General features: G+C 40.4%; 6 protein-coding genes, 2 long non-coding RNA genes and 1 other non-coding gene across 12 annotated transcripts; 4 read left to right on the top strand and 5 right to left on the bottom strand.

Moving 5' to 3' along the window:
• The first annotated feature begins 7098 nt into the window (after positions 1-7098).
• LOC138809403 (gephyrin-like) lies at positions 7099-37829 on the top strand. The gene is made up of 6 exons (XM_069995928.1): positions 7099-7205; positions 17406-17479; positions 22417-22481; positions 27320-27423; positions 34809-34905; positions 36847-37829. The coding sequence occupies exons 1-6, from the start codon at positions 7194-7196 to the stop codon at positions 36978-36980; spliced, it is 486 nt and encodes a 161-aa protein (XP_069852029.1). The 5' UTR covers positions 7099-7193; the 3' UTR covers positions 36981-37829.
• Positions 9544-34814, bottom strand: LOC138809404 (uncharacterized). Its single transcript, XR_011366830.1, has 3 exons — positions 34595-34814; positions 12298-12382; positions 9544-9618 (listed from the first exon to the last, which is right to left on the bottom strand). It is a non-coding gene; the product is annotated as an uncharacterized lncRNA (long non-coding RNA).
• Positions 37830-47110: 9281 nt separating the features above from the next.
• LOC138809401 (Golgi-associated RAB2 interactor protein 2-like) lies at positions 47111-72764 on the top strand. Of its 3 annotated transcripts, XM_069995926.1 has the most exons (9): positions 47111-47240; positions 50350-50430; positions 51534-51738; positions 55650-55855; positions 56739-57363; positions 60120-60355; positions 66971-66999; positions 70947-71020; positions 72663-72764. In XM_069995926.1, the coding sequence occupies exons 3-8, from the start codon at positions 51538-51540 to the stop codon at positions 71006-71008; spliced, it is 1359 nt and encodes a 452-aa protein (XP_069852027.1). In that variant the 5' UTR covers positions 47111-47240; positions 50350-50430; positions 51534-51537; the 3' UTR covers positions 71009-71020; positions 72663-72764. The 3 variants fall into 3 exon arrangements, with proteins under 3 accessions (XP_069852027.1, XP_069852026.1, XP_069852028.1); XM_069995925.1 differs by lacking the exons at positions 70947-71020; positions 72663-72764 and adding an exon at positions 69844-70940; XM_069995927.1 differs by lacking the exons at positions 66971-66999; positions 70947-71020; positions 72663-72764 and adding an exon at positions 61254-61410.
• Positions 71449-85461, bottom strand: LOC138809402 (uncharacterized). The gene is made up of 3 exons (XR_011366829.1): positions 85367-85461; positions 72199-72268; positions 71449-71520 (listed from the first exon to the last, which is right to left on the bottom strand). It is a non-coding gene; the product is annotated as an uncharacterized lncRNA (long non-coding RNA).
• A 1470-nt stretch (positions 85462-86931) lies between these two features.
• LOC138809400 (protein PALS1) lies at positions 86932-172517 on the top strand. Of its 2 annotated transcripts, none has more exons than XM_069995924.1 (14): positions 86932-87033; positions 133401-133688; positions 148125-148333; positions 149687-149764; positions 150401-150547; positions 152326-152487; positions 154237-154314; positions 159554-159737; positions 160847-160918; positions 161457-161528; positions 165245-165412; positions 166236-166438; positions 167686-167796; positions 169444-172517. In XM_069995924.1, the coding sequence occupies exons 2-14, from the start codon at positions 133424-133426 to the stop codon at positions 169618-169620; spliced, it is 1926 nt and encodes a 641-aa protein (XP_069852025.1). In that variant the 5' UTR covers positions 86932-87033; positions 133401-133423; the 3' UTR covers positions 169621-172517. The 2 variants fall into 2 exon arrangements, with proteins under 2 accessions (XP_069852025.1, XP_069852023.1); XM_069995922.1 differs by having other exon boundaries at positions 133151-133688.
• On the bottom strand, positions 90256-90360 carry LOC138809410 (U6 spliceosomal RNA). The gene has a single exon (XR_011366832.1). It is a non-coding gene; the product is annotated as a U6 spliceosomal RNA (small nuclear RNA).
• A 1300-nt stretch (positions 172518-173817) lies between the features above and the next one.
• On the bottom strand, positions 173818-194179 carry LOC138809399 (V-type proton ATPase subunit D). Its single transcript, XM_069995921.1, has 9 exons — positions 193983-194179; positions 187358-187475; positions 185936-186015; positions 183717-183784; positions 182359-182403; positions 180165-180268; positions 177935-178001; positions 176845-176923; positions 173818-174699 (listed from the first exon to the last, which is right to left on the bottom strand). The coding sequence occupies exons 1-9, from the start codon at positions 194021-194023 to the stop codon at positions 174558-174560; spliced, it is 744 nt and encodes a 247-aa protein (XP_069852022.1). The 5' UTR covers positions 194024-194179; the 3' UTR covers positions 173818-174557.
• A 452-nt stretch (positions 194180-194631) lies between these two features.
• On the top strand, positions 194632-213117 carry LOC138809398 (eukaryotic translation initiation factor 2 subunit 1). The gene is made up of 8 exons (XM_069995920.1): positions 194632-194762; positions 199311-199552; positions 203717-203796; positions 204974-205125; positions 208992-209098; positions 209886-209983; positions 210711-210854; positions 212563-213117. Exons 2-8 carry the CDS (start codon positions 199312-199314, stop codon positions 212686-212688), a joined length of 948 nt encoding a protein of 315 aa, XP_069852021.1. The 5' UTR covers positions 194632-194762; position 199311; the 3' UTR covers positions 212689-213117.
• Positions 213118-213253: 136 nt separating this feature from the next.
• LOC138809396 (pleckstrin-2-like) lies at positions 213254-233771 on the bottom strand. The gene is made up of 9 exons (XM_069995919.1): positions 233381-233771; positions 225707-225871; positions 224501-224682; positions 223803-223894; positions 223308-223495; positions 222979-223080; positions 221252-221335; positions 218522-218600; positions 213254-217694 (listed from the first exon to the last, which is right to left on the bottom strand). The coding sequence occupies exons 1-9, from the start codon at positions 233750-233752 to the stop codon at positions 217567-217569; spliced, it is 1392 nt and encodes a 463-aa protein (XP_069852020.1). The 5' UTR covers positions 233753-233771; the 3' UTR covers positions 213254-217566.
• Positions 233772-288358: the final 54587 nt, after the last annotated feature.

The following is a 288358-nucleotide window of genomic DNA, read 5'->3' as shown; positions in this document are numbered from 1 at the left end:
TATATTTCTTGCTCTTTTTTATACCTGTCTGTTAAATTTGTGCTTCTCTGACATGAGATTAAAATTCTAGGCAGAGTGTTACTATTTTTATTGGTGCCATCTCCCAAGTTGAAGAGGAATGTTGTGGTTTCTATTTTTTTCACTTAAGTTAATATTTCTAACATGCAAACGGTAAGAGGAAGAAGAGTGTGATCTATTAAAATAGTACCATATCACAATCCTCAAGCCAATTTTCCCTTTTTTGGTTCAGTCTATATGTGTAGAAGAAATAGTCATTGTTTATGTAACTATTATATAATGTTATAGAACTGTATTGTTTCATTATTTCCATCATCTTGATCCATTATGAACTAATTTTGCAACTGGTGAGAGATAGGGATCTAATTAGAGTTGAAACATGTGGATATCCATTTTTCCCAACACTATTTGTTGGAAACAACATATATTTTTGACACTTTGTTGAAGATCAGATAGCTATAACTATGTGGGTTTATTTCTAGGTTTCCTTTTCTATTCCATTGGTCTATGAGGCTGTTTTTTACTAAGGCTCTTTAGTGTATTTGGACACCAGTTTTGTCATACCTGCAGTGTTTTTTATTTTGCTCAGGACTGCTTTGGCTTTTCAGGGTCTTTTATGCTTTCATGTCAGTTTTAGGATTTTTTTTTCTATTTCCATGAAGAATAACATTAGGATTTGATGGGTATTTTATTGAAGCTGTAGACTGCTTTCTAGTATAGATATTGTCACAAAATTAATTCTGGTAATCCATGAAAATATGCCTTTCCATCTCCTACTATCTTCTTCAATTTCTTTTATCAAGGTTTTATACTTTTCACTCTAGACATCTTTCATCTTATTTGGTTTAGTCCTAGACATTTTTTAAGCTATTATGAATGGGACTGGTTTCCTAATTTCTTTTTCAGCCTGCTAATTACTTAGTGTATAGAAAATTCATTAATTCTTTTTCTATTAGTATCCTTTTATTTCTTTTTCTTGCCTTAATGCTCTAGATAAGAGTTCAGGTGCTATATTGAGGAATAGCGTAGAGTGGGGACCCTGGCCTAGTTCTTGAATTTAGAAGAAATAGCTTCAGGTTTTTTTTCATTTCATGTGATGTTGATTATAGGCTTATTGTACATAGCCTTGGTTAAGTTGAGGCATGTTCACTCTATTCCTAATTTCTTCAAGACTTTCATCTTGAAGCCATTTGAATTTTATTAAAGACTTTTCCTGCATCAATTAAAATAACCATGTGATTTTGTCCTTTGTAGGCAGAGTATTGTGTTATTGGTTTGTGTATACTGAACCGTGTTTACATCCCTCATGTGAAACCAACGTGATTGTGATATATGATCTTTTGAGTTGTTGAACTCACTTTGCAGGTATTCCACTTCAGATCTTCATGTCTGCGTTCATCAAGGAAAATTGACCTATAATTTTTTTATTGTGTTGTTATCTGGCCATGATTTCAGGGTATAATTCTACCTTCATGAATTTGGCAGTATTCCTCTATTTTATTGACTAGTTTGAAAAGCATTGGTGTCAAGTTCTTCCTTAAAAGTCACATTCACATCCTAGCTACTCAGGAGGCTGAGATCTGAGGATCGCAGTTCAAAGCCAGCCCGGGCAGGGAAAGCTGTGAAACTCATCTCCAATAAACCACCAGCAAAACAGAAGTGGTGCTGTAGCTCAAGTGGTAGGGCACTAACCTTGAGCTAAAGAATGGAGGGACAGCGCTCAGGCCCAGAGTTCAAGCCCCATGACTGACAAAAAAAAAACAAAGTCATATTCACTAGAGAATTTGACCTATGGTGGGCTTTTCTTTGTTGGGAAACTCATTTTCTGCTTCAGTTTGTTTGTTGTAGGTTTGCATCATGTTGGTTTAATTTTAGTAGGTCATCTATCTCAGGAAATACATTTCTTCTACATTTTCGAGTTTATTAGAATATGAACTTTTGAAGTGTTCGCAAATGATCATCTGATTTTCATTGGTATTTGTTATGATATTCCCTTTTCATCTCTAATTTTGTAATTTGTATCTTCTTGCTCTTTCTTTTGATTGCTTTAGGTAAAGGGTTGTCTTTCAAAGTACTGTTCTGTGCTGATCTTTATAGTTTCTTTCCATCTGTGAACTTGGGATTTGGTTGGCTCTTGTGTTCTAAGAGCTTGAGGTACCTTATTAGGTAGTTTATTTGAAATCTCTGTTGTTGTTTTTATGTAGGTACTCATAACTATAAACTTTCCTCTTCACATATACTTTGCTGTGTCCCACAGGTTCTGACAAATAGTATTTCCCTTTACATTTAATTCTAGGAATTGTTTTATTCCACTTATTTCTTGAATGATTCAAAACTGTATTGCTCAGTCTCCATATATTTCAGTATCTTCTGAAGTTTGCCCTGCTGTTGATTTAGTTTCGGTCCTTTGTGATCTAATAAAATATAGGAAGGTATTTTATTATTCAGGTATTTGCTAAAACTTACTTTATGATCCAAAATATGACCTATTTTGAGAAAGTTCTGTGAGGTACTAAGAAAAATATGTGTTCTGCAATTGCTGAGTAGAACATTCTGTAGCTGTCTGTTAACTCTGTTTGAACCATAGCATTTTTTAGTTCTGAAGTTTCTTGGTTGACTCTTTTGTCCAGATGACATTTTATCTAGTACCTTCAGACTCCACTAAGCCATTCATCACCCTGTGGTGGGTAAGAGGCATGGGAAGCTGGGGAGTGTGCATGATTTATGGGATCTGAGCTCTAATCTCGCAGTCCCTCCTCATCTCTTGACAGCAAACTATAGGCCCAAGGCTAAGCTTTTTGCCAGGTTTAGTCTTGGTGCTTTATTCCCATATTATTACTCAGAATCTGGACCTTGTGATCACCAGGAAGGCCAAAGCCACTGACCACACTCCCTTCTGCTTAAACTTCACAATGGCTCCACATCAGACTATCTTTTTTATGAACATCTCTCGTGGCTTTCTACAACCCAGATGGTGTGGCAGGCTTTCCTGTGTCTCTCTTAGCCATTTTTGTTCCTTGTTTTCAAGTCCCTAGAGTAGCTTAGTTCAGTCTCAAGCAATAGTAGTTAAATCTCAACCTCTTAAGATGGTACTTTGCTATATTACCAGAGCTTTAGCTCGGGTCTCATACTCTCATTAGGCTTTTTCCACTCACAGCTGATGTTGTACTACTTGAGTCATATCTCTAGTCCAGCCTTTTTCCTGGTTAATTGGAGATAGACTCTCTCAAATTTATCTATCCAGGCTGGTTTCAATCATGAGCCTCAGATCTCAGCCTCCTAAGTAGCTAGGATTATAGGCCACTGACACCTCGCTATGAGTTACACTTTTTAATCCTCTGTCCTCAAGAAAATTAATATATTTTTCTCTCTCTTTAATAAAACTGAGAAAGCATGTTTTCATTACAATATGTGTGATTATAATCATTACATGTTTATTACCCTTTATTATTGTTTAGACTAATATCCTAGTCTTAGAAAGCAAACAGTTGTTGTTTTGGTCAGTCATGGGGCTTGAATTCTGGGTGTCGGCACTGTCCTTGAGCTCCTTTGCTCAAGCTAGCTCTCCACCACTTTGAGCCACTTCCAGTTTTCTGGTGATTAATTGGAGATAAGAGTCTCATGGGCTTTCTTGCTTAGGCTGTCTTTGAACCACGATCCTAGATCTCAGCCTCATGAGTAGCTAGGCTTACAGGTGTGAGCCACTGGTGCCCAGCCAGTGTTCAGTTTTTATTAAAATCTGAGGAGGAAATTTGAAGCAAACATGATAAAATACTACCATTTGGGAAATGTGAGAGATAAATACATAAGTACTGGACTATACTATCTTGTTTTACTTTTTACTATATTATTATATTTACTATATTGTTTTACTTTTTACTATGGTTTATTAGCATACAATTGTGAAAATGTTTTATAGTTCAAATTTTGAGTCCTAAAAGTAAAGCATATTTATGACTGGCCAAGCCCTTAAGTTTTGTTTAATCAAAACCCTTGTTTCCATACAAATTTAAAATTCAGAATCATGTTGGTTCATTCCATAGAACTATACAAACACTTGTACATCTGCAGTCATCTCCAGTCATTCCAGATAAGTTCCCAGCAAATCTGTTTTTTTATATTTTTGCTTAAGAGTCCAATCTCAAGAGAATCTTGCTTTCATCATATATCATATGCCTTAAAAATTCCACAATCAAAGCCGGGCGCTGGTGGCTCACGCCTGTAATCCTAGCTACTCAGGAGGCTGAGATCTGAGGATCGCGGTTCAAAGCCAGCCCGAGCAGGAGAGACCGTGAGACTCCTATCTCCAATAAACCATCAGAAAACCGGAAGTGGTGCTGTAGCTCAAGTGGTAGAGCGCTTAGCCTTGAGCTGAAGAGCTGAGGGACAGCGCCCAGGCCCAGAGTTCAAGTCCCACGGCTGACAAAAAAAAAAAAAAAAAAAAATTCCAGAATCAAGCCGGGCGCTGGTGGCTCACGCCTGTAATCCTAGCTACTCAGGAGGCTGAGATCTGAGGATCGCGGTTCAAAGCCAGCCCGGGCAAGAAAGACCATGAGACTCCTATCTCCAATAAACCACCAGAAAACCGGAAGTGGCGCTGTAGCTCAAGTGGTAGAGCGCTCGCCTTGAGCTGAAGAGCTGAGGGACAGCGCCCAGGCCCAGAGTTCAAGCCCCACGACCGACAAAAAAAAAAAAAAAAAAAAAAAATTCCACAATCAGGGGCTGGGAAGGTAGCTCAGTGGTAGAGTGCTTGCCTTGCATGCATGAGGTCCTGGGTTCGATTCCTCAGCACCACACAAGCAGAAAAGGCTGGAAGTGGTGCTGTGGCTCAAGTGGTAGAATGCTAGCCTTGAGCTGAAGAGCTGAGGGACAGCACCCAGAGTTCAGGCCCACGACTAACAAAAAAAAAAAATACACAATCACTTCTGATTAGGCAGAGATGGGGGTGGGGGGAATGCTTATGGAGAAACTAGAAGTTGTAGCTCTAGCCAGTTCTGGCGCTTACTGCTCTGCTGGGCCTTTCATATTCTACTTTGAACATAATACTCCTCATTCAGTATACCTAACAAGTTTATTGTGAGGTAATAAATAAGGAAATCCATGATGTCTGGGCAGACCTTCAGACGTGAGAAATATGCAACAGAAAGTAGAGTTAGAGAGGGGGCAAAATAGGGCACAAAAAGGTGGAACCCAGTTATGATGCTAGACAGAGTGACACAACTTGATATGCAGTAAAAAGCATCATTGTGTATATTCTTTGATAAATCACAGCAGTAAAGATATGAAACAAAATCCTTCATAACAAAATCCTTCATAACTTATTTCTACAAATTGAAACATTTCATGTTGACAATAATTGACACTTTTACAAAACAATGATGAACATGTCACTGATACTTTTTTAATGACTTTACAATAATCCTATAGAATCAGTGTCATAACTCATGTAAGATTGATGAAATTACCTACAGTCTCTGTGTGAGCACAAAATTATATTTTGCTAATATATCAAATAAATTTGCACCTAAACCACATTCTTAAGGTTCTGTGTTTGGGGTGTTTCTCCTGTTTCCTCCCTTTTCAGAGGTCCATGTTAGATATCCATAAGGAGAGAGGCAAAGAGCAGTGAGGGAGTGCTAATGAAAATGAACACCCTTTTCTTCCTATGTAACTTCTCAGTAAACAAGAATGCAGACTGGACATAAACACCTCAAAGGTATCTTCTCTACAGATGAAGAAAAATGCCAAGTGCAGGTTACATTGCTCAATAGCTCTGTATGGATTTAAAATAGTGATTAAACAGTCCCATTCAGCTAATCACTAACATTTCCTGTCCCTTGTTGAGTTCTGATACTTGACATTTTGTTTATTCTCAATCAATCCCAAGAAAGACCTGTGAAACCCTAAGGATAAGGTCCATTATCCTCTTGATGTCTTTTATCTCTTCTCTTCACGCCATATATGCCATCAAAGGGACTAGTATGCCTGCCTACATGTGACTCTCAGGAATATCCCTAGAATCAATCCTTAATATTCATCCTCTCCTTTTCTTTGTTTTTGTTTGTGTATTTTGTTTTTGTTTCAGAACAGGAGATTGAGCTTAGGCCCTTGTATCTGCTTAACAAAAGCTCTATCACATGAACCACACCAGCAGCCCTCATCCTGTCCTTTTACCTTCTCAGAATAGGTCATATAGTCTCTGCATTTCTTCTCATTTTTTCTCTATCCTTTCACTCCTCAGTAGACATCTACTCACTCTTCATACTGTTCATTTCTTATTAGATGAACTCCATATTCCATTCTGAACTTGAGATTCCTCCAAAATTATGTCTTGTCCTATCACAGTAGTTTCCAGCCATTGTCCACATTGATCTAGAAATACCACAGACTTGATCATAATTCCAAACTTTGACTAGTGTGTGTAGTCTTATTCATAAAACTCTTTCCTATTTCTTTCTAGCTATCAAAATCCAGACACTTCACAGGACCTCACTTAAGTCATTCACTCCAAAGCGTCTTATTTAATCTTCCCAACACCTGGGATTACCAACTGTCCTTGTGTGTCTTGGGTTTCTGAGGACGTAGTCCTAAAACCTAGGATATTCCAGCCAGGCAATGATGGCTCATGCCTATAATCCTATCTACTCAGGAGTCTTGAGATCTAAGGATTATGGTTTGAAGCTAGGAAAGTCCCTAAGACACTTACCTCCAATTAAGTACCGTCCCCCCCCCAAAAAAAAAAAAAAAACTAAAACTGGAGCTATGGCTCAAGTGATAGTAAAATACTTGAGCAAAAAAAACAAAGTTCAGGGACAACACCTTATAGTCTGCTTTCATTGTTTCATTGTGTTATCTAATTAGAATAAAGGACGCTGCAGAAGCACCTTGAATCCCTATAGCATTTGCAAGGGACTTTTCAATATGAAAACTTTTGCTCCTGTTGGACAGTCTTTTCTGATTCCCACTTCACAACTTCACACAGAATATATGGCTATACTCATGCTAATACCTATTGATTAGGTATATGAAGCAGTTTATAAGTTAGCACTATATCTAAGACATTTGCTTTGTGTGTTAATTTGTCTTTATTTTTTTCCAGCCCAGATGACTTACTCAATGCCTTGAATGAGGGTATCAGTCGTGCTGATGTCATCATCACGTCAGGGGGTGTATCCATGGGAGAAAAGGTATGAAAAATGGGACTCATATATATTCTTGATGTCAATTCATATGGCAGTTAACTGTGGTCAGGAAGTCTTTGATATTCATAGCCAGGCCCCCACAAAGCTGAACACCCATGGGACTTCAGAAATTACTATAAAGAACATGCTGTGTAGGTAGGTCAAGGAGCAGCCTAGCGAACCCCATAATTATCAGTATGTTTATCACTGTGTCCCTGGAGTTTTTACTCAATTTTATTCTATTTATAACTTTCTTTTTATGTTACATTTATGCCCAATATAAAGCTCCAAGATCTTCCTTTGACTTAAATTTAAACATGACCTCCCAGCACCACCTGTCTTATAGCCACCACATATTTCAATACCAACATCCTTTAGTAACCTTACCATACAGGCAAGAAATAATTAGGCAGTCCTTTTGCTGCTTTGTATAAAAAATAATAAATGAAAATATACAGATGCAAGATTTTATAGGACAAAGTATATTTGTCCATAGTATAAGTTTAGCCCTATAAAAACTTTAATATGAATACTATAATGTCTTTAACATTATACATCAATAAAACATTTTAGCTTATGATTATTGAACCCATTGTTTAATGTTTTATTCTCTGCCACAATAATCAACCTCACAAATACTTCAAATTATATAAAATGTTTACCAGACTATAATCCATTTCTGTGTTTTCTTCAATCTCACATTAATTATTTAAACTGAAAAATTATAACTACTACCAAAATGGTAGTTTCACTAAAATTCTTACTAAGAGTCTGATTTATTTTAAGACATGTATATGTATGTGATAATATGCCTTTCCTTAGCTATAAAACTGCCTACATTTATAATCTGACTTTCTGGCAGTAAACTGAGATCAAATCTCCAAATTCAGTAGCCTGAACAGAAAATGCCTACTGTCCATTAACAAATCTTAGTTTCACAATAATTGAGAATAATATTTCAGCTACCAAAAACCAGGGATGAAAATGCATATCAATCCAATTACATCCAGGAATGAAAGTGTTGATGTGAGTGTAGATATTCTTATAACAAATATGGCTACCCAAGTCTTTCCTGAATGTCACAGAAGAATTTAGCCCCAGGTAGAACAAATTCCTTCATCTCTCATGAGATCCAAAGGCTGGGCCTGAGGTCTGTACTGTAGTAGAGAAATAACTTGCAACAAGTCTGTTTTCATAATCATCAAATTGGTCTCAATATCACAAGAACAAGTCTGAAAGTCAGGACTAATCAAATAATAAATTTATTATTCCCAGGGATGTTTTCATGTAGTATTTATCTTTGTTCTTATGAACTTAATTGTGCGATAACACCTATTTGGCAGACCTAAAGTTGTCATTTTGAATAGTTCTAAGAGAGAACAAGCTTACTGCACACACAAGCTTGGTAGTTGTGTAGTCATGGCACAACTTTGTAGTAATGACAGGACACTTCTGAACCTTTTTTATTAGTACCAACAAAGGTGTCAGTCATCTTAGGGAGTTTTCTTTACAAATAAAGCCAGTATAACTAAGCATATTGGGTTTTTCATTTAGTTTTGATTTGCTTCTCTCTGTATGGTATGATAACTACACTACACCTTTAATTTACAAAGAAGAGATTTTAGAACCTGAGCATCCCAAAACATTCCCTCTGAACTAATATCACCTTCTGGAGTAGAGATAATGGTAGCCAGAAAGAAAGAGGTAAAATACTCATGCAGAAGATTTCTGCCAACCACCAAAAAGAATTCTATGTACTTTAGAAGTAGAAAGAAAAGTATAAAGGCTAGAACATCTACTTCAGCCCAAGAGCTGAACCTGAAGAACAATCTCTGAAAAAACAGGGAGATCAAGGAAAGATCCATAGGCATTATGTAGCAGATGTAAGTCTCTTAAGTACAAACACTCAGGTATGGGAGAAATGTATTTGACTACAGGAAAATCATATTCAGAACACCTTGCTACAGAATTGGCAAGAAATTTTATTTAAGCCATCACTGAGGACTGTTACCTCCAAGAATTATGTCAAGAAACCTGGAGGGGCTGACGCAGCACAGAAGCATCAGGGAAACACACCTAGCCACTAGTTTGCACTGGAAATATCTAGAGAATTCTGGTCACACATTAGATTGACTCCACTGAATTACAGTGTATTGGCAGCTGAGAATCATGGGGAGGTTGGGATGGTCTAGACAGCTATCTTCTTTCTGGGTACTTGCCAGCTATCTCCTCTGAAGTCTACCACATTCCCTGCTAAACAGAGTAGAAAGAGCAGCTTTTAGGATCCACGGACTTTTCCCTCTGCCAAGGATTAAAAACAAAAAACAAAAAAACTTGCCCTTACCTGTTCATAGCCCATAGCTATATATGTCTCCACATATCCACTTCCTTCTGCCCGCTCAGCCTTTTCAGTTTTCATCTTTACAAAACACAAAACACCATTTTCATATGATGGTGTCTCCACCACCCATGGGATCAGACTAACTCCAAATATCGTTACTGACCCCAATGAAAGGACTGATTGGTTGCACTACATTTGCCTTTAATGTGAGCCCAAGAGTATCAACTATATGAGCCCCCTTGAATTTATTTGGCAAATCCTCAGTTATTCAGTCATAGAGTATTTAAAACAAATCAATAATATACCAAATAAACACAAAAAGTTTTCCTTATAATTTCATTCAGTCCTATGTTATTTTTGTTCTGCTAAATCTCAAGTTAGCAGTCTGTTTTCACAAAAGTACCTGCTTTCAAACTTGAGTTCTGGAATTCCAAACTGGCAGAGTATAAAAGTTATTCATGATATATCACTACAGATGCCTGCATATAGCATCTGTCATTAGTTTGAAGCAGCTGTGCAGTCCTTTTCCCTAGTGCTCTGAACCTGTCAAGTTATTGATGGTGCTTATAACAGAGCCTCAGGCAAGCATCAGAATAAAACAGAAACATTCTGTAGATCACAGATTCTTAACAACTGTGTTTATATTGCTACTATAACCAATAAGGAACTTGGATGGGATTTCTTACAACTAAAATTATTAAGCTAGTCTCACTTACTAAAATAATTACCATAGCCATATGAACCCGAATTCTTAAAATTATAAGAAATATTTTTTCTAGTGTGGCACATTAAGTTACCAGGTGTGCTCATACATACCTATAGTCTCAGCTACTCAGAAGTCTGGGGAAGGATGCTTGAGACTAGCCTGGGCAACATACTAAAACTTTTCTCTTAAAAATTAATGAAAAGCCAGGTGCCAGTGGCTCTAGCTAATAATCCTAGCCACTTGGGAGGCTGAGAACAGGAGGACTCTGGTTCTGACCTGACCCTCCCTCCCCACACCCACACACACAAAAAAAAAGTCCACCAGACCCCTTCTCAACCAATAGCTGTGATGCAGTAGCACACACCTATCACCATAAGCTATGTGGGAAGATTACAGTTCCAAGGTAGCGGGTCAGAAAAGTTTATGAGAATTCATCTCAACAGAAACATGCTAGGTGTAGTAACATTTACCTGTCATCTCAGCTAGGACAGAAAACTTGTAACACTTGATTCTTGATCCTAGACACATGCCCAGCCAGGAAGCAAAACTGTATCTCAGAAACAACCAGTGCAAAGGCTGGAGGTATGGGCTCCCCAACAAGCATGGAACCTGCATTCAGACACCACTACTGCAATCCCAGTCCATGAATACTTACATTTCTTTATTTTCTGGAGATTTTAGGAAAGTAAGCATTATGTAAATAGAATATATCTTTTTAAACCAGTCAGAATAGAGTACCTTTAAGACACAATGTAACTTGATTCATAAATATCCACAGAAATAGGAGAACATTTTGCATTCACAAAACAAAGCAAATGTTTTCTGGATATTCAGACACATAAGGAACATAACAGCTTCAGTTCTACAGCGTCAGCCTCTGATTAATTCATCTGCCAACTAATAAAGAGCTATTTGCCTTCATATAAGACATAACTTCTTAATTGATTTGGTCTCAAAATGCACAATAAAAGAAATAAAGAAGAAATACTAATAAACCAGATTCTCTGTCTTTTCTTAAGAATTGACTTAATTTAATTGATTGAAGATGTCTCAAAATGGCTAAACTAGATTCTTGATGACTTCTGCCACAGCAGGAATATTTTATTGTGTGTGGAAACAAAACCAGAACCAAAATCAGCAGAAGGGGGCAAACAGACAACAAAAGTTTTATTGCCACTTGGAATTCACAACAGGAACCAAGTATATATGTGCCCAGGTTTCAGCCACCCATAAAGTGCATCTTCTCCCTGGCAGCAAAGTTTAACTGGCTCAGCCCAATAAATCACTGTGGCATCTCAGTTGGAGCCATCAAAATTGTTCAGGAATAATTTCTAAGATAAAATCCTGCATCTAGTAAACATGTAAAGTGAACACATGTAAAAGGTTTTTATGTAGCCTCACTAATGTGAGAACCTGTAAGATAGTAAACCAACTCAAAGGAAAATTCAAAGATCACACATGCAGATACAGGTAATTAGGAATGCTAAAATAAATTTGCCAATAGCTGCCACAACTAGTCTATACCCACAGGGAACGATCAGTTACAGTTCCATCAGAATTTATTTGCATTTATTTGAATAAACATTAGATCCACTGTCTTAGCTCAAGCTGTTGTATCAAAGTATTTTAAACTGAGTGACCAACATTTATATTCACAGCTTTGCAACCTTGGATTTCTACACTGAATATAATAGCATGGGCAGAGTTTGGTGAGGCCCATCTTCCAGGTTGCAGATAGCTGACTTTACCTTTACAAGGCAGAAAAAGAGTAAGGGCACTAATCCTGTTCATGAAAGCTACACAGGCACAACCTAATCAACTCCTCAAAGCCTGCTCCCACTGGAATTAGGGTTTGAACATACGAATTTGGTAGGGGAAGGGGACACATTCAGTTAATTATACTTATGATCAGTGTTCTTAAAGCTTTATTTATATAAATAACTCATATGTGTAAATAACCCAGAAGGTTGTGCTGCAGTTGATAGCCAGTAATCTTCCTTGGTCATTGCAAGTTCTTTCATAATTTTTCTAAAAGTAGTATTTGTCCTTACCTGATTGAGGAAAAGACTTTGCTCCTTCATTTAGTTTCTCTTATCTGACTCTTCGGTTCTGAGTATCAAAGAAGTTCCATGCTTCCTTAGTCAGATAGAAAGTTAATAATAATGAGGATCTTCAGCATTTATTACTATGTCTGGAATAAGCTTTCCCTCTATCATGAGGAACATTAAACACTTCTTCATGTTAAAAAGGACTAAATAGGAGATTAGTTTATAAATGGGAGATTTGTTAGCAAGAAAAATAAAGTATTTTATTCATTTATTAAGTATGCCTAATAAGCATCTACTTTCTAAACTGTTTATCATAACCTTCAAGTCCTTGAAGAAAAAGCCTCTGACCACTGCAAACTCAGCTTATGCTTCTCTCCACTCATTTATCACCTTTAGTCACCTTTTCAGTTCTAGATGCCCTCTGCTGCTTTAGAAGCCTTAATAAGTACTTCCCTTCCTCTGTAGCACTCTTCCCATGCCCAAATCCTTCCTATCCTTCACAACTTAGCTAATGCATCACTCTCTTCTAAGATGATCTCTTTTTTTTTTAATATTCTACCCTACCACACCATTCTCTATTTCAGTACCTGCTTATTTCTTTACAGCCTTTAATACAAATGGTAATTCTTAAACTTTTTGGTTTACTTAAGGCAGTTTAGTTCTAATAAATGTAATAGGACTTAATTGTTTCAGGAACTACGTCTTGTTTACCATTAAATTCTCAAAACACAGAATTTCTGTGATATAACAAAAATTCAAAAATACTAGTTGATGCTGATTGCAGTAGTTCATATCTGAAATCCTACCACAGGGGAGGTGGAGGTAGGAAGACCTCAAGTTGAAGACTAACCAGAGGTACATAGTGAGACCATGTCTCAAAAAAATAAAAACTTATTAAATTCCAAAAGGGAGGGTTGGAGAAAAGGAAGGCTCTGATGTTTCCAGAAGTCAAAAAGCCAGACATAAAAAAGTAGCTGAAAAACTAATGAATACAAGCAGAATGTCCAGTGTCTTGGGCATTTAGACCTGCCACCGAGAAAGGGCCCCAGAAAATACCCAAGGCTCTCCATTTAAAGTCTTATAAGACTGTGCTCTGGGGATAAGGACAAATGGGAAATAATCCAGCCTTACAATGTCCAAAATTGTCAAATTATATAATTTGACAAAATTTGACCTAATTAAGTCAAGATAATGTGAGTTTACCTTAGCTAACTTCCAAAAGAAATTAGGTCATTTCTAGAGAAATCTATAATCCTCCATTCTTTTCATATATAATATTTAATATTCAGCTTGTAAAATTACCAGGCATACCAGAGATAGAAAAAAGTACTAAAAATTAAGAAAAAAAAGCTTTGAAAGTGTGCTGATATTTATATTGTCTCTTGTAGACCCTAAAAGGCTATTATATGTTTGAAGAAACTAACAAAATGGAGACTTTCACTAGAAAACTGGAATCTGTATAAGAATCTAGTGAAATTTTCAGAAAAATAAAATATGGACAAGAACATAAAATATATATATAGGACATGATGATAGCTCTAATATGTAATTAAAGATCAAGTAAGAAGCCATATCTAAGAAGTGACACATTTAGAGCCATTTTTAGAGCTGAAACAGTTTTTCAAGCCAGTAAAAGACATCAAAACCAGAGAGAGATCAAGGAGTTCTATTAATATTAAGCAGGATAAGTACAGAGAAACAATACCTAGATAATCATAGCTAAACTACTAAAACCCAAAGACAAAAGTAGAATCTTATCAGAAGAACACATTACCTTCAAAGGATCAATAAAACCAAGAGAAATTATTTTAACATAAATGAGAGAAACTAGAAAACAATGAAATGAACTTACAATATTCAGGAAAAAGTTACTCCCAATATGGAAATATACATGAGCAAAATTTTCCTTCAAAAATGAAGGTAAAGACATTTTCGGCCAAAGGAAAACTGAGTAGATTACCCCAATGGGAGTTTTTTAGGCATCAAGATACTGGCAGCATGGAATGCAGAAAGGATTATAGAGTAAAAGAAAGGATTTAACATGCAGTAAATGCCAATGAATATTGATCACATAAAATCATACCTTAGGAGGTTTGAAATATATGTAAATATTATACACTAAGTATATATGTAGCATATGTACATACTTGGAATATGTAGAGTATGTATTATCTACTTGAAATATATAGAATATATGTAATAGTTGAAATACTTACTTGAAATATATAAAAACATACTTGAAAGTGTGAGATATATAATACATAGTAGCATAGGAAGTAAAGAGTAATAGTTCACAGTTTAAAATCCTTGTGTTACCTTGGAAATTATTTTTAAGCTACGAAGTCATGGTTGATATATAAAGCCAGGTAGATACTGTAATCTCCAAAATAACTATTAAAATACAAATGCATATAACTTACAATAGAAGGGAAAAGGTAATAGAAGGGAAAGAGGTATTTGCTAGAAGAAAAAGGAAAGAAAAACAGAAGTAACAAATAGGAAACAAACAATTTTAAGCTCAAAAATAACAGTATTAGACTAAACATAGACTGAATCTTCCCATTAAAACTCATCATTCTGAATTTTAAAAAGCAGCTAATTAAGCCTAGCTCTGGTGACTCATGCCTATAACCCAAGCTACTCAAGAGGCTGAGAACAACGTGATCCAAGTTCAAAGCCAGCCTGAAAATCCAATTAGATTCCATTTTCGGTTAAGCCGCAAAACAGGGCTGGGAGCATGACTTAAGGTGAAGTGCCAAGCCAAGAACAAGCAAGCCAAATGAGATTGCTTAAATCTTTGTTTTCCCAGATTGCAATCAATTAGGACCTAAATAAAGTAACTTTTAGTTTTTTAGTGTTTTTGCAAGAGGACTAGCATGTTTAGCTCAGTGGTAGAGCACTTTCCTGAGTTTGATTCCCTAGCACAAGAAGCAGGGGATTCGTAGAGGGACAAAGGATTACTAGACTTTAGGAGAAAGGTTTTTTGTTTTTGTTTTTTCTTTCAAGGGTTATTGTCTGTGGTTAGCTTCTGCTTTTTGCTCTCACAGGCTATTTTCTGTTTGATTAGCTTCTGCCCAAGTTTTATTTTGTGTCATTGTTTTTTGGTCTTTTGCAGTTCTAGGAATGAATTCAGGACTACCATTGACTGAACTATGTTTCCAGTCCTAGGATTACAAGCAAGTGCCACCACATCAGGCACATTTTGTCATTTGCCATAGAAAAATCCATCAGGAATATAGAACAAGTCTAAATTTACCACAAGTAATAATACAACCTCAAAATAAAAATAACTGAATTAATATATCTTCCAGCCTTATAGAGTTCAGAGAAGTTTCAGACAAATGAGACAGGGATAAGGAAAGGAAGAAAGAAAGAGGCAGAGGAAGAATATTTTCCAAGAGTGGAAACAAGACAGCTAAGTAGCTAAAAGCAATATAGTCCTGCAAGAATGGACAGAGAAAGACTGAAAGGGGCTGGGAAGGTGGCTCAGTGGTAGAGCGCTTCCCTTGCATGCATGAGGCCCTGGGTTCAATTCTTCAGCACCACATAAGGAGAAAAAGCCAGAAGGGGAACTCTGGCTCAAGTGGTAGGGTGCTAGCCTTGAGCTTAAGAGCTGAGGGACAGTGCCTAGGCCCAGAGTTAAGGCCCCAGGACCGACCAAAAATAAATAAATAAATAACGACTGAAAGAACATGTCTGGGTGAGAAGAAGGCTGACAGCAGATGATTATAAAAGAAAGCTAGAAAATATAGGAATCTTGGGATACTTTTTTTAAAAAAAGGCTTATTTCCTAAAAACCAGGAAAATGGTTAAGTATTAGAAGGTAAATTGCTCAAATGTGTCTCAGAGGATCTCTTGTACCTCTATGCAAGTGAAGAATAAATAGAAAAGATTAAATATTGGCAAAGGGACCTACTGCAATTCAGGCTAGGTGATTTGGGCTGGAGCTGGAGATAGAGGGGAACAGTCCTTTTTTTTTTTTTAACAAGTCCCTTGTAATGTATGAAATAGTAGATTGACAGATTAGTACACTCATTCTTGGATTAATAAAGATTAAATTCAGAAATAGATCTTAAGATTTTATCACTTGAAAGAATTTTTTTTTTGTTGGTTGTGAGGCTTGAACTCTGGGCCTGGGCTCTCTCCCTGACCTCTTCAGCTCAAGTCTATCGCTCTACCGCTTGAGCCACAGTGCCACATGATTCTTTTTTTTGGGGGGGGGGAGGTCCGGTCGTGGGGCCTGAACTCTGGGCTTGGGTGCTGTCCCTCAGCTCTTCAGCTCAAGGCTAACACTCTACCACTTGAGCCACAGCGCCACTTCCGGCTTTTTTCTTTTTGCTTATGTGGTGCTGAGGAATCGAACCCAGGGCCTCGAGCATGCAAGGCAAGCACTCTACCACTGAGCCACCTTCCCAGCCCCCACATGGTTCATTTTTTCCTCTTTGTCTACAACCATATGGGGTCATGTTGTACCTTTTATTTTGTGAGGTCATTCTGAGTGGATCATGAAGACAGGCTAGCCATGTTGGGGGGAGAGGGGGGAGGCTGGGGAGGGGGGAGGGCATGTTGTATTTTTGTTGTTAGCAGAAGGTCTCTTTTAGAGTTCCTTCAAGTTTTCCTTTTAGTTGACATATTTGGATTAGCAAGCTGTGAGCAAATGACCAAGTCTCTCTTAAAGAAAAGTATATTCTTTAGGACCATTAAGTAGAATATTGCATGACACACACATGTGGTTGCTCTGCCAGGCAAAATTTAAGGCATAGTTGTTAAAAGTGTCTGAGAAAAAAAGATCAAAAACCCCATTAAGTAAGGATATTATACACTAATGTATGTATCTAATGTCCTCTACTGGAATGTTCTTCCCATAAGAGCAGAATTGTTGTCCCTTTTATTTGTGGCTATATCCCCCTGATTGGTACTCAGCACATAGCAGGTGCTCTGAAAATACTGATTAAATGAATGAATAAGGAATGAAGTAATATTTGTATTAAGCAAATCAATTTTACTAAAATAACAAAAATGTTTTAAATTCATGAATTCAGTTTATTTTCATTTAAAAGTATTACAAGTCTAATATTAAGATGTTAAAATGACTGTTTTTAATTTTGCAGGACTATCTCAAGCAGGTGCTGGACATTGATCTTCATGCTCAGATCCATTTTGGCAGAGTTTTTATGAAACCAGGGTATGAAAATCATTTTATCTCATATATGGAATTGATTTGGATTGCTTTACCTAATCCAGTTATATGCCTTCTTTTTACATATTCTATGTTAGGTTAACTTTTTTTTTCCTTTGGGGGGGTCCGGTCGTGGAGCCTGAACTCTGGGCCTGGGCGCTTTCCCTCAGCTCTTCAGCTCAAGGCTAGCGCTCTACCACTTGAGCCACAGTGCCACTTCTGGCTTTTTTCTTTTTGCTTATGTGGTGCTGAGGAATCGAACCCAGGGCCTCGAGCATGCAAGGCAAGCGCTTTACCACTGAGCCACCTTCCCAGCCCTTAGGTTAACTTTTTAATAAACAATATTTTAGTTCTGGAATCTTCTGAATACATACATATTTGGAATAAGAATCCATGTCACAGATGAATCTGGGTTTGGTACAAAGCAAACAATTTTCCAACCTCTTTTTTCTTTTTAATTTTCATGTCCCATTCCTTACTATTCTTTATCTATTTCTGCATACTAATTCATTCTCTTTTTTAATTAATTTAATTATTTATTTTGCCAGTCCTGGGCACTGTCCCTGAGCTTCTTTTGGCTCAAGGCTAGAACTCTACCCCTTGAGCTACAGCGCCACTTCCAGCTTTTTCTGAATACTTTATCAGAGATAAGAGTCTCATAGACTTTTCTGACCTGGTTTAGATCTCAGTCTCCAGCTCCTGGCTTCATTCACTATTTTTAAAGGCAGCTTAGTGGGGGGAAAAAAATCTCAAATATAAAAGTAGAGTATACAAGGAGCCATCTCCCATGTACCTATTACCCAGTTCAGTAACCATCAACACTTTTCTGTAATTGTTTCATCAGTTCTTCCATCCTACCTCTTATGGGAGGGAAAGGATGAGTATTTTAAAGCCAATTGTAAACATCATATCACTTTGGTAAGTAATGAGAACAATAAGAGCATTCTCTTATGTAAATACAAGTGTACTGTCTTACCAAGTTAATTCTTTGGCATATAATGTCCTGATATTCAAGTTCTCCCAAATGTCAAGGAAAATAATCCCTTTTCATAATTGTTTTGTTTGCTTCCAGATTCAGGCAAGGTCACTCACAGTATTTGTTAAGTGGCTGTTAAATCTATATTTACTCCTTCCCTTTTTAAAAAAACATTTGTTTATTATGACTTCTTAGGTAAACTGGAACACTTATGCTGACAAATGGATTTGGCAAATTGCCTCCTTGGGTTATGTTTAACAAGTTTCTCTGTCTATTGTGTATTCTCTGGTTTAATTAGATTCTAACAGTATTTTTCCCTTCCTATGTTTAACCCTGCAACCTACTATTTCCCAGGAGGAAAAAAGTAACCACATATTAAGATTTTGCATATTTCTAAGAATTAATAACCCAAAGTAAAAAAATGTTTAAGCAAATCCTCAAATAATGCCAAACACTGGGAATCTGCCTGCTCAGACCCCTGCTATTTAACCACCTTTGGTTCTCTATTCAAAGACCTCAGTGTATGAGTAAGCAGTTCAGCACACATCCATGGTGTTAGAGATGATGATTCTGTTCAAAATTATACTCAGATGGGTGCTCATGAATTCTGATAGAGAGTGGGATAGAACTTCCCAGTTGTTATAAATCAGCTATGGGAAATATGTTTCCTGAAGCCTTAAGTGTCAAGCCAGACTTCCTAATATCCCTGATTTATTGAGCTCTGACAGTGGTCAGGCTTTACTATCATGATTTGGCCATATTTAATAAAGATTATTTGTCCCTAAAGCTTTTTCCACACTTACATAGAATTCCTAATTCTTGACAGTTTATTTCTGTAGTTGCTTGTTGAATATTCCCCAGCATCTGCTGACAAAGCCCTTTTCATAAGCAAATGTTATGATAATCTTTTCCCCTGTTCCTTTAAACAGTACTAATTGAGTTAGATTTTTTTTTGGGGGTGGGGGGGTCCGGTCGGTCGTGGGGCCTGAACTCTGGGGCTGGGCACTGTCCCTCAGCTCTTCAGCTCAAGGCTAGCGCTCTACCACTGAGCCACTTTCCCAGCCCAATTGAATTAGAATACAAAGGACATTCCCAAAATTTGCCATTGTGCTCATAATCTCAAAAAATTAATTAATTTTCCCTTTGTTATCAGAAGGAAGCCAATGTAACTTTTACTCTTGCCTCTAGAGGAGAAATATTACTTAAAACACAACTTCTATAGTGATTTTTTTTTTTTTGGTCGGTCATGGGACCTGAACTCTGGACCTGGGCACTATCCCTCAACTCTTCAGCTCAAGTCTAGTGTTCTACCACTTGAGCCACAGCACCACTTCCAGCTTTTTTCTGCTTATGTGGTGCTGAGGAATAGAACCCAGGGCCTCATGCATGTAAGGCAAGCACTTTATCACTGAGCCACCTTCCCAGCCCATATAGTGATTTTTTTTTTTTTTTTGGCTAGGTCATGGGGCTTGAACTCTGGGCCTAGGCACTGTCCCTTAGCTCTTCAGCTAAGGGACTGAGCCACTTGAGCCACAGTGCCACTTTCGGTTTTCTGGTGGTTTATTGGAGATAGTAGTCTCATGGACTTTCCTTCTCTGGGCTGGCTTTGAACCACAGTCCTCAGATCTCAACCTCCTGAGTAGCTAGGATTACGGGTGTGAGCTACCAGCACCCAGCTATAGATTTGTTTTCTTTTCAGTTTATTATTTACCACTTTCTTCCCCTTTAGGAGTTCTTCACTTCCTAATGTTTATTCTTCTCTCCTAAAATCATAACACTTTGGGATCTCAGTTATTGCATAAATGTTGTTAACATTCTGACATCAAGAGGAGAGTTAAACAAAGGATATGGCTTTCCAGGGCTTAAAAGCCTCATGGCCTAGCTGTAGGACACTTGTAATGGCAATGCAAGATAGCCAAATGTTTTCTTGTAAATAGAATCTTTTGAAAGAGAGTACTTTTAGAGAAATCACACTACCTATCTGTGAGATGCAAAAGATGATATGAAAGGGCCTCATAATTCATATCAACTTTGAATACAGTAGAAAGAAGAAAGCATTATGCATTTTCTCCTCACTTGTAGTATCTAGGCTGGTTCACTATAGTAAAGTGGTTATGAAATTTAAGTGTGCTTCTTTTAATTGGCTAAAATTTCATGCTTTTCTAAAGAAGAAAGTAGAGGTAATTGCTACTTAATAGTAAAATGAAAAGTTTTCTTAGTTTAACTTTGCTCTCTTCATCTACAGTACATTACAAATATAATATCTATTTCATTTTACAGACAAAGATACTCAGAAAAGCATTTGTAGTATTACCAAATAGATCTACCAGTCACTGGTTTTACATGACATCTATAGTAAGCATACCTGTTATCAGTGATGTAACTTGGAAATTGCTTTCATGACACAGTAATAAACATTTCCAAGTCACCTATCTGCAAATTGAGATGACAGCCTAAAATCACATATATTTAAAACAAAGAATCAAGAAATAAGCAAAATAGATGTCACAAAGTCCAAATACTAGCACTTCATTAGAACATGGTATAAGAGCTTTATCAAATATGGGCCATAAAGGTAAATAACCTTGGTTCCAGATCTTTTGTTTCCCCACTGAGTAGCTGAGTGATATTTGGTCAAATTGCTCAGTGTCTTGAGTTTCCATTTCCTTATCTATCCAATGATAGTTGTCACCTCTTAGTGTTGTTCTGAGACAATGAAATAATGAGGTAACTACTTTTTAAGTAATAGTTGATACTATCATATTAATATTGCCTTTTAATCAATATGACTATTACTACTGTTCTTTGATAGCAGTCTGGGATTAAGGAAAACCACACAAGAAAACTGAAAGGAAGAAATAGAACTGAATCACAGGCTCACAAAGGCATAAAGTTAAGAAAGTTCATAGGTTAAAAACAACCTTTCCATCCTGTGATCTGACATCACTAAGTTAAGGGATTATATTAATAATGACAGCTGTATATTAACAGAAATTCCAATATTACCATACTATTTCAAAAAGTACCAAGTGAATAGTCCATTTTTGAAAGATCAACCTGCAAACTAGTAAAAAGGAAATATAATTTTGGTGCTTAAAAGAATAAAATTTGGTCTGGAAAGGTGGCTCAGTGGTAGAGCGCTTGCCTTGCATGCATGAGGCCCTGGGTTCGATTCCTCAACACCACATAAGCAGGGAAAAAAAGCCAGAAGTGGCGCTGTGGCTCAAGTGTTAGAGTGCTAGCCTTGAGCTGAAGAGCTGAGGGATAGTGCCCAGGCCCAGAGTTCAGGGCCACTACCAGACCCCCCAAAAAAAGAATAAAGTTTTACCAATATGGGAGTTGTAATAAACATAATGAGATTGATAGCTAAAATCTTACATAAGGGCAATTAATAGAAAAAAAATCACTCTTCTCAATTAGTTACTCCCTCCAAACCACTTATCCTACCCATTGCTGTGTTAAGAGTTTATGTCATAATCTTGAGAAAGCATATCTGACAATATTCTTAATTGCTATCTGGTTATAGCTATAATATTTTAGTTATTTGTATATTTCAAAAGCTGATTTTGATATGTTTCATTTATACTGTTAAGTATAATGTTAAAAGGATAATACTTTAAACAAGAAGCAATTAGACAGATATGATCAAGTCTTCTTATAATAAGAATGATAGTTATAAATCACCACCAAAAATAAAACAGACTTGCTAAGTAGAAGGGAAACTTGAGAATTTGGAATGTTTCTGTGGCACTGACAAGAAAAAGAAAAGGAAACAGAAGATTCTGAAAGCAAAATCATTTAGATGCTTCTGAAATACTTCAGAGTATAAAGATTTGAAGGCAAGTCAACAGAAAAGTGGTTTTGTATGATAAGTGATCTTTATGAATAGCAACATAGGAAAACTGGAACACTTTATTTACTTCTGTTCCTTAACAATCACTAACAAGCATTTTAATTTTTCTTCTAGTTTGCCAACAACATTTGCAACTTTGGATATTGATGGTGTAAGAAAAATTATTTTTGCACTACCAGGTAAGAACTCTGAGATGTTTTCCACTTTTTCTGAAAAATATTATCCCCAAATTTTTGGACTTCTCAGATCCAGTTACCAATCAGATTAATTGATTTGGAATCTAAAAGCATTGGGACTTCAGTCCCAGCTTTTCTGACAAATCACTTCACCCTCTGAACCTATTTCTTCTATAAAATGGGATAATGCTTCTGGAGCACATTCCAAACCCTAAGATGATAATAAAATGTTCACTATCACTAGATCTTCTAGGGCACCTACCTTTTCTTTATAGGAAATTGGTCACAGGTAGCAGGCTAATCATTTTTCACAACTAGAAGTACCATGATCAAAGAGCCAAAGCCCTTGCTTGAGCTATCCATAAAAAATACTAGATTGAGCCAGGTGCCAGTGGCACCTGTAATCCTAGCTACTGAGGAGGCTAAGATCTGAAGATTGTGGTTCAAAGCCAGCCTAGGCAGGAAAGAAAGTGGCACTGTGGCTCAAATGGTAGAGTGTTAGCCTTGAGCTGAAGAGCTGAGGGCAGCAGCACCCAGGACCAGAGTTTAGGCCCCACGACCAAAAAAAAAAAAAAAGATTGAAAAATACAAATAAGCGAATAATGAATTCCAGCACTGGGGAGAATTAAGGCAGGAGGATCATAAATTGGAGACCATCATGAACTACATAGCAAGACCCTGTGTCTAAACAAAACAATTTTTAAAAACAACTGCTGTCTCTACTTATAAGATTTGAGGCGACTAGGGAGATGCACCTCTCCTTCCACTGGTCCTGATGCATCTCAGCCACAATCCACACATCATCAGTCTGATGTCTGCAATCACCACCCTTGCTCCCATCTGAGCAAAAACCCACATGTTCAGATTATAGAAAAAATAATGTGGTTCAATTGACAAGGATTGTCTAATTATTGTTTATTACTTTATTGGCCCTGTATTTAAAGGCTTGATAAATACAAATAATTTTTAAAGCACTTTAGATCTTTTATGTATCTACTTATTTTTTGACTTAAAATTACACTCTAATAATTCTGTCCAAGTCCCTGTTTCTGAGATAGATTTCTTCAAAAAATAACTTACTTGTTCCTTTCGGTCACAAATCTCATAGGTCTGGGCTATTTATTTGCTTTTTATATTAAGTAAATCTCAAATATAGAAAAATAAGAGTCAGGTAAAACATTTTTAAACTTTAACAACATTATAATCCCCTAACATTAAATTCCATCATGTAAAATATTTAAATAAAACAGCCTTTTTTTTTTTTTTGGTTGGTGTGGGGCCTGAACTCTGGGCCTGGGTGCTGTCCCTCAGCTCTTCAGCTCAAGGCTAGCACCCTACCACTTGAGCCACAGTACCATTTCCAGCTTTTTTCTGCTTATGTGGTGCTGAGGAATGGAACCCAGGGCCTCAGGCATGCAAGGCAAGCACTCTCTACCACTGAGCCAGACCTAAAACTCTACAACTTCCCAGACCTAAAAGAGCCTTTAAAATATATCTATGGAGCCAGGTTCTGATGGCTCATGCCTGAATCCTAGCTACTCAGGAGGCTGAGATCTATGTATCAAGGTTCAAAGTCCATGAGAATCTTATTTCCGAATGTTATAACCATCAAAAAACTGGAAATGGAGCTCTAGCTCAGTATTAAAGCACTACCTTGAGTAAAAAGCTTGGGGACAGCACCTAGTCCCTGAGTTCAAGCCCCAATACCAGGATAAAAAAAAAGGATGGCCTGAGATTACTGAAGGCCTTTACTATTTCCTTGGATACCATAAAAATCATATTACAAAATGGGGCCAGGCGCTGGTGGCTCACGCCTGTTATCCTAACTACTCCGGAGGCTGAGATCTAAAGATTGTGGTTCAGAGCCAGCACTGGCAGGAAAGTCTCCAGTAAATCACCAGAAAACAAGAAGTGGGGTTTTGGCTCAAGAGTGCTAGCCTTGAGCTGAAGAGCTGAGGCACAGCACCCAGGCCCAGAGTTCAAGCCCCACAACCAACAAAAAAAAAAGCGGGGGAGGGCCTTCTCTTACCTATGTTTTTCTTGGAAGAGATGCTACTTTGTCTTCAGAAGACATGGCTTAACGTGCGGACCATCAGTGACAGTGTATCAGTGTGTATGTGTATATATGAGGGTTTGAACTCAGGGACCCATACTTGCTAGGCAGGTACTGTACTTCTCCCATCTTACCTCAGCCCTACAAAGAAAACTTTCATGGGAACCTATTTTAACATTTCTAGTGAAGCAATTCATCTGCCAAAGAAAATACAAAATTAAAAGCTATCTGCAAACTGATTTGAAACTCACTCTGTTCATCCTGAATGAACCAAAAGAGAGCAGCAACAACTCACATGTTCAGATTCTAGACACAGCAAGTCATTCCATTTGTAAGAATTCTCAACTTCTAAGTATATTTCTAATTTCTTGAAGGCTATCAACTTAAAGGTTTTCAGTAAGTTTAATTATAACAAATGTAATAGTTTTTTATATTTACTTGCCAACTTTTTAAAAATTATAATAATACATGTCCACTATATATGAGCATAAATAAATATCTATAATTCCTTCTACCACCCAGAGAAACTATTATAACTTTTTGACAGTCTTCTAGTTTTTTTTCCTTATATAGAGCAATTCATTTTAACAGCAGCTGTATAGGGTAGTAGTATAGGAATTGTATACTCATTGGTAATATATTTGAGGCAAGGGAAAAGTAATACTAAGAATGTGGTATTTGAGGAGCATGATCATGCACACCTATAGTATCAGCACTTGAGAGGATAAAGAGCATTATAAGTTTGAAGTTAGTCTGATAAACTACATAGCAAGTGTAAGGTGAGACTGCGCAATAGTGAGACCTCACCTCAAAAGAAAAAAACCTGTTCTATTGAACATCTCATTTTTCAATTAAAATTATTAATATCAGTTGATCCCTTTCTACAACCTAAAAAGAAAAACCTACTCTCAGCTGGGTGCTGGTGGCTCATGCCAGTAATCCTAGCTACTCAGGAGGCTGAGATTTGAGAGTCATGGTTCGAAGCCAGCCCAGGCAGAAAAGTCCCCATAAGACTCTTATCTCCAATTAACCACTAAAAAAAAAATGGAAGTGGCACTGTGGCTCAAAGTGATAGAGGGCTAGCCTTGAGTGAAAGAGCTCAGGGACAGAGCCCAGGCCCTGAGTTCAAGCCCCAGCATAGACCAAAAAAAAAAAAAAAAAAAAAAAACTAAACTAAACCCTGATCTCAGTTATTTTGTGGTAGAAGAGAATTGAAAATATGGTTTTATCTAATAATAGACTAATCTGATCATTGCCTTTCTTTTACTTTGAGGAGGGAATTAACAGCACTTCAGGAAAGGGAACACAAAAATCTCATAAACCCATTTTCCTCCACTAGTTTACACATATATATATATATATATACATACATATATATATAAATATATATATACATACATAAATATACACATACACATTCAGCTGTCAAAAAGAATAAAATTAGGACTTCAGAATTAGAATCTTAAGAATCATATAGTCCAACCTCCTCCTTTTGAAGTATGTGACACACTTAGATTATTTTCCTACAGAATTACATTTGAATTTCTTAAATCTTTTTATAACTTAACAAGAAGTTGGTATGTGTAGGAATTTGCTCTAGCATCTATAACAGTACCACAGACTGAGTAGTTTAAATAAAAGTCCAAAATCAAGGTCCCCATGGTGGTGTTTCCTGGGAGGCTCCTCTTCCTGATGTGTGGTCAGCCACTGTCCCTCTGCATCCTCACATGACCTTTCCTCTGTGCACACACACTTCTGCAATGCCTTCTTACTATACTGAAACCAGTCCTATCAGATTAACACCACCTTTGGTGAAACAAAGGATGAACTAATTCAGCAGTGATACTCACTAGGCACTATGTTGAAAGTCAACTACACAACTTGTGGGAAAGGGGAGTCGGGAGGGTAAAAACTAGGAGAAAATGAGGGAAGAGGTGGCACTGTTCAAAAAGAAATGTACTCAGTACCTGACATGTATCGGTAACCCCTCCGTACAACACCTTTACAATTAAAAAAAGATTAACTCAACCTCAAGTCCTCATTTAATTGTAACCACCCCCTCAGGGGCCTTGTTTCCAAATACAGCCACATTAGGGGTTAGGGCACACTCATATGAATTGGAGAAGACATAATTCAGTCCAGAGTATCTATCTCCATGTGAACTTACTTGGTGCTTGTTTTTAAAGTTAAAGACATCTCTGATTAGAATTGATTATAGATAAATTTCCTTACGCTTATCTACATTTTCCTATTTTTTGAAACCAGTCTTAACAGTTATACATTGATTTTAAGTACTTTAAAAATATCAAGAAGATACATAAAACATTTAGCCTGGTTTAAAATGTATGAGGCTAGGGCTCAGTGATGTAAATGCACAAGACTCTGGATTTGACCTCCAGTGTCCCTCGCTTTGAACACACACACACTCACACTCACACACACACACACTCACACACACACACACCAAAAAAAAAAAAAAAAAAAAAAACCTTTATCAGGTAATGAGTTTCAATACATGGCTGTCAAAAATCAAAAATATTGTCAAAGAGCTGCTGGTTATGAGAATTCTCTGTTTTATCAAAAGTAAATGTTAACCCCCTCGGTGGCATGTGATGGATAGTACCCCTGTACCTTTATTCTTTTACCCTGTTGGTTGCAAGATGTCTCAGAAGAAGACTGATTGTGGGATCATTTCCAACATGTCCTAAATACCCAAAGGTACAGATGGCTGTAATTGTTTGACAGCTTTATGTGATATGATATAAATAACTATTTGGTTGACTTTCAGGGAATCCTGTATCAGCCGTGGTCACCTGCAATCTCTTTGTTGTGCCTGCTCTGAGAAAGATGCAGGGCATCTTGGATCCTCGGCCAACCATCATCAAAGCCAGGGTAATGTTTTCTAATAGCAAGAAACTCAAGTGGAAGCTTCATAAAAAAAAAAAAAAGGATATGCTTTCTAATCCAAAGTAAACATATAGGATTCATGTTAATGGTGAATGACATATTGTTCTCCCCTTTGTGAGGTAAGAGGAAGAGTCTCATAATTTCCCCCCAGATGACTTCCTTTGCTAGAAGGCTATAAAAAGAGTCCAGAGAACATAATGTAATCCTTTAAACAAAGCAGTCAAGATCACCGACACACAATCTGTACGCACTGAGGGATAAAAATTACTTTTCTCCAGTGTAAAGTCACAGAGTACAGAAATTAACCTGTTTACTTTTCCTGTGACTCTAGTATTAAATCTCAAACAATCCAGAAAAAAAAGAAAGACAACCAAAGAACTAAAAAGAGAACTTGGAGATTCAGGAAAGGGTGATCTTATTGTTTAAAAAAAAGACAAACAAGACTGAGGAATTATATGTACTATATAAAAACCATTTGGAAATAGTTCACTTCTCCACCAACACTACTTAACTTACTCAACTAATTATATTATTCACTTTCTCTATTACTCATGAGCAACATTCTTGGCAATAAACTACTACACCAAACCATTACTTTTCAAGAGTTCTGAAGTAAATTCAGATATAAAAGAATACTCTGTTTGACAGGAAGAAGAGAAAACATAGAAGAGGAAATATTAACAAAAATATTGCTCTGAACATACATTAAATAAACAACAAAATCTAGACTTAATACAGTCTTAACATTGACCTTCTAACTACTGGGGTGAAAAAGGATGAAGAAATCTCTTTTCCTAAAACTTTTTTTTAAAAGTCCGTTTTTTTTCTAATCTTCACAATGGTAGTCCTATTTGAAATTAACTATTTTGATCAAGTCAGAAAGTCATAGATTTATACAAACCATTAACAGTAACGGTTACTAAACCAAGGAAAAAACCAAAGTCTTGTAAGAAGAATTCTCTGACTCTGAAAAGCCCTTATAAATCCTTATATTCATTTCTTGTTTTAAAATTTAGTATCTCTTTCTGGCATTGTGGCAGTCATCCATCCTAACAGCAATGATTTGATTGATGGTGGTCTCTCATCAGAATGATGCTTGATACACCGTTCATATGCTGCCTGTTTCCTGTCAATTCAGGGAACTAGGAACTGGTCCAAGAATCAAGTAAATACTTTTCTCCCACAGCAGCACCACAGGAACTGCCAACATGGTCCATAGGTATGTTTTGCTACTTGTCCCTGTTGTTTTTAACTCCCCAAATGACTCCCATACCTACACTGACATGACTGCCACTTGAGGACAATAACCCTATTTACTACCTGGAAGTATGGTACATCTTCTGATCTGTCTCTGCTGATGCAACATACAGCCTACAGCTTTTACCTTCTCATTACTGTTCTCCAAAATAGATGCCACAGTCCTTTAGTACTTTGGGGAAGTGGGGTGGATATTAGGACTCTGATATCATCATCTTATACATAGGGCAAGAAGCCTGCGTTATTTTTAAAAGGTCAGCACAGGGTGGGGACAGGAGAGAAAAAATGGAGAGAATGAGGGAAGGAGCAACATTGTCCAAAAAGAATATACTCATTACTGGATTATGTAACTGTCACTTCTCTGTACATCACCTTTATAATATTTTTTAATTTAATGTCAGCACATAAAATGTCACCCTTCTATATTAAAGCATTCAGATAAGTATCAGTTTAGAATAACCGCTTGCTTTATAGTTGGAAATGAAATACTTCTGGTTTTCAGTACATAATCCTAGTATTTAATGATCCAAATTATTGACATAGTTTTACCATAAGAGAACATCTTACTATGTTCTCTGATATACCATCTTAACACCCTATATTGCCCTTGTTCTCAACTTTTTGTCTCTAGAATCATAATTGAGGTAAGGCCATTAAAAATTCCCTCGTGAAAAAAACAAAACAAAAAAAAAAAAAACCCTCCCTCATGCAGTGAGTAAGAAATGGAAAAAGGCAGGGTATGATATCACACGTCCCAGCTACTCAGAAGCCATAGGTAGGGTGATTATGGCCTGAGGCCTGCCCTAGGCAAAAACTCAAGACCCTACCTGAAAAATAACTAAAGCAAAAAAGGGCTGAGGGCATGGCTTAAATACTAGAACACCTACCTAGCAAGGGCTAGGCCCTGAGTTCAAACCCCAGTACCACCAGAAAAAAGAATAGGACGAAAGGAGGAGAGGGAGAGGGGGAAGGAGAAGGAAGGGGGACCAGGGGAGGGAGAAGGGAGGAGCAAAGACGATAAAGAAGAAGGGAAAATACTTTTATCTCTTATGGGACTAAATCAGTCTTGGAAGAATGCATTCTTGCTGGATCTCCACCAAACTATTCTAATGTGTGAGCATTACTGTTCTGCGGCCGTAAGAACCTGATGAATACTTTCTGACTGATGTCATAAGCAATGAACTACAAAGTGTTTCTGTTTGAACACTGCTAAGGTTTTTCAGTTATAAAGAGAAATGTTCTACATTAAAAGATATAGGATTCCTGTCACATGAGAATATTATATATGACTTACCAATTTCAAACATATTTAAAGGAACAGAACTGCACATGATTCATAAAAAGAGTACATTGGTTGCAAATTATTACAAAATGAGAAATATAACTAGAAACTTTGGAAACATGAATTTGATTCATACCAACATATGTAAGGACTTTGAATGGATATAAGTTTTAGATGATTTACAGAGTAAATAAGCTCAGGGTCCTCTCTGGTGTACCTTTTAAGCAGTAGATAAAAAAAATCTAATTTAAGCTCTTATAACCCCTACTTCATCCTATAAGTTCTTGTGGTTCACCATTTTGTTCATCCTACCTAAAGCCTGTTATGTGTAAGACAATACATCAAACATTTGTGTACACTTTCAACTTCTTATTTTACTTTTCAACTCTAACTCACTCTAAAAATCCTTTAGTAGAATGTAGACCTGTAATCTCTGAACTTAGCAGGATGAGTTCAAGGCCATCCTGCATAGTAAGACCCTAAGAAAAACAGCAAGGGAGGAAGGAGTGAAGGAAGGAAAATGAAAAGAGAAAAGAAAGGAATCCACAAGCTTGGTTCAATCTTTTTTTTTTTTTTTTTTTTTTTTTTTTTTGCCAGTTCTGGGGCCTGAACTCAGGGCTAGCATTCTGACCACTTGAGCTATAGCTCCACTTTTGGCTTTTGGTTAAATGGAAATAATAATAGTATTGTAGTTTTCAGCTTATTTAATGTACTCTTCTTCTAACCTTGTCTCTTTTAAGCCCCTTTTTTATTTTATTAACTCACATTAGTTATTTAGAGGGGGATTTCATTGTTCTATTACCACATTTTTGCAATATATTACCATTAATCTCACCCCTTCTATCAACTACCGTCCTCCTTTCCCCTCTTTTATCAGTTGCCTGTCTTCAATGAAAATCCTTCAGTGCTCATCAGGATTAACTCTAAACTCCTCCTAAGGTACAGGAGGCCCTCTATCTAACGTCCTCAGTTTTCCTCTCCAGTTTCACCTGTTTCCTATCCCATACTCTGATTGTGCCAAGCTACTCAGTTTCCAAAAATGAAAGAAAATTCCATTTCTGCCTGGGATTCTTCTTCCTGAAAAGTTTCCACCATCACCACCTCCTTTCTTAGCATGGTAAATTCCATACGTGAAAGATACAGGCAAAAAAATCCCGAGAAGCCCTTCTCATTCACTTTGAATCACTTCTCTGTAAGATGAACTAGACAAAGAGGAAAGACAGAATAGTCTTTTGTTTTTTATTAGTAAATTTTTGTTTTAGAGCAATTTTAGCTCCCCAGAAAAATTGAGCAGAAAGAACAGAAAAGTCCCACATTTCCCCTCCCCACACAATACTTAGTCTCCTCCACTGTCAACATCTGGCACAAGAATGCTAATGTTTGCCCAAAATTGATTAACCTAAAGTAACATATCGCTGTCACCCAGAGTCCTTTCTTTGCATTGTTATTATTACATAAAGGTGATATACAGAGAGGTTACAGTTACATAAGTCAGATAAAGATTACATTTCTTTTTAAACAATGTCACCCCTTCCTTCACTCACTCCTAGGTTTTCCCTCCTATCCTCACCCAAAGTTGTGTAGTTCATTTTTAACACATTGTCTAGTGAGTAGCACTGCTGCATTTGTCCTACCATTTCTGTGCCTCCCTTGCTCTCCCAAAGACAGGTAAGTGAACAAACAAGACAAAAGGAAAAGAAAAACAGCAACAAAAGGGAAAAAACATTGTTTCCATTTCCCGGAGTTCATTTCAATAATTTTTGTTGTTTTTGTTGTTTTTGGTCGTGGGGCTTGAACTCTGGGCCTGAGCGCTGTCTCTCAGCTCATCAGCTCAAGGCTAGCACTCTACCACGTTAGCTACAGTGCCACTTCTGGTTTTCTGGTGGTTTATTGGAGAAAAGAATTTCACAGATTTTCCTGCCCGGACTGGCTTTGAACCAAGATCCTCAGATCTCAGCCTCCTGAGTAGCTAGGATTACAGGTGTGAGCCACCGGCACCCAACTAAATATTATTTTATATGATCAGATGCACATAGCTATTGAGCCTTAGGCTTCACTCTTAGTAGAAGTTATATAGGTTTTGACAAATGCTTAATGACATGTATCTACATTACAATATTATACAGAATAGCACTGTCATAAAAATTGTTTATGTGCTACCTGCTAATCCTTTCCTTCCCCACCTCCACAAACTCCTGATTATTTCCTTGGTTCCATAGGTTCCCCATCCCCACCCCTAAAATGCCATATTCTTGGAACCACATAGTATATAAACTTTTCAGACAGACTTCTTTTACTTAGCAATATATATTTAAATTTCTTCCATGTCTTCATGGCTTGATAGCTCATTTCATCTTAGTGTTGAATAATATATCATTGTCTGGAATTTATCCTAGTTTGTTTATCCACTGAGGACATCTTGTTTACTTCCAAGTTTTGGCAGTTTGAATAAAGCTGTCATAAACATCCATGTGCAGGCTTTTGTGTAGACATATGTTTTCACTTCATTTGTATAAATACCATGATCATATGTTAAAAGTATGTCTATGTTGACGCTGCCAGTCACTTGTCCAAAATGGCTGTGCCATTTTGCTCTTCCACAAGCAGTAAAAGCGGGCACCTCTTGCTACGCTTCCTTATCAGTGTTTGATAGTGTCTGAATGCTGGACATTTGGCTTTGGGGGGGCGGGGATCATGGGGCCTGAACACTGGGCCTGGAAGCTGTCCCTCAGCTCTTCAGCTCAAGGCTAGCACTCTACCACTTGAGCCACAATGGCATTTCTGGCTTTTTCTGCTTATGTGGTGCTGAGGAATCGAACCCAGGGCCTCATGCATGTAAGGCAAGCAGTGTACCACTGAGCCACCTTCCCAGCCCCACATTTGGCTTTTCTAATGGATGTGTATTGGCCTTACAATGTTGTTTTAATGAGCAGGTCCATAATGACATAGGATGTGGAACATCATCTTATATCCTAACTTTCATCTGTGATACATCCCTAACATCAACTGTTCTGGTCAGATTTTTGTCCAGTTTTTGAAACTAAATTATTCATTTCCTTACTGTGTTTTAAATGTTCTTTGTGTATTTTTATCCCATGGCCTATCTTCTCATCCTCTACACCTGTTTTTTGTTGCTGCTGCTGTTGTTTTAACTAAATCTCTCACACAGATGTTTCTGTGTAGACCATTCCCTATATTACAAAAGCTAGTCAGGTTTTTTTTCTATTGAGTGATTATCATGTACCAAGCAAATATATAAATGAACCAAAGGGAACATTCCCAGTCCGCAGAACTGACCAATTTTTATCACAAACAAAACACTCATCTTTTACAATGTTTTATTTACTAAAAAAAAAAATGGTGTACATGTGTGTATTTATCCTGGATGCATCGTTCTCTGAAGCACTGGAGCTCATAAACAAGTACTTTTTAAATTAAATGATATACTAGAACAATAATGTCAGTACAAATAAATATATTAGCTATTAAAGTATTCTGCATTTAGTAAATCACCCCAAAATCCAGTCCATTTCATTTATAACTGCAAAAGGAATTTCTGTTTCTCAACAGGGTATGAAAAAAGATTTCATTCACTTTAACTTAATTCAGTTGGCTTTTGTTTCTTAAATTTACATAAATGTTTTCCCTTAAAACAAAAAATGTTCATCTTTAGACTAGATGAAAGTAGCAGTTTAAAAATGTTAGGACAATAAAGCTTGAAGACATTTTAGCCATTATATAAGAGAACTGCATTGTATAGTTTTAAGCAGTTTTAAGACAACAAAATAACTTGCTAATACGGAATAGCAGTTAGCAAGAAATGGAAAAGAAAGCCGGGCGCTGGTGGCTCACGCCTGTAATCCTAGCTACTCAGGAGGCTGAGATCTGAGGATCGCGGTTCAAAGCCAGCCCAGGCAGGAGAGACTGTGAGACTCCTATCTCCAATAAACCACCAGAAAACCGGAAGTGGCGCTGTAGCTCAAGCGGTAGAGCGCTCACCTTGAGCTGAAGAGCTGAGGGACAGTGCCCAGGCCCAGAGTTCAAGCCCCACGACCGACCAAAAAAAAAAAAAAAAAAGAAAAGAAATGGAAAAGAACCTAGGAGTCCCTATCATTTCAGTGCAGTGCTGATTCTACTGTACTATCAAGAACAAATCAATACCATTGCTGAGGGAGAAAACTTGCTAAAACACAAGCAAACCAAACAATCCTGTGAGTGAGAGCTGGAGTGTAGCTAGCTCAGTGGCGGAACAGTTGCCTAGCTCCCTGAGGAGCTCTAACCACTTAGTGCTGGAGAACATACAGAGATTGAAAGACACAAAATGATTTGGCATGACGGCAGGTCACCCTATTGGCAAATATAAATGTAGCTGATGGCTAGTGAAAGATCCTTTTTATGTTGAAAAAAGTTCTATAAATGGGTAGTTGAATAGTGCCTAATACATTATTAGGTCCTCAGTAAATATTGGATGGATGGACTGATCAATACATATTACTGGATTTGTTTAGGTCTACCTCCTTTATTCTCAATGTTAAAGATGACTGCTTTAGTTTCTCATTTCACTGGCAGCCTCTCCCTCTTCATAAACCCATAAAAATACTAAGAAATAAACATTACCTTTTTAATCTGTTCTTCTTAGCCTTCTTTTCTCTTTCACTAGAGCAGTTCTGCCTCTGGCTTCCTGTCCTCAAAATAAGGAGGGAAATGAAAGAAATCATAGAATTCTAAGGGTATTTTCTGTGCCTACTGTGTCTTCTGCACAAGAGCCCCAGCTTTCTAATTTTAAGAAATGATCATGTGGCCAAATTTGCTTCTTTTCTTTATTCCTTAGTTATCATGTGATGTGAAACTGGACCCCCGCCCAGAATACCATCGGTGTATATTGACTTGGCATCACCAAGAGCCACTGCCTTGGGCACAAAGTACAGGTGAGTCATTCACTCAGGTATCCCTGGGCATTCATTCTGTTAAATCACAAAGTTAAAGACCATCCATGGAGACAGAGGTGTCAGAATTTTAATTCAAGGCCAACACACACACACACACACACACACACACACGCACGCACGCACGCACGCACGCACGCACGCACGCGCACGTGCGCGTGCTAGAAAAACAACCTCAATAAACAAGTCAGTTGTAGTGGTGCAGATTTATAATGCCAGCTATGCAAGAAGTGGAGATAGGGAACCATGGTCCAAAGCCAACCACCACCAAAGGCAAAGAGTTTATGAGACCCTAAAGCAAAAAGGGCTAGGAGTGTGGATCAAGTGGTAGAGTACTTACCTAATAAATATAAAACCCTGAGTTCAAACCCCAGTATTGCCATAAAAGAAAAAGTTACATCAAATGTTATTCCTTGGTTATAACTTATTTTTCAATTGTTATATTCTTTCTCTTTTTGAAAGTTTAAGCAAACTAATTTCCTAAACAGTATATGATTAAAAAAAAAAAGACAAGTTAAAAATAATAAAAGTTAGCCAAGTACTGATGGCTCACACCTGTAAACCTAACTATTCAGGAGGCTGAGATCTGTGGGTCATGGTTTAAGGCTATCCTGGGCAGGTCTCCAATCAACCACCAAAAAGCTGGACTTGGAGCTGTGGCCCAAGTGGTAGAGCACAAAAGCTCAGGGACAGTGCTGAGGCTCTGAATTCAAGCCCCAGGACCAGCACAAAAAATATAATAATTGTAATAATTTCATTGAACCATATTTTATATATAAACATTTGAAATGTGAAAAGGAACTAAATATTTGGATCTGTTACTTCAAGTACTATTTGGAGCATAACATGGGTTGTAGGAAAAGGAAGGCACTGCTGCTGTATCATCTTTCACTCCTCTTTGATGAAAGTGCAGTTTATACTGTGGTATTGGCAGCTCTATAGTACCTAAATATTGGTAAGTCTTAAAAACAGAGAAATTACTATTGTTAGTTCAGTGCTCTGTAGTTACCTGCTCTAGACTTCAAACTTTTTGTTGTTGGTCGTGAGGCTTGAACTCTGGGCCTGGGCACTGTCCCTCAGCTCTTCAACTCAAGGCAAGTGCCCTACCACTTGAGCCACAGTGCCACTTCCTGTTTTCTGTTGGTTTCCTGGAGATAAGAGTCTCATGGACTTTTCTACCCAGGCTGGCTTTGAACCGTGATCCTCAGATCTCAGCCTCCTGAGTAGTTAGGATATACAGGCATGAGCCACTGGCACTCAGCTAAACCTCAAACTTTTATCACTAACTTCTCTAGTCCTATTTTGCCTAACTTTGGATGCAATATCACAAAAACTGTATTATCCTTCAAACAAAGATCCTATATCAAGTGCAATCATCAGCCAGCTAATGTGGTTACCAAGCACATTGGCTTTGCTTTCAGAGTCCTGTATTCAAATTGCCTTCTAACTTAACATTATCAGTACTCTAAGCCTGTTACTTAGATACTTTTGAATCTTTGAGAGTCACATAAATAGTTAAGTACCTGTTACCCTGTCGGGCACTTGGTAAAGAAATAGAAGCTGCTACTGTTGTTATTCTTATTGTATTAACAGATTTTGGAAGCCTCTCTTTTCAGACACATAAAACATTTTAACCTGAACTGGGAAATTCTGTTGCATTTTACATAGTCTATAAATTCCTAATTTTATTCTTCTAAACAAGTATTTCTAATGTTTGTTTTTTCAAGTTTTGGCAAAAATGTGTAGGATATACTATGTAGCCACCTAAAAAGATCCTGAGAAATTTGATTTTCTCTCTTCCTCTTGAAGCCCTGCATTTCTGTTTGTCTGTTTGGGAGGGGGTGGGGTGTTTTAAATCTCCAAGTGTTCTAAATCCATATACCATCATGCTAATGCTGCTGTAATGAGAGACTTTCCTTCCAGGTAATCAGATGAGCAGCCGTCTGATGAGCATGCGCAGCGCCAATGGACTACTGATGCTACCTCCAAAGACAGAGCAGTATGTGGAGCTTCACAAGGGCGAGGTGGTGGACGTCATGGTCATTGGGCGGCTATGATAGTCACCAGCAGGAGAAAGCTTTGATGCATGTCCACATATCATTGACTGTATCCTGTAATATGCAACGGCACAGCTAGTTTTTCTGATTTGGATAAAAGTTGATCTGTATAGTCAACATCTTGAACTATATTTCAAATGAATTTAAATATCTTTTAAAGAAAACAACACCTAAGAATAAATCTTAACAGACAACTCTATTCTGATTATATCAAAGCAAAATTTTTCCTTTCTTGCAAATTGCTTTGTGTGTTCAATGCTAGGTCTGATAGCGATAGCTTTTAGTAGACAGCGGTAGGTGCCTGCAGAACTTGTGTTTTTCTCATCTTTAAAATACAACTACTTATGCTCTTAAATCAAGGCTGTCTGCTTATTTATACTAGCGTAGGCAACACTTGGATTTCCCTTCTTAGTATGCTTCATAACCGCTTTACAGAGAGCTTTTGCTTGTTCTTTATCATGTATCTCGTGTTTATGTGCACCGTGCCAAAAGAAGAGTGACTGGGTGGAGGTGCGGCCCTGCGTCCAGAACCCTCCCTGCTGAGCACCCAGGGAAGCCTCTCCCCCAAGCAGCCATGGCACAGGACTCTTGGGCAGTAACTGGATACCTTTTATTTGAACAAACAAACTGGGGGAAAAAATGCTTCCTTAAGTGCTGACAGCCTTTTTAATCAACACATTTAAAATTGTACAGAACAAAAAAAAAAAAAAACTAAATCAAAGACTGATCTTGTACAGATATTAGTGTTACCAGCATTCATGTGGAAATCAAGAGCAAAGACAAAATAATGTTAAACAACTCTGTACCATAACATTTTCTGTAATGATACTGAAACTTAATGAATAAAAAAATCCTTGATCATTATTTAAAATTTTGTTGTGTGAGCCTTATTCTTAAGAGATTTTCATGCCATTCTGATGGACCTCTGCCTAGATAAGAGGAATAGTTAGAGTATACCCCCAAAGTTAAATGCTGAGAGGGAGATTTTAAATGTGGTATAATGTAACTTTATCTTACTGTAGTATTTGTTTTAAAAAAAACAGCATTAGGTTCTTTAGCATTGTGAAACACCGATTAGAAAATAAGAGAATTGCAGTTTGCCTGCTCTATCCAGTGCTAGTTGGAGAACAGTAAGTACATTTCAATACTTGATGATTTAAAATTAAAATTACATGCCACAAAAGCAAATTTCAAACACATACAATTCTTTGAAATGAAAGAAAATTCATTAATGACTCAGAAAATTGGGGATTAAGTACCTGTAAGGCTTTCTTAAATCATGTTTGAAATACAGTAGGAACCAGGAAAATCTGTGCTGGCGATAAAATAAATGTCATCATCCAGAATAGCTCTATAAAAACATGGGGACACTTTTCAGATGGTGGTAATAGACAAGGGGGGTATTTTTGTTCACTGGTAATACCCCCAACCCTTGGAAGAGTTCCTGGTGTATGTGTGTGTGTGCATATATATACATATATATATATATATATATATATATATATATGTAAGCATCAGTAAATATTTATTCAATGAAGCACTTGGAGCTTATGTGCCAGGTACTTTCAATGTTCAGATTTTACAACAATCCCTACGTTTTTTATGCCTATGTTATAGACGAGGAAACATGAACCAGAGATATTAAGAAACCTGTCCATACTCATACAGCTAAGATAAGGGAACAAGAACTCAAATTTAGCAATCTGACTGAAAACCCATATCCTTAGACATAAACTATAGAAAAAAAGTTGATACAAGTTGTTGTAAGATTAAAAAGTATACATTTAACATCCAAACTATGAAGTTCTTAAATGCCAAGTTAACACATCTAGATTTATTCTAGAAGAATAAACCTAAAACAGTTAAGAGGTATTTGATCGGGGAATTTTCATAGTCAGAGGTGTCTTTTCAGGGAAAATCCCTGACAGCAACTGGAATGAGAATATCAGCTAAGAAGTGATGGAGGCTGTGCACGTATGGGGTGGGGTGATGACGTAGGAGAGATCAGAGGAGGTGAGTGTGCTCCTGGAGGAAAGCATGAATTTCATAACTGACTTCAAATTTGTAAAGGCTAAACCACTCATAAGAAAATGGGTTTTGTGGAGGAGCATTTGACAGCTTAGATTAAGAGTTCACAAAGAGATACTAGCTGGATACAACGTTGGTGACTGGTCATGTAATGATCTACAAGGTGAATAAACAAGATTGTCCAGGAAAGGTTTGCCAAGAGAAGAGGACAGGGCCTTGGTGTGTTAGAAGAAGCAGCTGTGGAAGGAACTGAGGAAAGAACAGTTTGTAGAAGAGAAGAAATGGGAGTACAGCATCTCACAGACCAAGGAGGAGAGAAAAGGAAGGAGAAGAGTTAAGGAAGATGAATGGTCAAGGAAGGAAGCACCACAGGAAATATAATCAGCTGTCAAGTGCAAAAGAAATGCCAAGAAGGATGAAGTCAAGAAGACTGAGTAATCATTTGTGGGCTATAAAAGCACAATTTCAAGGGGGAGAAGGGGCGGGTGAATGAAAACAAGAAAGGGGCGAGTACTGTCAATAATTCAATGTATATACAAAATTAAGGAAAGGGAAGGGGTGGGTCTGGATGAGTGGGTGAGAATGTTGAAAGGGGTGACAGTGGGGTGCATTGTATTCATAAACTGCTTCGTTGAATAATAACTCTTTTGTACAACTACATAGATAATTTAAAATCTAAAAAGCAAAATAGAAACTCAATTCTTCAGAACCTGTGCATGAGAAAGGAAGTCACAAAATTATGTCTTAAGGAAATAACTAAACATAAATTGTTTGGAACTTGCACATGAGAAAAGAAAGACCTAAGATGGCGTCTCACACTGGTAAGGTTTTAAAAGGAAGCTTTTCTACTTGTGGATTTTGAAAAAGGATAAAAAAAACAGTGTTGGATCTATAATCATGGACTATATGGGTCCTAAAAGGAGAAAGAAAAGGAAGAAGGGGTGGACTTAAGGACTATGATAGCTCAACCCACCTGACAAGAAGGAACCATTTTCCTTCCAAACTAGAAAAAGGAAAGTGTAAGTCATATAAGAAGTGGATCCAAGGGAAACTGATAAGTGGAGGATTGATGAAATGGTCCTACTTGGCATAGTGAGCAACAATATCATTTAATGTATTTGCATGTATTTGCCCAAAGTTATTAAAGAATTAAGTATATAAAACATACCATCTTCTCAGCTCATACTTAAGTCTATAGAAGATGTGTTCAAATTCTCACAACTCTCTAGAAGTTAACCACACTTTGCACTCTGTTTTAGTTGTTCCAAACTGTATCAGCACAATGCTTAAAAGAACTGAAGCAAATTATCTTACCAAGTAAATGTTGTTCAGTGATGTTCCATGTTACAGCAATTGGATTCTGTTGCTAATTTTCATTTTTAATGTAATTTTTTTTTTTTTTTTTTTTTTGTCGGTCGTGAGGCTTGAACTCTGGGTTTGGGTGCTGTCCTTGCATTCTTCAGCTCAAAGGTGAGTGCTCTACCGCTTGAGCCACAGCACCACTTCCGGTTTTCTAGTGGTTTATTGAAGATAATAGTCTCACAGACTTTCCTGCCCAGGCTGGCTTTGAACCGCAATCCTCAGATCTCAGCCTCCTGAGTAGCTAGGATTACAGGCATTAGCCACCAGTGCCCAGCTTAAAATTATTTTTAAAACTATTTGCTAACTAAACTTTGTAAATCTAACCAATTTATCTATTTTTGATCTTCGTGAAACTCTTATAAGGTAAGTCATTTATCATTCCCAAGTATAGTTTACCTAGGTTAAGAATTCAAGCAAATTAGGGGCTGGGACGGTGGCTCAGTGGTAGAGCACTTGCCTTGCATGCTCGAGGCCCTGGGTTCGATTCCTCAGCACCACATAAGGAAAAAGCCGGAAGTGGTGCTGTGGCTCAAGTGGTAGAGTGCTAGCCTTGAGCTGAAGAGCTGAGGGACAGCGCCCAGGCCCAGAGTTCAGGCCCCAATACTGGACCCAAAAAAAAAAAAAAAAAAAAGAATTCAAGCAAATTAAATGTGTGCCTTGCTGTTCTGATGATGGTGGGGCTATATCAAGTAATGAATTGTACTCTTGACAAGCTTATAAGAAATATGCTTGACTCTAAGGGAATTACATTGTTGCAAAGTCTGTTGATGACTTAAAACCAAAAAGCTAAAGCTCAGTCCAGTTAGGCACCAGTGGCTCAAGGCTATAATCCTAGCTACCTGAGGACCACAGTTCAAGAAAGTCCATGAGGCTATTATCTTCAATTAAGCACCTAAAAAGCCAGAAGTGAAGCTACGGCTCAAGTGGAAGAGCACTAGCCTCAATCAATAAAGCTGAGAGAGGACCAGGTGCTGAATTCAAGCCCCAGGAACAACACATACATACACAAAAGGAATGAAGGGAGGAAGGGTGGGAGGGAGGGAGGGAGGGAGGGAAAGAAAAGAATCAATCCATTCTGGCCATTGTTTCAGCAGTAACCAAGGTATAGGCTTTTGTAAATTTCAGGTTTTACAAGTCACTAGGTTCCTACACGATGCCAGGCTCCATGGTAGGCACTGAGGACCAGAACAATGAATGAGACATTTATCCAATGGAAGAACTAGATTGGAAGCAGGGGGGAAATACTTTTTTTGGGGGGGGGGGGCGGGTTCTGGCATGGGCCTGAACTCTGGGCCTGGGTGCTGTCCCTCAGCAATTCAGCTCAAGGCTAGCGCTCTACCACTTGAGCCACAGTGCCACTTCTGGCTTTTTTTTTTCTGCTTATGTGGTGCTGAGGAATCGAACCCAGGGCCTCATGCATGCAAGGCAAGCGCTCTACCACTGAGCCACCTTCCCAGGCCCGGGGAAATTCTTTAAATATACCTTAGGAAATGTCTGTGAAGACAATCTAATGATTTGTTAGAGTGACTGGAGTCCTAAAGCAGATTCAGTGTCAGTGGCAGGTCAGATCTTTTTTAAAAGGCAGAAATCACATTAAGAGATGCTATTGAGAGCCTTTAATGTATGAATAAGTAAAAGAGATGTTGGAGGCCTAGGAAAGCACAAAGAAAACACAGATTGTTAGAACTAATATCTAGAGAAATCAGCTGGCACAATATGGCCAGGGGTGAGAGGAAGAGATTACAATTCAGATTTAGAACCTCAGAGGTCAAACCCTTTGGAGCAAAGGATCTCACACTTTGACAACCCTCAAAGTACAGAGTCCTGCCCAAGGGCTGGGAAGGTGGCTCAGTGGTAGAGTGCTCCCCTCATATGCATGAGGTCCTGGGTTCGATTCCTCAGCACCACATAAGCAGGAAAAAGCTGGAAGTGGTGCTGTGGCTCAAGTGGTAGAGCGCTAGCCTTGAGCTGAAGAGCTGAGGGACAGCGCCCAGGCCGAGAGTTCAGGCCCCATGACCAGACCCAAAAAAACAAAAACAAAAAGCAGTCCTGCCCAACTACAGAATTTGAAGAGTGAAAAAGAATGCAGGCTTGAAACATTTGCTGTTGCCAAGGTGACACTGAGGGAAACAAGCCAAGTCCATTCTCTCCTCCCACGGCTTCCAAGCTCTTTTAAAGCAACCTATTGTCCAATCTAACAGAAAGCCAGCAGGTTCTCCTGCTGTCCTCCAGAAATGCAGTTCCCAGAGCTCCAGCCACAGCACCACAATGCAGTCTGTCATGGTGGATTTGTAGAGGAGAGACAATCACTTAGCCAGATCCAGACAAGACTCCCCACACGGGCAACATTTGAGCTGGGCTCTGAAGGATGAAAACAAGCCCTGTGTGTAAAAAGCAGGAAGAGGAACACGTGAAACAGAAGAAAGGGCTAGAAGATACAATAGAAGGAAAGAGACAGAAGTATGATAGGATGGGGGGAAATGGTCTTAAATATAATTGGAGAGAACACAAGCCAGTATGGAGCTGATCACACTCACCAGGGTCAGAGTTTTAGAGTACAGTACCAAACACATGACCCAGAGGGTCACAAACTCCAAGAGCACTCAGCAGCCTCTGAAGGGTTAAAGAAGTTACTTAGTAAATGCCAACTGAATGCAAGTTGCCATGCTAAACAAGGGTTCCTACAAACAAGGAACCCATTCTCTGCCTCCCACACCTGTTCCTGGTTAATGACACCATCCTCCATCCCGATTTGCCAACCAGAAATCTGTGAGTTGTCTTACTTCCTAACCCCTACATCCAGTGAGTCACCAAATTCTGACTCTGCTAAGAATTCCCACAGTAACTCCTTCCTCCGCACTCTTGGTGCCACTACCTTAGTCTCTGCCTCCAGACTCCAGAACTGCTCTGCTCAGATCTATCCTTCCCCACCCCCCTTGTCATGGGGCCCAAACTCAGGGCCTGGGCGCTGTCCCTGAGTTTTTATGCTCAAGGCTAGCACTATACCACTTTGAGCCACAGCTGCGCTTCTGGTTTTCAGGTGGTTAACTGGAGATAAAAGTCTCACAGACTTTCCTGCCCAGGCTGGCTTTGAACTGCAATCTTCAGATTTCAGACTCCTGAGTAGCAAGGATTACTGGCATGAAGCACTGATGCACAGCTTTCAGATCTGATCACGCCAAACCATATATCTCCCTATGTAATGGTTACTAGAAAAATCTCTGCAGCAATAATTTCCCATTACAAATTTATATCAAAGACCTCCACAATCGAATTCTCCAACCTCATATCTTTCTCCTCTCCTAACTTTAGGAAAGAGCAGTCTATTTGCAGTTACGTGCTCAAACCTAGTCATTTCATGCCTCTGTGCCTTTGCCCAGGCTGACTAACCTTTTAGGAATTCGCTTGTTATGAAGAAGTAGAGCTCAGGGCTGGGAAGGTGGCTCAGTGCTTGCCTTTCATGCATGAGGCCCTGGGTTCGATTCCTCAGCACCACATAAGCAGAAAATTAAAAAAGCCGGAAGTGGTGCTATGGCTCAAGTGGTAGAGTGCTAGCCTTGAGCTGAATTGCTGAGGGACAGCGCCCAGGTCCAGAGTTCAGGCCCCACGACCGGACCCAAAAAAAAAAAAAAAAAAGTAGAGCTCAGCTCATTGGTCTAGCAGGTACAAGGCTTTTGGCAAAATTTAGGCGTTATCCTCTCCAGAAAGAAATCCAGGAAATCTCCATGTTAGACAAAGTGTTCCCCAAGTTCCCTGGTATCCCTTTATCCCATCATTGTATCACCCTGAAAATAATCTGTCCACATGCTCCCTCCCCCATCCGAAGGGAAGTTCCTTGAGGGCAGAGACTGTTCATTTGTAGGCAGTATGGTAAGTAGTAGGTACTCACTACTAACTGACCAGAACTGACCTTGTAGCGCACGCACCGGGGAGCCAGGGATAGCCTGGGAGGAACTTTGCAGCCTTGGATGAGAGCATGCAGCTGAGGGGACCCCAGGCAGACAGGAATAAGGGACAAGAGATGAGGACTTACTGGTCATGGAGATCACTTTGACAAAGCACTTCAAATTCAGACTTGGTAGCATTGTCTCCAAACAAAGTCATGCCTGTTAAAATTCATCAGTACTTCAAAGATAAATATTTTAAATATACCATAATGTTTGTTTCCATCACTGGGCATTATTTCTACTTTTTAATATATCAGTAGCCTCAAAAAAGTATTTCATCAAGCTACTTCAAAATTAAATTAATATCTTCAATAAAGAAACCAGATGTATGCAAAAATATTTTCCTGGCCTTGGGAGAGGAAGAACAGGACCATGTCAAGCTGTGTTTATGTAATAAATATCCTGAATGAAGAAACAGATTAGAAAGCTAGTGAATGGTACCAGAGGTCTGCACAGGGAAGAATCTGTGCATCTCAGTATCCATGGCACTAAGCACAAAGTGTGGGAAACAGAGAGGCTACAGCAAGAATAACAGAGGCACCCCTCCAGCCATACAGAGAGGCGACCTTTACTGAAGACTGAGCCAGTTATACATGTGGAACTCTTACCAGAGTCTGTACCATTGACTATTTAAGTGGCTCATAGCCCTCAGCTCTGCTTCTAGGGCTGTTTCCTGAGACCGATGCAATGGAAGTAGATGACAGTGGTCCCCATCATCCACAACAGTTCTTGTCATGGAAACACCATTACTTGGATAGTTCATTTTGATTCTTTTTGTTTTGTTTTGTTTTTCATTTGTTCCACACTTTCATTAGCATCACATAGTTGTACAGGGAGTTTTATGTTAGCATGTCTGTGTATGTATGAAATGTACCTTATCCATCGTAGCTCTCCTCTCCATCATTCTTCCTCATTCCCTCTCTCCCCTTTCCAAACCAGCTTCATAACTCCATATTCACAAATGTACAGAAAATATTTTGGCCTATTCATCCTTCTTTCCCTTCCCCTCCCACGGATACCCACACCCCAGACAGAACTTGTTTTACATTCCTGTCATTTTTTAAGTTTGTGTTAATTGTTCAAAAGGATTTCAGTCTGGTATTTCATACGTGATATAAGCACTTTTAGCCAGTACTTGAACCGTGCCTCCCCGCATCATGTTTATTCTAAGAAACAAATATTCTAGGTCTTGTCAAAAGCAAGCACTTGACTCCAGAACATAGTGACCCAAGTAAAGTCAATTCCCCAAGGAAAGGCCACCTCCCAGGCCTAGGTGGTCAGCAGCATCCCACGTGCCTCAACCTCATGAGCAGGCAGAGAGGTAGCTTACAAAGGGATAGCTGCAGAGTCTGGCTAAAACACACAGGAAAAACGACAGGGTAGAAAGGATCTCCTGCACACAGAAAAGGTAATGACAACCTAATCACATTCTCAAGGGAGGAGATGCCTTCACAGGGAGGATACAATGTTTATTTATATTCATTCATCCAATAAGTCGTTCATTCACTGAACACACAATTGCTGTGTGCCTACCTAGCCCAGATCCGGAATACATGAGACGGAGATATGAAGTCACGTTGTACATCCAGCTCTCAGCTCTGTATCTCAGCAGAGTTGCCTTGAAGAATGGTATATTCACTGGGCATAGGTGGCTCACAGCTGTAATCCTAGTTATTCAGGAGGCTGAGATCTGAGGATCACAGTTCAAAGCCAGCCTGGGCAGGAAAGTGCTAAGACTTTTTTTTTTTTTTTTGGGGGGGGTCTGGTCGTGGGGCCTGAACTCTGGGCCTGGGTGCTGTCCCTCAGCTCTTCAGCTTAAGGCTAGTACTCTACCACCTGAGCCACAGCACCACTTCCGGCTTTTTTCTTTTTGGTTATGTGGTGCTGAGGAATCAAACCCAGGGCCTCATGCATGCAAGGCAAGCGCTCTACCAATAAGCCACCTTCCCAGCCCGTCCTAAGACTCTTATCTCCAAACAGGAAGTGGTGCTGTGGCTCAAGTGGTAGAGCACTAGCCTTGAGCTGAAGAGCTGAGAGACAGTGACCAGGCCCAGAGTTCAAGCCCCATGACCAAAAACAAGAAAAAGAAAGAAAGAAAGAAAGAAAGAAAGAAAGAAAGAAAGAAAGAAAGAAAGAAAGAAAGAAAGAAAGAAAGAAAGAAAGAAAGAAAGAAAGAAAGAAAGAAAGAAAGAAAGAAAGAAAGAAAGGAAGGAAGGAAGGAAGGAAAGAAAGAAAGAAAGAAAGAAAGAAAGAAAGAAAGAAAGAAAGAAAGAAAGAAAGAAAGAAAGAAAGGAAAGAAAGAGAAAAAGGAAGGAAGGAAGGAGGGAGGGAGGGAAGGAAGGAAGGAAGGAAGGAAGGAAGGAAGGAAGGAAGGAAGGAAGGAAGGAAGGAAAAGAAAAGAAGGAATGGTATATTCTTTTGAAATTCACAGATGCTCAAAGTTTTTCACCTATATTTAAGTTACAGGAAGACTGAATAATACATATCAGCTGAATGATAAATGATGTGGGTTAGGTTTTGGCTTTCACAGACAAGGTATTCGCCCATCATACTATAGGTAGATTGATTATTCTCCCTGAGGAAACCCTGGAAACTTCTCAGCCACCAGAACCACCAGCCAGCTGCCCAGCTCCACAGGAGGACTGACTGCAGTCATCTCAGAGCTGGTCTGCAGGCTGCCCCTTGCCAGTGCTTTACTCTTACTTCAGAGCTATGAAGCCCATTGTGATGCAGGTGTAAATAGAACAATGCCCAGTCTGCCTAGACTTGTGCTGCTTTTGCTAAGTAGTTAGTTGCCTGTCTAGCAGACCAAAAACACCTTCTGTTGAGAGATGTGAAAAGACTGGCAGTGTGCTATTTGGAGATTATTCTCCTAGTCACCATCCAGGAGGTTCCCAGACGCCTATTTCAGCATCACCTCTGCGTAAGTGTGTGTTGATTACTGCAACCTAGGTATGAGCCAAATGGAGGAGGGACTAACTCAAGAGTTCAATTAATACTGGCCATTTGAGGGGAAAATGTCTACTTTCTTTCCATCTTCTTTTACTTATAGTTTTATTTCTTGAACCTCAACTATAAAGATTGGGAAAACTTAATACTTAGTGCCTGAATTTCCTTCTCTTAAAAAAATAATCTGTCAATTTGATCTTAAAATGACACTGTAATCCAAGCTATGGTTCAAGGTTAGCCTAGGGCATAAAAAGTTCAGGAAACCCCATCTTGACCAATGGCTTGATGCAGTGACACACCTGTTATTCCTAACCACACAAGGAAATGCAAATATAAGGATCACAGTCCAGGCCAGAGCAGGCATAAAGCAAGACCCTCCACCTCAAAAATAACCAATTCCACAAGAGACTGGAAGTATGGCTCAAGTTGTACAGACTCTGCCTAGCAAGGAATGGGGCCCTGAGTACAAACTCTTGTATCACCAAATAAAATAACAGAATGCTCTCTGGATTAATTTTTTGATAGAACTGGGATTTGAACTCAGGGCCTTGTACTTGGTTGACTTGCTTTGCTGACCCATACTTTGTTCTGTGTGTGTTGGTGGGGGGTGGTGGATGTTTTCTTGTGTGCTTGTTTTGCTAGTCATTTTGGAAACTGAAGTCAGGCCTACGACCAGATTTAATATGATATATCCCTGCCCTTCCTTTTACTAAAAGTGGCCAACAGCTGGGCACCAGTGGCTCACACCTATAATCCTAGCTACTCAGGAGGCTGAGATCTGAGGATTGTGGTGCAAAGCCAGCCTGGGCAGGAAAAGTCTGTAAGACTCCAATAAACCACCAGAAAACTGGAAGTGGCACTGTAGCTCAAGTGGTAGAATGCTTGCCTTGAGCTGAAGAGCTGAGGGACAGCGCCCAGGCACAGAGTTCAGGCCCCATGACTGACCAAAAACAAAACAAAACAAAACAAAAGGCCAACAATACTGCTTTTTCTTTCTCTCTTTTCCTTTTCTTTTATTGTGTTGTTGTTGTTATGAGTCATAGGGCTTGACCTCAGGGCCTAGGCACTGTCCCTGAACTGTTTTTGCCACACTGTTTTGAGCCACAGCATCACTTCTAGGTTTCTAGTGGTTAACTGGAGAAAAGTCTCACAGAGTTGCCTGCCTAGGCTGGCCTTGAACCATGATCCTCAGCTCTCAGCCTCCTGAGTAACTAAGATAGATTATAGGCATGAGCTACCAGCATCAAACCTCTTCTCTTCTGCTTTCCTTTCTCTTTCCCTTTCCCTTTCCCTTTTTCCGTTCCTTTTCTTCCCTTGCTTCCTTGCTGGCTTCCTTCCTTCCTTCTTCATTTCTTTTTTGTACTGCCCCCAGGGGATTGAACACTGAGACTCACTGCTATCCTTAAGCTCTTTGGCTTAAGGCTAGCACTTTACCACTTGAGCCACAGCTCCACTTCTAGCTTTTTTGTATCTAATTGGAGAAAAGGCCCATGGGACTTTCTCAGATCTCAGGTGTGAGCCACTGGTTCCTGGCAACAATGCTGCTTTTTCTGATGAAAATTAAACTGAAATTCTGCAGTAACTATCTACTGAATTAATGTTCATTCAATGGTAACTGGAAGAAGATAGAAAAATATCTGAGGGGGAGGAAAGCTGTTTAAAAGAAACAAGTGAAGCTGCATAGAATAAGTTATGGCCTATTGCATTGGATTCCTCTAGGCTGTCCTTGTTCTTGCTGCACAATACAAGTCCTTACCTACAATATTTCTCTATATCTTGCCTGCTTAACTCAATGTATAGAACCTTTGATACCTAACAAAAGGAATGAATTATTGGAAAAATATAAACTATGATTAGAAAAGATGTATATACAATCATAGTAGAATAACTTATAACAGAAGCTAGCTCTGCATCCCCACAACAGCCTCTAACCATCCTGCTTCATGCCTCTGCTCTAATTCATGCCTCAGTCAACATGTTCTTGAATTTCCATTACACATCATATGCATTAATCAATCCTTAATATGGTTAATCTTTTTATACTAAAATTTGCTTTTAAAGTATGAGTTTTATAGGCCTCTATTATACCTATAGTATGAATAAAGCATGATAGTATAAATAAGATTTTCTTTATTGACATATATGTGTGTATATATATATATATATAAACTACAAAAGTTCAGCTCATTAATATGAATAACGCTATTACATATTTCACTGGTCATATCTCTGCTCCAACCTCCCATCAAGAAGACAGTAGTCATATCATTTCCTCTGACATTCGGGATAATGCTGGTTTCCCTATCTGGCAGTTTCAGGGTAAGGACTAGCTGAGGACTTGTGACTGAGCACTCAATGAGGCTCACCAAGAACAATTTGGCTCAAATGTGGACAGCAACCCCCTCCAACTATGCTTTGTTTCCATGGCTGTGACAAAATACCTTGGCATATAAGCAGCAGCAAAGGAGAAAGGATTAGTTTTGAGTCACAGTTTCAGTGCAGGGTTATTTTGTCCATATTTCTGGGCCTATGGTGAGGCAGAGCACCCTGGGAAGGAAATAGCAGAGCAGAGATGCTCACCTCATAGTGGCTAGGAAACAGAGAGAATGAGGAAGGAACTTGGGACAAGAGATAGCCCCCAAGAACACGCCTCCAGTGCTCCAACTCAGCCCCACCCTAAAGTTTCTACCACATCCCAATACTGCCTGTAAATGATGAGTCTGATTTGAGAGGAGGAAGACTTAAGGAAGGGGAACAAGATGGGGTAGTGAGAGGGTCAATCTAATCAAAGAACATTTATATACATGTATGAAAATGACTAAATGAAACCCATTAAAATGTACACACAAAGAATATGTACGCACAAGTATGAGTCCGTCAGTAGATTAAGCCAATTATTATGTCAATAAGCCCTCATGATCCAATCACTCTCAAGGACTGACTCCAACAAATGGAGTTTTGAAGATGATACTACCAAACTGTAACCATGTAGCTGTAAGACACTAACGCATGAACCTCAACAAGTAACAAGTAAATGTTAGAACTGAAATTAGCTTCTTTTCTCTCGGTTTTATATACAAAAGGCTTCATCATGAAAAGGAGGAAGCTCAAACTGAAGTGAGTTACACCTCCCACAGTGGATTGTGACTCTTGGCTGAGTTGAGGTAAGAATGGCTGGCTATTATGAATTTAATGTTGCTACAAATATGGCTGTACAATTGTCTCTTCAGAGGGCTGCAGGTGTGACTCGGGAAGTAGATCACCTGTCTAACAAGTATGAAGTCCTGAGTTCAAACCCCAGTACCACCAAAAAATAAAATTACTTCGGTACTGTACTTTCAGTTCTTTGGGATATATACCCACGAGTGGACTTCTGGGCCATTTCTATGTCTAATTTTTTTTTTTAAGGAATCACTGTACTGTTTCCCACAGAAACTGTATCACTTCCATCCCACCAATTACACAACAGTTTGAGCTTCTCTGCATCCTTGCCAACATTTACTGCTTTAAAAAAATAGTTTCCATTGTATGGGTATGAGTTGGGAAGTCACTGTATTTGTGATTGGAAGTTCTTTAATGATGACTGGTGTTTAGGATGTTTCCATGGAAGTTATTGGCCATTACACTTTGAGGTCTTGTTTCCTTTTTAGAACTGTCCTGAGAGATCAAATAACAGTCACTGTTGTCTGGTGGAAGCTCTTTCGTAAAAAGATGAAGAGAGTAGGGATAAACTGTCATTGATCAGAAAGATATCCACTATTTACTTCCCAACCAAGAGCTAAAGCTCAGGTATGGGTTAATAGTGTGGAAGAAGTATTCTCAATCTAGGAGAGTTTTGTTACTTTACTTACACAAAAACATTTGACACCTATACATGATGTAAAAGCAAGTGTTCCCATTAATTAGGAAAACAATGGTCTGGGGAAGGGAGTATATATTGCAAAGTCTCCTAGAGACTAACCTAATCACCCTAAGTGTTACCACCCTCACTGCCACTCACTTTTATTACAAGTATCTGTTCAATATCCTTTTTTTGTTACTGCTTTTTGTTTGCTTGCTTCCTTATTATCGGTCACCCCTTAAAGTGTACATTTTAAGGCCAGGATCTCCTCAGTCCTTTTTAATGCATCCACAGTGTTGGGCATAGTGTCAAGTATACCTAGAATGTGTAAAGTTGTCAATCAATGGAGAAATGAAATAACTATTTTCTATATATCATATCATTTATTGTATTCTTATTCCCTCAATTTTCTAATTTTTACCTAAGCACAATGAAGAAAAACAGCAAAAAGTTGGATGATCAAGATGCTCATCCAAAGACAAATGAACAAGATTCCAATCCAAAGACTGATGACCCAGTTGCCCAACTCAACCCACAGCCTCACCCCCCTGGAAATATTAAAAAGAAGATGGATGGAGGAGAGTATGCGCCTTTTGTAGCTCCTCCCACATTAGAGAGCAATTTCATTCAGGTAAATAATACTTGAGTTCTGAATTAAGTTCAGTATTTAATTTTCTCAAAGACAACAAGAACAACAATAAAAAGGCTAGGAAGAGAATTGTTTTCAATGTGGCAAGAGACTACTTGGTATCATTAAGGAGAGTAATTTTGAAAACTTTAAACAACCTGAAATAATTAGTGTTAAAGTGACATCCATATCCCAACAAATTCTTAGGAGGATTTCTGTCCTAATTCCACTGTAATTTTCATTCTAACATAATCTTCCCAGAGTTACACAAAATGATTTTTAGAACATCCTGTCACAGGAAAACATGCTTCTTCACTAACTTCTTTTTTAGACTTAGAAGCAAAACATCTACGGTGGAAGTAGAGGTTAGCTTGCGGGTAGAGGGCTTGACTAGCATAGCAAGGCCCCTCGGTTCAATCCCAAGCACTGTGACAGGGATGGAAAGGGGAGGAGAAGAGAGAGGAAGGAAGGGAAGGGTGGGGGAAGGGAGGGGGGAAGGAAAGGAGACAAGTAAAGGAAGAGAAGGAGAAAGGAAAGGAAAAGAAGGGAAGGTGGTGATCTGTAACAAACTAGAAATTAAACTAATTTCATTCAGTTCTTAAGGAAAAATCTAACAATATCAGGACAATGGTTTCCTTTCTCTGAGAATGTATTTACATGATGAATGAAACCATTCAGTGCACTGGAAGCAGAACTGACTTTCCTCTAAATATTCAATATTAGAATATACAGATAAAGATCAGAAGGCAGAGATTGGGAGGATCGAGACCCCCATCTCAAACAAGTCAGGAGTGGTTATATATGTCTATGATTCTAGGTATGCTGGAGGCAGAGGTAGGAAGACATAATCTGAGGCCAGTCTGGACAAGAATAAAAAATGTTTTTTAAAAAGGTGGCTCAGTGGTAGAGCGCTTGCCTTGCATGCCTGAAGCCCTGGGTTCGATTCCTCAGCACCACATAAGCAAAAAGAAAAAAGCCAGAAGTGGCACTGTGGCTCAAATGGTAGAGTGCTAGCCTTGAGCTGAAGAGCGGAGGGACAGCACCCAGGCCCAGAGTTCAGGCTCCATGACCGGACCCAAAAAAAAAAAAAAAAAGACCAGGAGCACGGTATAGCAAGCCCGTGGCCCTTGAGTTCATACCCTAGTACCTAAAAAAATATATTCAGGCACAGAGATGGAGAAAAGAGCTCAGTGTTGTGGACCATTACTGTCACCTCACAGAAATGCCACAAGCAACTAGCATTGAACACAGAGCTTGTAACTGGAGCAGCTACTCAGCCGATGTGGCAGAGGATGACAAGGCATGCTCCTTCAGAGGGGCCTTCATCCTTCACAAACATGTCCTAAGTCCCCCTCCCCCCCCCCCCGCCCTGCACCATGTGCCACTGGCAGGAGATGCAACCTGGAGATGCCTTCCAAATATGTCTTTCTGACTGAAAATGTGGCTTAGTGGTAGAGTACTTGCCTAGCATGCATAAAGCCCTGGGTTCGATTCCTTAGTACCACTCAAGTAGCAGAGTGCTAGCCTTGAGTAAAAGAAGCTCAAGGAGAGTGCCCAGGCCCCAAGTTCAAGTCCCAGGATGGGAGGGAGGGAGCGAGGGAGGGAGGGAGCGAGGGAGGGAGGGAGGGAGGGACGGAGGGAGGGAGGGAGAAAGAAAGAAAGAAAAAAAGAAAGGAAGGAAGGAAGGAAACCAAATACTTCTTTCCTACTAACAATATTTTCAGTTCTCCACCTCTCTTCCTTTGCCCTGTGCAATGTATCTTCTGCACACTAATCACACAGCACTTGTGTCACACTGGGAGGCAGGTAGTGAGCAGACTGAGCACTGTACTGTGTTAAGTCATACCCTATACCCTTTTGCTCTGTCACATCCAGCAAAATAGTACATTCAAACAGCAATAGTGACAGCTACCAGCAATTCAAAAGAAATGTCTAATAAATAGAGTAGGGCTATAACCTCTTTCGGAACATACTTGGTTTGAATTGGTGAGTTGTATGGGAAGTGAGACTCAAACCCGGGGCCTTTGCATAAGAAAACATGTTTTTAACCATTGAGTTTTGTGTCTAACCCCTTAAGTGTGTTTTAATTGAACCAGTTTTCATACAACTGAGAAACACAAGTATAGCTCCTCTCTGGCTTCCCCACATTTCTGTGTACTCATTTTCCAGCCTTTTCTTTTATGAATGAGCAGCAATTATATTGTTTGAGTTTTTGGACTTTGGGGTTTTTACTGATTATATGCCGAGAAACCTGTCCTGTCCACCTAGCAAGTTTGGGTGTACATTGTCCAATTTGTCAGCTAAGGAAAGACTTCCAGGGCTCCATATCCAGAGATGGGCTATTAGTTAGCTGACCTACTGGTAAGTAATCAGGAAGATTGCAAATTTGTTGTTAAACACTGCCATTTCTCTTATTCTTTTATTTATATTACTTTAAAAACAAGGGTTGCTATGTTGCCCAAACTGACCAAAAACTCCCTGCCTCAGTCTTCTGTCTAGCTGGGTCTACAGGAACATGCCCCTATACCCAGTTTATATAACATTATTAAAAATTCTGTTGCTGGTTATGTAGCTTAGTGGTTGAATACATCCTTTGCATACATGAATTCTTAGGTTTGATCCTACTACTAATAACACAAACTTAAAAATGTATCTAAGAGGGCTGGGAAGGTGGCTCAGTGGTAGAGCGCTTGCCTTGCATGCTCAAGGCCCTGGGTTCGATTCCTCAGCACCACATAAACAAAAAGAAAAAAAGCCGGAAGTGGCGCTGTGGCTCAAGTGGTAGAGTACTAGCCTTGAGCTGAAGAGCTGAGGGACAGCGCCCAGGCCCAGAGTTCAGGCCCCATGACCGGACCCCCCAAAAAAAATGTATCTAAGAAGTGGCGCTGTGGCTCAAGCAGTAGAGCACTTGAAGAGCACAGGGACAACACCCAAGCTCAGAGTTCAAGCCCCACGACCGACCAAAAAAAGAAAAATGTATCTAAGACAAAAGTGAGAGCCAAACTTCCTAATTCCTAATTTTCACTATATTTTATTATCTCAAGTCTTGGAAATGTTTTACAAGGTCTATACTCAACAATATGTGCTACTCATCTTTTTTTTTTTTTTTTTTTTTGCCAGTCCTGGGCTTGAACTCAGGGCTAGGCAGTCCCTGAGTTTCATTTGCTCAAAGCTTATACTCTACCACTTGAGCCACAGGACCACTTCCAGCTGTGTATGTAGTGCTAAGGAATTGAACACAGGGCTTCATGCATGCTAGGCAAGCACTCTACCACTAAGCCACATTCCCAGCCCATACTTATCTTTTATGGTACTAATTTATTTTATTTTTTGGCAGTATGGGGCTTGAACTCAGGACCTGGATGCTATCCCTAAGCTCTTTCCCTCAAGGCTAGCATTCTATCACTTTGAGCCACACCTCCATTTCCAGTTTTCTGGTAATTAATTGGAGATATGACTCTCATGGACTTTCCTGCCCAGGGCTCTGAACCACACTCCTCAGACCTCAGCCTCCTGAGTAGGTAGAATTACAGGTGTGAGCCACCAACACCTGGGCATCAGTAAATATTTTAAACAAACAACTTCCATGAGCTGACTTAAATGTTTTAAATATTACTACCTTTAGCCCACTTTCTCAGCTAAGTCCAGACCCTCTGTTAGCTATTCTATAACGTCTTGAACTGTAACTTAGTGACAGTAATAGTCTCTCTAGTTGTATTAGGTTTGCCTTCCCTGTGGACCTCCCTAAGTCAAGCACTGTGTCTGCTCACTGTGGTATCTCCAAAAGTTAACATAGGCAAGTAAAAAAGTAAAAAAGCTCCGTTTCTTTCCTGGCATCGCTTCCACTGCTCTGGTATGCCAGGATGTTAAGCCATGCCCTTCATCAAAAACTCCTTCCTATGTTTTGTATTCAGGTCAACAGGAGAGGTGAATCCATTTACCTTCATAACCGAGCCAACTGGGTGACCGTAGGCATGTGTTCTTCCAGTCCCACTAACAAGATCCCCAACGTGATGCTGCTAGCGTATCTGACGTCTGGTACTGAAAAAGATAAGGGACCCTTCTTCAAAAGTCTCCTGACATCACCACCTCCCTCTAAAGCAAAGCTGGTTCTTACCAGGTGAGTCACAGAGAGGAGTCACAAATCCCTCTGAGCCAGGTACCCATAGCTTTCCTCCTGTAATTCTAGTTACTGAGAACACTGAGACCTAGAGGATTGAAGTTCAAAGCCAGCCCAGTCAGAAAAATTCCAACATTCCCATCTCTAGCAAAAAGTGGAGCTCAAAGCTGGAAGCATGGCTCAACTAGGAGAGTGCCAGCCATGTGCAAGAAAGCTGAGGACCTGAGTTCAAGTGGCCTAAGTCAAGCACTATGTCTGCTTGCTGCGGTATCTCCAAAAGTTAACATATGCAAGTGAAAAAGTGGATGCATCATGCTTCAGTTCCCTTTCCATAGTGGCACTATCTACATACATCAGAATATCTTAGAAAATATCTTTATTCCTGTGGAGCTGAAAACAGAAATACAGATGAAATTGCTCTAAAGGAGAACCCTGCTATAAATAATAGTAACATTAAAGTGTGGGAAAGTAGCTTGTGACAAAGGCAGTCAAACAGAAGCTAGCTAATAATAATACAAATTTAAAAAGCAACATAACAGGAGCTGAAGAATCATAATAGCAAGCCACCTCTCCCATCAGCATCCATCAGAATTCTCAGCCACTCACTTGCTCTAGAATCTTTTCAAGACACTTCTCTAAGCCCAGACTAGTTAGGATTACTTAAAATGACAATTTCTCTGTAAGGAGTTGATGTTCTGATTTGTTTCTAAGTACATCAGAGTCTCTGGTACGTATCTAAGATGAGAGAACTCTCAGGAGTTTCCTCCCAGACCTAAATGGGACACTGTTTTCCTGAATCTCACTCTTCAAGCTGCTACAAAATACAAAGGGACTATATGTTTGTCATTTCTATTGATACTGTTTCATTTGCATTTGTTTGCAGGTTTCTCCCTCTAGAGTTTTTGACTCTTTCTGTGCATGATGCTAAGAATTTTCGCCTCAAAGTAAAGCTAGTAAGTGGCCGTGTCTACTATTTGCAGCTCAGTGCCCCTGTAAACAAACAGGAGGCCTTATTTTCCCAATGGGTGGACCTCATCTCTGTCCTGGATCAGGAGAAAGCTAAAGCCCCCAAAGTGCCAGAAGGCTCCAGCACCTCTGAAGGCACAAACAGCACGGAAGCCACAGGCTCAGGGGACATCATGGATATTACAACGTGCACGGGTCTGCAGAGCCCCTTCCTGTACACGTATACAGACCCCTCCCACGTATCAGGGAGCATAGATTTCTCAGAAACCACCGACATCACTGATGTCACCGATGTCACTGACATTCCAGAAAGTGAGCACCCAGAAATGCCAGATGTAAGAATTGTCACAGAAGTCACAGAAGTTGTAGACATCACAGAAGGCACAGAGATTCCTGATAACATGAATGTCTCAGAGGTCACGGTGGTATTTGAAAATGATGACATAATAAGGGCAAAACAAGAGGAGAACTTACGTAACATGGAAGACTTTAATGTTTTAACAATCAAGCACTGGAGCAATCGCCAAGATCATAGTTCTCAGGTAGCTGACATTGATGATAAAAATGCTATGGAATTTAATCTGAGTTACCCAATGTTAACCATGAGATCCAATCTCTAAATCCTAGTAGTAAAGGAATTGTAAGATATCACCTGAAACATGACCCCTTCTTACCATTGAACTTAACCTGCCATCAGTGTGATGGAGAGAGCTAGGATCAGAAGACCTGGGATAGAATCTTGACCTTGAACATCAGTTGTATAAATAGCTAAATCAGTAAACTGACAAGAGAGCACAGTTTGCTCATCTCTAAAATCAGGATATTAATATACTGTCAGGGTTATTGTTAAGGTTGAACTGGACATAGAAGTGCTCAGGACCTGAAAGATTAGTATGAAATTTCAATAAGAAAAGGTAAGGGTGGAAACTGGAAAATAAAAAAAGTGACTGGCCTTAGAAAAGGTCAGAAGTAGGTAAACACAGAGCCACAGGATGTTTAATTCTGAGAATTAAACATTCTTGAGTCTAAGTTAGCTTATTGAGGTACTGCCATAGTATCTGGCAAGCAACAGGAGAAATTTGTTAAATAAATTATTACTCAGCAGTTTTTTTTTAACTTGAAGTATGTTTCTTGGCTGGGAAAAATGTTCATGATATAAACTTGAGTGAAAAATGAAGGCTATATTTTCTAATGTATAAAAATACATTTTTTCATATGTATGCTCAAAGAGAAAAAAATACATATTGTCAGGGCTGGGAAGGTGGCTCAGTGGTAGAGTGCTTGCCTTGCATGGATGAGGCCCTGGGTTTGATTCCTCAACACCACATAAGCAGAAAAAGCTGGAAGTTGTGCTGTGGCTAAAGAGGTAGAGCACTAGCCTTGAGCTGAGGGACAGTGCCCAGGCCCAGAGTTCAGGCCCCACAACTGCCAAAAAACAAAACAAAAATAGAGATCTATATTTTGGGCTGGTAAGGTGGCTCAGTGATAGAGTGCCTGCCTTGCATACATGAGGCCCTGGATTCGATTCCTCAGTACTACATATGCAGAAAAAGCCAGAAGTGGCACTGTGGATCAAGTGATAGAGCGTTAGCCTTGAGCTGAAGAGCTGAGGGACAGTGCCCAGGCCCAGAGTTCAGGCCCCATGACCAAACAAACAAAAAACAGCCACATATTGCTTATTTCTAGACTATAGGATTACAGATAGTTTATGTCTTACTTCCAAATTCTGTTTCCTAATGTAAAAGGGTAGGGGGTGAGAGTGCCAGTACTAGAACTTAAACTCAGCCCCATACTCCCTCTTGGCTTTCTAAGCCAAAGGTGTTACTCTACCCTATGAGTCATATCTCTACCTCTGAATTTTTCTAGTTAATTGGAAATAAAAGTCTCAGGGAATTTTCTGCCCAGGGCCGTTTCAAATTGCATCCTCCAGATCTCAACCTCCTGAGTAGCTAAATTACAGGTATGAGCCACCAAGGCCCAGCAAGTAGTTTTTATTCAGGAAAAATTCAAGTAGTTGTGTACAATTTCTAATGACAGGAAGAAGAGGTTTATAATAATAAAAATGTTCAGTAAAAATGTACACAGCAGAGGTTAGGGGCATGGCTAGCCAATAAATGAAAGTGTCAGGTACTGAAATCAAGTCCTGGCCTCGGACCTAAAAAAAAAAAAATTGTAAGCAAAACTTCAAAATGACCTCAAAGCACACAAAAGTAAACACAAAGTACACAAAAGGAATAAATAGAAAAAGACTCAGCTAGCTAGAAGAGCAGCTATGTCTGGGCAGCAGCATCCTGTAAAGAATATTTTCTACTTTTCACTTCTTCACTCCTCAAAGGACTTTCGAAACTTACTGCGTATAATAAGTATGCAGTAAGTTTCCTGTCAGAAAATACACTTTATCTTTCTGGGATTACATTGCTGCAATATGTTCAAGGAAGCAATTGAAGGAATGCACTGGGTGTGGCCACAGGAGGAGGAAGGAACAGTGGTAAGGAGCTCCAGAAAGACAGGCCTGCCCACTGGCTGAGCCATTGCTCTGAGGCCTCAGTGAGACATTCTGATAGTCAGTGACTGGGAGAGGTAGCATACTGACAGGAACCAGGATATTAAGAGACAGACAGATTTTAAATTTTAAGTACAGGGCTGGGGCGCCGGTGGCTCACAACTGTAATCCTAGCTACTTAGGAGGCTGAGATCTGAGGATCATGGTTTAAAGCCAGCCCAGGAAGGAAAGTCCGTGAGACTTTTATTTCTAATCAACGACTGCAAAACTGGAAGTGGCACTGTGGCTCAAGCGGTAGAGCACTCGCCTTGAGCTGAAGAGCACAGGGACAGCGCCCAAGCCCAGAGTTCAAGCCCCATGACCAACCAAAAAAATAATTTTTTTTAAGTACAGGTTCTAAGACTTTGTAAAACCTCTTTAGTATTATAAGTTAGACACTCTCAATTAAGAGCAACCTCACATTGGACAGTAGGTGGGACCAGGCCTTTTGGGAAAAACCTTAAGGAGTGCTATAATGAGTGCTGATTGTCTGTGAGGTGACACTGCATACATGACAAGATGAACTTTTGAATGTGCCATCAGCTTTGAATTCCCAAGTCCCTCCCTCTAATGCCAGCCTGGCTTCTTTCCGTTGGCATACAGCAACCTCTGGGTTTCTGCTACTGGACCCAGGTACCCACCACACTTTTTAAATACAAATTAAGTGATGAGTGGATGACATACTGCTCCACAAACAAGCCATTGCTGTGTTATGTGCTTTTATTACCTGACTTGTTTCTGCTTATTCTCTTCAAGGAAAAAATTGAAAATATCTTGAAACATGGATGTCTACGAAATACAAAAAGTAAAACTGAAATAAGGGACACAAAACATGTTACCATCTCAAACATAACACTGACTTTCCAAGGTGAAAAATGTTTTCAGACTACACTGACTCCTCCAAAACATGAAGGAAAGAAACACAAAGATGACATCCCTGAAGAAAAGAGAGCTGATTTTAAAAAGAAAGTTTCCAAGGCTGCAGAATCTAGGTAAGTAGGGCAGGAAAAGGTGGGGATTCTAAGGCTGTGGTAATGTAAATAGGTATATGCTTCAATGGCCCTGGGATGTCAGACTCTGAATATTCTCAGGTAGAGAATATTCATTTCATTCAACCTTGGTTAATTTTTATTTCCATACCAGATGCTTACACCCCTTGGTATTCTGGTTACCAACCTGGTGCCAATTCTATGTGCTTTAGTGAATATCACAAAATCATATTTTGAAGTTAAGGCATTGAGTCTTATACAAATGGTGGGTAGTTTTTTCCTTTCTTTTCTTTTCTTTTTTTTTGTCAGTAGTGCGGGTTGAACTCTGGGCGTAGGCACTGTCCCTGAGGTCCTCAGCTCAAGGCAAGTGCTCTACCACTTGAGCCATAGCACCACTTTGGTTTTCTAGTGGTTAATTAGAGATAAGAGTCTCACGGACTTTCCTGACGAGGGGTAGCTTTGAACTGCAAGCTTTAGATCTCATCCTCCTGAGTAGCTAAGATTACAGGCATGAGCCACCAGCACCCAGCTTTCTTCAGTTTTTATGCTTCTTTTTTTTTTTTTTTTGGTCGGTCGTGGGGCTTGAACTCTGGGCCTGGGCGCTGTCCCTCAGCTCTTCAGCTCAAGGCGAGCGCTCTACCACTTGAGCTACAGCGCCACTTCCGGTTTTCTGGTGGTTTTATTGGAGATAGGAGTCTCACGGTCTCTCCTGCCCGGGCTGGCTTTGAACCGCGATCCTCAGATCTCAGCCTCCTGAGTAGCTAGGATTACAGGCGTGAGCCACCAGCGCCCGGCAGTTTTTATGCTTCTTATATTTTCTTCTTTCTGCATTTTCTATGGATCCCTTTTATTTCTCTATACTGCCAATAATAATCTGAAAGAATCATTTTCATAATTTCAGGAGCTTTTCTGCAAAGTTAATTATAAGCCAAATGTGAGTGAGCATAAAGTGTTATAACGATGAAAGGGAATCTGATCATTTTGGATTAACATCTAAAAAGAAACCTATCTAAATGCATATATACGGCTGAGTGTGATGTTCATGCCTATCGTCCCACCTACTCTAGTCTAAGGTAGGAGGCTCCTTTGAGCTAAGCAGTTCCAGAATAGCTTGGATAACAGCAAAACTGCATTTTAAAAAAAGATTAGTAAAAATGAAAATGAGAAATATAATTCATTATCTCCTTTTTTAAATGCATAAAAGAGAGTGAGACAGAGAGAGTGAAGCTGAGCACCAGTATTTCACATTTATAATCCTACCTACTCAGGAGGCTGAGATCTAAGGGTCATGTTCAAAGTCAGCCCAGGCAGGAAAATCCATGAGACATTTGTCTCTAATAACTATTCAGAAAAAGCCAGTGCTGTGGCTCATGTGGTAGAGAGAGATAGCCTGGAACACAAAGAAGCCAAGGGATAGCACCTAGACCCTGAGTTCAAGCTCCAGGACCAACAACAACAATAACAACAACAACAAAAAGAGGATGGGTATAGAGCTAGAGCAATTGTCTAGCATGTACAAAACCCTGGGTTCAATCCTTAGCACTTAAAAAAAATGCACTCAGGAATATGTACATATGTGTTTAAGAACAGGAAGACAAGAAAAATCAATGGAAACATGAAATTAACTAGAAAATTCTTAAATAATTTGAAGTATTGAATAGATCTTATTTGATTCTTCCAAAAGAACAACTAAAGACAGTTTTAAGGGTAGGGCAGTACTGAGGTTTGAACTTATGGCCTCATAGTTCCTAGTCAGGAACTCTACCACTAGAGCCACCCTTTTTGCTTTAGTGTTTTGTTTTGCTTTGCTTTTTCAAATAGGGCCTCTTGTTTTAACCAAGAACAGTCTGGACTTTGATCCACCTACTAGTACTTTGTACCCAGCTGGGATAACAGGCAGAATCCACCGTACCCAGCTTATTGACTGAGATGGGATTCTTATTAATGTTTTGCCCAGACTGGCCCTGAACATGAGCCTCCTATCTCTGGCTCCTATGTAGCTAGCATTATAGGCATGAATCACCAAGGGATAGCTGTGTTTTTATTTTTAAGATTAAAATTGAAAGCTTCAAAGATTAGTCAAAATGTTATCAAGGAAGATTATGTTCAATTTTGCTTATTAACTTGGAAACTTTAAATCAAGTAAAAGGACAAAAATGGCCTAACAGGCACAATCAGAAACTAGGAACTTGAAAAAATAGAAAATAAATAAAATAAATTGTCGGAGCTACAACTGAAGAATATGTGAAGAGGGAAGGGGAGAGAGAGAGAGAGAGGAGAGAGAGAGAGAAAGGTGTTACATAGGTGGTCAAGAGCAGCATCTCTGAAAAAACACAAATTTGATCAGAGAACTGAAAAAATAAGTTCTGTAAGAAAGACTTCCAAGCTGTATAACAATTACAAATATCTTCTAAATAATTTTACATACATACATATATGCATAATAAGAGAATAGGGAAAGAATACATTAGCTTTATGGATAAAGTAACTGACAAGATTTTGTAAAAGATTCAATTCACAAATGATTTAAGGACAGGAACAGTAAATTTACCCCATAGACTAAAGTTGAAGGGGAGGAATTAGCCTCATGAATAATAAAGAAAGATACGTTAAGCAACAGTCAACAGGCATTTTGCTGGATGTCCCTACACTCAGGCTGCCACTAGAGGGACGGGAGCTTTCTGTAGTGTCTTCACATTATATACCTTGACTCAAAATCCTACCAAAATCGAGGGCAAGGAAAGCAAAAGGAACATAACTTAAGAGACCCACAGCCATGAAATCAGAGGAATGTTTGTTTAAGCTCCTAGGCAAGGCACTTCTCCTCCATACCACAGCCTCTAGGTATAAGTCCTGATTGTCTGCTCAGGTGAGGCATTATTTGATATCTAGGGTTCCCGCACTGGTTCTCCAAGGAGGGTTGAGGGACCTGCTGCAGCATAACAGTGTCACTTGAGGACTTGTTAGAGGTGTAAGTTCCTCAAACTCCACACCATTTTACTGAATAATAAACTCTGGTGATGGAGCATGATGTTCTGAGTTTTAATACTCTTCTACATGATTCTAATGCATGCTGAATTTTGAGAATTATTGCCTTACTGAGAGGCCAATCCTAATTAAAAGTGAGTTTAGCAAGGGTTCTTCTCTCCTGAGTCCTCAGGGTAAAAATAAGAATTTCCTCTTTAAGCTGGGTGCTGGTGGTTCACGCCTGTAATCCTAGCTACTCAGGAAGCTGAGATGTGAGAATCATGATTTGAAGCCAGCCCAGGGAAGGAAAGTCCATAATCTCCACTAAACTACTCAGAAAAAGCCAGAAGCGATGCTATGGTTCAAGTGGAGGAGTGCAAAAAGAAGCTCAGGTGAAGGGTAAACAAAGGAGGAAGCTGCAATGCTTGGTAAGAAATGTACGCATTATCCTGCCCATGTAAGTGTAACTCCTCTGTACAGTATGTTCACAAATAAAATTAAATTAAATTTAAAAAAAAAAAAAAAAAGAAGCTCAGGGAAGTGCCCAGGCCCAGAGTTCAAGCCCAAGGACTGGCAAAATTATAGCCATAGGAAGAAGAACCATCAGCTCACATTTGAGGGAGCCTTGTAGGAATCTTCCCATGTAACCAGGAGCTAACACTGCTGTTTTTACTCACAGAAACTGTCCTATATTGAGAGCCCAAAACTAACTGAACTGCAGATGTTTCCCCCTCCCCTCCCCTCCTTTCCCCTCCCCTTCCCTTCCCTTCCATTTTGTTGCTGAGCACTGTGAATCCAGGGGCAGTACTACTGAGCTACATTCCCAGCCTTATTTTTTAAATTTTGAGATAGAGCCTCACTATTTTGCCAGGCTGGCCTCAAATTTGTAATCATCCTACCTTAGCCTCTCAAGTTAGGATTATAGATAATGTGTGCCACCATCAGTGACCAGACCACTGATCTATTATTTCTTTCTTCTTATCTTTTTTGCACCAGTACTGAGGCTTTGAACTCAGGGCCTGGGTGCTTGCCTATAGATTTTTGGGGTTTTTTTATGGGGGGGGTGTCCAGTCATGGGGCCTGAACTCTGGGCCTGGGCTCTGTCCCTCAGCTCTTCAGCTCAAGGCTAGTGCTCTACCACTTGAGCCACAGCGCCACTTCCGGCTTTTTTCTTTTTGCTTATGAGGTGCTGAGGAATCGAACCCAGGGCCTCATGCATGCAAGGCAAGCCCTCTACCACTGAGCCACCTTCCCAGCCCCTTGCCTATAGCTTTTTCACTCAAGGCAGGCATACTCTATCACTTGAGCCAGAGTTCCAGTCCAACTTTTTGATGGTTAATTGAAGTTAAGAGTCACACAGATTTTCCTACCTGAGCTGGCTTTGAACCATGATCCTTAGATCTCAGCTTCCTGAGTAGCTAGGATTACAGGCATGAGCTACCAGATCTGGGGCCTTAACTTTTTTTTAACATTAAAAATTACAAAAGAAAGGGGTGACATTATCCAAAAATAAATACTCATTACCTACTTATGTAACTGTAACCCCTCTGTATATCACCTTTATAATAACAATAAAATAACAACAAAATTTTAGGATGCACACTGCTCTGCAAATGATATTTTGTTATTGTCATGATTACAATCACTATTAGAAATGCTGAGAATCCATGCAAATAGAAAAAAATCATAGAATTTAAAAATATGAAGCATGTTAGAATTCAACAAATCTCAAATTACTAGACCCTGTCCTTTAGCTTCCTATGCCATTAATCCACTGACTTTGCTGGAGCCCCCCCCCCCCCAATTATTCTAAATAATCCTCTTAAATTCAACTTAACCCACGTAGGAACATAATGACTAGTTGGAATCTAATTTGAGAATGTTAATTACAAATGAAAGATGTTGTACTCTAGGAGCAAAATGGAATTCATCGACGCTTAATTCCAGGGACATTTGTAGAACTTAAGACAATGAGATTGATGAAAAGTCCCGTATTATTCTTTTTGTCTAACAGTAACACTTCAATAACACTTCATACCTGTGTACTTTGAATACTGAAAACAAAACTAAGCAATGACCTTGCTGAATATTTTACTGTTTCACTAGACTTTAAAATGTAAACAATTTAAATCTAGATTGAGACAAAGGTGATAGAAACTTAAAATTCTACTCTGCCACTTTAGGTCTTTTAAAAATGAAGAATTTATAACACATTATAATCCTTCTCTTACCTCAACAATAGTGTTGCCATGACACTTGTTTTGAAGAGAATAATAGCTTTGTTTCGATTTTAAGTAAATTTACTTAAAATTCTTTCTTAAAAAAAAAAAAAAAAAAGCCAGGTGCTGGTGGCTCACACCTATAATCCTAGCTACTCAGGAGGCTGAGATCTGAGGATCACGGTTCAAAAAGCCAGCCCGGGCTGAAAAGTCTGTGAGACTCTTATCTCCAATAAAAACCACTAGAAAACCAGAAATGGCATTGTAGCTCAAGAGGTAAAGCACTCGCCTTGAGCTGAAGAGCTGAGGGACAGCACCCAGGCCCAGAGTACAAGCCCCACAACTGATAAAAAATAAATAGATAAATAAATAAATATAATAAGCTAGCTGCCAGTGGCCCATGCCTGTAATCCTAGCTACTCAGGAGGCTGAGATCTGAGGATCACAGTCCAAGTCAGCCCAGGCAGAAAAATCTATGAGACTTGTCTCACAGCAAAAATCCAGAAGTGGAGCTGTGGCTCAAATGGTAGTACCATCCTTGAACAAAAAAGCTAAGGGACAGCACCCAGACCTAGTATTTAGCTTTCATTTAAACCACTAGCCATAAACTCTTCAAAAAACTATTTTTAGTTCTTAAAAGATCAATTATAAAGCCAGATCTGGTGGCTCATGCCTGTAATCCTGGCTAATTGGAAGGCTGAGATCTGAGGATTTCAGTTCCAGCTCTGGTAGGAAAGTCTGTGAGACTCTCATTTCCACTTAACCACCAGAAAACCATAAGTGGTACTGTGGCTCAAATGGTAGAGCACTCACCCTGAGCTTGAATTCAGGTCCTGGGCCCTGTCCCTGAGCCTCTCTTTGTGCTCAAGGCTGGTGCTCTATCACTTGAGCCACAGCACCATTTCTGGCTTTTGAGTGTTTCGGGTTTTTTTTTTTTAATTGACATAAGAGTATCACAGGGACTTTTCTGCCTGGGCTGGCTTGGAACCATGATCCTCAGATTTCAGCCTCCTGAGTAGCTAGGACTACTGACATAAGCCACCAATACTCCACTTTTCTAACCTACTTCTGTCAGAATTTTCCTCAGGTTTCTACACAATTAACTTTATTTACATAAGCCCCTGAGTGTAGCAGCAACTAGCCTCTCCTAAGACTGAAAGACTGTGAATACCAGCAACCTCACTGAGTGACTGGTGAGAAATACATAAAAATAGATTGCATTTTGTTACATAAAATTTGCTTGTATGGCTTTTACAGATCAAATAACTTGTAAGTAAATATTTTTAATATTAGAGTCAATAACAGCCTAGCTTTGATCATTACTACCACAAAGCATTTAGAGAATGACTAGTTATCTCACACCTAGAAATTCTTTACTAAATACTTGTGGTCATGGTTGCAAACCTTTGAAATGTGATGTTTATTTGTACAGGTTCATGAAAAAGGATTCAAAGACTTCAGGTATGGAATGAATTTCATTACATTTTTCATGTGATTTTTGGTGTGCAGGAGTCACCTGTGGTTTTTTTGAATAGCACAACAGCTGAGAGCAAAAGGAACTGGCAAGATAATTCTGATGCATTCCCTTTTGTGGTTTTGCTCTAGTTCTTCAGGCAGAATCCAAAACACAATAGTATTTGTAAGGGGAACTGTCTACCACAAAATACTTGGCAATATTTTCTCCCCACTTCCATCGTTAACCTCTTACACCCTATCTCCCTATCCACAGGCACTGATGTTTTGAGGAGATGTAGTTTCTTCTATATTCCTATCCCTAAGAATCTTTCACTCCTAACAACAACTGTTTGACATGGAGATTGTCTTAGAGACTGCCTGGAATCTCTCCCTTTGCTACCTGCTGACTAACCTCTGAGTTACTTCCAAACCTGGGAGGTAGAAAAGGCCTCAGTTATAATCACAAACATGAGTATTATGGAATAGACATAAACATTTAGCTTGTCTAAAATGGAAAGAAAAAAAACAACTTCAAAAACAAGGATATTTGAGGGCATTTATAGACACATTTATGTGTAGGGCCCACAAATAAATAAATACAGTTTATAGGATAGGTTTTACACAAATGGGATTTTATCTATACACCTTCCCATTGGGCTTACGTGCCTAAAAGTACCAGATAAATTTTACCAAGATGTGGTGCCTATATTATCACCTATCATAATAAACCTGAGAAATTATGGACCAATGTGAATCTGATTCATGAGAAAAATACAAAATATCCTTTGTAGTCTAAAGAATTTTCAACTATCAATTTCTATCCCAAATTCTGTTTCACAATGATATCAAACTAATCTAGGCATGGTGACAAACATCTGTAATCTCAGCACAGAGGAAGTTGGGGTGAGAGGATACTGAGTTTAAGGTCAGCTTCAGCTCATAGGGTATTCGAGGGCAGCCTGAAGTGTAGCAAGACCCTCTCAGAAGAGAGAAGGGTCAGGGGGAGGAAAACAGGAAAGGAAAGAGGGACCCAGAGAGAGGGGGCGGAGGGATAAGGAGAGAAGAGGGAAAGGGAGAGAGGGAGGAAATCAAAATAGATTTTTTCTGACATGCTAGAGTTGTCCAACATAGGCAAACACTTTTCTTGTAGTTTGCTTAAGGATATATCTATTAACAGTTTTATTCAAAGCTGCTTATAATTAGTGCATTCTATGTACATTCTGAGGCACTCATTTATTTAGCCATGGAAATCCGATGTTAATGTAATATATTAAAGCTGCTGTTTTTTTTTAATATATATATGACTCTTTCACAAAACTCAGTTTTGTTCAAATGAGTGATCATTTTGCACCTATGTATTATATGTAAAGCACTTTGGTAGACTCCTTCTGGGAGACATTAACAAAAAACAGGACATGTTATTTGGTCTTAAGAAGTGCATACATACAAGAGCTTGTTCAGCCTCCAGCTTCTCCTCCACCATCTTCCTCTCCATTTACCCAAATGATCACAAACAAGACCATACTAAAGCTACCAGCACAACTATGTTTAGAGCAGCATTATTTACCATAGCTAAGATATGGAACCAACCCAGATGCCCCTCAGTAGATGAATGGATCAAGAAAATGTGGTATATATATACAATGGAATTCTATGCCTCCATCAGAAAGAATGACATTGCCCCATTTGTTAGGAAATGGAAAGACTTGGAAAAAATTATATTAAGTGAAGTAAGCCAGGCCCAAAGAAACATAGGTCCCATGGTTTCCCTTATTTGCAATTACTAGTATATTTCTGAGACACACAGAAACAGTCAGATAAGTTGATGTTAGGCAAAATGAACCCCAAGATACTCAAATGTTTTTTCTTTCTTGCGATTGTTTTTAACATATTTATAAGATGATTTTTTTGTTGCTTTGTATGTCCTCCCCCACGGTATAACATACCCTGTTTTCACTGTATTTGAGGTAGGTATAATTTGTGGAAGGGAAGGGAAAAAACAAATTGTTTAGATAGGGATACAGGTGGCTCCATTGCAACAATGAGATGTACAAGACGATTTTGGCCGGGGGGGGGGGGAAATGGGAGGGTGGAAAAGGGGGAGGGGGGATATGGGAAGGGATGGGAAGGGGAAACAAAGGAGGAGGCAACAATGCTTGATAAGATATGTACTCATTACCTTGTCCATGTAATTGTAACCCCTCTGTATGGTATTTTCACAATAAAAAATAAGAAGTGCATACATAACACAGATCAGAATATTGTGCATATTTTTTAAATAGAATGGGAAATAATGACTTTGTGAAGTAGAAGAAACTGGGATTACAGTTTGGGAGACTACATAACTAGAAGGTCCATGAAAAGAGTTAGCAACATAAACTGATAGAAATCTGGAAGAGAACATAAAAAAAAATCAGCTATTAAACATAGACTCAAAAGTTCTAACTCTACTGCCTCTATCATACAAAGATCCCATTTAATCTTTCAGGACCTCAGCTTCCTTAGCTGTAAAATGTCTGTGAATATAGCTGGGATGGTGGGGTGAGGGCATGATCAGCCGTCTCAAGGCTGATTACAATCTACAAGTGGACATTTCTGTGCTCCTTGTGCTCATCTTTGTCAGTCTAGCAGGCAGCTTAAATTGAGAGCTCTGGGAATTCGCAGCTAATCACAGATACAGCCATTGAGAAGCAACAAGCTTGCTAAGTCAGGAGGATGGTGCAATGTACAACTTGGACATTTTGTTTTCCACCAAGTGTTAACTATTTTCCCTGTTTGTTTTCTTTCATATACCTTCTCATTCTTTTCCATCTTTCTATCTCTTGTTTTCCCATGTTTTTCCTTACTTAGGCTTATATAGTATTTCAGTTTTCCCCCTGATTAGCTTTTCTTTACCCTTTTTAAAGCTCCTCTAAATCATTTTTCCCTTTCATACACTCTTACCTTTAAAACTCTCTACCTCCAAGAAAATAAAAGATGAGCAAAATCTTAAATCCTGCATTCTGTTGAACTTAGTCTGAGCATAGATGGAAAAAAGTATCTAATTTCTAAATGAAGCCAGATTCATAACTACTCTTCCAAGTTAGTAAACAAATTCCTAATGTGATTAAGCAATAAACTGATATTCACCCAGCTCACAGGCAAGGCTAGTTGGGGACCAGCATCTCTAATTCTTCATGTCTCATACTTGTCTACATTGGAGGAAATTGCGTTTTCTCCTTTCCATATAAAGTTTTAGGTAAGCTGGCACTTTAAATAAACTTTTTATAACAAGGCTAGGTACCTACATGGTAGATCCTAGGTGAATCTTTCTCTCTCTCTCCTCTCTCTCTCTCTCATAATTAAATCCATTTCTCTCTTTTCTTAACTTAAAATTTCTTAATCTCTTTAGTCCTTACTTTTCTCAACTTTTCTGATTTCTTTACAATGAGCCTGTTATAATCTTCTCTATAATCTCATGATACTTTTCCAAGAGGGAGAGAGATGAGACAAAAATCAAAGATTCAAGAAAAGGAAAATCATTTAGAAATATTCAGAGGATTCTTCCCACACCTACTTATTTTCCACTTTCCTCCTAAATAGTACAAATCAATTTCCTTGCAATTCTAAGCATCCAGGTTCATGCCCTGTTTTGTAAAACTCAAACTAAAAGGAGGGAGGATGGCCCCTTTCTGAAAGGTATAGGTTTGTGAAATCAAAACAATGAGTTCCACTGGAAATATAGACATCTCAAGGAGGTGGTTTGAACATAATTTGAACTTAAGACCCAAATTAAGTTCTTTCTCCTATTGCCTTTTTCCCACTTTTGGCCTTTCTTTCTTCCTTCTTCTCTCTTCTCACTTCTAATAATCTCTCCTTTCTTTTCCTCATTCTTTCCTTCACACTCTTTCTCCCTCACATCAAATTCTCTAATTTCCTCAACCCTCGGCTTCATCTGTCTTCCCCTTTCCCAGGGGAATATATGTCCAGAAAGGAAAGAAAAAGAAAAAGACACACTAAATGGGGAAATGCGTAGGACAATCCAAAGGTGAGTAACTTTCAATAATTGTAAGTCTCTAGATTTTTTATTTTTATTTTGCCAGTCCTGGGGCTTGAATTCAGGGCCTGGGCACTGTCCCTGAGCTTCTTTTGCTCAAGGCTAGCATTCTACCACTTGAGCCATAGCAGCACTTCCAGCTTTCTGTTTATATGCTACGCTACTAGGGAATGGAACGCAGGGCATCATGCGTGCTAGGCAAGCACTCTACCACTAAGCCATATTCCCAGCCCAAGTCTCTAGATTTCAACAATAGACCTTACATTTTCTAACTTATGCTGTGTGTGTGTGTGTGTGTGTGTGTGTGTGTGAGTGTGTGTGTGTGTGTCTATATGTTTGTGTCTGTTTCAACACTGAGTTCATCAAACTGAAAGACTGGTGGACAGAGATGGATTTAGCAGGAACTACTTACCTATCTTGTCATGATTCTGTTGATGGAACTGAGGGTCAGCCTTCTGGCACTTTGTCACCAAAGGCAACTTAGGGCACAACTAAAAGATAATGAGCACACACAAGAGAAAGATGACTAAAAAAGAACAAATGTCCACAACAATAATCCTGTGGCCACCATACATATTCCTTAGTCTCTGCCAGTTCTTTTGTCACTTCTTCCCCTTAGTCATTGTCTTAAAAGACTCTAACTTGTTCTGTGGTGGTGAGTGGATGGCATATAGGGTGATATGTGTAGGGTCCAATGTCTACTAAGGGAGAAGAATAAACACTACCAACTCTCAGAAAAGGTTAGGGTTTGGAGAGGGAAATCTTTGGAGATATCTGTATATGTATACATGGATATATACACATGTATGTACATATGGGGGGGGAGAAGAGCACGTACATGCCAGTACTAGGTCTTGAACTCAGGATCTAGCACTCATGCTAGGCTCTTTCTACTCAAGGCTGGCACTCCACCATTTGAGCCACACCTCCAGCAGGTATTTGTAGATAAGTGTCTTATGGACTTTCCTGCATGAGCCGGCTCAAACCTCAATCCTGAGCCAAGAGTACAGGCTACCGGTGAGCTACCAGTGCCTGGTGAGATAGCTCAGTATTTTACAATGGTGTCATTCTATAATTGGTTTATTCTGTAAGAATGAAATATCATATATGAGGATCTTAAAAGAGATCCTAAATAAAAAGAATAACAAAAGAGACACTATAGATCATACCATATTTAAATACAGACTTCATTAGTTGAAAAGATGACTCTCAAATACTTTTGTTGAACAAACTTGTGTTCTGTCTCCAGCACGGCCAAGACAGTCACATAGAAAGACAGAAAAGAAAACCAAATACTTAAACTGAATGGTAATAAATAATAAAATATATCTAAATGATTTCAATGTCAATATTATGAAGAAAAGCTGTACTGTAAATATAAGTTTTGACTTTTTTTCTTAGCAGTCTTGGAAGTCCAACTCAGGGTCTTACACATACTAGGCAAGAGCTCTACTACTAAGTTACATCCCTAGCCCATAATTTATTTTTTAAATCACTTATTTTACTAATATTAGATGTTTTAGTACTATACTTAAGATCAATAACTTTAAAACATTCTGTATTTCAAATAAATATTCTGTATTTCAGACCTCCACATTAAATGAACTGACTTTCTTTTTTCTTTTTTTGTCAGATAAATACAAACTTCTAAACTAAAAAACAAGCACAACTCAAGAAAAGACAATCAGTACAAAGGGGAAATAAAATAGTGTCTTCCACTGTTGGCAGAAATAAAGGCTACTAATCATTAAGAATTCAAATACAGTTAATCTAATTTCTTGAATCTTAAGTATATTTATAAACATATTTATAAACATGGATATTTATTTATTTTATCTTATTTAACTTTTTTGTGCCAGCTAGGTGCTGTTCTTTAGCTTTTTTGCTCAAGACTGACTCTCTACCATTTGAATCCCAGATCCACTTCCAGCTTTTTTGCTGATTAATTGATATAAAATTGTCACATATTTGTCTGCCCTGGATGGGTTTGAACTGAGATATTCAAACCTAAGGCTCCTGAATACCTAGGATTACAGGCATGAGCCACTAACACCTGGCTCTGTGAATATTTATTTTAAAGGATGAAGCTATAAGATGTTCAGTTTTAATAAACTGATAAAGCATTTTGTTTGGGAGTTATTAGGAAAATTTGATATTCTCTATGGTTTTAATTCTCTCATTTGAACATTAGCCCCAACATTGTTCTTGCCATTATTGATGAGTTCATTGAAGTGGTGACAAGTTGCTTGTACCTTTACATTCTAGCTGACTGGCAGATGCTAAGAGATATTAATCAAAACAGGCTTTTAAAAATATTTCAACAGGGCTGGGAAGGTCACTCAGTGGTAGAGTGCTTGCCTTGTATGCTTGAGGCCCTGGGTTCGGTTACTCAGCACCACAAAAGCAGAAGAAAATAAAAACTGGAAGTGGTGCTATGGCTCAGGTGGTATAGTGCTAGCCTTGCTGAAGAGCTGAGGGACAGCGCCCAGGCCCAGAGTTCAGGCCCCATGACCAGACACCCTCCCTCCCCCCCAAATTTTTTTTTCAACAGATTTTTTTCAGTTTTAACTGATTTTTAAGAACACGTGGAGTTTTAAAATAATATTCCATATATTTTGAGTATACATTCCATATATATAATGTATATATGAAACTCTCATGTATATATACAGATACATACACACATATATACACACACACATATTTATATAAACTCTCAGGCTGGTCATGTAGTATCTAAGTGATAGAGCACTTACCTAATAGCAATATGAAATACCAGTACTATGAAAAAAAAAAAAAGAAAGCTGGGCACTAGCTCATACCTATAATTCTAACTACTTTAGAGACTGAGATCTGAAGATTGTGATTCCAAGCCAGCTTGGGCAGCAAAGTCCCTGTGAAACTTTTATCTCCAATTAACCATTCAAAAACCAGAAGTGGAGCTATGGCTCAGAAGGGTAGAGTGCTAGCCTTGAGCAAAAGAGCTCAGGAACAACTTCCAGGCCCTGAGTTCAAGCCCCACACACACACACACACACACACACACACACACACACACACACACACACACACACACACACACACACACACACACACACACACACACACACACACACAACAAAACAAAAACCATACTCCCCATCCATACTCCCCATCCAAACAATGTTTTTTTTATTGCAGAACTGGGGACTGAACTCGGGGCCTTATGCATTATTACTTGAGCTATACAAACAATACTTTGTGTTTTTAAAAATACCACTTACTTTCTAAAAGCTTCTGCATGTTCTATATGCATTGTATTACACTATCTCACATATCTACAGTGGACTGAATTGAAACAGAAAGTACTTATTTCCATCTTTTCCTTCCTCTTCTGACTAGGCAAAACTCTAAAACTATTCAGTCCGATATGGTAGGCATAGACACTCATGGCTTCTGAAATGTTAGGCTAACATGACTGAGAAACTAAATTTTAGATTCTGTTTAATTCAAATTCAAAAACTGAACACTTATGTAATATATTCCAATTAAATACAATTTAATTTTATTGTTTTGGCAGAGCTACTTGTTTTTTTTTGCCATGATGGAAATGAAACCCAGGGCCTCACCCACTTAGTCAAGTGTTGTACACTCTGCTATATTTCCCAGTATAGTAAATCTATATTTATTTGTCTATTGGTCTTGGGGCTTGAACTCAGGGCCTGGGTGTTGTCCCTGAGCTCTTTTACTCAAGGCTAGTGTTCTACCACTTTTTTTTTGGGGGGGGGTCTGTTCGTGGGGCCTAAACTCTGGGCCTGGGCGCTGTCCCTCACCTCTTCAGCTCAAGGCTAGCTAGTGCTCTACCACTTGAGCCACAGCACCACTTCCGGCTTTTTTCTTTTTGCTTATGTGGTGCTGAGGAATCGAACCCAGGTCCTCAGGCATGCAAGGCAAGCACTCTACCACTGAGCCACCTTCCCAGCCCTGTGTTCTATCACTTTGAACCACAGCACCACCTCCAGTTTTCTGGTTAATTAGAGATAAGAATCTCACAGAGTTTCCTGACTAGGGCTGGCTTTGAACCTCGATCCTCAGATCTCAGCCTCCTAAGTAGCTAGGATTATAGGCATGAGCCACCAGTGCCCAACTGAATCCTTTTTTTTTTTTTTTTTTTGTCGGTAATGGGGCTTGAACTCTGGGCTTGGGCACTGTCCTTGCGCTCTTCAGCTCAAGGCGAGTGCTCTACCGCTTGAGCCACAGCGCCACTTCCGGTTTTCTAATGTTTTATTGGAGATAAGAGTCTCACGGACTTTCCTGCCTGGGCTGGCATTGAACCATGATCCTCAGATCTCAGCCTCCTGATTAGCTAGGATTACAGGTGTGAGCCACCGGCACCTGACCTACATTTTTTATATCAAGTATTGATAGGAGATGTAGGTGTAAAATACATACCATATTTTCAAAATATTTTTATAAAAATACAAATACGTGTGTGTGTGTGTGTGTGTGTGTGTGTGTGTGTGTGTGTGTGTGTGTATGAAAACCAGTTGCCAGTGGCTCATGCTTATAATTGTAATTAATTGGGAAGCTGATAGTGAGAGGATCATATTGTCAAGCTAGTCCAAACAGAAAAGTACATGAGACCCCATCTTCCATTCAGGAAGCTAGATGCCTGGGATCTGGGATCCAAATGACAACAAGAAGCCTAAAAGCAGGCAGAGCACAGCTTAGGTGCAGGCCAACCAGAAACCTAAAATTACCAGTAAAGCCAGGTACCACTGGCACACAACTGTAAATCCTAGATACCTAGAAGGCTGAGAGCTGGAAGAGTGTGGTTCTAAACTAATCCTGGGCAAAGGCCATGCTGCAGATGTGGCTCAAATTAAGCAACACTAACCAAGCAAAGCTATAAGTCCCTGATTTCAGTACTACCAAAACAGAAAAGAGAAACAAATGTAATACTTCATTACACTTCATTTAACAAATTTTGAGTTTATTTTTGTTTTTGTTTTGTTGGTTGTGGGGCCTGAACTCAGGGCCTGGGCACTGTCCCTGAGCTCATTTGCTCAAGGCTAGTGCTCCACTTTGAGCCACAGTGCCACTTCCAGTTTTTGAGTGGTTAATTGGAGATACCTGCCCAGGCTGGCTTCTGACCAAGATCCTTAGTTCTCAGACCCCTTGAGTAACTAGGATTGCAGGCATCAGCCATAGGTATCCAGCTTAACAAATTTTATATTGATTATTTGGATATATTGATTATTGGTTATTTAAGTAATAGTTTAACCCAATATTAGCTTGCAGTATTTAAAGATTAATTTCATTCATTTCTTTTAATAAGGCAATTAAATAATATGCAGAATGCATTTGTGAACAAACATGTCACTCATAGTATTTTTCCATAGGATAGCATTAATCTAGAGAAAAATCAACTACGCATTTTCTTGGCTCACAGCCCAGAGAATTCCTTCTCTTCCTTTCCCTTCTGCTACAAAGATGGAAGGAATTCCTTCCCAACTCCTCAATGAAGAGTGAAAAAGATTCCCATGAAATCAACAGAGATTGGGGCATGCTACAATTAGGAATACACATACACAACAGAAACTATTGTCTTTTACAAAAACTACTTCCTTGATACAGGAAGTTAGAAGTACAACTGGTTATTATCCGGTAAGAGACTTTCCAAAGCACTTTGAAAAAGATTCTTTATAAGTGTAACACATACTTACCAGATGATAAAACAATTCTACTCCTACATATTTACTCAAGAACAATGAAGGCATGTTCACAGCAAGACATATATTAAAACAAGATTCATAAACAAATGGTCATGGGATTTTATAATGGTGAAAAACTGGAAACAACCCAAATGTCCGTCAGCCAATGAGTAGTTAAACACACTGTGGTATGTTCATACAGCAGTACTACTTAGCAACAAAAGAAACAAACTACTAATAAATACTATAACACATAGTTGAGTCTTAGAATCATTATGTTGAGTGAAAAAACCTAGGTAGATTATATAGTAAGATTTATAGGAAGATTTAGAAGACGAACTTAAGTGTACAGAATAAAAAGATTTATAGGGAGAGCCGGGGGCCGGTGGCTCATGCTTGTAATCCTAGCTACTCAGGAGGCTGAGATCTGAGGATCGTGGTTCAAAGCCAGCTTGGGCAGGAAAGTCTGTGAGACTCAAGTGGCTCAAGTGGTAGAGCACTCGCCTTGAGCTGAAGAGCACAGGACAGGCCCAAGCCCAGAGTTCAAGCCCCATGACTGACTTAAAAAAAAAAAAAAAAACAAGATTTATAGGGAGGTTTAGAAGATGAAACTATAAAAATCTGGCCATGGTAGTCTGGGGTAGGGTTAGGTAGCAGGGTATTAATTACAAAGTGGTATAAGAAAATTTTTTAACAAAATATTTTCTACTACAGTGATTGTTTACATTCATGTATACAAACTAAATACTTAAAAATAGATGTATTTTGCCTGGTGCCCATGGCTCATGTCTATAATCCTAGATACACAGGAGGGAAAGGTTCTGAGGATAGTGATTCGAAGCCATCCCTAGCAGGAAAGCCTGTGAGAGTCTTATCTCCAGTTAACCACCAAAAAAAACCAAAAGTGACACTGTGGCTCAAGTGCTACAGTACAAACCTTGAGCAAAAGAGCTCAAGGACAGCACCCAGCCCTTGAGTTCAAGCCCCAGGACTGGCACACGCACAATAAAAGGGTGTATTTAATTGCACATAAATTATACTTCAAAAAATTGATTTTTAAAGACAGTATATTTATAGACTAAACCTGAAGGTGCTATAATTTGGATTTTGAATGTCCCAAAGGCCCATGTATTGAAGTATAGATCCCAACTTGCAGTGTTGTTGGGAGGCTAGTCACTTGGGAGGGGCGATTATTCAAAGGGATATCTGGACCCTAGCCCACCCCCAACTTCTCTCTCTTTCTGCTTCTAAGCCACCATGAGGTGAACAGTGTCCTCTACTGCATGTGACTATGCAGCCAAAGATCCAAAGCAGCAAGGCCAAACATGAACCCCCCCACCCCCGAAAAGACCTTATTAAGACTTTATTAAGGTGTCCTCAGGTATTTTGTCAGTGACAAAAAACTAACTTTAAGAAATAGTACATACATACTCAACCTGCTTGCTCTTAATGATGCACTACTTTTTTTCTTAAAATCAGCTTTATGGTCAAAGGAAATTCAAAAATATTATATAACTAATTTTTTATCTTTCTGTAATATTCATAATTATTTGTAATATCACACAGGGCAGGTTTATTGCATTTTCCATCTCAATTTCCTAAACCAGTTTCATATTGTACCAGTACTCCATTATGCGTCTTACTTTCCACATCAGCTTGTGGTAAAACTAACTCATGGGATGGCATGTTGATTATTAGAACAGTGCTCACAAAATTAATGCATATGCTTTTGAAATGCTTAATATCTGTGCTGTCCAATGTGGTCAAGCTCAACTATAGAACATAATTCTTGGCCAGGTGCTGGTGGCTCAACGCCTATAATCCCAGCTACTCAAGAAGCTGAGATATGGGGCTGGGAAGGTGGCTCAGTGGTAGAGCACTTGCCTTGCATGCCTGAGGCCCTGGGTTCGATTCCTCAGCAGCACATAAGCAAAAAAGAAAAAAGCCGGAAGTGGCGCTGTGGCTCAAGTGGTAGAGCACTAGCCTTGAGCTGAAGAGCTGAGGGACAGCGCCCAGGCCCAGAGTTCAGGCCCCACAACTGGACCCCCCAGAAAAAAAAGAAAAAAAAAGAAGCTGAGATCTGAGGATAGCAGTTCAAAGCCAGCCCTGGCAGGAAAGTCCACGAAACTCCTATCTCCAGTTAACAACTAAAAAACCTGAAATGGAGCTTTGGCTCAAGTGATAGAGCATTGGCCTTACGCAAGCAGCTCAGGGAAAGAACCCAGGCCCTGAGTTCAAGCTCCATGACTGACAAAAAAATCCCAACATAATTCTTAAGAGACACCATAAGGAAAATATATTGATATTTATTCTACTTTAAAACAATCTTAAATCTACTTTAGAAATCTTTCAGCAAAACGAAGATGCTTTTTCATGTGAATAAATACATAGTACAGACATGTATTCACTAGGTATTAATGTTGAGTGTGGTTGCCTATCAAATTAGATAAGTGGTCTGATTAATATCAACACTTAAGAAAAATTCAACTAATACCAATTAAACTAATTACAAAATATCTTCCCAGGAAGTTAAAGACCCTCACGATTTAGTTATACAGTCAGTCCTTAAATGTAAAGTACTTGAGTTAGAAGAGCCCTAAGACATAAACAGACTAAAGTATTAGCAGTCTTCTCTTCCTCTGTCACTGCTCCTATTTCAGGAGATTGTGACACAGAGCTGTGTTACTACTGCTGCCAGCACTGCATGGGAACAGGAAGGAAAGGATCAGTTTCCAGTCTGAAGTTTCAACTTGGAATGCATTTTCCAATAGAGTGAAATAAAGTACCATAGGAGCTATAATACAGATCAAATATACTGTTGATGTTTTTGTTTTTTTTAACTGGTATCAGAATGTCACCATAAGATCAAGCATAGCAGTACGGCCCTATATCTGAGCACTTGGGAGACTGAGGCAGGTGAGGAAATGCCTCTATGGAAATCCGTATGGAGGTTTCTCAAGAAATTATCAACAGAAGTGCCATTTGATCCTGCTATGCCACTCCTAGACATGTATCTGAAGGAGTTTAAGCATATAATAGAGATACCTGCATACTTATGTTTATAGCAGCACTATTCACAATAGCCACACTGCAGAATCAGCCTTGCTATCCCTCAATCAATGAAAGGATGGAAGAAAATATGGAGATATATATCCATATAGATGTATAATGTGCATGTATATAATACAAATTATATACACCACATATATACATGCATATACAATGGAATATTATTGAGCCATAAATGAAATGTTATTTTCAGAAAAAAAGATGGAAATGGAAATCATCATATTGAGTGAAATAAGCTGGACTGAGGAAGACACATATCACATCTCTCTCATATTCAGAATCGAGACCAAAACAAAAACAAAGGTCAAGTGACAGTGATTCAAGCCTGTAAGACTGGGAGACCCCAGTCTCTTAACCAACAAAAAGCCAGAAGTGGAGCTATGATACAAGTATAAAATAAGAACTATTTGAGGGAGGGAACCAGTGGGAAGAAAGAGGAGAAGGGGAGGGTGGAAGGGGTGAATATGATTGAAATATTTCATAACCAACCATTAAAATAAAAATTTCAAATCTATAGAAAAGAATTTCACCATCACAATTTATTTGAGGAATCTTGTATCTTTAAACACATCAAACAACTTTAGCAGTATAGAATTCTGAAGTGGAAATTTATTGAGACCTTCAACACCTCTTCATAAAGTATAACTTCAAAAACTGTTTAGCTGTGAATGAAAAGTAACCCTATTGTGGGAGTGTGGTATTTCCTATGCAACTTGTAGAAAGGAATGCATAAGGATTTTCTGCAAGAACTGACATAGACAGTTGAGTAGGGTTGAGAAGATTTGGGAGCACTGGGTTGTGTTGATAATATAGCTACTATTAGTAGAAATATAGACAAAAATACCATTGTGATAATAGTCTGGACACTGATTTTTATCTACCTAATTATAATGGTCAGTTGCTCACAGGAGAGTAAAAAGCTCCAAGGTCATTAAAAAATATATATATCCCTAGGGCTTGAGGTGTAGCTCAGTAGTAGAGTATTTGTCTAATAATGGCAAGACCCTGGGTTTGATTCCTAGCACTGTCAAAATACACACACACACACACACACACATACACACACACATACACACACACACACACACACACACACACACACACACACACAAATATGTCCATAACTGGTATTTTTTTTTTTTTTTGGTCGGTCATGGGGCTCAAGGCTAACACTCTACCACTTGAGCCACAGCACCACTTTCAGTTTTTTGTGAGTGGTTTATTGGAGATAAGAGTCTCACAGACTTTCCTGCCCAGGCTGGCTTTGAACCATGATCCTCAGATCTCAGCCTCCTGAGTTGCTAGGATTATAGGCATGAGCCACTGGCACCTGGCTAGGGATAGAATCCTTTTGAAGGAAAAAAGTGATAAAAAAAAAATTATCAGTTATGGAGCTGGGTGCTGGTGGCTCACACCTATAATCCTAGCTATTCAGGTGGCTGAGATCTGAGGATCGTTGTTCAAAACCAGCCCGGGCAGGAAAGGCTGTGAGACTCTTAATCTCCAATAAAACTGTAGCTCAAGTGGTAGAGTGCTCGCCTTGAGCTGAAGAGCTGAGGGACAGCATCCAGGCCCAGAGTTCAAGCCCCATGACTTGCAAAAAAAAAAAAAAAGGAATTCTATCCCTTTCTCTTGACTGCACACTACAGTTTAGTAACTTGCTTCTAGCCAGTAAAGTGGCAGTACCGGTAAGTGGCTTTGGAGACTTCAAACATAAAAATATCCCATAGTTTCTATCTTGGTCACTGTCTCTTGGATTCCTTGCTCTTAGGCAAGCCAGCTGTCAAGTCCTAAAATGAGGACCAAATGACAAGGAAATAAAGCCTCCAGTCAACAGCTGCGGGAGTGAGACTTCGGTGAAACCACACCTTCTTGGAAACCTAGCCTCCAGTCCCAGTGTCCCTACTAGATAGCTACAGTCCCAGCCGACATACTGATGTAGAACCTCAGAAGAAACCCTAAACCACAGCCACCCTGCTGATTCCTGCTTTTGACCCAAGGAAATGGAAAATTTACATTTACATACAATTGTGTATTGCAAAATCTCATTAACCCTCAATTCTAGTATTAGAAGAGCTTGTTCTTCTGGATATATTTCATATGAGAACGTTCTATTGCTTCCTTCCCCTTCCCCTTCTTTTTCTTTTTTGAGGTATGATGGTTTGAACTTAGGGCCTTGCAGTTACTATTTAGGCTCTGTACTTTAACCCAGGCTCTCATCCCTTTTCACTTTTTAGGTTATTTTCAGATAAGGTCTAGCATTTTTCCCCAGGCTGACCTCAGCTGGCAACGGCTCCTACCTATGCCTCCCATGTATCTGATATTATAGGCATGCACCAGGACAGCCAGACTGGGTATTTTTGAAATGGAATCCTACTTTTTGCCTGAATTGGTCTCAAACTTCAAGCCTGATCTCTGCTTCCTGAGTAGGTGAGAACATAAGTATGAGCCACCAAATCAGTTAACAAATAATGGTAACTGAAGTTCTGGATACCCACTGAAGCAACTATTTCTTAAAGAACACCCATATATTTAGCCAAAATCCTAGGTATATTTATTTCCTACATCCATGCTAAATTTAAGAAGGAACTCCTCTCTTCCCACCATCCCCCCCTAGAAAAAAAGAAAGAAACCAGTTCACTTCTATTCCTGTTGCCATTTTTTTCTCTTTTCTGTACCTGAATTCAGATTTCAAGGCTTAGAGAGCATTGTTTGCTGTTCTGCCTTCCTGTTTTTGTTTGAAATGTTCCTCAAAGGCCAAGAGGCTTGAAAGCTTACAGCCAAGTACAGTACAGCGTCAGGCCCTGACACTTAACTACACAATGTTTACATTAACTTGATCAAACTTCATATTTCCAAATATGGTTTGAAACATTCCTCTGAAAATTACTCTGGAAAAAGGAAAATAAAAGTTTCTTTTTCCTCAATGGCACAGAGAAATCCATTTTGATATTCTATATCTCTTACTACATCAACATACTTTAAAAAACTTGGTTAAGGGTCAATATTTATTCCAATTCTGCTTCAGCCTATTGCATTGAAAAGTTAGGGCTTTTCCATGATAAATTTGTAATCTAAAATATCTGCCTCTATTGACAGTTTTTTAAAGTTCCTAGTTAGAACTGCTGCTAATACCTAATCAGTAAATTCATCTGAAATTCCCATCCATAGGCTGACATCACCCAATCTGCCTTGTGTCAGAGGAACTGACACAGACACTAAAGTTCACACATGTAAGACACTAAATTTGTGATATGTTAGAAATGAGATATCTAAGATCATCAGAAACTTGAGAAAGTAAAAGTTAAGTATATCTTACTTGATCATATCTATTTTTTAGGTGTTTTTTCCCCTCTAATTCTCAGCTGTATCAATAAGATGAGGAATTATAAGTAGGTAGCTGGAATGACCTAAAGCATAGGAGAGAGATGGTAAAGGACAAATAGTTTTCTCTTCCCATTTGCCATTGTTTTTTTCCATATCTCATCTGACACATAAAAGCTGGGTCAGACTCTAATCCCACCTTGAAAGCCCCTAATGTTGCTTGTTCTTAGAAACTAAGTCAGATTACACTTGATTAGTCCTTAAATGGTAAAGCAGGAGGCAGAACTAATCATCTTTATGCAGAATTTTAAAAATGAGATATTATTGGCCACATATCTGAAAAAGCCAAAATCTAGCTGGTCACCAGTAACTCATTCCTATAATCTTAGCTACTCAGGTATCTGAGAGCTTTGGATTAAGGTTCAAAGTTAGCCTGGGCAGAAAAGTCTGTGAAACTCTTATCTACAATTAACCACCAAAAAGCTGGAAGTGGAGCTGTGGCTCAAGTGGTAGAGCACTAGCATAGACACTCAGGGACAGCACTGAGGCCCTAGTTGAAGCACCAGGATGGACACACACACACACACACACACACACACACACACACACACACACACACACACACACACACACACACACACACACACACACCTGAAGTCTTTGACCTTTTCATCATTGCTATTCTAAATATTTGTTGAGTACTATCTATGTAATAGATGCTGAGGAATCTAAAAATAAATAGTGGTAAATAAAACAGATTAAATCCTTGAATTTATGGAGCTAATTTGAAAAGATAGATAATAATATATATCTCTCAGATAGTAAAGGAAAATGAAAAATAAAATTGTTCAGCAGCCATAAGTGGGTGATTGAAGTTAGAGTGTGGGAGATGTTGGTATTTATCAAGCATGAACAGGCCTCACTGGCAACAGTTGAAATGAAACCTAAAGAAAATGAAGAACTATCCCTGGGAATATTGGATATTTCCAAAAGCAAATATAAAGACTTTGAAATAGGAACTATTAGAACCTGTTATGAACAACAAACACTATAAACAAAACAGAAAGTTGGAAACTCAGTAAGGAAAGATAGATGTAATTTTTTTGGGGGGAGGGGTCTGGTCGTGGGGCCTGAACTCTGGGCCTGGGCACTGTCCCCTCAGCTCTTCAGCTCACTCTACCCCTTGAGCCACAGTGCCACTTCAGCTTTTTTTTTTTTTTTTCTGCTTATGTGGTGCTGAGGAATCGAACCCAGGGCCTCATGCGTGCAAGGCAAGCACTCTACCACTGAGCCACCTTCCCAGTCCCGATGTACGTAATTTTACAATCCTTATCAAGAACAAATGTGATTTGATCTTTTTTGATGTACAGTTTTAATCTTAGTTTTATTCAAAAAATTTTCAAGTTCCAAATGTATCTGCTTCCTCTCTCCAGATTTAAACATTTCTCATGGAATATGTTTTGTTTACCTAAAGATGATTCATACAATCAAAAGTGTTTAGTCCAAAGTCCAATGAGGTAGTACATAACTTGTAATCCCCACATGAAGGAGGCTGAAGCAGGAGGATTTGAATTTTGAGGGACAGCCTAGGATACATAGTAAGACTCTGTCTCAAAAAACAAGATATTAGGCTATTAATTTGGTTATGAAAACTATTCTTTTAATAGCACAAAGAGGAGTCACAATAGCTTTAGTTAAGAGGGAAAGGTAGAATTTTTTTACTTCCTTTTCTTATTGTGAAAATACTATACAGAGGGATTACAATTACATGAGCAAGATAATGAGTACATTTCTTATCCAGCATTGTAGCCTCCTCCTAATAGTGATCATCACTTTATTAGAGTGGGATCCTACAACAAGGGATTTTTAGGCACTTGGGGAAGCAAGTAGACATCTGGGGGGGGGGGGGAAGGGTGTGTCACCTGGGTGGAGATAACAATTTCTTTGAACAGATTGGTCATAACTGGAGGTCCTTTTGTCTTGTCGCACCCACCTCACCTCCACCCCCCCCTTTTGATTGTTGTAATTGGGGAGAGCATCTGGCATCTGATGGACAGAAGCTGAGTACATTGACAAAAGTCCTACAGTGGACAGGACAGTCCCCAGAACAAGAAATTCTCAGCCTGATTGACAGTAGTCTCGAGGCTGAGGAATTGAGCTACAAGGAGAAACTTTTTATTGAGGAGCTGGAGGAAGCATCTTTACTTATCACTTTGAAGACCTTTGAAAAGAAAATAAGTTACACACTAACCTTTAGTTGCTTTTGGTGTATGGCTAATAAGTTTCTAGGAATTCTGGAGACTACTTGCAGCGCACACATTTTCAAGACATCTTTGTGGAGGAATGTGGGCCAAGGCAGTTCAGTTAAAGTAGCTTTGGAACTGGTACTCAGTGTTCACTGAGGAATGTTTGATAGCAGGAGGATTAAAGGCCCGAGTTGGCAGGCAGCTGAGTCATGTCCTGGATTCTTCTATTTAAACACAAACAACCCGAATAAAGACGGAGAGAATGCTGCTCAGATTTTGAGGTGATAACCCAGGAAGAGGTGGTTATCGCCTAAAATCTTGACCATCTGGGATGATGGTTTGCTTAGTTCAGAGCACCCCAGTTCCATGGAACGCGGGGATGTCCAAAAGGAGAGTAAGAAAAAGAATGTGTTTTGTTTTCTTTAAAGAAAGGGGAGGAAGGGACCGACCTGGGGGATAAGGAAAATGATGAAAACAAAAACAAAAACAAAAACCCATCACCACAGAGGAAGTGAACTAGGAAAGAGGGGATGGCCTGGCCTTCGAGAAGGAGGGCTGTCCGCGCATTGTACCCCTCCGTGGGGAAATGCAAGCGCTGGATTCCAGGCCAGGTGAAAGGGGATGATTAACAACTGCTCGAAGGCAGGGTGTCCCTATCGCTATCCCAGCAGCCCTTCCGCAGGCTTTTTGTGAGACGTGTTAAGGGAAACGCGTTGACAGTTTCTCTGCTGGGAACGCGTTTCCACCGCACGGGCGGGCGGGCGGCCGGGCCAGCGCCTCCCGGAATCCGTCCCGCCCGCGCAACTTTTGACTCCACACCGGAGGGCGTGAGGACACCAGCTGCGGCCCGGCGCGGCCCGCCTTTCTGGTTCGTGTTGTGTTGGCTTTTTCGTTTCTCCGAGCTGGGTTCCGGCAGGAGCTTCTCGGCGTCGTCTGTGGAGTCAGGGAATTCTGTAAACACAGAACACTCCACGCGTGTGCGTCACGGTGGCTGGGAAAAGCCAGGCGTCAAACTGTGCGACGGTGCCTGACTAGACGCGCCTCAAGGAGAAAAGACATTCCCTCAGGAGGTGACCGTCACCCTGAGGAAGATGGGGACTCCGAGGAAGCGGCCTCCCTCGCCAGACTCCGCCCCTGGGAAACGTCGCGCCCCCACACACGACGCTAGCGGCGCGGACTCGCGCTGCCAAGCCGCTCCACAATTTCTGAGCGCGTTAGGTTCGCCTTTTATACTCGGAGGCGCGTGAACGCGCGCGCTCGACTACTCGGAGGTACGGAGATGACCAATGAGCGGGCTCCTTCTCCACGCGAGCTTGCGATTGGGCGGACCGCGCCAGGCTCTTTAGCCCGGCGGTGGGCGGAGCGTGCCGAGCAGGCGGGGAGAGGGACTGGGGAGAACTGGTAGGCGCGCTCTCTGCGCCAGAATCCCGGGGGCGCGTGCGCGGTCTCGCGGCGGCCGCGGGGGCTGGTCTAGCGCGGCCTCGAGGAGGAGTTGCTGGCGGCGACGGCGGCGACGGAGGAGTCTGGCGGTGGGGAGGGGGCGGGGACTAAAAGATTCTGGGGTGGGGAGTCGGGAGTTTTCTGGATTCTTTATCCGGTATTATTGAGGGCGGCCCGCGGCAGAGCAGTCGCTTCTGTGGTCTGGAGGAACGGCGGCCACCGCGCTGCGGAGGTAAGAGACGGGCCAGTGGCGGCCGGGCTGTGGAGATCTTCATCAACAGGTCGCTGGGAAGGCGGCGGTGGGAGGGGGGGGGCGGCCCCTCCCCCACCGCTACCCTTCTCCCCCGCCCCCTCCCCTCCCGCGCGCGCTCGGGCCCCGACCGGACCCCGGACTCTGCGGCGGGCTCGCCCCGGGCAGCGGGCTCCGGGGACCGGGTGTGAGTCCAACCTTTGTCCCTCGGAGGAACGCTGCCCGCGCCCGCTCGCCGCGCCTGGGCCGGGGACGCACCTCGGCGCGGTTTCCATCCGGACCCGCCGGAGTTGTCGGGGGCTCGGCGAAGGGGCACTGCGGAGGGGCGGCGTCTGCGGGCTGCAGGGGGCGCCGGCGGGGCCAAGCTCGCGACGGCCGCGACTCCCTCCTGGCGGGACCGGGAAATCCGCGGAGGAAAATACTTTCCCTGAGAAGACGGAATGTAGTCAGCGTTCCTGTGTCTGAGTCAGGCGGCTGCGGGTACGCTCCTTAAACAGATAGACGGTTCCTGCTTCCTGGGGAACACTTGGGCTTTGGGGGGGTTTTAACGACGAGGCTGCTGTCGTTCGTGCTTTCTGATCATTTGCTCGGAGATTGAACTTTGAAGCCTGTAAATTGTTGGGAGCGACTCTTCAATGAAAGGCGCTTCCCCGGGATCTTTGTCGTAGTAAATTATGTAACTTTACAGTGATAACTCACCTTCTGTTTTCGTTGATTGACACACGGCCATGTGGGTGGAATTTAGGTTTCCGTCGAAAAGGTTTTTCCCAGGCGTATCTACTACGGTTAAACTCTGATGTCTTAAGAGGGTTTTAGAGGCAATTTTACACATTCGACTTTATAATTTTAAGAATTTATATTTGGGAAACCGAAATAAAATTTTTGAAGTTTTCGATCTGATAGACACGGTGAAAAGCGTTAATATTTGATTTTTTTAAAATGCTGTTTTAACCATAATATTCTAATAATGCTTTTGAATTGTAACAGAAGTTAATAATCTATTAACTTGTGCAAGAGGAATAAATGATGTGTTGGGGTTATTAGTATCTTTGAAGTGTAAGTATTGGTGTTAATGAAAATTATTAAGTAAGCTTTCTTGAATATTATCTGATTTTTTAAAATAACATCCCTGTGGGCATATTACGAATGTAAGCGGTTTACTAAGGAAGCAGGGGAAATTATAACGTGATTCATTTTATCTTTCTTTAAAACAACTGGGTATCTTACCATGAAAGGCTTCCTTGATTGACTTTTGGCTTAAACTTGAACTTAACTAATAAAGTTGGACTCAAAATATCAACTTGTTTTAGGATGTGAAAATAAAAGAGGTTAATAAAGTCATACTTAAAGGTGACCTAAGTTGGTACAATGATTTAGCTCTTAATACAATCTTGTGAATTATGATCTTGATTAAAAATATCAATCACAACCTACATCATTGAGGTTAACCCAGACTGGCTTCAAATTCTCTGTGTAGCACAGACTGGCCTCAAACCCTCAGTCCTCCTTGCTCAGCCTCCAGAGTGCTAGGGGATCTCTAGAGTGCTAGGGTACCTCCAGAAGTGAGTGCCCCCTCCCATGGGTTCCTAAGCATATCTTACTACCAACAAATGACTTTCACAAAATCATATAAGAAACTGGCAGAGTTGATTTTTTTAAACTTTATTTATTGTTTTCATGTGGTTTTTGTTTTGTTTTGTTTTTTTGCCAGTCATGGGGCCTGAACTCTGGGCCTGGGCGCTGTCCCTCAGCTCTTCAGCTCAAGGCTAGCGCTCTACCACTGGAGCCACAGCACCACTTCCAGCTTTTTCTGGTTATGTGGTGCTGAGAAATCGAACCCAGGGCCTCATGCATGCAAGGCAAGCACTCTACCACTGAGCCACCTTCCCAGCCCCTCATGTGGTTTTTTGTTTGTTTTTGTTTTTTGGTCGGTAGTGGGGCTTGAACCTGGACTTGGGTGCTGTCCCTGTGCTCTTCAGCTCAAGGCAAGCACTCTACCGCTTGAGCCATAGCACCACTTCGGGTTTTCTAGTGGGTTATTGTAATTGTAAGTGTCACAGACTTAACTACCTGGCCTGGCTTTGAATCCTGATCCTCAGATCTCAGCCTTGTGAGTAGCTAGGCTTATAGGCGTGAGTCACTGGCTCGGGTCGTGTGGATTTTTTGTTTTGTTTTCTTTTGTAGCCACAAATCACAATTATTTGTCCTCTTGACTCTGGGATTTGAACTCAGGGCCTCTTGCTAAGTAGATTACCATTGAGCTACACCTCTGTCAATTTTTCAACATTTCAAACAGGTTTTCATGAATATCTTTCTGTGTGTCTCCTTGAACACGTGTGCTTTTCCAAACTGTATACCACCTGTAAGGGAATTGCTGATAGTAGGTTGGTAGACACTTTCAACTAAACTAGCTACAAGCAAATTACCTTTAAAGGTGTAATGACTTTCATTCCTGCCAGTACTGTATGAATACTAGTGATTGTTCATCCTTGTCCACAATTGGCATTGTCAGATTTTCTGCCAATCAGCATGAGCAATTATGTATCGTTTCCTTTCTTAAAGGAAGATTTTAATTTGTATACCACCCTAGTAGAGATACAAAACAATTTCATTATTTAAAATGCCTTTGTGCTGTCTTTTTTAAAATCAATCCATCCTCCCCCCCAAAAAATAAATCCATCCTGCAAACCAGTGATTCTATAATTTGTATTTTCTCAAGTACTATGTAAATGGAATTATATAGTGCTTAGCTTTTTGTGTCTGGTTTTTTGTTGTTGTTTTGTTGTTGTGGGTCGTGGTGCTTGAAGTCTGGGCCTGGTTGCTGCCCCTCAGCTCCTCAGCTCAAGGCATGTGCTCTTACTACTTGAGCCACAGCACCACTTTTCGGTTTTCTGGTGGTTAATTGGAGGTAAGAGTCTCACAAACTTTTCTGCCCGGGCTGGCTTTGAACCACGATCCTCAGATCTCAGCTAGGATGACAGGCATGAGACACTAGTGTCTGTCTGGCTGTTTTTCTTATTAGTCCTGTTGTAAAAAAAAAAAAATTCACACAGATACCACAGATAAAATGCAGAATCTCCTTTTTTGTCAGCACCAGCATTGGCCTTTGTAGTTTTCCTGACTTCATTTTGTTCTTGCACTCTTTTCACTGTTTACTTGAAGTCTTTTTTCTTCTCACACAGGCCATGACATAATAGTCTATGTAAAAATATAGAATGCTTCATGAATTTACCTATCATGCTTGTGCAAAATCCATGTTATTCTCTGTATCATTCCAGTTGTAGTGTGTGTGCTCCTGATGCCAAGCACTGTCTGCTTTTTTTTTCATTTAGCATGATTTGAGAATTATAAGTATTGAGTTCCATCCAAGTTTCTTCTGTTTTATTGCTAAATGTAGTATTCTCGTGGATGGTTATACTACCCTTTGTTTATCTAGTTACCACCTGAGTTTTATACCAGGGTGTGTGTGTGTGTGTGTGTGTGTGTGTGTGTGTGTGTGTGTGTGTGTGTGTGTGTGTGTGTGTGTGTGTGTGTGTGTGTGTGTGATTATGAATAAAGCTGGGAATAGGCTTTTGTGTGAACATGTCTTCATTTCTCTTGTAAATGGGATTACTGGGTTATATGGACAAGCATATGATTAACTTTATTTTATTTATCTTTTAAATCTGTCTGTGGTAAGCAGAATAATGGCCCTCAAAGGTGTTCTGATGACTAGAACTGTGAATATATTTGTTTAAGTGGAAAAACTGAATTAAAGTTGTTAAATCAGCTGGCTTTAAAGTAGAGAACTTATTATGGATTATCTACGTAGCCCGCAATATCACAAATCTTATAGCAGAGAAAGAATAGAGACAGAAAAAAAAAAAGATGAAACTGTGGAAGCAAGTTGAAGGAGGACATGAGGCCCTAAATAAAGGAATGGGATAGTCTCTAAAAGATGGAAAATGGTAGGAAACAAATTAGTCTTTAGTGCCTGCGGAAAAGAAAGCAGCCCTGTCAACACCTGTATCTTAGCCAGGGGAGATCTGTGTCAGACTTCTACAGAATTGTGAACTAATAAATTTTCCTTGTTTTTAAGTCTGTAGTTATCTGTTAAAGGATTATAGCAGACTAATTCGGTGTCCTTGTTTTCGCAGTGACTGAACCACTTTGCATTCCCATAGAAACATGAGTTCCAGTTGATTTACATCCTCATTAGTACCTAATACTGTCAGTCTTTTTAATTTTAGCCATTCTAATAGATGTGTAATACTATTTGTGTGTGTGTGTGTGTGTGTGTGTGTGTGTGTGTGTGTGTGTGTGTGTGTGTGTGTGTGTGTGTGTGTGTGTGTGTGTGTGTGTGTGTGTGTTTCAGTCGTGGACCTGGAACTTGGCCTAGGTGCTGTCCCTGAGCTCTTCAGCTCAAGGCAAGAGCTCTACTACTTGAGCCACAGCACCACTTCTAGTTTTCTGGTGGTTAAATGGAGATAAGAGTCTCATGGACGAGGAGGAGATGGGGACAAACAAGTCGTTTAAGGATTCAGGTGGACCTGTTGCAACAATGAGAAGTACAAAATGTCATGTCAAAACCAGCTTTACAATGTCAGTGTGGGGGGAGGAGGGGGGTATGATTGGGTGGGGGGGAGGGGGGAGGCTGGGAAGGGAGGTGAAAGGTAAACAAAGGAGGAGGCTGCAATGCTTGGTAAGAAATGTATGCATTATCCTGCCCATGTAATTGTAACCCCTCTGTACAGTATGTTCTCAAATAAAATAAAATTAAAAAAAAAAAAAAAAGAGTCTCATGGACTTTCCTGTCCAGGCTGGTTTTGAACCGCGATCCTCAAATCTCAGCCTCCTGAGTAGCTAGGATTACAGGTGTGAGCCACTGGCACCTGGCTTCATTTTGGATTTTAATTGCAATTACCCTAGAAGTAATGGTATTTTATTTTGCCATTATGGCGTTTATGCCATCATAATATCTTCTTTGGAAATGTCCAGATCCTGTGCCTATTTTACTTACTTACTTACTTACTTAGTGTTTGTTTTGAGACAGAGACTCACTTGGTTGCCCAGTAGTTTGGCCTTAGGTTACTGGGTTTAATGATCCTCATGAGCTAGTCTTGCAGTTGATTTGGGATTGACTCCTCTGATTCAGATTGTTCTGAGAGTTTTTTGTTGTTGTGGTTGTTTCCGTTTTTTTTCAGTTCTGAAAATTAGACCCAGGACTTTGAACATGCTAGGGAGGCAACTCTACCACTGAGCTACATCCCCAGCCTAAGTTTTAAGAGTTCTTTTAGTCCTTTTTCGGTTGCCAAGATTTTCTCCCAGTCTTTTTTTTGGGGGGGGGGGAGGGGGTCTGGTCATGGGCCTTAACTCTGGGCCTGGGCGCTATCCCTCAGCTCTTCAGCTCAAGGCTAGTGCTCTACCACTTGGGCCACAGTACCACTTCCAGCTTTTTTCTTTTTGCTTATGTGGTGCTGAGGAATTGAACCCAGGGCCTCATGCATGCAAGGCAAGCGCTCTACCACTGAGCCACCTTCCCAGCCCCATTCTCCCAGTCTTTGACTTACCTCTTTACAGCAATGTCATTTGGACAAAAGTATTGAAGTTTTAAGTTTTGATGAAGCTAAATCACCCATTTTTTAAAATTTTATGCATCAGATCCAGGATATATTAAAAAAAAAACTTACAAGGTCACTGACACTTTTTCAGTGATTTTCTAGAGCTTCTAAAAATTTAAAAAAATTTTACATTCAGCTCTATGTTTCATTTTGAATTTTATATAAAGTAAGAAGTACAAGTAGAGTTGAGATTATTTGTGTTATTATTCTGTGACCATTTGTTGACCATTTGTTGATTTGCCCTTGTATCTTTGTCAAAAACATTGATTTTTTTTGTCAATAATACACAGTCCTGATTATTATAGTTTAAACACATCTTGACCTCAGGTAGTGTAAGTCTTTCAATTTTTTCCCCCAAAATTGTTATGATTATTTTAGTTCCTTTGTCTTTCCATATAATATTTAGAATCAACTTGCTCATGGTTCATGAAAAATTGTATTTGAATTTTGGTGAGGATTATGTTTAATCTGTAGATCAACCTGACATCTTAACAATACTGTATCTTTTAATCTGTAATACAATATTTCTTTTTATTTGTGTCTTTTTTTTTCTTTTGGTGGTGCTGGGGTTTGAACTCAGGACCTCATGTTTGTTCTGCTTTCTTGGCTGGCACTTTACTACTTGAGCTACATTTCCAGGCTGGATTTTGCAGGTTGTTTTTAGAAATGGAGTCTCCTGGACCTTTCTGCCCAGATCTCTTTATCTCCAGAGTAGCTGGGATTACAGGTCAGAACCACCAATCCTGGTCAGGGCTTTCTTTGCTTTCTTTTTTGATAGTACCTGGCTATGTTACCCATGTTGACCTTGAGTTGTTAGTCATATACTCAAACAGTCCTCCTGCCTCAGTCTCTCAAACTAGCTTTAAGACCTTGGAATAGTCGTAGATCTTGAGATTTTTCTTAGTAGATAGTTATACATATGAATTGAATAACCTTTTGGTCTGTATGCCTTATGTATTAATAATGAAACATTAAATGTAACATTTACAATTTAAAATGAAGAGAGAGGGCTTGAGGGTATAATCAGTGGTGCAGTGCTTGCCTAGCGAGCATTAGGTTCAATCCCCAACACTTCCAAAAAAAAAAAAAAAAAACCAGCAAACTAAGTATTACATTTTGGAAACTAAAGTTCTTTATAAAATCAGAGAGTCAAGATATTAATAGTTATCTACAATTTATGTAAGACTTAAAATTTTTGATCTATACTGGAGTTTGGAGATTGAAGGACTGGTATTAAAATTACTAAATGAAGAAAGAAAATGTTAAGAAGTGTTTTGCTGTTATCAGACATTCCTCATAGTGTTTATCAAACATTACTCACACTTGTTGAGACAAATTGTTTAACTGGATTTTGGTAGTCAATTCTTTTGTTTGCCTTTTGTATTATACAAGCATTCATAGAAGCTCTGTCCTAATGATTCAAAAACCTTTTTTTCTTTCAAAGGATAGATGAAATAATACTCAGCAGTAAAACATACACAGACACAGACACACAAACACACACAGAGACACACACAGAATATATTCATCCTACTTCATAAACTCTTACTCAGCTTTCAGATCTCAACTGACATTTTTTTTTTTTTTGAAATTTTGTGCTGGTACTGGGGCTTGAACTCTGGACCAGAGCGCTGTACTTGAGCTTTTGTGTTCAAGCCTAGTGCTCTACCATTTTAGCCACAGCTCCATTTCCAGGGTTTTTTTTTTTTTTTTTTTTTGGTAGTTAATTGGAAATAAAGACTTTTGTGGACTTTCCTACTGAGGTTGACTTAGAATTACAATCCTCAGATTTTAGCTTCTTGAGTAGCTATGATTACCAGCACCTGGTTTGTGCAAAATATGTGGAAACCAAATGTGTAATTGAAGAACTGAAAGAGGAAGGTCAGTGTATATGCAGTATAGAAAAATAACATTTGGGAAGTATCATGGAAATAATACTTGGTCAGTGTGTAAGGAAGAGATGTCCCTAAAGACCAAGTACAGAGTGAAGAGATGTACACTTAAGAAAGTAAACTATATTTACTTATTTATTTTTGTGCCCAGCCTTGGGCTTGGTCTCAGAACCTGGGCTCAGCCTTTTTGCTCAAGGCTAGTGTTCTGCCACTGGAGCCACTGCTCCACTTTTGGCTTCTTGGTGATTAATTGGAGATAAGAGTCTCATGTACTTTTCTCAAAGTCACTTTGAACCCTAGTCCTCAGATCTCAGCTTCCTGAGTAGCTAGGATTACTAGTATGAGCCACTGGTACATGGATAACTTTTTTTATTTGTATTTATTGATTTCTTTATTTTTAAGATAGGATCTTGTTATGTAACCCAGGCTGGCTTGGAGCTCACAATCTTACTCAGTGTCCTCAATGCTGAGATTACAGGGTGGTGCTCCACCATGTGTGGTTCATGAGTTGTATTTTGAATAAAGACAAAATTAGTTTGAAGTTTTTGACTTATGATGAAAACTTATGGAGGTTAAAGTAAAACAAAAAAGCTAAAGTCAAGTTCCTTTCACATCAGCAAATCAGCTGTAGACCCATGGTTGGTTGCTTGTTTGGCTTTGTCACTGATTTCCAGTGACTGCATGAAATTAAAAAGGGTGAAATAAAGCCAATAGGAAATGGCCAGGCTCATTTTATTATTAAATTTATGGAAAATATGTGTACATGGTAAAAATATGCATTCTCATTAAATTCATTGTGAACTGTTTTTTGCAATTATAAAGAATAAGCTTCAGTAGCTTCATAAGCAAGCTGTTTAATTTGATCATTTTTTATAAATCAGTTCAAACAATTTAACATTGCTATAAGCAGTCAAGCATTTGGTCTTTTTGTTTCATGACTCTACAGGTTCCTTTTCAGTTAGCATTTGTTTTAAAACTCTATAATCATTCAGGTTTTGAGCTTCTTGTTTTTGTCAGGAATTGGCTACTTTCTCTAAGTATTTTAAGCCATAGAAGTCAAATCATCTCTATTGCATTCTCAACATTATTTACCTATTGTTAAAGTGCAAATAGCTACACAAATGAACACAATTGTGTTGCAATAAAACTTTACAGTCATGTGTCATTTAAAGATATGTTCTGAGAAATGTGATCGATTATTAGATGGTCTTGTCATTGTGTGGACATCATAGAGGATGCTCACAAACATAAATGACATAGGTCAATTACTAGAGTATGGGCTCTGATACAATCAAGAAATTCAGAAACTATGTATGCCGCCAGTTTAACATGGCATGCTGTTTCACAGTGTACTTCTTTATAAGTAGAAGATGTACATTATAAAATAATGAATGCAATTAGTATAGAGTAGTAAATGCATAAATCAGTCTTACAGTTGTTTGCTATCATTATCAGGTATTAAGTAGTGTACATAATTGTATGTGCTGTATTTTTATATGCAGTAGCTTTTATACCAGCATCACCACAGACATGCTCCATTATATTCTTGTGGATCACTGATTGATGTGGTCTGTCCTTGACTGAAATGTCTTTATATAGTACATTACTGTACTTATAAACCAGGGTGTGCCTGATTTGACCTTTGGGCTTAGTTTTCAAACCTCTGCATTAAGGTAAAATATATGTGGAGGAAATAACAATATTTTAGTAAAGTGTGTAAAGATTTGTTTGTTTTGAGGTTCTAGGGTTTGAACTCAGGTATTCTACTGCTCAAGCCATACTTCAAGCCCTTTTTGCTCTCTTTTTCTTTCTTTCTTCTTCTTCTTTTTTTTTTGGTTCGTCCTGGGGCTTGAACTCTGGGCCTGGGCGCTGTCCCTGAGCTCTTTGGCTCAAGGCACCCTCTACCACTTGAGCCACTACTTCTGTTTTTCTGGTGGTTAATTGGAGGTAAGAGTCACGTGGACTTTCCTGCCCAGACTGGATTTGCATAGCAATCCTCGGGTCTCAGCACCCTGAGTAGGATTACAAGTGTGAGCCACCGGCACCCAGCTTCTTTTTAAATATTAAAGGGTCTTTTTGCCCAGGCTGGCCTGGATCACAACCTTCCCATTCACACTTCCTGCCATAGCTTGGATGACAGGTACATACCACCATGCTCAACTTTTCTGTTGAGAGGATGTCTCAGGTAAAATACATATATTTTGACCTGGACTAGCCTGGAACCATAATCTTCCCAATCTCAGCCTCCCTTGTAGTTGGGATTACAGGTACTTGTTACTATGACTGGCTGTTGGTTGAGATGAGGATGTCTAAATTTTATGCCCAAACTGGCTTTGAGCCTTGGTCTTGATCTCTGTCTTCTGAGTAGCTAGGATTTATAAGTGTGAAAAATGGATGCCTGGCAGAAGTTTATATTTTGATGAAGTATAAATCTGTTATTTTTAAAAGAAGATTCCACTTTGATACTATATCTAAGAACTATTTGTTTAACCCAAGATCATAAGATTTCTTCTGTGATTCCTTCTGCAAGGTTTTATAGTTTTATATTTGGGTTAATTACCTAGTTTGAGTGGACTTTTATTTTATTTAATTTGTCCTATTCCATAATGCATTGAAGACTATCTTTTCTCTATTGATCTTCCTTTGTTTCTTTGTAAGAAACCATTAACTGTATCTATGGGTGGATGTTTGAGGACATTTGTGTCCACCAATGTATGTATTTATTATCAGTACCATAAGTTTAGGAGCTTAAAGGCATGGCTTGAGATATAGCACCTGCCCCGCAAATCCAAGGCCCTGAGTTCAAATCTTAGTACTTCCAAAACAGAAACAACTACTGTGTCTTGGCTAATGGGGATGTTTAAGTCAAGTATTTATTTTTAAAATTATGGGCTGGGAAGGTGGCTCAGTGGTAGAACACTTGCCTTGCATGCATGAGGCCCTGGGTTCAATTCCCCAGCACCACATAAGCAAAAAGAAAAAAAGCTGGAAGTGGCGCTGTGGCTCAAGTGGTAGAGCACTAGCCTTGAGCTGAAGAGCTGAGGGACAGCGCCCACGCCCAGAGTTCAGGCTCCACGACTGGACCCCCCCCCCAAAAAAAAAAATTATATTTTAGTCTATATAGGGTAAGCTTGTTGAGCTCTGTAAAATTCTTGTTTGTTCATTTTGGTGGGAATTATGTAGAATCATACTTATTTAATAAAGACCCTCAAAGGATTGTAGAAAGAAGGTAGTAAATTAAAATATGTTCTTATGTATTTATGTATTCTGTTTTGCAGTACACAGTGTTTCATAATGAATAAGTAAGATAGAAAGCAGCCTGTTTTTGGTGTATCTTTTCATAATGTGTTTTGTTAAGTAAAACACTATTCAAAAGCCTTTGAAAGATACTTTTTGAAATTTCAAGAGGTTCCTGAGCCCCTAAATAATTGTATTTAACCAGGTTATCATCTTTTTCATTATTACTTTAATAGACTGTTGGTACATTCAAGTTTTAATATACTTGTTCTTTTTATTTTTCAGTGTCCACAATTTGTGGATGCCTACTTTTTTTTTTTCAGTCCTGGGGCTTGAACTCAGGGCCTGGGAGCTGTCCTTGGCTCAAGGCTAGTGCTCTACCACTTTGAGCCATGGTGCCACTTCTGGTTTTATGGTGGTTAATTAGAAGTAAGAGTCTCATGGACTTTCTTGCCATAGCTTTGAACCACAATTCTCAGATCTCAGCCTCCTGAGTAGCTAGGATTATAACTGAGCTACCAGTGTCTAAATTCTTTATAAAACTGAGTAGAATTTGCATATAACTTACACACATTTTCTCAATAACAGTCTCACAACTGCTCAACTTGCTTGGCTGGTGGTTCTAGCACTTGAGCTATACCTCCAACTCTGCTTTTTTTCTTTCTTTCTTTTTTTTTAATGCCTGTTCCAGGACTTGAACTCATAGCTCTTGGTTGGCTTCCTTATGACTAGCACTCTATCACTTGAGCTATGGCTCCAATTTGGAATTTTTACTGGTTAACTGGAGATAGAGTCTGCCCCAGTTAGCTTTGAACTGAGATCCTCAGATCTCAGCTTCCTAAGTAACTAGGATTATACGTGCTCTTCTGCTGATTATTTTGGAGATGGAATTTAATGAACTTTTCTGCTGGGGCTGGCTTTAGACCTCAGTTCTCCAGATCTCAGCTTCCTGATTAACTAGGATTACAGGTAACAGTCATTAGCATGGCTAGACTAGTGTTGTTTTTGTTTTTTAAATACTTACTACAGTTTAAATTGTCATTACACTATATCCTTTAGGAAATTATGAAATTGAAAAAGTCTGTACATGTTCAGTATAAATAAATTTTAAAAAATTTCCCATATAGCCCAATGAGAGATGGGGGTATGACTCAAGTTGTAGAGCACCTACCTAGCAAGCCAAAGCCACCTGAAGTTCAAGCCTCAGTACCACCAGAAACAAACAGCAAAACAACCTACAGTTGAATCCACAGATGTGAAACCTGTATATAAAGGATGCCTGTTAATTGTTTCTTCCTCTAGCTATTATTTGTGCTTATGTAAATTTTTTTTTTTTTGGGTCCGGTCGTGGGGCCTGAACTCTGGGCCTGGGCACTGTCCCTCAGCTCTTCAGCTCAAGGCTAGCGCTCTACCACTTGAGCCACAGCACCACTTCCGGCTTTTTTCTTTTTTGCTTATGTGGTGCTGAGGAATCGAACCCAGGGCCTCAGGCATGCAAGGCAAGCACTCTACCACTGAGCCAACTTCCCAGCCCTGTAAATTTTTTTATCATTCCAATTCCTTATAAGAAATATATTTTACACTGGAGCCCAGCACCACAGGCTCAAACCTGTAATCCTAGCTACTTAGATTGAGATTGGGAAGATCATGGTTCAAGGCCAGTCTTGCAGAAATGTTTGTAAGACCTCCTCTCAATTGAGAGCTGAGCACAGTGGTATGTACTTGTTATCCTAGCTAGAATGGGAAACCTAAAATAGATGGATTGTGGCCCAAGTATGTGCCATAATAGAAAAATAGCCATAGTCTCAAAAAAAAAGCATTAAAGGGCTGCAGGCATGGCTCAGTTGTAGAGTGCTTGTCTAGTAACTTGAGAATCCCTGAGTTTAAACCACACCAAAAAGCCCACCAAAATATATTTTACATCAGGAACGTATATGTTTTTTGGAATATAGTTTCTTTTTTTTTTTTTTTTTTTGTCGGTCGTGGGGCTTGAACTCTGGGCCTGGGCGCTGTCCCTCAGCTCTTCAGCTCAAGGCGAGCGCTCTACCACTTGAGCTACAGCGCCACTTCCGGTTTTCTGGTGGTTTATTGGAGATAGGAGTCTCACGGTCTCTCCTGCCCGGGCTGGCTTTGAACCGCGATCCTCAGATCTTAGCCTCCTGAGATTACAGCCTCCTAGGATTACAGGCGTGAGCCACCAGCGCCCGGCTTGGAATATAGTTTCTTGAAGCAACACCTTTGCTGGACATGATACATATTTATTTCTTTTTTTTATGTTTTCTTTTTTAATTTTTATTGTCAAAATACTGTACAGAGGGGTTACAATTACATGGGCAAGATAATGAGTACATTTCTTATGAAGCATTGTAGCCTCCTCCTTTGTTTCCCCTTCCCATCCCTCCCCTTCTCATCCCTTCCCATACTCCCCGCTACCGCCCCCCCCCTCGCCGCACCAAAGTCATATTTATTTCTTAAGGTTTATCAATATTCTCTTGTTTACCAGTGAGGAAATTGAGACTCAGATTGTTTTATCCAAAGTCCCATCATAAGTGATAAAAAGGATTAGACTTCAGTTTATTTGATCTAAATCTTGGGTTGTAGTTTTTTGTTTTTTTTTACAGTCTTACAACTTTTTTTCTTAACATTTTTGTTTTGGTGAAATTAGAATCATATTGAAGAAAACCATCCTTGGCTTAATGTTTAAAATATATTTGAAGAATTTTGAGCAGATAAATTGTAAATAAGCTTCTTAAAGGTAGTATCTTAGTATCTCAGCACTTAATGTGGTTGTGATGCCTGAAGAAATGTATGTTTGTTCTTTGTCCCTTTTGCTTCTAAACCCCTTGGAATTTCCTTAGTAGTGATAAGAGTATTTTTTTGTTGTAGTGAAACATTTCTTGCCTTGGGGCTCTAGTTAGTTTTAAGTTGAGGGTTGGTCACCAGAGAGATCAAGGCATGATTAGAAGTTGAAACTTTCCCTTACTTCTGGAGAGGCTAGAGAAGTTAGAGATAGTGAGAAACCACCAATGATTTTATCGATTGTGCCTGTATCTATAAAAAAACTCAGTGACACGGTTTAGAGATATAAGTAGATAGATAGATAGATAGATAGATAGATAGATAGATAGATAGATAGATAGATAGATACGTAGGTAAATAGATAACAGACGCAAGGACAGACAGACATAAATCTCAAGGTGCTTGGAAGGGAGCACACCTGAAGATAGGGAAGCTTCATCTTCATTTCCCCCATTTATCTCCTCCATTTAGTTGATGCAGTTGTATCCTTTATAAGCTAGTAAAAGTAATGCCTTTCTGAGCCATTCTTTCAATTTATTGAAGAAGAGTGTGGGCTATAGGAACTGCTGATAAAGAGCTTCATAGTCAGAATACAGGAGGCCCAGGACTTGTGTTTGGTATCTGAAATAGGACATGTGGTCTTGTGAAAGTGGCTGTTTGGAGAATTAAAGGTTCTGCAGTAATCTCCAGGTGTGAGGAAGAGCCTCACAGATTTGGCGTCAGAAACTTTAAGTGTAAATCCGCTCAGAATTAATTGGTTTTTATTTGTACTTTTGTCATTTATTTGTTTAAACTTTGTGAGCTTCTTATCAGAGAACAATTCTGTGTATTTTAGGTTAACCATAAATATATTGAATCTGAAAGAAATCTGACATTCATATGTTCTTAATTAAATTCTCTATGACATAAACTTAGCGAATTTGTCTTTTCCATAAAGCACATACTAGGAAGCGATCAGAGTATAGTTTCAGTGTTTTTACTGACAGTTCTTGTATAGATTTAAGTCAGCATTGGCTAAATAAATACCATCTAGACCTTGTGTGTGGCTCTCAACTTGTTGACTTATTAAAGCTTGACTCCTTATTTGCCAAATATGTATAGTATAAGTAACTAAATCAGTGGGTTTGGTTTTTTTTTTTTGAGAATTGAGATGATGTGCTAGGAATGGAGCATAGTGCCTTGTGTGTATTAAACACTCTATAAAAAGACTAGGTCTGAAGGGATGGCTCAAGTGGTAGAGTGTCTGTTTAGCATGAGTGTGGCCCTGAGTTCAGTCCCTAGTATCACACACACTCACACAAGGATTGGATGATTATCAGTAATCTGATTTTGGATTTTATGAGTGTGTATAAATTGATTGTCATAGTCACTGATCAATAATTGTCATTGTACATTAAGTACAGGTTTTTCATCTTTGAAATAATAGTGAAAGGAAGTGGGAAGAAAAGAGATTGTTACCTCACTTTGAACAGCATACTTATGTAATGAGGTTAAATTCCATGTAGCTTTACTAGTTTCTCTATTTGACTCTCAAGCATTATTCTGTTTTCACTAGGTAGTTTTTATTACACATATTCCTTCCTTGTGGTGTCAGAGATTGAACCCAGTACTTGTGCATGCTAAGCAAGTTCGGTACTACTGAGCTAACTTCCAGCCCACACTACATGTTTTTTCCTCTAGTGTGGGGAATTTTATTCAGGGCTTTTTGGTTGCTAGACAAACCTCTCTTAAACCATGCCTCCAGCCCCTTTGTCTTTCTCTCTTTTTCTTTGGGAAGGTTGCAATAACGGAGTCTTAAACTCAGATCCTAGCAACTGCTAGGCAAGTGCTTTACCACTTGAGCTACATCCTCAACTCTTGGCTTGAGTTACTTTTCTAGTCATTTCAAGTTTTTTCCTGGGGCAGCCTCAGATTCTGATCCTCTTACCCTGTGGCCTCCTGCATAGCTGGGATGACTGGCTCCTGCCCAGCTTATTTGTTGAGATGAGGGTGTCACTAACTTTTTGCCAGGGCTTGGCCTCAAACCATGATTCTCCTAGAAACTAGAGTTTTAGGCCTCAGGCCCAACTGGAGGAGTTGTGTATATCAGATCTTGCCATTTACCTCAACACATCAAATAAAGAGAAGAGTGATAGTAAAGGGCAGAGAAGGGAGATCTAGGATGCAGTAGTCAGCTACAGAAAGGTGCTTCAACCCTTCTGCCATCTTCAGGATACAGATGAGCTTTTAGTTTAAATAGGAAAAGAATTAAGGCATAATAATTACATGGCCGGAAGTGGTGCTGTGGCTCAAGAGGTAGAGCATTAGCCTTGAGCTGAAGAGCTGAGGGACAGCGCCCAGGCCCAGAGTTCAAGCCCCATGACCAACAAAAAAAGTAATATAAAAATAAAAATTACATGGCCCTGGTTAGAATATGACATGGCTGATAAATTTCACTCCTTGTTGGGTGCCAGAGAAGTTGTTATCATTAACATCACTCTAAAGAAACAATCTAGTCAGAATAAACAAGTCATTTTTGCCTGACAAATAGTTTGTCCTGTAGAGAGGTTTCCTGTTCCTTTGTTTGATATAATTTTTAATACTGACATGAGAAGTTTGTTGAAATCTTCCAAGGAGGCTAAAATCTGGAGGCTCATGAGTTGCGTCCAACCCATTTAACTAGGCTCCATCTTCAAAATTACCAGAAAAGGGCTGGGAAGGTGGCTCAGTGGTAGAGCACTTGCCTTGCATGCCTGAGGTCCTGGGTTCAATTCCTCAGCACCACATAAGCAAAAAGAAAAAAGCCGGAAGTGGTGCTGTGGCTCAAGTGGTAGAGCCCTAACCTTGAGCTGAAGAGCTGAGGGACAGCGCCCAGGCCCAGAGTTCAGGCCCCACGCCTGGACCCCAAAAAAACAAAAACAAAAACAAAAAAAAAATTACCAGAAAAAAGGACTAGAGGTATGGTAGCATGTCAGCAAGCACAAGGTCCTGAGCTCAAATCCTAGTACTACAAAAAAAGAGAAAGTCCAGTGGATCATAAACTTGGTCACATTTTTATTATCAGTAGTCTTGACAAGTTCTTTTCCTTTCTCTATTTTGGTCTGAAATACTTTCTATGTCTGCTTCAGTCTAGTTAGATAAGTCCTAGTATAAATCACTATTTTCATTTTGATTAATATTCCTGTTTTAATAACTCATAAGTTATTTGGTATTTCTTCATGTTAAGCAATATCCCCCCCCCCCGAGTTTTTGATTTACATACCAATAAGCCATTGCTTTTACAACATATTTTTGCTTTTAATCTATAAACCACTTAATGTCAGAAATTGAAATGTTCTTGTAATGCTGTATTAGAGGCTTGAAACTTTAGACTTGTATGTGTTAGGGCAAATAATTAGAAAATGAAGAACAATGAAACTAGCGGAAATGGAGACACATTGAGAACAAAGCAATCACCATCTGAATTTAGTGATTAGGATTCTTTGAGTATTTGTCATTATGAGTTATTAACATAATAAAAGAATCAATGGAATCAGAATTATGAACCTGACATGTTTTATTTTTTACAGTATTAAGGTTCAAACCCAGGGCCTCAAGCATTTTAGGCTATCACAAAACCATAGAACCATATCCCCAATCTTGACATGTTAATAATGTCCCCGTTGTAATTTTTAAATTTCTGTGTTTTAAAAAATATTATTTCTGTGGGTTTTTTTCTGACAGCCAAACCATGCTTTTTGGGGATGAATATTTTGTAAAGTATCCAGATAGTACATAAGTTGGAAGGTAGGAACTATGAGTTCTGTTGTCTTCTTTTCTTAGAGGTATTAGTTGAAACCAGTATTGTATATATTCTTCTGCTATAGTTGGAAGAAAAGGGTCATTCCTACTTTGTCCTTAAGGGAAAAAACAAAGAGATAGTAAGAAGTCATTAGAAGTTGGGAAATGTGACTGGGAATGTAGCTCAGTGGTGAAGTGGTTATCCAGCATTGATGAAGTAGAGTATAGAAGAGGCTGGGTGAAAGGTTGGAAGCAAGGAAATAAGACTCCAAGGAAATAAGATCACATCCTTGCTATTAGTACCAAGTAAATAAAGGGTCAAAAAAATTTACCGACATAGAAGAAGATGATACCCTGAAAATATTAAAGGAAGGAATAGGGGAAACACTAGAGCTCCTTGGCATAGGTAAAAATGTTCTTAATAAAGACCCAGAAACACAACAAATGAAAGAAAGGTTGGTTGAATAGGATTGCATTAAACTACAGAGTTTTGTATGGCAAACGACATAGCTAGCAAGATAAATAGCCCATAGATTGGGAGATCTTCACATACAACATACAACAGATAAGGGTCTCATATCTAAAATATACTTAGAGCTCAAAAAATTAACCCCCCCCCAAAAACAAATCCTCCAAGAAACAACCACCCCATTAACAAGTGGTCTTTTAAAGACTTAAAGAGAGACTTCTCTGAAGAGGAAATAAGAATTACTGATAAAGACATGAAGAATGCTCAACATCTCTGGCCATAAAAGAAATGCAAATCAAAACACTGAGATTCTACCTCACCCCAGTTAGAATGGCCATTATCAAGAAATCTAATAACAAATGCTGGTGGGGATGTGGCCAAAGGGAAATGCTACTACAGTGTAGGAGTTTAAACTTGTTCACCCACTCTGTAAAGTAGTATGGAGGTTTCTCAAAAGACTAAACTTAGAGCTCCTCTATGACCCAGCAATCCCACTCCGGACATTTATCCAAATGACCACAAACAAGACCATACTAAAGCTACCAGCACAACCAGGTTCATTCATTGCAGCATTATTTACCATAGCTAAGATACGTAACCAACCCAGATGCCCCTCAGTAGATGAATGGATCTGCTTCCATCAGAAAGGATGACATTGCCCTATTTGTAAGTAAATGGAAAGACCTGGAAAAAATTATATTCAGAGAAGCAAAATACAAATTTCATGTTTTCCCTCATTTATAGTAACTAGAATATGCTTATCAGGAGATCATAGTAGCCCGTTTGCTAAATGCATAGGATATATAATGAAGTATGTCAAAACGAACCCCAAGAATTGGAAACAAGAGGTTCTCTATTCTTTTTCTTTCTGTTTTAGTTTTCTGTATCCTTTGCCTTGTATAAGCTTGTCTGAGCTGTGGAAGGGAAAGGGAATCACAGAAGCAGCAGGACAAAGGATAAACTAATGCAACATTGATTCTCACTAGATACTGTGTTGGAAATGAACTTTACAAGTTGGGGGGAAGGGAGTGGGGAGTGGTAAGCAGGAAAAAATGAGGGAGGGAGTAACAGTGTTTAAAAAGAAATGTACTCAATAGCTTTGTAACAGTAACCCCACTGTTCATCACCTTCACAATAAATTTTAAAAATAAAATAACTTAGCTACATGTAAATTTCCCTTGCTTAGGGTTCTATTGAAGGCCTCTTCAGAATTCTAATACTTCTTAATGCTACATCCATACTTTAGGATTTCAGACTGGGATGTGATTCTGCTAGACTCCACACAGGAAGTAAGAAATTAAAATGGTTATAAAACAATTATAGCTGCACTGTAGTAAAAATTATGTGAATGTGGGGCTGGGAGTTTGGCTTAGTGGTAGAGTGCTTACATGAAGCCCTGAGTTCGATTCCTCAATAACACATAAACAGTAAAAGCCAGAAGTGATGCTATGGCTCAAGTGGTAGAGTGCTAGCCTTGAGCAAAAGAAGCTCAGGGACAGTGCCCAGGCCCTGAGTTCAAGCCCCAGGACTGGGGGGAAATAATAAAACAGGCAAAAATTATGTAAATGTGGCCCCTTGAGATATATATAGGGTACTGGAGTTTAAACTCAGAGCACTGTGCTTGCTAAGCAGGCACTCCAACGCTTGAGCCATTCCTTCTGTCTCTTTTGCTTTCCTTATTTTTTTGAATAGGGTCTTTCTGGACCATGAACTTCCTATTTGTGATTTCCTGTGCAACTGAGGAATGACAGATGTATATCACCATACTGAGCTTTTTAAGGGTTGACGTGAAGCCTTGTGAGTTGGCCTTAAGCTGTGATCCTCCTGATCTCAGCCTGTGGAATAGCTAGGATTACAGGTGGGAACTATTTTGTCTCTCAAGATATTTTATACTGTACTCACCCTTGTTGACAGTGAGTAACTGAAACTGGCTAAAGGGAGGACTACTTTGTTGTAATAGTATGAGCTCATGGGATATGAATTAGATAGTATATCTGCCTCAGAGAGTTTACAGTCTACTTCAATTAATGAAACTAGCACTTGTATTTCAAGGTAGAAAGTAAATGGTACAGAAGTCTAACTACATAGACTAAGTACCCCAGAAAGGTAGGTTGTAGAAGAGAATAAGCAGATTTAAGGAAGATTTCATAAAATACTTCATGTAAGAGTAAAATTAAACAGATTAAAAAGTTGAACAGGAAAGTTTTTTTTTTTTCTGGGTACAAGAAACTATATCATGGCTGTGGGAGTAGGAAATTGCAGGGCATGTATAGCAAATTGTTCAATTTGGGAAATAGAGGGAGAAATAAAGTGGGAAAAATGCTCTTGAACCAAGTCAAGGGGAGCCATATGAATGTGAGGCTAAGAAACTTGAAATGTGTCCTTCACAATAATTTTCAGAGAGCTCTAAAGTCAAACAGGCTTCAAGTTCAGCTGTTTTTGACATTGGACAAAGTTTGTGCCTTGTACAGAATAAGGAGACTGTTTTGAGGTTAAATGAGGTAATGCATGCCAGGTGCTTGGCTCAATGAATGAATGCTGCATACTAAACCCTCAACTGTATTTTTTTTTTAAATTGGTCGTGGGGGTTGAACTCTGTATTTTTTTTGTAAGTTAAAAATCTTTAATGCAGAGTGCAGAGTTACATAATTCAAGAACAGTTACCAAGATACAATAGTAATTATTATCAACTTTTTTCAGAAATAATTTTGTTATTCTGAAACAACCATTCTTCAAAATAGTATAAAGATGATAAACACTAGGCACTGGTGGCTCATGCCTGTAATCCTACCTACTCAGAAGGCTGAGATCTGAGGATCGTGATTCCAAGCCAGCCTGGAAGGAAAGTCACTGTAAGACTCTTCTTTCTCATTAGCCACCAAAAAATTGGAAATGGAACTATGTCTCAAAGTAGCAGAGCCACTATCCTTGGGCACTCAGGAACAGTACCCAGACTCTGAGTTCAATCTCCACGACCACCACCACCACCAACAACAACAACAATAATAAAACAATAAACCTACAACTTTAAAAAGGGAAAGGCAACAAACTTCCAAAAGAACACTATTGTGGTAGAGGAATCTGAGGAACTTCATCAGGGAGTACTATAGCAAACAGTTTGCAAAGAGAGAGACTAATTGAGCAGACGGTGCAAGAGATAGTGGTCGTGGTCTAAGGGGGGAAAAATGTGGGGTATATGTAAGATATTATGGAGGAAAATAATTGGAATTAGGATCATAATAAATATATTTAGGGATGTTATAGGTAGGCTGCTCCAGCTACTTAAATTTTTACCACAAGATGCTAGCTGACTTAGCTAATATGTTGGTCTCTTGCACTTTTAGGGTATTTGTTTTTATTTTATTATTAAAAATTTGCCTGCCAGGTACCAGTGGCTCATGCATGTGATCCTAGCTGCTAGGAAGGCTGAGATCTGAGAATTATAGTTTGAATCAAGCCCAGGCAGGAAAGTCCAAGAGACTTTCTATTTCCAATTAACCAGTAAAAAGCCAGAAGCGGAGGTATGGCTCAATGGTAGAGAACTAGCTTTGAGTGAAAAAGCTAAGGGACAGCACCCAGGGCCCAAATACTGGCACAAAAACAAAACAAAACAAAACAAAAAAACAATTTTTCCAATTAAGACATGTACTGAAATAGAACAGTAAAGAAAAGAAAACAATATATTTTATATATGTTATTTTCCACGTAGGAAACTAGGATGTTGGTATAGTTTCATTTTTCATATGCAGTAGGAAAACTCACACATTTCTGACATTTATCCACCTGACTGCCTTTGGTGCTTTGGTTAACTCAATTTATAAGAACTTTGAACAATAAATGTTACCACAGTTGGGCAATAAAGTAAACTTGTAGTGTATTAACTAAACATATATGAAAATCAGTTGAGGGAAAATATTTTCTCTGTATTTTAAAGGAAATATAATTGTGTGATTTTTGAAGTAAGCATGTAGTTAGCTTGGTACCAACTCACAGAAAGGTAACATGGCATTGTAGATCCACATAAGTATTCTCCCATTTGAATTGCAATTTCTGTACTATTCCATTTTAGCTTTGTGACTTGATTTTTACCTGCCACCTTTTAGGGAAATTGTAGGGATAAAACTAGGAAATAGACTTGAAGTCTGTTGTAGAAACCAAAGTGCTTAACAAATGTTAAGATATGACTATGTAAGTTACTCGCAAACTAATTTCTAGCTCATCTTCTTAGTGTCCTATTTAGCAATTAACAGTCTGCTAAAAATTCTCACTTTAAATGCAGTACTTTAAAAATGGAATTTATTTTTTCTTAATACTATTGTCATCCTCCCCTCTCCAGAGGTGGAAATAGGGAGGTGACCTGATTCTCATACAATTTCCTGTTTTCAGGTTTTGTAATTCTCTAAGGTTCAGTTGTTATACTAAGTATTTTAAAATTGTTTCCTTCCTGGTCTCCAGATCCTGTCACATCATCTTTGTAATAACTATTGTTTGAAGTTATCCCTGTCTACTTTTGCTTCTTCTTTTGTCCTTCCCTTGTAAAGTATTAAAACATTGTCTTTATTGGCTGCTGTACTTATATTTTCCCATAATCTACTCTGGTTAAAGTATAGATTTAGCTTTGTAAACAGCCATTTTGTTCTTCTTGGAAGCCTATATCCTCATGGCTTGCAGGAGAAAATTCAAACAATTTAGCTTAGCATTTAGAGTCAGTTCTGGCTTTATCTTATATCTCTTACATTGGCTCTGTTTCTTATCTAGACTGTATCTATTCTCCAAGCAGACCTCATGCATTCTTGATTGCTCCCCATATACAGAAAAGCTATACTACAGGTCATTTTAAAACCTCGTTTCTAGCTAGTTAGAAAATAATATCTATTAATCTTTTCTACTAGTGCCTTTTTCAAAAATATTACTAACCTTTTGGAATGTATTTAATCTTTTATTACTGAGTTGAAAGTGATAAAGGGAGAGTTCAAATAACCAGCCATTTGATACCTTTGATACTATTTGGTTCCTGACCAATTCCTGTTATGAATGTATGGTCTCCAAAGACCTTGAACTTTGTGTCTGATATGAACAAGTAGAGAATTTTTTCTTTTCATTTCAAAACAAAAGTCTTTTCATTTATATGTGTGTGTATGCACACACACGTGCGTGTGTACCGTATAGAGACTATTTAAAAAATCATAGGGGCTTGGATTGTAGCTCACTGGTACATGCTTTAGCATGCATGAGGCCTTGGATTCAACTCTCAGTGCTGGAGAGGGAAGAAAGGAATCAGGATCTCTAGCCACCCCTATACTTCTTTATAATGCATGATGATACCATAACAGTGATACCCAGATTTGCCACATGCATCCCTATGTTTTCCTGGAAATATATAAATATTTGGGGGGGGGGGTTGGGGGGCTTGAACTCTGGGTCTGGGATCAGTCCCTGAGCTCTTCAGCTCAAGGCGAGCATTCTACCACTTGAGCTACAGTGCCACTTCCGGTTTTCTGGTGGTTTATTGAAGATAAGAGTCTCACAGACTTTCCTGCCCGGGCTGGCTTTGAACCGAGATCCTCAGATCCCAGCCTCCTGAGTAGCTAGGATTACAGGCGTAAACCACCGGCGCCCGGATTCCTGGAAATATTTTAACTCCAAAGCCAACTGTTATGCATTAAAAAACAAGCAGGCTGCCTGGTGTTAGTGGCTCATACCTGTGAACCTGACTACTCAGGAGGCTAAGATTTGAGGGTCGCTGTTTCATGCCAGCCTAGGCAGTAAAGTCCATGAGACTCATATCTTACAAACTTACAAAAAAGAAAAAGCTAAAAGTAGAGCTGTGGTTCAAGTGGTAGACTGCTAGCCTTGATCTAAAAAAAAAAAAAAAAAAGTCAAGGACAGTGCCCAGGCCCTGAGTTCAAGCCCCAGAACTAGCACCAAAATTAAGAATAAAGAAAGCAAGAGATTGTTAGGTGGTTTGATTTCTCATGGAATTTTATTGTTTGAATGGTCAAGTCAAAGAAAATTCTAGGAAGGTACCCAAAGCACTGAACTCAGAATCTTTCTTTTAATAATATGGTAAGTTAAACTCAGTGTCTTGTGCTTGCTAGGTAAGTCCTTTACCAGTTGAGCCCCACTCTCAGCTCTTTTTGCTTTAGTGTTTTTGTTTTTCTTTGTTTTGGCTTCTTTTGTTCAGTTTTTGCTGATACTAGTGCTTGAACTAATGGCTTCAAGATTGGCTGCTTGTGGCTGGTGCTCTACCACTTGAGCCATACCTTTGGTCTAGTATTTTGTTAATTGTTAGTTGGATATAGTGCCTCATAGACTTTTCTGCCTAGACCAGCTTTGAACCTTGATCTTAGCTCTAAACTTCCTGAGTTGCTAGGATTACAGATGTGAGCCATGAGCACCTAGCTTTGCTTTAGTTATTTTGGGGAGAAAATCTCATGATTTTGCCAGAACTGGCTGCATCACATTCCTCCTATTTATATTTCCTAAATAACTAGAAATTGGATCTAAATTATGAACATATGAAAACATTCAGGGTCATATAGACACACACATACTGACTACAAGTATGGTATACACAGGGAGGATTGCAATGGTGTAACTTCTTCAAATGAGCTTAAAGTTAAACAAAATGAATACCAAGTAGCTGGGCTTACAGGCTTGCACAGTCACACCAAGCCATAAATTGAAACATAAAACAAGCCATAAATTGAAATTGTCTTTTTTTTTTTTTTTTTGCCCAAGCTGGGATTGAACTGTGATTCTCCTGCCTAGGAGTGGTATGTCTAGATAATACGGAAGGTCTGTGGGTTTTTGTTTTTGTTTTGGTTATGGGGCCTGAACTCTGGGCCCTGTCCCTCAGCTCTTGAGCTCAAGGCTAGCGCTCTACCACTTGAGCCACAGCACCACTTCCAGCCCTTTCTGTTTATGTGGTGCTGAGGAATCAAACCCAGGGCCTCATGCATGCATGGCAAGTGCTCTACCACTGAGCCACCTTCTCAGACCCTGTGTTTGGTTTTTTGAGGAACCTCCAGACTTCTGGTCCAGAGTGATTGTACTAGTGTATTACATTCCTACCAACAGTGCAGTATGGTTGTTCCGCCCCCCCCCTCCCCCACCCCCACCCCACATATCTGCTAACATTTGTTGCTAACTAATTTTGGCTTGATTTCTGGTTTTTCAGATATGAGCATAGTTTTTCCTGCTTGTTTTCAGGTTTCATTTACTTGGTGAATGTGGTGTTCACATTCAGCACTTTTTCAGTGATTATATCTATTCAAAACCTGGGGCTTGGGGGACCAAGATGGCGACGGGGCAGTAGGGAAACGCCACAGCTCTCTCCAACCAAAAAGAGAGTTCGAGTTCCAATGCTTAATCTCCCCAAGAGACCAACAACAACAAAAAGACGAACACTCAGAGAAAAACCAGAGGCGGAGAATAACAAAAAAAGAAAAAGAGGAAAAGAAGAATTTCAGAACAGAGAAAAGCAAAGACCCCTCCCCCAACCTTTACTGGCCGCGCGGCAGTGCGACAAGCCGCCGGCCAGCCGGCCCGGCGGGGGCTGCGGGAGCCCCAGAGACACAGCAGAGACACAGGGGGCCGCTTTCAGATCACCAGGTACCGGTTTGCAGAACAGCGGATCGCCAGGAACAGAGAAACCTACCAGCCGGGAGTCTCCACGAGGATCCCACCCCCACCCCTCACTCTCCACCCGAGCAGAGAGGCTCCATCCCGCCAAAGCCGCTCGGCACCAGCATCGCGACAAAGGGACCTGTCGGCAGACCACCCGCCCGCCCGATCGCGATCGCAACGACCCGGCGGGGCCGCTCGGGCCCCAGAGACACTGGGAAGAAGCTGCCTGAGCGTGGACACTTTTGACCCAACAGCTTCGACAGAGGCGGAGACAGAAAAGAATCACACAGAGCCACAACTGCCCAACCCAACCCGCAACCACCCCAACCGAACTCGGATTGCAACAACAACTGACGACCTACACCACACAGAAACAACCAGCTCCAGGGTGAGTACCCCACAGGGGAAGTGTATCCCTCAAGGGAGACCAGAGCTGGAGGGAATCCCCAGACCCTGACCTAGACTCCCTACCCCAACACCCGGACCACAGGACCCACTAAAACTGGGAACTGTTTGAGAACTCCACCAGCCCGTGGAGCACACTCAGCTGGCCAGGCTAGAGCAAGAGCGCCCTGGAAGGGAGCTTAAGTGCCCAAGCCAGGAACAGCGCCCCTTGGGTCAAGACTACCAACAGTAGAAGAAATTTGAACTGTGTCCCCCAGGCTGTATAACCTAGGTGGTATACACATCAGCACAGGCCTAACGAGTGCGCTCCAGGCTGCATAACCTAGGTGGTATACACATCAGCACAGGCCTAACAAGCGCGCTCCAGGCTGGGGCCGGAACCAGGCCCGGGGATCTGGCACCTGAACAACACAACCAACTCCTCCCAACTGAAGTAAAAAGCTGAGCATACGCCTCAACAGAGGGGAGAAAACCAGGAAACAACACTCCCCGGGAAGCACGCCTGTGACAACAAAAGACCTGGAGGCCCAGGACAAGAGAAGACCAAACCCCACCAAAACTCCACCCATATACCCTAGACTGGGAATTGGGCAACACAGGCTGCCAGCACCTGATAGTAAGCAGGAGCTCAGACTGTTAAGGTGGCTCAGCAATAGAGTGATAGTCTTGGATGTATGAGGCCCTGGATCTGATTCCTCAGCATCACAAAAGCAAAAAGGGTCAGAAGTGGTGCTGTGGCTCAAATGGTAGGGTGCCAGCTGAAAAGCTGAGGGACAGCACCCAAACCTAGAGTTCAGGCCCACAACCAGCCCAAAACAAATAAACAAAAACACATCAGGGGCCCATAGCAGACTCCAGTATTTGGGAGAGTGCATCCAGAGCATCTGTTCTTCACAAGAGCACCCGTAGGAGCAAACACAAGCAGTCTAGACTGCTCAACCCTTCCAAAGGCGGGAACTGCCAGCAATCTACAGCAGAGAGCTGAGAATCCTAAGTAAGTCAGAATAACAGCTGGAAATAGGCTCCCAACAGAACCCAGATCAGGCATAGACTCTCTCTACCAATACAGAATCAGCAACCAAGCAAAGACAGACACACCAAAACAAAATTGAAGAGCAGTCTCCTGAACCTCCATGCGAAAATCACAGAGAAAAATCACAAGGTTTACCACCACCCAGGACAGCAAGCTCATCTCAAAAGCCAGCAGCCACGCAGGGGAGAGCCCCAGTGGGAGCAAAGCAGGAATGGAAGACAAAAGCTACATCCAAGGGTTGCTAGAGGCAATGACTCAAGAAATAAAGCAAGAAATTGATCAGAAATTGAAAGAGCACAAGGATGAACTATCCAAAGAGATACAGGGTATCAAACAAGAGATGCATGCAAAAATAGAAGCTGCACAAACCTCAGTAAGAAGTGAGATAAATGCCAAATTAGAGGTAATGCATACCTCATTGAGAGGTGAGATCAGTACTCTGAGAACCAACATTGAATCCATAAAGGGATCCATTTCCTCCATGCAAACCACAATAGAAGCCACTGTCAACAGAGTGAATGAAATGGAAGGTAGAGTGTCAGATACAGAAGACAGAATACACCAACTGGACCAAAAAGTGACAGATATGGAAAAATCACTCAAATTAAACCAAAGGGATAATCCACAGCAAGCAGATAATGCTAAAAAATTTAACCTTCGCATAATTGGAGTGGACGAAGGTGAGGAATTCCAGAGCAAGGGAATGCAACACCTATTTAACAATATAATCAATGAAAAATTTCCCCACCTCAAAAATGACCATCTTAACTACATCACAAAAGCTTATCGAACACCCAACAAGCAAGACCCCAGGAGAAACACTTCTAGACACATTATAGTAAAAATGATAGATCTGAATAATAAGGAAACAATCCTGCACGCAGCAAAAATGAAGAAGGAGCTATACTACAACGGGAAAAAAATAAGAATCACTGCAGATCTCTCCACACAAACAATGAATGCAAGAAAAGCCTGGGAAAGCACCATACGAGCCCTGAGAGCCAATAACTGCCAACCCAGACTGATATACCCGGCAAAGCTAGCATTCACATTCGATGGAGAACTGAAAACTTTTAATAGCAAAGAAAAACTAAATGAATACATAAACATTAAGCCAGCATTACAAAGAATTCTAAGAGGGGGGACACAACCTGAAGAAAGCAACCAGGAACTGGGGCCTGCCCCAAACAGGCGTTACTCAAAGCCTAACTGAGCAAGCACAGGAGGAAAGGAAAGAAGAAAAACTTAGGAAAACGGAATGGCAGGGACAACAATGCATCTCTCTATACTTTCTCTTAATATAAATGGGCTGAATTCGCCAATTAAAAGAAAACGAACTGAGGACTGGATCAGAAAACAAGACCCATCCATCTGTTGCCTTCAGGAGACCCACCTCTCAGCCAAACATACAAACAAACTCAGAGTGAAGGGGTGGAAAAGGATCTACCAATCAAACGCCCCCAGTAAGAAAGCAGGTGTAGCTATCCTGATATCTGACAAAATAAACTTTTCATTAAAATCAGTACAGAAAGACAAGGACGGACACTACATATTAATAAAGGGAACAATCCAAGAGGAGGATATAACCATCATCAACTTATATGCCCCAAATATTGGTGCACCCAGATATGTCAAACAAATGCTCTCAAACTTACAGAATAAAATAGATCCCAATACGATAATACTAGGAGACTTTAACACACCACTCTCACCAAAGGACAGGTCTACCAACCAGAGGATTGGCAAAGAAGCTACCGAATTAAGAGAGGCCATACTCCAAGCGGAATTAACTGACATCTACTGAGTATTTCACCCTAAAACAACACAGTACACATTCTTCTCAGCAGCTCGCGGAACTTTCTCCAAAATAGACCATATCATAGTTCATGCAAGGAACTTAAGCAAATACAAAGGGATCGACATAATCCCCTGTATCCTATCTGACCACAGTGGAATCAAGCTAGCATACCGCAGAAATTTCTCTAATACATGGAAATTGAACAGCACACTCCTTAACAATGCCTGGATAACAGAAGAGATCAGAGAAGAAATAAAGCATTTCCTACAACTCAATGAAAATGAAAACACCTCACAAAGAAACTTGTGGGACACAGCAAAAGCAGTCCTGAGGGGCAAATTTATTGCCCTCAGTGCCCACATCAAGAGAATGGAGACAGACCAAGTAAATAATCTCATGTTGCAATTAAAACAGCTAGAAAAACAAGAAAAAAATGGGACCTAAAGCTACTAGACGAAGCCAGATAACCAAATTAAAAGCAGAGATTAACCAATTAGAAAATCAGAAAACCATAACCAAAATAAACCAAACAAAAAGCTGGTTCTTTGAAAAAATAAACAAAATTGATGGCCCATTGGCTAGATTAATTAAAAAAGAAGAGAGGAAACCCATATTAATAGGATTAGGGATGCCACGGGAAATATCACAACACGTACCCAAGATATCCAAACAATTCTAACAGACTACTTTCAAAAGCTATACTCTCTAAAGGAAGAAAATTGGGCAGAAATGGATGCATTTTTAGAGAAATACAAGTTGCCCAAACTGAGCAAAGAAGAAGTTAACCAATTAAATAAGCCAATATCCTATAATGAGATACAGGAAGCTATCAAAAGTCTTCCAACAAAAAAAAGCCCAGGACCAGATGGATTCACAGCAGAATTCTATAAGACCTTTAAACAAGAACTAATACCCATACTCCTCAAGCTCTTCAGAGAAACAGAGAAGGAGGGAGCTATCCCAAACTCATTCTACGAAGCCAATATCACACTCATCCCCAAACCAGGCAAAGACCCAACCAAAAAGGAGAATTACAGGCCAATCTCCTTGATGAACACATATGCAAAGATCCTTAACAAGATTCTAACTAACAGAATCCAGAAACACATAAAAAAAAATTCACTATGACCAGGTAGGCTTCATCCCAGAGACACAGGGATGGTTTAACATACGTAAGTCAATAAATGTAATCCAACATATCAACAGAGCCAAGGTCAAGGATCACATGATTATCGCCACAGATGCAGAAAAGGCCTTTGACAAAATTCAACATTCATTCACGCTAAAAGCTCTGGAGAAAATAGGAATAGAAGGAACATTTCTAAAAACAATAAAAGCCATTTATGACAGACCAATAACCAATATTATACTTAATGGGGAAAAGCTACAACCAATTCTCCTAAAATCAGGAACAAGGCAAGGATGCCCACTGTCTCCACTCCTCTTCAATATAGTCCTAGAACCCTTAGCCAGGGCAATAAGGCAAGAAAAAGACATTAGGGAAAGAAGAAGTTAAACTATCCCTTTTTGCAGACGACATGATACTATACCTCCACGATCCCAAAAACTCCATCCCCAAACTCTTAGAAATCATAAATCACTTCGGCAAAATAGCAGGATACAAAATAAACCCACAAAAATCAGTTGCCTTCCTATACACTGATAATATACAGGAAGAGAGGGAAATAAAGGGAGCAACCCCATTCACAATAACCTCCCGAAAAATAAAATATTTAGGAATTAACCTAACCAAAGATGTGAAAGAACTATTTAATGAGAACTATAAAAAGTTAAAGAAAGAAATTGCAGAAGACACTAGGAAATGGAAAGACCTCCCATGCTCCTGGATAGGCCGACTTAATATAGTAAAGATGGTAATACTTCCAAAACTAATATACAAATTCAACGCAATTCCTATTAAAATCCCAATGATGTATATCACTGAAATACAGAAAACAGTCCAAAAATTCATATGGAACAACAAAAGACCTAGAATAGCCAAAACAATTCTAGGGGATAAAGACAATATGGGAGGGCTATCCATGCCGAACTTCAAACTCTACTACAGAGCTATAATAACAAAGACAGCATGGTACTGGCACAAAAACAGACCCGAAGACCAATGGAACAGAATAGAAGATCCAGAAATAAATCCACAGGCCTACAGCCAGCTGATATTCGACAAAGGAGCCAAAGACATACAATGGAAGAAACACAGCCTCTTCTACCGCTGGTGCTGGGAAAACTGGGCAGCCACATGCAGAAAACTAAAAGTGGACCCCAGCCTATCACCATGCACCAACATCAACTCAAAATGGATTAAAGACCTTAACATTAAACCTGAATCTCTGAAACTACTGCAGGACAGAGTAGGAGAGACACTTGAACTAATAGGCACAGGAAGGAACTTCCTGAACAGAGTCCCAGGGTCACAACAAGTTGGAGAGAGACTCGACAAATGGGACTACCTTAAAATAAAAAGCTTCTGCACAGATAAAGCTATCGCAATCAAGCTAGAAAGACAACCAACTAATTGGGAAAAAATATTTACCAGCAATATATCAGACAAGGGGTTAACAGGTATATACAGGGAACTCAAGAAACTAATCCCTCCCAAACCTAACAAACCAATTACTAAATGGGCAAGGGAACTAAAGAGGGACTTCTCAAATGAAGAAATAAAAATGGCAAAGAAACACATGAGGAAATGTTCATCATCCCTGGTGTTGAAGGAAATGCAAATAAAGACAACCCTGAGATACCACCTTACCCCAGTCAGAATGTCCCACATCCACAAATCAGCCAACGACAAACGCTGGAGGGGATGTGGAGAACAAGGAACGCTATTACACTGCTGGTGGGAATGTACACTCATACAACCACTTTGGAAAGCAGTCTGGAGGGTCCTTAGAAAGCTGAAGATTGACCTCCCTTACGACCCAGTCATACCACTTCTAGGCATCTACCCTGAACAACAGGAACCAATATACAAGGACACGTGCACCTCCATGTTTATTGCAGCACTGTTCGCAATAGCTAGGATATGGAAACAACCTAGATGCCCCACCACAGATGAATGGATCCAAAAACTGTGGTATCTATACACAATGGAATATTATGCAGCCATTAGAAATGACAAAATAATGGCATTTGCAGGGAAATGGATGGAGCTAGAAGGAATCATGTTGAGCGAGGTAAGCCAAGAACGAAGAGACAAACAGTACATGGTCTCCCTGATAAGTGGATGATAAATCCAAAATGTTAGGTGATATGACAAAACTAACAGGACTTAAGAAACAAAGAACTCCCACTCATCTGGTTGAACCACTACCAAATATCCCCATGCTGCTGATCACATATATGGTATATAACATGTGAGCACCATTATATATTACAGACTGTGATAGACAGTTTGCTCCAGGAAAGTTAGAATGAACTTGTGACTTTAAATGAGCATCATTATTCCACAATACTGTGAATTTCCGGAAATTATGTAATCACTTAATCACAATCAAAAAAAAAAAGAACCTGGGGAAGGGAGGGAGGGAGGGGATGGTAGGGGGAAAACAATGGAGGGGGTAACAATGTTCAAGAGGAAGTGTACTCATTACCTCACTCATGTAACTGTAACCCTCTGTATAGTATCTTTACAATAAAAAAATTTTAAAAAAAAAGCAAAACAAAACCTGGGGCTTGAACTCAAGAGACTCTTGCTGTTTAGCTTGGCCTTCTTTACTGATGGCTGGCATTTGACTACTTGAGTTATATCTACATTTCAGATTTTTTGCTGGTTAATTAGAAATAAGAGTCTCAGTGATTTGTCTGCATGCATTGGCTTTACACAACAATCTTCAGATCTCAGCCATTCTGAGTTGCTAGGATTATAAACATCATCCACTAGTTCCCAGCTAAAATTTAATCGCATGTATGTGTGCGTGCATGCATGTGTGTGTGCATGCATGTGTGTATGCTGGGGCTTGAACCTCAGGGGTTTGGTGCTATCACTTAGCTTTTTTGCTCAAGTCTGGTGCTCTGCCGCTTAAACTACTTTGGCTTTTTTGTGGTTAATTGGAGATAAGAGTCACACAGATTTTCTTGCTCAGGCTGGCTTTAAACTATGATCCTCACATCTCAGCCTCCTAAATAGCTAGGAATATAACTAGGAATATAATACCTGAGCCACCAGTAACTGGCTTTTGACAAAGGCTTGATCTTTTGATTGAGTCCAGGAGGTCTTGTAAGACCTTTACTGTTTTGTTTTGTTTTTCAACATCTTTGCTTGATCTAATTCCTTTACTTCGGATTCAATCCTGACTGAACCATTTTTAACTTGTTCTGATCCATTGTCTAGGCTTTCAGTTGGGTTTTTATTTGGGCTATTAAGCTCTTAAGTTCCAAGATTCCAATTTTTCTTTTCAAGATTTCTGTATCTTGGGCTGGGAAGGTGGCTCAGTGGTAGAGCGCTTGCCTTGCATGCATGAGGCACTGGGTTCGATTCCTGAGTACCACATAAACAAAAAGAAAAAAGCCGGAAGTGGTGCTGTGGCTCAAGTGGTAGAGTGCTAGCCTTGAGCTGAAGAGCTAAGGGACAGTGCCCAGGCCCAGAGTTCAAGCCACACAACCGGAACCAAAAAAAAATTTCTGTATCTTTATAGAATTCTTTTTTCATATCCTGTTGTCTTATTTATTTCATTCAGCTATCTGAATTCTTTAATTGTATCCTGTTTGAATTTGTTCAGCTGCTTATACCCTTATTAGTTTTATTGATCTTTGTTTTACATTTTTTAAAGTTTTTTATATTTCTTCTTCATTATCACTTAAGTCATTTATTGGGGAGTTGTTAGCTTTAGAGGGAGAGATGCTACCTGTTTAGTTATTAATTTAATGATGGTGTGTGTGTGTGCGTGCATGCACACTCGCACGTACTTATGTGCACATGCACCCTTGTGCAAGTACCAGTCCTGTGGCATGAACTCAGGACCTAGGTATTGTCCCTGATTGATTTTTTTTTTTCCCTTCAAGGCTAGCTTTCTACCACTTGAGCCACAGGTCTACTTCTGGCTTTTTTCATAAAGCTTAATTGGAGGTAAGAGCCTCACAGATGTTCCTGCCCAGACTGGCTTCAAACCAGAGTTCTGAGATCTCTTCCTCCTCCAGATTTTTAGCTGTGAGACATTGGCACCCAATGAATATAGTGAAGATTTTTTTTTCTGCTGTTGCTGCTTATATAGCTTAGGGCAAATTTTGGTAGAAATCTCTATCTCTGTGTCCTTTTGGTTGGTGATTTCTCACAGATTACATAAAATTGAATTGTAGCTGGGTTATGATGTATTTTCCTGGTTATTACATTGGAAGATTATGGCTCAATTATCAAATAATCAATTTCAGTACTTAAGATGCTGTGTTTGGATGCTTTTCCACTCAGTGTAAGGAAGCTTGGCAACAGAATATATTGTAATTGTCAAACCACAACCTTGTGTTTGTGATAATTGCTAATGAGGACTAATTACCACTATGCTCCAGTATCTTAACACAAAAATAAAAACAGATATATCTTTCTGATCTTGTAATGTTGTCTTAGCTTCCTCTACCCCAATTAGGGAGGCAGAGACTAGCTTAGAACTCCTTGCTGCTTTTCTTCTGCCATTTTTTTCTGTTGTTTTCTGCCTCCCAATCCACCTTGGGATTTATTGTTCTCTTTTTCTCCTTTTAGCTTCAGAATCTAGTCTCTTGTGTTATCAGATTCTTCTCATACCTTCTACATTTTTTATGGTTGAAAATATCCAAAATTCTTGAAACATATAATGCTCTACGTTTGTCATGTATGCAAAAATATATTCCTTTTCTTCCTGAGACTGTTTGCCTTATGACTGTCATCTTCCCATTCCCCCACCCATGACCCTCTGAAACCACCATTCTGCTCTACACCTAGATGAAAATGTGTTCGTCTTTCTGTATTTGGCTTAAATCACTTAGCACAATACTCTCCAAGTCTTTTCATATTTATGAAAGCGACATTTTCTACCAGGCACCAATGGCCCATACCTGTAATCCTAGTTCCTCAGGAGACTGAGATCTGAGAATTGTGGTTCAAAGTCAGCCTGGGCAGAAAAGTTCATGAGATTATTATTTCTAGCTAATAATAATAAGCCAGAAGTGACACTGTGGTTAGAGTGTTCCCTTGAGCAAAAAAAAAAAAAAAAAAAAAAAAAGCTCAGGGCCTCAAGCCTCAGGACTGGCACCAAAAAAAAGTGAGTTTCCTTCTTTTTAATGACCAAATAGTATTCCATTGTGTACATACATTCATTTTTTCATTTTACTTTGTCCATTTATCAACTCTTAGGTTGACTCTGTAACTTAACTGTTGTGAATTGTCCTGCAATGAACATATAAAAATGTAGATGTTGCTTTGACAAACCAATATTAAATTGTCAGATTTAATCTACTGACAAGTTTAATATACTGATAAGTATAAAATAATGTAGTTTGTTGGGTTTTTTTTGTCGGTTGTGGGGCTTGAACTCTGGGCTTGGGTGCTGCCCCTGCACTCTTCAGCTCAAGGTGAGCGCTCTACCGCTTGAGCCACAGTGCCACTTCCAGTTTTCTAGTGGTTTATTGGAGATAAGAGTCTCACAGACTTTCCTGCCTGGGCTGGCTTTGAACTGAGATCCTCAGATCTCTGTCTCCTGAGTAGCTAGGATTACAGGTGTGAGCCACCAGCGCCTGGCTGTCGTAGTTTTAATTTACATTTCCCTAGTCGTTAACATTGTTGAGCTTTCTTGTGTTTTCTCTTAAGAAAAGTCTATTCAGAGTCAGGCATGGGTGGCTCACACCTATAATCCTAAAACCACCCATGCCTGGCTTTAAGTGTAGGTTTAAATTTTTAAGAGACTGATAAGTGGTCCCTACCTCTTGACATTTTTACCAATATTGGTGAGAGTTGGTGTTTTTAGTAATACTTCTTGTTTTGTTGTTGTTATCCCTGGGGCTTGAACTCAGAACCTTGAGCTCTGGTTCTCTACCATTTGAGTCAAAGCTCCACTTACAGCTAGCTTTCTGCTAGTTAGTTGGAGATAAGAGTCTCTTGGACTTTTCTGCCTGGGCTGTATTGGAGCCATGATCCTCAGATTTCAGCTACCTGAGTAGCTAAGATTATAGTCATAAGCATAAATAACCAGTACCCATTAATTTATTTTATCAGTTCTACAAAATGGTTTAATTTTTATATACTTACATACCAAACAATGTATATTGATCAGACTCATTCAACTCAATTCTCTTTCAAACCTCCTCCCTTCAGCAGCTTCATTGTTCCATTTTCATACATGATGCCTAAAGTGCTTTGCCTATATATTCATTATCCTTTACCTCCTCAGTCACTGAAACATAGATTCTGTTTTGTGTTCTTTTTTTTCTTTTTTTGGTGTGTGTATCCTGATTGTTCAAAGGAATTTCACCACGGTATTTCCTACAGGCATATTCAGTATTTCTTGTTTACTCTCACTTTCCCCATCCCTACTTCCCAATTTTTTTCAACAGCTTTCTAAATTTTCCTGTCTTAATTCACAGATGCATGGTATATTTGGTTATTGTTCACCCTCTAACATTCTTTTCCTTTTCAGTGTTTTCCCCCTCAGCAGTTCTACAATTGCAAACATGTTCTTTGTTTTCCTCTTCCTCCTTGCTATATATAGTATTATGGTCCTATGTGAGTTTTGTATATGTTTGAGGAAAAAACATGTGACCATTGTCCTTTTGAACCTGGCTTACTTCACTTAGCATATCACAGTCTCTAGTCCCCTGCAGATGGCATTATTTCATTCTTCTTTATAGCGGAATACTCTTAATATGTATATGTAACAGTTTTCTTAACATTCTCTTTTCCTTTTCAGTGTTTTTCCCCTCAGCAGTTCTACAATTGCAAACATTTTCTTTGTTTTCCTCTTCCTCCTTGCTATATATAGTATTATGGTCCTATGTGAGTTTTGTATATGTTTGAGGAAAAAACATGTGACCATTGTCCTTTTGAACCTGGCTTACTTCACTTAGCATATCACAGTCTCTAGTCCCCTGCAGATGGCATTATTTCATTCTTCTTTATAGCGGAATACTCTTAATATGTATATGTAACAGTTTTCTTGACCCCATTCATGTGTTGTAAGACATCTGGGTTGTTTGCATAATTTGTCTATTGTAAACAGTGCTGCAGTAAACACAGTTATACAAGGGACTCAATTGTATCCCAACTTAAATTCTTTCAAATATATGCCTAAGAGTAGTATTGCTGAATTGTATGGTACTTCTATTTTTAGTTTTTTGAGGAACCTTCATACTGATTTAGTGATTGTATTAGTTTACATTCACATGAACAGTAAAAGTGCCTCCCCCCCCCCCCCCCCCCGCCCCACATCCTCACCTGAATTCATTATTGTTTGTGTTCTGGATGTTGGCCATTCTGGCTGGAATGAGATGGAATTTCAATGTTACTTGATTCGAATTTCCTTTATGGCTTTGGATATTGGACATTTCATGTAGTTATTGGCCACTTTTACTTCTGAGAATTGTCTATTCATTTGCCCATTTATCAGTTAGGTTGTTGATTCTTTGGGAGGTTAGTTTTTTGAGCTCTTTGTATATTCTAGTTATTAATCCCTTGTTAGGTGTATAGCTGGCAAAATTTTCTCCTATACTATAAACTCTTCATTCCAGTGATTGTGCGCTATGTGTGCAAAAGCTACTGACTTTTGTATGTTAAGTTTTTGTATACTGGTATATTATTGAAGGTGTTTATTGGATCTAGGAGTCTTAAGGTGGGTCTTTTAAGATTTGAATTTTCTGTGTGTGTGTGTGTGTGTGTGTGTTAAAGGCTTATTAAGGTATAATTAACATATATGTGTCATTCAGTTCATCCATTTGATGTGTATAACTCAGTGGTATTACTATATGCAGAATTATATAGAACCATCATATGTACATTACATTATTCCCTAAAGGAACTTGTACACTTTTGTCATAATGTTCCTGCCCACCCACATATCCCCAGCTGTAAGAAACCACTAACATATTTTCTGTCTCTAGATTTGCCTATTCTGTACATTTCATAAGTGAGGTCATAGAATGTATGGTCTTTTATGACTGGCTTCTTTATCTTCTGTTTTCACAGTTCATCTCTATTGTAGAATGTAATTTTTTAACTAAATAATTCATGTATTGGTTATATACTTTTTTAGTTACCTATTTATCATGGACACTATTCTTTGGTTATAAATAATACTGCTATGGACATTTTTGCATAGGGGTGTGTGTGTGTGTGTACGTAGATGATCATTTCTCTTGTTTTATTCCTTTTAGTAGAATTGCTGGAATATTTTATCCTTTTGAGAAATTGCTAGATAATTTTCAGTGTGACAACCATTTGACATTTAGTACTGCACTAGTAAAAACAGCATCATTGATTTTACTTGATGTCTGTGGGAGATTAGAGTGGGGGAGGGCGTTTTTACCTGTGTACTAAAAAATGGTAGGTGTTTGCAAAAGAAGTATTGGATATCATATTTAACCTTTCTTTACTTCTCATCTCCCTCAAAAGCACTGTAGACTTTTATACTTGATTAATTGTCTTACTTTTCTATTTTTCAGAGTAACAAAGTTAGCCTAATTTTTGTGGGGGGGGGGTAGGGGAGAAGAGAAACTTAAGATAGTAGACAAGGTTTTTCCAGTTTGCATAATGTAAGTTCTTTTCACTATTCTTGGCCTGAATCCTGTGTTAGCTGACAAAGCTGTTTCTATGGAAACAAATAGTTCAGCCTCTTAGAATGTCCAAGGAATGCTGATCACTTAATGAGTCTTCCCAGCTGCTGGTCAAAGGGCATTATATACTGGAAAAGAGGAGGAAAGATGAATTGAAAAAAAATTAGAATTCTGACATTAATATATTGTGAACATGTTTATACATATGAAGTACATCTTTTCTCTGCCTAAAAATGAGGATTCTGATTATATAGGAAATTGTTTTCAGCCAACCTGTCTTGTTTCCCAATGATGTTATTCTTGGTACTGAGTTTTCATGTGCTTTTACCTGTTAGGTTATTTCAGTTTCCCCATTCTCTAAGCTTATTAGCTTCTTTTTACGTCCATCTCCCATAAGCAATTCAAGCAAGCAAAACCCTTTCTCCTCCATTTGTTTGCAGTTAGCACCATAACCAGTTCATGCAAGCTTTGGCCGGCCTCCTAACAATTTATGTTCTTGCTGTGTGAACTATGTAAAGAATTGTTTTTGTTTTTATTATTTATGTTTTCTACAGCAGGTGGGAACAGACATTCTGTTATGAGTTTAAAATGTAGGCCCTTGAGGCTTTCTTTCTAGTTTATTTGAAAGACTGGTAAGAGATGAATTAAGCCAGTAACTTGTAAACTCTTATTATCTTCATAAGATAGTATTATTTACATATAAAGAGGTAATTCTCTACTTCAGTTATTTACCAGCTTCTGAACTGAAAAGTCAAAGGACTTTTTTTTTTTTTTTAGGAGCCATGGGAGACAATGTTGTCAAGACACCTTGTAGATTCATATACTGTTTTGTAGAATGGGAATGTCTTTGTACAACTACTTAAAGATTTTTTTAATAATAAAATGTTAAAAGAAAAAAAGTACTGTTATTTTGGACTGGGATTTTTTTCTCTTATTTTTTCTTTATATATGTATATATTATTGTAAAGATACTGTACAGAGGGGTTACAGTTACATGAGTAAAGTAAGAATACATTTCCTATCAAGCATAGTTACCCCCTCCTTTGTTTTTCCCCATCATCTCTTCCCTACCCTCCTCCCCAACTCCTCCCTCCCCCTCCCAAGTTGAAAAGTTCATTTTCAACATAGTGTCTTGTACATCTCAGTGTTACAAAGGGTCAACCTGTATCCTTGTTTCAGCATTTTCTTTTTGTGCTAACTACATTTGTGAGCTAAACTGTTCATGGACTGCCCGCTTAAAAATCATAATAATCTTAATGTTAAGCTATAAGATAAAGCATAGTATATATTTTTTTATTTTGGAAGAACTTTAGAATAATTTATAACCGTTGTGTATTAATTTGTGTTAGTCTTTTGGATTGTTCTGTGGCAAGTTTTTTATTTAACCACATTGACTTGGAAAGACTTAGGAAGTGTTGGAGGAGTTATGGCTTAAGGTAGGGGATTTTTTAGGGGGGAAAGAACTGGAGTTTGACCTCAGAACCTTCAGCTTGCTTAAGTGGCAGGTGCTATGCCACTTGAGCCAGCATACCCAGACCTATTTGCTTTAGTTATTTTTATCGTGGGATCTCATTTTTTTGTTTGTTTGGTTTTTGTCAGTTTTGGGGCTTGTACTTGGGGCCTGGATGCTGTCTCTGAGCTCTTTTTGCTCAAGGCTAGCACCCTACCACTTTGAGCCACAGCTCCACTTCCAGTTTTCTGGTGGTTTGTTGGAGAAAAGAGTCTCAGACTTTTCCTGCCTGGGCTAGCTTTGAACCATGACCCTCAATCTCAGCCTCCTGTGTAGTTAGGATTATAGGTGTGAGCCACAGTGCCCAGCTGGATATCTGGTTTTTACCCAGGCCAACCACAGACTTCAATCTTTCTACCTTACTCTACCTCACTCATAGCTGAGACTAACCATGTACCACTACATCCAGTTTATTGTTTGAGACAGAGGTTTCGGCTAACTTTTTTTTGTCCAGATTGATCTCAAATTGCAGTCCTCCTATTTTTGCCTTCTGAGTAGCTTGTATTCTGTGGGCCACCATATCTAGCTCCTTGAGATAGATCTTGAAAACAGAAGGTGAAAGGGAGTATAGTTCATAGATTTGTTTTAGGCAAGAAGGAGAAAGATGAAGAATAGCCAAAAATAAGGAGCTACATTAAATGACTAATGCAAAAGAGTAGTAGAAGACACAGAAAGCTTGAATTCACCTTGTGGTGAATTCACCTCCTTCTTCTTCTTTCTTTTTTCTTCCTTTTTTTGTCAGTCCTGGGGCTTGAACTTAGGGCCTGGGCACTGACCCTAAGCTTCCTTTGCTCAAGGCTAGCACTCTACCACTTGAGCCACAGTGCTACTTCCAGCTTTTTCTGTTTATGTGGTACTGAGAAATCAAACTCAGGGCTTCATGCATACTAGGCAAGAACTCTACCACTGAGCCACATTTCCAGCCCCTGGACTTTATTCTTTAGGTGGTGTTGAAAACCATCAGAGGCTCTGAACAGAGGAATGATTTGCTTAGTTAAACATTTATCTCTTGCTCTAGGTATCAGGTCTTATAGAGATATCCAAGATGCCAACTGGATTATTTACCTGTTTTATCTGCAGTCACCTTGAAATTAATGTGTCTGAAACTTAGTATTCCTTTTCATTAGTCTTTCCTTCTGTCTGATTCTCTTCCTGTATTTACCAGCATGGTTAATAATACTGTTATTTACCTAGTGACCCAAACAAGAGTAATGATTAAGAGTGACAGGGTTGGGATCATACTGCCTAGGATCATATTTTCAAGCCCTCTGTTTACTTGGCAGTAACATGGATTCAAAGGTGGGTCAGCCTAGTTCTTGACTGCAATGAGCTTCTAGACTGATGTCAAAGCAGAGTGTCAAAGATAGTTGTAATCTGTCTTAACCAAGAGTGTAAAATTGTAAGATTCCACATGAATATATTTGAGCTAAGACTGGGTAAGAGAGTAGGCACAGTCTAGATCCTAAGCAGTATGAATGCACAGGCTGTTTTCCTAAGAATTACTCCATCTTGAATATCTAGAAAGATACAATGGCATTAATTAGAATTGGAAATGGAAGAAAATCAAAGAATATGAGCAGATAAAATTATAGGAAAATGGGAGTTTTAATTTTGAACACATTGATTTCTAAATCCCTGTTGGAAATAAATTTTACTGAATAGAATAACAGGCAAGGATCTTCTTTCATTAACCATAGCAAGGGTAAATATTCATTTAAATTTTATGTATAAATCAGTCTTCCTTTCTAAACCTATGATAATCTCTTGCTTCTTCAGAATTAAGGATTTGCATTTGACCTTTCATAAGATGAACCCAATATACTTTCTTACTCATAGCTTCCACTATCCTCCTATTTTTAGTTAGCTTCTTTTATCTTGTAGACTTTGATTTGATTGGCCCTTATTTTTTCTTCTATCTTGTCTTCAAGACCTATATCAATTCTCATTCGTTGTTTTTTTTAAATAAGTTTTTTATTGTGAAAATACCATACAGAGGGGTTACAATTACATGAGTAATGAATACATTTCTTTTTTTTTTTTTTTTTTTGGGTCCGGTCGTGGGGCCTGAACTCTGGGCCTGGGCGCTGTCCCTCAGCTCTTCAGCTCAAGGCTAGCGCTCTACCACATGAGTCGCAGCGCCACTTCCGGCTTTTTTCTTTTTGCTTATATGGTGCTGAGGAATTGAACCCAGGGCCTCAGGCATGCAAGGCAAGCGCTCTACCACTGAGCCACCTTCCCAGCCCCATGAATACATTTCTTATCAAGCATTGTTGCCTCATCCTTTGTTTTCCCCCTACCATCCCTGCCTTCCCATCTCTATGAGTAAGCCCCCCCTCATTCCTCATTTATGAAATGAGCTTATTAGGACCTACTTTAAAAATTGACAGAAGGATTTAAATGAGTGAACACTGTGAAGTACTTGCAACACAGTAGTCCCTGCTTGTCCTCAGGAGTTACATTCTACAGTTCTCTACATGCCTGAAGCCAAGGATTGTATCAAATTATATATATGTTGGCTTTTCCTCTACGTAAATAGACTAATGACTAATGGGAAAGTATTATATCTACAGTGTGGATGTGCTCAATAGAAGATTTACATTCTTGGCAGAATGGAACAAGATGGCACATGATTTTATCACTGTTCATAATGACATTCTATTTAAAGCTTTTGCATTATTTCTGGAATTTTCCCTTTAATACTTTCAGGCCACAGGTAACAAAAAACACAAAATGAAACTGCAGAAAGCAAAACTAAATAAAGGGAGAACTACTGTATTTTCTGGCACATAAACAAGTGTTCAGTAAATGTTAGCTGTAGTGATATCTGTTACTGTTACCTTCTCTACTTCCTTCTCCTTTTTTACATCGTTTCTACTTGCCCTGCTAGATGAAATAAGACACCAAGTTCCATTGATTCTGTAGCTTATATATTTCTTAAACACAATTTTTCTTTATTCTCTTGCTTAGGGACCCCATTTCTTTCAAATGCTATCAAAATGGTAAACTGGTCTGGCTGCAACCACTTCTCTATACCTCTGTGGAAATAATGTTGCTATGAAATCAAATGTGACTATTATCCTCTGCTTAGAATCCTTTTGTAATTCTTACTGCTTTCTAGGTAAAGGTCTTTAGTGCTACAACTCTTCTGAGTTTGGATTCCTGCTTGCTTTTTGAGTTCTGTGGTTATTTGTGTAGGATGTGTTTCCTTTGTCCCATCCAGCTTTACCTTAACTACATTCTATTCTTTTCTGAAAGTGCCATTCTCTCATACAGTTACTTCTTGTTGATCATGTGATTAAACCTGTCCAGAACAGATCTATCTATGGCTTCTTTTTAGTTGCTTGTTGAAATGTAGCACAAAGAAACATATCCTTTTTTTTGCTTGTTTGTTTTTTAGCATTTCCTAACACTTTTCTGACCATTTTACTATTCAAGTTTAGTTTAAAAAAAACTTTTTTTGGACATTTCCTTATATGACATTAATTAGGCTAAGTACTGAGACTGTAAAAATTAAGACATGGCCTATATCTCTGGAATCTGGTAAGAAGAAATCAACTAGAGAAGACTATCATTTATTTTCTTGGCCATATTCTCCACTAGGAATGAACACTCCAGGAGAGATAACCAAAGTTGTATTTTAAGTAGATTAATATTAGCCTACTAATATTTTTCTGAGAGTGAAAGATTGGATCCAAATAAACAAGTATGGTAATAATAGTCCAGTTATGAGAATCTTGATACAGTCTCTTTGGCATGCTCTATAATTTTCTCTCATGATTTAATGTAGTAAATATATGCATCTTTTCTTAAAAGTTTTTCAGTAATTTTAATTTCAAATAATTTTTATAGAATAAAAAAGTTAAAAATATACTATTCACTAAATTTGATTAATGTCCAGTAATTGTAAAAAAAAAAGTTGAGAATTAATTTCTTAAAATGTTTACTTCGAGGTTATTTTAAAATTAAGCTTAGCATTACAGTAACTCCTACACAAATTTCTGGTTACTTGTAATGAAAACATTAAGCTGAATTTGCATTTGTTTATAGTGAATATTTATATAATTTAAGAATCATGTCTAGGGGCTGGGAAGGTGGCTCAGTGGTAGAGCGCTTGCCTTGCAATGCATGAGCCCCTGAGTTCGATTCCTCAGCACCACATAAGAAAAAAGCCAGAAGTGGCGCTGTGGCTCAAGTGGTAGAGCGCTAGCCTTGAGCTGAAGAGCTGAGGGACAGCACCCAGGCCCAGAGTTCAGGCCCCACAACTGGACCCCCCCCCCAAAAAAAAAAGAATGATAAGTCTAATAGCTCTCATTTTAATGAAAAAAGACAAACTAGTAGTAAGTTAGGTGCTTATGTCGATCACATGGTTATAAGTAAAGCTAATATTTGGATGGGAGACTAGTTTATTAGAATTATTGTGAGGGAGTGGTGCTGTGGCTCAAGTGGTAGAGCGCTCGCCTTGAGCTGAGGGCTGAAGGATAGCACCCAAGCCCAGAGTTCAAGCCCTATGACTGACAAAAACAAAAACAAAACACTGAAATTAATAGAATTATTGTGAAAAAATTTAATAGGTTCTTGTTATTTGTATCTGTTGTCTTGATTGGTGGTCTTACAGTTTTCCTTGTTAGTTCTGTCTTTATGTTTATTAAGTGATTTGTCTTCTGTTTATTTGGAAGATTGATTGGCATTAGTAATATGGCTAAACACCTGCATTTTGCTTAGTTGGCATTATGCTCTAACTACTTAACGCTTCTCAACTCAAGGAGATAGTAGATTTATTATTGTAAATATTTTTAAAGACTGAGCAGAAGAAGACTAATTAGATACTATGTGTGGGTTTACACACATAAACAGTCTGCCTGTTTGTGCTCAAGAAATGATTTGATGAAAAGCCAGTGTACCATCTAATAAAATACTTTGTCTAAACAATCTTAGAGGATTTTTAAGATGAGAATCAGACTAATACATATAATTAGTATAAATATATCTCTGTATTCACTTTATAATCTATATACATTATCTTATTTAAGGCTCAAAACAATCCTTTGAAAATTTGTCTAATTGAATCTAAGGTTCAGAGACAGAAATTTTTTTTTAAATCATAATGATAATGGAAATAGCAGAGACAGAATGAAGGTTCAGTTTTCTTTTCTCCTGATTTTTTTTTTCTGTAGGTTTTATTTATAGGCGCCTTTGCTTCTAATTATAAAGTTTCTTGTACTTTTGGCATCTCCATCTCACACCCCCCTTAAAAATGCATTAGTTTTTCCTTCAAATATTTCCTGTATTTTGAGTTGTCCACCATACCAAGTTAGCTTGACATATGAGAAATTGACTGTCATCAATTGGTTTAGAAATTAACAAATTACAGAGCTGAGACAACTTCAGGTATTTAAACAACTATTTATATAAGAAGCACCTTTACAGAATTAATACCCCAAACTTTTACTTGTTCACTTTACTAAACTTTCCAGTGTCAGTTTTTGTTGTTGTTGTTGGTTGTGGGGCTTGAACTTAGGGCCTGGGCACTGTCCCTGAGGTTTTCAGCTCAAGACTAGCACTCTACCACTTTGAGTCACAGCACCACTTCCAGTTTTCTAGTGGTAAATTGGAAATAAGAGTCTCTTGGACTTTCCTGGTTGGGCTGGCTTTGCACCACAATCTTCAGATCTCAGCCTCCAGAGTAGCTAGGATTATAGGCATGAGCACCCAGCCCAAAACATCATTTTTAAAAAGGTGAATGGTATGCTTCAAATTCTTGAGAGTTAGTCGGGCGCTGGTGGCTCACGCCTGTAATCCTAGCTACTCAGGAGGCTAAGATATGAGGGTCATGGTTCAAAGCCAGCCTGGGCAGGAAAGTCCATGAGACTCTCCTCTGCAATTATTATTACTACTAGAAAACCAGAAGTGGTGCTGTGGTTCAAGTGGTAGAGCCCTTGCCTTGAGCTGAAGAGCTCAGGGACAGTGCCCAACTCCAGAGTTCAAGCCCCACAACCAAGCCAAAAAAAAAAAAAATTCTTGAGAATTATTGGGGGGAAGGGAAATGGCTTGATTTTCTCAGCATTCTTCGTAAAATACAAGGAATACACTTAATCTATAGAGCAAAATCATATATCTACTAAATTTCTGTATTATATAGAGAGTAGAAAAGGGCTATGTAAAATCTGGTTTTATATTGTAATTCTTATACTGTTTTTCCCTTCCATCTTTCCCCTTAGATTTCCTTCATGGATACCTTTTCATAGCATTATTATGTGATGTGAGAAGTTTCTTTTAAAAAATTTTTTTGTTTTTTGAAGTAACATGGATTTTATACTACAGAATCAAGAGGATTGGCTTTATAGGAAAAATTGATCTATATAAATTGGTACAGGTTTTTATAGATAATCATGACAACATTCCATATGAATGGGCATGTTACAGAGGAATCAGACAACGGAATAAAAAATGTTGATCTTGCATCACCAGAGGAACATCAGAGGCACCGAGAGATGGCTGTTGACTGCCCAGGAGATTTGGGCACTAGGATGATGCCAGTACGACGAAGTGCACAATTGGAGCGTATTCGACAACAACAGGAGGATATGAGACGTAGGCGAGAGGAAGAAGGGAAAAAGCAAGAACTGGACCTTAATTCTTCCATGAGACTTAAGAAACTAGCCCAAATTCCTCCAAAGACTGGAATAGATAACCCCATATTTGACACAGAAGAAGGAATTGTCTTAGAAAGTCCTCATTATGCTGTGAAAATATTAGGTAAGTAAAAATTGCAGGATAAAAATGTTTTGCTTTAGTTCATGTATGCCTTATAGATGTGTATTAAAGTGAATATATAAGTAATAGCAACTTGGATTCTTGTAAAAGTCATCATTGTTTACTTTTAGTCACACAGCAAAAGTATAGGGCCTCAAATAAATGGACTTCCATGGTTTTTTAGATATGAAAAGTTTTATATCAGGCTAACATTTAAAGTTTATAGAATCATCTTTTGTATCACTCAAAAAGTTTTCATATCACAATACTTAAAAGCAATTTTCATATTTTGAATTTCTGATTTTCTTAGCTTAAAATTGCCTTTATTTCTTTCATGACTGTCAATATGATAAACAGTTGCTTTTCTACCTTTCAAATGTGCATGTTTCTGTTTCAAGAAATTACAGATAAAGTGTTTAGAGATAACGAAGCCTGCTAAATGCCTTCAGATGTTACAACTACAACAAATACCAAAAGATCACATATTTAATACATTTATATGAAGGAATTTAATTGCCTTTTTTCATAAAGGCCTTATTGAGTAGAAATACTTGATTCCCAATTGCCTCTCACTAGCCTTTCATTTCCCATTACTTTTTCCTCTTCCTGTTCTTGTCCTCCCTTTTCCTCCCTCCTTAAATATGTTAATTATGTAAATATTCTTTATTGAAGAAAGTTTATAGTTATGTATTTTTCTATTTTTCTGTATAAAATTTGTGTGTGCGTGTGTGCGTGTGCGCGCGCATACACCAGACCTCGGGCTTAAATTTAGGGCGTAGACACTGTCCCTGAGCTTTTTTACTCAAGGGTGGAACACTTTACCACTTGTACCATAGTTCTACTTCCACCTTTTTGGTAGATACTAGTCTCACAGGCTTTCCTGCCTGGGCTGGCTTTGAACTGAGATCCTTAGATATCAGCCTCCTGAGTAACTAGGATTACAGGCATGAGCCACCAGCACTCAGTCTATTTAACTTATTTTAAGATTAATGTATGTGTCCATTTGTAGTACTTAGACATGTTTATCCTAATAGTATTATATAATCATAACAAAGAGAATATATAGTTAGTTTAGGAGAAATAATTGTTCATTTGGTTTGGTTTCACTGGAGTATTTAAAATGAGATTATTTGGTATTACTATATAGCCAAACTGGCCTGGACCTAGCAGTTCTCTGCCTCAGCCTCTTGAGTGATGGCATTACAAGAATGTACACTCAGCTTTTTAATTTCTGAAACTGGTTCCGAGTATGTTGTCCAGGCTTGGTCTCATTCTTAGACTCTCAAGCCGTCCTCCTCTCAAAGCCTCTATAGTAAGGCTGATTCAGTTTCTCCTTCTTTATCTTCCTCTTTTCTTGTTCTTCTCCTATCCCCCTTCCTCCTCCTTTTGTTCCTCCCCTATTGTTGTGTTTGGAGTAGAAATCCAGGATTTCATACATGCTAGACAATCACTGTTATCACTGTGCTATGTCCCCTGGTACTACTTTTCCTGTTTGGATGTTTGTTGTTGACTTTTCTACAAGTTAAAAGAAGACCTAGATTTCCTTATGATTTGTAATCTACTATGGTTTACATAAATACTTTTGTGTGGTGTTTAAACTTGAGGGTGTTTTATATATTTAAAAGGAATTTGAGGGCTGGGAAGGTGGCTCAGTGGTAGAGTGCTTGCCTTGCATGCATGAGACCCTGGGTTCGATTCCTCAGCACTACATAAGCAGAAAAAAAAAATCAGAAGTGGCGCTGTGGCTCAAGTGGTAGAGCAGCTAGCCTTGAGCTGAAGAGCTGAGGGACAGTGCCCAGGCCCAGAGTTCAGACCCACGACCAGACCCAAAAAAGAAAGAAAGAAAGAAAGAAAAATGTAATTTGAAATATAGTACCAGGTGTCTGTAAATCATTGCTTAAAGAGAAGAATAAATGTTTTGAGAAATAGATGGTAGATTTATTGTTGTTCAGTACAAATAAATGTTAATTATAAAAAACATGAAAAACTAGCATAAGTTATAAATTGTTATAGCCTCATTTTTAAGATACCATTAAAATTTCACTTAATATAGTAGTAGCTTTTACCAAACATTTTTTTCCTGTTCCTAATCTGCTAACACATCAAACTACTCAAGTACTCCCTTAAAATTATATGTGTCTCCTTGCCAGTATTTTGATTAATATACACATGACAGGAGACAAGTTCTCAGCTTTTTCACAGCCTGAAACAGCAACTGTGTTTTAAATGAGGTAAGGATGGGACAACTGAATTAATTCTTTAAGAGGAGATTCTAAATGGTACATCACTTATCTGTGAGTAGACAAAGTACTTTTAAGAGTTTAAAATGTTAGTGATATGATATTTTAACTGTAGATAGTTTTTAATTTAAAAAATATTTTTAAATTAGTCAACATAATAACTGATAGAAAATACCCAGAAAGTGATATGCTTAAAAGCAGTTAGAATCTTATTTTAAAAATTAGAAGATAATGATTTGGGGAATTTTAGGTGAATAACAAATGAAAGTTATAAATGGTAGAAATTGTCATATATTAGGTTTTCTTAAAGTTTATAATAATTTTCAAACTTTAGTGCAGATAAAATACTGTTTTTATTCTGTTTCATTATCAAAGAAAGTACCTTGTGAGAAAAATACCTGAAAAAGAAAAACGCAGGCTAGAATGGGGTAAGAGAGGATTGAGATATTTTCACATATTTCCAGGTTGTAGATTTTTGTAATTTGTTTTATGTTTTTGTTGTGTTAGGTAATTTGGGGTCAGGGATGTGGGCTGGTAACTGTAATAGACTGTTTATCAGGAATAAACTAGGGAGGACTGCCATCTGTCATATATATGGCTGTATAATAGTCATTACCTATGAAGAGACATTAGGAAAGGGTATATACACCCATGGTGAATTATTTTTGTCAAAACCTTGGATAAAAAATTTATGATTAGGGGCTTTCTGGTTTAGATACTTTAATGTGAAGAAAATAAGACACACAAAATGGGAAGAAAACTAAGGTGAATAAGGTAAAGAAAACATTTTCATAATATTGATAATAGTATGTTTGGTCTTGATTAATTTTTATGTATTTTTGCCAAATATTTGAATATTTGAGGTATTAAGTCAAAAGAATATTGATAATTAAAACATCTCTTGTACATTTCCTGACTTTCGATGGTCCATTGGATACTAGCATTTTGACTAATTGTGATAAACTTCTTTTAAAGAAAGTTTACTTAGGGGCTGGGAAGGTGGCTCAGGGGTAGAGTGCTTGCCTCGAATGCATGAGGCCCTGGGTTTGATTCCTCAGCACCACATAAGCATAAAAAGCCGGAAGTGGCGCTGTGGCTCAAGTAGTAGAGCGTTAGCCTTGAGCTGAAGAGCTAAAGGACAGCACCCAGGCCGAGTTCAAGCCCTGCGACTGACCAAAAAAAAAAAGTTAAAGCCAACAAAATTCCAGAAAATCTTGAGATTTACTTTAGTGTCCTCCTGACAATTATTTTCACTGTCAAAATTTTGTTTTACTGTTGTAAATTCTTGAAGACAGTGTTATTAGTCATTCTTTTGAGGACCTTATTTCTTCTTGTGAAATGATTAAACCTGTTGGTTTTGAGTCAGTGTTTAAAGTGTTGGGACCATTTGAAAATTTTCTGATTTAGTCAAATTGTTAAAATTTAAAAAATAGTTGGAATATGTGTATGCAATCATACAAATGAGTTAGGTGACTGTTATATGTGTGTGTATATACACATATAATTCTAAAAACATAACGAGCATCATTCTTAGACACTATATATCTAAGCCTCATTTTAATTTAACTTTCTTCCTCTTGTTATTTTGTGACAAGTTAAAAATAATAGACATAGCTGTTCACCAGTTGTTCATGCCTATAATCCTAGATACTCAGGACAACTTGAACATGTTGGTTTGAAGTTAGCCCAGGCAGAAAAGTCCTCAATATTTTGCCTCAGCTGGTAAAATACCAAGTTGGAAATGTGGCTCAAGTGATAGTGTGCCTGCTGTGATCAAGAAAGCAGAGCAAGAGCTCAAAGCCCTGAGTTCAAGCCCCAGTACTGGCAAAACAACAACAAAAAAACACATGTAATTCCATATTGGAAATCACAGGAATATAAGAGACAGGTTGTATTTAAATAATTTTTATCATTACTTAATTACCTTTGGCCTTGAGCAAGTTACTTAATTTTTCTGAGCCTTAGTTTCAGGATTTCCTTAAGGATCAGATTTTTTGAAGTGTATTGAAACATCTCAAGCCAGGCTCATGCCTCTAATTCTAGCTACTCAGGAGGCTGAGATCTGAGGATCGTGGTTCAAAGCCAGCCCTGGGCAGGAAAGCCTGTAAGACTTACCTCCAATTAACTGTGGCTCAGTGGTAGATTGCTCGCCTTGAGCTGAAGAGCTGAGGGATAGTGCCAAGGCCTACAGTTCAAGCCCCACAACTGACCCCCCCCTCAAAAAAAATCTCAAGAAGAACACTTCTACCTCCTTTTACCTCTGGGCTCTTCAATTAGTGTCCAATTCAGTGTCTCCAAAGACAGCTGCTTAGGTCTCAGAAGAACAAAAGAAAATACTAGAGCCAGGTTAAAAAAAAAAAAAAAAAAGAGTATAATGTAAGCAGGTAACAGACTACAAGTTTAAGTAAAATTTATTTTGTGGAATTTGGAGATCAAACCTTGGGCCTCATGCATGCTGCACGAGCATTCTACCACTGTCCTGTACTCCCTAGTTCTTAAATTTAATGTTTTATAGAATGAAAAGCTACCGTAGATATCTAATGAAATTAATTAAGTTTTTGGTTTTTTTTTAATAACAGCCTTTATTAAAATATTTGGCTGGGCATCACTGGCTTATGCCTGCTGTATAATCCTAACTACTTGGGAGACTGCAATTAGGAGGATTATAGTTCCAAGCCAGCCATACAAAATTTTTTTTTCTCAACCAGTAGGTAGGTACAGTGGCACATGCCTGTCATTACAGCTATAGAAGAGGCCGAGATCAAGAGAATTGCAACTCCAACCCAGGGGGGAAAATAAGTTTGTGAGACTCCCATCTCAACAGAAAAGCTAAGCATGTCATTTGAACTATGACAAGAAGTGTGAGATAGATAGTTGTCCATATGTAAGCGTAGACAAAAAAGCAAAAGGCTATGCAAAAAAGGGCTAGAGGGGGCTGGGAAGGGGGCTCAGTGGTAGAGCGCTTGCCTTGCATGCATGAGGCCCTGGGTTCCATTCCTCAGTACCACATAAACAGAAAATATAAAAAGCCCGAAGTGGTGCTATGGCTCAAGTGGTAGCACGCTAGCCTTGAGCTGAAGAGCTGAGGGACAGTGCCCAGGCCCAGGTTCAGGCCCCACGACCGGACCGCCCCCCCCAAAAGAAAAGGGCTAGAGGTACAGCTCAATGTAGAGCAGCTGCCTAGCTGCAACGACCTGAATTCAAACCTAGTACTACCAGAAAGTATATGTATACACATATGTGCACAAATGCACAATTCATCTACCATAAAATTCATTCTTTTAAATTTTATAGTTCATTAGTTTTCAGTATATTCACAACGTTGTATTATCATCATCACATAATTATAAAACATTTTCATCACTGAAAGAAATCCTGTACCCACTAGTCAGTCCTCATTCTTTATTCTTCCTAGTTCCTATTAATCACTATCAAATCTTTTGTCTCTTTGGAGTCTCTTTGGATTTGATATGAATGGAGACACAATGCATACCTTTTATGATTGACCTCACTTAGTACTGTGTTAAGAGAGCTTTTAGTATTTTTTTTCTTTTTTTGGCTAAATAAGGGCCCATTCTATGGATATGCCATATTTGTGTATATGGATATACTATATTTGTGTATCAGTTCATTGTTCATAAAAATGTTATTTTCTTGTTTTGGTTATTGAAAATAGTGTTGTTAGGAACATACATACAAATATTAGTTTGAACCATACATTTGCTGAACTTTACAGTAATTCTCTGTTAAATTTATTGAAGAACTGCTATATTTCTATTCCAAGTAGAACATTAATTAACATTAATGCTAACAATGTGTAGTTTCCCTGTATGTTTGTCACACTTATATCTTAATGCCTTTTTAATTTTAGATGTGATATAAGCCAATGATTTTTTTTCTTTTTTTCTTTTTTTTGTCGGTCGTGGGGCTTGAACTCTGGGCTTGGGCACTGTCCCTCAGCTCTTCAGCTCAAGGGGAGTTCTCTACTACTTGAGTCACAGCACCACTTCTGGTTTTCTAGTGATTTATTGGAGATAAGAGTCTCACGGACTTTCCTGCCCGGGCTGGCTTTGAACCGCAATCCTCAGATCTCAGCCTCCTGAGTAGCTAGGATTACAAGTGTGAGCCACTGGCGCCTGACTCTGATTTTTTTTAATACATTTTTATTGTAAAAATACTGTATAGAGGGGTTACAGTTACATGAGCAAGGTAATGAATACATTTCCTATCAAGCATTGTTATCTCCTCCTTTGTTTTTCCCTTACCATCCCTTTCCTCCCACCTCCACAACTACACTCAAGCCAATGATTTTTAAGAACTAGAATCAAGTAGAAAATATTAACCTATGTGTAAATATACATAAAATTGTCTGGTTTTTCACGGATAGAGAATGAGCCTAGAGCCTTGCACATTCTGGGAAACTTCTGCCATTTAGCTACACTACTGCCCCTACATAAACCTTTTATTTCAAAGAATATGTATATTGGTACACATTGAGAAACAAAGTATATATCCTTAATGGGTTGCCAACAAAATGTTTGAGAATGTTCTAGCAAACCTTCTCATTTGAAAGAAGTTCCTAGAGATGAGGTGAGTTATATTATTGGTCCAGTGACATAAAAACATCTAAAGAATGATCAAGCAATTTGTGTGTGTGAGTGTGTGCGTGCGTGTGTGCGCACGCGCACGCTGCTCCTGGGGCTTGAAGTCAGGCCCATGCACTGTCCCTGAGCTGCTTTTGCTCAAGGATAGTGCTCTGCCACTTGAGCACAGCACCACTTTTGGCTTTTTTTTTTAGAGGGAGGTAGATTATTATTAGAGATGAGAGTTTTACAGACTTTCCTGCCTGAGATCCTCAGATCTCAGCCTCCTGAGTAGTTAGGATTAAAGGTTCAAGCCACCAATGTCTGGCATGATCAAGCAAGTTTTTACTTTTTGGTCTAAGACTGGAATTCAGAGTCAATATCTGACATTTGTTCATTGGCTAACACTCTACCACTTAAGCTATGCTTCCAACCCCAATCAAGCAATTTTTGAGACTTAGGCATTCTTACTCCAGATTTGGGGAACCCTCTCCATTCTCACTAAATGTTGTTTAATTTTGCCTAGGGGGAAAAATGAAGAAACTTTTGTATGTGATTCAACAGATGTTGAAGAGTACAATTTCCATTCAGTTATCTCTCAGCTGTCCTTGCTCATATACTTAACCAGTATTTGTTGTTCATTGGAGTTTTTGTGGTGCCAGGAGTTTTTTTTTTTAAACCCAGGCTTAATATTTGTTTTAAGTTTCTTTTTATTTTTTAATTTTGCGTTGCTTGCTTGTTTGGGTTTTTTGTTTCTTTGTTTTTTAGGGCCTGAATGCTGTCCCTAAGCTTTTTCGTTCAAGGCTAACGCTCTACCACTTTGAGCCACATCACCACTTCCAGTTTTGTGTTGGTTAATTGGAGATAGGAGTCTCAAAGACTTTCCTACAAGGCTGGCTTTGAACTGTGATCCTCTGATCTCAGCCTCCTGAATAGCAAGGATTACAGTACAAGCCACTGCACTCGACTATTTTGTTTTATTTCTCTTTTTGATTTTTTTAAAATTTTTTATTCATTTATTACTATCAAGGTGATGTACCAGAGGGGTTACAGTTACATAAATAAGGTAATAAAAGTACATTGCTTGTCAAACTTGTTACCTCTTCCCTCATTTTTCTCATACTTTCCCTCCCCCCACCCTCCAAATTGTACAGATCATTTCCAACATACTGTCTTGGTTTTGTTGTTGTTGTTGTTGTTTAGATATAGTCTCCCTATATGTCACAGAGACCTTTAAACTCATAATCTTAACTTGACCTTTATCTACCTGACCACTTCATACCTCAAGGTGTATTTGCATTTTGCCCATAAATCACTCTTTACTATCTTTCTACCTCTCTCAAGAGTCCTTCACTGTGTAATTCTTTTGCCATACCTAAAGCAGTAACCTAATCTTAGGTACACCTCAAACACTGGCTACATTTTATAATCCCAAGTGTAGGGATTGTAGATGTGTACCACAACATGTGGCTATTATTTAATCTGTTAGATTTTTATTTTATTTTATTTTTTGGTCTGGTTGTGGGGCCTGAACTCTGGGCCTGGGCTCTGTCCCTCAGCTCTTCAGCTCAAGGCTAGCACTCTACCACTTGAGCCATAGCGCCACTTCCGGCTTTTTTTTTCTGCTTATGTGGTGCTGAGGAATCGAACCCAGGGCCTCATGCATGCAAGGCAAGCGCTCTACCAGTGAGCCAACTTCCCAGCCCATTTCTTCTGATTATTTTTAACAAATTTATATGGATTTGATTCATTGAAAACTGAAGTCCGGTGAACTGAGTTTAAATTCTTGAAAAAGGAGAAAAAGGGGCTGGAGTTATAACTCATTTGGTAGAGTCCCTGCTCAGCATGCATGAGGCCTTAGGTTTGATCTTGAAGGGGAAAAAAAATCTAGGAACTATTTGTTGTGGAATAAGTTAAAGCAATAAGTAAAACTAAAGGTAATTCAGAGTACATGGCCATCTCCATTGCTTTGCAATAGCTCTAAAGATCGAGTTTTCTAAGCCTATAAGGTAATTTTAGTACTTACCCTTATAGTCAGAAATTTCTCTCATATACTATACACAGTCTTACTTATTTGAAAACAGACATTTCAGATAAGCTAGGTGATTGCTTCCTGCTGCTAATTTTAGAGTGTTCATTTCATGTTTTAGATTCTTTAGGGGAAGGTCAAGACTGAAGGAAGTTAGTTCAGGGAGATGGATTTGTTGGCCTATTTAAAATATATATATATATATATATATATATATCCCAAAGCCAGTATAATTGATTTTTTTCATTAAGATTATATATCCTCTCTTTTAACACAATCAAGATTTAAGTGTTGCATGAAATATTAAATAGCAGGGCAAGGAGTTTAACCTTGATGTAAAGAGCTTCCTTGTAAGAAATTTCTACTCTTGAGAATTTATTACCAATGCCAGATTAACTATGCCTACTTCTACTTCTACAAAATATCATCCCCTTGACTTGCTCTGAGTACCTCTACCTGAGAACTTCCTTCTCTGCCAACTCCATACCTAGAATTTGTCAGTATTTCTCACTACTTGTATAGTTTTTCATTCATAGATTTCATTATGTATGTGGTTCTTTCTCTGTGTCTGTTATCTTTCTGTGTGTGGGATACAGAAGAGCATCTATTCTCTTAGTATTCTGTGTCTTTGTTGTCTGTCTTTTGTGTGTGTTTCTTCATCTTTCCTTTTTTGCATGTGATTCTGAAGATTGAATCCAGGGTCTGGTGCATTTTAAAAACATTCTAGGCAGGTGCTCTTCCCATGAGCATCATGCTCAACACTTGGTCTTCATCTTTATTATAAAAGTATGCATGTTTAACAGGAGTGATTTAGTTTCATTGGATTGGATTTTTAAACTTCCTTCTGGAATTGTATAGAATGTAGAAGAATGTAGGTGGGTTTTAGTTTTACATTACACATATAACCATCTGAGAATGAAACTTTTTTTGAGTGGATGGAACATTATCTCTTCTCAAATAGTAGGTATTTGTGAAGTACTTTCAAAGATTTACATGCTATCAAGGAACAAAGAGTTTTTTATAGGCTTTTTGGTACCTGTACCAGTGCTTGAACTCAATGCCTCTTGGCTTTCTTGTTTGTTTCTAGTGCTCTACCCACTTAAACTGTGCCTTTAGTGCAACATTTTGCTGATTAATTGGATGTAGAGTCTCACAGACTTTTCTGCTCAGGCTGGCTTCAAATCTTAGTTCTCAAGGTCTCAGCTTCCTGAGTAGTTAGGATTACTGGCATGAGCCCCATGCCCCAAGGTTTTTTAAAAAAAAATCTTCAGCAAAATATCCTGGCCTTTGAAAGTAGGAATATTTATATAAAACCAAAATATGAATAAGAATCTGTATCACAGAAAGAATTCCTTAGTGACCTAATTTCATTTATTATAATTAGTATTTTAAAACTAATGATGTAGCTGTTTATGACTTTCTATCTGACCATAAATCTATTACAAGCAGGAACAGCAGTATTTTAATTTTTTTTTTTTTTTGTCAGTCCTGGGGCTTGAACTCAGGGCCTGGGCATGCCCCTGACCTTTGTTTTGCTTAAAGCTAGCACTCTAGCTCTTGAGCCACAGCACCACTTCTAGCTTTTTCTGTTTATATGGTACTGAGGAATCAAACTTTATATATATATAAAAAACGTATTTATTCTTTTTTTTTTTTTTTTTTGGGGGTCCGGTCGTGGGGCCTGAACTCTGGGCCTGGGCGCTGTCCCTCAGCTCTTCAGCTCAAGGCTAGCGCTCTACCACTTGAGCCACAGTGCCACTTCCGGCTTTTTTCTTTTTGCTTATGTGGTGCTAAGGAATCGAACCCAGGGCCTTGAGCATGCAAGCGCTCTACCACTGAGCCACCTTCCCAGCCCCAAAACGTATTTATTCGTGTGTGTGTGTGTGTGTGTGTGTGTGTGTGTGTGTGTGTGTGTGTGTGTGTGTGTGTGTGTGTGTGTGTGTGTGTGTGTGTGTGTGTGTGTGTGTGTGTGTGTGTGTGTGTGTGTGGGTTTATCTGATTGGATTTTGAAGCTTCCTTCTAGAATTGTATAGAATGTTGAAGAATGTAGGTGGGCTTTTGTTTTACTTTACACTTACTGCCATCAGACAATAAAATATTTAAATATATACCTGTATATATACATACTTATATACAAATATATAATCATCCTTCAACCTGATAAACTTATTTGTAAGTAAATACTAATTTTATTAGAGTATATCATTTTGTATTTCAGTTTTTTTCTAAAGTGTTTTTGTTGTTGTTGTTCCAGTTACATGTGGTTTAATTCATGCCTTATCAAGCTAATATGTTTAACAAAGTTTCTGAATCTTCTGAGTGTTAAAAAAGTCTTCTGATTTTGGGGGAACTTTGTTCTGTTGTTCATTAAACACTTTCAATGGAAACATTCAAGCCAAAGGATGGGAGCATTTGGGGCAGATTTCTTCCTAAAAATGCCATCTGGAAACTTTCCCAGTTAAATTGGTCATGAAAGCAACTATGGAATTGATCTGAAAATTTTATCCATTTAAATCATAGTTGGCAACTTTGCTATATTGCTTGGTTACCCAGGTTAGTGCTACATTAGCAGAAATCATTTACCAGGCCAAACTAAGTGTTTTATGCCTGTAATCCCAGCTCTTTGGGGGGCAGAGATCAGGAGGATTATGATTGAAAACCAGCTAAGCAAAAAAGTTAGTGAGACCCTTATATTAACCAACAAGTTGGACATTGTGGCATATACTGAGGATCCAGCTTCATAGGGAGGCCATTGGTAGCAGAGTCACAATCTAAGGCCAGCCCTGGGAAAAATGCAAAGCCTTACCTGAAAAATAACTAAAGCAAAACAGGACTGAGGGTTTGACTTAAGTTGTAGAAGACCTACGTAACTTGCATGGGACCCTGAGTTCAAACCCAATACCTCCTGCTGGTACTTGTACTCTAGCCTGCCTTTTTGCTCAAGTCTATTACTCTACTAGAGCCACTCCTCCATTTTCAGCTTTTTGCTAGTTAATCAGATAAGAGTCTCAGATTTGCTGCCCAGATTGGCTTCAAACTATGATACTGTCTTTCAACATATTGAGTAGCTAGGACAGATGTGAGCCACCAGAACCCAGCTGATCACAAATCTTACTATAGGAAGTTATACTATTGAAGATGTTAGATTGCAAAACAAAACATATAATGTTAGATTAACATTTTTAAAAGCTTGAAAGGAAGAGCCAGGCTGGCTGGTGGTGCTTACCTGTAATTAATCTCAGCAACTTAGGAAGTCAGCTAGGAAGCATTTACCTCTTGGCTAAGATTGTTTATTGGTTTTAGTCAGTAGTGATATGGGAAGTTCTCACTTCACTGATTAAAAATTTTAATAACAATTTCAATCAGGAAGTATATGTAGTTCTCATCAGAATATACAGCCAGAAGCTGGGCACTGATGGCTCACATCTGTTAATCCTAGCTATCCTGGAGGCTGGGATATGGAAGATTGTGATTCATGCCCAGTCTGGGCAGAAAAGTTCACTAGATGCCATCTCCAAATAACTAGCAGAAAGTAGAGCTGGAGGCATGGCTTAGTGGTAGAATACCAAATTAGTCCCAGACCCTGAGTTCAAACCCCAGTAACACCATAAAACAAAAAGATTGAAGCCAGTTACCTTAACTGCTTTGTTGGTTTTGTGATTTTTTTTTGTATAAAATACTTGAATATTTTCCTGTATTCTAAAGGTACTTTAATGTCATTGAATTCTTTATACTTTTAGAGAATTCTAGTAACCTGTTTGAGTTTAATAAATTTGACCTTCTATATTCTTCCTGTCTAATTTTGTGATATCATATTAGCTTTAGTTAAATCCTGTCATTCAAATTTTACTTAGCTCTGAGAATAATTTCTTAACTCATTCTGATGGTTTTGGATATCTAATATTTTTCCAATTTTTGCTGTATTTTAGTCTACTAATGACCTTCCTCTCCTTCTCCCTCTTCCTCTTCCTTTTTCTCTCCCCTACTCTTTTTTTTTTTTTTTTTTTGAGGAGGACTAAATTTTTACAAGGAAACCTAAAGCTATTTTAATTTTTAAGGGAAAAATAGGGAACCCTAAAAATCAACGGGAGAGCTATTAAAATCTATTTAAAATGTAACTGCAATGGTCTGAGATGTAGGCTCAGTGGTAAAGTGTTTTCCTAGCAAGGGCAAAGCTATGGGTTTGCTCTCCGGTACTAGGGAAGAGAAGGAAGAAAAGAAGAAAGGGAGGGACGGAGGGAGGGAGGGGAGGAGGGAAGGAAACCTGCTTCCCAGCACCATTGGTTCAGACCTGTCATCCTAGCTTCTCCGGAGACTGAGATCTAAGGATTGCTGTTCAAAGCCAACTCAGATAGAAAAGACCATGAAATTATTTTCAGTTAACTACCCCCAAAAAAGCCAAAAGTGAAGCTGTGGCTTAAGTGCTAGAGCACTAGCCTTGAGCAAAAAAGCTCTGGGATGGCACTCAAGCCCTGATTTCAAAAAAACAAAAAACCTGCTATCAAAATCATGAGTCAAGATAAAAGAATAAAGATTTATATGAAGACTTTAATAGATTTCCCCCCATGATTATGTATAAGTCAGATTAGTATATAGTTTCTCCAGACCCTGTTAGGTTTTTGTCAGAATCCCAATAAGACTTCTTTTTGGAAGAATAAGGAAAAGGAAATGGTAATATATGCCCAAAACAAAAAGATTTATAACTAAATTTGTTCGACAAGAATTGTATTCATTTCCTTACTTATGTAACTGTAACCTCTCTACAATCACTTTTACAATACAAAAAAAACTAATGACTTTAAAAATGCCAATAGTTTAAAAGTAAGGGCATGCTGGGCTCCACTGGTTCACACCTGTAATCCTAGCTACTCAGGAGGCTGAGATCTGAAGGTCAAGGTTTAAAGCTAGCCTGGACAGAAAAGTCCATGAGGTTCTTACCTCTAATTACTCCTCCCCCCATCTACACACACACACACACACACACACACACACAGAGCCAAAATTGGAGTTGTGGCGCAAGTGGTAGAGCACTAGCTTAAGCACAAATGTTCAGGAACAGCGCCCAGGACTTGAGGTCAAGCCCCAGGACCAGCACACGCACACAAAAATAATAATGTGTGTGTGTGTGTGTGTGTGTGTGTGTACAGCGCCCAGGACTTGAGGTCAAGCCCCAGGACCAGCACACGCACACAAAAATAATAACGTGTGTGTGTGTATGTGTGTGTGTGTGTCCGTGTCCGTGTCCGTGTCCGTGTCCGTGTCCCAATACTGACTTGAATTCAAGCCCTAGGACTAGCCCACACACAAAAAATTAATGACATGTGTATGCACGTGTGTTTGTAGAACTGATTGCTTAGCAAACACAATGCCTTATGTTCAAGCCCTACTACCACAAAAGATGGAAAAATTCAAATTATAGTTTTCAGCATTTTACTTAAATACCAGAAAGATGGTACTGATGAACAGTCAAAATTATATGTAGGTTTTTTTCCCCCAAAACCATAAATTGTTACTAGTTCAAAAACTTTATTTAAAATATGGTGAATTAAGAACAAAACTATTAATTGGGTGCTTTTTCTTCTACTAGAAGTTGAAGATTTGTTTTCTTCACTTAAACACATCCAACATACTCTGGTAGATTCTCAGAGCCAGGAGGATATTTCTCTTCTTTTACAACTTGTACAAAATAAAGATTTCCAGAATGCATTTAAGATACACAATGCTGTCACAGTACATATGAACAAGGCCAGCCCTCCATTTCCTCTTATCTCCAATGCTCAAGATCTTGCACAAGAGGTATGTATTCTGAATATCGTACTGACATCTATAAGGTAACTATTACTGCTAATAAGACAATGTTATTGGAAAATATTGGTGTGGCTATAAGGTTACTGTAGATCATATGCTAAGAATTTATTATGATAAAAAATTTTACTTAAATATATTCTTAGTTCAATCAGCTCTATTTAATGAAAAGTTAATATTTACATAATTTATGTTTAAATGGCCAAAAACTTCAGTTACTAGAGGTAAAGTTTTTGAAGTCTTTTCTTCTGTAAAATCCAGATTATTAATTTTAATGTACTGCTAGAGATTCTTTTCACATACTGAATTTTAAGTTCTAAATTCTGATATTGGTTGATATTTACTGTTTAAAGGTTTAGACTACAAACATTTTTTTATTGTGAAAATACTGTACAGAGGAGTTACAATTACATGGGCAAGATAATGAGTACATTTCTTATCAAGCATTGTAGCCTCCTCCTTTGTTTCCCCTTCCCATCCCTTCCCATCTTCCCCTGCCCACCCACCCAATCCCTGTAGACTACAAACATTTTAAACTGAAAAAATTTAAAGGTTTCGAGTTGGATTTTCTATCATTATTACAATATTTTAAAGTTATTTTGGTATTATACAAAAACAATAAGTCTACAAACCTATGAAGGAAATGTATTACAACAAATCTACATACAAGACAGAAAATGGACTGCAAGTGTAGACTTACAGGTTTGGAAATACATTCCAGATTGGCAGAGTGATACCAAAGGCAGATGTTTTCCTGATTGAGATGCCTGATATGGCAAAGATTCTACATACGATTCTACACAAGAGTAGCAAAGAAAGGTCTGGTGTTACCAGAACTTAGGATCCCCAGTGATACAAGGACCTGTCCCTAGAGAGGAAACTGCACCCAAAAGAACTTAAAAGTTGCTAATTGAAACCACCATTCCTTGAGAACATCTTATTGAAATTAATTGTGCAGGGTCTTTCCATGTAGCCCAGCCTACCTTCAAATTCACTGTGTAACCCAGACTAACCTCAAACTTGATCTTCTTGTCTCAGTCCCCCACTCCATCAAATACTGGTTTACACCCTGAACCCAAAATAACAAAGTTGAAAACTGTGGGGGAAAGGTACATTATAAACTTTACCTCATAATTTTCTTCAATATGTTTCTCTTTTTTTTTTGTCAGCAAGGGAAAATTCATTTCCACAAAGTGTGCAACATCAGCCAATCATGGGGCAAGCAAAAACACCTTCAGTATTTTTCTTATAAAAATTTTTTGACATGAAAGCATGATACTTAACATAGGTTCTATTGATATTTCCTATAACCTAGGGAGCATTGTCTTTGTTTTTATTTCCTAGGTACAAACTGTTTTGAAGCCAATTCATCAGAAGGAAGGACAAGAATTAGCTGCTTTGCTGAATGCTCCACATATTCAGGTAGAAAATGGACAAAGTGTTATATATGTGGTTTTTCCAGCATTTATCTCTCAAAAAATAAATAAAAAGTCAAAGGTCATAAGATCTCAGATTGTGGTTCCAAGCTAACTCAGGCAGAAAAGTCCATGAGACTCTTCTCTTAGATTAACCCCCAAAAGCCCGAGTGATAGAGCTCTAGCCCTGATCAAAAAAGCTGAGGGACAGCACTGAGTTTAAGCCCCAGGACCAACACACACACACACACACACACACACACACACGCACGCACAGAGGATTGGAAGACCTCAGATATTATATAGTTAGTCTTGATGTTTACAGCCCCCCTCTACACAATATTATTTTGGGGCTATAAATTTTCATATATAAAATTTAAGTTATTTTAACAATTTTATGTAGTATTCATTTTAACATCATAATCCATTTCAGATTATGCCTTGATAAATATAATAGCTCCAAACTATACAACACCGAATTTGTACTTAAGTAGGAAGGTTTGAAAACATTATCTTGATATACAACAAATTGTATCTCTTCTGAAGATTTTATGATCAGAATACCATGTATATGATGAAGTTTCAATCTTTACAGAAATAAATCATGTTGTTGATGAAAATACTGTGAATTTCTTTGAAACAGGCACTTTTACTAGCCCACGATAAGGTGGCTGAGCAGGAAATGCAGCTAGAGCCTATTACAGATGAGAGAGTTTATGAAAGCATTGGCCAGTATGGAGGAGAAACTGTAAAAATAGTTCGAATAGAAAAGGCTCGTGATATTCCATTGGTAAGTTTCCCCATTTCTGATCTGAGATTTTTTTTTTTTTTACAGAGATCTATAGTATGGCAGATTTCTCTTTTGAGGTTAATTTGTTGGTCTGTTCATAGCCTTTACTCAGTTGAAAAAAAAATTATTATATGCTCTTGCCTATAATTTGGTGAAAATAATAGCCTATGAAATTTTGATTACATATCAAAGGGAATTCTCCTAGTAATTTGTTCAGCATTTCAGATTATCTGAGTGTATCTTTGTGTGTGTGTGTGTGTGTGTGTGTGTGTGTGTGTGTGTGTGTGTGTGTGTGTGTGTGTGTTTGTCTGTTTCTGTCTATCTGTATGTCTGTCTGTCATGAGGCTTGTGCTTTGGGCCTGGGCACTCTCCCTGAGCTCTTCAGCTCAAAGTGATCACTCTACTTGAGCCAGAGCTCTACTTCAAGTTTTCTGGTGGTTAATTGGAGATAAGTCTCAAGGACTTTCCTGCTTTGAACCATGATCCTCATATCTCAGCCTCCTGAGAAGCTAGGATTACAGGTGTGAGCCACCAGCACCTGGCTTGAGAATACCTTAATATTATATATCTTACAGTTTTTATATGTACAATTTTAAAAATCTCTTCTCATTCTATCATTAACCAATGCTTCTTTATTGTCTCAGATTTTGCCTGTGGACACAGAAAAAAAAATATGTATTTTAGCCAGGCATTGGTGGCTAATGCTTTGGGAGGCTGAAATCTGAGGACTGACTGCATTTTGAAGCCAATCTGGGCAGGAAAGTCTGAGACCTTTATACTCTGGTAAACTACCACAAAAGCCAGAAGTATAACTATGACTCAAGTGATAGAGCACTAGCCTTGAGCAAAAAGAATCTTAAGGATAGAGCCCAGGCCCAGAGTTCAAGCCTGGGGATCAGAACATATACATATATATACATGTACACATGTATGTATATGTCTATGTACGTATATTTTTATGAACAAGATTTATAACTTGTTTTCTCTCCCCCCCCACCCCCTGCTCCAGGAAAATAGGAACTGGGAAACACAAAGTATAAGCTTAGAGTAAGCTTTCATCTGTAAGCTTTCATTTCTAGTTTTCGGCATTTTTTTCATTTTGTTTCCAGTTATTGTAATAAATATTGTTTTATACATTCTAATGTGAATTTGATGTACAATGTTTCATGTTTGAACAGTCAACCATATTGGTATTCATTCTTTTATCATATTTTGAATTAGAAAAGCTCAGTTGAAAGTTATGCTCAGCCAGGTTCTGGTAGAGCCTATATATAACCCTAACTACTAACCCTACTACTCAGGAGGCTAAGATCTGAGGATGGCTAGTTGAAGCTAGTTTAGGCAGAAAGGTCTATGAGACTGATTTCCAGTTAACCACCAAAAATCTGGAAGTAGAACTGTGATTCAAGTAGTAAAATGACATCCTTAAGCAGAGAAGCTAAGAGACTGTCAAGCACTTGAATTCAAGCCACAGTACTAGAACAAGAAAAAAAATGTCCATTAATTCTACCAAGGTGTGTGCATTGTTGCTATTTGAATAGAACCCAATAAATCAAAAACAATCATGATTATAGGTCTTAATTTTTTAAGCAAGTATATTTTTCTTCTGTTGTATTCTTCAAAAGTCTGCTTGGGTTCAGAATTGTACTACATAGAGTATTTCTAAAGGAGAATGTGTTGTTTTGGAAATGATGAGCTCTTAAATCTTATTACAGCTCCTATAGCTGTATAAATTTTTTTTCAGAATAGTTGAAGGCTAGTATTGTTATTGTTTCTAGGGTGCTACAGTTCGTAATGAAATGGAATCTGTCATCATTAGTCGGATAGTAAAAGGAGGTGCTGCTGAGAAGAGTGGTCTCTTACATGAAGGAGATGAAGTTCTGGAGATAAATGGCATTGAAATTCGGGGGAAAGATGTCAATGAGGTTTTTGACTTGTTGGTAAGTTGATATAGATAGAAGAATAATTGTTATCTTTCCTCCCCCCTCCCCCCACACTTCATTCGTAGGGCTTGAACTCTGGGCTTGGGTGCTGTCCCTGTGCTCTTCAGCTCAAGGCAAGCGCTCTACCACTTGAACCACAGTACCACTTCCAGTTTTCTGGTGGTTAATTGGAGATAAACGTCTCATGGACTTTTCCTACCCAGTCTGGCTTTGACATATGATCCTCAGATCTCAGCCTCCTGAATAGCTAGGATCACAGTGAGCCACAGGCACCAGCTAATTGTTAACCTTTGTTAAAACTAGTTTTCTTTATTATTAAACTTGAGTAAATCATTTTTAAGCTACTAAGAATACAAGGCAATTTCTATCCCAATTTTTCTGTAATTGTTCCACAACATTTGTTAGTAGAGTTTTATTTGAAAATAGGTACCATTTATATTCTTTTCCTTTAAATTTTACTACTACCAATTATTTTAGTTTGTTTGTTTAATTTGAGACAGGTTCTCCCTGTGTATCCCAAGCTGGCCTTAAACCTTTACAGCTACTGCCTCAGCCTCCTAAGGCTTAGAGTATATGTGCCCCTTTTTATACAGAACTTACGAGAACATTTTATTTGCCTCTGAAATGAGTAATTTATTTAATAAATATTTATTGAGTACATACTACTGTGTTCTAGCCACTGGGAAAACCATAAAATGAAATTCATTTCCATAATATTTATGTTATTTTGTTATTATCTACAGTTGATTCTTATTTCCTAATATAAGATATAGTACCGGAAGTGGTGCTGTGGCTCAAGCGGTAGAGCACTTGTCTTGAGCTGAAGAGTGCAGGGACAGCGCCTAAACCCAGAGTTCAAGCCCCACGACCAACAAAAAAAGAAAAAGAAAAAAGGAAGTAAGATATAGTACCAGTGCTATGCCTCTTTTATGTCAAATATAACAGCCACTAACTACATGTATACTTACTTTAATTAAATAAGTTTTAAAGTTCAATTCCTTATTTACATCAGCTACAGTTTAAATGTTAAAGAGCAAGTATTACCTAATGGCTACCATATTAAGATGTAGATATAGCCACAATCCTATTATTGTACAAAGTTCTTTGAACATGACTAGTATAGTTAGAAAATAGGTTGAAGTTATCTTTTGAAGGCAGTTTATGGTCATCTTGTACATAAAAACCAAAACATATTCTTAATTACTTAGCATCAGTTATTACAATGTAGGTATCCATTTTGATGTAGAAAGCCTCTTTTTAAAAACTCAACACCAGTTCATTACTTTGGTAGAACAAAGTGATGGCTCATCATTTTTAGCCCATTTTACTGGCTGCTCTTTTAGCTTGATAACTGCTCCCTTCTGTATCAGCACCAGAAATTGTAATGGTCACTGTGTAGGCTCGAGTACCTGAATGAAGCAATCAGTGGTGTACTGGGCAATAATAGTGAACCTAAAAATCAGAAAAGCATATAGTTAAGAATATAGAAAGTATAACAGATAAGGCAACCAGAGATTGAGTCTAGAGAGAAGTTCTGAAATAGTCCATTTCCACAGAAATGGCACAGAAGTGGCTCAAGTGATAGTGTACTAGCCTTGAGGAAAAGCACTCAGGGACAGTGCCCAGCACCTGAGTTCAAGCACCACGACGTGTGATGGGGGGTGGTGGGAGGAGTTGGTAATATATGATAATGTACTGATTTTTATCAATTCAGATTTTAAAAATAACCTAATATTTTTATTGCAGTCTGATATGCATGGTACTTTGACATTTGTTCTGATTCCAAGTCAACAAATTAAGCCTCCACCTGCTAAGGAAACAGTAGTAAGTGATTTTTTTTTTTTTTTGGTGTTCATTGTCCTGTGACTACTGTGTACTTACCTGTATCAAAATAAATATTTCTTGCTAATATTTCTTTATTAAATATTTCTTGTGCTTAAATAAAAAGGGACAAATTTATTGTTTTTTTGTTTCTGTACTGATCCTGGGTTTTGAATTTGTCAGGTGTTAAGTGCTGTCCCTGAATTTTCTTTTACTTAAGGCTAGCACTGTAACATTGGAGCCACAGTGACAATTTTTTTTCCAAGCAGTTATTGGAGATAAGATTCACATGGGCTTTCCTGCCTGAGATGGCTTTGAACCCTGATCCTCAGTTCTCAGCCTCCTTAGTAGCAAGGACTATAGGCATGAGCCACCAACACCTGACAAATTTATTGGTTTCATATAAGGAAAAATACAATATCAGGGGACTGGGAATGTGGCTTAATGGTAGAGTGCTTGCCTAGCATGCATGAAGCCCTGGGTTCAATTCCTCAGGACCACATAAACAGAAAAAGCCGGAAGTGGCTCTGTGGCTCAAGTGGTAGAGTGCTAGCCTTGAGCAAAAGAAGCTCAGGGACAGTGCTCAGGTCTTGAGTTCAAGCTCCAGAACTGGCAAAAAAGAAAAAAAGAAGAAAAAACAACAATATAAACATTTCAAGAGCCAGGGTTGACTTAAGTGGTAGATTGCTTGCTCTTAGTTCAAACCCCAGTACTGCCCAAGAAGAAAAATCTTTTTAAAAAAATATGAACCTGTTTAAAATAAAAGTAGGAAATACTTTGGTTTCATGATCTTTCTGATCTTTCCATAATTGAACTTGGTCTTTCACCATAGTTAAAAGTAGGCTTCTTTAAATAAACTCAATATATAAGAAAAGTTGGCTTTTACAAAGTATGTGAAACTTAATTTAGAGTTCATTGCCCTATAATACACATTTACTCAGCGCTGTTAAAAGGTAAACTTTGGCCAGGAGCCAGTGACTCATGCCTATAATCCTAGCTGCTCAGGAGGATGAGATCTGGGTTGTAGTTCAAAGACATCCCAGACAGGAAAGTCTGTAAGACACTCATCTATTAACCACCAAAAAGCCAGAAGTGGGAATGGCTCAAGTGGTAGAGAACTAGCCTTGAGCACAAAAGCTAGGGTATAGTGCCTGTACTTTTAAGTTTCAAGGCCCTGTAATGACACACAATAAAGTTTATTCCTTTAATGTATAAAATAAGTATTATGTTGACACAAAATGAAAGTAATTTAGAACAGATTTTTTAGCATAAAAATGAAATGACTTATTCTTTGGTGATTAACTTCTACCTTTTGTTATTAAGAATGAAAGACTGATTTAATATGAGAACCAAAGAATGTCTGTTGAGGGTTCATAGTGAACAGTTTTAAGAAATAAGTAGAGGGAGCTGGGAAGGTGGCTCAGTGGTAGAGTGCTTGCCTTGCAAGCATGAGGCCCTGGGTTCGATTCCTCAGCACCACATAAATAGGAAAAGCCGGAAGTGGGCACTGTGCTCAAGTGGTAGAGCGCTAGACTTGAGCTGAAGAGCTGAGGGACAGGGCCCAGGCCCAGAGTTCAGACCCCACAACCGGAAAAAAAAAAAAAAAAAAAAGAAAGAACTAGAAAAGAAAATAGCTTTAAGAAGAGCAGGAGAAAAAAAAAAATACTAGGATTACCCAAAGTTGTTCTTAAAAAAAAAGAACAGGAGAAAAATAGTGTCAGGTTGTATTTTTTAAAATACAGCAGTTGAGGGCTTTAGGTATAGCTCAAGTAGTAGAATACCTATCTAAAACACAGCATTTGAATAACAATCTTTTGAAAATATGAAGCAATAAGCAATGCTTTTTTCTTCCTTTTTTTTTTTCCCTATCAAAACTGAATCAGTCTTTTGCAAAGTTTTAAGTCAAACCTAACTGGCTTAAAATGAACTTGTAGTATAAATGCTCTCTCAGTAAAGTTGTTTGCAAAGGCAATAATGATATAAATAATAATTTTGACTGGCACATGCATAATATCTTTGTGCATGTACATAATATCTATTAGTGGTCTGTAGAAATTAAAGTCAACCTAGCTAAGTAGAGTGATTTACAACTTTATTTTTAGCTACCCAGGAGTCAGAGATCAGGAGGATTATGGTTTGAGGACAGCCTAGGTAAAACTTAATAATACCTCATCTCATCCAATATCTGGGTATGGTGGTACCTGACAGTCTACACAGAAAGCATAAATGTGAGGATAGCAATCTAGGCTAGTGTGGTGAGCAAAAACATGAGATCTTAGCCCTCACAATAAAGCAACAAAGGCTGGGAATGTGATTAAAGTGGTAGATTACCTGCCTAGCAAGTGCAACACCCATAACCACCAATTAATAAATAAATAGTAAAATAACTGAATCAAGCTCTTTATTGTACAGGTCATTATTTGACAAAAGCAGCAAAGTTATCTTTCTGAGATTTTTGTGGTGACAGAATTTAATATAGATATACAAACATATATAAATACATATGTAATAGGCATTATCTAAAGCTCCAATAGAATCACGTGCTAAAATACAGTGCCATGTATGACAAGAACAAGCTTATCAGGAGTACTTTGTAAGTTTCTTATGTATCATACATTGGAAACTGTGGCTGCCCTTTCAGTATCAAGACAGAAGTCTAGCACTTTGGTAGTTGACTTCCTGGATAACTGACACACTTGTCCTAGGAAAAATACACAGTTTCTGAAACTATGTTTTCTGTTTTCCATCCTGCACAGAGCCTTCAAAAGGACTGGGTTTCCCAAACTAAAGTGCAAGCTATCCTAAAACTATATTAATCTATTGTGTAATTGAAATAAGGATAGTCTGGATTTGTTTTAGCTGAAAAGAAACTTTTTCATCTAGTGTAATGCTTTAATAAGACAGAACATTGAAGGAGGATCACAGTACTTATTAGTGGTAGAATATACTAAAATTTTTTGATATATTTTTGTATAGATTATATCATATATATCTTGAATGATCATAAATATTAGCAATTGGGATGGGAAGGTGGCTCAGTGGTAGAGCGCTTGCCTTGCATACTTGAGGCCCTGGATTCGATTCCTCAGCACCACATAAGCAGAAAAAAAGCCGGAAGTGGTGCTGTGGCTAAAGTGATAGAGTGCTAGCCTTGAGCTGAAGAGCTGAGGGACAGTGCCCAGGCCCAGAGTTCAGGCCCCACGACCAGACACCCCCCAAAATAAATAAATAAATAAATAAATAAATAAATAAATAAATATTAGCAATTATAATTACCAGGCAACTACAAAGAAGTAAGGAAAAGTTAAGGACTACTGTAGTAAACTCTTTATTTTATTATGAGAGGAATAAGATTAATTTTAATCTTAATTTCTTTCTCATTTGGAAGTTCTGTAATTTTGTAACAGTAAGATTTTTATGACTAAATATTTTATCAGAAAACACATGGGATATTAGATTATCCATCGTTACCATGAACTGTAAGTTCATATGGATTTTGAAAGCCAGTTACTCTCTGAGCTCTTCCCCTCTTAGGTGGGTCAAAAAAATTGTGAAGTTCAACTGGCTGTTCCTTACTAAAGCAGAGATAAAACTGCTTATTCTTATTAAGGCTTTTTCTTCTCACTAACCACTTTATTTTGGTCTTATTATCCTCAGCTTCCTCTCACATATTTAGTAATCTAAGATGGCACTAGGCTCTTCCATTTGTGACTTTGCCTAAAGAATCAGATAAACTAAGAATATTAAGTTTAAAGAAGAAATTAGGTGGGCTGGAGATAAGAGGTCAGTGGTAGAGCATAGCCTAGCATATAGTGTAGCTTTGTAATAGAATGCTTGCAGAAATAAGCTATATTTCTAAAGTGATTTCTGAGACAGACCACTATTACTTCTATAATATATATATGCAATTATGGTAAAGATAAAAAACTTAAGAAGGCTAGGAAGATGGCTCAGTGGTAGAGTGCCTGCCTTGCATGTATGAGGCCCTGGGTTCAATTCCTCAACACCACATAAGCAGAAAAAGCCAGAATGGTGCTGTGGCTCAAGTGGTAAAATGCTAACCTTGAGCTGAAGAGCTGAGGGACAGTGCATAGGCCCAGAGTTCAGGCCCCACGACTGACCAAAAAAAAAAAAAGACTTAAGCCAGATAACATTTGAATAGAAACTGGACTCAGAATTTTTAAATTCTTAAGCTATTGATTTATTGCTTGGCCTGTTGAACCTAAACTTGGAATTGAGTTTATATGGGGCAGAAACACTCATTTTATGTAGTACTGGATTTCATTACATAAAGGCAGCTTCCTTACAGACTTTTGAAATCCCACTTGTCCAACTTCAATAAATTTAGAAATTAAAGAGGATATTAATTTCTTTGTATCATCTTAGAAGAATTCTTTGCTATATTTTATGGGAGCATATTGTAAGAAATTACATAGGAAGGAAGTGGCGCTGTAGCTCAAGTGGTAGAGCGCTCGCCTTGAGCTGAAGAGCTGAGGGACAGGGCCCGGGCCCAGGCCCAGAGTTCAAGCCCCATGACCGACCAAAAAAAAATAAAAATAAATAGAAATTACATAGGAAATAACATATTTCTGTAAAGTTCTAAATAGTATGGCTTATACTTATTCACATGCAAAAAACATAGTTAGAAAAAATTACATTAACTACTAATATTTCAGAGAAAACATACTTAATGTATAAATGGGAATGGATAATGTCCGGTTATAAGAATTATAGCAGTTTAGGGCAGGCTTGTTTCATGAACATTTAGGAAAAAAGCATCAAGGAAAATTAAGGCACAGTCACACTGAGAGTGGGGTCATAACAACCTCACAGAAACAGGCAAGCACCTGCTTACATGAGAGATGTATGGTTTTAAGTCTATACTTTCTGGTGCAGTGGTTTTGAAATTGCATACATTATTGTGGTGTCACTGGTTTTTTTCAAGTCAGATAGTTCCTATTATATTTCTTCTGTTTCTCAAGTCTTCGAGGCAACTCTGCAACTTGTTAACTGCTTGTCGAGCTTGCTACATTAACAGTGACACAGTCTGGACATGCTTGTGTGCTTGCAATCAACAGTGAAGACAATAGATGACCACCAAATACTGTTTTTTAACCAAAAATCCAACTTTCAACTCATATCTTTTTACTGATGAAAAAATTATGACATTTGTATTTATGCAAAATATTTTGTGTTGCCATTATCCTTGTGTTTATTTTTTTTTATTCTTCTTATGTTTTAGATCCATGTAAAGGCTCATTTTGACTATGACCCATCAGATGACCCTTATGTGCCATGTCGAGAGTTAGGCCTATCTTTTCAAAAAGGAGATATCCTTCATGTGATCAGTCAAGAAGATCCAAACTGGTGGCAAGCCTATAGGGAGGGAGATGAAGATAATCAGCCTCTAGCTGGGCTTGTTCCAGGTAAAAATAATATAGTAGAATGTACATAGTATTAATAGAACATTTAAGGGGGTAGGGATCTAGGACAATGCTAATACATGTACTTAGCATTTACAAGGTCTTGGGATCAATCCTTAGTCCCAATTTTTTTTCTTTAATTTTAAGGTAGAGATCTGAAGATGAAGGTCAGCACTTGAAAGCCTCCTATATTAGAATCTTGATCCTGCAAAGAAAGTCAGGTTTTCCACTTATTTGTGTTATCAGAAACTTAAAAGGTCATTAACACATATACATGCATATAAAACAAAAAGAGGGAAGCAAACAATAAAGGGAATAGATGCAAAGAATGTGTTGAGTGGCAACTGAGAATCAAAATATAATGAATGCCCACATTTTGCTTTAATTAGTAAATAGTATTTTAGGGGTAAAGTTAATGCCTAGAGATGATATGTTTGATTTGAGATAATTTTAAGTAACTGGGACCATTCTCCAATGCGATATATAACTTTCAACATATTCTATACTCAGTGAAACTTTTTAAAAAGTTGCTGGACATTGGTGACTCACACCTGTAATCCTAGGTACTCAGGAGGAGGTTGGTGTTTGAAGCTATCCTGATCAGAAATCCATAAGAGTCTTATCCCCAGTTAGCTATCAAAAGGTCAGAAGTTGAACTGTAGCTCAAGTAGTAGAGTGCTAGCCTTGAGCAAAAAAGCTCAGGGACAGTAGGCCCTGAGGTCAAGCCTCAGAATGGGCACCAAAAAAAAAAAAGTTGAACTATATATTTTCTAGTGTTGATTTATTATTTATCTTTTTATAATAGATGATACAGAGTTCTGGGCTGGAGGTATTTGCTTAGCAAGCATGAGGCCCTGAGTCTAATCTCCATTACCATCACACATACACATACACACACACACACATACATATACACACACACACACAAGATAGTTAATAGTAAATAAGATTAAACAGGGTTGAAACTTAATACATTGGAAACTTTAGAACATTTGGAGACTTTCATAGAAAAGCAACTATATATAAAGAATTACATAGTTTTTCCTTTTGATTCAAAAGTATTTTTATCCTTTTTCTTAAATATTTTACCCCCATTTTTTTCTGTTATTAAGGGAAAAGCTTTCAGCAGCAAAGAGAAGCCATGAAGCAAACCATAGAAGAAGATAAGGAGCCAGAAAAATCAGGTTAGACCCATATTTAACATTAAGAGGTTTCTTGAGTTTTCACTTGGAGCCATGTTAAATTTGCATGCCAAAATACTAGGTGTATTCATAGAGTGATATAAGAGGTTAAAATATTACCTTTATCATCTGAAGGTGGTAAAGAAAAATTTTAATATTAAAGGGTATTTATAATTGATGAAAAATAAATGCTGAAAAATAGTTCTATGAACAATATAAGTTGTTAATAAATTTAAATTGGTAATTTGAATTCTACAGTTTGAAATACTTAGTTTTAGCCAGGCATTGGTGGCTCATACTTGTAATCCTAGCTACTCAGGAGGCTGAGATCTGAGGATCACAGTTCAAAGCCAGCCCAGGCAGGAAAGTCTGGAAGTAGTGCTGTGGCTCAAGTGGTAGAACACTTGCCTTAAACTGAAGAGCGCAGGGACACGCCCAAGCCCAGAGTTCAAGCCCCATAACCAACCAAAAAAAAAGAAATATGTAGTTTTGCTCAAGGGAAAAAATACAACATTTATAGTTATTTTTGATTACTCAACAGGAAAACTGTGGTGTGCAAAGAAGAATAAAAAGAAGAGGAAAAAAGTTTTATATAATGCCAATAAAAATGATGGTAAGTTTTCATGTATAGCTGGAGTTATATCTGAAAGCTGTCTGAAGGTCTAAATGTGATTCTAAGTAGAAACTAAACTAGTGTTTTCAGGGAGTTTGTTTGTGTTTTTATTCTTTATTTAAATCTACTCGTAATTCAACATATACTTCAGAAAGTAATTAGCTAGAAATTACTTTCTTTTGGACTCCTGTGAAGTGAAAAGTGAATAGTTCATTTACTGTGGCAAACTCATCCCACAGAGCCTAGCACTTGTTGTCTGAATCAAGCACACAAAAATGTTTTTGTTTGATCTTGATTTATTGTTAATATTAAAAGATTTTAAGGTAAGTCCTGGTAACATTGAGTTTATATTCTAAAATGACAACCATCTGCTGATCTGATGGCTGCTGTCCCTATTTTTGGAATCTGTGTGTAGTTGGAAAGTCTGTTACTTCCAGTTTTTTTATAAACCCAACCAGATTTTCCAATTTCATTACGTGTGTGTGTGTGTCTGTGTGTGTGTATGTCTGTGTCTGTGTGTCTGTGTCTGTGTGTCTGTGTCTGTGTCTGTGTCTCCACACTAGTATGGAACTTGAACTCAGGGCCTCAAGTTCTTGCTTAGCTTTTTCACTCAAGGCTGTCACTTGAGCCACACCATCTTACCACTTTTTGCTGATTAATTGGAGACAAAAGTTTTCCAAATTTGTCACTCTGGGCTGACTTGAAACTACTGTCCTCAGATCTCAGCCTTCTACTAATAGGTATGAACTATCGGTGCCTAGCTTCATTACCTTTCTTGATTGGTCTTCATGGGCACTTGAATTTGCTAACCATGCTTTGGTTCATAATAGTAGAAATAAGCCAACTAATAGATCAGAGACATTTTTTCTTTTATAATTTCTAAGACATCTCAAGAATATAAAATATTTGCAAACAGTATAAATTTAATGAAGAGTAAGTGTTTATTATTGAAGTATTCTATACCATGCTAACTCTGAAATTCAATCAGTTTTAATCATGCTTTTTCTGAAACTAAGATCTTTTAATGGTAATTGATAGATTATATAATCAAGATTTATTGAATTTTTAGTGTACCCTCTGAAAATTTTATTTAATTGGTCTTTTTTGTTATTTTTATCTTTTTTGTCAGTCGTGGGGCTTGAGTGCTGGGCCTACGTGCTGTCGTTCAACTCTTCAGCTCAAGGCTAGTGCTTTACCACTTGAGCCACAGCACCACTTCTGGCCTTTTCTGTTTATGAGGTACTGAGGAATCAAACCCAGGGCCTCATGCATGCAAGGCAAGCACTCTACCACTGAGCCACCTTCCCAGCCCCTTAATGATTTTTTAAATTATTTTTAAGTAGATGTACAAAGGAGTTGCCATTTAACAAAACAGTTTATCAACCCAGTGTACCCTTTTTAATGAATTTTTATTGTTATTGTAAAGTTGGTTACAGAGTGGTTACAGTTATATAAAAATAAAGAGTACATTTCTTTTTCAACAATGTTACCCTTTCCCTTGCTCTCTCCCAGTTTTTCCCTCCCGCCCCCACCCACAAGTTGTGTAGTTCATTTTCACCACAGTGTCTAGTGTCCACTATTTCTGTGTTCTCCCTGGCCTTCCCAAAGTCATATAAACAACAAAAGAAAAAGAAGACAAAAACAGCAACAAAGGGAAAATAAACCTCTTGTTTCCATTTCAGTAAATATTTTATGTAATCAGAAACACAGTTACTGCACCTTTGTGTTCCTCTCCTAAGTCCTCTGAAACAGACTACATACAGTTTACTGATTCTTAAAGTTACTACACTATAGAAAACTTGGCCCAGTATAACTTGTATTTTTAAGTATTTTAATTATAAAAATTTTACTGTATACCTGTCAACATGGACACAATCACACTATAAAAGTAAATGTGGCTGGGCCCCAATGGCTCATGCCTGTTATCCTAGCTATCCAGGCTGAGATCTGAGGATCTTGGTTCAAAGCCAGCCCAGGCAGGACAGTCCATGAGACTCTTACTCCAATAAACCACTAGAAAACTGGAAGTGGTGCTGTGGCTCAAATGGTAGAGCACTAGCCTTGAGCTGAACAGCTGAGGGACAGCCCATAAGCCCAGAGTTCAAGCCCCACCAGTGACTCAAAAAAAAAAGAAAACTTGGCAAATCTAAAGCCTACAGAATTAAACTAATAAGTCTGAAAATCAAAATGTTATATGTTATAGAGATCTCAGTATAGAGAAAGTAGAAAATTATTGCTATTCATAATGGTGTCATCATTATTATTTTTAGCAACTATCCTTTATAATACTTGCTGTCCTCCATGGCTTCAGTTTCCATAGTAAATATCTTAAATTCAGCTCTAAGGTAATCTGCTTAAATTCTTCTAGCCAACAAAGAAACTAGAAATCAAACAAATGTTTGAACTCTTACTCTGTGTCAGACTTTGTCCTGAGCACTGGCAACATGGAACTTATGTCTGACAGCGTCTGACTGTATAACTGATGACCCTTCTCAGTCAGTTAAAATAATAATAGTGATAACTAGCTGCCTCCTGTGTTCTTACTGCTTGACAGCTCTAGTTTTATCTGGATTATGGGCTTTAGAAATGTTACTCCACCCATCCGTCATACTTCATCTTGAGTCATGACTGTGTTAGCATCCTAAAATAAAACAAATATAAATGCAGAAAGGGTGGACAGCACAAGTATGACTTGTCTTCAAGTTATACAATTATAAAAAAAAGTACTCCAGTACTCTGATAACACTAATTGCAGCTAGTATATGCAAATGTTTGTTCATACCTGCTAATCTGCTAGCCCATCCATATCCAATCCTTAAAACAATCTTCTTATATAGAATCTTTACAAAGGTTACAGTTATTCTCATAAATTAATCTCTGGACCATCACCCTCTTAGTATTTACGGCAAACTATTTTATGTGAGAATCAATATGAAGCAAGATAAATAGTACAAAATTTCTAGGAGGATTATATTGTTTTCTGATTCATTTTCATGGTACTCTGGTAATGATACAATGCCATAAGAAAATGCTCGTGTTTAATACTACTCATTTATAATCAGGAACTGTGACTCCCACCTATAGTTCTAGCTGAGTAGTATTAAACACGAGCATTTTCTTATGGCATTGTATCATTACCAGGGTACCATGAAAGTGAATCAGAAAACAATATAATCCTCCTAGAAATTTTGTACCATTTATTTTTTCCATCTCAATCAGTAAAAGATGAGTGTGGTAATGTATATTTGTGTGCATACGTGTATGTAAAACCCATACATGACATGTCTATCATGATGCAAAAAGCTAAGCATTTTAATGACAATAAACCTTTTCCAATCTATGGGGAATGTCTAGAGGTCTATGAGTATTTCTCTCTCTCTCTCTCTCTCTCTCTCTCTCTCTCTCTCTCTCTCTGTGTGTGTGTGTGTGTGTGCGCGCGCGCGCGCGCGCGCGTGCGCGCCAGTCCTAGGGTTTGAAATCAAGGCCAGAGCACTGTCTCTGAAAGGCTAGCACTCTTACCACTTGAGCCACAGAACCACTTCTGGCTTTTTTGATGCATAATTGGAAATGAGTCTGGCTTTAAACTGCAGTCCTCAGATCTTAGGCTCCTAAGTAGTTAGTATTACAGGCATGAGTCACTGGTGCTCAGCAGCATTTATATCTTTTTGACATAGCAATAATTCTGTCTGAAGGGATTAAATTTTTCTTTCTCAAAGATTATGACAATGAGGAGATCTTAACTTACGAGGAAATGTCACTTTATCATCAACCAGCAAATAGGAAAAGACCTATCATTTTGATTGGTCCACAGAATTGTGGACAGAATGAATTGCGTCAGAGGCTCATGAACAAAGAAAAGGACCGCTTTGCATCTGCAGTTCCTCGTAAGTGTGTGCTTTTGAATTTACCATCTCAGAACCTAAATGGGGAAATTTTTCTCATTTTATTGAAAAATAATGAAACTTTGAAACAGTGTTACTAATATAAAAGAACTTTTTTAGCCAAATATTTTGACAATTTTTTGCTAAAGAGCTTTTGAAACAAATTTTTCTTACCAGTGTTTTAGTTCTAGTTTTAATGAGTTTTAGTTTTTGCCCCTTATAATTCCCTATTCCATGGGAGATTAGCTGGTACTTTAAATTGATGCTGAAGACAGAAATTTAGACCTAATCTCTTTCCTAATTTTATAGAACATAACTTTAGGAAAAGATGAATAGCAATGTGTTAAATGCAAGATGAAGTAATTTAAAGCATGAGCATTAAAAGGATTAAAGTAATTAACTTAAATTACAAGTCTTTTTTTTTTGGCCTGTCCTTGGCCTTGAACTGGGCCTACGTACTGTCCCTAAGCTCCTTTCGCTCAAGGCTCAGAGTCTACCACCTGAGCTACCACTCTAGCACCTAGCACCACTTGGGTCTTTTTCATTGATTAATTGAAGCTAAGAGTCTCACAAACTTTCCTGCCTGGGCTGACTTTGATCCACAGTCCTTAGATCTCCACCTCCTGAGTAGGTAGCATTACAGTCATGAGCCACCAATGCCCAGCTAATAGACATTTTTTTTTAATGACTCACTCTAGAAATAACAACAGTGTTAAATGCATAGGCCCTTAACACTTCCTCAGCTCATTATTTTATAATCTGTGCTTGAAAAGTTCTTATTAAATGAATTATCACCCCTTACCCACTCTGATTTTCTTTACCTTAGATACAACTCGGAGTAGGCGCGACCATGAAGTAGCTGGTAGAGATTACCACTTTGTTTCACGGCAAGCATTCGAGGCAGATATAGCAGCTGGAAAGTTCATTGAGCATGGTGAATTTGAGAAAAACTTGTATGGAACCAGCATAGATTCTGTACGGCAAGTGATCAACTCTGGCAAAATATGTCTTTTAAGTCTTCGTACACAGGTACAAATTTTTATTTTACAGGGTATGATCTGCAATATAATACAATGAAAACTGTTATGGTTCAAGAATGGCAGGAACATAATTAAATTCTCATACAGTTGTCCCAGTGTAACCTCAAATAGGCTGGACCATGGTGGTTCATGCCTGTAATCCTAACTACTTAGGAGGCTGAGATTGGCAGAATCACAGTGCAAGGCCAGCTCAGATAGAAAAGGTCACAAGATCCTTTCCTAATGAAGAGCTGTACACGGTGGTACATACTATATCCTAACTGTGACAGGAAACCTGAAATAGGTGGATTATGGCCTAGACAGACACAAACCCAGGTAAAGATCAGGAGGATCAGTGCTTCAGATCCATTTTGACAAAAATTTGAAAGATAACATTAAAAGCAACCAGTCAAAAGTTGTATGTGGTGGTAAATGCCTGCCATCCTAGTGATGAAAGAAGTAAAGTAGGAGGATAAGGGTCCAAACCAAACAGGCATAAACAAAAGAACCTATTTGAAAAATAATTAAAGCAAAATAAAAGATAAGTTGTGTAATAGAGTACCTGCCTAGCAAAGGCAAGCCTCTGAATTCAAACCCTAGTATCATACACACACATGTACAAAGGCTAACATAATGTATATTATTTATTTATTGCCAGTCCTGGGGTTTGAACCTCAGGGTCTGGATGCTGTACCTGAGCATCTTTTGCCCAGGGCTAGCACTCTACTACTTGAGCCACAGCTCCATTTCTGGCTTTTTTGGTAATTTATTGGAAATAAGTCATGGATTTTCCTGACCGGGCTGTCTTTGAACCATGATCTTCAGATCTCAGCCTCCTGAGTAGTTAGAATTACAGGCGTGAGCCACCAGTGCCTAGCTAGAACATATATAACATATTCCTACACTGAATGATATAATCTTAAGCATTTGAAGACACTTGTGGATAATGGTTTAAACATTGTATCATTGTACCAGGCACCAGTGTGGCTCACACCTGACTATTCAGAAGGCTATCTGAGGACTGCAGTTCAAAGCCAGTCCAGACAGGAAAGTCCATGAGTCTCCAATCAAACTACCCCCCAAAATGGCTCAAATGGTAGAGTACTAGAAGCTTAGTAATGGTGCCCAGGCCCTTAGTTCAAGCCCTAGGACTGGCAAAAAAAAAAAAAAAAAATTACCCATTTTATTATGTTTATTACTGAGAAGTAATTTAATGATGAAAATTATTTTTAAAGTACTACTATCTTTTCTTTACAGTCTTTGAAGACCCTCCGGAATTCAGATTTGAAACCATACATTATCTTTATTGCACCACCTTCACAAGAAAGACTTCGAGCATTATTGGCCAAAGAGGGCAAGAATCCAAAGGTGAACTTATATTATTGTACTGTTCTGTTGAAGATAGTGCTTAAAAGCTACATCATCTTTGGTTTTCGAATTGACTATTCTTTCTCTGTCACTTGCCAGAATTTGCCATAGTTTCCATTAGTTAGGCTATGACAGCTTTCAGAGGGCTGCTCTTGTTCCCAAATGTTCTGTGCTGTTAATACCAAATATGTGATAATCTCTAGCCTTCCTTAAAATTGATCTTCACCTAGGCCTGTGACATTTCCAGGCAATGATTTAACTACCCTCCCTTCACCACCACTTCAGTCCCTACGTTCTTAGCAAATCCTTAGACTACCCAATTTTCTCTTTAAATATTCTACATTTTCAATGTGGTAGAGTGCCTTTTTTTTAAAATTTAAACTTTGTTTCTTCCATTTTGGTCTTCTCATGATTTTTTAAAATTGTAGAATCTATATTGGATATGGTTAAGATAGTCCATGTTATACTAAATATTACTAAGAAAGATCACTGATAATATAGTGATTTTCCATTGGAATGATATGTGTGTACAGATGTGTATGTGTGTGTACATATGTGCACAGTACTAGAGCTTGAACTCAGGGCCTAGGCAATATACCTTAGCATTTTTCACTCAAAGCTAGCACTCTACCACTTGAGCTACAACTCCACTTCTGGCTTTTTTGCTGGCTAATTGGAGATAAGAGTCTCACAGACTGTTTAGGCTGGCTTCAAGTCACAATCTTCAGATATGCTTTATTAAGCCAGACATGATTGAGCATTGCTGCCCCAACTACTCAGGAAGCTGAGATAGGAGGATTGAGGGTTCTAGACCAACCTTGGCTAATCTAGTGAGATCCTGTCTCAAAAAAGTTCTTTACATATTGAAAACAGCAAACGAAATTTAAGGTCTTGGGCTGCATATTATCACACAAGTATAGAACATTTTCTTAGAAAAAACATAACCTATTATATTAACCCTTTTCTATAATGTGTATTCTCCCTAACTTTGCACTCTTTGTCAAGGTACTTTGACTCATTACATCAACCAGAAAGGCTGACTCTGTTGTTACATGGTACTTGTCCATAAGGAATTCAAAGTAATAGTCTATGCCCTAGTACCTATAGTCTTGGTGGAATACAACAAAAATATATGAAAATCTAGAGTGATATAAAACAGTGTGTGTTAGCAAGGCCTCAGTGGTTCATGCCTTTAATCCTAGCTACTCAGGAGGCTGAGATCTGAGAATCTCCAGCCCATGCAGGGAAGTCCATGAGACCACCACAAAATCAGAAGTGGAGCTGTGGCTTAAAGTGGTAGAGCACTAGCCTTGAGCAAAAAAGCTCAGGGCCCAGGCTGAGTTCAAGCCCCATGACCGACATAAGATAGATAAAACAGTGTGTGTTAAGTCCCAAATGATTTATAATCTTAAGTCCTGAAGGTGTCAAGGCAAAGGAAAGCACAATGGCCCCAGAAAGGGGTGGAAAGGAACCCCCCTTTTTTTTTTCTTTGTGAGTCATGGGGCTTGAACTCTGGGCCTGGGCAGGAACTCTTCTTGAGGTTCAGTTAGAAATTAAGTGATGGAAGGGCACTCTGGTTGGCCATCCAATTCATTCTGTATTTTGGTAAGGATAGATTCTCTCACATTTTTTATCTTTTCATTGCAGCCTGAAGAATTGAGAGAAATCATTGAGAAGACTAGAGAGATGGAACAGAACAATGGCCACTACTTTGACACAGCAATTGTGAATTCAGATCTTGATAAGGCCTATCAGGAATTGCTTAGGTTAATTAACAAACTTGATACAGAACCTCAGTGGGTGCCATCCACTTGGCTGAGGTGAAGGAAAACATTCTGTAGCATGCATGATTGGACCTGATCTGGAAAAATGCCCAATAGGGAGATGGCTCCATACTTCAGCAAGATTGAGGGTAAGATGGAAGGCAGCAGGATAAGCCGCAGACTTGTTAAAGCCCTTGAGCCTAGAGAGAAAAAGTCCCATTAGGCAATTTGTGTACAACTTTATTCTCTATGTGTGGCTTTTGGGGCTCTTGGTTCATTTGGGAAATTGAAGTGGAAACTTTCAACAAGCATTTCCATTTTATCCTGTTAAAAAACCTTTTGTTTCCACCTACGTAAACTTTTTGGCTTGGTCATCTTTCCATGAAAAATTTGTATATAAATACATAATCTCCACATCTCACAAATATTGACATTATTTAACACTTAAATAACTTCATGAAAACATTTTGGAGGAACAGTGCTTCTGTACACTGAGCAAAACAGTATTTACTTATGAGACTGGTCTAGTCATCAAAAATAATTTCCTAAAAAAAGAATAAGAAAAAGTGTCATTCTGGCTTGGTATTATCTTTTAATTCTGGAAAAGATTCCAATAGAAGCTCCTGGCTTTTTAGTTCTAACTTCTTGGATCAGACTACATACATATTTAGCAGCCCTTAATATAGTTAAAAGTATACAAACATTCTGATCTTTTTAAAGATATAATTTTCTGAATTTTAAAATTGTCACAAGTGATTTGATAGCTTTGCTTCCTGTCTCTGATTACAATAGAATGTATTGACGTTTTTATGAATGGCAGGTGTTCATATAAAGTGTGCTATTAACAAAGTTTCTTGATGATGCAAACTTTTTATTTAAATGGAAGGGGATAGCATATTTGACAGTTTTTGCATTTTTATATGTGAGAACAGTATTAGTCTATGACTGTACTGTGTATGCAAGTAACAAACTGGAATTCTGAATATAGCTGCTATATTGTACACTAGTATTTAATAGATCAATAACTGGTCACTGGTAATAATTGTTCAGCTTTAGAGTTAAATTATGTATGTATTAGGGGAATACTATGCTCTGAGATCAGAAGGAAAGCCTTGATTGAAAGTCATTTGATAATTTTAGGAAAAGAACATTGGAAGAAAACACTATTAAACATGTACAAATAGGTTTTATCTTAATATGGATGCAATAGCTTGCTGAATCATAGAATAAATGTTTAAGCTAATGGGATTTTTGTACTGTCTCAATAGCTGTAGCTTTAAAATTCAGTGTAATTGGCATGGAAAGGTAATTTGTAATCTTTTCAAGCCTCTGCAGATAGCGTGATGTGTGACAAATAACCTCAAATGTGAATGCCTTATTTTTTTAAGATGACTTTAGCAACAGCATTTGGTGTTCCCAAAGCTAAACACTGGAATACTCCGATCACTTAATTTAACACAAACACTTGTTAATAAGTAGTTTGTGTCGTAGGTATGACTTTTTCCTCTTCAACATAATTTTATTTGAACAAATGTAGACAGTTTGAGTTGGCCTTTTTCTTTCTGATTTTGCATGGCCTTTTTAGTTGGCTGGGGAAGTGTGTTTTTTGTTTGTCAGTTATGAGGCTTGAACTCAGCCTGGGCGCTGTCCCTGAGCTCTTCAGCTTAAGGCTAGTGCTCTGCCATTTTGAGCCACAGCACCACTTCAGTTTTCTGGTGGTTATTTGGAGATGAGTCTCACAAGACTTTCCTGCCTACAGTGGCTTTTAACCGCAATCCTCAGATCTCAGCCTCCAGCGTGAGCCACCAGCGCCTGACTGGGGAGTCTGTTTTATATGGAAATATTTTCAAGATATTCCTTAAGAAAGGAACACTCCTGGGTTGATGGAAATAATGCTGTATTCACTGTCTCCTCATGCACTCCAGTCTATAGCAAGAAAAATGTAAAGGTCACATTCATTTTCAGCACTGAAAACCAGGAATATACTTAGCACTTAATCTCAGTTTTCTCTCTTCAGTAATGAAAGATAGTGTAAGGTCAACAATGGGGCATGTGATCTGTGTATTGATTGAAAATACTTTGCCCGGTATAGATGGCACATGCTTATAATCCAAGCACCAGAATGTTGAGGCAAAATTCCAAGTTCAAGGCCAGCCTTGAACAAGACCATCTCAAGAATGAAAGAAAAAGAAAATACTGATAGGTTGAGTGGCTGTTGTGCTGAGAGCAGGGCCATGTACCATCAAGACTCAGATACATGGCTTTCATAGGAAGATTCGGTACCATGGCAGATGTATTTTTAGAAATTCTAAGGTGACAAGATACTTTCAGGGTCAGTGAGGTCCTATAATTTTCTCCTTCCTAGAATGTGTCCTAGAGATATGAATGTATTGATACTCAACATAGTCCTTAAGTCAAGTGAAAACTGAGTTGTGCTGACTTCCTCAAAAGAATGTGGGAAAAGACTTGGTATGCATTTAGTTGTACAGGTACTCTGGCCAGTTCCATTTCCTGTCTCTGTGGATCTGATGTGAAACACAGTATGGGGCAGGTTATAACCACTTGCAGGGATGATACCATGGCTAATGAAATGCTCATGAGAAATCCAAACAAGGAAATACTTCATTTTCTAAATTTTCAGAAGTCAGAACAAATGAAAGGACATTATTAGTATTTAGACTTAACACAGATTCACTTTCTATGAAAATGTAATGTCTGGACTTTTTTTCCTTTCCTTATGGCACCTAAGGAGGATGTATTGATAAGGAATATTTGAATGTAACTTTGTGAATGTGTATGGAAAATATAAACCAGGGATTTAGCCTTAATAAAGGTAACTTTTCTGAAATCTGTTGTTAATCCCCCTTTTTACTCATATCCTATATCTGCACTCTGTTGAGATGTCATACTGCACACTGTATTATAAAATAAAGTGAAATTATGTTTAAAATTTTAAAACCTGAGTACTTCCTCTTGCTGTATCTGCTGCCATTCAGATTTCCACACTGTCCTCTTCTAAGTTTGCCGCAAGCAACACCATGGAATTCTGGTTGGAGCACAAATTATCTTTCCTTGTTGACTATGAGGAGTGTTCTCTGTTAGCAGACGTGTAGGTAGATGTTTCCTTATTGACATGGACAAGGCACTAAGGGCTGTCAGCATAAAGCTTGGGGGTGGAGAGGCATTCTGTAAGGCAGATTTATCTTAAGTATAGCCAGTGTCTTGAGCACACTTGAGGATAGCACCTGAGTTGTTATTTGATATACTTCATCCCATTTTTTTCTCCAGGCCCTTCTGAATCTCCCAAAAGACACAGTTATATACCAACATGAAGGTATGTGTATATACCTCTAACCTACCCGTTTTCTATCCCTGGACCAGACCATGTCAATGCCACCCAACACTCATTATCAATTATCGTTTTTTGTTTCTTTTTAACAAATTCTAAACATGACATCGCCTTAAGTTTTGTAGGCAATTAAAAACCAATAAATACCAGAGCTCTGTTGAAGCCACATGATTCACTGATATAAGCTAAATGTTTGCTTTAGTAAAAAAGTAAATAATATAGGTCCTACCCCTACCTTTTATTTCTGCCTCTGAAATTAAGATTCACTTGACTTGTATTCTAGCTATGCTGCTGTGTTTACCAAACTAAGCCTTAATTTCCCCAACAAAATAAAATGTTGGGAAATTAAATATTAAGTAGTTCCATGCTATTTACTTTTAAAATTCTTATTTTCCAATCATTAAATTTATACTCAATCTGAGATTTTGTTTTGTAAGCAACAATAAGTTTCTTACAAATTAGCTCCTCTATAATAAGGTTGGTATCTTACCTTTAAACATAAAGTTTTGGGTGTGTTTTTTTTTTTAAGTCTTAAATATAAGGGAAGCAGGAGAGGGACAAGAGGGTGTTAAAAACTCTTTAAAGGTAGACTACTTGCCTAAAACAAGTTGCAAGCAATGCTGAGTAGACTGAGGGTGTGGCTCAGGTGGTGGAGGCCCTACCTAGCAACCTTCAAAGACCCTGATTTTAAGTCCCAATCCCAGAAAGGAACAGGAAAAATAAGGCTGAGGAATGGATAGTCATGCCAAACCAAACAGTACCAGAAATCTCAGCAATCAACCTGATAGGGACACTCAATTGCCTCATATTTATAAATGAAAACAAATTATTTAGATTCTAGTAAAACTATCTTATTAAAATGGGAATTAGTATTTTCTTAGATTAGGAAAGAAGTATTATAAAGCCCTCTTAATTCATGGCATTTATTAGTACCCAAAAATGCAGTCATTGTTACAACATAAATCATTTAGTGAAACACTGATATGGGGATCAGGTAACCAAGGTTACCTTAACATATCTACAGGAAAAAGCTTTCTGGACATCAATGCAAGTCACTGATCTGAGCATAAGGACATAAGTATTCTTAGCAGTAAGATAACTTTTTTTTTTTAAAAAAAAGATGTCAATTTTACTTTTTGTAATATAATTACATTTAAATTGGCAGAGCTGCTCCCATGACAGACAAGAAACCTGTCGTGCAAGAAAAAGTAAGTGAAGGTTTCCATAAAGCTTAAGGCAGAAGTATCACAGTAACACAAGAGTGGGTAGAGCAGTCTCAACAGTGCCAAAGTCTATGAGCAAATGGGTAGGAATGAAGACCGCCACAGCATTAGCCTAAGACCACCAATGTTTTCTAAAGCTATTTCTTAAGATGCCGGCTAACACATCACAAACAACAGCTGAAGATGGAATAGTGTGAAACTTATATGGATTAAACCCTATAAATTACCAGGCAGGTTCTACAATCTCTTTCAGCTGTGGTATGTGGTTATTGAATTAGGATTCTGCAAGTTCTCACAGGACACGAAGGTAAATTTTACACCCAGTGAATTTTTTAGGTTAAAAAATAAATAGCCACACAAAACCTACACAGTAAATTAAAATGGAGCCAAGTGTTGGGTGTTTCCAAAGAAGCAGAACAGGAAAGATTATTCAAAGAGAAGATCTTCGTCCTTCTCTTCAACCAGAAGGTTTGCAGGCTCCATCACTTCTCCAGCTGCCCTCCGTTGCTCCAAGTCCTTCTCAGATTTTTCCTTGAGAATCTTTTTCTTCTCCTGTATTTTCTTTAGCCTGCCAGATGAAGGGCGAAATTTTCTGGATGATATTTCAGTACTTAATAGACTTGATTTCTTTTAAGTTTTCAAACAAGAATAACACAAAACTAGAACAAAGTTTGATACTCCAATTAATTTCAATAAGCCATTTAAACAAATATCTGAGGTACAATATAGTCAATAATTGATTTAAAAAGTGCTATCCTAGGTTAAAGAAAATGTGGAACCTATTTTTTAATGCAACAGATTTTGAGCATTCAGATATTAAAGTTTTGGATCAGCACAATGCTGACCATAAAGGACAGAAACAATAATTTGATAAGATTATCAATAATACATCATCATACTCAGGCTGCTCAAAGTCTAAGACCAGCAGTCTTCCTTAAACATTCCTGCTTTGGTCTACTCTCACTTCTCTGAGCCCAGTGTACCAACCCCTTTACCAATTTAAATTTATTCCCATTGGCTCTTAAAATTTCATAACCAACTCATGGACTACATGCACCAATTCTCAGCATGTACTGTGCTAATTCTCTAATGGTACAGTTTATGCTGTTTGGTAATGCCCCAAGTTCTTTATACGATCTACTTAACATGCAATATGTATTTCCTGACTAATTACAGCTTTATCAGTTTTTATGTAGAAACACCCCAATCTAAATCTGTTTAATCATAAAAAATAAGTCTTAAATTTTGGAGATGCTATGTTTTAGATAGGTAAGAAATGTCTCCACGGCCTTTGGCAATATACCAGTCATGTTTTGGGGTTTTTGGTCAGTTGTGGGGCTTGAACTCTGGGCCTGGGCACTATCCCTGAGCTCTTCAGCTCAAAGCTAGCATTCTGCCACTTGAGCCATAGTGCCACTTCTGGTTTTCTGGTGGTTAATTGGAGATAAGAGTCTCACAGATTTTCTTGCCTTGGCTGGCTTTGAACCACAATCCTCAGATCACTGCCTCCTAAGTAGCTAGGATTACATGCGTGAGCCACTAGCACCTGGCAGCAGTCACATTTGTCTGCAGGGAGTATGTTCCAAGACCTGCAGTGGATGTCTAAAACTGAATAATGCTAAACCTTATGAATACTAATCATCTGAACTTCACATCCACCTATTAAGCCAACCATAAACTGAACATTATACATGTGTTTGATAAAATTAAGTACAGTTAGAAATTAACTTATTTATTTTTTATTTTATTTTGTGAACATACTGTACAGAGGGGTTAACTCATTTATTTTTAAGTCAAGAACTTTTCTTACTTTTCTTTGTCAGTCATGGCGCTTGAACTCTGGGCCTGGGCGCTGTCCCTTAGCTCTTCAGCTCAAGGCAAGCGCTCTACCACTTGAGCCACAGTGCCACTTCCAGTTTTCGGGTGGGTTATTGGAGATAAGAGTCTCATGGACTTTTCTTGCCCAGGCTGGCTTTGAACCGCAGTCCTCAGCTTTCAGCCTCCTAATTAACTAGGATTACAGGCGTGAGCCACCGGCACCCAGTCAAGAACTTTTCTTTTCCCTTAAAGGAAAACAACTTTGTGAATTTCTAGCATCTCTATATTGTGAGTCCATTATTATATACATTGAGCTATGTGAACACAAGCACTGCAATATCATGACCGGCAACAGTCAGCTCAGAGAACTGAGATGGTTGCTATGTGGCTGTAGCCAGGCAGCATCTGCACTGTGGCTATGCTGGACAAAGGATCATTTACCTAACAGTGGGACAGTCAGATCTGACCTTGCTTTATTATAAAGCATACAACTGAGAACTTACAAATTATTTCTTCATTTTCCATTTATTTTCAGCCTTCAGTTGACCATAAGTACTGACCTTAAAATCACTGGAAACCGCATAAAAGTAGGGCTACTATATTGTCAAAGGCTAAGGATATGTTTTGAAAATAGGTAAGACATAGCATCTCCTCCCAAAAAAATCTTTCTTCTTTTTGGAGATGAGGTTTGCCATGGAGCCCAGGCTAGCTTAGAACTCATGATTCTCCTGCCTCAGACTCCCAGGTACACCACCATACCTACAACTTGTCAAAAAAAAAATCAAGCTGTGTTAATTCCGAAGAATATAAGCCAACTAGTCACTCAGCAAATTGAGCCTTTGGAATATGAGGAGAAAAAAAATAAAAAGATCAATAACTGCCAGATTCAACAAACCTATAGAACTCTTCCCGCTCTCTTTCATCCAGCTCTGTGATGATATAAGCAAGGGTACGTTCAATCCGGGGAATGATGACTAGAGTTTAAAAAAATATATATGTGAGAACTTCTGAGCCCCCTTCCTTCCAAATTACCAATGCACATTTGTTAATTTTTTTAAATTGTAGAACTAAATACATATTGAATGCACCAAACTTAGACAACAAAAACAAAAAATTACAATGAAATATACCCCAGACATCCAAAAGTAGCAATTATAAATGTTTTCTGTGTACAGAAAACCTTAAACTGTAATAGATCCAACACTGAATTTAATGAATATTTATAAGCAGGTAACACTGAACCCTGGATGTTATTTTAAATACACCAGATTTCTACTGCTATGTTTATTTTATTTATTTATTTTTTGGTCCGGTCGTGGGGCCTGAACTCTGGGTCTGGGCACTGTCCCTCAGCTCTTCAGCTCAAGGCTAGCACTCTACCACTTGAGCCACAGCGCCACTTCCGGCTTTTTTTCTTTTTGCTTATGTGGTGCTGAGGAATTGAACCCAGGGCCTCAGGCATGCAAGGCAAGTGCTCTACCACTGAGCCACCTTCCCAGCCTTCTTTAAACATTTCTTTAATGGAAACTAAGGTTCTTTGAGCAAAAAGCATTATTATTATGTAGCTATGTCCTTAAAATAATGAAATAAGAGTTGTAAAATAAATGCATTCAAGTAGGAATTTTACTTTTAGAAATCAAAAAGAATGGCCTAAAGGAGAGGAACATAAAGCATATTCAAAAAAATAAACTGCTCAATAATCAGAAAAAAGTAAACACGAAACTCCTGAGAAAGTTTCTACCTCTTATTAAACACACAAATGACTAGAAATGAATGCAACATTCCATAATCTTACCAGGGTTGTCTTAACACCCCCCCCCAAATTATACACATACATTTCCCACTTCTTTACTGACACTTGCTCTTCACTAAGACAGTATCTTCCTTACCTTTCAGTCTCAAGCACCCAGTGAATCCCAGCAGCTGTTAGCAAGTGGGGAAGGAATGGACAAGTAGATAACAAAGCACTGACAGCTCTGACTCACCGTGCTCAATGGCATTCACACGCCTGTTGGTTATCTTGATAGCTTCATCCAGAGTCACAAAGGAAGTCTAAAGAGGACAGATTAATAATGACAGCACCAAGTCTTCCTAACTATGTTCAGCTCTACTCAGACTAGACTTAAGAATGCATTTTGGAAAACAAAGAATCTCTTGTCAGTACACTTAAAAAGCACAATTTCTATGAGATTTTTCATATAGCTAGCACTATTGTTGTGCTGTTAAAACTAATTACTTTGGACTCATTGAAATAAAGACATAAAAGTGACAAGAGGCCAGGTGCCAGTAGCTCCTTGCTACATAAGAGGCTGAGATCTGAGGATCATGGTTTGAAGCCAGCCAAGGCAGGAAAGCTGAGACTTTCATCTCCAATTAACTGCCAAAAGGCTGGAAGTAGAGCTGTGGCTCAAGTGGTAAGCACCATTTTTACCATCCTGGATAGCATCTAGGCCCTCAGTTCAAGCCCCAGGACTGGCACAAAAAATAAAGTAACAAGAGGAGAGAATCAGTAATATAACCTAATAAACAATCTGCAAAAGGAAAAAAATGACTTCCACACACAATGACTTCCACACACAAACCATGCTATTTTGTGTGTGTATGTGTGCTTGAACTCAGGGCTGGTGTGTGTGTGTTTGAACTCAGGGGTGTGTGTGTGTGTGTGTGTGTGTGTGTGTGTGTGTGTGCTTGAACTCAGGGCTGGTGTGTGTGTTTGAACTCAGGGGTGTGTGTGTGTGTGTGTGTGTGTGTGTGTGTGTGTGTGTGTGTACACTCAGGGCTGGGTTCTGTCCTGGAGCTTTTGTGCTCAAAGCTAGGGGTGTGTGTGTGTGTGTGTGTGTGTGTGTGTGTGTGTGTGTGTGTGTGTGTGTGTGTGTGTGTGTGTGTGTGTGTGTGTACACTCAGGGCTGGGTTCTGTCCTGGAGCTTTTGTGCTCAAAGCTAGGGGTGTGTGTGTGTGTGTGTGTGTGTGTGTGTGTGTGTGTGTGTGTGTGTGTGTGTGTGTGTGTGTGTGTGTGTGTGTGTGTGTGTGTGTGTGTACACTCAGGGCTGGGTTCTGTCCTGGAGCTTTTGTGCTCAAAGCTAGGTGTGTGTGTGTGTGTGTGTGTGTGTGTGTGTGTGTGTACGTACTCAGGGCTGGGTTCTGTCCTCTGTGTGTGTGTGTGTGTGTGTGTGTGTGTGTGTGTGTACGTACTCAGGGCTGGGTTCTGTCGTGTGTGTGTGTGTGTGTGTGTGTGTGTGTGTGTGTGTGTGTGTGTGTGTGTGTGTGTGTGTGTGTGTGTGTGTACGTACTCAGGGCTGGGTTCTGTCCTGGAGCTTTTGTGCTCAAAGCTAGCACTCTACCACTTGAATAAAAACACTACTTCTGGAATTTGGTGGCTAACTGGAGATGAAGGCATATGACCAACTTTCCTGCCTGAGCTGGTTTCGAACCAGTGATTCCCAGATCTCAGCTTCCTGAGTAGCTAGGACTACTGGTATGAGCAACCACTGCCAGGCTTATTTTTGCATTTAAGTCTAGCCAAGCAAAGTATGAAATTGGACTACATGTATTTTTTTAGAAAATAAAATGTAGGGGGGCTGGGAAGTTGGCTCAGTGGTAGAGCGCTTGCCTTGCATGCCTGAGGCCCTGGGTTCGATTCCCAGCACCACATAAGCAAAAAGAAAAAAGCCGGAAGTGGCGCTGTGGCTCAAGTGGTAGAACACTAGCCTTGAGCTGAAGAGCTGAGGGACAGTGCCCAGGCCCAGAGTTCAGGCCCCACGACCGGACCCAAAAAAAAAAAAAAAAAGAAAAGAAAAGAAAAGAAAATGTAGGGATAATTGTGCAGAAGCCACATTTCAGAAATCAAAACATAAGCTGGGCACCGGTGGCTCACGCCTGTAATACTAGCTAATCAAGAGGCTGAGATCTGAAGATCACAGTTCAAAGCCAGCCTGGGCAGGAAATTCCGTGAGACTCTTATCTCCAACAAAGCACTAGGTGCTGTGGCTCAAGCGGTAGAGCGCTTGCCTTGAGCTGAAGAGCGAAGGGACAGCGCCCAAGCCCAGAGTTCAAGCCCCACTACTGACAAAAAAAAAAGAAATCAAAACATTAGGTTTGTTTCACACAGGACCATACACAGCTAAAATTACAAAGCCCAGTAAAGTCCAGCACAGGCTAGGAATGTCCTCCACTTGACTACTAGAATCAGAATTGTCTAGCTCTGCGTTTGCTGACCTGCAGTGAAGCCAGTTCCACCAGAAGTTCCACTGCTTTGGCATAATTCCTCTTTAATTTAGCCAACTGTTCCCCACCTCTGGCTAAACCGGTCAGTTCATAACCTGCAACAACCAGTCAGACAACATTTGTAACTAGAGAGAAAATAATCCTCTCCAATAAAATTCCAAAAGGAAAACAATTAAGAAAAACACCAAACATAGACACAAATCCACAAAATCCTGTTAAATACAAACATTAAGTACCCATTTCACTTTGTAGTCATTATAGGAGCATACTAAATTTTTCTACATGGATACTATTATAGAGGAGAAAAGTGAGTGTGTGTGTGTGTTTTGCTGGGGATTGAACCTTGAGTGTCATCCCAGGCAAGCTTCCATCCCCAGCCTTAAGAAGAAACTGTAACAAACCTTCAGTGCCTAGCTCACTGATTTAACACCTCTATTCTCTTTGGGAATTCTATTGCCTGGTGTCATAGTAGAAAGACGTTCTCTGATAAGAGGTAGATCATGTTTGATTTGTTTATATGAGCCATACTTAATATTCTACATGATTTGAATAAATAGTATATGACCAGTAACACATGACTTGAAAAAAAAAAGTCAGGTGCCAGTGGCTCACACCTGTAATCCTAGCTACTCAGGAGGCTGAGATCTGAGGATCCTGGTTCAAAGCCAGCCTAGACAGGAGAGTACATGAAACTCTTTTCTCAAATAAACCACCAGAAAACTGGAAGTGGTGCTGTAGCTCAAGTGGTAGAGAGCTAGCCTTGAGCTGAAGAACTGAGGGACAATGCTTAGGCCCACAGTTAAGCACCATGAACAACAAAAGAAAAAGAAAAAAGAAAAGAAAAGAAAAAATATTGTTTCTATGGGAAAAAAGTTCCTTTACTTGGAGAAGACTGAGTAAATATGAATTATTACCACCAAAATATTATCGAACTAGGAACAGAATGGATGACACAAATTACAAATAAGGGGCTGGGAAGGTGGCTCAGTGGTAGAGTCCTTGCCTTGCATGCATGAGGCCCTGGGTTCGATTCCTCAGCACCACATAAGCAAAAAAAAAAAAAAAAAGCCGGAAGTGGCGCTGTGGCTCAAGTGGTAGAGTGCTAGCCTTGAGCTGAAGAGCTGAGGGACAGCGCCCAGGCCCAGAGTTCAGGCCCCACGACCTGACCCAAAATAAAACAAAAAAAAAAAAGAAGCCAAAAAAAAAAACAAATTACAAATAAATAGGTGGGCTAGAAATACAGCATTCAAATTACATCACCACATTTAAGATCCATATTTTACTTTAAAAAGACAAAGACTTTGCTTAAAAACTAGAAATTATAAACAATGTATTACAAGTATAGTGTTGCCCCTGCTTTCACTATATTTGATGTCAGTATAACTTGTGGAGGAGATGGGGAAAAACCAGTTGTTTAAGGATACAGGTGGACCTGTTGCAACAATGAGAAGTACAAGTTGTCATGTCCAAAACGAGCTCTACAAGGTCGGGGCGGGGGGAGAGGAGGGGAGGGAAGGAGAAGGATTGGGATTGGGGGGGAGGGAGGAGGCTGGGAAGGGATGTGAAGGGTAAACCAAAGGAGGAGGGTGCAATGCTTGGTAAGAAATGTACGCATTATCTTGCCCATGTAATTGTAACCCCTCTGTACAGTATGTTCACAAATAAAATTAAATTTAAAAAAAAAACAAAAAAACAAAAAACAAGTATAGTGTAGTGCTGCATAATAAGTTATCGAAGTTTAAAAAGCCTTTTTTTGGCTGGTCCTGGGGCTTGAACTCAGGGCCTAGGTACTGTCCCTGAGCTTTTGCTCAAGACTAGCACTCTACCACTTAAGCCACAGCTCCACTTTTGGCTTTTATAAGTGGTATTAGAAATTAGAAATAGGAGTCTCATGGACTTTCCTGCCAGAGCTAGCTTTGAACCATGATCCTTAAATCGTAGCCTCCTGAGCAGCTAGGATTACAGGCAGCTAAGGTCTCGTTTGTAAATGACAAATGAACACACAAGGATATGCTTCTAAGTTAAAATTAAGTATTTTAAGATATGGGCAATGTTTATTCCTGACCATCTATCTGAACTCGTAAAATCTGACAAGGGTGCTTTCCCAACAAGCTTCATCAAAACAGGAAGCAGAGAGGATCCCAGAGACATAGACACACATTAACATGAAAAGTTTCACACTTACTGTCAGTGCCTTCATGGTAATGTTCAAACACTGGTAAGGTAACACCTGGTAAAGAAGATGGATATATAGATTCACAAACAAGGACCTTGATCATTTTGCTTTGTTTTGTTTGGCTATTTTGGAACTCTTGATAGTCCAAATTGGCTCTAAACTCACAATTTTCCTATTTCACCTACTCAGTGCTGGTATTTTTATAAACAAGTACTACCACTGAAGTACTTTTTTTTTTTTAAGTAATGGAGTTTTTGAATTAAGGGACTGGCCTTGCTAACAGATACACTTCACCCATGTCCCTAGCCCTTTCTAGTATAGTAATCTCATATTTATGTCCCAGCTAGCCTGGACCTTCACCCTTCTATTTATGCTTTCTGCATAGCTAGGATGACAGTTGCATACCACAACATTCAGTTTTTGTTCATTGAGATTGTTTCAAATTTGTTTTTTTTTACTTGCCTGGACTGGCCCTTATCCCCTGATCTCTACCTGTGAAAGTGGCTAGGAATTTAGGCATGAAACCACTCCCTGCTTAAAGTACTGGTTTTTTCTTTTTCTTATTTTTTTAGGTGGGGTGCAGTCTTAGGGCTTGAACTCAGGGCCCTTGGGATTATCTGAGCATTTTTACTCAAAGCTAGTGATCCACCCCACTTGAGCCACAGCTCTACTTAGTCTAGCTTTTTGCTAGTTAATTGGAGATAAAGAGTCTCACAGACGCTCCTTGCCTGGCTGGCTTCAAAACACAATCCTCAGATCTCAGCCCCCTAAGTAGCTAGGATTACAGGCATGAGCCACTGGTACCCACTTTAACGTACCATTTCTTTTTTGGGAAGGGGATGGAGAGCATTGTTTGGTTTTGTTTTTGAAGTACTATTTCTTAATCAGTATTTCCTATGTTTCTTTCATGAAATATTCAAAATCAAGTCTGGAATAATAACTGGTTTTAACTGATGAATTTAATATTAATAGCCTGCCTTCTAGAGTGTTAAGGACCTGGTTGTTAATGGTTTTAACATATAGAGCCAATGAACTTGTTCTATGTAGAAGATAGAAAATGGGACATCAAGATACTGTCATAAAAGTGGTTACTTTTTTAGCCAGGTTCAAGCCTATAATCTTAGTTACTCAGGAGGCTGAAGTCTGAGGATTGAGGTTCGAAGCTGGCCCCAGCAGAAAAGTCCCTATGAGACTCCTATGTCCAATTAACCACTCAAAAACTAGAAGTGGAACTGTGGCTCAAGTGGTAGAGCCTTGAGCACCAAGAGGCTCAGGATTAGCACCTAGGACTTGAGTTCAAGCCCCACAACCAACAACAACAACAAAATGTTACTCTTTTAAATGGTTCTAAAAGATTGGTAAGTTACCTGCTACATTATCTTTCTTTGCTCGAATCTTCACTTGAGCTTTATTTACATTTTGGATAACTGTGGTACTGCAGGGGGAAAAAAAATTGTTGTCTTGTTAGAAATAAACCTAAGGCTCCATTGGATAGTTTCAACATTAAATGAGACCAAGAATGAGATGCCACAAATTAAGTGTGCTTTGATCTACCTTTTACCAAAAAAAGAGAAAAATTGCAGCTATCAGATGAGGGCCTCAGAGAGCAGTAAATGAACAATAGTTAAAACACTAGTCAGAAGAAAAACAAAAGAATAATTTTAAAGTTCATGACTGTTTTTAGCAAATACAGGGATGTGATTTTACAAGCTCACAGGTTTTTCCCCCCTTCTCCTCCCCCCCCCCCCCCCGCCCCCGGTCCGGTCATGGGGCCTGAAATCTGGGCCTGGGCTCTGTCCCTCAGCTCTTCAGCTCAAGGCTAGCACTCTACCACTTGAGCCACAGCGCCACTTTCCGGCTTTTTTCTTTTTGCTTATATGGTGCTGAGGAATCGAACCCAGGGCCTCATGCATGCAAGGCAAGTGCTCTACCATTGAACCACCTTCCCAGCCCCAAGCTCACAGGTTCTTATGCTAGTATAAATTTAGAGAAAATGTTCTTTGCTTCTAAGTTTGCTGTTCAGTTGTTATGCTGGTGTTCAAATTCCTTTACCATAATCTCCTTTTGGCTGCAATGTGACTCCCCATCTGGTACTATAAAATGAAGTGTTCTAAAACAGAACAATCATGTGCCGCTTACCACTACTGATTTCTTCTCTCTGCTAGAAATCCTGTCAGCAATGGCAAATAACAGTAGTCTACTCTTCAACTGACCTAATAGCTCTCTGGCTGCAGACTTCCCAGCAGAGAAAGTTCCTACAGTAAGTAAGCCTTATGACACTGGGAAAAGAAAACTAAAACTCCTGAGAACAACTTTCACCTCAGTCCCTAACTAGTCACAAGCATTTCACTTAGATTAACAAGGCTTATCTATAGTCCCCCCAGCAATATCTGAACAATCACAATTAAATAAATTGGCATAATCCCATTTGAAAACCACATGTATACTTGTAAAGCATTTTTTTTTTCTGCCAGTCCTGGCCTTGAACTCAGGGCCTCGGCACTGTCCCTGAGCTTCTTTTGTTCAAAGCTATCCCTCTACCACTTGAACCACAGTGGCACTTCAGGCTTTTTCTGTTTATGTAGTACTGAGGAATGAACCCAGAACTTCATGCGTGCTAGGCAAGCACTCCACCACTAAGATACATTCCCAGTCCTGTAAAGCATATTCTAATATGACGAAAGCCATAAAGTTCCTGCCTTGCAAATAAGAGTTCACTCTCAAAATTTTATCCTAAAGGAAATAACTGAAATTAAAAATGAGAAATATATGTATGAAGATATTCACAGTCCTTCCTTAATATTCCAAAAATCTGACAATCAAAGTTCCAGCTATAGGAGAAAAGGTTAAGAAAATATGGTACATCTTAAGAAAGATGTTACAACTATGTTAAAAATAAGCAAAATGTTGATGAACCAATGTTAAATGAAATAGACTATAAAATAGAAGTCACCAATAGCTCACGCCTATAATCCTAGCTACTCAACTGAGATCTAGGGACAGTGGCTTGAAAACAGCCTGGGCAGAAGTCTGTGGGATTTTATCTCTAACCAACACAAAGCCAGAAGTGAAGCTGTGGCTCAAGTGGTAGGACATGAGCTTAAAGCAAAAAAAGCTCATGGGCAGGCCCAAGCCCAGAGTTCAAGCCCCAGGACTGGCACACACATACACACACACACACACAAAAGGCATATGTGAATGGGAACAGACTAAGAGCTGAAATGATAGAATTCAAAGTGATCAATCTTATTACTATAGCATTTGTCTTTAATGCTTATGTGTTTTTATTTTTTTTATTATTATGTCAGTAATGGTGCCTGAATTCAGGGTGTGGGTGCTGTTGCTTACCTTTTACACTCAAGTCACAGTTGAGTCACAGTTCCATTTCCAGTCTTTTGGTGATTAATTGGAGGTAAGCATCTCATGGACTTTCCTACAGAGGGTGGCCTCAAACTTCAATTCTCAGTTCTCAGCCTCCCAAGAAGCTAGGATTGTAGGTTAGAGCCACCAGTATCCAGCTTTGTGTATTTTTAAATTACAGTGGTAATTATGAATTGGAAAGCTCTGGTTTGTTTTAACACCTTACCTGAAGTCCCCTGCTGTGAACTTGGCCTCAGCAAGTGAAAAGGCAGCTTCTCTCATCACTTCACCCATCAACATTTTAGTCTGGAAAGCAGAAACCAACAACAGAGTCAACCAAGCTTTTGTAGGGAAGAAAACCACATCATAATTAAGTTCTTTCAGTAACCATCAAAATTTTATGTGAGCTGTAAAATGTCAATATTTACTGTTGACTTGATAAAACAAAAATGTCCAATAACATGTTACAACATTGAGTCTTATCATTAAAACATTAATAGGGATGCGAGGGGGAAAACAGGAGAGAAAAATGGAAGAGGCAACATTGACCATGAAGCATTGTGCTCATAACCTGATTTATGAAATTATAACCTTTTTGTACAACTACTTAGTAATAATAAAGAAAAACATTAAATTCATTAATAAATGAAAAACTAAATCTTCACTGAGGGACCCACCTTTCCTATTGATTTGCTCAAATTAGTCTCTTAAATTCATTTCCGGTAAAGTCAAAATCTGAATGACCTACAATGTGCCAGCACTACTCGAAGTACTAGACATACAGGGCTGAAAAGACAAAGTCCTTGCTCTCTTAAACTTACATTCTCTAATGTGGAGGGAGAAATATATCAAGCAAGAAAATACCATTCAGTAGTACTAGCTTTGATTTAAAAAAAAAGATGTGACAAAGTAAAATGGTAGTTACATTAAGATTGGGAGGACAGCAATCTCTGAAGAGACTAAAATACCTGGAAGAGCTAGTCAGAAGTAGTTCTGGGGAATGAACATCTTAGAAGATGAAGAAATCAGGCTGGGAAAATATGGCTTAGTGGTAGAATGCTTGCCTAGCATGCATGAAGCTCTGGGTTCGATTCCTTAGTACCACATAAACAGAAAAAGCCAGAAGTGGCTCTGTGGCTCAAGAGGTAGAGTGACAGGCTTGAGCAAAAGAAGCTCATAGATAGTGCCCAGACCCTAAGTTCAAGCCCCAGGACTGGCAAAAAATAAAAAATAAAAAGATGAAGGAATAGCTCATGGAAAGACCCGGAGAAAGTCATTAGGAAGAATACTCCAAATGAGGTCAAAGAGGCAGGCATAAACCAGGTCAAGTGGCTCTGTAAGCATGATTCAGGAGTGTCAATTTTAGAAAGTGAAGTATCTGAAACTAAAATCTTTATGTAAGTACACTACCATGTTTCAATACCTGTTATAATGGCAATTTTAATTTTGGAAGGAAAGAAAAGAATTCAAATAAACAGAAATTAAGAGTTAGGCATTTAGTAGTAAAATGTGTGCTTAAAATGTACAAGGCCCTGGATTGAATCCCAGGACCAAAAAGGAAAGAAAAAGAAGTTTAAACGCCAATGGTCATACTGGATTTTTCTTGAATACTTATAAAAAATACTATTCTAAGTAAAGTGCATTCTACCTCTATTATCTTCTTTAAGATCTGTCGAAACCGAAGAGTTAAGGCATCAGATTTTTTCTTCAGGAGGTTTCGACCTGTCTGAGCTCCTTTTAAACGAGCCTTCATGATGGTCTGTGCCCTACATAAACAAAAACATTTATTGTTACTGTTTAAAAGACACAATAATACCTCTGGAACACAGAGTTAAAATTACCTTATGTTCTATTTTCCAGTTTTTGAGACAGGTCTCACTATGTAGCATAGGTTGGCCTCGAACTCACAATCATCCTTCCTCAGGTTCGGTGTTTTATTCTTTTGATGTAATAAGTATAAGAAGACACATTTGTATCTGACAAACTTTTCTTTTATGTTTTTATTGTAGAAATAGTGTACAGAGGGGTTAGAGTTTCATGAGTAAGGTAAATGAGTACATTTCCTATCCAGCTGTTGTTACCTCCTCCTCTGTTTATCCCCTACCATCCTTTCCCCCCCACCTTCCAAAATCCTCCCCCCCACCAAGTTGTAAAGTTCATTTTCAACATAGTGTCTTATACATCTCATTGTTACAATGGGTCAACCTGTATCCTTATTTAAGCATTTTGTTATTTTGTTAAGCATTTTCTATTCCCCAAATTAGAAATATGTATATACAAGATGCAAGACACTTGGGGCTGGGAAGGTGGCTCAGTGGTAGAGTGCTTGCCTTGTATGCAGGAGGCCCTGGGTTCGATTTTTCAATAAACAGAAAAAACAGAAAAAGCTGGAAGTGGCACTGTGGCTCAAGTGGTAGAGCGCTAGCCTTGAGCTGAAGAGCTGAGGGGACAGCGCCCAGGCCCAAAGTTCAGGCCCACGAACGGACCCAAAAAAAAAAAAAAAAAAAAAAGATGCATGACACTGACATCAAATACAGTGAAAATAAGAGTTATATCATGGGGGAAGCACATAAAAGAAGCAAAAAATCACATAGTACATTTTAAGTACGTTAAAAACAATAGCAAGAAAAAAAAAAGCTGTGTCCCTATCTTAGGGTTCATTTCACTTAACATCATCTTATATAGTTATATATACATAGCTTTTGACCTTTACTGCTTGTCCTAGACTTATACTAGTTATTGCAAATAAGGGAAACCTGGAACCTATGTTTCTTTGGGCCTGGCTTACTTCACTTAATATAATTTTTTCCTAGTTATTGCAAAGAAGGGAAACCTGGAACCTATGTTTCTCTAGGCCTGGCTTACTTCACTTAATATAATTTTTTCCAAGTCTTTCCATTTCCTAACAAATGGGGCAATGTCATTCTTTCTGATGGAGTCATAGAATTCCATTGTATGTATGTGTGTATACATATATGTATACATATATACATATACATATTCATCTACTGAGGGGCATCTGGGTTGGTTCCATATCTTAGCTATGGTAAATAATTCTGTGATAAACACAGTTGTGCTGGTAGCTTTAGTATAGTCTTGTTTGTGATTATTTGGGTAAATGCCCAAAAGTGGGATTGCTAGGGGAGCTCTACTGCTTTCCAAAGTGGTTGAACAAGTTTACACTCACACCAACAATGCAGTAGGGTTCCCTTTTGACCACATCCCCTCCAGCATCTGTTGTTATTAGATTTCTTGATTCTAGCCATTCTAACTGGGGTGAGGTAGAATCTCAATGTTGTTTTGATTTGCATTTCTTTTTTTTGGGGGGGGGGGGGGCGGAGGGGTCCAGTCGTGGGGCCTGAACTCTGGGTCTGGGCGCTATCCCTCAGCTCTTCAGCTCAAGGCCAGCGCTCTACCACTTGAGCCACAGAGCCACTTCTGGCTTTTTTCTTTTTGCTTATGTGGTGCTGAGGAATAGAATCCAGGGCCTCATGCATGCAAGGCAAGCGCTCTACCACTCAGCCACCTTCCTAGCCCCTGATTTGCATTTCTTTTATGGCTAGAGAAGTGGAGCCTTTCTTCATGTGTCTATTGGCCATTCTTATTTCCTCTTCAGAGAGAATTCTCTTTAAGTCTTTAGCCCACTTGTTGATGGGGTGGTTGTTTCTTTGAGGATTTGTTGAGTGATTTCGTTTTTTGAGTTCTAAGTATATTTTAGATATAAGACCCTTGTCCATTATATTGCTAGTGAAGATCTCCCAGTTTGTGGGCTTTCGATTGATCTTGCTAGCTATGTCCTTTGCCATGCAGAAACTCTGCAGTTTCATGCAATCCCATTTGTCCAATCTTTCTTTGATTTGTTGTGTTTCTGGGTCTTTATTAAGAAAATTTCGGCCTGTGCCAAGGAGCCCTACAGTTTCTCCTATTCCTTCCTGTAATGTTTTCAGGGTGTCTGCTTTGACTTCAAGGTCTTTGATCCATTTGGAGCTGATTCTGGTGCAGGGTGATATATAAGGGTCTAGCTTTACTTTTCTACAGGTGTTATACCTATTTTGCCAGCACCATTTTCAACTGTTTTCTTAATGCTACAGTTTTCTACCATCAGTGTTCTATAACAAGTTTATTTACAATAAGAACAATTCTACAATCAATATATGAAAAGGTAATTACAAATCCTAATAAAAATTACCAAAAACTTTATTTTTATGCTAGCATAATCTATTTGTTTTGTAATTTAAATGGTATTTAATAATGTTTCAGTTGCCACTAAAGATATATAAGGAAAAAATCTATACCACAGTCTATGATTGAAATTTGGAAGCTGAACAATGCTTACCTAGCATTCACAAGGCTCAAGGTTCAATCTACAGCACAGCAACCACACAAAAATTTGGAATTTGGCCAAGGTAAAATGATTCACACCTGTTATCCTGGCTAGGAGGCAGAGAGCTGGAGGATCTAGGTTCGAGCCAGTCTTAGCAAGAAGTTCACAAGACCCCATTTCAACAGAAAAAAAAAAATGTTGGGCATTGTAGCATGCACTTATACTAGCGACAGGCAAAATATTAAATAGAAAATATCAGTTCAGGCCAGACCAGGCCAAAAAAAAATGCTTTTTCAAAAGTAAGCAGAGAAAAAAATGGCTTAGAGGTATGGGTCAAACTAGAGTACCTACCTAGCAAGACTTGAAGTCCCCTGAGTTCAAACTTTAGTACAAAAAAAAAAAAAAAAGCAGCAGCAGCAGATGAACAGTCTTTGGAAAGCAGTTAGCAGTGGCAGACTTAGCACTGACTGGTCTCAGCAGAAGTCTAATCTAGTGCAGCCGGTTCCGTTTCCAGCCTGAGCAGGAGTTGTCCGCCCCAATATGTACAGTTAACATTCTCTCTTGTTGACATGAAATACCAGAATTTCGGCTTAAAGAGTTGGATCAAAAGGGGTGAAATCCCAATACTACAGATTCCAGTAAGTTTAAATTAGAAAAGTGAACAGACTGATGAAACTGAGTTTACTCTGTCGATTTAAATTTCCTCCTGGACAATGGCACCTCTGTGAAATGGGACAATTTTCAATTAGAGACTTTTCAACTAGACTCTAATTTTCAATTAGAGGCTTCAATTAGAGTTTGGTCTCTTTTTATTGTGTGTGTCTATGTCTGTGTCTGTATATCCGGGTTGGGGTTGTTTTGACCTGGGATTTATTTGACCTCTGAGCCTTACGCTTGTTAGGCACCACTTAAGCCACTGGCCCTCAGCTCTCTTCACTTTCTCAGTTCCTTTCCTGGGAAGAGGGGTGGCCCAGGCCACCTTTCCTACTTACGCTTCCTACATAGCTGTATAACAGACATGAGCCACCCAGAATGTCTAGATTTTTTTTGGTAAGACAGAAGTCTTGCTAACCTTTTGCTGGGGTGGCCTCAAACCATGGTCCTCCTAATCACCAATGCAACTGGCAAAAGTTGCTTTTCAATATTGATCACTTTTTTTCTTTTGTGAGACCATAGTTTGATCTCAAGGTCTTGTGCTTAACAGACAGGCAGTCTCTTACTAGAGCCATACCTCCAGCCCTCAATTATTGAGACTCTCGAGTGACTTGCCCAAGCACTCACAGCTAATAGATAGTAGGAACCAGGATTCGTGTAAGTTCTTTTGACCATGAATCTTCCATGCCTAAGGAGGCATGAAACTTCCATTCTAAACTTGTTTTCATGGTGTAAAAGTGAGTGAAAGCAACATTCCCCAGGCTCATACAATAAAATGGACTGTAACCAGGATAATCAAAACCTCTTCGTTTATATGCTTCTGAACTGGCTCAGCTCTACCAAGAAAAAAAAATTTGACCTTCAAATAAGACAATGACTTCTTTTCCACTGAATCAAAAACATCTGACTACATGACAAAGAATTGGCTGTCAAGCTTTGGGGAAAATATTTACTTCATGCATCTGATTTTCCTCTCAATTAGCATGGTAGACACTCTTAAACAGCAGTTTTCACCTTCACAAACCTATCATTTTCCTTTTCTAAGTTCAAAGAAGTCCATTCTCACCTGTTGGTCTACAAGTTCCAAAATAAAGACAAAAACATGTTAGCATTCTACTGATTATATATAACCAGACTTTAGTTAAAATACTGAAAAATAATTTTATTTGATAACCACTGACAGTGGAGGAAAGAGCTGAGCTCCACTCAGATTTGTACACAGGTGACTGGACATTTTACAAGGAAGGAGACTGCATGCCTCAAGTAGTCAGTGAAATGAGTAATGATTAAAAGGGTTGGTCAGTGTCAATGTGATTACCAGGTATGTCTGCTAGCTGGCAATTATGAAAGTTAAGATTCTATCCTGCCCCAGAAACTGAGATACCCTATCCTTCCTAATAATTACATTTCAAAGGGATAGCAATTAAATGTAAACTTTTTAAAATAAATGCTCTCGAAGAAAGGGAGTTCAAGATGTATCAATCCAGGTGTTGACTAGAACAAATAGTTAATTCCCCTAGCACCTTTGAACTGCTAGCATATTTATTTTTTGGTGCCATGGAGCAAATCTAGTGCCCTGTTCGTGCCAGGCTGATGCTCTGTGCTCACTAACTCAATGGCACTTTATTTGATGGTACCGGAGTATTTAAACTCAGGCCCTCACATTTGTTAGGTAAGTACTCTACCACTTGAGCCATGCCTCCAGCTCTATTTGCTTGTTCTTTTCCAGGTAGAATATCACATTCTTTGCCTGGGCTGGCCTCCAACTTTGATCTTTCCCATGGGTGGGTATGACAGATGTGAAACACCACATCTGGCTTACTGACTGGGATGAGGTCTTGCTAAACTTTTGCCTAGGTAAGCCCCAAACTTTGCTCCTACACCTCCAGAGATTACAGGCCTTCAGTACAGAGATTTGGGAGGATATTCAGGGAGTTTTGACTTCATCCCAGGTTATTTCTGATCTTAATGTATTCTACAGGCATTGCCTTTCAATGAAGATTTCCCACCTAGTAAAACCAACCACTAGAAAAATCGATGGGATGAAGGTAAAATCAAATGTAACAATTCTAAGAGCTGGAGACACCCTACCCCAGCAAGCAGAGTTTGGGGTTTGATTGTAAGCATTTTATATTGTGTCCCCAATTCTGTGAGAAAAAGGGATAGAATGAGGAAAAACACAGTAAGATAAGAAAAAACACAAAAAGTTAAAAACACAATAGCCAAAGGCAAAACTGAATTTCTTCTTCACTAACAAAAAGACAAAGGGAAGGAGAAGGAGGCAAATAATCTTCACTCTTCACAACCATTATGTGTGTCTGAGAAAACGAATATTTTCTTTACAAACACGCCAAGGACCTACCGTGCTGTCATTTTTCCTAACAAGGATATCATTGCCAAAAGAGAAAGGCAGCCCACAATTGAACAGACTCCAAGAAATGGGCTCAAGGAACATTTCTCTCTCTCTCTCTCTCTCTCTCTCTCTCTCTCTCTCTCTCTCTCTCTCTCTCTCTCTCTCTCTCTCTCTCTCTCTCTCTCTCTCTCTCCCCTCTCTCTCTCCCTCCCTCCTTCTTTCTCTCTCATTCTCTCCCCCCCCTCTGTATGTGTATCTTCTACAGATTAAAAATCAAGATACTTCATCCTGGAGGGAGCACAAAGACTGGTGGAAGAGAAAGACATTTGCAATAAAAATCCACTTAAAACGTGATGAATGGTATTCTAGTAATAGAATAGTCTGAAATATTAATAGAAAGTCTGAAAAGGTGCCGTTTTAATAGTGCTAATGTCTCAGAAACGCGAGACTCTTCCCACAGCAGGTGGTGACACTGACGGGATCTTGGGAAGTGAGCAAAGAAAACCAAGATTGAATCCAACGTCCGTGCTAAGAATGGATTTAATCCCCACTTTGGCTTAAGAACCTAGAGTGCATGGCAGTAAACTTGCTTTTTACCGAGCATTTATCGAAGCTCCATCGAGAGGCGACGATTCCGTTATGCAAAGCCAGAATGGCTCCACAAGGGTGTGTGGAATGAATGACTTCATTAAGGAGTAAAGACAGTGGATCGCCCCAAGGCCAGCAGGCCAAAGCCCGGCTGGGAGCGCTCTCCCTGCCCCAGGTTCACTCAGGAGGAACGTGTGACCGAGCGGCAAGGCTGAGCCTGGATTCACGAACGCAAAGACCCTGGGAGTCGAGTTCAGGAGCAGACCCAAGAAGGAAGGAGCCCTAGTGGGGCGTCCAGGGTCGGGAGGAATCGCGCTCGGAACAGACAGCCTTGAACCAGCGAGCGCCACTTACATTCGCGAAGGGAAGATCTCAATCCGGTCTTTGCCCGACATTGTAACGATGACCACTCGGCTAGGGAAACCTTGGCTGCAACAGCTCCAATACCGTACGCTTCAGCGCCTGCCCAACACCGGAGTCAGCTGATTGTGTCACCTGATCTCCGGTGCGAGGAGGCACCAGTGGTGCCCATCTCTCATTTCCGCTTCCTGGACAGAGGAGGCGGGCGGACAGAGGAGGCGGGCGGAACGAAAGCGATGCCCGGATGTTGAGGCGCGCGCACAGCGGAATTCCGGTTCGCCTGGCAGCCCCTCCTCCCTCACCTCCCAGGCCGCTGCACAAATCGCTGTCCGCGTTGCATGAAAAAAGAGGAGGTTCACACGCCTTCTCTCCTTCCGTTTTTGTTTCTTCGTTTTTAGTTACAGCGCCGTCTTATGGCTGATTTAAACACTGAGAGATTTGCTCTTTGGAAATAAGGAATGAGTCCTACATCTTTCCTCACGCCTTGGAGATTACTTAGCAAAATAATAATCAGAAAACGACCTTTCCAAGTCCTTATGTAAAGGGCTGACACTCTTTTTGTTCTTGGAGGACTCACACTCTATGATCCATGTGGTGAGGAGGGGCCTTTCCCGTGGGCGCCTGCGCAGTGCGAGGCGGTTCCGCATGCGCGGTAGGGTCGCGTGAGGTGCACGCTGAAGGAGCTCGGCGGCTGGTGTGGGTGTCTCCGGTCGGATTGCTCCGATTGAAGAGTGCGGCGTGGACCCTCGTGCGGGACTCTCTCAGCTATCTCAGGTAACTAGTCCGGCGGCTCGGTTTTCCTTAGGAGTCCCTTCCGTTTGTGTCTCTGACAGGAGTGTTGGAGACTAGGCCCTGGGCTCGCTCGCCCTCCCTTCCCGTTCCGGCGCGGGAAGTGGATGGACACAGCCGCCACCCACCGCCCGCCGGGCTGTCCCGGGCCTTGGGGTCGCTCGGTGTAGGACGAGCGGCCCATACAGCCCCAGTGGGCTTAGAAGGTGTCGCCTGAGTGAGGACGCCCGCACGCCCTTTTCTCTCCCCCAGAATCTCATCGTTTGCCGTGTGTCTGTGTGTGTGTCTGTGTGTGTGTGTGTGTGTCTGTGTGTGTGTGTGTGTCTGTGTGTGTCCGCACGCCCTTTTCTCTCCCCCAGAATCTCACCGTTTGCCGTGCGTGTGTGTGTGTGTGTGTGTGTGTGTGTGTGTGTGTCCGCAGAATCTCATCGTTTGCCGTGTGTGTGTGTTCGTGTTCGTGTTCCAGGCCTGAGAGGTTTCTGTCTTTCTTTCACCTCAGAAATTCTGCCGAAAAGTTCCTGTAGTTCTCAGTAGAAACCAAACCGAACTGTTGTCTAAACAACTAATCGGATGGGCCACCATATTGAAAAGAGCCTGGACCTAAGTGTAGTTTATACGCTAAATAATTAAAATCCAGGTTTATGTTACCGCTCTACTCGGGCATTTTTGTAGAATGAGTCGCAAACCTTTGAAGCTAAACCCTAGTGCTCGAGGGGTGGGTTTAGTACAAAGAGACGGGAACTGTTGTAACTAACGTAACTAAAATCCTAAGGTTAGGGAATCTGGGACGCGAGTTAAATTGATGCCCGTATACATCCTGAGGTCTCTCTAATTTTCCCCAAAGCTTAGGCTGCTTTAATTTTGATTGAAGAAGAAACATTGATCTTTGGTAAAAGGATGTAGAAATCCCAGGTTTCTTTCAACTATGGCGGGTGCTGTCCCTGAACTTTTTTTCTCAATGCTAGCACAAGTTTATAACAGCACAGTTTTCAACCTATTTTTACATATATTTCATTTGACATCCTCAGTAATCCTATAAAGGTACATGGCACAGACAAGAAAATAGAGTTCAGAGAAAATACCTTTCCCGCATAGCTACAGCCAGATAGTAGAGTAAGGACTGAAAATACAGAGCTATTCACAAAGTTTACATGACTTCTTGCCTGACTGGACAGTGAAAATGACACAAAGGACTGAGTAAATTCCTAGTAAGATTTCTGCTTTCCTGACTGAGGAAACTATGTTTGAGTGTTGGGGGCTTTTTTTAGTTGTGTGTTTTTTTCAAGTTACAAGCAGTTCATAAGAAAAGAACACATCAAAAATCCACCAACCAATAAGTGAGTTTCTTGTGGTATGGATTCTTTTGTAGGTACTTTCTTTCTACCTTACTGTGAATAACATAACCATTAGCGGTACTCCTTAGCTTAACCTATATGTTTCCCTTAATCTATGTATATCAGAGGCTTGTGCTTTCTAAAGAAATAGTATTCAGGAAATGGTGGGCCCCAACCTGGAACTTTCCTCTTTGAAGAGACTTCTCTAACTCTTTTTCTTTATTGGCACTTCTAAGTAAACTTACAATGTTAGGAAAAGAGAGGGTAATATTTATATCTCCCTTCAGGATTCTTTTACCCTATTCCTTGTATCCTTTAATCATCAAATTAAACTGTTCTATACATGTTCATGACATTTATTTTTAAAGCCTATTTAGAAAGAGTTTTTTGTTCTTAGTTATCAAGTATGACTAGTCAGTCTATATACAGATACTTTAAATAGTTCTTTCACTACCACCACATCACCCCTAAAAGGCCCTGTTTAAAAATTATATAACCAGCTCAGCTGTTTTCTTCCTGGGTAATTCTGGCCATTGAGTGTCTACGTCCCTTTGTTTACTAGATCTCTTTTTTGTTGAGCTACAAGATAATAATCTATTCTACATAAATTGCTTTTTAGTTAAACAGAATAGATGAGTACTAATAGTTTGTACTAATTCGTGATTTATGCTGTCAACACTGAATACATAAATTAATGTTGTATTTTATTTGTGTCAGAAGTTCCGAATGGTAGCATTAATCAATGATACTGAGGAGAAAATTTATCCTTGCTTTAAGAGCATAGACTTTGGTTCCAAACCACGTATCAGTATATGAAAATGCAAGCTGCCCAACCTGTGCTTCAGTGTATCCATAAAAGGAGGAAAACTAAGTAGAGAGAGTTACCCCAAAGAGATACACAGTGTCCAGATCGTATAGGACCAAATAATAGAAAAATGTATGTATGTCTGAAATACAAAAATAAAACCCCTTGGTGCAATTAAGATTCCAAAAAAGTGAATGACAGGAAAGTGAAACAGGCTTGGATGAGAGTGGGCATCAGTAGGATGGGGAGGGTTTAACAAAGAGAGTAAATGAGAATGAATATGATTGAAGTAGTTTATTTGTATGTATGAAAACAGAACAACAAAACCAGATGAAATTGCTTTATGAAAGGAGCCTGGGATGGAGAAAGTGATAGGTTGACCAGGGTACAGTGTATATATGTATGGAAACCCCCTATGGGACCATTGTTTACTTTTTTATTTTATATTTATTTATTGTCAGTTGTGGGGCTTGAACTCTGGGCCTGGGTGCTATCCCTGAGCTCTTCAGCTCTACCACTGAAGCCACAGCACCACTTCCAGTTTTCTGGTGTTAATTGGGAATGAGTCTCATGGACTTTCCTGCCCGGGCTGGCTTTGAAGTGTGATCCTCAGATCTCAGTCTCCTATGTAGCTAGGATTACAGGCGTGAGTCACCAGCGCCCAGCTATGTTTACTAAGAAAGGAAAATGTGTATCTATCCAATGGGTAGGGGGTATAAGTTATTGCCAGGTAATAATTATCAAACTGTACTACAGGAGAACTCCAGTATTCCATGTATTAGAGGTAATTGTTTAAGACCAAGTATTGATTACTACCTTCTGTCCCATTAACAAAAATAAGGTTATCAAATGAACTTTTGACTTTTTTTAGATCTTTGATTCCCATTATTGCCTGTCTTCTGTGCTCCAACAGTAGTAAATCAGTTAATGGAGAAAAATGAAAATCATTTGGCACCATTTGTTTTAAAGCTTCCATTTTGTGTACGTGCCAGTCCTGGGTCTTGAACTTGGGGTCTAGGCTCTGTCTCTGAGGTTTTTTTGCTCAAGGCTAGTGCTCTACCACTTTATCTACAGCTCCACTTTCAGCTTTTTGGTGATTAATTGGAGATGATTCTTACAAACTTTTCTGCTGACAGGCTTCAAACTGTGTTCCTCAGATCTCAGCCATCAGTGTAGCTACGATTACAGGCATGAGCCACTGACATCCTATGAGAGCTTCTATTTTAAAATATTAGTCAATTGATGGTATGATTTCCATCTGTGGGTCAAAAGGGGGTATGTATAGATGATAAGTAACAATTTAATCTTTAACACTTAAAGATTAAAAGAAACTTGAAGGCTATAGAAATGGGAAATTGTGCAGCTGTTCTCAAGTTTAGATATACCTAGCCAACAAAATAAAAATGGAGGAATTAGGAGTATAAGATGGTGGAATGCTTCCTTAGCATGTATGAGGCCCTGGGTTTAGTCCCTAGCCCTAGTGAGTGAATGAATGAATGAATGAATGAATGCTAGAACTCATGGTAACAGGATTGAACTACTTTATTTTAAAAAGGCAAGTTAAGCTATATGATTAATATTTTTTTGTTACCTTGATACATGATACAGTAATTTGGATTATATGAAGTGATAATAGGCTGAACGTAGCTCATTGGTAGAATACTTGCCTCAAATACCCTAGTTCCTGGGCCCAAGCCCTAGCACAACACACACACACACACACACACACACACACACACACACACACACACACGTACATGTGCGCGCACACACAACTATACATACACAAAGTATTGTGTGGTATATTGCAAAGATTTTTTTCCCATTAAAGTAATAGCATATACAATCTGAGCTGATTCGACAAAAAAAGACTTAATTTTCCCAATATGTAATATTATTATAATATTAGAATAGTAGTGATATACCCTACCCCTGTTATTTGTTATTACTTAAAATGGTTTGTGGGTTTCAACTTTGTTTTGAAACAGCATCTTGTTATTTGCCCCAGACTGGCCTTGAACTGGCTTCCTACCTCAGCCTGAGATTATAGGTATGCATCACCACGCCCTGCATAAAGTGGTAGTATTCAAATAGTCTTTTGCTCTTGAGGTATTCCTTTCATCCTTAGGCCTCACAGTTCTTCATAGATGGTTATTATTTTTTATGGCTCTTCTGGAACTGATGGCAGAGAATCATCTAAGCCTTATAAAAATTTGGAATAAAATAAAAAAGTTTGGTTTCTTAGTATCTAGCCACTTTCTGGAACTATTTAAGACGTTTAAAGAGATGAAAAAGAGACCAGTAACTCTTTTTTCCTTCCAGGGGCAAGTTATGTAAAATAGGCATTTTTTTTTTACCTTAACTGGACACTTGATTCTTTTGTTTAATTTCCAGAATGCCTGGTCTAAGTTGTAGATTTTATCAACACAAATTTCCTGAGGTGGAAGATGTAGTGATGGTGAATGTCAGGTCCATTGCTGAAATGGGGGCTTACGTCAGCTTGCTGGAATACAACAACATTGAAGGCATGATTCTTCTTAGTGAATTATCCAGAAGACGTATCCGTTCTATAAATAAGCTCATCCGAATTGGTAGGAATGAATGTGTAGTTGTTATTAGAGTGGACAAAGAAAAAGGTAAGTGAGGAAAAATACCTTAAAATGTGTAAATTTTTAATGTAACTATAAAAATACATTATAGGCTGATATATAGCTCACACCTATAATCCTAGCTACTCAGTAGGCTGAGATCTGAGGATCAGCTTTCTATGCTAGCCCAGGCAGAAAAGCCCCCATGAGACTCTTATCTTCAATTAGACACCAGAAAACCAGAAATGGTACTGTGGCTCAAAGTGGTAGAGCCCTAGCCTTGAGCAAAAAGCTCAAGGACAGTACCCAGACCCAGAGTTCAAGCCCCATGACCCACCTCCACCCACCCACCCCCAAAAAAGTACTGATTTAAAAGCATTTGTTTTTAGGAAAGTCCGTGAGACTCTTATCTCCAATAAAGCACTAGAAAACCAGAAGTGGCGCTGTGGCTCAAACGGTAGAGCGCAATTAAACTTCTGTACTTTTTGTTAAGAAAAGGATGCTTGTTAGCCATCTACTAAAACTTTTTAAATTACACATAGACGAATTTTTATAAAATGAGTATATCGCAGGGTTACTTTGTGTGTGGGTGCTGCCTGCCTGCCTGCCCATCCTGGGGCTTGAACTCAAAGCCTGGGTGCTGTTCCTGAACTTTTTTGCTCAAGGCTACTGCTCTACCATTTGAACCATAGCCCATATATTTTGCTGCCCAATGTAGCTTCAAATCCTGAATAGCTAGAATTACAGTTATGAGCCACCTGTGTCCTATATGGACTACTTTTGGGGGATCAGATAACTTAATTTTTTTTTTTTTTTTTTTTGGTCTCTAGAGTTTCTAAGGATGTTAGTAAATGACTCAGTAATCACAGACAGAAAGTACAGATAGTAAATCAGAGTACTAGTTTATTCATCCACATTGGCAGATATATTAGATGACTTTTCTTGAATTAAACTGAATTAACTGATTGGAAGTAGAGCTGTGGCTCAAAGTGGTAGAACACTAGCCTTGAGCAAAAGAGCTCAAGGACAGTACCCAGGCCTTGAGTGTAACCCAAGACCAACAAAAATAAATAAATAAATAATAAAAGTTAGATTATAGTGCTGTTGCATTAATATTCACTTTTTATTTAGTAAGTGCCTTTGTCTTAGATCTCATATATATATCATTACTATGAACAGGGTTTCCCCTCCCCTTTTTTTTTGGTCCTGGGGCCTGAACTCTGGGCCTGGCGGCTGCTCCTCAACTCTTCAGCTCAAGGCTAGTGCTCTACCACGTGAGCCACTGCACCTCTTCCAGCTTTTTCTGTTTATGTGGTGCTGAGGAATTGAGCCCAGGGCCTCATGCGTGCAAGGTAAGCACTCTACCACTGAGCCACCTTCCCAGCCCACGATGTTTTTTTATAAATACAATTTACAGTACTGTTGTACAAAATGTACAAGTAGGTTTTAGTTTAGGCAGTCTCACTGTAATTTATAAGGTATTAAGTTTCAGTAACTAATTATTGTCACGCTTGAACAACTATATTATCAGTGACCTTTATTGGACTTGTCTTTCTGGATCTCCTCAGCCATCCAGTGTACTGATAGTTTCTTCTACGTTATATTTTATAAATACTGACACTTCATAATTTTTTATTATAACTTTGTATTTCATATAAAATTAACATGTTTTAATTTGACTAGTCACCCACCCAAAATGATTTAATTACTTGGAAGACTTGACACTTGTTTTATCTTACATGAGTCTTACGTCTTACCTTGACACTTGTTTTAACTTACATGAGTCTTACGTCTTACATCACTTACTATTTAAGTGACCTTAAATAGTGTCTTACCTGGTTTTTATTATTCTCTTACATAAAACCTATACAGTCAGATTTATCTTCAGCTACAGTCAAAATTAGATGGAAAGTTAATACTTTGATAAATATAAAAGATGCATGTAAAACTTAAGAAACTGTTAAAATTGAAACTAGCTAAATACATGGGTTTTGGGGAGTGCTTTCTTTGGTCGGTTGTAAGAGTTGAACTTTAAACTCAGGGCCCAGATCCTGTCCCTTCTGAGCCCCTCTGTGTTCAAAGCTAGTGCTCTACCAGTTGAGCCAGAGCACCACTTCTGGTTTTTGAGTGGCTAATTGGAGATAAGAGTCTCACTGCGACTTTACTGCCCAGGCTGGCTTTGAATTGAGATCCTCAGATCTCAGTCTCCTGAATAACTAAGATTAACAGGCCTGAGCCACTAGCACTTGGCAATTCATGCACACATGAGCACACACACACACACACACACGTACACACATGTGTGCACGCGACAGGGGCTCTTTTTCATTGTAAAGATGCTGTACAGAGGCATTACAGTTACATCAATAAGGTAATGAATAGTTATCCCCTCTGTTCTTCTACTATCCCTTCCCTTCCCCACCTCCCTTACCTCCCCCCCAAGATTTCCTACATAGTGTCTTGTGAGTATCATGGTTGCAATGGGTCAGCCTGTGTCTGTTTTTTAATACAGAATGAACTCTGAATGTTCTGTTATGGACTGTTCCAAGGTAAAATAAGATAAATGAAAATACAAAAGAGCTGTAGAAAGGATGTTTTCTGAATAAAAAAGAGATTAGATCCAATTGGACAGACCTTAAACACAGCAGCTATAAAACCTGAACATGAATAAAAAATTTTTTTTAATTCTGCAAAAGTCTCTGTCAGTCCCTGAACAACTGATAACACAGTGTGGCCTCCAAGAAGTCCAAAAAGATGAAAAATTTAGGATTGCATTTTTTTTTTTTTTGAACTCTGGACCTGGGCTCTATCCCCGAACTCTTCAGCTCAAGGCGAGCGCTCTACCACTTGAGCCATAGTGCCATTTCCAGTTTTTCTGGTGGTTTATTGGAGAGAAGAGTCTGATTGACTTTCCTGCCTTGGCTGGCTTTGAACTGTGATCCTCAGATCTCAGCCTCTTGGGTAGCTGGGATTACAGGCGTGAGTCACCAGCACCCAATTAGGATTGCAATTATTTTTTCCCACCTTAGGAATCAAAAGTACTGAGTTGAGACTGCTGTCTCATTTTTTTAAAAAATATTCTTGTCTGGCCCTGTGCATAGATAAGAGGAGGGTTGTGATTAAAAGCCAACCCCAGGCTGAAAATATCCTAAAGCAATAAGAACCTCAAGTTGGTTTGGTAGAACAATTACCTAGCAAGCCTAAGGCCCTGAGTTCAAACCCCAGTATCACCAAGAAAAAAAAAGTAATAATCTCCAGAGAAATATGTAGAAATCTAGAGCCTCTGCCAAGTATCACTCAATGTTTAAGTATGGACAGCTACTAGGAAGGAAGAGATTAGGGAAATAGAGGGCCAGTCTGGGCATCATGTTCACAAGACCTAACCTCAAAAGCTGGATATGGTGGAATGTGCCTGTCATCCCAGCTATAGATGAAGTGGAAATAGGAGGAATTTGGTCCAGACTGACCAGGGCAAAAAGTGAAACGGTAATTGGAAAAAAAAAAAAAAAGGATTGGGCGTTTATGGCTCAAGTAGTACAGTGTTTGACAAGCAAGGACAGAGGGTGGTAGCTCAGTGTTTGTAGCTCAGAATCGATTCTTGCCTAATATTCAGAGTCCTGGATTCTGATCTTAGCACCTCAAAGTAAGAAGAAAAGATATTTAAATCCAGCAGTGTATGAAAAGGCTAGTAAAGCATGAACAAGTAGAGTATGTGAAATGCCAGTTTGGTTGGAGAATCAAAGTTCTATATATGTACTCACTTGCAATGAATTGATTATTAACAAAAATGTAAAAGCAACTGAGTAGAAAAAGAGGTGGTCGTGAGGCTTGAACTCAGTGGCCTGGGAGCTATACCTGAGCATTTTCAAACTCGAAGGCTAGCACTCTACTACTTTAAGCCACAGGACTACTTCCAGCTTATTGGAAGTAAATTAGAGATAAGAGACACATGGACTTTCCTGCCAAGGCTGGCTTTGAACCATTAGGCTTTGAACCATTATCCTCATTCATCTTAGCCTCCTAGTAGCTAGGATTACAGGCATGAGCCACTGGCTTCATTGTATATTTCCTATGGAAATACTTTGTTTATGTAATGTTAGTGATGAATACAAACAAGCTTGCCAAATACTTTATTTGGTTATGAAATTAACCTCAGTAATAGGCTAGACCTGAACATTGATTTTTCTTTTATCCAAAAATTTTCTTATATAGGATATATTGATTTGTCGAAAAGAAGAGTCTCTCCAGAAGAAGCAATCAAATGTGAAGACAAATTCACAAAATCTAAAACTGTAAGTTGACTTTTAAGATTACAAAACCTCTATTTTTTTTATATGTTCACTTTCCAATTGTGTGTTAAATGGAACTCTGTTTGGAAGACTGAATCTCAAAATGTAAAGAGCTACATATTCTGTCTCAGTATCACTACCTTAAAGCATTACTCATGATCTAATATTCTCAAATGAGTATAAGAAGGTAATGTTTTAAGCCGGGTGCTGGTGGCTCACACCCATAATCCTAGCTACTCAGAAGGCTGAGATCTGAGGATCACAGTTCAAAGCCAGCACGGGCAGGAAAGGCTGAAGTGGCGCTGTGGCTCAAGTGGTAGAGCTCTGGCCTTGCACTGAAGAGCACAGGGACAATGCCCAAGCCTGGAGTTCAAGCTCCATAACCTACAAAAAAAAAAAAGGGGGTAATGTTTTAAAACCATCTTATGTTGAATTAGCTGATTTCAGCTGACTTCTTTAGCTTTTTAATCTGATTGGTTGATTGTGCTGCTGGGGATCAAACCCAACAGCTCATGCATGCTACCTACCACTGAACTACATATTCAGCCTTTTTTAATTTTTTGAAATAGGGTCTCGATATTGTTGCTCAGCCTGGCCTTGAACTTCAATAGGCTCAGCTGATCCTCCTGCCTCAGCCTCCTCTCACCCCCCTAAGTATTTAGGATTACAGACCTGTGTCAGCTTATTTTTACTGGGATATCATAACATAGTTTTTGTCTTCCAACTTTTTCAAAAAAAAGAGTTTGTAAAATGTTGAATCCAGGGGCTGGGAAGGTGGTTCAGTGGTAGAGCGCTTGCCTTGCATGCATGGGGCCCTGGGTTCGGTTCCTCAGCACCACATAAGCAAAAAAAAAATTTTTGAATCCAAAGGTCTCTTTATGTTGGTGGTGGTGGTTGGTTGCCTGGTTCTGTCTTTAGTACTTGACCATTTATATGGGTGCTTATATATACTTAATCCTATGCACAAGTTTCCTACATTAGGAAGAGATACTAGTATCTTCCTTTCACAAATGGGGGGACAAAAGAAAATGTTTGAATTATCAAGATTTGAGCCTGATCTCAGGATCCTAAATTATATATTTTTTTCTATTTGTTGTACAAGCTTGAGTTAATTATTGGGAGGAAACAGACATTTCTCTGGATCTCTTGTTTTGGAATTGAACTCTTGGCTCTGTTCTAGGTTTATAGCATTCTTCGCCATGTTGCTGAGGTGTTAGAATACACCAAGGATGAGCAGCTGGAAAGCCTGTTTCAGAGGACTGCCTGGGTCTTTGATGACAAATACAAGAGGCCTGGATATGGTGCCTATGATGCATTTAAGCATGCAGTCTCGTAAGAATATCTCTTCATTTCCATGTTGATATCTCAGCAGTTGGGTCTAGCTCAGAGATTGATAGTCTTTCAGTCACACAACATCCATGTATTAAATGCTTACCAAACAGAAATATTTCAGTAAGAAAGACTCATAATGTAGGCTTGTCCTATGTGTTGTCTATGTAGATTAATTTACATAGACTACAATATATATTACATAATACTATAATTATATAGACTATAATTAGTAGTTGTATAACTCGTAGTTTTATCTCATACTCCCTTATACATTTTCATTTCCTAGTTTTGCTACTGTCCTAGATGACTTAAGGACCAGTGTTTGTGTGTTACCCAAAACTAACCTTGTTTCCTTTGCCTCGATTTCTTTGACCTTCAAACCATGCCACTTTAGCTAGTCTTTCATGTGGCCTCCCTTCAGTCCTTTTTGTTTCCAGGATTTGCTTACCTCTAAAACTTGTAATTCATACACTGTTTTTGTTTTGAGTTTTTTGGTCTTGTTTTGTTTTTTCCATAATCTATCCTCCTAGCTTCTTTGTATTAGTCCTACTGTATTTCTTCTTAAATTCTTGTGTATTAGGTTCTGGTTCTAAACCTATCTTTCCTGTTGTCTTTTCACCCTCTCTTGGCTTTCTTATCCAATACAGACCTATCATGAGCCATCATTTCAAAACTTTCTTGCCAATATCATGAATTTTTCCGTTTTTCCTTCTGTTACATCCAGCCTTGGATCAGTGTTCCTGCCTTCTCTGCACTTATAGACTACTGGCTGCCACTAGGAAAAAAAATGAGTCCTACAGGTTGGTGCCAGTGCCTGTTCAGTCTTCCAACCTCAACTGGGCCTTCACTACTACCCTACATTCTCTCTGATTCTGGTCAGTTCTTCTATTTTTATAGTGTCTATTTCAGAACTTCTTAGTGCTCTTCCTCAGAACCATTCTACCATCTTCTATAGTCTTAGCTGTTGTACTCACTGCATATTTAATTTTACAAAAATAAATAAAAGTCATTACACGAGTCATTACTCGTTACTTCCATCCATCTGTCAGTTACTCCCTTTCTTGGACAGCCTTTCCCTTTATTGGATTTGCTTCATCACCATAAATACTACATTCTCTGGTTTACTCCATTTATACTAAAAAGCTCCTTTTCAACCTCTTGACTTTTCTCATGTAGCAAGACTTGTGTCCTCTGCTTTTAGCTACAATTCTCAGTGCTTTTTATCTCTGCTTTTTCTCTTCCCATCCCACTCTTTACTGAATGTTCTGCTTCATGAGCAGCCTCACCACTAGACTGAGGTTACTTTCTAACCCTTGGGCCGCCAAGAACTACTGGACCCCTCTAACCCTCAGGGGCAAACAGCCCCTCAGTTATAAGAGCCCCTTCATAACAATACCCCTTCCATTTGACCTCGTATGACCTTGTGCATGCATGTGTTATGAAAGGTAGGAATAGCAATAACTAACATAATCCTAACAACTTGTAGGCTAAGTTATTATCTTTTTTTTTTTTTTTTTTTTTACAGTTAAAGGAAATTGAAGCAGAGATTAAGTAATTTGTTCTAGGTCACACAGGTAGAAAACCAATGTTCAAACCTAGGTTTTCTGGCTCTAGAGTTGATGTTATTAACCACTAAGTACTGTTTTATCCTTCTATATCCCTTGGTACTTTTTTCATTCCTTGTCTTTTTTTGTAATGCTGGAGGTGGAGCTTGCCAGTCAGTTATTCTGTCCCTGAGTTACACCCCTAATCCAGTCAATATGCTTCCTAACTTAACTCATGTTCATGCTTAGCCCCAGTTTACCTTTTCTGTTAGCTTGTCTCTAGGACCCTTCCATTGTCACTAAGTCTTAGTATGTTTTATTCGCTGTCCCTTAACACGTCATCATTCATGTAATAGCTGTCCAAATTTCATGCTGTTTCTTTGCCACTTTTTTTTTTTAAACCTTCCTGGGGCTTGAACTATGGACTCCATTGGACACTGTCCCTGAGCTCTTTTTGCTCAAGGCTAGCAAACTACCACTTGAGCCACATTACCACTTCTGGCTTTCTCTATAATTGAATATAAGTCTTACGGACTTTCCTGCCTGGGCTGGCTTTTGAACCGCAATCCTCAGATCTCAGCCTCCTGAGTAGGATTACAGGCATGAGCTGGATGCTTTTGCCACGTTTTTAATTCAACAAATCAGAAGTTAGTAGTGTGTATCACTGTCATTTATGTTTTAAAGGTTTTATTATATACATGCTTAGCATCTCTAACCCAATGCAAGATGAATCTGAAAGGTTTTGAGGACTAACAATATTTAACCACAGTGGAAAATTTTATCACTGACCTCCTGTGACAGGTTTTTAGTAAACTAAAAGCACTTACAAATAAATTACTTTTACTGTATGAGAAGAAGATGTATATGAAACATAGTTTTTGTATTTAGACTTAGATCCCGCCATGGTACCTTGTTCTGTATATGTAAATATTCCAAAATCTGAAAAAGTCCAAAGTTCTTGTCTAAAGCACTTCCTACAACCTGTGAATCCATAGACCCATGTATGGAATAATTGGTGCACTTAACATTTTAGTCCATTGTTGTAACTTTCTGTAGCTTGCATTTTGTCCTAGAAGGCTGTCTAAGTAGGATTTTTTAAAATTCATAGATAAGCACCCATTTCATCTATACTAATTTCTAGAAAGCATTTCATTTTGAGAATATGCTTTATTCTCCCTGTAACTAGAGCAGAAAGGGTTAGAGGCATGACTTAAGCGGTAGAGCACTTGCTTAGCAAACGTAAGGCACTTGAGTTCAAACCTGGTACCATCCAATTTTCAAACCAATGCTGTGATTAATATCATTATATATCTCCATTTGTTTTGGAAGTTTCTAAGATGTATACCTAAGAATGGAATTATTGGATTCATACTATGTATAAATACATATAATGTAAACATTTCTTTATGTGTCTAAATACACAGAGTTTCAACTTGACTACATATTTGCTAGACAAGAGCTCTATTACTGAGCCATGCCTCTGGTTATTTTTACACTAGTTATTTTATTGCTTCCTACCAGATCCATGCCTATTTTTCACTTCCCACCATGGCTGGGATGACAGGAGTGTACAACCATTCCCAGCTGTTTTTATGGAGATAGTCTGGTAGACTTTCCTGTCTGAGCTGGATTATCTCAATCCTACCAATGTTAGCCTCTCACATGGGTAGGATGACAGATGCTCATCTTGCACCTAGGTATTGATTGATACTCAGTTCTACCTTGCTTGTTATGGTGCTGCCATTCCATTAGTCATTCTTTCCTCTCCCCATACTTTTCATTTGTTCAGTTTACAAGTTATTGACCAAGATCCTCCCTGGTGCTTTCTGAATGAAGTCCTTTAATACCACTAAATGTCAAAAGTACCTCTTTTCTCCTAATGCTCATGGAGGTACTTTTGTTTTTATGCATTTTTTACTGTGTTTTTGTAACTTTAAAGAGACTGCTAGTTATATACAAATGCTTAATTATAGAAGAATTTTAGATGTATTAGGAAATATTAAATTGCTTATTTTGTTCAAATGGCTAAATTTTTCCTTTTGATAATCAATTGAGTTTTTTATTTGTTGTATACTGCTGAGCGTTTTTTCTTTTGCATTATCTTACTACTTAAAACAGGTACTGTAAGATACACTTTTTTTCATTTTATACATTTGGATACTGGAGCCTAACATATTTAAAATTTTGTACAAAGCTAAGATTTGGGTTCTAATTCTGAAACCAGAGCCTAGTACTTTCTTGTTCTTTGCATTCTCTAGAATGTGTGTTTAGTTTCCCAATTACTTCTTTAACCTTAGCTTTTTGTTTGTTTGTTTTAATCAGAGATCCGTCCATTTTGGATAGCTTAGATTTGAATGAAGATGAACGTGAAGTACTCATTAACAATATTAATAGGCGTTTGACCCCACAGGCTGTCAAAATTCGAGCAGGTAAGTTCTAAAATGACTTTGAAAATATTTGTATACATCCAAAAAAAAGGTCAAGGAATGAGACTTCCCAAAACAGTGCTGTGTCGACAATACTTTTTTTTTTCTTTCTTTTTTAGTCAGTCTCTGTTGCCCAGGTTGGTCTCCTAAGTGCTATGTTTATAGATGTGCACCACCAAACACAGCCATAATCTAATACTTCTAATTGTGAAAATGAGTAGCAGTAGAGTGAAAAAAACTTTTATAAATATTTGAGTACTAGTATATCTGCCACCTCTGATTCCTTTAAAACTTTGATTCCTCCCCCCCCTCCCCCCCAATTGTAGGCCTTGAACTCAGGGCCTAGGCACTGTCCCTGAGCCTCTGTGCTCAAGCCTAGCACTCTACCACTTGAGCCATCATACCACTTACGGTTTATGAGTGGTTACTTGGAGATAAGAGTCTTACAGGGACTTTACTGCCCAGGCTGGCTTTGAACTATGATCCTAGGATCTCAGCCTCCTGAGTAGCTAGGATTATAGGCATGAGCCACCAGCACCTGACTTGTGTCATCTTTTTTTTTTTTTTTGGTTGGTCATGGAGCCTGAACTCTGGGCCTGGGCGCTGTCCCTCAGCTCTTCAGCTCAGGGCTAGTGCTCTACCACTTGAGCCACTGCATCACTTCCGGCTTTTTCTGCTTATATGGTGCTAAGGAATTGAACCCAGGGCCTCACGCATGCAAGGCAAACCCTCTACCACTGAGCCACCTTCCCAGCCACTTGTGTCATCTTTTTAATGTTTATACTTTTAGATATTGAAGTGGCTTGCTATGGTTATGAAGGCATCGATGCTGTAAAAGAAGCCCTGAGAGCAGGCTTGAATTGTTCTACGGAAACTATGCCCATTAAGGTAAGTCATCAGTTTTGTCTATCCCCATTGAAATAACTAAACAAATCAGAACCTCTTTTTTTTTTTTTTTCTTTTTTTTCTTTTTTTTTCTTTTTGTGCTAGGGATTGAATCCAGGGCTACTGAGCTGTGCTCCCAATCTTTCTTGTCTTGTCCTTTTTCTTTAACTGTGTTGGGTTGAAGGTATGGTTCAGTGGTAGAATGTTTACCTGGTATATTGATGGCCCAGTGATGGATCCCCAACACTGTTTACAAGATTATTTCATAACAAAAGTAGTTTTTGCTATTAAAATTGAGGTGTTAAGTGTCCTCTTGGTTCTTCTGGAGCATGTTTGCAACTATATGGTGGTTTCAGTAGATGGGGATTCCTTTTCTGAGTGGGGCCAGTTGTGCCCAAAAATGCTACAGTGTCTTGAACTGGGTAACATTCTCCCACCAATACACACAACTTTATGAGGTTAAAAATCTCCATCCTTCATTAGCAGAAAAATTAAACTGAATGACTATTACACAGAATCTCCTAGTAGGAATTCTTCCATGAGTTTATGCTCATGATGACTAGGTTAGTCACCAAATATTATAATTCTTCATGTTCTGTATAGCAGTAGACTATATTGTATAGGATTGGAAAATGAGTTTTGGGGGGTGATTTGTTAATGCAACAGATTAATAACATCCTACTAGTTCTGTAGGTATAGTTATAATTGAATTTTTGTCTGTCTCCTTTAGATTAATCTAATAGCTCCTCCAAGGTATGTAATGACTACAACAACTCTGGAGAGAACAGAAGGCCTTTCTGTCCTCAATCAAGCTATGGCTGTTATCAAAGAAAAGATTGAGGAGAAGCGGGGAGTGTTCAATGTTCAAATGGAGGTAAGCTCTTCAGTGCCTTTGTGCTTAAAATACTTGTCACATTACATATCATATTAGAAATCAACTAAATATAATCATTGGTTCCAAGGACTACTAAAAGGAAGAAATCTAGCAGCATTAGAATACCACTGCAGAATGGGTACTCCGGCCTACAGACTTTGATAGCATTAAGGTCCTATCCATCTGTCCTTTACACACCCAAGAAAATTAGAAATAAATTTTTCAGACATGGTGGTACATACCTGTAGACTCAGCACTTGAGAAACTGAGGTACAACTATTACAGACTTGAGTGAGGACAGCCGTGGCTATATAATGAGAGCCGCCCTGTCTCAAAAAAAAAAAAAAAAACTAGCTGGACACCAATGACATGCACCCGTTTTTTGTTTTGTTTTGGTCAATCGTGGGACCTGAACTCTTGGCCTGGGTACTGTCCCTCAGCTCTTCAACTCAAGACTAGCACTCTATCACTAAAGCCACAGCGCCACTCTGGCTTTTTGTGCTTATGTGGTACTGAGGAATTGAACCCAGGGCCTCGTTGCGTGCAAGGCAAGCACTACCACTGAGCCACCTTCCCAGCCCCAGCTGTAATCTTAGCTACTCCGGTGACTGAGACCTAGAGGCTCTTGCTTCAAGGCAGTTGAGATAAAAATTAACTCCATGAGACTCCTTCCTCCAGTTAACCAACGAAAGTGCTGGACTGATGGCATGGCTCAAGTGGTAAAACACAAGAATGCTGGCAATAGCTTGTGCCAGATGATTGTATAAACTTGAACACAATAACAATGTTTTTTTAAAATATTGTATGATAGACTTTTCCTTAGATTAATGTTCCAATCAAGGAAATTCTTTGGTGCCTGTTTGTTTCAGTTTTAATATTCCATTTAAAACAGAATTTTATGCTTTTAGTTAACTCTTGCCTTTTAAGAGAGCTCCTGCTCTACATCTAAAAAACTAAGGAAAACCAACCAAGAGTTGAGGCCCTGGGTTCAAGCCCCACTACCAGTAAGAAAAAAACATAAGTTGTTATGGTTCCCTCATCTCAAGAATAATAATATATGGGCCAGGTGCTGGTGGCTCACACCTGTAATCATAGCTGCACAGGAGACTGAGATCTGAGGATTGTGGTTCGAAGCCAGCAGGGCAGGAAGATCTGTGAGACTCTTGTCTCCATTTAACTACCAGAAAATTGGAAGTGGTGCTGTAACTCAAAGTAGTAGAGTGCTAGCCTGGAGCAAAAAGAGTTCAGGGACAGTACCCAGGCCCCGAGTTCAAGCCCCACAACCAACACACCAGAAAAAATAATAATACATGTATAAATACTTGTATAGCCTGGAGCAAAAAGAGTTCAGGGACAGTACCCAGGCCCCGAATTCAAGCCCTACAACCAACACACCAGAAAAAATAATAATACATGTATAAATACTTATATAGTAAGTTCTTCCATGAAGAAAAATATTTTGAGCCCAGAGATGCTTTTCAGACATTTGTGGTCTTAAAAATTATAACTACTATTTCTAATATTTTTAGCTTCTAAAGATGACAAAAATATTGTTCCATTTTAATATATACTGTGTGGTTCTCATAAATTCTACTTTTATTAGTGGTAAATCAGCAGTTGAATTAGGAATGACAGAGTATTTAAGAATTTAAGTTAAAATATTAACCTGGTTAACAACTTCATTCTGAAATTATACCTGTTTCCACAGCCCAAAGTGGTCACAGATACAGATGAGACTGAACTTGCAAGGCAGCTGGAACGACTGGAGAGAGAAAATGCAGAAGTGGATGGAGATGATGATGCAGAAGAAATGGAAGCCAAAGCTGAAGATTAACTTTGTGGGAAGCAAAGTCCAATTTAAGGAACACGAAGCAGCCCCTCCTAGCTGCAAACTCTAGACTTGAAAGTTTTCCAGTATTGAAAACTTCAAAGCTGAATATTTCTTTTTTCCAAGTATTTAAATGTTCCAACAGACCAGAACATCAAATGCCCTCCTAAATGTCAGCTGTTTTCATACAGTAGCTCCATCACACTAAGTATGTTTTAAGCACATGGCTTAATTTGATTAGAGACAAATAGTTAAGCTAAAAACAGTCCTAAAATTAGGCTTGTGATTTCTATCAATTTTATATGTCTCAAAATTGGCACTCTTTGTAGTTCAGTGCCTCCATGAGATTTACCAGGGCACCCAAAACAGCAATCCCAAACTTTCTATATAGAATGTATTCCAGCAAACGTCAAATAAATTTCTGGAATATTTTAACTATAGGCTTCTTCCTTTGTGTCACCACTTAAAAGCTTTCCTAATGCTATGACTAATTCTGTTGTCTTTGTAGTTAGGTGTACAAACCAGAATAGGTGGCCGAAGGACATTATACAACAAAGCCTTGCAAAGGAGATCTTAGAAAACATAATTTTACTTTATCTACAGTGATACTGACCCTTTAAGAAAAAGTTGTAAACTGCAATTAAAGAATTACATTGTTCAGGAAGGCCCAAAAAAGAAAAAAAAAAAAAAAAAAAAGAATTACATTGTTATGTGGCCATTTTTTACATATTGGAAACTGATGACTTGTGGTTTGAGAGCATTTACCACACTGAGTTCTTGTTGGTATACTATTTGTCTTGAATTGATAGTTTAAAATGATTTTAAAAAAAAAGTTTTAAGAAAGTGCTACTTTGTTTTGTCAATTTAAATGTCACCCAACTTTTGGGGGCTTTTTTTCTCCTTTACTGTAGGTGAGTGCTACTTAGATTAACAACAGGGATCTAACATAGCACATTCTTTTATGTTTGTGGTTTTTTGTTGTTTTGGGGTTTTTTTTGTCGGTCGTGGGGCTTGAACTCTGGGCCTGAACGCTGTCCCTCAGCTCATCAGCTCAAGGCAAGTGCTCTATTGCTTGAGCTACAGCGCCATTTCCGGTTTTCTGGTGGTTTATTGGAGATAAGAGTTTCAGGGACTTTCTTACCTGGGCTGGCTTTGAGTCCCTATCCTCAGATCTCAGCCTCAATAGCTAGGATTACAGGCGTGAGCCACAGGGACCCGGCATGTTTGTGATTTTTCTGGGGTTTTTTGTTTTTTGGGTCTAGTCGTGGGGCTTGAACTCTGGGCCTGGGCGCTGTCCCTCAGCTCTTCAGCTCAAGGCTAGCCCTCTACCACTTGAGCCACAACGCCACTTCTGGCTTTTTTCTTTTTGCTTATGTGGTGCTGAGGAATCGAACCCAGGGCCTTATGCAATGCAAGGCAAGCGCTCTACCACTGAGCCACCTTCCCAGCCCATGTTTGTGTTATTTTTTATCTTTAAGAACTAGTTATTTTTAGAGTATAAAATAATTTCACAGGTTAACATCCCTGCTTACATACTTTGGCATTCTTCATACATTAATCAACAAGGATATCTTGAGGTACGAGGTACATAATTTCATTATTAGCCTTAGGTACTCAAACCTGTTGATTAAACTTAACTGACCCTACTTAACTAGAGATAGTTCAGTAGTAACAGTACTGGAGCCATTTTAAAGTGGGGGAGGAGACTAGGAAGTAGTGTGTAGGAGCAATAATTTGTGCTTATCTATGGGTTTATTTAGTTTAGCAGCCTGTACTAGCTTTCTAATCCAGAGGTACAACTTCAGATTGTCTATTTCCAAGATGGAGCCACAATTGTTAACCAGCATGTCACATTAGATTTAGAGAATATAGATATACTCAAGATTGGCATACCAGAAAATATTTATAATACTTGCGGTACCAAGATGGAATGGTGGTTCACACCTGTAATCCCATCCCCTCAGCAGGCTAAGGAAGGAGGATTGCAAGTTTGAGGCCTGCAGGGACAATATGAAACCCTGTACAAAAAATGGCTGGACTCATTGGTAGAGCACTTGCCAGGCATGATCTAAGCCCCAGTACTGCAAAAGGAGAAAATGTGTTAAGGGACTCTGCTGTATGTATGCAAGGGAATTAATTTTTTTTCCACATTTACTGAAAACAAACAGCTGTAACTTGGAAACTTCAGTAGTCCCTGTAGTGACTGATTTTTTTTTATTGCATGTAGGCTTTTTGACTCAGTTCCACAACAGTTTTGTAAATTAATGGTCCTAACCAGACCAATATTTTACTGATTATAAAAAAAAAATCTAAATTTAAAACATTAACCTTGCTGCCCTGAAAAAAGCAAGACACCCAGGATACACACCCAGCTTTGAATAACATGAACATAAATGGCAAGAATTGAGCAGCTTACTAAATCTTGGTCCCCCTACCAAAGCCTTTTATTAAAAATGACTATTTCATATTCCCTTGCCTTTGATAAAGGTCAAGTGATGACCAACTCAAAATTAGTAATATTTCAGGATACATAAGTTCATTGAAAATGACAAAATACGGGCTTTCAAACCAGCTTAAAACAAGCCAATTCTTACATGAATAATGTTCCGAGCATTTGATGGGAGCTACAGAGACATGCTAGTTACTGCATCATACTAATACTTTTCTACTCAAATGTCACTCCATTGTTTTTCTCTTATTTTTTGTCGGTCATGGGGCTTGAACTCAGCCTGGGGGCTGTCCCTGAGCTCTTCAGCTCAAGGCAAGCGCTCTACTGCTTGAGCCAGAGCACCACTTCCAGTTTTCTTGTGATTGGTTAATTGAAGATAAGAGTCTCAGAGTTTCCTGCCCAGGCTGGCTTTGAACCACAGTCTTCAGATCTCAGCCTCCTGAGTAGCTAGGATTACAGGCATGAGTCACCAGCACCCAATGTCCAACCATTCTTGACCTAGCTACTACTTTTATACCAAGAGCAAAACTAAAATGGGTAAGGATTTTTAAAAGCTAACTGCTAACAGCTTACCAACTTCATTGATTTGCTTCAAACTAATGACTGCCATCTATTTTCCAGCCCTGATCTCTGTCCTGTACAAAGGTGAGGCACAGTTGTGCCCATTTGGAGGGAGGAAACAAACTAAAAGTAGTTTAATTCAGATAAGCACCTGTCCGGATTCAAAAGCCAATAAAAGTAATTCCAGAGGCATTAGGGCTTGATAAAATGCCAAACAGAAAGTACTGCTTTGAAGTTCTCTTAAAACATTAGGAATAGAGAAACATTAGCTTGGAATTTCTGATCACTCAGGGTCAGAAATTAGACATTAAGAGGAGAGAGCTCAGTTGTTTTAAGAGAACAAAGCTTTGCCTAAGTACTTTGAAAGGATCCACTCCCTTTAAATGTAGCTATGTATTTTATCTATTCATTAAAGTCCAAGCACTTGTACTTGGCAAGAAGACTGGCTATAATAGTTTGTGCCAGATGACTGTATAAACTTGAAAACAATAAAAATGTTTTTTTTAAATATTCTATGGTAGACTTTTCACTAGATTAACCTCCCAATCAAGGAAATTCCTTGGTGCTATTTATTTGTTTTAATATTCATTATAAAACCAGAATTTTATGCTCCTATTTAACTCTTGGGATTTACATTTTGCTTTTTGGGTTTTTTTGGTTGTGGGGCTTGAACTCTGCCTGGGTGCTGTCCCTCAGCTCTTAGCTCAAAGTGAGCGCTCTATCGCTTGAGTCACAGCACCACTTCCAGTTTTCTAGTGGTTTATTGGAGATGAGAGTTTCATGGATTTTCCTGTCTAGGCTGACTTTGAACTGTGATCCTCAGATCTCAGCCTCCTGAGTAGCTAGGATTACTGGCCTGAGCCACAGGTGCCCGGCCACAGGTGTTTGCCTGTTAAGAAAACTCCTGCTCTAAATCTATCTACATCTCATGGGATTGTACCGGCCCTAAGGCTTGAACCCAGGGTCTGCTCATGACTAGTACTCTACCCCTTGAACCACAGCTCCACTTCCAGCTTTTTTAGTAGTTAAGAGCCTCACAGACTTCTGGGCTGGCTTTGAACGCCAATCCTTAGACCTCATTAGCTAGGATTACAAGCATAAGCTACCAGTGCCCAACTGCTTGAGGTTTTATTTGGCTTTGTATGTCAAGTTTCTCTGGGTGAATCCATGACTTCCTTTCCACATCTCATAGTACTTATGCAAGCTTATTATTTAAAACAAAACAATGTCCTCTCTTCAAAGTTTTGCCAGCAGCCCAACTTTTAAGATGAGATGTCTTGGTGACAGATTACCTGAAATATTTCTGTAGCCAGTTTGCATACTACACAGAGCTATAGGGATTTGGGAAATGTTTGAAAACTACAGACTTTGTACAGCCAGTTATAACAGCCAGAAATGTTGATTCTTATTCATTCCAAAGGAGATAGGAGTTGTTGGTATAATTTAAGAGACAGCTGCCTTGACACTATTTTTATTTAATATTACAGCTTGGCTAGTGTTAGTGTTCCAACAAAGTAACGCTTAAGGACACAACTGTCCTGGTGGGCAAGAATCAAGATGCAACACCTAATGGCTGTTTCAGCTTTCCAGATTGATAATGGGTAGATGGGGAAGGAAATAGCACCACCGCAGCTTGTCATCTGAGCAACATCTTGAGCAGTCTCCAAAACAATGCAAATGTACAGTGTTAACATCTTTTCCATTGCTAGAAATCAAACCCAGCACCTCAGGCCTGTTAGGCCCTCTACCACTGAGCCACATCCCCAATCCTGAATTGCAGTCAACAACATGCATTCTCCAGGAAATCCCTGTCTGCATTCTGTTGTAGGGGAGGGAGTTGGGAGGACTCCTGGTCCTACTCAGGTTCTTCCTTGTCAGGTTAGCTTTTTGATAGCTTCAATCCACTCTGCTCGTTCAGCCTTGCTGCTGGCCTGGATGTAATAGTGTGTATCATCCTTAGTAATCACTTTGAAGAGATTTCCTTGGACATTTCCTTTAACCCCTATGCAGGAAAATAAGAGTGATTAAATATCTACTTTTGGCTGGAAGCAGCTGAAACTAGACAAAAACAATGAAGTGCTCTGCTTCTTACATACAAATTGGGTAGAGTCTGGCATCCCACCAGAGATAATTCCTTCCTCTTCTCCCTCCCCAGCAATTTAAGGCTTCCACATTGCTGGACAGGACAGCCTCTTAACTTACCTTGAGCTAGCCACAAACTTACAGTTGTAGTTGAAGAGTGATATGTTCAAAGTAAGCATTTTGTGTTTGGTTTCAAGTTACTTGACACCAATTTCCACATCCCTAAGATGGGGAAGAATACTGTCTTCCTACCACTGCTGATGATTGTGAAATTAGTATGATAACACATGAAAGTGTTAGTTCATGTTAAAGCACTATGTAAGTTTAACTGTTAAGTGGAAGCTTATGGGCCACCTGTGTAGAAATGATGGGGAAACAAGGCTTACTCAGTTACATTCTTTAAGCATAACCTTCTTAGAGGTTGGTTTTTGAGGCTTCTGGGGTTTGAACTTGGGCATGATAGGCCATTTGGGAGCTTCTTTGGGGTCAGGGTCATATTCTGTAACCCAAGATGGCTTCAGACTCACCTCAGGTGCTGGTATTATAGGTATACCTAGCTATTTAGTTGTATTCTCAAAACACTTAGAATGCTTCATATGCTCATTCCTCTATTTCTGAAAATGGCTTCAAAACTCCCACCATTCATATCTCACAGAGGGAAGCCCTACTTGGCTCCCAAAGCTCTGTCTGTCCTTACAGAAGGAAAGCCACCTAGATCTTCAAGCCAGGGCCAAAGTTGCACCTTACCAGTTGGAACACCATTATCTTCCAGAGCTGACACAAGTGAACCACGAAGAGAAAACCCACCGACTGGCCTGTTCTCTTCCTGCAGAGGGAAAGAGACCTAATTAGGGATTTTGTGAACACACACAGCGAAGGGCCATACCCTCTCATAACCATCTTGTCAGGCCTGCTACACAAATCACTTCAGGTCACTTGTAAGAGAGAGATGAGGCTGAACACCAGCATCATGTGATCAAATCATACTACCAATGAGGAGGTTTGAGCCTCTTTGTTTCAAAGCCAGTAGCAACAGTGCCAACCCCAGGTCTGCTTTGCATTCCTGGAACTGAATTCCAACACTCAGACTGAGCACACTACCAAGAGAAGCATGCTTTTTTGCTTAATCCTTAGGTGCCTTTTACTACCAATCAGAAAAAAATAATAATAATGTGCTAGCTGGACACAGGTAGCTCACACTTATAATCCTAGCTACTCAGGAGACTGAGATCTGAGGATCACAGTTCAAAGCCAGCCCAGTCAGGAAAGTCCATGAGACTCATCTCCAATAAACCATTAGAAAACTGGAAGTGGCACTATGGCTCAAGTGGTAGAACGCTTGCCTTGAACTGAAGAGCTGAGGGACAGCGCCCCATCCCAGAGTTCAAGCCACACAACTGACCAAAAAAAAAAGTGCTTATAGCCGGGCGCTGATGGCTCACGCCTGTAATCCTAGCTACTCAGGAGGCTGAGATCTGAGGATCGCGGTTCAAAGCCAGCCCGGGCAGGAGAGACCGTGAGACTCCTATCTCCAATAAACCACCAGAAAACCGGAAGTGGCGCTGTAGCTCAAGTGGTAGAGTGCTCGCCTTGAGCTGAAGAGCTGAGGGACAGCGCTCAGGCCCAGAGTTCAAGCCCCACGACCGACAAAAAAAAAAAAAAAAAGTGCTTATAGTACTCATTTCTGAAAAACAGATATTGCTGAACATTGAATCTGCAAGACACAAAGCTGTGATTTATGATATCTGGATGATTCCAAGCAATTTTACATATAAGGTGTCTCAGGCCCCAGAGTTCCTTCAATTAATCATTAGTTTTATCCTGAGACATGAGCAAAGCAAGAAAGAGAGCATAAAAAAGCAGTTAACAGTATCAGAAATGCCTCTTAGATGTGCAGGGAGGGCAAGTTCAGAAGAAGAACAGATATACTTCTATACTAAAGGGAGGAGGGCACCCTCAGAAAGGAGACAAAAGTTGGCTTTAAATGACCATCCTCTCAGCCTGTCAGGGTCTCAGGGCGCCTTAGCAAGCTCTTGGCTCTGATTAGAAGTTCCTAACTGAAGACTTAGGGACAAGGACACTGCCATCTATTCACTGTCTCATGGCCAGTCCTGCCCCTGCTGGCTTTAATACAATCCTCAGATCTCAGCCTCCTGACTAGCTAGGATTGCTCCAATTAACTAGCAAACATCCAGAAGTGGAGCTGTGGCTCAAGAGGTAGAGTACCAGCGTTGAGCAAAAAAAAGCTAAGGGACAGCACCTGGGCCCTGAGTACAAGCCCTAGTACTGGTACCAAAAAAAAAAAAAAAAGTGACTTCTGGATTAAATATTATATAATAGGGCTGGGAGGGTGGCTCAGTGGTAAAGTGCTTGTCTTGCATGCCTGAGGCCCTGGGTTCGATTCCTCAGCACCACATAACCAAAAAGAAAAAAGCTGGAAGTGGCAGTATGGCTCAAGTGGTAGAGTGCTAGCCTTGAGCTGAAGAGCTGAGGGACAGCGCCCAGGCCCAGAGTTCAGGCCCCACTACCGGACCCAAAAAATATATAAATATAATAAACAGAAACTTCAAGCCAGGCACCAGTGGCTCACGCCTGTAATCCTAGCTATTCAGGAGGCAAGGTCTCTGAGGATCGTGGTTCAAAGCTATCCCGGGCAGGAAAGTCCATGAGATTTTTATCTCCAATTAACCACCAGAAAACCAGAAGTGGTGCTGTGGCTCAAGTGGTAGAGTGCTCCCTTTGAGCTGAAGAGCTCAGGGACAGTGCCCAGGCCCAGAGTTCAAGCCAAACAACCAACAATGAAAGAAGAGAGAGAGAAACAGAGAGAGAGAGAGAGAAACAGAGAGAGAGAGAGAGGGAGAAAGAGAAAGAGAGGGAGGGAGGGTGGGAGGGAGAAAGGGAGGAAGGAAGGAAGGAAGGAAGGAAGGAGAGAAAGAAAGAAAGCAAGAAAGAAAGAAAGAGAGAGAGAGAGGGAGGGAGGGAGGGGGGGAAGGAGGAAGGAAGGAAGGAAGGAAGGAAGGAGAGAAAGAAAGAAAGAAAGAAAGAAAGAAAGAAAGAAAGAAAGAAAGAAAGAAAGAAAAGGGAAGGAAAAGGAAAAGAAAAAAAGAAACTTCACAGTGAAACATAAGAACAGAAATTGAGGGAGGCATAATCCATCGGATCCTTGGACAGAAAATGAAGGGAGTCTGAGAAGTACCACTTCTGAGTCTCATCATCAGCCTCCACAAAGCAGGCTTTGTGGAAGGTGAAAGATGCTTTTCCTCTGATGTGAAGACCCTTGCCCACAGGAAATGGGGAAGGGCACACAAGAATCCACTCACTGAGCAGGCAACCCTGTGACAGGAGAAAAGAGGATCTTGCCTGTGGGAGGAAAGACAGTGCCTGGGAGACATGAATCAGGGAGTAAGCATGGCCCAGCCTGCTCTGCTGGAAGGGGTCTGGAAGCTGCGCAGCCCCAGGGGAGTGCACAGTACTCACTTTGGAAGGGTCATAATAATGCAGGAAAGCGGGGTCCTTCCTCAGAACAAAGCGACGCACCTTCCAGTTTTTAATTTTGTGCCCCTGAAACAAAGAAATGGTTCAAACTAACTAGTGATAGTTCTACATTATTTTTTTTTTTTTGCTTGCTTCTACACATCTACCTGTTGCCAAATCCCAACAATCCAGCAGGTCCCAATGGGACTACATTCTAAAGACAGCCTGCAGGAAAGGCAAGGATTTCAATGCACGTCCTGGACTTTGCCTGACAGGATCCCCTTGCTTAGTGACGCAAAAACACTCTCACAAGGTTCGAGGTGTGGCTCAGGTGGTAGAGCACCAGCCAATGAGCAAAAGCAAGCATCATATAGAAGGTCTGAGTCCTGGTCTCAGACAAGAGGGGAAAAAAAATACATTTGAGCCAGGTGCCAGTGGCTCACCTGAGGATCACCGTTCAAAGCCAGCCTGGGCAGGAAAGTCCATGAGACTTTTTTTTTTTTGGGAGGGGGGTCTGGTTGTGGGGCCTGAACTCTGGGTCTGGGCGCTGTCCCTCAGCTCTTCAGCTCAAGGCTAGCACTCTACCACTTGAGCCACAGTGCCACTTCTGGCTTTTTTATTTTTGCTTATGTGGTGCTGAGGAATCAAACCCAGGGCCTCGAGCATGCAAGGCAAGTGCTCTACCACTGAGCCACCTTCCCAGCCCCTCCATGAGACTCTTATCTCCAATAAGCCACTAGAAAACCTGAAGTGGCACTATGGCTCAAGTGGTAGAGAGTTCGCCTTGAGCTGAAGAGCGCAGGGACAACATCCAAGCCCAAAGGTCAAGCCCCATGACCGACCAAAAAAAAAAAAATACATTTGGTTAACAAAGCTAAGGAGAGTTAGCACCAGAAGAAATAGAGTTCATTACTCTGAAATCACTTGGGGCATTAAGAAAGAGAGGGAGGGGACTGGAGCAATGGCTCAGAAGTAAAGCACTGGCTTAGCATGTGCAAGGCTCTGAGTTTAATCCCCAAATGAAAAAAAAAATTTTTTTAAAAGAAGCAGGTGTCAACTGAACTGAAAGCTTATGGGTCCACCTGAACCCAATGCACCAACCCTGTAAGGGTCAACTTAGCCCAAAAACAAACCTACAGTGCATCCTTATTTGTGTGTGTTACATGTGTATGCACATACACAGTAAAATGGTTACAGCATTCTAAACCAGAAAAGGAAATGATTAGCTTTAGTGTATGATATAATCTAAAATGCATAAGATATTGATGTGTATGTGTGTGAGAGAGAGAAAGGAGACAGACTTCTTTTTTGCCTCATATCATATCCCAAACCTTCCTTAGCTTATTCTCTCTCCACACCCTTTCCTGCTCCACATTGCCTCCCTCAGCAAGGACCTTGTCAGGTCCAGAAGAAAGACACAGTAGATAGGCAGCTATATGGATGGTAAAGAATCTTAGAGCAGAGAAGGAGCAGGTAACAACATGTGAATCCAGCAGTTATGCAGAAGTCACTTTTCTATGTGATAATTACATGTGTGTTAGCCTTTCTAGAGCAACCTTTGTGTCTAGTATGGGGGTGGGAGGGGAGGAGTGAACACACACATCTCTGACCCAATTCCTGTGGATTCTGCTGGCAAGGAGTGTTCTCAGTCCCTGTCTCCCCTCTGGGTTCATTCCCACCTCCCATAAATGTGCCCACTGTCCATCTTCTCTTCCCAAAGGCAGCCATACCTGTTTGGCTAGATAACCTTGTTTGATCACTGTACCACTTAACTCCATGGTGCTGAGACTAATTTCTTCCTTGGGGCTTATCTTCTTTTTATAGCTCTCAGCCTAGAGGGAAAGGAGAGGACTTGTCACCAAAGACACCCAGGCCAAGGGTATGGGGACTGTGAGGGAAAGTGGAATTCTTCAATATAGAACCCCCTTGCTCCCTTGGGGTAAAGCTGTGCCCTACACCCTAGGCCCCTCCCCACCACAGTGTACACTCCCTCCCATTCTCCCTCTTCCTGTTTCCTTTCCTGTGTCCTAGTAGCAAGAAGGGCCCATCCCTAACTTACAAAAGTGTACAGGGCCATGGAGTCATCCAGGAACTGCTCGGCCAGATCCCCGGAGCGGATGGCTCCCATGCTCCGGACTCCCACAGGCCTGAGGAAATTCTCCTCCATGAGCACTGAAGCCAGAGTCACAGCCTCCAAACGGCTTGCTGCAAAGCTGTTGGAGATGAGCCAATCCACCAGGGAGGAGCCTGTGCCAGGGCAAGGGAAACACCTGTCAGACAGAGGCTGCAAGCCCAGTCACCTCCTTACAGGGCTTGGTCAATGACTTTATTGACCGAAAGTTCCTGGAAAGCCTCAGACCTCTCTATCCACGTGCAGATGGGGGCCACAGCAGCTACACAGAGCCACGGCTATACCCACATGTGGCCATGTCAAGCCAACCTGTTGCTCGTCAGGCAACCCTGGTCTCAATATGGGCTGGTCAGACTCTTGGCTGATGCCCCGATCTCATCTCCATCACCAGGCCCCAAATCTGCCTGGGACAGTTAGGCTCACCCAGAAAGGTCTTCTTGTAGGTGCTTCCCTGCTCCATGTTGGGACTTGGCCGGATTCCACTGCTGCTGTCATGCATCTTGTCCACAATACGACTATATGGAAGGAATGTGAAAGAGAGGAGACCCTTATCGCACTGACAACTACAAGTGAGAAACTGATTCCTTTACACCCAGTCTGGTTCCTTATGGGCTGTTGCATGCAGTCTAAACTCCTCCAGCGGCTTCTCCACATCCCACAGCTCTGGAAATCCACCCTTCCCTGCAGCAACTTCCTCACCTGCCTGCAGCTTAGCAGTGGACTCAGAGCCAAAGCAAGTATTCTACCAAGATTATACTATAGGGCTGCATGAGGAATTTTATGAGCTCAGGAATGAACTCACTCCACATGTCTGATAGGTGTAATTATAGGGCTGCCTGGAGATGAGGTGGGGGGGGGGCAGAGATGGGGGGAGGTAGGGAGGTTCCACAATGGAAATTCCTCTCACTACAATCTCACTTCCACCTGCCTGGTTTTCCTTCTCTATGGCACAATTGCTGCCACTGGCAGATCTTGTCTCATTTTTACTTATATATGTAGCATACAAGACCCATGAGATGAGCCCTTGTTTCTTCCTGCAATGCCTCTGCTAAGCACAGCATACACAGTAGGCTGCACTGAGGCCAGGCTGGGCGAAGGGGCCAGGCAGGCCGGGCACTCACTGCAGGCTGATGTGAGGGGGCAGCTTGAAGGAGTTTTTCAGGATGTGGAGTTGCTGCACCTTCCCCGGCTGCCCTGCATGGATCGCCCCTGTGATCTCGAAGGCCCAGGCGTCCCTCTCCTCTCGAGAACAGGCCTCCAGGAAGTACTCCGTGGAAGTCCGGGTCTTCAGCTTAATAAGGAGCTGTGGAAAGAGATAGCCAATCAGAATAGCACCATGAAGCAGAGCAGGAAAGAGACTATTGGCAGGAGAAATGATACAGTCACAGTTGATCCAAGCCATATACACCAAGCCCCTTGCCAACAATGGATCCTTACAGATTCATTTGGAAATCATCCAGTGACTGGATATATGTGGTCTCCTAAGAAAGACTTTCTCTCTTTTTTTTAATTCTTGTGCCAGTACTGGATTTGAACTCATGATCTTGACCCTGTCCCTTAGCTTTTCCACTCAAGGCTGGTGTTCTACTACTTGAGCCATAGTATACCTTTTAGCTTTTTGCTGATTAAGAGATTTAAACTAATTAATTTGGTCAATAGATAGGAGTGTCATGGACTTTTCTGCCCAAGCTGGCTTTGAACTTCAATCCTCAAATCTCAGCTTCCTGAGTAGCTAGGATGACAGGCTTGAGCCACCAGTACCCAGCAGTTATGAAGTTGTTGTTGTTGTTTTTAGTAACAGACCAAAACTTTCATGATCGGGCTGGGAAGTTGGCTCAGTGGTAGAGCGCTTGTCTTGCATGCCTGAGGCCCTGGGTTCGATTCCTCAGCACCACATAAGCAAAAAGAAAAGAGCCAGAAGTGGCACTGTGGCTCAAGTGGTAGAGCACTAGCCTTGAGCTGAAGAGCTGAGGGACAGCGCCCAGGCCCAGAGTTCAGGCCCCACGACCAGACCAAAAAAAAAAAACCAAAACCAAAACAAAACTTTCATGATCCTCATCAAATCATGTGAGATATTCAGGCCCAATCATTTTATCTCATTTTTTAGATGACAAATGGAAGCTAAGAGAGGTTTAACAACTTGCCCAAAGTCACAAACATGGTTTGTGGCAGAGCCAGGATTTGAATGTAAATCATTCAATTATATCTCTGAGCTCTTTCCATGGCCCAACTTCCCAGAAGAGACCAAAGAGGGGTGGGGGGGGGGGGGGCGAGATCCAGGAGGAGCAGCTTGGACAGAAAGTTAGACAGCAGAGTCAATCACTTACTGGTCGGTTTTCATACTCCAGGCAGGGGCAGGTGATAGTGCAGCCATCCAGAAGGATCCGGCCCTTGGGGGTTGTCATTCTCCGACCACCCTCAAGCTTGTAATACAGTAATGTGTTCTGCCGAAGGATGAACCACCGTGCCTTCCAGTTGTGGACAATGTGGCCCTATGGACAGACAGGAAAGAAAGCAAGAGGAGAGGTGGTTGAGGGGAGAAAATTACAAGCAGGGAGTGGAATCTTGTTACTCAAGCAACCAGACTATACAGGGACACAGCTGTCCAACAGTACTTTAATCTGAATCTGGCTCTCTCTCTTAGTCATCTCTTTTGAGATGTAACCAAAACCTCTGGCATTAACCTTCTACTTCCTATTGGACTTGTTTTGTTTGATTTTTCTCCCATTATAAATGTGTGTGTGTGTGTGTGTGTGTGTGTGTGTGTGTGTGTGTGTGTGTGTGTGTGTGTGTGTGTGTGTGTGTGTGTGTGTGTGTGTGTGTGTGTGTGTGTGTACAGCTAGGGATTGAACTCAGGGCCTCTCATATATTAACCACTTTACCTCTGAGATACGCCTGTAACTTCTTGTCATAAGTCTGAAACTGCAACATATAAGGAAGAGAATAATCACTCCCTATAATCTGCTACTAGAAGACAGCCATCATCACTAATATTTGGTATTTTCTTCTTGTATTTTTTCCGTTTGCCTTTACTTTATGATTTTTTAATTAGGACAATATCACATATATCTATATTTTTTAGCTTTGTGTTCTCATGCTGAGCACTGTCTCACAGAATTTTCTTAAAATATATTCTTCAGTCATCACTATGTGAATGTATAATTTACTTACCACTTTTCTTTTCTTTTCTTTTTTTCTTTTTTTTTTTTTTTGCCAGTCATAGGGCCTGAATTCTGGGCCTGGGTGAGCCCAAGGTGAGCACTCTACCACTTGAGCCACTACTTGAGCACTACTTCCAGCTTTTTCTGCTTATATGGTGCTGAAGAATCGAACCCAGGGCCTCATGAATGCAAGGCAAGCTACCACTGAGCCACATTCCCAGCCCCTATTTACCACTTTTCTGTTGTATATATTTTAATCTGTACCTGTGCTTTATTTTCACGTTGAAATATAATTCTTGGAGAAATTGCTACTAGTCAAAATATGTGAGCTATCTGTAAAGTTGATCTATGACTGCATTGCAGTACTAAGGGCCTTCATAGTCTTACCTAATCAACAGTGGCAAGTATTGGAAGGTAGTTTTGGGGGACTCCCAAGTGAATCATGAAGCAAACATTCAAGATAGTTGGGTATGGGCAGAGAGCTTCTTTCTAGAACAGACCAGTGGATGGAGGAAAGTTTATGGAGTGATCAGAAAGGAATGAGCTTGGCACACACTCAGAAATAAACCTTCTTAGGTGCTGGTGGCTCAGGTCTGTAATGCTAGCTACTCGGGAGGCTGAGATTCAGAGGATCATGGTGTAAAGTCAGTCCAGGCAAAAAAAAAGTCTAATAAACTTAATCTCCAAAATAACTAGCAAAAAAAGCCAGCTGGAGGTATGACTCAAACGGTATAATGTCAGTCAACCAAGCAAACAAGCCAAGCAAGCTTGAGGCTCCAAATTTAAATTCCAGTACAAGAAAGAAGGCAAGAAAGAAAGAGAAAGAAAAAAAAGAAGGGAGGGAGGGAGGAAGGAAAGAAGGAGGGAAAGAAGGAAGGAGAGAGGGAGGGAGAGAAGAAAGGGAGGAAGGAAGGAAGAAAGAAAACAAAAGAAAAGCACCTTGGCATATTTTCCACTTTAGGATTCGGTTTTAATCCTAAGAGAAGTACTTTACCCACATCAAAGACTTCCCCTAATTCACTCATTTCCATCCCTTCTCACATGTGCAGTGCTGTGACTATTCCATGCCTGGCCTATACTGTGAGGGGATTAGAGAATCAGTTGTGGAAGGACCAGTCTGCACCAGAGCTGTGTGTGCACACTACTGTGCTTTGTTGGGCACTGATCTAAACCCAAGCAGAATTTACTATGGCAACCAAACAAAGCTTGTAACAAAGTCAATCTGACTAGAGCATGCTCTCTTAGCTTTCTTCCTGACGGAGAATCTAGATGTAGCCTGAGGTTGACAATTTTACCTGATACATGCACACAAGTTTAAAGAAGCAAAAAAGATTTGGATCTGACTCCTCAGTTACTAGGGCGCTCTACAGCTACCCATAGAACCTAGGCCCAAGTCCCCATTTCCTACAAGCACCCTACTTGAGGAGGTTTGGGAACATTGGCATGGCTGGTCTGGGGTGTCTGGGTGCTTAAGAATTCAAGGCAGACTGGGCACTGGTGGCTCACGCCTGTGATCCTAGCTACTCTGGAGGCTGAGATACAAGGATTGCAATTTGACGCCAGACTGAGCAGGAAAGTCTGAGACTCTTCAGAAAGCTGAAGTGGCATTATGGCTCAAAGTGGTAGAGTACTAGCCTTGAGCATAAAAGGTCAGGGACGGCACCCAGGCCCTTAGTTCAAGTCCCAGAACCAACATTCATACACACACACACACACACACACACACACACACACACACACACACACACACACACAGATTTAAGGCAGTTTGATTGCTGACATACAAAGCTGTAGCTGGTGAAGGGAGAGAATAATACAGTCTGAGTCGATGGAGCCATGGTTGGTTTGGGGAGAAGAGAGGGCAGAATTATCTTAACCCTTAAAACTTAAGTGTTGTGGAAAGAACTGTGTGCCCCTTTACATTGATATGCTGAAGCTGTAACCCCAGCATATGACTGTATTTGAAAATAGGGACTTTGAAGCCAGAAGCCAGTGGCTTACACCTGTAATCCTCGCTACTCAGGTGGCTGAGATCTGAGGATCACGGTTCAAAGCCAGCCCGGGCAAGAAAGTCAGTGAGACTCTTATCTCCAATACATCACTAGAAAACCAGAAGTGGCGCTGTGGCTCAAGCGGTAGAGCATTCGAGTTGAGCTGAAGAGCTGAGGGTTAGCGCCCAAGCCCAGAGTTCAAACCCCATGACCAACAAAAAAAAAAAAAAAAAAAAAAAGAAAGAAAGAAAATAGGGACTTTGAAGAGTTAGTTAAGTTAAAATAGAGCCAAAGTCCAGTCTGGACTGCTGCTCTTGTAAGGAAGAGGAGTTTGGGCCCAGAGAAACACCACTAGGGATGTGTTCAGACACAGAAAAGACTGCAAACACAGGCATGAAGCCATCAGCAACTGAGAGGAAAATCCTCAGGAGGAATCAAACCTTTCTAAACCTTGATCTGAGCCATCTGAGTTCTAGCCTCTGGAACACAAAGAAACTGACTTCTGATGTATAACAAGAAAGGAAGCTGCTCCATCTCACTCTGGTGGCCCTAGCACCCTAATGCAATAGGGAGAAGAGGAAGGGAGTTGAGGTATAGGGGGAGAGAATCTAACCAACAGATGGCGAGCATAAATACAGCATAGCAGTGGTGTTCTCTCTTGGACAAAATGTTATACTTTTAGGAATCCCTTGCACTTAGGGAGACAAGAGATGACCAAACTTCTGCTAATCATAAGCATAGAGCACTGATACTCTGTGGCAAATTAGAAACTTTGGTGAGGGCAGCAGTAGAGGTAAAGTTTCTTCTGACATCCAAGCCATGAAATGAGTAAGGACAAGTATCCAACATCTTCTGATAGGAATGATGCCCGCTTCAGAGCCACTGGGCATTTCTATGGGACCACCTCCTCCCCAGCTTTGTAACACTGCAGCTTGATTGTCTAGCTGCACCCAGATTTCTGGCTTGTTTAATATCCTCAGTGAAATCTCCACGGTTCAGACTCACCAGAGCAGAATGGGTAATGAGCAAGTAGCGAAGGCTGACAGCAAAGGAGAGAAGTTTGAGAAGAAAGGTTGATGACAGCCGGGCCCCGGTCACTCACGCCTGTAATCCCAGCTACTCAGGAGGCTGAGATCTGAGCGGCGTGGTTCAAAGCCAGCCCAGGCAGGAAAGTCCATGAGACTCTTATCTCCAAATAGCCACTCAGAAAACCAGAAGTGGTGCTGTGGCTCAAGTGGTAGAGCACTAGCCTTGAGCTGAAGGGCTGAGGGACAGCACCCAGGCCCAGAGTTCAAGCCCCATGAACGACAAGAAAAAAAAGTCCTAACCTACCTGTGAATGTGACACTTAGAAATAAGATCTTTGCAGATGTAATCAAATTAGGATGAAATCACATAGAGCTGGGCACTAATGCAATATGACTGGTATCCTTAGAGAAGAGGAAAATTTTAGATGCTGAGAAATACATGGGAAGATGACAATCATGTGTTCATATAACAATGGATCTAAAAGCCAAAGAATACCCAGATTGTCAGCAAGTACCAGAAGCTAGCCAGGTAAAACCTCTCCTGACTAGTCTCAGAAGTGCTGAACAAGGCCTTGCCCATACCTGGCCTTTGGAACTTCCAGCCTTCTAGAACCCCTTCTGTGTATTTTCTATTATGTTTTTTCTTTTACTCATATCTTGTATCTTTTTACTGTTTAGATTCTAGTACTATAAGCCCTATATGCATACCCGTCATCTAATTAATCATGTGCTTATTTGAAGGGTCATGTTTGTATTTCCAGTTTTATAAATAGCATTCTGTTCATCAAGCTTGTACAGTACTTCCTGAAGGTAGATACCTACCAGTGAAATTCTCAGGGCAAAGCATCATTTTGCTCTGAGCTATGAGGCCAGCAGCTGTCTTCCCAAGCAGAGCAGTCCAACCCAGTCCAGCCCACTGCACTGGGCTTCCTGCCCTTTCGTTTCCAGAGAGCCAAACCCACTGAGCTTCCTGCCTTTTGCTTGGAGCTTGTTTCTTTCTTGTCTGGACCAGATTAAGAGCCAAATCCTTCATGCCTCTGCCTGCCTGACTCCAGCATGGCCCCTTGATAACTGTTCTGTTTCCTGGCTTCCAGCTCAGGCCTGTCCTACCTCTAGGCTATAAACTCTCCAAACCTTCCTACTCCTGCTATTACAGCCCTGAAACCTCTCCCATGGACAGGACTTCTGTTCCTTCTGGGAGGAAAGGAGATACAGAGCAGTGATAGATGGATCAGAAGTTAGTGACCACAGCAAGGGTGTTGGGGCTAGCTTCCCTCCGGCACTGGGCGGGAATGGGTCTGGCTTCCATTTGCTGCTGGGTCAGGCTTTAAATCCCTTTGGGTTTGTCTCACTGAGGGGGAGGGTTTCAGCCTAGCCCTGTTTTTTCCATAAGCTTTAGGACAGACCTGCTGACTTGCCTCACTTGTCTGCATCCTGGATCCCCTAACTAGATCATGCAGAAGAACATGCCCATCCTCCCTGCCTGTCCACATTTTGACCCTGCACCCATTAGCCCTCTAACTGTCATGCAAATATCTCCTGGGGTGCAGGAGGAGACCCACACACCCCCATCTGAAGGGTTTGCTCTCCAGTCAACTCCACTCTTCCATAGACCCCTAACCAGAGTCCAGCAACCAACAATAAACCAAAATTCACACCATCACCCTACAAGCAACAAGACAGTGAGAAGCGGCAGAAGTTCCTCACCTGTTGTCACTCTGAGGTGCAGCCCCCTCCACAGGCCCCCAAGGGACCCTTCCAGTTCACTCAGGAAAACACAGAGTGGGCTTGCTATTGTGGACAGGCTTATATCCACTCTGAACCTTGATCTGGCCTCAGCCTCTTACCCTCCTTGCTTATAGCTTCGTGCAAACTACCCCTATCCTCCTAATCAAATACAGAGCAACATAAAGCGGACATGGAATATGAACATGCCTTGAACCTTTTCGGCTGATGAAGCTGAGCAGGCCACCAGGTGAGGCAGTGTGTGAGAGGGATGGTCTCTTTGTCCCTTGTTATCTCTCAAAGGTATAAAGTCAGGAAAGTCAAAAGTTTCAGGCCCAAATTTATCAAAGTGAAAGTTTGAGTTAATATCAAAGTTAAAGTTATTTTTCTGGGTTCTAGAAATCAGACCCTGGATCTCAATGCATGCTGAGCAAGCCTCTACCACAGAGCTACAGCCCTAAAAATAATTTTTAAAGTATCTGACTTCCTCTTTCAGCTGCTCTTTCAATCATTGTCTACTTCAATCCCAGATAACCTGGGTTGTTTGTTTGTTTGTTTGTTTTGTCTGTTGTGGGGCTTGAACTCGGCCTGGGTGTGGTCCCTCAGCTCTTCAGCTCAAAGCAAGTGCTCTACCACTTGAGCCACAGCACCACTTCTGGTTTTCTGGTGGTTAATTGGAGAGAAGAATCTTACAGACTTTCCTGCCTGGGCTGGCTTTGAACCATGATCCTCAGATGTCAGCCTCCTGAGTAGCTGGGATTACAGGCATGAACCATTGGCACCCGGCTAGACATTCTGTTTTGCTTTGGGTGGGCAACGTGAGGTGATGGGGAAAGACTGAAGAGTTCTCATGCCATGTCACACTAGCTCTGGACACGCTGCCGCATCTGTCTAACCCTCAATTTCTTCATCTGTAACAATACCCACTGTACATGGTACTTGGTGGCTAGGAAAAGAGTCGGAGGAGGTTGTGGCAGAGTCAGCCTGAGGGGCTTTGCTATTGGCTCCACCACTGACTTTCTCCATAACCCAGAGCAAGTCATTTAACCTCTCTCAGTTTTCCAGCTTTCGTTTGCCTTTTGGCAAAAGGGCTATTGGGATGTTTATTCAAGACAATGTGCAAGACTGTCTAAAAAAAACAACAGCAAGCCAGGACCCGGTGGCTCATGCCTGTAATCCAGGCTACTCAGGAGGCTGAGATCGAAGGATTTCAGTTCAAAGCCAACCCAGGCAGGAAAGTCCATGAGACTCTTATCTCCAATCACCAGAAAACCGGAAGTAGTGCTGTGGCTCAAGTGGTAGAGTGAGCTGAAGTGCTCAGGGACAGTGCCCAGGCCCAGAGTTCAAGCCCCATGATGGACAAAAAGAAAAGAAAAAAAAAAGATACAACAGTATTTCTCCTTCCTCCCATATGGTAAACTTTAGGACACAAACTCCTTGCTTTAATCCAATGTATGTAAATAGTATACAACTCATAATTTCTTTTTTATTTTTCTTTTTAAATTGACATACTATTTGTACCTATCAATACATGTACTTTTCAATACATGTATACAATTTGTAATGATCAGATCAGGATAACAGATCTGCCACCTCAAAAGTCTCTAATGCTATTTTAAAATATACACCAAATGGTTAGCAGCCATAGTTATCCCAATGAGTTAAACCAAACACTAGAAGTTTTCTTTCTTTCCAACTGCACTTCTGTACCTGTTCACCTCCTCCCTGCCTCTCAGTCATGGTATTCGTGTGTGTGTGTGTGTGTGTGTGTCTGGGGACTGCTCCGTGTGTGTGTGTGTGTGTGTGTGTGTGTGTCTGGGGACTGGTCCGTGTGTGTGTGTGTGTGTGTGTGTGTGTCTGTCTGTCTGTCTGTCGGGGGGGGGGGGGGGGGGAGGCGCACCACAAAGTTCACAGACCACGCTGGGAATCTCACCCTGGCGGCTGCCGGTCCCCCTCCCTCGCGCACCCCCGAATCTGCCTTGGTGCCAGCATCGACGCGGGCACACAGCCCGACAGACGGAACCCTCCACACACACAGCACGCGAGCTGGGCGCGCGGTGCCCTCCCGCAGGTGAGGCGACGCTCCGGGACACTCACCCGCTTCACGAGGAAGCCCTCCTTCAGCACGCCGTCCTCCATGTCCCACGCCAGGCGCGCCGCCGCGATCCTCGCGCGCTCAGCCCGCGCCCAGGGCGCCCAGGAAGCGGCTCGGCCGCGGCGGGGAGACGCCCGCCGGCCTGGCACGCGTCCAGGGCGGGAGAGCGCGGCCTCCCGGGCCGGAGGCGGCGTTCCCGCCGGGACGGGATCGGGGCCCCAGGTCAGTCCTCGGGGTGCAGAGTCTGCCGCCGCGCCTCGGCCCCCCCCCGCCGGGCGGGGTGCGCGTCCCGCCGCGGCCTCCGCCCGCTCCCTCCGCCCAGCCTTAGTTAGCCCCGTGCTGGATGTCCACGGGTGGCTCGGAGTCCCGTGCATCCCTGAAAAGGTTTCCACAACCTGGAACCATTCCCGAGCCGAGGAGGAGGAGGAGGACGGGGGACCGGGAGAGGGTGGAACTGAGAACTTTGCCCTGGCCCTGGGGCAGAGCAGAGCGCGCCCGGGCAGGAAAAGTCAGAAGTTACTGGATTCAACACACGCTGCAGGGCCTCTTCCCAAAACAGCCTCCGGAGGGAAGGAGGGAGGGAGGGAGGGAAAGGAAGGGAGAAAGAAAGAAAGAAAGAAAGAAAGAAAGAAAGAAAGAAAGAAAGAAAGAAAGAAAGAAAGAAAGAAAGAAAGAAAGAAAGGGCTGAGAAGGTGGCTCAGTGGTAGAGTGCTTGCCTTGCATGCCTCAGGCCCTGGGTTCGATTCCTCAGTACCATATAAGCAAAAAGAAAAAAGCCGGAATTGGCGCTGTGGCTCAAGTGGTAGAGTGCTAGCCTTGAGCTGAAGAGCTAAGGGACAGCGCCCAGGCCCAGAGTTCAGGCCCCATGACCAGACCCCCCCCCCCAAAAAAAAAAAAAAAAAAAAAACAGAAAGGAAGAAAGAAAGAAAGAAAGAGAATAGGAAAGGAAAGGAAAGAAAAAATGATTCTTACATTAGGGGGAAATTTTGAGAAGATACCAAGGAACTCAATCTATTTCAATATTAATACTATATAAAAATAAATGTCAGCCGGATACTGGTGGCTCACACCTGTAATCTTAATGTCTCAGAATACTGAGATCTGAGGATTGTAGTTTGAAAAGTACACGAGACTTATCCCCCAATTAACCGGCAAAAAGCCAGAAGGAGAAGTGGGCTCAAAAGGTAGAATACCAGTCTTGAAAAAGAAAAAAAAAAAGCCAAGCCAGAGCATAGGGCCAGCACAAAAATAAATAAATGAATGAATGAATGCAAAAAAAAAAAAAAAAAGAAGAAAAAAATCCATGATCAACGAACTATCAAGATAGGATCAAGGGGCTGGGAAGGTGGCTCAGTGGTAGAGAGCTTGCCTTGCATGCATGAGGCCCTGCGTTTGGTTCCTCAGCACCACATGAGCAGAAAAAGCCAGAAGTGGCAAGGATGCCTTTCAAAACTACCCCCCAAGCTGACTCCTAATCCTCCCGAAGCACCCTATCCTGGGGCTTCTGTCAAACTGCTGCCCCTCAGTCTGAACAAGGCACATTCCTCATACCCTTAGCCCCAGAGAGACCTGGCTTGGGCACTGTGTTGCTAGAACAATGGCCCACTGGCTTTTGGACCTCCCAGTCAGTTCAAAACAATAACATTTCCATCTGCTTTCTAGTAGTAGGTATTAGGTTTTGCTTAATGCATAGCTACTGCATGAGATGACTTGATTATCTCAGCTTTCCAGGCCAAGAAACTGAAGCTCCAAGCATTTAAATAACTTGCCCAAAGTTATACAGCTCCAGGACATTGTAAGTGCATGTGCTTCTCAAAGGAATGGACCAGCTCTGAAACCTGGCTGGCCTCAGACCCAGGACAGGAGAGGTTGGGAGCTCTGTCTGATTCTCTCTAGTTGCTCCATCCCAGAGGCTGACAAGGGGAGGTGTTGTCTTTGGACCTAAGAGAGATTTGTCCTCTCTTCTGGTAGGTCTCCTATCAAAGACCAGTTAAGGCATCAGCCTAGAGCCTGATTCCTCACAGGGAAATCCCTGGTGCAGCCTGCCCTATCTGACTCACTAGACCCAGGGTGTGAGTCAGACCCCTTCCTTCCCTGGGCTGTGGTAGCCCATGGGGAAACCACACTGACATAAGCCCAATTCAACCACAGGGAGGAGGATGGAGAAAGAAGGAAGCAGACAGCACTGAACAGCTGGGACTGGAGGAGGGGACAAAGAAGGTTAAATAGTCCAGATTCAGGGGGTGTGTGTGTGTGTGTGTGTGTGTGTGTGTGTGTGTGTGTGTGTATGTGTGTGTGTGTAAAACCCTTCTATTGCTTGAAAAAAATAATTGAACCCAGGGCTTCATGCATGCTAATATTCTACCACTGGACTATATCTCCAGCCTGCAAACTTTGTCTTGCTCTTTCAGGTAGACAGCAGGTGATTCAGAGTCTGGTGTGAAATTCCACTATTAGAGAGTCATTCCTTTAGCTGTAGAGAAGAGTCTTCTACTTAAGATACAGTGGAGAAAGGTAAAACATGGAGCCTTATTCATATGAATACGATTTATTTGTCCAAATAAATCCAGAGACCAAAATACAAGCTAACAGAGTTGTATACATAGAGACTGGTTCTAACAAACACAGATACTTCCCTCAGGAGTGAGCAGCCAGGGACAGGACGGTCCTGTAGTAAGAGGGTGGCTGAGCAAGTCTAGAAGAGCTTCCTCTACAGAATGGGAAAAGATTTAAAAAATACTTATGTGGGTAAATAACTATTTATAATTCAAAAGCATAATTTTAATGACTGCATAAAATGTCCTCATCTATTTAATTATTTCCATTTCAATTAAATGTTCCTTTTCTTTAAACTTTCTGTTTTTCAAGATAAAGTCTTGCTATGTAGTTCAGGCAATCCTTGAACTAGAGATAGTCCTTCCTGAGTGCTGAGATTATAGACATGTACCACCATACCCAGCTCTAAACTATAATTTTAGATCCACAGATATACATTTTTAAATTATTTTTGTGCATGTATGCTGGTTGTGGGACTTGAACTCAGGGCCTAGGTGCTGTCCTTGAGTTTTTTGTTTTTTTTTTTTTGCTCAAGGCTAACACTCTACTACTTGAGTCACAATACACTTCAGGCTTTTTGCTGGTTAATTAACAATACGAGTCTCTCAGATCTGTCTGTCCAGCTGGCTTGATACTGGCAACCCTCAGATCTCAGCCTCCTCAGTAGCTAGCATTACAGGCATGAGCCACTAATAACAGGCAAGTTTTTTTTTTTTTTTTTTAGTTCTTTATCATTATCACCAAACTGCTTACTAGATGTGTACCATGTCATGTCCCTGTACCAGTGTATGGGAACGCTAATCTCACAGTATCCCTCAGCACTGAGGATAATATTTTTGGTAAACTGCTGATTTCATCAGAACCAACAGGGGCCATCTCCAGTGGCACAGGCTATGTTATGTTGGCCAGGTGGAGCCCTGCTCCCTGGGAACAACCAGCTGGAGAAGCTCACTCTGGAAGAGACTCAGAACTGGGACTATGCTGAGAAACAGGAAGGGAAAGTTTCAGGCTAGGACATCATCCACAGGAAAAGAGGAGAGGATCCACGCACTGGTGGCTCACGCCTGTAATCCTAGCTACTCAGGAGGCTGAGATCTGAGAATTGTGGTTCAAAGCCAACCCAGGCAGGAAAATCCATGAGATTTTTTTTTTTTTTGGTCTGTCTTGGAGCTTGAACTCTGGGCCTGGGTGCTGTCCCTGCACTCTTGAGCTCAAGGTAAGCGCTCTACCATTTGAGCCATAGTGCCACTTCCCCATGAGATTCTTTTTTTTTTTGTCAGTTATGGGGTTGAACTCTGGGCCTGAGCGCTCAGCTTTTCAGCTCAAGGCCAGCTCTCTACCACTTGAGCTACAGCACCACTTCCAGTTTCCTGGTGGTTTATTGGAGAGAAGAGTTTCATGGACTTTCCTGCCCGGGCTGGCTTTGAATCTCAATCCTCAGATCTCAGCCTCCTAAGTAGCTAGGATTACAGGTATGAACCACCAGCGCCCAACCCCCATGAGATTCTTATTCTCCAATTAACTTCCCAGAAAACCAGAAATGGAGCTGACAGAGCTCAGAGACAGCACCCGAACACTAAGTTCAGCCTCATGATCAAGAAAGAAAGAAGCCAGGCGCCGGTGGCTCACGCCTGTAATCCTAGCTACTCAGGAGGCTGAGATCTGAGAATCTCGGTTCAAAGCCAGCCCGGGCAGGAAAGACCGTGAGACTCCTATCTCCAATAAACCACTAGAAAACCGGAAGTGGCGCTGTAGCTCAAGTGGTAGAGCACTCGCCTTGAGCTGAAGAGCTGAGGGACAGCGCCCAGGCCCAGAGTTCAAGCCCCATGAACGACAAAAAAAAAAAAAAAAAAAGAAGGAAGAGGAGGAAGGGAGAGAAGGAAGGGGAGGGAGGGAGGGAGGAAAGGAAGGGGAGAGAGAAGAGCATGAGGACCTGGATATCCAGGACACACCCTGGAGGCACTTAGAAAATGAGCAGAGGATGGAGGGGTCCCTGGGAAGAATGCAAGTGTGAGGCTCTGGGCTTAATCCTCACTTCTGCAAAAATAAGCAAAAAGCTGGAGTAAAGGCAAAAAAGAAAAAAAAATGGAGAGAAGAAGAAAGAAACTGGTGGTACGGACAAGGCAAAAGACAAAACAGAAGTGTTGCCTAATTCATGGAATTCATTGTTTTATCCAAGAGCATCCATTCAGGTGCATATATACAGCCAGTTCTCAACTCGGGACAATTCAACTCATTCAATGTTTCCATGGTGCAAGAGGTAATAAGCAGGGCTGGGAAGGTGGCTCAGTGGTAGAGTGCTTGCCTTGCATGCCTGAGGCCCTGGGTTCGATTCCTCAGCACCACATAAGCAAAAAGCAAAAAGCCGGAAGTGGCGCTGTGGCTCAAGTGGTAGAGCGCTAGCCTTGAGGGACAGCGCCCAGGCCCAGAGTTCAAGCCCCATGACCGGACCCCCCCCCAGAAAAAAAGAATAAACATTCAATAAAAAGTTATTGTCTTTTCCCTGGCTATGAATATGCAGTATGCAGTCTGCTTTTCACTCTCTCTCTCTTTCTCTCCTCTATACACACAGACACACAGACATACACACACACACACACACACACACACACACACACACACACACACATATGTATATATATATATATATTTCCGGGGTTTGAACTCAGGGCCTCAAGCTTGCTAAGCAAGAGCTCTATCACTTAACCCCCTCTTTCCTTCCTTCTTTCTTTCTTTCCTTTCTCTCCTTCCTCTCTCTTCTTTCTTTCCTTTCTCACTTTTCTTTCTGATAGTCTTCTTACATAGCCCTTGAATTGATGATACTCTTGCCTCAGCCCCCAGGAGCTGGCTTTACACATGGGTTCCACCCTTGCTACAGTACTTTTTCAATGCTGGGAAGTGCTGGAGAGCACAGCAACAAGTCGGCCAAGTAGCAACCATGGGGGGAAAGAAAGAATGGATTCTGAACAGTGTTGTTGAGCAGACGTTCGGAAGGTATAAGTGTTAAATTAATTTTCAGTTTAGAATTTTGCTGTTGTTGGTCATGGGCCTGAACTCTGAGCCTGGGCGCTGTCCCTCAGCTCTGAAGAGCTCAGGGCTAGCGCTCTACTGCTTGAGCCATAGCGCCACTTCTGGCTTTTTCTGCTTATGTGGTGCTAAGGAATAAAACCCTGGGTCTCATGTATGCAAGGAAAGCACTTTACCACTGAACCACCCTCCCAGCCCAATATTTTTAATATTGAGACAGAGCCTCATCATCAATGAGGAAAATCTGTATTCACTCATTCATTCATCTAGCATTTCATTCACTTGTTCCTACAGGAGAGCTGCAGCAAGTCTTTCCCAAGTGAACCTTAGTGAAGCTGATAGATCCAGACCAGCTGCTCCTTCCCAATTCAGCACCGAAGACAAATGCCAAGGACTGCTTGGCTTAGAACTCCTCCCTGAACATTAACACCCTGAACCCCACCTCCCAGTTCTACCAAGAAAGCTCGAAGAACTTGAGAACTCTTCCTATGATGCTTAGGCCAGGATCAGAGTCCAGCTTCCCTACTTCACCAGTGCCATTACCCCTTCTAGCTCCCTACAACCCAGCCTGAGAGGAGATGGTCCCTAGCTCGGGAAGTTGGGGGTAAGGGTGGAGCCGAGCTTGATGACTCAGCCCTGTGAGCCAGCAGGACCCAACCTGTTGTAAATAGATAAGGGCCCCTCCCTTCCATCCCTCCTTCCCTCCCTTTCCTTCCTTCACCCCCTTCTCTGAATATTATTCCTGGAAATTAGGCTTTCCTTTTGCATCTTTTGGTGCAGGGAAGAGCTCTGCATCAAAAATTTAAGGCAGCAATGGCTCAGAGTCATACAGGTGCAGGATCAAGTAAAAAAGGAGGGACAGCCCGGTGCCAGTGGCTCAGGCCTGTAATCCCAGCTCTAAGGAGGCTGAGATCAAAACCAGCGTGGGCAGGAAAGTCTGTGAGACCCTTACCTCCAGTAAGCCACCAGGAAACAGGAAGTGACGCTGTGGCTCAAGTGGTAGAGCGCTCGCCTTGAGCTCAAGAGCTGAGGGACAGCACCTAGGCCCAGAGTTCAAGCCCCACCACCAACAAAAAACAAAAAAAGAGAAAGGATACAAAACCTCTGCCTGGGGCATCTGAGGAACTCCAGATTGGGAGGGGGTGTCCTGTGCTGACCTTTGTGAGTCACTCAGGCATGTCTGCCCTCCTACAGTAGAGGCTATCTGGCTGATTATCAGAACCACATTCACACGGGGGGCTCCTAACAAGACCCACCCAGGCCAAAGGCTTAACAACCATGGGGGTTGTTTGGGATTGATGGCATGCAAACACACACACACACACACACACACACACACACACACACACACACACACACATACACACACACACGCTCAGTCCCCGGGTACAAAGCAGGCAGCCTCTGCACAGGACTCCTTCCCTAGGTGCTTTCTCTTAGCACGCAGCTCTAGGTGCTTTCTCTTAGCACGCAGCTTCTGCCCGTTGCCAAGCCACTCCCCGCAGCGCTGAAAGTGCCCAGAAAGCCACTGGGGATGGAAGGTCTTCTGTAGAGGAAGGGTAGTCAGCAGTGCATCCATCCCCAAAAGTTTGTTTTGTTTTGGGGAGCCCTTTATTCGAGCTTGAACTCTGAGCCAGGCCCTATCCCTTAGGGTTTGGGTTTTTTTTTTGGTTTTTGGTTGGTTTGTCCTCAAGGGTTGTTCTCTATCACTTAAGCCACAGCTCCCCTTCTGGCTTTTTGAAGGTTAATGGAAGATAAGAGTCTCAGGGACTTTCTGCCCCAGCTGGCTTCAAAAGACAATATTCAGACCTCAGCCTGAGTAGCCAGGATTACAAGTGTGCCACCAGTGCCTGGCTCCCAGGAGCTTTTCATTGGAGGTCTCCTCATTTTCAGAACTCTCTCTTATAACCTAGATGGAAATAGCTTAGAAGAAATCTCTTCAGGTGGATCTGAAAGTGAGCCGACTGTGTGAGCTGGCAATCCTGGAGCTTCTCGGCCTCCCTTAGAGCAGAACAGCCTCTCTTGCTGGGGAGAAGTTTCCAGGAGACGCTGCCCTGGAGTGTCTGCCACTCAGAGGGCTACGATTGGCTTGGGTGAGCTGCCAATCAATTCAGCCTGGCCTCCCACTTGCATGCTGAGGCTGGCATAAAGCATCCGGGGTGAGTGGCCTGTGCAGCAGCCAGCCCCGCCCATGGGAAGGGCTGCCAGTTGCTTGGTGCAGCAATTTCAAAAAGAAAAAAAAAAAAAAGGCAGTCCTGACCATCCCCAGCACTTCTTAGTTCACAAAGAACTAAGACGCATGGGACCTGTTAAAGGTGGCTGTGGACTAACAGGCTTTTCAAAAGTGGGAAAATTAAATCTGGTTAAAATCTGATTCTGAGCAGTTTTGCCATTCCCATGCAGGAGCTGCTCTAACTAGAAATTCCCAAGAGGACCTGGAGTTGTAGAACAGCATGGTGAGCTGTAAGCACTCCACAGGCCAGCAAAGGAGCCAGTGAATGGACAGACTTACCCAGCAGTGACTGAGGGCAAGGTAGAGGAAGAGCCAGGCATCCAAAATTTAAGGAGGCGGTGGCCTCAGAGTCACACAAGTGAAGAATCAGGCCCCGAGAGCCCAGGCCATCTTAAATGTTGCACTCAGTGCAAAATTCAGTTTCTGTTCTAATGTGAGTGGAAGGTCTCAATCAGCTACAGCCTTTGGTTCCTGCTAAGATGCCTGCCACCTTTCTGTTCTACAAGTAGAAGGAAAGTCATCTCATCATTCAGAGATCAGAAATTTCCAGGTTCCGTTAAAGATAGGATTCCTCTGGCACCGGTGGCTCATGCCTATAATCCCTAGCTACTCAGGAGGCTGAGATCTGAGGATCTCGGTTCAAAGCCAGCCCAGGCAGGAAAATCTGTGAGACTTTTTTTTATTTTTGGGTCCGGTCATGGGGCCTGAACTCTGGGCCTGGGCGCTGTCCCTCAGCTCTTCAGCTCAAGGCTAGTGCTCTACCACTTGAGCCACAGCGCCACCTCCGGCTTTTTTCTTTTTTTGCTTATGTGGTGCTGAGGAATCGAACCCAGGGCTTCATGCATGCAAGGCAAGCGCTCTACCACTGAGCCACCTTCCCAGCCCCCGTGAGATTCTTATCTCCAATAAACCACCAGAAAACTGGAAGTGACCCTGTGACTCAAGTGGTAGAGTGCTCACCTTGAGCTGAAAAGCTGAGGGACAGGGCCCAGGCCCAGAGTTCAAGCGCCACGACTATCAAAAAATAAAAAATGAAGACAGGATACCTGTAACTGAAGAAATACAAGAAAATAGCAATGACTGTGGATCTGCTCTCAGTAAAGCACCCGTCTGACCCTGGAGATGGGACTAACAAATTCTTAGGTAAAACTGATCCCACTGGTCAGGGAACACCTTGAGTGAAAAAAACGTTAGATGATTTTGAGCAAGCAATTCAACTCTTCTAAAAGGAAAGATCTTGAACCCAGGATCAGATGCATAATTTGCAGGACCTAGGGCAAACTAAAAGTATATGCTCTTAATTCAAAATTACTAAGAATTTTAAGACAACAGCAGAACATTAGAAGAAGAAAAAAGTGGAGCCAGGCACTGGTGGCTCATACCTATAATCCTAGCTACTGAGGAGGCTGAGATCTAAGGATTACAGTTTGAAGTCAGCCTGGGCAGGTAATCTCTAGACTCTTATCTCCAATTAACTAGCAAGAAGCTAGAAGTGGAGGTGTAGCTCCAGTAGTAGAGTGCTAGCCTTAAGCAAAAAAGTTAAGCAAGAGGGAGAGACCTCAGGAATTCAAGCCCCAGTACTGGCAAAGACATACACACAAAAAAGTGTGGGCCGTTCTTGTGGGACTCTGGAGGCTGAGGCAGAAGGATTGGGCCATCGAGGTCCATCTGGGCTAGATAGTGAGACCCGATCTCAAAAAGCTAACCTAACCAAACCAACCAACTAACCAAAGAAATAAACAACATCATAGGACTCTTAAAGTACAAGGACCATGTGCAAGAGTCTGAGACTCAGAGTCGTTGAGAGGACAAAACAAAAATAATGATGTTAAAGCATTTAGCACCAGGTGCATGATAGGTCTGTGAAAATGTTGATGATCTCATCATGGCCCGGGCCAGCAGTTCCTCTTTGTACATCTGGACTATCAGACTATAAATTTATGCAGACTAGGAGGAAACTGAGCCTAGGGTAGGAAGTAGAAGCATCAGTGTTGGATGACTGAGGCTACTTGTTGAAGTCATACTCAGACGTCCAGAGAGGGGCTAGAGGGCCTCTCTTCCAGGGCTGTCTTCTATAAAGGCGAAAAGAAAAGGTAACTACAGCAAGGAGGTAACTACATCTCTCCGTATTGCCAGGAAGAGAAGACTATGATGGACTATAATGTGGCATCTTGCCATTAACTAGAGATAGAGTCTTGTAGTCTTTTCTACCTAGGATGGCTTCAAATCCTCCAAGGTCTTAGCCTCCTGAGTAGCTAGGATCACAGGTTTGAGCCACCACCACCTGGCTATCCTTGCATTTTTCTAAGGATGAGGCCCAAAGCTGAAGGCAGGGTCCAGTGGTAGAGCACTAACCTTAAGAGGAAGGCACTGAATGAGAACATGACGCCCTGAGTTCAGTCACCAGTGCTGGCATTAAACACATAATTAAAATAATTAAATAATAAAAATAAATGATCGGGCCAGGGATGTGAAGATAAGCAAGCAAGCCTGCCCACCCAGACAGTGCAGGCCAGAGCCTCCTTTGTGCTCTCCCCATCCTTTCCCTCCAGATGTCACCTGATTGGTTTGGGAAAAGAAATAGGTGGGGTGTTCAGCCTCAGCAAGGAGCCCCAAGGGCTGAGTTAGGCAACTGTTCTCCTATACTGGCCCTTTCCCCTTCCCTCTCTACCTACTCCTCAGACCCACCTCAATAACCCCTCTTCTCACCCCAGTGTGGCTTGGCCCTTAAGTTACCACTAGTTAATAGTGATAATAATATGTGCCATCTTTGGGGTCCTAGGCAAAGTAGCCCTATGAGGTGAATGCTATTTTTCTTTCCATTTGTAGGCAAAGAAACTTAACAAGGTTGTGTAGGTCTCAGATCAAATGCTGAGCTCTTAGTGTCTGAGGTATCCCAACATGGTCTACCATGTCCTTAGAAATGATCTCCTAGGGGCTGGGAAGGTGGCTCAGTGGTAGAGCGCTTGCCTTGCATGCCTGAGGCCCTGGGTTCGATTCCTCAGCACCACATAAGAAAAAAGCCGGAAGTGGCGCTGTGGCTCAAGTGGTAGAGCGCTAGCCTTGAGCTGAAGAGCTGAGGGACAGCGCCCAGGCCCAGAGTTCAGGCCCCACGACTGGACCAAAAAAAAAAAAAAAAAAAAAAAGATCTCCTAAAGTGTAGACCAGCACAGAAGCCTGGACTCCAACTATCCAGAACTAACTGAATGAAGGAATGAAGGAGACAGAGACATTTCAAAGGGAAGCTTAACTCCTGGTTGCTGTCTGGGTCTGCAGGGCTGGAATATTCTATTGTGTCCTAAGGTACTTCTGCTAAGGATACTGCTGGATTCTGGAAAAGGATTTGAATACAAAGATCTATAACCTATGATGTGTAAGTCTTTACAAAATAGACCTATGGCTAACCACCCGTGTTTCCCTCAGTCCACCAGGAACATTGTGAGAGAATGATATCTAGGTGAATGAAAGATTCAGGGGCTATCAGCAAGAACAAATCTGAGTTGGGGCAAGGGGAAATGGAGTATCCTAACCTGCATAGACCCTTCTTTGCTTATCTTTTGTAGCATCAACCCCCTGAGGTTATTTTTACCCACTGTCAATCTGCTTGGGTTATTGTAATAAAATATCATAGATTAGTATTTCTATTGGAGGCCGGGAAGTCCAAGATCAAAGTTCTTGATTCCTAGTAAGGGCTTTCCTACTTTGCAGTTAGCTGCCTTCTCATTGAGTCCTTACATGATAGAGACAGAAATCTCTTCTGCATGTCTTCTTACAAGGGATCCATCTGTTTACAAAGGCTCCAACCCTATGATGTAATTATCTCCCATACCATCACACTGGGGATTAGGGTTTGATATAAAAGCTTGGGGAAAGCACAAACATTCGGTCAATCACACAAGCTGAGTTCATACCCTAGTCTCTGAACCAAGGCACCACATCAGGATTGCATGTAGCCTCACATTCCCTTCTTTCTCTTCTGCCTCCCAAGAAGCAGCAGCAGGACCTTCCTCCTGGCATGCTCTGTCAGGCCTGGGATCCAGGCCGGTGAGCCTCCTCCCTGTCCCCAACCTAACTTGTTCCCAGGTTGGGCAGTTTCAAGACGCAGGTTCAGTTTCAGGGACACATGTTCAGTTCTGTGTTGTCAAGCACAGCTAGAAGACTTAAAAGGCTGGATGCCCTCCTGCCCACCATCTGTCCAAAATAATGCATGCATACACATGAACATGCACACCCAAACACACACATACACACATGCACTCACATGAACACATGCGCACATTCACCCACACTTACATGTACACACACACACCAAGCTTCCAACACTTCTCTAATTGCCAGGTGGCCCCAGATTGTGTCTTAGTCCAGGAAAGGGATGACAAAGGACAGAAAAACTCCTGGTCTGAAATAAACAGAAAAACAGCTAGTGTCTTCAACCAAATGTCCTTGCTCAAACTGTATGTCTGGAAGCCAGGCACTAGTGGCTCAATGTCTGTAATCCTAGCTACTCAGGAGACTGAGAACTGAGAATTGTAATTCAAAGCCAGCCTGGGCAGGAAAGTCTGTGAGACTCTTATCTCCAATAAACCACCAGAAAACCAGAAGTGGTACTGTGGCTCAAGTGGTAGAGCACTCACATTGAGCTGAAGAGCTCAGGGACTAGCACCCAGGCCCAGGAAGAGCTTAGGGACAGCACCCAGGCCCAGGAAGAGCTCAGAGACAGCACCCAGGCCCAGGGTTCAAGATCTACAAGTGAAGCCGGGCGCGGGTGGCTCACGCCTGTAATCCTAGCTACTCAGGAAGCTGAGATCTGAGAATGGCAGTTCAAAGCCAGCCCGGGCAGGAAACACCGTGAGACTCCTATCTCCAATAAACCACTAGAAAACCGGAAGTGGCGCTGTAGCTCAAGTGGTAGAACGTTCGCCTTGAGCTGAAGAGCTGAGGGACAGCGCCCAGGCCCAGAGTTCAAGCCCTATGACCAACAACAACAACAACAAAAGATCTACAACTGACAAAAAAAAAAAAAGCAAGCAAGCAAGCAAACAAACAAAAGAGCATTCTATGTCTGTACTGTTCATTGACTTTTATATTTGGGTAGTGTGAGAAACTAGCATGTACATTTTACTTCCTTTTAATTGGACTGAGCTGCACATGGCCAGTGGCTAGCCATGGACAGATCTAGATCAACAGATACCGCCATGCTTTCCAAACTGAAAATAAGAACCCACAGCCTGGCAACCGGGAGTGAACGTAGAGGGCAAAAAATCACGGAAATGGGAGCTAGGTCAACCATTTCCACAGGAGATGTGTTTAAACTCTTGCTCAGGCTTAGAAACCTTTATTTGGCAGCCATAGTTCCCTGAGTACCTTGGTTCCTAGGTGATCTCTGTGCTCATGGATTTGTAGTGACTGACGCCACTCTGGGTCCCTTTGAGCACCCTGACTTCTCTGCAGATCCTCAGGGTTCCTCCGCTTTGGGCATCCTTTGTGTGATAAATTACAACTGCCTTAGCCAACCAGTTCTCTGCCCCACTTTTCAGCCTGAATCTTATGTTAATTTGTATATTTCTGAGACAGTCTCCTTGTATAGCTCAGATGGGCTTAAAACTCACAATCTTCCTGCCTGAGTATCTCAAATGCTAGGCTCACAGTTGTATGCCACCACACCTGTATTCAGCCTAAAGTTTAGTAGGAGCATTAATATTCATAGGAATGAATTAATAGGAATAGGAATGTTTCCTTTGTGTAATGCTACATGTTTGTTGAAATTTTCTTTAACAAGAATTACTTTCTAGCAGGGTTACAGTGGCTCACACCTATAATTCTAGCTACTCAGGAGGCTGAGATCTGAGGATAGAGGTTAGAAACCAGCCCAGGAAGGATGCTATGCAACTCTTATCTCCAATTAACCATCAAAAGGCCAGAAGTGGAGCTGGGGCTCAAGTGGTAGAGCACTAACTAGCCTTGAGCAAAACTGCTCAAGAACAGTGCCAAACCCTGAAATCAAACTCCAGAACTGTGAAAAAAATTAAAAAAATTACTTTGCCCCAGGAGTGCTCATTACTTGACTTACAAAATGGTAACCCCCTCAGTGCATCACCTTTATAATAACAATTCTAAAATATTTAATAATTTAAAAAACTACCTTCCTCCTCCCCTATAGGACATCTTCTTTTTTTTTTAAGATTTAGTTTTGCCTTTTAAGATTTAAAATGTTTTTTCGAGGATTGACTTACCCTTTCACTATTTCAGTAAGTTCTGCTTGTCAAAAAAACTAAACAAAAAGAAACTCCCCCTTTGTTCCTCATTTATACTTTTGTGTGTGTGTGTGGCGGTACTGGGGATCAAAGCCAGTAGGCTAGTGTTCTGCCCCTAAGCTACACCCTCAACTCTGGGTGATCCAATCTTCCCTGGGACAGAGTGAGCATTACTTCTGGGCAGATTGCTGAGGAAGTTACTGGTATATTGTGAAGAAAGAGAATGACAGACCTACCCACAGAATCCAGCCTGCCCCTGACACCTCCCCCTTCCCTGCCCCCCCCCCCCCCCCCCCCCCGCCTCCCCAGCCTTCATTGAAGGACTAGGAAACTGCTGTGTGGATTTGCAATGCCCAGGGTCCTCTTCCTACCTAGAATTCTTGGCTTGCTGTCTAAATCTTACCCAGCACTGGCTCTTTTTTTGCTCTATTTTAACAGTGCATTTCTCTAGTGCCTCTGAAAAGGGAGAGGATTATTTGAAGGGTAGAGTGAAAGGGAAATCAGGTCTGAATAGAACCCCAGAAGAGGGGGATTTCAAGAGATTCAAGGACCTAAGTTAGTTCCTGGCTGGGAGGGTGGCGGTATAACATGAGTGAAGAAGCAGGAAAGAGGATGGGAAATATTAGAAGAGCAGATTTGGGGGAGGCGCTGGAGTCAAACTTTTAAACTAGTCTCAGCTCCTATCTGTCTGCTACTCTGTGCCTCTCCAGTTGGCTTAGTTCCACATAAATCCCTTGTTTTGTTTGTTTTTCTTTTTTTTCAGTCATGGGGCTTGAACTCTGGGCTTGGGTGCTGTCCCTCAACTCTTCAGCTCAAGGCCAGCGCTCTACTGCTTGAGCCATAGCGCCACTTCCGGTTTTCTGAGTGGCTTATTGGAGATAAGAGTCTCACAGACTTTCCTGCCCAGGCTGATTTTGAACCATGATCCTCAGATCTCAATCTCCTGAGTAGTGAGGATTAAAGGTGTGGGCCACTAGTACCTGCTTTAGGCCCTCATTTAGATCCCCAAATCCACAGATGCTTGAGTACCTTATAGAAAATGGTGCATTATATTTATTCTATTTCCATCTTCTCATATATTTAAATAACCTGTGGATTATGTATAAGGTATAATACAATATACATGTGATATAAATAGGTATTATACTGTATGTGTTTTGGGAATAATGACAAGGAATATGTCTTACCTATTCAATGCAGATGTACTTTTCTTCCCAGAATGTTTCTGATTCACAGTTGGTTGAATCTGAGGAAGGGGAACCCATGCCATGGAGGGCTGGCTGTTGTATGTTTGTAGCATCTGCTCCTTTCCTCCAATTGCTTAGCTTTTAATTATACATTTGTTGGGACCACCATTTGATGAACACATGTGTGTGCGTGTGCGCGAATGCCAGTCTTGAGGTTTGAATTCGGAGCTTCGGTGCTGTCTCTGAGCTTCTTTTGCTCAAAGCTAGCACTCTACCACTTGAGCCACAGCACCACTTCTGGCTTTTTCTGTGTCTGTGGTACTGAGGAATCCAACCCAGGGCTTCATGCATGCCAGGTAAGCACTCTACCACTAAGACACCTTCCCAGCCCCCCTGAACTTTTTTTTTTTGGTTGGGCTTGAACTCTGGGCTTGGGCGCTGTCCCTGCGCTCTTCAGCTCAAGGCCAGCACTCTACTGTTTGAGCCACAGCGCCACTTCCAGTTTTCTAGTAGTTTATTGGAGATAAGAGTCTCTCGGACTTTCCTGCCCAGGCTGGCTTTGAACTGTGATCCTCAGATCTCAGCCTCCTGAGTAGCTAGAATTACAGGTGTGAATCACAGGCGCCTGGCCCTGCCTGAACTCTGGGCCTGGACGCTGTCCCTCAGCTCTTCAGCTCAAGGCTAGCGCTCTACCACTTGAGCCACAGCGCCATCTCTGGCTTTTTTCTTTTTGCTTATGTGGTGCTGGGGAATCGTACCCAGGGCCTCATGCATGCAAGGCAAGCGCTCTACCACTGATCCACCTTCCCAGCCCCGTGGCCCTGAACTTTTTTTTGCTCAAGAATAGTGTTCTACCACTTGAGCCAGAGCTCCATTTCCAGTGGGTTTTTTTTTTGGGGGGAGGAGTTATTGGAGGTAACTGGAGGTAAAAATCTCACACATTTTTCTGTCCAGGCTGGTTTCAAACCACAGTCCTCAGATCTCTTGAGTAGCTAGGATTATAGTCATGAGCCACCAGCACCCAGCTCCTTCCTTGGATTCTGTAAGCTCCATGAGAACTGGAATCATGTATGATTTGCTCTTGATTTTATCTATTCATCATGATTCCTGGCAGAGATGCCACTCCAAAAATAGCAACTGATAAGTTAAATGAATAAAGCTGGAGTCAGTCTGCCTACCACAGAATGTTTTTCCCCTTTCAACAAAGAAGCTGGGCCTGTCCAGACTTGTGATATATCCGTCTCTAATGTACTCTTAGTTTTTCCATACATGGAAGAAAATGTACATCAGTTAGAAAGCCTTGGGCTGCAAGCAACCAAACAGTCTACCTATAACGAGTAGCTTCTATTCAAGAGAGAGAGATGTTATAACTCAACAAGAAGTCTTAAGGATCAGACCCAAGTGACTCATGCCTGTAATCTTAGCTACTCAGGAGGCTGAGATCTGAGGATCACAGCTCAAAGTTAGCCCAGGCAGGAAAGTCCAAGTATCTTATCCCCAATGAACCACAAAAAAGCTGGATATAGAGCCATTGCTCAAGTGGTAGAGCATCAGTCTTGAGTGAGGGATTAATGACCAAACCCTGAGTTCAAACCGTAGAACTAGCAAAAAGGAAAGAAAAGAAAGGAGGGGAGGGGAAATGAGGGGAGGGGGAGCCAAAGGAAAGGAAGGGGAGAGAAACAGATTGAGAGAAAGAAAGAAATAGAAAGAAAGAAAGAAAGAAAGAAAGAAAGAAAGAAAGAAAGAAAGAAAGAAAGAAAGAAAGAAGGGAAGAAAGAAAGAAAGAAAGAAAGAAGGGAAGAAAGAAAGAAAGAAAGAAAGAAAGAAGGGAAGAAAGAAAGAAAGAAAGAAAGAAGGAAAGAAAGAAATCTAGAAGTAGATGGCTCAAAATTCAGGGTTTTTCCATTTTTCAGTCCCATCATCATTTATGTATTTGTTGTCACAGCAACAAATATTATACATTTGTTCTAAGTAGAAGCTGGGGGAGGGCCTTTGCTTGCAAGACTGAATGTTAAAAATTAAGTAACCTGTCTCTAGAAACTTCTAGCGTAGCACTTAAATAGGGTTTTGTGATTACTTCTTCATCTGTGACACCCCCTCCACCCCCACCCCCCTGGACTTTCCCCTGGAAGATTCTTCACAACAGAGGCAGTGTCAGCCCTCTGCTTCACCAACTCCTAGCATAGAGCTTCCAAGGGGACCAAGAAAGGAGGTGGGGAGGGACCAAGGGCAGGGGAGGGGCTTGTACCCATGGCTAGGACCATGCAACTTGGAAAGTACAGTGGCTTCTGGGTGCTTATAGCGCAGGAAAGAGGAAGTGGTAAGGCTGGGGAAAGACAGGAGAGAGTTGTGGTCAGTGGTGCTATGGGCTGGGCGCTGGTGGCTCACGCCTCTAATCCTAACTACTCAGAAGGCTGAGATCTGAGGATCACGGTTCTAAGACAGCTCAGGCAGGAAAGTCTGTGAAACTCATATCTCCAATTAACCACTAGAAAACTGGATGTAGCTCAAGTGGTAGAGTGCTATCCTTGAGCAGAAGAGCTCAGGGACAGCACCCAGGCCCCCAGGCCCCAAGTTCAAGCCCCACAACCAGCACCACCACCAACAACAAAAAACTGCTATAGAAGGAGGTGCATGGCAGGAGGGGAGGGCGTGGACTCGGAGCTTTGTGCCCACACTGCTGTCTGACGCCCTACGGCTACTTCCATCCAGTGAACGCTATTTCCTCCCATCTAGGGCTTGAGAAGGCAGTCATTCTACCTAGAAGCACACAAGTGCAAGTTAGCTCGGAGTGGAAGGGAGACACAATTCTGGAGGAAATTGTTGGATTTCAAATCCACCATCCTCTTCTACCTCTATGGTCTGGTGGCCTGTGGAACACCAGGCACTTTTTAAAAAAGGGGAAGTTGGGGCTGGGAAGGTGGCTCAGTGGTAGAGTGCTTGCCTTGCATGCCTGAGGCCCTGGGTTCGATTCCTCAGCACCACATAAAAAAAGAAAAAAGCCGGAAGTGGCGCTGTGGCTCAAGTGGTAGAGCGCTAGCCTTGAGCTGAAGAGCTGAGGGACAGCGCCCAGGCCCAGTGTTCAGGCCCCACGAATGGACCCCCCCCAAATAAGGGGGGGAAGTTAAAATATGGGGTGTAAAGCCAGGTGCTGGTGGCTTATGCTTATAATCCTAGCTACGCAGGAGGCTGAGATCTGAGGAACGAGGTTCAAAGCCAGCCCAGGCAGGAAGGACCATATGAGACTCATCTCAAATTAACCACCAGAAAACAAGAAATGGAGCTATAGCTCAAGGTGGTAGAGCACTAGCCTTAAGCAGAACAGCACAAGGACAGTGCAGAGGCCAAGTTCTAGCCCCATGACTGATATAATTAATAATAATAATGATAATAATAACAATAAACTGTGCCTCCATGGCGCACACCTGTAATCTGAGCTACTCAGGGGGCTGAGATCTGAGGATCATGGTTCCAAGCAGGAAAGATTCTTATCTCCAATAAACTACTCAGAAAAAGCTGGAAGTAGTTCTGTGGCTCAAATGGTAGAGTTCTAGCATTGAGCACAAAGAGGCTCAGAGAAAGCACCTAGGTCATGAGTACAGACCTCAGGATTGGCAAATACATACACACACATACACATACATACACACAAGCAAATAAATACATACATAAAAATAATAGAATATGGGGTAAAGAAGAAAGTGGACCCAATCCCCCTACCCCACCCACACCCCAAGCTCTTTCTCCCCGGCTATCATCCGCTCAGTGTCTGGCATTCTCCCCAGGCCCTGCAGTTTCCATAAGGGAAGCCCCCTAGGTCGACTTGGCTCTCCAGACCCAATTAGTACAAGGACCTGCCCACTGCTATAATTCTAAGGCCTCGCCCAGCTCCTGTCCAGAACTAGTTTTCCATCCTTGAGATTCTCTTTCTTGGTCTTCTTCTCTCTAAGTGATACTTGGAGAAAAGGAAAGCCATCATCCCACGTGGCTCAACTGCTCTGTCTTACTCAGGGAGACCAAGTTTAATACTAGGAGTGAGAAGTTTTTTTTTGTCTCAGCAAGGCAAAATTTACTTCTGTGCAGAAGAGTCTGCCATCAGCTGGAATGAGAGCATTTTAATGGTTTGTCTGCGCTGCCTAAAACGAAAGATGTCTAAGTGGTTTCCTCAAAATAACACATTAAAAACCAAAACACACTCAGTATCTAACATTTAAAATGTTCAATATGAACTGGGGGAAAGTGAAGGAAGGGGTGACATTGTCCAAAAAAAGTAAGTTACTCACCACCTGACTTATGAAATGGCAACCTCTATATACAACACCTAACTAATAACAATAATGTTATATTTTTAAAATATTCATCAGAACAGCAGTCTCTAAGGGAATGCTCCACGCAAGAGAGAATATTGCAGGGGGGAGGGAAGGGATAATGGAGAACAAGGGTGGGGATAACAATACTGGACAAGGGGCTGGGAAGGTGGCTCAGTGGTAGAGCGCTTGCCTTGCATGCATGAGGCCCTGGGTTCGATTCCTCAGCACCACATAAGCAAAAAAGAAAAAAAAGCCAGAGATGGCGCTGTGGCTCAAGTGGTAGAGAGCTAGCCTTGAGCTGAAGAGCTGAGGGACAGAGCCCAGGCCCAGAGTTCAGGCCCCATGACTGGACCCAAAAAAAGACGAAAAACAATACTGGACAAAAAATGTATTTATTGCCTTACTCATGTAATTGTAACCCCTCTGTAGAGCATCTTTATAATAAAAAAAAAAATAGAAAAAAGAGAGGATATTGCAGGGCCTGCTCTGATCTCTGACTTTGTTGCTGAAGAAGAGAGACGATTGGAGCCTTATCCTTGGGTTTTCCATTATAATCCCAGAAGGCATTTAACAATAAAAACCTCTGGAACTAGCCTTATGGGGGAGAGGGTTGTGGGAGGAGTACTGTGAATGATGCACAGTTTTCCAAAAGACTGAAAGCCTGTAGACTTCTGGGGCTTGTCACTGGGGAGCAGAGCCAGGCCCACAGTACATGAAGATGGCAGAGTGAGCTGGATGGAGGGACCGCTGCATGCTCTGGATCCAGCTCTCTGTTTGGGAGGCAAGGTAAGACATTTCCAAGGCCCTGGAATGTCTAAGGTCATCTTGTCTTTGGTAGGCTTCTCCAGGCCCCAAGACCCTTCTCTGCCCATTAGGAGAAATCTACATAAGCCAAAGGAGTCAGAAAGGTGGAGTAACTGAGGTAATAGAAGGCGTTGTTCTGTACAAGGGGAGCCTGGCTGACCATAGAGAGGAAGGTGGCTAACTCCAGAGAAGCAACACTCTAATATTTGTGATCGTCCCATATAACTGTAAAACACTAACAAATTCTATGCGCTATAAAGTCTCTATGAAGGCTGAAGATATAGACAAGGGATAAAATCTCTTCTATCACCTGCATGCCACCTTGGTTTTGATTCCCAGCACGGAAAAAAGAAAAACAGACAGGTACAATGGCTCATGTCTATCAACCTAGTTACTCAGGAGGCTGAGATCTTAGAATCATAGTTTGAAGCCAGCCTAGTCAAATAAATCTTCCAGGTTCTTATCTCCAATTTACCAGCAAACAGCTGGTTAAAGAACAAATCTGAGTGAAAAGCTAAGTGAGAGTTCAAGGTCCTGAGTTGAAGTCAGCACACAGGAGATGGGAGGGGAGGGAAGAGTTAGGGATGGAAAATGCCCAATAAAAACATATTGTTGCTGGGCGCTGGTGGCTCACAACTGTAATCCTAGCTACTCAGGAGGCTGAGATCTGAGGATCACCATTCAAAGCCAGCCCAGGCAGGAAAGTCTATGAGACTCTTATCTCCAATTAACTACCAGAAAATCGAAGTGGCATTGTGGCTCAAGTGGTAGAGCGCTTGCCTTGAGCTGAAGAGCTCAGGGACAGCGCCCAGGCTTAGAGTTAAAACCCCATGACCAACCAAAATAAAACAAATAGGGGGTATGGGGGGGAACAACCATATTATTGCATCAATTTTAAAAGAACTGCTTAGTGGCCAGTAGGGGGCAGCAGAACCCCATGAGGTTGAGATAGTCATTGGTAGGTAAATTCCTCAGTACACAGGGGAGTGAACAAAGCAAGACTGAAGCTGGCAGAAGTATTGCCAACAACAACCTGGGGTTGGAAGAAGTTGAAGCAGCCCTTAGTCCTGTGCTTCTCTCTTGCTCTCCAGAATCCCCACATTACACCCCAAACTCACTCAGAGCTTCTTGTCAGCTGCCCAGGGTCCCATAAGAGCTCACTTCTAGGACAGTTTGTTTTCATTCCCTTGGCTTCTACTAAAACACTGGCTGACCTGAGACACAACTTTTACACTGAGAAGACAAGGGCAGATAATTCCACCCTTCCAAGGATACTCAGACTTGAGGAGATTGGAGCCCCATGTCTAAACAGTTTTCTCTGGTCTGTTTTGGGGTTTTACAGAAACTGTAAAGCCCTATATCCTGCCCCTGTTATGGCACCATCCCTAAAAAAAACTCTCTTGTTCAGCCAGGGGCCAGTGACTCACACCTGTAATCGTAGCTACTCAGGAGGCTGAGATCTGAAGATCATGGTTCAAAGCCAGCCTGGGCAGGAAAGTCTATGAGACTCTTATCTCCAATAAACCACCAGGAAACCAGAAGTGACACTATGGCTCAAGTAGAACGTTCACCTTGAGCTGAAGAGCTGAGGGACAGGGCCCAGACCCAGAGTTCAAGCCCCACAACCAGCAAAAAAATATTTTAAAAAAATCTATTGTTCATGTCTCCCCGCTCCTTCCCATCTTCCCCTTTAGTCCCAGACCTCCCCTTCTAGGGCCACTTTAAGGAGTTTCCCTCCTTACCTGGTGTCCCCATGAACCAAAGCCCAAAGCTGCCGCTTGTTCAAGATCACAGAGAAATCCACAAGCTAACTGCATGCTCCTTATCTCATGCCTGGCACTTGTCTCCATTTCATCTTCACAACAACTCACTCGGGGAAAACAATTGTTCTGACCCCTGTTCCCAGAGAAAGTGCTTTGACCAGGGTCACACAGCTGGGAAGAAGAGCCAAGTTTCCGGAAGAGGCAGACTGACTCCTCAGCCTGGTTTCTAACTCATACACATACCCAAAGGAAACTGCCTTTGCATCGATCCTCACAAGCTCCTCTCTCATGAGGACCCAGGAAGGGGAGACACTGGCTGGACTCCGTGGATTGCCACCTGTCTCTCCTTCCTTTAGTATGAGTTACGGCCAGGCTGCTCCCACAGCCAGGCTCTGGCTGCGGCTCTTCCCACTGCTATCCGGGGACATACACATCAGAGCCTGCTGGAGAGACACTCTCAACCAAGGCACGGGCTGGACATTTGCCCTGTGGGCAACCAGATGTCTCATCATCTGATAGTGGTGTTGCCTTGTTTTGCTTTTGTTTTTTTTCCAATACAAAGGCTTGAACTCAAGGCCTTTCAAGGCCCGCATTCAATCTCTTGAGCCACACCTCTGTTTTGGCCTTTGGTGGTTAATTGGAGATAATCTCTTGGGTGGCTCTAAATTGCAGTCCTCAGATCTCAGCCTCCAGAGAAGGTAGGATTACAGGTGTGAGCCACCAACAAACAGCTAAAGTTTGTTTTGTTGTTTTCTTTGTTTGTTTTGTGCCAGGACTGGACTTGAACTCAGGGCCTTTTGCTGTTGCTTGCTTTTCCACTCAAGGCTGTCACTGTACCATTGGAGCCAAACCTACAAGTTCCTGACTACCTTTAAACTCTCCATCCTCCTGTCTCAGTCTCCCAAGTGCTAGGATCACACACAGCTTCAGCTGATTGGCTTAATGGTTGGTCCCCACAATTGGAATTACCCCCATTAGAGTCAAAGGGATTACAGTATAAGGGCACAGTCTGAAACAATGGTAAGGCCCAAGACTTTGTTTTATGTAAACTAAGAACCCATTCGGCTGGGAAGATGGGTCAGTGGTAGAGTGCTTGCTTTGCATGCATGAGGCCTTGTTGATTCCTCAGCACCACATCAGCAGAAAAACTGGAAGTGGCACTGTGGTTCAAGTGATAGAGCACTAGCCTTGAGCTAAAGAGCTGAGGGATAACGCCCAGGCCCGGAGTTCAGGCCCCATGACCAGCAACAACAATAAAAAAGAACCCATAGTCTTGACTTGCTCAAACTTGCAACTTTGGGCTTGAAGCTATACTAGAAATGGGTCATAGCACCAATAGCAGTGATGTTATATAACCTCTATGTGAGCCAAGTGTCTACAATAAACCCTTTCTATTGTCTTATCTTTTAATAGCCCTGTGACTTAGAACCCTGGCATAGAGTTGTATTTACTTTTCCCTTTTCCTTTACACATTCAACTACATTCAGCCTATTCTTTCAATAACGATTAAGAGCTGGAACACAGAACAAAGGGGACACGGTGAGAAGTATGTGCCCCTCCAACGATTTCATCATGCCCGCCCCCCAGAGTGATTGGCAGCATCTACTCAATGCTTTATCATTTAAACACATTTTTTCTTGTAAAAGATTAGCTCCCAGCAACAACTTGCTAAGATAGGTTGGACATAAATGAGTATTGGCTGCTTTTATAGATAGCAGAGTCTGGTTCTCCAGAAGTTAAGGAACCTGCCAAGAGCTAAGCATAGTAGATCCTGGTGGTCGAAACCTTTGAATTGCACCCTATGGACCTCCCGTCAAGAAAGAGCCCTGGGTGCTTAGAACCTGGAATGTGCCAGAAATAGTTTGCCTGCTTCAAGGAGAGGCTTGTGATCAGGAAACAGGAAAGATCCCATGTTTCTTGAGTGTTTACATTTCAGAGTGGAGCTCTTTTCTCGGCTCAGGGCCAGGTTTTCAGGGGTGCCTCTCCTCTGGGCCTCGGCTGATCACAGGATGCAAAGCCAGTAGTGGAGAAGCTCTGGGGAGGTCGGGGGCGGGGTGGGGGGGTCGGGGGGAGAGGCAGAGGCTAAACTAGAGTCCTAGAGTGGCCATAACAAATTGTGATGAACTGGGTGGGTGGCTGGCATTTACAGAAATGTGTTCTCTCACTGCTCCGGAGGCTAGAAATGTTAAGTTGTCAGCAAGGTTGGCTCCTATCAAGGCTGAGACGGAACCTCTTTTCCATCCTTCTGCTAGTTTCTGGGGAGCCTGGCAGTCTTTTCAGTGCTCTGTTTGTAGGCACCTGGCTCCATTCTCTGCTTTCATCACCACGTGACCTCTCCTCCGTGTGTTTCCTCTTTTATAAAGACACCAGTCATTGGAGTTAGGGACCACTCTCATCCACCAAGGACTTCATTTTAAATAATTCTGCCTGCAAAGACCCTACTTTGAAATAGGGTCACATTCTGAGTATTGAGAAGACACTATTCTAACGGTGTCTTTCTGATTTGTTCAAGAAAGAGAGGAGGCACTTCTAGACTATTCTATATGTGATTTTGCTCATTGAACAGGGAGAAAAGGAATGGGGAGAGAGGCAATTGGAGGTATCCTCAGCGTAGCTCACAGACTGCTGCTAGCTGGTGCCAAGAAACAGCATCTGCAGGCTTCTGGGTCAGCAAGCTTCCATTTTAGCCTGAGAATGAGAATAGTACAAAGGGAAGGAGAAGAGAGAGAGAACGGTGGCCTATTCATGAGTGTAATTAAAAAATTAAAAAGTAGCTAGGGTTGAGGTGATTTGAGACTATAAAAGCTATTTAGGAGGCAAAGATGGCAGATCAGTGGTTCAAGGCCAACCCAGGCAAAAAGAAGTTTGTGAAGTTCCATCTCAGTCAATGGCTGGGTGTGGGGTGCTTGCCTTTTATCAAAGCATGATGGGTAAGCATTATTCTCAGACGTTCAGGGAAGTAGGAGGATCGAATCTCAGGTCAACCTAGCAATAAATAAGACCCTGCCTTGAAAATAACCAGCAAGGGCTCAAGGTGTAGTGCAAGTGGAAGGGCACCTGCCTAACAAGTATGAGGCTCTGAGTTCAGAGTAGCATTGGAAATAGTTTCACTTGGAACAAATGATGTTTTACCAAAAAATAAATTAGATTGGAGGAATGAGGGGAAATGAACAAAGAGATGGATCTTGATCCTACTTACGAAGTCTAGATTAAAGGTAAGACTAAAATGGACAATAAAGACAAAGGAAAACGTATCATATAATTTAACAAATAAATGGGTATGGGAAAAATATTTTTAAAGGCCTCTTTAAAAAGAATGTGATATAAACAAATGCAGGCGTGACACTCAGGAGAGACTGTGTGGAAAATGAACTACACAACTTAAAGGCAGGGACAGGACGGGCGAATGGGGAGAAAAGAAAAAAGGAATGACATTGTCCAAAAAGAAATGTACTCATTACCTGATTTATGAAATGCTAACTCCTCTGCTGGGCGCTGGTGGCTCACGCCTATAATCCTAGCTACTCAGGAGGCTGAGATCTGAGGATCGCAGTTCAAAGCCAGCCCGGGCAGGAGAGACCGTGAGACTCCTATCTCCAATAAACCACCAGAAAACTGGAAGTGGTGCTGTAGCTCAAGTGGTAGAGTGCTTGCCTTGAGCTGAAGAGCTGAGGGACAGCGCCCAAGCCCAGAGTTCAAGCCCCACGACCGACAAAAAAAAAAAAGAAAGAAATGCTAACTCCTCTATACAACACCTTAATGATAACAAATTATATTTTTAAAAAGCATGTGATAAAATAAATGAGTACCAACTTAGCAAATGTTATTTAAATGGTAGGACATCAGGATGGACCAGAATTAGCTTCTATCCATATTTTTTACGCCATGGACCACAGTTCATCTCAAATGGGTGATAAAAAACCAGAGAAGGAAATGGAAAAGCAAATGAGTTTCAACGGTGAGGAAGAGAAAACATTTTGAATATTGATGTCACAGATATTAAAGTCAGGAGAGGTGGGTCTGATTTAGTTTTAAAAGCCTTTTGTGCTACTGAATGTAATAAAGCAAAGACAAAAATGAAAGCCACAGAAAAGAGAGAAATATATGTACCCACAAGAGCTTTCTATCCAAAATAGCAAAAGAATGGATCCAAGTACCAAAAGCCAGTCCTGTGCTCTTTTAGGGTTAGTAGGCAAAGAGAAGAGTTTTTACACATAGCTGTACGTAGAAAAATGAACAACCCTGCTGTGACTTTTGAACTTGGAAGCTTGAACAACTTTTATGTTATTATAAAAATCAATTTCAATGATAATACTGTTAGATATTTCAGATTCCTAAGACACTAATTTTATATTATTTTTGTTATCCTTACATAGTTAAACAAAAGGTTTCAATTCAATCCATCAATTTATGTATATAATGCATTCTAACTAGTGTCATCATTCCCCTCAATCAATTCCAGCCCTACTCTTTCCCTCAAATTTTCTAGTTCCATTTTCACATATGTTGAATATTCTGACTGAGTTCACCCACTCTTTCTCTATTCATCTGCTCTCCCCCCCACACACACACCTAATACTCAGACATGTTTCAGCTTCCTGGTGTTCATTTTATTAAATAGTCTGTTAATTGTTCAAAAGGGCTATCCCAAGGAAATCCAATCCTATGAGTTCCATACTTGAGTTTGATCGTATATATGCAGATGACCCTAAATGTGTGTTCATATATGATTACATGTGGGATCTAACTTCTCATATGAGAGAAAAACACGGGTCCTTTGTCTCTCTGAGTCTGACTTACTTTACTACACGCTACAAACAGAATAAAACCTACAAAACAATTCCTACCCTATAATTCCCCAACCCTACTTCTAAGGATGTGGCTAAAGAAAATAATATAAAAGAGAAAAAGAATAATTGTGGTAGAGTGAGTGTTCATTGCAGGGTTATTTAAATAGAAAGAGAGATAGAGAGAGGTTGCACAGTGATTTTGTGGGATGGACAGCCTCCACATCTGAATATAACTGGAGGCTTATGGATTGAAGATTTGGGATTCACACTCCAAATTTTGTAAGACAGACTCTGGGAAGGAGTCAGGAACATTCAATCCTATCAGCAGGCCATGATTCATTACTGCACTCAGGTTTCAAAGCCACTAGACTCTAGGCAAACCACAGACCAAGAGAGCATTTAGAGGACTGTAAGTCAAATAACAGATCCTGAGCAAGCACAGAAATAAGCAGGTGCATGCTTGGTTGGGTCCACAGATATGTAACCCACTGATAGAAAACCAACTCTTTTTTTTTTTTTTCTGCTTATGTGGTGCTGAGGAATCGAAACTAATGCTTCCTACATGCAAGGCAAGCATTCTACCACTGAGCCACCTTCCTAGCCCAAGAAGGGGGTAATGAGAACAAAGAGGTACACCAAACATTGGTGTCAGCAACTGCACCTTGTGAAACACCAGCCAGGCAGTGGCCACACAGAACAAGGCGGTTAATGTTACTGGATATTCATTGATACTGTCCAGGGGTAGGGAGGGGTTCATTTTCTCCACTGATCAAGGAAGTAAAAGGCAAGGAAGTGTTTAAAGGAGACAGACCAAGTTTGTTTTAAAGTGAAAAGTAAAAGCAAGGAAAGAAAAGCAGCAAAATAGACCTTTTGCATAGAGGAACCCTAACGAAAGGATTCCGTTGGAGTCCTTTTGTTTTGTTTTGTTTTTAATTTAATTTAATTTAATTTGTGAACATACTGTACAGAGGAGTTACAATTACATGGGCAGGATAATGCGTACATTTCTTACCAAGCATTGCAGCCTCCTCCTTTGTTTACCCTTCACATCCCTTCCCAGACTACCCCCCCCCCCCCCCCCCCCCCCCCCGCTGGAGTCCTTTTGGAGAGAGGTTATTATAGTACAGGACTCCTCCCTCACCTTCTCACCTGGACTTGCACTGATTATTTGATGGCCTGTGTAAGTTACCACTGCGGCTTTTTTTATTGGCTGAGTGGGAAACCAGGGCATTATGGGAAAAGAAGTGCCATGGTGGACCACATGTTATCTGTCATGTACTATGTCTGCCATTTTTTAAAATCCCTATCTGCCTAACCAAGGAGGCCTAACTCTCCTTCACACATAACATTGTGTTTTGTTCTAAAAATAGTTTTGTGTTGTTTTTTTTTTTTTTCCCAGTGTGGGACTTGAACTTTGGGCCTGGATGCTGTCCCTCAGCTCTTCAGCTCAAGCCGAGCTCTCAACCACTTGAGCCATGGTGCCACTTCTGGTTTTCTGGTGGTTAATTGGAGATAGGAGTTTCACAGACTTTTCTACCTGGGCTGGCTTTGGACCATGATCCTCAGATCTCAGCCTCCTGAGTAGCTAGGATTACAGGTGTGAGCTATATAATAGTGTTCCCATATCAGAATGGTTGGTTGACCAACACAAGGGGGAACAAAAGACTAAGTAATTTAATCCAAAGGGCTTCCCAGGATTTTAGCTTACTGGATACTTTGCTTCCCTTTTAGGATGGGGAGGGAGCAAGTTTTAAGGAGATATGTCACCAATGCAGCTTTTAGCTTCTCTGTCTCCTGGACGGCTAATACCTAAGGTCCAGACATGCCACATAGTACTTTTCTGGAACCTATAGATCCATTCTTTTCTGGAGGCTTAGAGCTTTTCACTAGAACCTGGGACTGTCACAAGATGCTACTATCCAGTCCAGTTGGCCAAAATCCCCAGAGGATGCCAGGTCACTAGGTACCTGCGTGAGAGGGGAGGATCCAGTCTCTACCAGGAAGTCACGTAGGGAGCTGGGGTAAGCCAAGTCATAACCCAGCATCATGCCTGAGATTTTATTCAAGGGCTGGGAATGTGGCTCAGTGGTAGAATCCTTGCCTTGCATGCATGAAGCCCTGGGTCTGATTCCTCAGTACCACATAAACGGAAAAAGCTGGAAGTAGTTCTGTGGCTCAAGTGGTGGAGTGCAAGCCTTGAGCAAAAGAAGCTCAGGATCAGTGCCCAGGCCCTGAGTTCAAGTCTGGTTGTTTTTTTTTTTTTAAAAAAGAGTCCAGATGTTCTTCATTCCTAAGAAAAAGCATATGAACCTCCTTTTAAATTAGTGTCCCTGGTTCTGTGTCCTAGAAATACCGACTTCCATCCTTTCCTGGCAATCTCATGGCTATTCCCCCAGGGTGGTCTCCCGTCTTGGTGGGCTTGAATGGTCCAGCAGAGGAAGCCCTTGATTTGTAAGGAAAACCAGGGTGGGTAAATCAGGACATCAGAGTAAATACTTGGAAACTGTCACACAGTTCCCATCCTCCATCCAGGATCCAGCCTTGTCTAACCTCCACTGTCAGTTTTTTTGCAAGTCCTTCCCACTTGGGAAGGGTCAGTGACCTCTGCAGGTAGAGAGCAGAGGACAAAAATTGTGGAAAAGGTACCCAGCATGAGGTCCTGTTGTATGTGTGAAATAGGCCTTTCCTCCTTCTCCTGAGAGCATTCCTTAAATGCATACTATGCATCAACTAAACTGTTGCCATGAGCTTATATAACCTTGACCTCATGGAAATCACAGTTCAGTGGGGAGGCCAAAAGCAAATAGACAATCCACGTATCAAAGAGACATAATCCAATGGTAATGAGTGTTCCGAAAGGAAATAAACAGGTGTTATGACAGAAAATGAGTGGGATCTTGCTACTGATAAGATGATCAGGGGCTGAGTCTGGGTGACAGGATGTTGCATTAGGATTACCAGGGAGTTGCATTAGGATTAAGGAATGTGAATGAAAATCCTCAAGGAAACTCAGTTCATTGGAGATCGGAGTTCTGGGAGTGAAGGCTTATGGCATGAGATCAGATGGTTGGTTGGATGGAGAGGTTGTGAATGGACTGACCAGGTGAGCCAAGTTAAGGGAGTTTTTTTTTCTTTCTTTCTTTTGTGAGGCAAGGTCTAGCATCTAGCTTTACAGTCAAGGTTGTCTCCTAAGTACTGGGAATACAGGTATGTGTCACCATGAAGGAAATTTTGATTGTTACCTGAGTAAAATGGGAAATGATTTGAGGGTTAAGCAAGTGTGGTGATGGGATTTAAGCTGGCAGGTGCCACTGCGCTTGCAGGCCAGAGAACAGAACCCAGGGGCAAGCTTGGAAGGCAGGAGAGAACACGGGAGCCTCTGCTGACCTCGGGTTAGAGAGGGTGCTGGGTTGGACTTGGTGGAATAGACAGAGTCAGGGAAATGTGAGAATAGTTGGGAGGTTTACCTGCAGGACTTCCTGCTGGGCTGGAGGGAGGAGGAGGGAGAGGTCAAGGCTGACTAACTCTTTAGTGGATGGTGTTATCACCATGAGGACTGGTGAGAGGAAGTATGGGGGGGGGGACAGGGATGGGAACCAGTTTTGTCTTCTGGCTCAGCCTGATTCTGAAGTCAAGAAATTCATTATTTTATGTTCCTTCCCAGCCAGGCTGTAAAGCTTGATTTTCTAAGCTGAGAAAATGGTGGTTGAACCCCAGAAGTCCAGAGTCAAAGCTAGGAGATAATACGCACACACAGGAGGAGGTTTGTCATGTTGGGCCTTCTGTTCCCAGGGCAGAGTGCTCCTGGTCTAGCACCCCATGCCCAGCCCAGCTCTCAGACTGTCTCCCAATACCTCACCAAGGCCCCTTCAAACTTTCTCAGCAAAGTTCCCTGAGTAAGATGCTCTGGCCCCAGGATGCTTTGTCTTTTCCCAAATCTCCCCTAAGCCTCCCTCCTTTTCTCAGAATGCCTTCACTGGCGCCCTCTTTCTGATTGAGTCCTAGAAGTTCTATGACAGGTTGGGATAGGAAGCTGGGAAGCAGGGAATTTGGGGGCAGATGTCTGTTTCTTCCCTGGGTGTTTCTGATTCAGAAATGGAATATAGTCCCTGCTTTCTTTACAGGATTAGGAACAGGGACCCCAGAGTCAGAAAACCCTCCCTTCAAGTGCCAGCCAGCAGTGTGATCTTGGGCAGGTTATCTTTCCAAACTGTAGTTATGTCACCTGTGCGACAGAAATAGTAATAACTGAGGGGATTTTAGAGAGAATGTGCCGGATACCCAGAGAGCAAGATAGATGGTAGCTAGTACCACTGCCGCCTTTGAATCTTAAGGAGACCATCCCTGACAAGACAGGTGACAGACATCAGTCCCCAAAGCAGTGAGGAATCACAGCGTCTGGGAAAATGAGCCTTACGCTGTGCACTCCCAGCCATCAGCCCAGTTTTCACTTGCCTCTGAGAGGTAAGCTGGGTTTTGTTTTGTTGTTTATTTTGTGCTTCATCTATTTGGGGGTAATTCTTGGGCTTATCACATGGGTTGTGGTTGAAATGTCAAGGAATTAGCTTTTAAGCACTAAATCTGAATGGCCTGATGTAGTAGCAGACATCTGTAATCCTATTTAGGAAGATCATAATAATGAGAAGCCAGGAGGATTTTAAGTTCAAGGCTAGCCTGGACTACAAGTGAAACCCTATCTTAAAAAAGAAAGAGAAAGAAAGAATGGGAGGGAGGGAAAGATGGAGGAAGGAAGAAGGAAAGAAGGAAGGCAGGAAGGAAGGAAAGGAGGGAGGGAGAGAGGAAGGAAAGAAGGAAGGAAGGAAGGAAGGAAGGAAGGAAGGAAGGAAGGAAGGAAGGAAGGAAGGAAGGAAGGAAAAAAGAAATATCCTGCAGTTTGACACACTTGATCTGGCCCTGTGCCACCTCTAATCGTCTGACACCATAGGCCTGTCCCTCACTCCTTGAATATCAACTCTGATGGACTTAAGTCCAGGTTATTTCTGCCTCAGAGAGGACTGCATGGGTCAACAAATAAAACAAAAATTTCTTTTTTTTTTTCAACCAGAACAAAGAAATAGGTCCTTGTGAAAAAAACAACAACAAAACATCAAATGTCCATTAAATCTGTGGAAACGGACCCCTGGGGACCAAAGTATTACCTATGTGGTTCAAAACCCAGCAGCAAGCTTCCCTATCGCTTAGCTGTTCCCACTACTACTATCTCACTCATAGCCACAAACGATTGCTCATCTGAGCAGGCCCTTAAAACCCATTCTTGGGCTCATTCCACACAACCTCAAGTCTTCTCAGGACGCACCTACCAGCAGTCTCTAAACAATGTGATACAACTCATCTGGGTTGCTCCTTGAGGGTGGCGCGTCCTGCCCAGCAGGGATCATCAGAACACTCTGTGCTCTGCAGCCTCTCAGCCATAGTTTATTAGCTGAGTAATTATGGGAAGCTTCTGCATGCTCTTTACTGTGTGTTGATCATCAGCACACATCCAAAGAGCTAAAAATAAATGGCAGGAGGTCTGACTTGTTTGAAGCTGGAAAAATGTATATTTTCTCCAAGATCAAGCCTATGGATACTTATGGATACGAAGCATATGAAATGCACCTCAGGGCCCTGGTCTGTGTGGTCTGTGATTTCAAATACACAGGTATGTAAGATTTACACCAAAACCCAGCTATGAAATTTCTGTTCACTCACTTGTCCAACTACTGGATCATGCTAGGTCAGAGAAAGCACCACAGTCTGTCCTGCCACTGCCCTGGTTCTGTTTCCCCTGCCTGCCTGACACACTGAGCAAATGGGCTCCCTTCCCAACGCCCTACTTCTTCCATCTGGCAATGGGCAGGAGGAGGTGAAGTAAGGGAGGAAGACAGAATATTGATCTATCATTGTAGTGTCCTTGGTACCTCACCAAGAGCATCTGAGCTTGCCTTTTCTCGAATCAATTTTTTTTTTCCCAACGGTGGGGGGGGGGCAACATTCCAAGAATTTTGGTGGAAAGAAAATATGGGCATAATATGGAGCAAAATGAAAAATGTAGATGAATATATTTATTTTCATTTTTTTCTTTTTTAGTTTTTTTTGGGGGAAGTGGGGGGTCCGGTCGTGGGGCCTGAACTCTGGGCCTGGGTGCTGTCCCTCAGCTCTTCAGTTCAAGGCCAGCTAGTGTTCTACCACTTGAGCCACAGTGCCACTTCTGGCTTTATTTTTGCTTATGTGGTGCTGAGGAATCGAACCCAGGGCCTCAGGCCAAGTGCTCTACCGCTGAGCCACCTTCCCAGACCTTCTTTTTTAGTTTTTAATGGACAAGGTCTTGTGATGCTTTTCAGACTGTGATTCTCTTGCTTCATCCTCCTACATACCTGAGACTAGAAACATATACTACCATGCCTTGCTCATGATCAACATGTTTAAATAAAGGACTCCACTGAAAAGAATTTTCTCAATTGGGTTGTTGCTCTGGGTCAGTGTGTTAGATTGACTCAGGGTGCAAGTTCATTTTCTTCTGGCTGAGAGGAGCTTCTGCTTCTCCAAGTCCTGCAAGGAAAACTTTATCTCCTGAAGGCTCAACATAGAGCACAGATATCTGGCAAGGGATAGAAATGGTTTGTGACCACGGGAAGATGAAAAGCCAGCTTTTTAAGGTGCTAGCTGTCTTCCTTTCCCATTTTTCTCTTCTATAGATTAAAACACATAGGACATGGGTTTCTAAACTCAGAACCCTTCTCAGTGAGCCCAGAGATGTTGGCCAGCTTTCCATCACTGTAAACGCATATCAGAGATAATCAGTTTATAAAAATAACAAAAAATTATTCTGGTTCACAGTTGGGAGATTAGCCCTGTGACTTTGAGCCTGTGGTGAAGCAGGAATGCCTGGTAGAACAAAACAGCTCACCTCATGACTTTCAAGGATGAAAAGAGTCTGATGATGTAGCTTGGCAGTAGAAGACTTGACTAGCTTGGGTGTGGCACTGGGCTAGATCCCCAGCACTAAAAGAAAAAAGAGGAAAAGGAAAAAACTGCAGCCCTACAAAAGAATCCTCTTCAAGGGCAGGGCCCAATGACCTAAAGACCTCCCAGTGGTCTCACTTTTAAAGGTTCTATTTACCTCTCAATAGTGCCATTCTGGGGATCAAGCATTTAACACCTAGGTATTTGGGAAACATTTAATACCCAAACTATAGTACCAGGTGACTACCAATGCTAAGACATCTCTTTTATGGGTCCCTCTTACAAAGCGATAACTACAAAGAAAGGGCTACATGTAATGTACTCAGGACAAACATCTCCAAAAGGCTCAGTAGACACAGTGCTCAGGGTTCCACGATGATAAATATGTGTTGACTTGCCCAGACACTTGGTTAAATATTACTCTGAATCAGTATACTGAATAAAGCAAATTGTCCTCCTTAATGTAGGTAGGTCTTATTTAATATGTTAGAAGCCTGGAAAGAACAAAAACAAAAACAACAAAAATAAGCACAGCAAGAGAGAATTAGGTTCTCTCTGTTCAATTTTCTTTGAGCTTGGACTTTTGTCTTCTCATGCTGTTGGACTTGGACTTGGACTAGAACTTATACTCTTGGTATTCCTGAGCCACCAGCTTGCCAATGCAGATCCCAGGACTTCCTGGCCTCCATTCACACCGGAGATATATATCTCTAGTCAGTGGGTTCTTTTTTGTCCTGAAAAACCCAGATTCCCATCATCCCTCTACTTTTTGAGCTCCCTAAAAAGTCTTCATTTTGATTTCCTGGAAAAATTACACAATGACAAAAATAGTAACAAAATATAGAAACAGGAATTAAACACAGATTACTTTTGTTTTTATACCAAGGTAGCCATAAAGTATAATGTTAAAACATATGTTTATGGAAGAATGGACCCATAGAGATACAAATGCCTGAAATTCATGCAACTTATAAAGTGATCTCTGGACACCCCCATCCTTGAGAATGAGGGATCCTTGAGCCTGGGAACCATTTCCTGGTTCAGTAGGATGACTGGGATGTTCTTTCTGTGGCTTTCCACTGACCTTGAAGAAGATGTTATTTTGGGAGCTGTCACCTAGAGTTTTACCTATTAATTATATGTAGCTAGAATTATGTGTTTGTGCGCAGTGGGGAATGGCCTAGCAGTGCAGGAGGCACAGTAAATCAGGATCCAGGTGTGGGATAAGTAATAGCTTCCTCTGACAAGACTGACTTTCAATCAGTGTCCATTCTTATTTTCATATCAAGTCTTGCTCAGTGCCCTGTCCTAGTTCTTGCTTGCCTAAGTAGGTTGACTTCTGTCACTGTAGACCAGTACCAAATATTTAGTACATGAGTGTACATGACGTGTTCGTGGCAAAGCTAAACAAACTGAATGCTTGTGGTCTTCTCACCAAGTCAGGGCACAAAGCATAGTGCTAGCAAGACCCTCCATCTTCTTCAGGGGAAGCTTTAAATAAAACTGATTTCTTCCCACTCCCATTTTCCTAAGTATTTGTTGGAGTGGAGTGGCGTACAAATCAAAGCAGAAGACATATCGCAGGCAAACGGAAAAAGCCCAGGGTTCAGTGAGTGACAAGGGATTGAACAGTCCCACTCAGATTAGGTGAAACAAGTACTAAGAAAAGGAGGCGTGTCCTAGACCTTCAGGGGAGAAGGGTGGATGGACACTTAATTATCAGTGCAATTACAACAGGGTCTAGAGGCTGTTTTTGCTAAAAGCACTGACTCTTCACTTGGGTGCGCAGATATTCAGTGGATAAATAAAAGCAAGATTAGCTGGGGGCTGGTAGCTCACGCCTGTAATCCTAGCTACTCAGGAGGCTGAGATCTGAGCATCGTGGTTCAAAGCCAGCCAGAGCAGGAAAAGCTGTGAAACTCTTATCTTCAATAAACCACCAGAAAACCAGAAGTGGCATTGTGGCTCAAGTGGTAGAGTGCTAGCCTTGAGCTGAAGAGCTGAGAGACAGCACTCAGGCCCAGAGTTTAAGCCCCATGACTGACAAAAAAGAAAAAAAAAACAGGATTAAAATTTGATGTATCTGTCTTCATTTTACATTTGTCTCCTTTGGGTCAGAGTCCTCCTATTCAACTTTGTACAAAGACATGTTAATTATTTTAAGGACTGTTCACCTTCAAGTGGTAACCCTTCCTCTTCAAGACAGACATCATAATTAACAGATTATTTATCAGCCACCAGCTTTTAGAATAGCCTATTCCAGACTATTGAAGAGACACATAGAAGTCTCCAGTCTTCTTCCTAAACCTGATGGAGGGCCTGATGTTGGACCTAACTAATTCATCATCCATCTTCTCTCTTCTCCTCCTCCCCTTCTCTTCTTCTTTCCTTCCCGTTTCCCTTCCTTTCCCTCTCCCTCTCCCTCTTCCTTTTCCTCCAAATCTCTCCTTTCAGGATCTCAATTTGTAGCCTAGGCTGGGCTCAAACTTGCAACCCTCCTGCCTCAGTTTCAATGCTTTTCTCATTTGTTCTTTGCTGGACCATTCTCTCCTACAGTTATCTTGGATTTTATAAACAAGTGTGATCAATAAACATCTTGTGACAAGAATCAAAACCAGTCCCAAGAAATGAGATGGTCTATGGGCTGCTTCTTCTTTTCTGCCACTGATGATGGGTATTGACATGCAACAAATGCCTTTTTAATGTTAATAAACTAATGTCAGACCCCCCCCCCAAAAAAAAACCCAAACCAAAACAAAACAAAAAACTAGTCCCAAGAAGGATAAATTTCTTTTTCTTTCTTTCTTTCTTTCTTTCTTTCTTTCTTTCTTTCTTTCTTTCTTTCTTTCTTTCTTTCTTTCTTTCTTTCTTTCTTTCTTTCTTTCGTCTTTTTTTTGGTTAGTCATGGGGCTTAAACTCTGAACCTGGGTATTGTCCCTCAGCTCTTCAGCTCAAGACTAGCGCTCTACCACTTGAACCATAGTGCCACTTCTGGTTTTCTGGTGGTTTATTAGAGATAAGAGTTTCATGGACTTTCCTGCCTGGGCTGGCTTTGAACCACAATCCTCAGATCTCAGCCTCCTGAGTAGCTAGGATTACAGGCGTGAGCCACCAGTGTCCGGTGGAGACCTTTCTTATTTCTAACAAGGCTCCTGTAACCAATCCTGACCCCCTGAATGAATTTCCTGTTTTACCACCACATTTTTCATCTAGCCTTGGAAAGAGCATGTCTGAGCCTGCAAACACAAACAACAACAACAACAACAACAACAACAACAAAAAACATCTGTTTAACTGCTGATCCGGAAAAGGAAGACTAGATGGGGAGTATCTTTTTTTTTGGGGGGGGGGCCAGACATGGGGCCTGAACTCTGGGCCTGGGCACTGTCCCTCAGCTCTTCAGCTCAAGACTAGCACTCTACCACTTCAGCCACAGCACCACTTCTGGCTTTTTCTGCTTATGTGGTGCTGAGGAATCAAACCCAGAGCCTCATGCATGCAAGGCAAGGACTCTACCACTGAGCTACCTTCGCAGCCCCTAGATGGGGAGTATCTTAATCTTTTTAGGTTGTGAAATAAAATGCCATAGACTAGTTATTTATAAGTACAATCACGTTTTCTCTAAGTTCTGGAGACTAGGAAGTTTGAGGCCTGCTGAGGGCCCACTTCTTGGTTCAAAGACAGTACTTTCTTGTTGTGCCATCTCTATCAGGTCACTAGGAGAGATGTTTTCATAGGGTCTCTAGGCCTTCACAAGCATCTCACTCTTATGACCCAATCAGTTCTAATCATGGCCTAATAATCTAATTTAGGATCTAGAATTCCAACATAGGAACTTCAAGGTTGGAAGGAAAATACACAGCAAGCAGAGAAATTTGATTTTATAGAAATTCAAGTGAAAAACAAAAGGCAAAAAAGAAAAGGAAACATAATTGTTTCATCTTTATTAGTAGCATTATAATATTAAGACCAAGCTTGCATGAGCTCTCTTTTGGATAGAAAGTGACCAAACATAATACAAAATTAGCTCAGCACAAGAAGGATACTAGACGAACACTTTGGAGAAGATGAGTGAACTTCAGGAATATCTATCAAGAACTTTCTTCCCATCACTCACCTCCTCTCCTGCTTGTGGCTTGCTATAAGTGAAATAAACAACACACAAAACAAAATCCCAAAATATGATTCCAGCAATTTTCCCATCACTAGTTTCCTATTTTTTTCTAGTTTGTTTTTATTTTTGTTTGTTTGTTTTTGTGCAGGTCCTGGGGGTTGAACTCAGGGCCTGGGCACTATCTCTGTGCTTCTTTTTGCTCAAGCAATAGCATCACTTCTGGTTTTCTGGTGGTTAACTGGAGATAAGAGTCTCATGGAGGGCTGGGAAGTTGGCTCAATGGTAGAGTGCTTGCCTTGCATGTATAAGGCCCTGGGTTCGATTTCTCAGCATCACATAAGCAGAAAAGCCCGGAAGTGGTGCTGTGGCTTAAGTGGTAGAGTGCTAGCCTTGAGCTGAAGAGCTGAGGGACAGTGTCCAGATCCAAAATTCAGGCCTCATGACCGGCAAAAAAAAAAGAGTCTCATGGACTTTTCCTGCCCAGGATTGTTTTGAACTGTGATCCTCAGATCTCAGCCTCAGGCATGAGCCACCAGTGACTGGCAAGGTGGACTTTTTCAATCTTCCTGTCTCCATTTCTTCCACTCTTTTCATTGCAGCTGGAAGCAAAAGACTGAAGGGATGGAGACTCAGCATAGCAGAATTTTAGCTCCTGGGTCACCTCTTGGAGGAGATCTGCCCAATGTTATCAAACTTTGCATGAGGAGATACATTTTTTTTTCTGGATTAGGCTTCAGACCATTTCAAGATTGGTTCTTTTATTATTTTTTGTTTTTTGATTGGTTCATTTTCTTTTTTTTTTTTTTTTTTAATTTTTTTTATTGTAGAGATACTATACAGAGGGTTACAGTTACATGAGTGAGGTAATGAGTACACTTCCACTTCCTCTTGAACATTGTTACCCCCTCCATTGTTTCCCCCCTACCATCCCCTCCCTCCCTCCCTTCCCCAAGGTTCTTTTTTTTTTTTTTTTTTTTTTTGATCGTGATTAAGTGATTACTTAATTTCCGGAAATTCACAGTATTGTGGAATAATGATGCTCATTTAAAGTCACAAGTTCATTCTAACTTTCCTGGAGCAAATTGTCTATCACAGTCTATAATATATAACGGTGCTCATATGTTATATACCATATATGTGATCAGCAGCATGGGGATATTTAGTAGTGGTTCAACCAGATGAGTGGGAGTTCTTTGTTTCTTAAGTCCTGTTAGTTTTGTCATATCACCTAACATTTTGGATTCATCATCCACTTATCAGGGAGACCATGTACTGTTTGTCTCTTCGTTCTTGGCTTACCTCGCTCAACATGATTCCTTCTAGCTCCATCCATTTCCCTGCAAATGCCATTATTTTGTCATTTCTAATGGCTGCATAATATTCCATTGTGTATAGATACCACAATTTTTGGATCCATTCATCTGTGGTGGGGCATCTAGGTTGTTTCCATATCCTAGCTATTGCGAACAGTGCTGCAATAAACATGGAGGTGCATGTGTCCTTGTATATTGGTTCCTGTTGTTCAGGGTAGATGCCTAGAAGTGGTATGACTGGGTCGTAAGGGAGGTCAATCTTTAGCTTTCTAAGGACCCTCCAGACTGCTTTCCAAAGTGGTTGTATGAGTGTACATTCCCACCAGCAGTGTAATAGCGTTCCTCGTTCTCCACATCCCCTCCAGCATTTGTCGTTGGCTGATTTGTGGATGTGGGACATTCTGACTGGGGTAAGGTGGTATCTCAGGGTTGTCTTTATTTGCATTTCCTTCACCACCAGGGATGATGAACATTTCCTCATGTGTTTCTTTGCCATTTTTATTTCTTCATTTGAGAAGTCCCTCTTTAGTTCCCTTGCCCATTTAGTAATTGGTGTGTTGGGTTTGGGAGGGATTAGTTTCTTGAGTTCCCTGTATATACAGGATGTTAACCCCTTGTCTGATATATTGCTGGTAAATATTTTTTCCCAATTAGTTGGTTGTCTTTCTAGCTTGGTTGCGATAGCTTTATCTGTGCAGAAGCTTTTTATTTTAAGGTAGTCCCATTTGTCGAGTCTCTCTCCAATTTGTTGTGACCCTGGGACTCTGTTCAGGAAGTTCCTTCCTGTGCCTATTAGTTCAAGTGTCTCTCCTACTCTGTCCTGCAGTAGTTTCAGAGATTCAGGTTTAATGTTAAGGTCTTTAATCCATTTTGAGTTGATGTTGGTGCATGGTGATAGGCTGGGGTCCACTTTTAGTTTTCTGCATGTGGCTGCCCAGTTTTCCCAGCACCAGCGGTTGAAGAGGCTGTGTTTCTTCCATTGTATGTCTTTGGCTCCTTTGTCGAATATCAGCTGGCTGTAGGCCTGTGGATTTATTTCTGGATCTTCTATTCTGTTCCATTGGTCTTCGGGTCTGTTTTTGTGCCAGTACCATGCTGTCTTTGTTATTATAGCTCTGTAGTAGAGTTTGAAGTTCGGCATGGATAGCCCTCCCATATTGTCTTTATCCCCTAGAATTGTTTTGGCTATTCTAGGTCTTTTGTTGTTCCATATGAATTTTTGGACTGTTTTCTGTATTTCAGTGATGTACGTCATTGGGATTTTAATAGGAATTGCGTTGAATTTGTATATTAGTTTTGGAAGTATTACCATCTTTACTATATTAAGTCGGCCTATCCAGGAGCATGGGAGGTCTTTCCATTTCCTAGTGTCTTCTGCAATTTCTTTCTTTAACTTTTTATAGTTCTCATTAAATAGTTCTTTTACATCTTTGGTTAGGTTAATTCCTAAATATTTTATTTTTCGGGAGGTTATTGTGAATGGGGTTGCTCCCTTTATTTCCCTCTCTTCCTGTACATTATCAGTGTATAGGAAGGCAACTGATTTTTGTGGGTTTATTTTGTATCCTGCTATTTTGCCAAAGTGATTTATGATTTCTAAGAGTTTGGGGATGGAGTTTTTGGGATCGTGGAGGTATAGTATCATGTCGTCTGCAAAAAGGGATAGTTTAACTTCTTCTTTTCCTATGAGGATCCCTTTAATGTCTTTTTCTTGCCTTATTGCCCTGGCTAAGGGTTCTAGGACTATATTGAAGAGGAGTGGAGACAGTGGGCATCCTTGCCTTGTTCCTGATTTTAGGAGAATTGGTTGTAGCTTTTCCCCATTAAGTATAATATTGGCTATTGGTCTGTCATAAATGGCTTTTATTGTTTTTAGAAATGTTCCTTCTATTCCTATTTTCTCCAGAGCTTTTAGCGTGAATGAATGTTGAATTTTGTCAAAGGCCTTTTCTGCATCTGTAGCGATAATCATGTGATTCTTGACCTTGGCTCTGTTGATATGTTGGATTACATTTATTGACTTACGTATGTTAAACCATCCCTGTGTCTCTGGGATGAAGCCTACCTGGTCATAGTGAATTATTTTTTTTTATGTGTTTCTGGATTCTGTTAGCTAGAATCTTGTTAAGGATCTTTGCATCTGTGTTCATCAAGGAGATTGGCCTGTAATTCTCCTTTTTGGTTGGGTCTTTGCCTGGTTTGGGGATGAGTGTGATATTGGCTTCGTAGAATGAGTTTGGGATAGCTCCTTCCTTCTCTGTTTCTCTGAAGAGCTTGAGGAGTATGGGTATTAGTTCTTGTTTAAAGGTCTTATAGAATTCTGCTGTGAATCCATCTGGTCCTGGGCTTTTTTTTGTTGGAAGACTTTTGATAGCTTCCTGTATCTCATTATAGGATATTGGCTTATTTAATTGGTTAACTTCTTCTTTGCTCAGTTTGGGCAACTTGTATTTCTCTAAAAATGCATCCATTTCTGCCCGATTTTCTTCCTTTAGAGAGTATAGCTTTTGAAAGTAGTCTGTTAGAATTGTTTGGATATCTTGGGTACGTGTGGTGATGTTTCCCGTGGCATCCCTAATCCTATTAATATGGGTTTCCTCTCTTCTTTTTTTAATTAATCTAGCCAATGGGCCATCAATTTTGTTTATTTTTTCAAAGAACCAGCTTTTTGTTTGGTTTATTTTGGTTATGGTTTTCTGATTTTCTAATTGGTTAATCTCTGCTTTTAATTTGGTTATCTGGCTTCTTCTAGTAGCTTTAGGTTCCATTTTTTCCTGTTTTTCTAGCTGTTTTAATTGCAACGTGAGATTATTTACTTGGTCTGTCTCCATTCTCTTGATGTGGGCACTGAGGGCAATAAATTTGCCCCTCAGGACTGCTTTTGCTGTGTCCCACAAGTTTCTTTGTGAGGTGTTTTCATTTTCATTGAGTTGTAGGAAATGCTTTATTTCTTCTCTGATCTCTTCTGTTATCCAGGCATTGTTAAGGAGTGTGCTGTTCAATTTCCATGTATTGGAGAAATTTCTGCGGTATGCTTTGTTATTGAGAGCTAGCTTGATTCCACTGTGGTCAGATAGGATACAGGGGATTATGTCGATCCCTTTGTATTTGCTTAAGTTCCTTGCATGAACTATGATATGGTCTATTTTGGAGAAAGTTCCATGAGCTGCTGAGAAGAATGTGTACTGTGTTGTTTTAGGGTGAAATACTCGGTAGATGTCAGTTAATTCCGCTTGCAGTATGGCCTCTCTTAATTCGGTAGCTTCTTTGCCAATCCTCTGGTTGGTAGACCTGTCCTTTGGTGAGAGTGGTGTGTTAAAGTCTCCTAGTATTATCGTATTGGGATCTATTTTATTCTGTAAGTTTGAGAGCATTTGTTTGACATATCTGGGTGCACCAATATTTGGGGCATATAAGTTGATGATGGTTATATCCTCCTCTTGGATTGTTCCCTTTATTAATATGTAGTGTCCGTCCTTGTCTTTCTGTACTGATTTTAATGAAAAGTTTATTTTGTCAGATATCAGGATAGCTACACCTGCTTTCTTACTGGGGGCGTTTGATTGGTAGATCCTTTTCCACCCCTTCACTCTGAGTTTGTTTGTATGTTTGGCTGAGAGGTGGGTCTCCTGAAGGCAACAGATGGATGGGTCTTGTTTTCTTATCCAGTCCTCAGTTCGTTTTCTTTTAATTGGCGAATTCAGCCCATTTATATTAAGAGAAAGTATAGAGAGATGCATTGTTGTCCCTGCCATTCCGTTTTCCTAAGTTTTTCTTTTTTCCTTTCCTCCTGTGCTTGCTCAGTTAGACTTTGAGTAATGCCTGTTTGGGGCAGGCCCCAGTTCCTGGCTGCTTTCTTCAGGTTGTGTCCCCCCTCTTAGAATTCTTTGTAATGCTGGCTTAATGTTTATGAATTCATTTAGTTTTTCTTTGCTATTAAAAGTTTTCAGTTCTCCATCAAATGTGAATGCTAGCTTTGCCGGGTATATCAGTCTGGGTTGGCAGTTATTGGCTCTCAGGGCTCGTATGGTGCTTTCCCAGGCTTTTCTTGCATTCATTGTTTGTGTGGAGAGATCTGCAGTAATTCTTATTTTTTTTCCCATTGTAGTATAGCTCCTTCTTCATTTTTGCTGCATGCAGGATTGTTTCCTTATTATTCAGATCTATCATTTTTACTATAATGTGTCTAGAAGTGTTTCTCCTGGGGTCTTGCTTGTTGGGTGTTCGATAAGCTTTTGTGATGTAGTTAAGATGGTCGTTTTTGAGGTGGGGAAAATTTTCATTGATTATCTTGTTAAATAGGTGTTGCATTCCCTTGCTCTGGAATTCCTCACCTTCGTCCACTCCAATTATGCGAAGGTTAAATTTTTTAGCATTATCTGCTTGCTCTTGAATATCCCTTTGGTTTAATTTGAGTAATTTTTCCATATCTGTCACTTTTTGGTCCAGTTGGTGTATTCTGTCTTCTGTATCTGACACTCGACCTTCCATTTCATTCACTCTGTTGACAGTGGCTTCTATTGTGGTTTGCATGGAGGAAATGGATCCCTTTATGGATTCAATGTTGGTTCTCAGAGTACTGATCTCACCTCTCAATGAGGTATGCATTACCTCTAATTTGGCATTTATCTCACTTCTTATTGAGGTTTGTGCAGCTTCTATTTTTGCATGCATCTCTTGTTTGATACCCTGTATCTCTTTGGATAGTTCATCCTTGTGCTCTTTCAATTTCTGATAAATTTCTCGCTTTATTTCTTGAGTCATTGCCTCCAGCAACCCTTGGAAGTAGCCTTTGTCTTCCATTCCTGCTTTGCTCCCACTGGGGCTCTCCCCTGTGTGGCTGCTGGCTTTTGGGGTGAGCTTGCTGTCCTGGGTGGTAGTAAACCTTGTGATTTTTCTCTGTGATTTTCGCATGGAGGTTCAGGAGACTGCTCTTCAATTTTGTTTTGGTGTGTCTGTCTTTGCTTGGTTGCTGATTCTGTATTGGTAGAGAGAGTCTGTGCCTGATCTGGGTTCTGTTGGGAGCCTATTTCCAGCTGCTATTCTGACTTACTTAGGATTCTCAGCTCTCTGCTGTAGATTGCTGACAGTTCCCGCCTTTGGAAGGGTTGAGCAGCCTAGACTGCTTGTGTTTGCTCCTACGGGTGCTCTTGTGAAGAACAGATGCTCTGGATGCACTCTCCCAAATGCTGGAGTCTGCTATGGGCTCCTGATGTGTTTTTGTTTATTTGTTTTGGGCTGGTTGTGGGCTTGAACTCTAGGTTTGGGTGCTGTCCCTCAGCTTTTTCAGCTCAAGGCTGGCACCCTACCGTTTGAGCCACAGCACCACTTCTGACCCTTTTTGCTTTTGTGATGCTGAGGAATCAGATGCAGGGCCTCATACATCCAAGACTATCACTCTATTGCTGAGCCGCCTTAACAGTCTGAGCTCCTGCTTACTATCAGGTGCTGGCAGCCTGTGTTGCCCAATTCCCAGTCTAGGGTATATGGGTGGAGTTTTGGTGGGGTTTGGGCTTCTCTTGTCCTGGGCCTCCAGGTCTTTTGTTGTCACAGGCGTGCTTCCCGGGGGAGTGTTGTTTCCTGGTTTTCTCCCCTCTGTTGAGGCGTATGCTCAGCTTTTTACTTCAATTGGGAGGAGTTGGTTGTGTTGTTCAGGCGCCGGATCCCCGGGCTTGGTTCCGGCCCCAGCCTGGAGCGCGCTTGTTAGGCCTGTGCTGATGTGTATACCCCCTAGGTTATACAGCCTGGGGGACACAGTTCAAATTTCTTCTACTGTTGGTAGTCTTGACCCAGGGGCGCTGTTCCTGGCTTGGGCATTTAAGCTCCCTTCCAGGGGTGCTCTTGCTCTAGCCTGGCCAGCTGAGTGTGCTCCACGGGCTGGTGGAGCTCTCAAACAGTTCCCAGTTTTAGTGGGTCCTGTGGTCCGGGTGCTGGGGTAGGGAGTCTAGGTCAGGGTCTGGGGATTCCCTCCAGCTCTGGTCTCCCTTGAGGGATACACTTCCCCTGTGGGGTACTCACCCTGGAGCTGGTTGTTTCTGTGTGGTGTAGGTCGTCAGTTGTTGTTGCAATCCGGGCTGGGTTGGGCGGTGGTGGCTCTGTGTGATTCTTTTCTGTCTCTGCCTCTGTCGAAGCTGTTGGGTCAAGAGTGTCCACGCTCAGGCAGCTTCTTCTCGGTACCTCTGGGGCCCAAGTGACCCCGCCGGGTTGTTGCGATCGTGATCGGGCAGGCGGGTGGTCTGCAGACAGGACCCTTTTGATTGGTTCATTTTCAAGCACAGGCTATTCTATCTTGATTGATAGAACTGCCAACAGATGCTGAGTTTTGTGTGTTTATCATTTTAGTCACCAGAAAGGCACTTGAATTAAAAAATAAGCCCAGGAAATAAATTGGTTGGACCAGCTTCCATCAAGTGCCAATCTCTTAGCTAATCAATTGGTCTTGGGATCATAGTTTTTAGGTGAAGTTGGCAGCCCCCATTACGACCACTGGGAGGGTATAGTTCCCAAAAGGAGCCTGGAGAGTTTGGAAGGAGGAGGGGGAGAGGGATGACCAACGGTAATACAGACAAGAATGCTGGCTCCAGAGACCAGGCACTGGCATTTTATGTTCTAGCAAACTTCTGGGAAAGGAATCCTGAGTCAGGATCTCTGAACATACTGGGAACAGAAGGAATAGGCAGCAAGGAAGAAACCTTAAAGAACTTGACCTAAGAGGCAGAACCTAGGGAAATGGGGATATTTAATCTAGAAAATGGAAGTCTTGGCAGGGAGTTCTTGATTCTTTTCAAAGAATCAAAGGCGAGGAGTACCATGTGTGGCTTTCCAAAAGGCTAGACTAAGCCTAGCAAAGTGTCATGATAGGGTCTGCTTATGGCAGCCCAGCTTCAGAAAGCATTCTGGTCAATAAGGAAGTGCAGACTCAAGTGGCCATACCAACCCACTCTGGCTAGGGATGCTAAGGATGGGATCACAGCATCCAGGCCCACTTGCCCTTTCTGCACAGTCCTCTCCAATACCAAGTCTCAGTGTTACCTAAATGACTTATTTAGTTTGGCCAAGGGGATCCTGGAGGGATCCTGAGCCTGTAGCTCAGTCCAAAGGAAACAACTCTGGGAGGGAGGGCATGACTTGTGTTGGATATGAACCACATTGTTCAGAAGCCGACTCTCAGAAGCCCTGGAGCTGTAGAGACATCACGGGCTCAGAAACATGTGGAAGGTTAAAGTAATAGCTATATGTAGAATCCAAGTATTCTCTCGTTTTACGGATGAGACTCAAGTGGCAATGTGCCTGAAGTGCCTGGTTAGGATCAGAATTCTGCTCTTCCCGTTTGTTAGGAGGCAGGGCGATGTGGAGGAGTGGAAAGAACACAAATCAGAACCAGGCCTCCTTCATTTGAACCCTGACTCTGCTTCTTACCTGTCCTGTGACCTGAACCAAGTTTCTTTATCTCTCTGTGACCCCATTTCTTGGTTTTAAGTTATGACTAGAGGTATCACTCTCCTCAAAAGGCTATTTTAAGGATAGGAGCGGTAATTAGTCCAAGACTATACAGACAAGATAAAGCAGGTCTAAGATATGAACCTAAAACAGGCTATTCCTGAAACCCAAATTCTCCTGCCCCTTACCATCCCCAAACTATTTCCCAAACACCAATAAATGGAGGTTTCTGGTATTATCTTAGATAGGGCTTCCAAGCACTAAGAGCCTGGGAAAGTTATTTCCTCACCTACCGTGGCTCTCAGCTATAGCTCTGGGGCTTCTGACGGCTTGCTTCTGAAAGAGACACAGTACAGTCATGGTGACAAGTTACTGTGAGTAGCTAAAGCTGAAATCTGCACAGATGTCCTTGAGTTAGATGCTGGAGGTGAAAATGAACTCAACATTGAGCTCAAGAGCGGTTCCAATTACCCTCTGGAGATCAGCTTGGCACTGGGGCTGTGTGTGTATGTGGGGGGGGCTGGGTTGACAGGTCAAATTGTCCCTTTCTTGTGGGGTGTAGTGGCATGCCTATGGTTCTAGCACTCAGAATTCTGAGGTTCAAGGATCACTTGAACCTAGCTTGGGCAACATAGAAACACTCTGCGTCAAAAATTAAATAAAGAAAAAGAAAATTAAGAAACACCTGCTTCGGTTTTAGGTACTTTCTTAGCCCTTGTGTAAAGGAAGCCTGGAAAGAGAGCAGGGGTGGGGCCAAACCAGGAAGAGCATCTTGGGTCTGGTAGGGAGACAGAGGGTCTGCCTGAGACTCCACGCCCTGCCACCTGGGATGTCTCCCATCTGCCCCCTCCAGGGCTTGGATGCTGACTAGCTGAGTCCTTGATCAGCCTTCCCTTGGCTGGCCTGTTGCCTTCCTGCCCATCAGGGATATATAAATAGATTTTTGCTGCACCTATTTTCCCCCCCCAAAATTGCTGATGGTCTGACTTGTTCCTTAATCTGGTGCCAGGTCAGGGTGGTGTCTCTGTCCCATCCTGATGTACTAGGGTTCAGAGCTGGAATGGAGGAGGGGGAGTTGGGGGTTAGATTCAGCTGCCGAGTCAGAAATGTGTGTGGAGTGGTACCATCTGCTGTGCCTGGCTGAGGTTCCCCAGCTGCTCAGAACGCGGAGGGCTGGGTTCGCTGCTCAGGCCTGAGTAGCTATAGGAGACAACAGGGGTGGCGGTGAGCTCTTATTTTATTGATGCTGAGCTTTGGCAAGGCAACTCTCTGAGCTGAGCCTCAACCTATTCATCTACAAAATGGGGGAGAATCATACCACTTTCTTAGGAGGCCATTAAAATGGTATTACGTCTGCTGGGCATTGATGGCTCCTTGGGAAGTTGCGATCTGAGGATCATGGTTCAAAATGAACCCAGGCAGCAAAGTCCATGAAACTCCCATCTCAATTAACTACCAAAAATCCAGAAATGGAGCTGTGGCTCAAGTGGTAGAATGCCAACTTTGAGTGAAAAAGCTAAGAGCCAGTGCCCAGGCCCTAAGTTCAAGCCCCAGGACTGGCATAATAAAATAAGAGGAGATAAGGTAAGATAAATAAAATGGTATCAAGTCCTTAGTATCAGCCCTGCCTGGAAGGCAGCACAGAGTTGGGATCAGAACCTTGCTTCCAAAACCAAACAGCTGTGGTTCAAATCCCAGTTCTGTCACTTACAGTTGTATGCCCCGGAAGCAGCACAAGGTATGCTAGTGATTGTGTGTGTATGTGTGTGTGAATGTGAGTGTGAATGTGTATGTGTATGTATGCTTACCCTCTTTGCTCCTCAATTTTCTCATCTGTAAAATAGTGATTTCCAAATGCTTTGTACTATTTCAAGGAGACTTGAGAAGGCTTAATACTTAGGAAGCACTTGGAATGCTGGGTACAAAACTCATGAGCTTCTGCTAAACACACAGTGGGCATTCTTGTTCAGCCTTACTGACCTATGCAGCTTTAATTATTGACATTCTAATTCTAGAATCTGGAAACTGAGAATGGCACCTGTAATCCTGTTTCCTTTATATGGCACTAGTGTCACCATATCCTGTGACTTTCCTTTTTTTTTTTTTTTTTTCCAGTTTTCTGGTCCCTTCTCTTGCCATAGTCAGTGGAAATTGTTGTCTCCTCACTGAAGCCCAAGATTCAGCTGAGTTCAGCTGAGTGTGGAAAAGCCCAAACTCATCTCTCATGTCCTGACGTGTGGTCCCAGTGACTTCATTAGGCACTGATGTCGTAAGACAGATAGCCAAGGTCCCTGCATTCAAGGAGCACATGAATCAAGAGGCAAGGAAACCAAAAGAAGCAAGAAAACATCATCAAATGGACTTTTAAAAGTTATAAGGAAGGGCTTGAGGCATACCTTAGTGATAAAGTGCTTGCCTACATCCCTGAGTTTGAGCCCCAGCACTTAAAAAATGAATAAATATAAAGGGAAGCTTTGCACCTCATGGGGTGACAAACAAGAGACCAAATCCAAGCTATAGGCTGGGAACTGTCACCAGGGAGAAGTGATACTTCCAGACCAGGTCTGCTCCGCACGCACGAGAGAGCATATTTAGCATATTTAGCTCTGGTGCTGCTACTCTGGCCTGGCCAAGGTCTGGCTGTAGCTGCCATTCATCCTGTTCCCATCCCCCTCCCCTCATGGCAGCCCCTCCTTTCCCACCCCCCATGTTCCCTCCCAGCACAGCCATTCCTATGCCATCCCTTTTGTCTGTAGTGGTAGTCCTTCCTCCCTCTACTCTGACTCAGAGTGACCCTCTTTGGTTATTTAGTCATGTTTTTATTTATTTATTCCTTTACTTATGGTATTGGGGTTTGTGCTCTTGTGCTTTTGCTTGGCTTTTTCTTTCAAGGCTGCTGCTCTACAACTTGAGCCACACCTCCTTGTCTGCCTTTTGCTAGTTAATTGAAGATACGAGTTTCTTATTTAGAGCTGTCTGTCCAGGCTGGCTTTGAACCCTGAACTTTAGCTCTCAGCCTCCTGAGTAGCTAAGATTATAGGCATGAAACACTGGTTTAGGTGTTGGTGAGATTGTGGCTTCCTCCAAAGGGCTTTGGCTGGCTTCTGTGACTGGACTGAATCCTGCAGTACTGATGCATCCTTACTTAGTCATTCTGACTAAATGTTTTGTGATTACCTAATTGTCCTATCTTCTCCAGACCAAAGACAGGTTTGAAATGATAACTGAATCAATAAGTAAATGGGTAAAGCAAGACAATGTGTTTATTAATCCTGAGACACTCTGGAAATTACTGCAACTTTTAAAAGTCACATATAATACTCATTTATAGGAATTCATTTTTTTTAACTGTATTTTTTTTGTCTTTTCTTTTTTGGTACTGGGGATCGAACCCAGGACGTTGCACTTGCTAGGCAAGCGCTTTGCCACTGAGCTACATCCCAGCCCAGGAATTCATTTTAATACATATCATTTATCACCTATCATCACACTGCAAAGGAGTTCATTTCATTCATCCATCCATCCAACAAATAATTAAGCACTGGCTTTGGGTGAGGAACTGAGTTTCCAGAACTGAAGTAAGAGATAGTGGGTAAGCATCCCTGACCTCTGGAGATTTTTTTTTAAGTCTTCTGAGGTTTATTATAAATTAATATATATATACATACAATATAAACATAATGTACAATATACATATAACATAAACATATATTTCTCTCCCTGTTCTATGTTTTATTTATGGAAGTTTTTTTAAAAAAATTATTATTTATTTATTTATTTTTATTGTGAGAATACCATACAGAGGGGTTACAATTACATGGGCAAGATAACGAGTACATTTCTTATCAAGCATTGTTGCCTCCTCCTTGTTCCCCCTTCCCATCCCTTCCCATACTCCTCCCCTCCCTCCACTCCATCCTCCCCCCACCCCCCACCAAAGTTGTTAAGTTCATTTTTGGACATAACAATTTGTAGATCTCATTGTAGCAATGGGTCCACCTGTATCTCTGGAGATTTTTATCTGGGTGCAAAAGACAGAAGGGAAAAAAAAAAAGAAAAGAAAAGAAAAGACAGTCAAATGTACCTGAAATCACTGCCTTTGGAAAGCTATTGTTGTCAGTGACCTCCTCCGCCTCCCCCCAGTGGCAGGAAGGAGCTTTAGAGCAGGTCCTGCCCTCTAGGAGTTCACAATAAGAAGTTGACAGGGGCTCAGGAAAACCCTTCAGAAAAGTCCAGCCAATGGGCCAGGCTCTTGCCACTTTGAAATGATGGGCTGATACTAGAAGTGTCTTTTGTTGGAAACTGTTCAGGAGCAGCAGACAGGCTGGGCTGAGCCAGCTAGGAGCCTGGCTGACAGTGGATGCAGACCTGACTGTCTGGTTTTAGAGTCCTTCTCAACTTACTGGAATGCAGCTGTGTACTGATGACCCCTGGGGCCTGACAGTCTAGAAATGGAGGAGGAATGGGTCCTTCAATGGCAGCAATGGTTCCTGCAGCCTGTGAAACTGGAGGAGACTGTCAAGTCGAGAACAGCTCTTGCCTTTGATCCCCTGTCCTGGGGTGAACTTTGGCTTAAGATTTTTGCTGTCCTGAATGAAAGACCTGTTAACACAAGGTGACAGGGTCAGGATGGGGACTGCTCTGGAAAGGAGAGGCCTACAGGATGGAATGAGGAGCCTTCCCCTCTGATGTGTTTAAGTGAGATAGAATACACTGTCCTTGATGGATATATCATAACACCTGTTGACTCCCTGGTTCATTTAACCAATGTTTATTGAGCTACCAATATGTGCTAGATCCCTACTGTGCTGGTACTCAGGATACAGTAGTAAATGAGCTGTGGTACTCAGTCTCACAGAGATCATCTGGGCAACATTTTGTTCTGTCTAAGACATTTGTCAGGATCTCAGTCAATTCTTGTTGCAATCCTTTGAATCTGACAAGAGCAGTACTGCTTGCTGTGGTATGCCACTCAAAGGAAATAGTTTCATGTGCTGTAATGCTTGGTTCCTACTGTGACAGGTAGAGGATCCTTTAAAAGCTGGGGCTTAGCCTGGTGCTGGTAGCTCATGTCTATCATCCTAGCTACTCAGGAGGCTGAAATCTGAGGGCTGATGTTCAAAGTCAGACCAGGCAGTAAAGTCCATGAGACTCTTATCTCCAATTAACCACCAGAAAACCAGAAATAGAGCTTTGGTAGAACACGAGCCCTGAGCAAAAGAGCTCAGGAACAGCACCCAGGTGCCAAGTTCAAGCACTATGACTGATACACACACACACAATCGGAGAGCACACATTTTTTATTCTTTTTTAAATTTATTTTTAAAAATTGATTCTCTTACTCATTTAGAGAATAGTCACTCAACTTGGTATATCTGTGAGATACCAGAGAATCTTCTTCAGCCACCTCACTGTTGAATTTTGTTTGCCTTGGTCTTGATTTTTTGAGACAGGGTCTTGTGATCTCCAATTTGCAGTCTTCCAGCCTCAATCTCCTGAGTACAGGGATTACAGGTGTGTCTACATTGATTTTAGTGGTTCACCCAACCATGAGAGTCTGATAGGAATGCTTGATGGGTTAGAGCTGGCTTCATGGGACCCCTGAGCTTATTCTCTTTATTCACAATTGCATTTTTAGCAACTTGTTGTTGAAAACAAAACCCTTGGCTTGTTAGGAGATAGATCCTTCATTTAAAGTCCTTGCTTTCACCATGCACATCACACATTACCCTTAACACACACACACACACACACACACACACACACACACCACACACACACACACACAACACACACACACACACACACACACACACACACACACATACAACACACACACATCTGTCTTGACTCGCTTAGAAGTGCTTGCTGCTGGACTCCAGCATGGCTTGATTTGAAGCTGAAAGGCCTCCTTGGTTACACATAAGCTCCTTCAGGGCCAGAGACACAACCTAAGCTTCTGTGTCTCCAAGCTCCAAAGAGCACGCTGTTCTCCATTTAGACGCTCAATAAACCTTAATTGATCAGTTGATTGGGAACAACAACTATATAGAGAAAGTGCCTGGAAAAACAATCTCCTAAAGGCTGACAGCCAGCAGGAGTGGAGTCAAAGGGGGAGGGGGGACAGGGGATTTCAATCAATATGCTTGCTCATTCCCAAGGCAAAGTTTAAAGTGAATGACTGAAGCATTATTTTAGAACAGTACAAAATCGCAAATATGCAAACACCCAGAAATGGAAGAATAGCTAAGCTAAGTGGGTTATATTCAGGCTCTATGGTTACTTAAAAGGCAAACCTGTTGTCTGTTTCAATACAGAGGAATGCATATCATATATTAAAATGGGAAAAGAAAAAATCTGAAAAGAATGTAAAAAAAATGCATATATGCTTAGAAAGATAAGAAAACTTGACCATGTAGTAGCTTCTCTTTTGCTTTGAAAAATTCCTGAAGCAAAGGGAATAGTTATTACAGGATCATGTCTGACACACTGTGTGATGTCCTGGGAGAAGTCCTGGGGCCAGGTCATCACATGACCCTGGGATCCTTGTGCTGACAATTATGAGCCACATGACCTTAAACATCATGTGATTCTGATCCTCCCTTTGGTACCTGTGAAGTAAGAATTATAATGCTTATTCTGCCTATCTCACCAGATAAAAATATAAGACAATATATTTATTCCATATAATCTAATATTCATAGGAATAGAATTAATAATGCCTTTGACTAAAGGGTACTGATTCACAATGGCTCAGGAATTACAAAATAGACAATAATGATATGTAATAATAGACATTTTATTTGACAACTTACACAATAATCCTGTTTTTTTATTCATCTCATTTGACAGATGAAAAAACCATGTATAAAGGCTTCTAACTATGTGTCTTCTAACTAATACTAAGTAATCTTGCCCAGATGGCTAACATTCCCAAGTTCTTGACTTTGGCACAGTGATCACACCAGCTAGCACCCTAAAATGCTTGCAAGAATGACCTTGGCTTGCATTTTACTTGAGAAACTCCCAGAGGAGATTTTTTTTTTTTTTTGTCGGTCATGAGGCTTGAACTATGGGCTTGGGAGCTGTCCCTCAGCTCTTCAGCTCAAGGCGAGCGCTCAACCACTTGAGCTACAGCGCCACTTCCGGTTTTCTAGTGGTTTATTGGAGATAGGAGTCTCACGGTCTTTCCTGCCCAGGCTGGCTTTGAACCGCAATTCTCAGATCTCAGCCTCTTGAGTAGCTAGGATTACAGGCATGAGCCACCGGCGCCCGGCTGAGATTTTTTTTTTTTTGAGACAGAGTCATATATTAACCAGGTTGGCCTTGAACTCATGATCCTCCTGCCTCAACCTCCCAAGTAGCTGGAATTGTAGGTATGTACCACAGTACTGCAGGAGAATATGTCTCCAAACATCTGACATGACTTGAATGCTGGGTACCGACCATTATTGCTTCAACTAGTCTCCATTTCTCTGGAAGGTCAAACTATTATTAGCTCCACTTCCAGATGATGCTCAGACATATGACCGAACATGCTCCAATGAATCAGGACCTGGGATTCAAACTTAAGTGTAATGACTCTATAGTCTGGGAGGTAGAATCTTTTTTGGGGCAATCAGCAAGTTCCTAGGGGTACAGGAGTGTACATGGCCAATGACTAAGAAAGAGGCTGGTAGTAAGCACTTAGGAATGTGGAACAATCCAGCTCCTTGCATTTCCTGGTCTTCTCCTTCTCTTCTCTTACCCTCATCTTGCCTCCTGGACAACATCTAAGTAGATGAAACATAATCCAGGATGGGGTTAAGGGCAGTCATCAGAGCCACAGGAAAGAGAAATATGGAAATAAGTAGAAGGGATGCACAGATATATCCGTCAGAAGACAAAGTCAAGTTGTTTCTTCAGAGTCCATGCGAAGACAGAGCAATGAGATATCTATTCCTGTCGAAGGTACCATCTGTCCTGCTGGTCAGCAGGCCTCAGACCCTGGGGAGAACAGATGGAAAGTCAGCAAAACTGCACCTAAAGTCAATTTATTTTCACTTCTAAAGGGATCCAGAGAAAAGGGTTGGTCCTTTCATATTGAAAACGTCCAGACAAGCCTCTGTCTCCTGCCATGACTGTTGGCTTGGGTTCAGCAGGTCAGACTAACACTGAAGCTGCCAGTGGGAAAGGCAAGAGGTGCAGAGCACTGGCTAACCTTGAAAGTCTCTGCCTCTAAAG

This window comes from Dipodomys merriami, unplaced genomic scaffold (assembly GCF_024711535.1).
Source record: "Dipodomys merriami isolate MVZ:Mamm:240054 unplaced genomic scaffold, mDipMer1.0.p SCAF_497, whole genome shotgun sequence".
NCBI classification, from domain to species: Eukaryota; Metazoa; Chordata; class Mammalia; order Rodentia; family Heteromyidae; genus Dipodomys; species Dipodomys merriami.
The sequence above is the reverse complement of the archived record's forward strand: the minus strand, read 5'-3'. Positions and strand labels throughout refer to the sequence as shown.

Excerpts from the sequence above, each read along its gene's own strand:
- LOC138809401 (XM_069995925.1), top strand. The coding sequence starts at position 51,538 with ATGAAGAAAAACAGCAAAAAGTTGGATGATCAAGATGCTCATCCAAAG. Across the intron at positions 51,739-55,649 it reads TAGAGAGCAATTTCATTCAG|GTCAACAGGAGAGGTGAATC; the intron begins GTAAATAATACT and ends TTTTGTATTCAG. Across the intron at positions 67,000-69,843 it reads AAAGGATTCAAAGACTTCAG|GCTTATATAGTATTTCAGTT; the intron begins GTATGGAATGAA and ends TTCCTTACTTAG.
- LOC138809403 (XM_069995928.1), top strand. Across the intron at positions 17,480-22,416 it reads AGAGTTTTTATGAAACCAGG|TTTGCCAACAACATTTGCAA; the intron begins GTATGAAAATCA and ends TTTTTCTTCTAG. Across the intron at positions 34,906-36,846 it reads GCCTTGGGCACAAAGTACAG|GTAATCAGATGAGCAGCCGT; the intron begins GTGAGTCATTCA and ends CTTTCCTTCCAG.
- LOC138809396 (XM_069995919.1), bottom strand. The coding sequence starts at position 233,752 with ATGCACGGGACTCCGAGCCACCCGTGGACATCCAGCACGGGGCTAACT. Across the intron at positions 225,872-233,380 it reads AGGGCTTCCTCGTGAAGCGG|GGCCACATTGTCCACAACTG; the intron begins GTGAGTGTCCCG and ends GTCTGTCCATAG. Across the intron at positions 224,683-225,706 it reads TGGAGTATGAAAACCGACCA|CTCCTTATTAAGCTGAAGAC; the intron begins GTAAGTGATTGA and ends CTCTTTCCACAG.
- LOC138809399 (XM_069995921.1), bottom strand. The coding sequence starts at position 194,023 with ATGTCGGGCAAAGACCGGATTGAGATCTTCCCTTCGCGAAT. Across the intron at positions 182,404-183,716 it reads AAAGAAAGATAATGTAGCAG|GTGTTACCTTACCAGTGTTT; the intron begins GTAACTTACCAA and ends CTTCTTTACCAG. Across the intron at positions 178,002-180,164 it reads TGGAACTGGCTTCACTGCAG|ACTTCCTTTGTGACTCTGGA; the intron begins GTCAGCAAACGC and ends TGTCCTCTTTAG.
- LOC138809398 (XM_069995920.1), top strand. The coding sequence starts at position 199,312 with ATGCCTGGTCTAAGTTGTAGATTTTATCAACACAAATTTCCTGAGGTG. Across the intron at positions 199,553-203,716 it reads TAGAGTGGACAAAGAAAAAG|GATATATTGATTTGTCGAAA; the intron begins GTAAGTGAGGAA and ends TTTCTTATATAG. Across the intron at positions 209,984-210,710 it reads CGGAAACTATGCCCATTAAG|ATTAATCTAATAGCTCCTCC; the intron begins GTAAGTCATCAG and ends TGTCTCCTTTAG.
- LOC138809400 (XM_069995922.1), top strand. The coding sequence starts at position 133,322 with ATGACAACATTCCATATGAATGGGCATGTTACAGAGGAATCAGACAAC. Across the intron at positions 148,334-149,686 it reads CTCAAGATCTTGCACAAGAG|GTACAAACTGTTTTGAAGCC; the intron begins GTATGTATTCTG and ends TTTATTTCCTAG. Across the intron at positions 160,919-161,456 it reads TAAGGAGCCAGAAAAATCAG|GAAAACTGTGGTGTGCAAAG; the intron begins GTTAGACCCATA and ends ATTACTCAACAG.